Below are 254,952 nucleotides of genomic sequence, written 5' to 3'. Positions count from 1 at the left end.
ATAAGAAGGGGTAATCCCTTGGTCTCAAATTATTTTTGAAGACTGTTCAGGAATGATCCTGACAAGCATGGGTGTTGATGAGTTGGCCTGGACAGTTTTGCCTTTACTCGAGTCTGCATTGTTACCTTTTCCCAGCACGTGTGGTGTACCCCCTGTGGGAGGAATGGGAAGGGGAATCAAGAAATAGAATCTCTGACCAGAAGAAACGTCCTTTTCAATGAGTGGAGCTGTAGCCTTTATGTGAACACTGTAGACTTGTAGAGAAATTTCACCAATCGAGCCACACATTTCTGCTGCTAGCCAGGCCCCATGCTAGGTACAGGGGAGGGAGGGGCCCCCAAGAAGCATGGGGCTGCCCTCAAGAAACTTACAGGCTAGTTGCTTTTCAAAGATAGGGTCTAGGTCAGTCATGAGGTATTGGTATATAGCGCCCTTCCCAATACTTTTATTTTTAAATGCATTCCAGTGCACAAATAATGGTCATTTATGCAGAAAAACAAGAAAATATTGACAAGAAGAGAGAAAAATTAAAAGCATCTGCAGTCCCATCACACAGGAATAACCAATATTGACATTTAGATTAATAGCCGGTATTAACAACTTGTAGAATTGTTCATATAAATGAGTACACTGATAGGACCACATTGAACATAATTTTTACTCAAGAAATTATGGGTCCCTTAATACATTCAGAGTGATAAGAGAAGAAAATCTCAGAAACATGCAGGGAACATAAATTCCTCATCTACTCCAAATAGAAATTCTTGAAATACTAAAGATATGAATGTAAATAAATGAAGCCATAAAAGCATTAGAAGAAAACAGAGTAGGCTAATTATGTAACATCAGGATGGGGGAGACTTCTTAAGCAAGACAGGAAACCCAGAAGCCAGAAAGAAAAAAAGAAAACCCCACAGATTTGAATACTGAAACATTTAAAACTCTTACATTATAAAAGACAGCACAGATAAAATTTAAAAGCAAATAGACTTGGGTAAAATATTTGCCAACAGAGGATTAACACCCTAATGTCAAACACAGAGCTCTGGCACCCCAGTACCTGCTCCAGATGTCCTACCCCCAGTCCAAGGTGCTTCAAAACACAGTGTCCTTTCTTTCTGCCAACAGATGTCCATGCTTAATGTACAAAAACATGCCTCCAAGCACGAACAACTGAAACAGCCAAACAGAAAAATAGGCAAGTTACATAAACAAAGAATTCATGCAAGAAAGGCAGATGGCCAATAAACATAAAAAGATGTTCAACTTCACTGTCGTCAGGGAAAGGCAAAAATTAAAAAAAAATTAATAGAACCCAGCGCTTAGAAGGATATGCAGAAATGAGTGCTTGCATACACCGTGAGTGCAAGCGTAAATTAGCACAACTTGGGGGGGAAGGTGATCTGGTAGAATCTATGTGTGTATTTTAAATGTATGTACTTTTTGTTCAGCAGTTTTACTCTCAGGATTTTCTCCTACAGAAATAATAACATAGATTTATAAGCATGCATGTCCATTGCAGCAAGGTTTGTAAATAGAAAAACATTTGCACGAAGCTAAATATCCATCAGTAGGTTGCATGAATTACCTTGTATCCATACTAGGGAATACCATGCAGTTGGTTAAAAAGAGTAATGTTTTACACCTGTGGACTTGAAATCATCTATGTGGCAGGCTGCCGAATAGAAGTAAGTCAAATAGTAGAGCAGTACGTACAATGATAATTGGTTTGTAAAAATATGCATATGTACATACATACTTTCTGTGTCAGTATAAACCTAGGGGAAAGTGTGAAAGTATTTGAACCAAAGCATGAGTACTGTCTAGAGAGTAGAACTTGGCTGGTCAAGAAGACGACTTCTACTTTCCTTTTTACATATCTTTCAAACGGACGCAATTGTTATCTTCTCTGCACGCACAGACGTTGTTACTTGCCAAGGTCAAATGGCAGAGATGTTACCGAGTGGCAGAACCAGGACTCCAGATAGGTTCACATGGCCTGAAGGCCCATGTTTTCTCCACGTTGCCAGGCTGCTCCCAGGTGTAGGGCTTATCAAGAATAGCTCACAGGATTCTACCTGCTCTTATCAGGCAGATAGAATTAAGTCTATGACTAGCCTTGGAGCCGTTTCTTGGGTGGTTTCTGGCAGGACAGGGGCGGGGGGAGGGGGAGGGCTACATGGATGACCTGGGAAGGTGCTCTGCTTCTGACCTTTGCCCCTGTTCCTGGAGCCTCAGAATCCCTTGGGAGGTTCTGGGGGTGGTCACTGAGGCACCCAGATGGCCTCTCTGGAATGCTTTTCTTTTTGAGAAGAGGTTACAAGAGTAGGTTTTGACACCTGCCAAGCTGAACACAGAGTGTAGACCAGGCCATCAACTGATGCTGCCTGGGACCAAAGGTCATGACTTCAGCAGCCTGCACACTTCTGCTTCCCCCTGGGAACTCCTCTGGAGGCTGAGGCCATAAGAAAAGAGAAATTCCAGATCTAAAGGAAGGAGCAAGTCTGTGAATTGCTGAACCTCCCAAGGGAACAACCCCTGGGCCCTCGCAAAGAACGTAAAAAAGCCCTCAGCACAAGCCGTCTTGCTCTCACCTCCTTGATTTTCACCTGCAGGCGCTGCTTGGCCAGCTCCTGGCCTCCTGCCTGCACCAGTAGGACAGAGCAAGCCTGTCTTGGTTGACTTTCCCGGACTTGGCTTCTCCCCTGCCAGCCTCATGGTGCTCACCTGATCCCGCTTCCTCACACACCCTGCCGGAACAGCTCGGAGCGCTCCGAGCAGCTGCGCCCTGGCCAAGGTGACCCACTGACAAGCTGACACATTTAAACTCCGAAGTTGTCAGGCTTCACGTTCACTCGCCATCCCGTAGACATGCCCACGGAGGCTGCTGAATTTCCAATGGCCTGACTGGACTGGAAGCTCCCTGCAAGCAGGGACCGTGGCAGCCTGGTCCACCGACTGTACATAGGAGGCTTCCATCCAAACTTGAGGAAATGAGTACCAGGTGAATCTACTTAACCTTTCCTCTTCCCTGCCACATATGACACCGTAAGGCATTCGAACACAGCACGTAATCCCCTCGAGCAGGGGTCCGCAAACAGGTTAGGCTTTGCAGGCAAGACGCAAAATAGAGACTATTACACAGACACTTAAAAAGCAAAAGAGCCCTGGCCAGGTAGCTCAGGTGGTTAGAGTGTCATCCCCGGTCAGGGCACATCAAGAATTAAGCAATGAATGCATAACTTAAGTGTGGAACAACAAATTGATGTTTTTTTTTTCTCTCTCTCTCTCTCTCTCAAAATCAATAATTTTATAAAAAGCAAAAGAGAAAACAATTTCTATGAAATTATTATTAATGAAATTCAAAATATAGGACTAGAGAGCAGGTTTTTTTAATAAGACAGTTCTAACGAGAAGAAAAATATTCTTTTTTGAGAAATGACATTTTGCTTAATGGGGTTCAAAGGTAGTGCCCTGTATCCTCAGAATCTATTGGAAATGATCACCTGTTGATGCTGAGATTTTCTGTATTCCACCTTTGAAAACGAGTGTTGAATTTCGTGTAATTCTCCCACGTCAGAGAATATTATTATTTTAATGTGTTTTGCACAGGCACTGTGAGGCCGGCTTCGGCTTCAGGCTGTCATTTATGACTCCTGCACGACCGCGCGGCACAGGGGAAGGGGAAGGTATTCAGTCCCCTCTCACCACAGCCCCCAAGTCCTGTCCTTCCTAAGCCTCGGGGTTTCCAAGACACTTTCACTCCCTTTTTTGGTGCCCTTTTCTTCTCAAAAAGGGACACGTAGGCTGAGCCTGGCAACCTCCCAAGAAGGAGGTCCGGGAGCATCGTTATTGCACAAGCGGCCCAGCGTTAGCTCTGTGCCAACCACACAAAAACGAAAACCGCTGGGAAGGGCTTGCCTGAGCCGCTGCTGCAGCCTGGTCCGCAGTGGGAGGGGGAGCCCCGGAGAGGCCGGATTAATGGGAAACAGTTGTGCTTGCCCAGCCCTGTGCACAGAGGGAACACATTTTAAATGCCTAAAATCTCGTCGCATGCTCAAAAACATGTCATTTGGAAAAGACAACAGACCACAGCACAGAATTCAATGCTGGCAAAACGGCACCAGCAAGGCACTATATTTTGCAAATACAGAAAGTCCTAAGGACGTCGGGGACTTGCAAAAGCACCAATCACTCACTGACTCATTCATTTATTAAACAAATCATTTTCAAGGGCCTATTATGTGTCAGGCACTGTGTTAGGCCCTATCCTGGCCATACCGCACAAGATAAGGTTGCACCGTTTCTACTCTCATGGAGTTTACAGTGCTATTGAATGCCATTTGCTGAAGTCCAGTATTTCATGGTATGCTACTAAGTATGCCTTGAATTAAAATGATTGCCTGGTAAAATAGTTGGGGAAAAGAGTGGATTAAGTCAAGTTAATCAGATTACTTTATTGTAAAACCTCAGGACCTTTAGTGTGCAGATTCTATTGAGAATCTCCAAGAGAGGGCTCTACAGAAGGCAGCCTTCCCAAGCTTATTGAACTATAACATCCTTTTTGGGAGTTGCCTCTCACAGCACAAGGGTCACATGAAACACAGTTCAGGGGACACAGCTCTTAGGACCCCTGGGTACAGCTGTGGAGGTTGTGCACTGCTTTAGTGGGACCACTCACCTAGATCATCATGCCTATGGTGCCCTGGAGCTTTATGACTGGTGGACCGGATCTCTAACTACAGGGCAAAGCGTGGGCAGCACAGGGTTTGTGGCTCTCACTCACTCTACCACTTGGCTCCTTCTCATAGAATAGGCCAGAGACAGCACTCAGCAGCCAGGAAAACTGACCTGGCCTCAGAGGTAGCCTTAAGGAAGGCAGCCAGGAGGTCAAAACATAACATTCATGGGAGTCTCCAGGCACCAAGAAACCAGGAGAATGAGTTTAACTTAAGCATACACACACACGCACACCCCAAGGTACAATACAGTGATGTGGAAAACTCTCAGGATATAAAGAAGACCCTAAAAGCTTCCAGAAGGGGGGAAAAAATCAGATCACGAACAAAGGAGCAGTTATAAGAATGGCACAGAAATTCTCAAAAGCAACCCTGGGAACTAGGAGACAATGCAGCAATGCTTTCAAAATTCCACAGGAAATTGATTTTCAACCCAGAAACCTCTACCTGGCCAGATTCCTGATGAATTTTGAGAATAGAATAAAGGTGTTTCAAGAGTAGCAAAACCTCAAAAATGTTATCTCCCATGCTATTCAGGAATTATTTGAATATTTGCTCTGCTGGAAACAAAAGCAAATAAACAAAGAAAGAGGAAGATATGGGCTCCAGGAAATAGGACACACAGCACAGGGGAGAGTCAAAGGGCATCTGGGGATGGTGGCAGCGACCGGCTGGGGCAGCAGCTGCGTGGTAAGTCCAGAGGGCAGCTGGTTCCAACTGGAACTGCGCGAAGTGGCTGAAGGGGGGAAAGAGTCCTGGAGGGAAGCTCCAGGCAAAAACAAAAACAACACAGAACAAATAAAGACGAGATGTATCTGACTCTGTAGAACATTCTATTTACAGAACTGGGAAGACCTATCCACGGGATCAATTGAAAATAACAACAACAACAACAAAGAGGTAATTATTAACTAAAAATATATATATAAGAAAGGCAATGGGATCAGAGTTTGCTACTTTGGTCAGGAGTGATTTATATCTATTTAGCTATAATCACAAAAACACAAATATTGGTTTAGAATGAGAGGAAGGGAGGTTGGGAAGGTGGAGTATAAGTAAGCTAAGACTCTCATCCGTCATTCCAAGAAGTCAATGGATAGTGTCTAAAGTTTATTCATCAAGGATGAATTCGCTGCCCTCTCCGGGTAGCTCAGTTGGTTAGAGTGTTGTCCCCATTCACCAAGGTTGAGGGTTCGATCCCCGGTGAGGACACATGTAAGAAATAACCAATGAATGCGTAAGTGAAACAACAAATTGATGTTTCTCTCTCTCTCTCTGCCCCCCACATTCCTCCATCTAAAGGAAAAAATTTTTTAAAAGAATGAATGCACTGTATGCATATTATTTAGAAACATGGAGGCAAACACCAGAACACAACTGATAGCTGGGAACTGGCTGGAGGTTGTGGGGGGAGGGGTAAGCAGGGGAGCACAGGGAACTGCCATTTTTGTTATTAACCTTCTAGCACTATTTGACTTTTTACGTTAAGTACATACATTACTTTGATTTTTAAAATGGGGATGGTAAGCTCTTAACCAGGTTGTCACTGGCTAAGTGGCTTATGCCATTAGTCAGTTTCAAAACTTGCACAATTAAAAGTTCATGGATTAATAAAATGACAACTCATTACATGTTCTGGACTTTGGGGACTCTTCAGGAAGAGCATAAACTGTGAATGTCAAACCTGAGAATAATGAGGGCTTCCCGCCTCATTACTCCAGATGCTCTCCATGGACCAGAAGTACGGGTGTCACCTGGGGAACTTGTTAAAAATGAACAATCTCAGGTACCACCCAAGACCTACTGCATTTTAAAAGACCCCTAGGTGATTCACATGCACATTAAAGTTTGTTCTGGGATGGTGGAAGGTGGCAGGGTAAATGGGGTGGGGGTCCTATTACAGATGATATGATACACAAGCCCATGATAAAGTCAATGGTGACGAATCAAGAGGATAATTGGGGGGATGTTTTAAGGGTCCCCAGGGTTTAGAGGTCCTAATCCACATTATAATAATCCCACATTGAAATAAAATGTATATATCTACATACAAGATGAATTGAACTATAGGAGACTAGTTGACATGTCACATTATGTAGACATTTGAAAATTAAACATTAATTAAAATCAACAAAAAGTACTATGTACAGAGGGTGTTCAGTCTAGGCACAAGCCAAGGACACAGAGCCTGGGCCAGGCCATTAGGCAGATGAGGCTATTGTCAGTACCCTCGGTGGCAAGTGACAGCCCAGCTCAATCAGCTGAAGCACAGAAAACAACTGGAAAGTCTTCAGTGTTGCCTGCATGAGCGTCTAGGAATTTGTTCCAAGTATTTGTATATATCTGAACTCTGACTCTCTCTGTTTTTCAGTTCTGCTTGGCTTCCTTTTCAAACAGGTTCTTGCCACATAATGACAAAAGGACAGCTGGCTGCCTAAGCTTATAAGCAGTAGTTTTCCAACAGCTCTCAACAATAATTGAGGATCTCAAAGGACTTTTGTTTATGTGCATTATAACTATCAATATTTAACTACAGTAGAAAATAAAACTGAGAATTTTTAAAAATGTATAATTAGTTCATTTAAAATAACAATAATAAACCTATTACATGTTAACATAAATAACATGTTTCTATGAGAAAATTACGTTTTCCAAAAGGAGTATTTACTAAGAAGAGTGTCACTGTTTTTACATTTTTGCAAAGCTCTATAATCTTAGGCTTAAAAGAAGATAGCTGGATTCACACAGCTACTTCTGAATTCAATTTGTTGCAATATGTTTTTTTTGTTGAAGTATATGAAGAAAATCTGGCCTCACAAAGATATGTAGGTAGAAAAGGGAGAAATATTTTAATAACTTTTTCAGATAGTTGTGGTTATGCTTCTTTGACACTACACCAAAATTCAAAAATGGTAGTTTCTTAAAGGGTAGTTGCAATGTGGAATCTGAAACCATGTCAGTGACATTTTCATACTCTGTTACCTTAAAATTCATTGATCTCTCCTGCACTTTGAACAGATCTTTTACCCATGCATGATTTAAGACATCATGGGTTGGTCGTTTGAAAAATATTGGTTTACTGGCTTTGGCTGATCTTTCAATGTTGACGCATTTCATTATATAATATCCCAAAATCTCATTCTTTAATATCACCACTAACCTCATCAGAAACACCTATAAGCACTGGGAAGCTGTTAAGCTCACAGTAGAGGATACAAGATTTCAAAATTCCAATATTTGCTTCAAAGCTCAAGTTTTATCATTGATAACAAAACGATCATTTGTTTTCCTTCAAATGACAAGCTCACTTCATTTTTAAAATTTAGTTTTCATTTTTATTTTTATTAGTTTTAGAGAGAGAGAGAAGAAGGGAAAGAGAGGGAAGAAGGGAGGGGGAGTGAGAGGGTAGGGGGAGAGACAAACATCAATTTGTTGTTCCATTTATTTACGAATTCATTGGTTTTTTCTTGCATGTGCTCTGACTAGAGATTGAACCCGTAACCTTGGCATATGGGGAGGACACTCTAACCAACTCAGCTACCTGGCCAGGGTACTTCATTCTTTATATATATATGTCCTTATTGATTTCAGAGAGAGGAAGGGAGAGGGAGAGAGAGAACCATCAATGATGAGAGAGTCACTGATCGGCTGCCTGCTGCACGCCCCTGACTGAGGATCGAGCCCGCAACCCAGGCATGTGCCCTGACTGGGAATCGAGCAGAGATCTCCTAGATCCGAGGTCAATGCTCAACTGCTGAGCCACGCCTGGCTGGGCCACTTCATTCATTTTTGAGGAAACATCTGCCAAACACCAAGTCAGAATAACCATAGTTCGCCAGTCAGTCACTCTTTTTGGCCAAGATGATATTTCATGGGAAAAAAGTGGCTAGCTTGGCTCATGGCTCAAACAATCACATGAGTGTTTTCCTCGAGACAATTGTGATATTTTGTGATGCAGAATCACATATGGAACCTCCCAGAAATAGATACCAAGAGGAGATTAGATGTGAAAGGTGGGGCAAACACCCAAGCAGCAAAAAGGGGTGGGAGCTAGGGAAGGGAAGGGGATCCTTTAGACCATGATGCTGGCCTAACCCGGAGGAGGGGGAGGAAAGGAAAGGGGGCCAGGTAGGAAAAGCCTCGGACTGCAGTATCGTTCAATAAAGCTTCAGTCAGGCCAATGAGGAGACCTCAAGCCAAAGTCGCCAGGCATAGGAGCCCCCTGTACCCCAGGAATGAACCTGCAGTGGTGCACCCACTGTGCTCAGTCTTTGGCTGGGAGCAGATCAGGGAAGCATGGCCTTGGCACACATGTGGTGTCAGATCCAGAGGACATTAGATGCCCCCAGCAGGAGATTGGAGTAGCGCGTTTTCATGGCCACCACATGCTTTATTGGTACTTTCCATGTCACCACATCACAGTATTATAAAGATGTGTACACCAAGGTTGAGGTTTAATAATAATTTCTACTGCTTCATCAAGAGATTTCATAAGTGACACTAGTTTTTTTTCCTTTGAGTGTGTAGCAGTGAAGGATACAAGGACTGCACGTTTAATTTGGTGCCAGTGCCTTAATTCACGCCAAGGTGCCAGCATTTTTACCCACCATTGCTTTTGCACTATCGGTGTAAATGTCAACACAGTGCAAAGGGCGTGTGAAATCTCAATATTATTATAAAAATCGGTTTGACCTCATGGATCCACTGAAAAGTTCTTGAGGACCCCCTGAGGGATCTACAGATCACACTTGGAGAAACACTGACTTAGAGCTAGCAACCCAGAGCTAGAGTGCCTACTTTTTGTTTGTTTTTGGATGGTTCTGACAAAAGTCCTGGGGAAGATTGTGATGGTCCCTTATTCCTGCCCCTGAAGCAATGGCTGTGCCGCAGAGCGTGAGGTCCTCCGATTGCTCAGGCTCGAATCACGCGGGCGCCTGTCTGAAAAGGATGGGACACCTCGGCCGGCCAACTCACAGAGAATGTTCCCGTGAGGAGTGGTGCTCTGGCAGGAAGGTGAGGGAAGGGGCACTGCACAGGCCGAGACACCCATTGTACAGCTGAGTGGGGTGAGAGAAGTTGGCAGTAACATCCGGGCTACGGGGCCAGGCCTGTGTCACGGGAGGCTGCGGCCAGCGTCAGCCGGGGAGGCGACCGAGGCAGCGGAGGAGCGGGCTGGCAGGCAGGCGCCAGCTGGCGAGCAGGGCCGGGAGGCCAGGCCCCGGGTTTGGTCGAACTGCGTGTGTCCAGGGCGCGTTTCGTTCTGTGACCACGTGTGTTTCCTATCCCCTCGGACTGGACCGAGGAACCCGACCCCCGTGGGCCCTCAGGGTGAGGAGCGGGCAGGGCCGAGGGGCTTCGGGTACAGAAGCTGGCGACGGGGGGCCCCGGCAGGCTGCCCGTAGTCCACGGAACCGTGCCCCGGGCACTGCGGCTTCAGAACCGCACTTGCTCAGATGCTCTTCTGTCTAGACTTTTGCACATTTACTATTTAACACTCTGCGCCTTCTACTTGTTTCACCTCACAGTGACTGAGCACTTAACTGACAAAATCTATCAGGATTACAGGTGATCAACTCAACTGTTCCACCCTGGTGACCAACTCCTCCGTCTTGAGATACCCTCCTCCCGGGCCCCCTCGGTGTCTCTCAGGTTTCCTCCCGCTCTGGCTGCTCTGCTCAGGCTCCTCGGTACACCCCATAAATGATGGTAGTCTTTGGGGGCTCTGCCATAGGACCTCCCTTCTTCTCTGCCCCAGTGCCCGCAATTACTACCATGTTTCCTTCTTAAAACCGCTGTCACCCCCCTCACCCCCTCCGGCAGGCACAAACACGCTCTTTGTGTGTGAGGTCCCCGGCTACACTTTCCTCACGAGCCTGGGATAATCAGAGCAGTTGGTGCGCTGCTGGCACCAAGGCCATCAGAACCCCCCCCCCACACACACACACAGGAGGACTGAAGTCAGGTCGTCTGGTCATCCAGCTGTCCAGACTGTGGGGTGTGTGTGCCCATCTGTCTATCCATCTTTCAGGTTTTCATTTAAGTGAAAAAAAGTAGAAAGATATTTGGAGAGGATGCGGCTACAGCCCCTGAAGTCAGGATGCGTCTAACAAATGGTTTGAGAAGAATACCTTGTGTTAGGATTTAATTGGCAGTGTTTTTCCTTTCCTACTTGTACAAAAAATAAGTGAAACTTACAATCAGTGCTGTCATAGATTAAATGAAAAATATTACTTGGGTCTCTCAAAGAACATTGGAAGCAAATTTGTACTCCATAGCGATGTAACCTCACACCCCTGCTTCCATTTCTTTGGGTTTCCAACCCTGTAATACCCTATAGCTGCCCAGAACTTCCCCCTCCATCTGAACTCTCTACTCTCCACCAAGACAGACAAAACCTCCCTGACATCTCTCCCAGAGAGTGCATTCTCTCTCCTCCTCTCCCTCCTGCTCGCTTTCCCTCGCTCCTACTGCTGTTCTCCGGGTGTCAATCTCAGCCATCTTCAAAGGACATTTCCCCAGCCCCACTCCTTCGGTTCTTCCCATCCCTGCAGATTAACAAAGAGAGGGAGGGGCAAAGGCTTGGCAGGTAGGATTTTATTTAGCAAGGAAGGGGAAAGGGAGAGCGGCTTTGAAAAATCCTACAGGAATAATTCTTGGGCCTGGAGCCAGAGAACAGGCAGATCTCAGTGTGGGTTAAAACGGGTGGGGGGGTGCAATGTGCTGCAGAAAGGGGCAGGATTGGGGTGTAACCTGTGGTGGGGCATCCTGGGAAGGCTCAGATTTTAAAACCATCAACTGTGACCACTGCTCTCCAGAACCTTCACATGCATGTACACATACACACACATGCATGCACCCACACAGGCAAACATAGGCACAAACACACGAGCACACACATGCACTTAAACAACAGGCTAAGGTCTTTCTGTCCTACCTCACACAGCACCAGGAGGGAGGGAGGCAGGCAGGCCAGAAACAACTGCCTGTTTTCCTAGGATGCAGAGGCCTAGGGAGGGAGGTGGTGCTGGCTGGATTAAGGCCAGGGCACCACAGGAACCTGAACCCCACCCCTCCCCACCCTGCCCAAATAAAAACTAACCACCAAAGGCTGGACAACCTGCTAAAGGAGTGGCCTCCACTGGGAGGAAAAGGCCTCTTAGCTCTGGGACATATGGAAGGAGGGAGGGTAGGCGGGAAGGTGGCCTTTGGGGAGGAGATCATGCTTCCCTAGGACCTTGGAAAAAATAAGGGAAACGCTAGAAGAATGAGTCCCAGGGGATGGGGGTGGGGAGGGAATGAGGGAGTCCCACTTTAGCCACCTCGATGAGCCCTGCTATTTGGGTCTTTAGCTTCCAAGTTGTTTAGCAACCACGTGGAATCTCAGGGTCTTTGTGGCTGGAGAAGGTCCAGTGGGAGAGAATTTAGGAGGCACCTGGTGATAAGGGTGAACCAACTTCCACCCGTTTGAGCTGAATGCTGCTCCTGGGCCAGGATCAGACAAGAAGCCAAGCCTGCTAAGTATGCCCTGCAGTTCACAGGGCGCTGAGCAGTGGGAGTGTAAGTAAGAAAGGGGAGAGGCCAGGCTCAGAAGGAACTCACCATGGAGTGAGTGCAGGAAATCAGTGTCAACAAAGGTGGAGCCAAAGTTCAATCTGATTTGCAAATCCCACCCCAGAGCAGAGCCCCCACGGCTGGTTGCGCCCTAGAAATTGACCAAGCCTGCTCAAAGCTCAGAGCCTGTGGGAAAAGTCAGGAGGGCTTTCTTTAGGAGGTGCACTTGAGGAACATTATGTAGGTGGGTGGAAGGAGCCCTGAGACTCCTAAGAAGCTATTTCCCAGGGGGCTTTGGGCATTGGGCCCATTCAGAGCTGCTCTCTGGTGACTCCTGGCTGCAGGGTGTGTGTGTGGCTGGGAACAGTCAGGTTAATCATTAATCATTTGGCCAGTTTAATCAATCTAGACCAAGGTATCTCTTCCAGTGCTGTGAAATCTCCACTCACTGGCCCAAGCCCCAGTGCCTCCTAGATGGTAGGAGAGAAAGAAGTCTCCCTGCAGCCCCTGGGGCTTTGGGAGGCATGGAGTAGGTGTGGGCACCAGGCAGGGGTGGTTTCCAAGGTGAACCAAGGACATCCACCCAGTGTTTACACAACTGTCATAAACTGTGCTTTGTTCCCAGCTCCACCTGGAAAGGTCCCTGAGAACTGGGTGTGCCTGGCTAGGTGGGGATGCAGAGTGAGGACAGGTAGGTTTGGAGAGGGGATGCCTCTGGGACACAGAGATGAGGCTGGCATAGGAAGCCCAGCTCTGTGGCTATAGAAGAACTTGACTGTTAAAAGGCCAAGCTTCGGGCAATACAAGCTGGGCTTGTGTCACCAGCTCTCAGAGCCACCTCCCAGTCCTGGGTGGGTGGGAACCTGGCGGGGGGGGGGGGGGCAGATAAACAGGGCCAAGGGTAGGGGGTGGAGGGCAGGTGCTCCCTGGCACTGCTCCAAGGTCACACCCTACTCCCCCAGCCAGCAGGTGGCTGGGCAGAGACCTGGGGCTCAGACCTCTGTTGCTCAGGCCAGTCCCAGGGATGGGCAGAGAAGTTGTTTAGTACATCAACTAACAGTCATTGGTAGCTGTTCTGTGGCAGGCCCAGGGGTGGCATACTCAGTGGCTACTACAGAAACAAGCCTACAAACAGATCACAAGGCAACCTGATAAAGGCTATAAAAGATAGGCCTCTGTGGATGTGTATAGGGTGGGGGACAGTGCCCTGGGACACAGTGCTAGAGCAGTAACACCTGCAGGAGGTCAAAGAAGGTCAAGGAAAGCTTCATAAAAATAACACTGAGAGTCTGAAAGTCAGAGTTTCCAAGTAGAGAGAAAGGCGAAAGGCACTCCAGGCAGTAGGAAGACCATGTGCAAAAACAAGGAGCCTGTTTGGGGACCCATGAGGCATTGAACATGGCCAAACCACAGAAGGAGGCTGTGGGGGTGAGAAGGTGGGTGGAGATGAGGTAGGCATTAAGCAGGCTTGGCTGATGTCAAGCTAAGGCATATGAGGAGCAGGGTCATAGAGACTAGGGTGGCACCTGAGTGAGCCTGTCCCACGGACACGCCTTTGTTTGCTCCTAAGCAGGACTTGTCCTCTGCAGAAGGCAGACTGTGCTGGCAGAGGGTGGTAACAGAATCATGTCTCCAGCAGGCTTGTGGCAGGTAGCACTGGAGCTATGAAAAGTGCAGGGACAGAAGTGACCCGCGCCCCTTGTGACTGACAGCAAGTCCCTGCTCATGCCTCACTTTTGCTCCAACCTCAGGCAGGCACAAGGCACACATCAAGTGCACAGATGGGAGGACTGAGGTGGTGGGGGGCACACACTTGCCTGAGCCTGAGTGAGTTCACCGTGGATTGACACAGGGATTCAAGGGCCCTGGCTCTCAGCACAAGGACCTGCCTCTGAGCCAGAAAGTTCTCTCCCCCAGCTTTACAAACAGTGAGGGTGAGAGGTCTCATGGGCAAATGGGCAGCTGGTGCCCTCTGCACCCCTCCTCCCCAGGGCCAGTCCTCACCAGACAGGTCTGAGGTAGTCCCTGCGCTCATTCATCCTGAAGGAGTCACAGCTTCCCAGTCAGGCTGGGTTCTTTCCTTGCTGTAGTCAGCCCATGGGGGTACCCCAAAAAGTAAATGCCCAGAGGGTTCTCCTAGAACCAGAAGATAGGGGACCCATCCAGAGCACACTGCTGTCAGGTGGGTGTGCTGGGCAGTCAGATGGCAGCGATGACAATGGCCGCCTCCTCGTCTATGGACATGGCCCTTGAAACTCAGCCAAGTATTAAGAGAAATTTGAAAACAGTCTGAGGGAAAACAAACAAACCCACAAACCCAAGCCAGCACACTGGCTCAGGTGGGCTAAGCAGGTGCGAGCAAAGGTCAGGCCATTGGACACCCGGGGGTGTCACCCTGACATCAGGAACCACATCACACAGACCAGGAACCAGCCTAATGTCTCCTCCAGAGGGGCTTCCACGGTGCTCTCCTCCAACATTGGCCTGCCAGTTACCTAAGGATTTTCTCCAAGCCTCTCAGAGCCTCTGTCCACACCACAGAATTCTTTAGAATATAGAGCCGAGTAGAACAATTTCCCCAGATAAACTGGAATGCTTCTGCTGTTCTAACAAGGAGAGCCAAGTAGTGGAGCATGCTTCCTCTTTTTGCCTTGGCCCCCGGGGGGCTCCCAGTCATTCTCATGCTTTCTCACCACTACCCCACCAACCCTGACGGCTCACATACTTGCCACCCTTAAACTTTCCTCAATCCGCATTTAGAATCCCTCTGTTGGCTTAATCTGGTCACACCTGGCCTGTGATGAATATCATCCCAACTCCTTGTGGGAAAGAGGTGGCAAGTAAACAAACAATGGCATTTCACTCAGGAAGGAGGGGTTAAGGTGCAAAGTCTGGTCAGCATTCTGGGATCATGGGAAGTCCCCTTTAGATCACACCCTTATACCCCAAATCACCTGAGAACAGGGAACAGGGTGCTCTCCTCCCCTCTCCGAAGCAGGAGGAGGTGGGGCATCCCCCACCCCCAGGCCCTCCTCCCCCTCTCACCTCCTAGATCCAGCTCCCCTGGCAAACGCGCCTCCGTGAGGGGAAGGAAGAAACTGCTTCTTTCGCTGTTGGGCCTTCCTGCCTGTTTTCCTGGCAGTGTGGTGGGTGGGGGACCTTCTTCAGCTACTTTCTAAGGAGGGGAGGGGTTGAGGAGATCGATTTCAGGAATTTAACAATCAGATGTCAATCATTAGCACCTGAGTATAGCTAAATTAGGCTCTCCAGTCTCCAGGGTCTGGAGGCTTTAGGGAGATGCAAGACCAGGACCCCACCCCTGAGACAGGCCGTGGAGAGTAGTGGTTAAAAGCATAGTTTGAGTCATGCAAACCGGGGTTTGAATCCCTACTCCGCCCCTTACTGGCTGGCTGACCCTGGGCAAGCCACCCTGGGTCTCTGAGCCTCCCTTTCCCCACCTGTGAAATGGGGGAATACCAATACCTGTCTCTCAGAGATGTGGAGACCGAGAGAATGTCCCTACAGAGTACACGTGAGTATGGCGTGTGGACAAGCTCAATAATCCGCAGTGCTGACCCTGGTATTAGTGCTGGCTCACGGAGGGCCCGAGAGAAAGTGTGTGAACTCCAGGGTTCCTTGCTGGCAGTGACATGGCCCTGGAGGATGTCCCTGTTCCCTGTGACTCCAGTCTCCCCAGAAGGCCTGCTGGCTGTGCCTAGCTCTCTGCCCTGAGGGGCAGGGCTACCAGCAGATCTCAAGGAGTCTTCTTAATAAACATAATGCTTTCAGCCACTAGCGAAGATAAATAGATGGTTGGAAAACTGACTTTTGCCCAAGCACTGTAGTATGAGGCCAAGTAAAATTGTGATACATGCCCCAAACCCAGTCTGATGACCACCCCCTAACACCATCAGCTCCCACCATCTCCATCTGCCAGACAAGACGCCTCCTGTCTGTTTCCCATCTTCAGGCCTTTTCCATGCTGGAGTTTCTCCTACCTTGAATGATCTCCATTCATATCTCTTCTGCCCTTCCCCCAATAAAAATAAATAAGCCTTCTATTCCAGGAGCTGCTGGGAAGTCCCCGGTCTAGGGCAGTGTTTTTCAAAGTGTGAGTAGTGGACTCAACCTGCATGAGGCTTGCTAAAATGTGAATGCCTCCCCCGTGACCTAGTAGGCCAGAAACTCCAGGGAGGGCTCCAAGAATCACTTTCTAACAAGCTCCCCAGGTGATTCTGATACACACAAAGCATAAAACTCAACGATTTTGTCTTGAGTCCTTGCTGAGTGCCAAAGTCCAGCTAGGGATAGGCCTGGAAAACTCATGAAATAACCTCAACTCCCCATATGTCTCCAGCAGGAGTGCTCAGGAGAGCTGGATTCTAGTCTTGATCTTATACTAAGCTGTGTTGCCTTAGGCAAGTCACTCTCCCTTTCTGGGCCTGGGTTTTCTCATCTGCAAGTGGAAGGGCCAGGACTTGGGGGTCTCTGGGGCCATCCTACTCTGACATGCTTGGAAATCTACTTGGGACAGGCTCTTTATAGGGCCCCCACGGTGGGAAAGAATGAAGAGCTGTTGGGGGTGAGCCCAGATGTCCCATCTCTGCCTAGGCAGACAGCTGATAGTTGCCACTAACATTCAGAGGGGCACAGAGCTCTCAGGCCGGGCAGGGGCCAAGTTCAGTATCCAAGTGGCCTGGCCTCATGGGGGACTGTGAGGAGCCAAACATGTGTCTAGGCCATGGCAGTCAGGCCAGGGGCAGGCTGGTGCTGACTCCTGGGGAGAGGAGTGAGCACAGAGAGTGTGTCTGAACGTTGCGGCCCCAGTTGACTGGATCAGAACCAGATTCTAGAGCCCACAGGAACATGGGAGAACAAGTGGAAACACCCAGGCATGGGGGAGGGCTGCAACTTGAAGGGGTCCCCCGCAGAATATCTTCACTGCACAGCTCCAGGGGGTGCCATCTTACAGAATACAATGTGCATGGTGCCCCCTAGAGTTGTGCCACGGGGAGCGACATGCTGGAACTAGGCACCCAGGGCGCCCCCAGGTACCCTGGCTCCTGAATTTAGGGAAGCAGGATGAGCTCTAGGCCCATTCACTACTCTGGCCAGCTGGGGAGCAGCCAGCAGTGGCGGGGAAGGCTTCTCCACCCCTCCTGGTAGGGAACCGGAGGCCTGAGCTAAGCCTGAGGATGGTAACATAGGCTGGGCGTGGGGCAGGGGGAGCAGCAACAGGCTGAACAGGAACTTTCCTCAGATCTGCTCCCACTAATTACAGGCAGCCCCACTCACTTTGCCCGAGGGAGCCAGACTACCCAGCCCCTTCCCCATGACTCAGGAGCACTGCCAAGAGGAGGGAAGGGCACAGGGAAGGTTCCAGGCTATTCAAAGGACTGGCCAACGGAGCCCAGGAGACTGGCATTGGGTGGAGAAAGAACTTCAAGAGCCACTGAAATTTGGAGGGTTGCTGTCCAGAGCACAGATTCCGAAAGCAAAGTAGATTTCATGCTGTGCTGCACAGCAATGTCTGCATTAGCGATTAACTTAACCCTGAAACACCCTGGGAGGGGATTACTACCATTATCCCCTTCAGGCCCAAAGCAGTGGACTTAGGAGGTCACAGGGCTAATGAGGGCCTGGGTGAGGCCCCCACGACCACCGGGATGAAATCGCCAGAAACGGCCGGGCTCTGGTGCAGTACAACAGGGTTCAGCCCCCAGAAGACTGGGGAGCAGTAGGTAACAGGAGTAGGGGTTTATAAGAGGCCAAGAGATCCTTCTATCCAAAGGGACAGCAGCTCCTCACTGTCCCGGACTCAGTCCTTCCCTGAGGTCCACCCCTGAGGATCTCTGATTCCCCCAGAGCCCCAGGTGGAAGCTGTTGTTTCTTCTCTTTTCAACCCTTTAAAAACGTTGTAGATTCAGAGAGGGACCAAATCCCAACCTCTGTGCTCCGTGAGCTTCACCCAACTAAACATTAAGGGATCCCTGCGTGACGGACAGCTACTCACTCACAAGCTTTCAAATTCTCTTTATTAAAAATCTTTTTTTTTTCCCTTTCATAAAAACAAGCACTTGCGGTCAGTTATACAGATCAGGAAAAATGCTGACAATTTATAGGACACTCAACTGATTCTAATACTTTACCAGTTCAAACTTCAATTAACTAGTGTTTTTCTTTTTCTCATAAGCTCAAAAAACAAACTCTGGTCCGGTTCAAGTATAATCTAACAGGCCACAGCCGCAGGCTGTCCAAGGAAGGGAAACCCTGATACCCACACCAACATCACATTTACCAAATTCTTTGGGAATTATTGTCTGGATATACTTTATTTCGGGTGTTTACCACGAAAGGAAAATCACACAGGCCTTTGGTGATATTAACCCAGGGAACAGATGACTCCTGCTCAAGGCAGCAGCTGCTCTTGAACCTTTTCGGGGAGACACTTTGAAATGGCTGACAAACACTGAAAAAAAGCTTTAAAAAATAAATCAATATTTTCCCGGTTGCCTTTAATACTGCGGTGTGTGTGACACATGTAGGAATAAAGAGAGCAAATTATAGAGTGGGTGGAGGGCCATGCCAATGGAGCTGTATAAAAATAAATAAAAATAAATATATATATATGTACACACAAATACAGACTCTTCCATGATTTCTTTAACTGAAGGTTCTGACTGAATGCAGAGCACCCTCTCCCCTCTCCCTCCCAAGGGCTCTCTCCAGCTTCCCCATATGGAGAGGGTCAGTCTGTCAGCCAGGGAGCCCTTACGTGACTCAGGACTCAGGAGCGAGGCTGCTTGAGCAGCCACCCGATTGCCATGGAAACACTGCTGGGAGATGAGCTGGGGGTCGGCTTCCACTTTGCTGGGGGAGGAAGCTGCCAGCCTCTGAAATGCACAGTTCTAGCCTCTGAGGAGGCAGGAGGCTGTTCCCAGCAAGGTTTGGCCAGGAGGCCAGAGAGCTGGCGCTGGACTTCTCTCCCGTGTGCAGACAGACACACCGGGACAAAGGTTTTCCGAGAAACGGAGGAGGCTGGTTTCCAGAACATCAGGTGAAAGAACAAACGAACCTGTGGAGGCAGCCGGGGGACCAGGTCTGGGCTGAGCCACCGTCTTCGAACCCTACCCTGAGACGCCAGCCTTTCTGAGGCCCCCAGGTGGCCTGGGGCCAAATCCAGGTGTCCTGCTTCCCGAGGCCTCCTCTCACCACACCTGTCCAAGCTGATCTGTTCCCGCGGTGCCATAACCCTTCTCTCGCAGGTCCCCAGCAGGGCTCGCCCTGACCGCGACCATCTGCCCCAGGGTTCGCACGTGATCATTTTGTTTGTGTTCTGCATTCCTCTCCTTTCTGTGCCTCAGTTCCCTCACTGATAAAAAGCCAGTGTCGACCTCAGATAGTCTCTCTACCCTTCTGCCATTAGTGTGGAGGGCAGAATATGCAGTATAGTGTTATCTACCTTAAAAAGAAAAATGCAGAAATAATCATAATTAAATAAATAAATAAAAAATAAACTAAAAAAAGAAAAATGCAACCTCCCCCCGATATCAGTCTCTTCCTAGTCTACCTGCCGGTGGTCAGGGACTATCTTCCAGGGGCTGAGCCAGGGAGGCTGCCTCCAGGGGGGTATCTCAGCTGTGGGAACAGCACCAGGCTCCCCTCTGACCTTCTCGAGGTCTTCTCCAGGGTGACAGCCGAGCCTCATTTCCCCCAACACCTTTGTCCCAAAGCTTCCAATGGAACATAACACAGGAGACCTGCAGCCCATCCAGGTCCTGAAGGCACTGCCCTCCGGTGTCAGACACCCGGTGGGGGTAAGGGTTCTGTTCCTCACAGCAAATGACATCAAAGTCTGCACACGGGGTCAACTCTGAGACGCCCTGACCTTCTTCCAAATTGGAAAGGGCTACCTACAAGCACAGGCAATCCTCAAATGCTCTTCGGTCCTGCAGCCTTCTTTCCTTAGCTTCTCCCCCCACTGAGCCACCATTTAAAACCATCCCACAGGGAGGCTGCTGGAGCCCAGAGGGCAGGCACCAAGGGCGAGCCAAGGAGAGATGCCATTTACTTGGCATCTCTGGGTGTCACCCGTGGCAGGGAGGCCAACATTCAACCTGTGTTCCAACCAACTGCTGTTTGAGCTGGAGGGAGAGGATGCTTCCGTTTTCATTTTTAATTATAGTGAATCTATATGAAATGCACTGCCCAGAACAGAACAAATCCTGGCATCTCCTGAAATCAAGTGGAGGGAAATCAGTTTCAGGGGAAATTATCAGAGCTTCCAAAATGAAGGGCTCATTTCTTCCCCCGTAAAGTTCATTTAATTTTACTTTAAGGCATGAACCCGGTAGATGTCTAGAATCACTGAAAGGGTGAAAGAGTTACGCATAAAATCAGGGGCTTTTCAAACAGGGGGTCCAGCTGGAGGAGCTCCCAGCTTCTGCCAGCGGACTGTCAAAGGTGCCCCTCTGGGCACTGCAGGACCCCACCCAGATCCCCGCATGGGACACGGGGCAGAGGAACTGTCCCAGGTTCACCGAAGTGGCTCTTGCCCCAGGAGTTTCCGTGAAATCTTTTCCTTGGATGCCTCAGCCTCGCCTGACCTGTCCAATCCCATCAAGAATCTGAACACTGAAAATCCCTGAGAAGTTGGATTTTATGAAAAGGAAACAACCCTTGGCACAGAAGGTGGGGGGGGCGGAGGGATGAGAGAGAAGCAGATTAAAAGACCGTCTGAAGAAAACAAGATCACAGGGAGAGAGTGGGCGACCCAGGTGGGCTGGACACACCCGGGCGACGGCTCTGGGAAGCACTTGAGGGGCTTTTTCATGAGTCTGAGAAGGACCCAGGCCCGCGGTCGCCCGGCTGTCCTTCCGCTCTGGCTTTAGTCCCGTCCTGGTGGCCAGGAGAGCCCCACCTTGGCGGGCCCTCCCTCCCGCTCCCCACAGCGCCAGGGTGTCAGAGCTTTTTCTTTTCAAAGTGGGGCACGATTCCGCTGTCCTCGGGCCGTGGGCTGCCGGCCCCTTCCGTCTCCTTCAGGCCCTCCTCGGCCAGCTGGGACAAGTACTTCTGTGGCGGGAAGACAGGGACAAAGGAGGGAGGAAGAGGGTCAGTGGTGACCTAGCAGGACAGGACAGGAGAGGAGGCGTGTGACTGGCCTCCGCTCCTGCCATCCCGCCCAGTGGGTGCGGCCCCCTCGCCTGCCTCCCCAGATCCTGCTGGGCTACAGGACCCTTGATAAGCAATGCACCTTCTCCCCCTTTACATCAGGTGACAAGGAACACGTGTCTCCTGACAGCAAACACTTGCAGGGCCCTTATCCTGGGCAAGTGCTGCTCTAACCGCCTTTCTTATCTAAACTATTTAAACCTCACCACGACTCTACTTATTTTCCAGAAGGAGCCCAGTATCCAGGCAGCGTGTCCACGTGTAAAGGAAGAGGGAGGAGAGGGAAGCTGGAAGGGCAGGAGGAGAGAAACGCTGTCCTACAGGGATCAGGACAGTCGAAACCGCAGCCTGACATGTGAGACTCCTAACAACCTGCTTCCTGTCCGGCAGGCTGGCAGGTGCAGTGGCCTGGAGGTCCTTCTACGGGCTGCCTCGTGGTGCCAGGACACTCACTGCTAAGACTGGCCCCCAGCCGAACATCGGGCCGCTCCTGGGACTCTGGATCCATTGCAGCCAGACAGAGCTAGAAGGCGTCTGGGGCCCCGGCTGGGCCCTCCGAGTGCTGGGCAGCCAGGGGCAGGGCAAACAGCACTCGATTGGGAGCCGCAGGGGCAGGTCCAGCACATGGTCAAGGGTGTGGGCTCTGCCGTCAGATAACCTGGGTTCAAACCCTAGATATCAACAGGCACATCACCCAACATCTCTGACATCTGTCGAGTGTGGGTCACAACGGAACTACCACATAAGGTTGCTGTGACGTCCAAGAAAGGTACCATAAAACTTTTAGCACAGCGCCGGCACTGAATAAACGCTCTGAGATGCTGCCTTTTATCACGAGTGGCACCAGTCATCTGATTTCAAGAAAGTCACCCATCTTTTCCCTGCCTCAGGCCCAAATCTGTTAAATGGGAAAAACAGTGTCTTCTGCCCCCGGGGTGACTTAAGGGCAGATGAGAAGACATGCACATGATGACTGGTCTGCCTGCCCTCTCTACGGTTGGCTCTGAGGGGCAGGGGGTCTGAGGGGAGAGGGCAGACCACCGTGCATCCCCACAGGCCAGGCTTCGGAGGGAGGGCCGGATTCTCCTCTGCCTCAGCCCAGGGAAGGGAAAGGTGTGCTCGGAAAGGCCAGTGGGTGCCTGCGCTGCGAACGGGCATGTTCCTCTCTGGTCCGGAGCCAAGCAGGTGCCTAGCTTTCCTACCTTGTACTGACTCCACCTGTTGCTCTGGATCTCTCTGGTGGGTTCTCTCAGGGCCGTGACCAGCAGGGAGGCACAGCAGGGACTGCGCGGAGAGAACTCCTGCCATCTGCTCCCTGCCTCTAAGAGTAATCCCCGATCCCCACCTCAAGGCCTCCTGGGGGGTTAAGTTTACAAGTTGCCTGGCTTAGGTGTCAGCCAGCACCTGCTCCTTGGGTCTGAGTTCTTCACTTTTCACGTGTGTAACTTGGGGTAGGATGCGGTGCGTGAGCCTATGTGGACAGAGACATTTTGTCAAGGTCACTGACAGAAACCCTATCTGGGAAGCCTGCGGTGGAGGCTCCCAGCTCCCTGACAGGTGCCCAGGGAAACCTGAACTGTGGTTGGCAGTTGTAAGGGGATTAGCCACTGTCTGGACTGGACACACCTAGGGACCACAGGAATGGCTCTGCCCTGCTGTGGGAGGTGAGTCTGCCTGGGAGTCTGGCCCTAAGGCCCAGTTCACTACCCTGGAAAAAAGCATGGGACCTAGAATTAGAGGCCCTGGCATGCTTCCTAACTTCCTGGGTGACCTGGAGCTGTGTGGCCTAGCTGATAACGTTGGATGAGATTAAAGGTTCTCACACTGAGGTATCAGAATCTGCTGGAAAGATTTTAAAAACTCAGATTCTCAGGTCCAGCCCTCGAGTGAATGAATAAGCAGGTATAAGGTGGGTACAGGAAGGTGCATTTATAAAAGATGCCAGCTGCTATGAGGACCAAGGTTTGGGATAATCAGGACCAGGGGATCTCCAAGACTCTCCCCAGCCATGCCATTCTGTAGGTTTCATTTTGTTGGGGGTGAGGGTGATGATGTCTTCAGGGTAGATGGCTGCCCTCAGCTGGCTCTGTGGAGCCCAGTCTGAACCCTTATTCTGGCCAAGTCTGGCCTTCACTGCCCTCCCCCAGGAGAGGCTGGGACCTGGGCCTCAGACCCCATGGCTTCCTTGGCCACGGAGCAGCTGCTCTCTGGAGGGAAATCAGGAGGCTTAAATGACCTGAGTTTGGTCATAGCCAATGACAGTCCCTTGCAGATGGTGACCCAGACCATGACATTATGGGTCTCAGTTTGCAGGACCAGCTTAATAGACTAAAAGAGGAAGGTGATTAAGAATCAGATGATCTGTTTCCAGGCCTGGTCACTCACCATCTGCATGGTGTTGGACAAATCACGGAGCTTCTCTGGGCCTCAAATATAAAACCAGAGAACAGGCTCACATCTGAGTTTCTTAACTAGGGCTGCACTTCAAATAACTTGAGGAACTTTCTCAAATTACATATTCCTGGGTTCCCTCAAATGCTACTGAATGTCTGAGCTCATATATATACTTTGAAACACTGGTGATTCTGGTTCACATCTCTGAGAGCACATGGGAGGCAGCCATCATGTGGAGTGGCCATCACGTGGGGCGGCTTCATGGAGTCAGGTCTCCATGTGGTGGAAGGAGAGAGAAACTCAGAAACAGAGACGAGAGAGCCTCCCAGTGCCAGGCCAGGAAGGCCAACGGTTACCTGTAAGTTCCTGTAGTGGACAGCACTGCGACAGTGGCTGATCTTTGCCATCTCCTCGCTCGTGTAGAACAGCCCGCACAGCTTGCAGTAAAACCCAGTCCTGGGCACCACGAACTCCACCCCTGCAGAAGGATGGGGGATGTACAGGTAGGCATTTAGGAAGGCGATGGGAGGCCCCTGCGCTCCTGCAGCCTTCAGGTGGAAACTGGGACAATGAGCTCCACCCCTCACTTGCCGTTGACTTTGGCTGGTGACCCGACCCAGCTTCTCCAAACTCAGTTGCCTCATTTACAAAACAGGCCAGAAGAGAACAGCACCCACTTCATTCACACTAGTTCCCAGAGGCACGTGCTGAGCAAGTAGAGGCTCTGCAACTGCCTCTGGGAACCAGGTCCAGGCTCTCCTAGCACCAGCCCGTTTCTGGGGAAAGGAGGAGGGAGGTGGTTTCTTACATTTCACTTGTTGGATGTCATTTCTCTGCACTCTTCCCCTCTCAGCAGCGGATGAGGCCAGGACTCTGGCAGAATATTCTCATTTTTGTTGGTTTATTTTAGAATTATGTTCATCAAATAAAATTTTTTAAATAGACAAAAGTGAGGAAAAATCACCCAGAGTCATTTCAATTAAAACATCTTCTTCCACACTATCTATAGGCAGAGCCTTCTTTGGGGGATGCTGGGGGGTGTGAGAGCAGTTTTAATTATACCCTAAGTGCAGCGTGTCTCCTCCTGCTTTCATGTCATAGTCTACCATACATATGTCCCCATCTTTTTCTCCAGTCTTTACATCTGAACCATCAACTAATAGTATTTCATGTCATTTGTTAATGTAAGTCCCAGGACTCTGGGAGGCCTTTTGATCCTAAGGAAAGAAAACAGAGGCCCGACAGCCAGTGAAGTGAGCATCTCAGCCCAGAAAGTTCATCTGTCAGGGGGTGGTGGCTGCTCCATCCACCAAGGTGTTTTAGGGGTCACAGTTTTACTTAGAAGACACTGTCAGCACAGTGGAAACAGTCCAGGTCTGAGAGGGCACAGACTGGACGCTAAGATCCTATGCGACCTGGGGAGAGTCAGCTGAACGCTTTCCGGGCCTGTTTCCTCAGGCACCTGAGTGTATGGTCCCGGCAGGAGAGCAAAGTGTTATCCTCAGGCGCCTGGCTGGTACCAGGGCTGGGAGAGCAGGACCCTTCACAGAACTGAAGGGGCCACGCTGACAGCTGTCAGGCTGACGCTGAGGCTGTGGCCTCACCCTGCGTGTGCAGACACATTTCAGCTGGGCCTTGGCACTGCCCCTGGTTAGCTGCCCCTGCTCCCCTGGGGGTGGGCCGAGAGCAGGCCGCACTGGGGGGAGCGGAGAGGGGCTGGGAGAGAGGCTGGGCCTCGGCCAGATGCTGTGTGTGACCCCAAGTCTGGGGCTCCCTTCCCTTTCCTCCTCCCGCCTCCTGTGAGACAGAGCAGGGTGCCCAGGAGACCCCATCATAGAGAAGCACAGGCCTATAATTACAGCTTTCTTTTCCGTTTCAAAAAAGCCACTTTTCAGTGTGGAGGGCAGGCCTGGGTGGGGGGGAGCAGGAGGCCTGGCCGCCTGCTGTGGCTGATTGCTCCTCTGCGGTTCAGGGCCTGGGCCTCCGCCTCCACCAGTTCTCTCTGAGTGCCACGCAGCATGCTGACACCATGCCCTCAGCCATCTGCAGCAGTCCCCAGAAGTGAGGAGGCTTCATTCGGGCCCAGCTTCCCGGAGGGAGACTGAGTCCTTCCCCTCCTCGCCCTCCGCCCACTCTCACTGCAAAGGATGAAAAATGGCTCCGGCTTCCCCTGGGAGTGGGCCGCCTGCCCCTCCACCTCACCAACGGGCCCTGGCTGCTGCTCGGCACAGGGCGAAGGCTCACACAGGACAAGATAAAGGCAACCAGGAAAGGAGAGGCACCACCCAAGGTCATGGGGAGCAGACGCAGGCCTGGGGTCAGAGCCACCCCTCTGCTCTGTCCTAGACCCTGCAGGACCGGCCAGCTGGCTGGTACCAGGAAAGCAGCCTTGGGGATTTTCCCGCATACCCTGGCGGAGGCCTCCAGGATGCTCCAGGTTTCCCAAGAGGCCTTCCAGCCCCCGTCCTGGTCCCCCAGAAGGGACGCAGGGCCCGAGATGGGGGCCCTCGCCCCTTTCAGCTCAGGCGGCACAGCTACATCTGTTGTCTTCTGGGTGAGATTTCATTTGATCAAAAGTTTCCATCGCCAAAGAGCTTGGAAGCCACAGTGTAGTGGAAGGAAATGAAATTTGGTCAGATAGACCCAGTGTGACCTCAGGCACGCTGTTCAACCTTTCAGAGATGAGTTTCCTCATCTGGAAAACAGGGGTAATCATACCACAGAAGGGGCTCTGGGGAAGCACTTCTCATTTCACCTGGTGCTCAGAGAATATTAGCTTTCACACGCGTGTTACACATGACAGAGGTGAATTGCGTAGGCCTCTGCCTTCCTGCCCTCCAACCCTTCACCACGGCCACCCGGGGAACCCAGACTCCACAGTTTGGAGGCAACTCTCTTCCCCAGCCCCACCCAGTGGCTGGTCAGAAGTACCAGGCAATCAAAAGAGAGCACCGGGGAAGTCTGACTGGGAGGATCCCCAAGTGCCCGGTAACTCCCCTGTGCAACTGGGAGTTGTCCCGGGCACCGCGTGGCCAACACCGCCTCGGGACACCTCTGGGGTGTGCGGGCCAAGGCAAGCAGCAGCATCAAGGAAAACTGTCACAGCCCCAACAAGTTCTGGAGCCACTTGGTCCCATTTTTCAGCCTCTATTAAGTACAATAATTAAAGCTGCATTTGCCTTCTAATAATAGCTCCTGGCTCGGGTAATTATAACTCCATCATCCCAGCAAAGCCGGGGATGGGTGGAGGGGAGCCTGCATTTTGCAGGCAAGGCCCTTTGGTTCTGGTTGAGAGCAGGCCCTGGCAGGCTCACACCGCCCGGGGTCACCAGAGCCCCCCCCAGGCCCACCTCAGTCCCTGTGCAGGGGGCCTTCACCTCCCTTTCCTCTCCATGGTGTGCCCAGACCTTGGCGTTCTCCACAGGGACAAAGCCAGGACGTTGTCCCCAGCTCTCTAGAAGTCTCTCTGCAGCAGTGACCACAGATCCTGGAGGGTGAAGGGTTACGTGGCCCCCGTGAGAGGAAACAGAGGAGGTCTCAGTAACTACTTCATTACAAGTAATAACAACAGACACCCCTTCCTAAGTACCTCCTACCGGAAGACACTGAAACCTTACAAGTATTCATTCTTTTAATCCCGCACATAACCGGGCATGGTAGGCTTCTATTACTACGCCTGATTTAGAGACGAAAAAAGCCAAGCAGAGAGGTTAAATAGGCTGCTTCTCGTCCCCGAGCCAGCTGGGTTTGAACCCAGGGAGTCAGACTCCACAGTCCGTGCTCTGGACCACTGCACGGAATGGCCTTCCCTCCAGGGTGTTGCCTGAACTGCGGGGACAGGAGGGCACGGTGGTCTCAGATCAGAAATCCTCAGTTCTGACCCGAACTCGCCATGGGATCTTAGGTAAGTCTCTGGGCCTCAGTGTCCTCACCTGTCAAATGCGGAAAATAGTACCATACACCTCTAACCCCCCCCCCCAAAGATCAGTGAAATAAGTGGTCTCAAAGCTAATTCAAGACTATAATCAAGTACAAAACTATAATTTATAACAGTGCCAAACCGGAAACAACCCAGATGCCCATCAACGGATGAATGAAAAAACCAAATGTGGTACCCACAATGCAACACTCTTCCACAATAAGAAACTGTGGACATACCCAGCAATATAGATGAATCTCAAAATAATTATGCTGAGTGAAGGAAGCCAGGCAAGAACAGTCACATGGTATGTTCCCTTTACATAAAATTCTAGAATGCAAACTAGTATTTAGTGACCTAAAGCAGATCAGTGGCTACCTGGGGACTGAGGTATGAAGAGGGAAGGATTACAGAGGAGTATCAGGAAATCTGGGGGGTGATGAATATGTTCACTCTCTTGACTGTGGTGACGATCTCACAGGTATATACACTTGACAAAACCGGTCAGACAGTACACTTTAAACATGTGTACTTCATTGTACATCAATTACCCCTCAATAGAGCTGCTTAAAAAAACAGAATGAGGTACCATGCTCCTCCTAACAGATTGGTAAAGATTAAAAACTGATAATATCCAATGTTGGCCAGGATGTGGAGAATGGGAACTCTCACTTGAGGTAGCAGTAAAAACTGGCATAATCTTTCTAGAGTGCAAGTTAGTAGCAATTATGAAAATGTGAATTGCAAATGTGTATGACCCCACAACCCCCAGGCTAGGACGCTGTCCGTCAGAAACACTGGCACGCAGACAAAGGTGATAGCACGTGTAGGAGGCAGCAGAGCACAGAGGCAGCAAGGTCCTAGCACCAAACCACTGGGATTGAAATTCTGACTCTAGCCTTGGCCCTCTTTAGCTTTGTAACCCTGCTCTCCGATGTTCTGATCTGTAAAGCAGGAATAAAAATATTACCGACCTCATAGGAGTTTTCAGAGAGCTAAATGAGATAACACATGTAAAACACAAGGAATGGTGCCTGCATGGCAAATGATAAAAATAAAAGCTTAGCTATTATAGCATTTTAATAGTGGGGGAAAAGATGCAAAGCAGCCTAAGTATTCACCAGTAGAATGGCTCAGTAAGTCATGGTACATATTTTAAGATGGAATATTTGCAGAGGTCAAAAAGAAGGAATTTCCTATGTACTGACATGAAGATCTCTCTAAGACTCACTGTTAAATCTAAAGAGCAAATTGCTGAGCATTCTGTATATAGTGTGATCCTATTTTTGTGGGGTGGGGGGAATTATTTGAGGATCAGACAGTGGCTACCTCTGGAGTTGGGGAGAGGCTGGGAGAAGAGACACTATATTTACAAAGTAATATTTACTTTATATGGTTCTTATTTTTTAAATTTGTTACGGTAATCTTTCACACATTTTTGTAATGAAAAGCAACAGTAAAAAGATACAAATTATAAGGTAGAACATATTTTGCTTCTGTGTGTCAATTAGATTCCAGGTTCTTGAATGAAGAGAGGCTTGTGTTACATTTCTCAGTTCCCCCAGAGCTCACACGAGCTTCCAGTAAGTGCTGCTGACTGACTGAATGCATGAAGAATGCAACAGTCTCGCACCTTTTTCCTGAAAGGCAGCCTTTGCCACTTTTCCCAGCATTAAAGCACCCAGGGCCCTCATGTAGTCATCTTAGTTCATTCCAAGGTCAGTATTTCTTTTTTTTTAGATTTTGTCCTGAGGCATGCTGAAGGCTAGGCAGCAAATTTATCTCTTTAAAAAAAAAAAAAAGACATTTGCTTTTCAATCTGACTATGGAAACAGTATACTTGGAGGACAGAAACAATAATAAATGTTTAAAGGAGATGAAAAGAAAAAGAAACTGGGTGAGCCTCCATACTGACCAGCCCCTCCCTGATGGAGCAGACACGTGTCACTGGCAGTGGTCATCACAGAACCCACATTTTGCCCACTTCCTGGTGCCACCTTCCCAAGCTCACTCTCTGAGCAGCTGCTACTACTCCTTTGTCTTCCCACCTTTCAGAGTCCACGCGAAGACTCGAAGATGATGTTGGCTGACATGGGAGTCACTGGGTTGGCGATGCTGTCAGGAGCTACCAAGGATCTTTCTTAAAGGATCTTCACTCCCTATTCTGAAACTCTAGCTAACTCTCCTTTTTGAAAATGTGTCCTAGGTGATTCTATTAGTAACTTCCCTCCCTGCCCCAGTCCAACACTTCCACCGTTGCAAAACCACCAATCTGGTCCAATTCCACATTACAGGTGAGGAAACTAAGGTCTAGGAACCCCTAACCCGTTGCTCTGTGTGAGGCCTTTGCCATTCCTTTGCCTGGGGCCTGAGCCACCCCTCTTCTCATTGCCCCCCCCCCCACACACACACATTCTGCCCCTGGCTGGGTTGCCTTCCCTGGCCATGTGAACTCTGACAATACCTCCCACTCCCAAGGCTTCAAGAAAAGTATCTTTACATCTATCTCTCTCTCTTTTTTTTAGTTGACTTGTTACTCAAGTACTTAAAGTCACTGGGAAAAACAAAACAACAACAACAAAAATAACAAACAAAAAAACATTCCTGAGGACAAGCAGTCATCCAGTAAGTGGAGGAAGGATGGGGTCCAGGCCCTTCTCTGTTCAATGCTCCCACTATCAGCTATGTAGAGCCCAGCCCCAACACAGCCTATTCAGCATCGCTGCTTCAGAAAAGCTAATTGCCCAAAAGAGAAAAAAGGTAGGGGCTGTGAGGCCTCTGCTTCCCTGCTTGAATAAGGGCTGCGTGGTCAGGAATAAAGTCTTCCCTGGCAAGGGAAACAGTCTCTCTGAGCTCTGGCTCCCAGGGCGCTGCTGTTCAAGGCCTGGCCCCATGATGTATCTGCTCTCCTAAGGGAGACTGAAATTGCAAGAGACTTCAAAGTAGCACCTTGCAAATGTAGGTTATTGCATCAGACATGAAAAACAATAACAAAGTGTCAAAGCTCTTAGGCGTTACTATGGAACTACCATTTCCTGGGGCTGAATTCTCAGGAAGGATGTGTATTTAACCTACCTAGAGGAATGCTAAGTTCACTGAACACATCCTCTGGTTCCCAGGAAGGCAAAGAAAGGGGCTGTTTCAGCTCCACTTCAGTGTATTCCGGTGACCTCACATCCAGGGATTTCATTTCCATGTACCTGGAGTTTTCTGCAAAACATGAGCCAAAGCAAAGAACGAATGAAACACAACATGCCTTCAAGACTCCCTGAAATTCTATTGCCTGTGCTGTGTGACCAGGACTGATCCCTTGCACTGCCTAATTACACGGGGCCGGGGCGAGGACTGCTCATTAGAGCCCAAGCGCTATAATTTAAGAGCTTTTCCCCTTGCCAAAAGAATGCCACACACACGAAAACTTGGCAAATCATCGCATTGGGCCTGTGGGGGATGGGCTGCCAATGCCTTGGGTGGGGATGATCCACGCCCATTCCTCCCAACTCTGTATCACTCCATCTCTGCTGGAGGAAGAATTACTAAAGGGCAAAGATTGTGCTGACATCCACAGGAGCACCCAGGCTCGCAGAAGGGCCATGCCATTCTCTCACCCCAAGCTTGTAGAGCAGTGTTATTAAATGTGAACTCCAAATACTGGGCAAGCTAATTAGCCATGAACACCAGGGCATGTTGAGACCTATATGGCGAAAGAAAAGGGGTTCAGTCAGAGCAAGGTGAACGCTTCACTCCTTAATTGTCCCCGTCTCTGGACAGAGCCCAGGCCACAGCGTTTCTCTAGCAACAGGCGGCAGGCAGCTCCTGACAGTTTCCATGGAGACTCAGAGCCACGCAGGTGAAAAACAGCTCAGGTCAGCTTGACATGGAGGAAAGCCCAAGCTTCCAGCTCCCCTGCCAGCTCAGGCCAGCAGCACTGGGTGGAAACGTTTATTCTGAAGCCTTCCCTCTATAGTTTCTGCCCCCCGACTTCTGCCCCCCTTCCTTCAACCTCGGGAAAGCTGCAGGCTTTCTGTGAAATGAATCTCTACTTATTTTCACTAGAAGAGCATGGAGGGCTACTCCCCCTTCCTGCCCTCAGAGCCCTTGATGGATCTTAGTTTCCACTTGGCAGAGAGGACAGGGCTTAGCCTATTTTAAACTCTGTTTTTCATGATGTCATAGTGCCAGGCACAGGCACAGCATCACTTCCAATGGAGGCAGAGGAGGTCCTGGGACGAGTCTTGTTTCACCACCAGACCCCGGAGAAAAGTGGGTCGGAGGTGGAAAGAAGGGGGTCAGGCCATCCCCCCTTAGTGAGCCCCTCATTCTTACCCCTGCCGGCTCCTTCCTGGGCCTCCCACACTCCTGCCCCCTCGCTCGGGGGCCTCACAGAAATAACAGCCTGGGTGGTCCTCTGTCCTGGGGGCATAGAGGCTGCGGCTTGCTGTCCCCAGGAACTTTGGCTGCTAATTCAAAACTTTTGCTAATTTTAGTTGTCAGAGTCCATCTGGCCTCCCATAAATTCAGAGAAGTCTTTCCTATCTGAGTTTGCTTCTCAGAAAAACATGTGCCCTCCTATCTGATTTCCTTTGCACCGTTTGCCTAAAAGCCCTCACGGTCTACCCGGGCTTTAAGGAGCTCGCTTTCTGCGCCGGTTTGAATGCTGGTTGAGACCTTACTTGTGGTGGTCCGGCCTGCACACGCCCGCTCACTTCCCTAGGTGAGCAGTGGCCCCATCAACCCAACCACACAGGAGAAAAGGCAGGTAGTTACCCTGGGCCGACACTCCTTGGCAAGCCTGGCTTTGGAGGTCGGTGTCGGCAGGGGGGCTGGCTTTCTCTTCCAGGGCGCTGCCTTCACAAGCCCCATCTTCGGGGGTCCCCTTGGCCTTGCTGTCGTCGAGAACTGGGCTAGGCTGCTGGGCCCCCTCCTCTGCTGGCTTGGGGGAAGACATTTGCTGGAGCGTAGGGGACAGACGAACATCTGAGCTCGCTGCTCCCTTTGCCTGCTTCTCGTAGCAATCTGAACCCTCCAGCGAGAGGCCTGTCTCGCGTTCAGCTGGCTTCTGCTCAGCCTCCAGATTTAGGCCAGGCATTTCCACGTCCATGTCACTGGGACAGCTCGTGGAAGCAGAAGGCCCTTCTTTGGGAGACTTGTGGCTGATTCCTGCAGCCCCGTTACCTACGGTCTTGACTCCGTCCTTGGCGAAGTCCTTGGCGAAGTCCAGGTGCAGGGCGGCTGTCCCACAGGGGCATGTTTCTGGGCACATCTTGTCCTTCTGGTCAATGGGCACGATCTCGTCCAGCTCGGGGATGTCCGGCTCCATGATAAGGTCCTCCTCCTCGCCTACCTCGTCCACGGTGACCAGCTCCTCCATGTTCGTGGGGTACCAGCTCTCATCCTCAGCTTCGCTCCCACTCTCCCAGTCTTCATTCTGAATAAAAACGCAGGGGGGAGGTCAGAGGGTGGCTGAAGGGCAGGTCACGGTCTTCACCCAGAGGGCACGAGCCTGGGCGCCAGGACCCCTCGAATCAAAACGATCGAGAGCATCCTTCCCTCTACCTGGGCACAGTCACTGGGTCACAAGCAGCTGAAACCACTTAAGTCCCACAGCAGAGTCCCCCCTAGGGTGAGGCTCCAAACAGCACAGGATTTGGAATGAGCCCTTAATGCTCAATCTGCCATGTTTTGAAACAGCACAAAGAATTTCAACCCCTGAGTCTGGCCGAGCGTGGCTCAGCGGTTGAGCATCGACCTAGGATCCAGGCGATCCGGGTTCGATTCTCGGTCAGGGCACACGCCCGGGTTGCGGGCTCGATCCCCAGTCGGGGTTGTGCAGGAGGCAGCTGATCAATGACTCTCATCATTGATGTTTCTCTCTCTCTCTCTCTCCCTCTCCCTTCCTCTCTCTGAAATCAATAAAGATACATTTTTTAAAAAAAAAAAAATTTCAACCCCTGGTACATAGCAGGCGCTCAGTCAATAGTTTTTGAATGAACCAATGACCAACTTGCTGGAGCTATTTCCTTGCCTGTAAAACATCGCTAAATGTCACTGCGGCAAAGTCCCCCATAAGATTCCCCCAAGCACCCTCTCCCAGCAAGAATACAACTTCCACACCGGCTCATACTTGGCCCCTCCTGAAACTTTCCCCTGGTATCCCCAGCAGCCTACGGGCCCAGCAGCCAGATTTAGGAGATCAGCTTCCTGGCCAGTGACACCCATCCCTCCGCCTCTCCTGACCGGTAAGGCACGAAGCTGGCCACATTCCAAGGACATTTCTTTGAGCTGTGGCAGTCCCAGCGCTGTAACTGGGTTTTTTCATTTTAATTATGTAAAGTAATCTTTATGAGCACAGGAGATGTCTTGTTAATCCCGGAGTCTGGGCCTGCTGAGGTCAGGGCCCCAGATCGAGTACCCAGAGCCCCCCTTCCTATCCCAGCCCCTCCCAAGGGACCTGCCTATTTTGGGCGCCTGGCTCTGAAGCCCGAGTCTTTTTTGGGCACATGTTTTCTCTTACGAGCACAGCCAGCTTGCTGGAGAGTACGGCGGAGCCCAGGCATGTGGTCAAGATCTCCCCATAAGGACTACACAGAGAGCAGGGCAGGGCCGTTCCTCCAGGAAGCGCTGGGAAGGCGGCTTCATTCATGCAACCGCTGGTGGGGTCTCGAACTCATCCCACACAGCAGGCGTCCTGCCCCGGGGGGTTCCTGTAACTTGGTCCCCAGTGGCTGTTGTGCAGATGTGGCTACACTGTCGGCACCTGGGACAAACGTTACCTTCTGTGTTCTTGTGTTTTCTGGATCAGAGGACTCTGTTTCTTTCTCCTGCCGGCCCGCTGACGGGGGGCTTTCTCCCATGCCCTCTCCTCCAGCCTTGCCAAAGGAAGAACAGAAGAAACCAAATCAGTGGTCAGCAGTGAGCTGAGCACAGCTAACAGTTGTCGGGTGTGTTGCACATATATTTCTTCTATCCTCACAAAACCCCTCAGAGGCAGGTGCTATCATCTTCATTTTACAGATGAGGGAACTGAGGCTCAGAGAGGTTAAGTAACTTGTTCAAGGTCACACGGACTAATGGAGGCCCAGACTGTCTTAAAGGCCTGACTGATACCTTTAGGAGATCCTAGCACATGGGGCGCTTTTTGCAGCTATGAAACCTCTACACTGTGAGGGTGAATGGAGAGACTTAACAGCCATCATGGTGACAGTCTCTCTAACACATCTGTCCTGGCCATAAAGAAATCACATCCAGGCCACTTACGGGTACGAAGGGGGTTGTCACTCCATCAGTGCCCTATCTCTGTCCTAGAGCTATAGCCCCAACTTGCCATCCCTTCTCTGCTCCCTTCTTCTAGTCCCTCCCTCAAATTAAGTCCCTCATGATGGTGCTCATGTCTGGGAAATTGAATAATTGAAAACAACGTCTGGGCTGAGAATTAGGGTCTCTTACCAGCCTTTAAAACAGGGATCAGCAAACTACAGTCCTTGAGCCAAATCTCACCCAGTGCCTCTTTGTAGTCTGTGGACAATGCTTTTCACATTTCTTAAGTAGTTGCATTTTGAATGATTATATAAGTACCTACCTAATATCCTCAATTTCGCTCCTTGGCCCAGATGGCCTAAAATATCTGGTGTTTTGTGGAAAAAGTTTTCCAACCCCTGTTTTAGAAGTTTTAGAAAGGATATTCTCCCATGATTTAAGTTTTGGCCACCAAATCAATGACTATTCCTGGGGATTCCAGGGGAAAATTCATTCCCTCCGCATTTTTGATTGAGGTCGACTAAAAGTGACTCTACTTCTAATTTCTTCAAAGCAGACACACCTCTCCTGAGCTGAGAGGAGCCAGCTGGGGCAGGCGCTCAGACCGACTGGTTTAACCAGCTATTATCGGACAGGGGAAGACAGTTCAACTCCCCCAGGGCCTTATTCTTTCAGTGTTTGGAGCACAAAATTCCACCAAAATCCCTGCTCACATCTTCGGAGCTAACCTAAGTGCACAGCAGCTCCAAATGCCTCCAAAAGCCATCAGACCCATAGCTTCTACCAACAGGGGCCCGCTTTCCTTTATTGTTATCTCTCTGAATAAATTATCCATGGCCTTCCCTTGTCAATAATTCACCCTCCCCCATCCCAAGCAGTTGCTGCAGCCACCCTCCTCGGTCAACACAGTAAAGAGAGTCTCTCCAGTCGAAGCTTGGAGGGGCAGGGACAACCCGGTCGGGCAAGAAGCCCCCGCCGGGCAGACAACCCCTGCTCTTCCTCCCCACAGGCACAGGAGACAGAACAGGGCCTTTCAGTGCACCTCTGGCCCTGGGACCACTTCCAGGGGACAGCAGCAGCTTAAGGGGAACAGAAAAATGCTACTAATGTGCCCCACTACCCACACCAGTTCATGGACCGGGATACTACGTCCCACAAAGCTCTGTCTCCAAAGAGCCATGGCCGCCACTAAACCACCTCCCAACTGGTCTTCCCCTTCTGCTCTGTAGCCTTCTCCCAAGTCTGTTCTCCCCACGGCAATCAAGAATGGTCACCCCAAAATGCAAAAACCATCATATCCTCACTGCACCTTCTGGCTTAAACATGTCATGTGCCTCCCCTTGCACTTAGGATAAACACAAATCCTTAACCTGCCTCCAAGGCCCCGCATGATGTGGCCGCTGTTGACAAATCAGCCTCGCTTCTCACCACCCTAACCCAGGCTCTGCTCCAGCAACACTGGCCTCCAGCCACTGGGCCTTTGCACATGCTGTTCCCTCTGTCTGCTCTTCTTCCTTTTGGCCCAGTAAATACCCACCATTCCTTCAAATCTCAACAGTCACATCCGAACCCAGGGAAGCCTCTGAATAGTTAGAGGCTCTGGCAGCGATGTATGCCTCCATCTCCTTCTTAGCAGGTAACACTCACACTCTCCGACTCATTTGAGATCAGGGGTCATTTCAGCTTTACTCACAACTGAGCCCCACTGCTGGGTGCTCCACGGATACTGGTCAATAAAAGAACGGAGACTGGTGGGAGAGGGTGGAGTGAGTAAAAAGTTTGCACCTGCCTCCCAGTGTGCTTGGGTCTCGGTCTGGGCTCTGAACTGGGAACAAGTGGTTTTCTATTTCTCCCTCCTGTGGACTGTTTATACTGGCGGCTACATTCTGGGGACCCCTGGGCTCCATCTTTTTTCTACCACAGATTTTGGTCTGTACAGTTCCTAAAAGGTAGAGGATTTCAACACATATCTGGACTTTGGTCTTGCTCTAAGAAATGGGAGGTCTGGGAGCCCAGGGCACGCGTTCCGGGACGGCAGCCGCAGAACGGAGCTGAGCAATGGCTGGCTGCTCCCAAGGGACAGGCACCTCCTCCTCGGTCCGCCACGGCCCCATTTCTCCACCAGGCTTCACTCGTGTGACCTCGTCGGTGTCCCTGCCTGGCTTCTCTTCTCTAGGTCTGGGTTTGTAGCCCCTGCCCCCCTTCCAGGGAGGTGGCAGAGAGCTCCTTCCCCACGTTCTCCCAGTCACTGACGACTTCTTTCCTCCTGCCTATGGTCTTGGGGTCAGGGTGGCTCTTATGCATGGTCGTGGCCACCCACTGAGCAGCACTGACACCAGCTTCTCCAGCGCGGGCCCTTCCCCCTGAGATCCCAGAGGGTTTCTAATGAGCACAAGCTCATTAAAGCCCTACAACAGCCTTGTGATCACACCCATTTCACAACCAAGAAAACTGAGGGAGGGAAGAAAGGGTGTGACCTGGTTCTCAGAAGCCAGGCCTTTGCCTCCAGAGTCTGGGTGCAGTCGCTCATTTCTTCAACAAGTACGCACTGTATTCTCACTCTAATCTAGGGACTAGGGACAGAGCAGACAAAAATTCCTGCCCTTGTGGAGGTTACATTTGGAGACAGAAGGGACAGACACTAAATAAATAAAGACGTTAGGGGACAGGTTAGGAGGAGACAGGTGCTGCCAAGGAAAGGGAAGCAGGGGAGAAGTGTGCCCTGTGATTGCACGCAGTGGCCAGGACACACTCGGGAATGTGACAGTGAGTAAAGACACAGGGGGCGAGGAGGGACTCATGTGGACTTGGGGGTGGGGTTCCTAGGCAGGTGGGAGGTGCCTGACATAGTAGAAGAAAGGCGAGGATACCTCCTCAGCCCTGTTGTCTTCATTCCCCAAGTCCAGTCCCTCCTGCCTATTATCTGAGTCCCGGGCAGCCCTCTGGGGATCTGGGTTGTTCTCAAGATCACAACACAGAGCTTGAGACGAGTGAGGAAAACCCTCTGTTCTGCTGTTATTTCAACAAGTGGTGGGGCCCCTGGCTTCAAACCCACAGAACCAACCTGTTGGGGACCCCAACTAGTCTCTGTGGACCCCACTCTAGTGCTATTATAGACAGACCAATTAGAGGGACAGAACTGTGGGGGGACCCATGGGGTTTTCTGGGAACCTTTTTTGCATCAGGGGCTCTCAGGGTGACCTACAATGTGTGTCACATTAAACAGACAAGGGTCGTGGGAACAGATGAAGGGTGAGCGGGAGAAACAAGTCACCAAAGAAGAGTCTCAGAGCGTCAGTAGGAGTGGGAAGGGCAGCTCCAGGCCTCTGCTGTGGGGACAGATGGTTCCAGACTGGCAGTAGGAGCCCTCGCTCTCTGCCCCTCAGTGCCTTTTCTTGAGTCACTGACCTGTCACCAGCACCCTGGACACCTCCAAGCGTATGGTCGGCCCCCTATCTGCTGGTTCCTCACCTGCTGAAATTCTTGAAAACTAAAGTTATGTTGCTGTTGATGTTTTATGTAGTTGTATCTGTACTGAACACATACACTTTCCTTGTCATTACCCCCTAAAGCACAGTGTAACAACTATCTACATAGCACTGACATTGTATCAGGTATTATATAAGTAACCTAGAGATGCTCTCAAGGTCATGGAAGGGTGTGCAAAGGTTCTATGCAAATAGAGCACCATCTTATATAAGCTATTTTGAGCATCTCCGGGTTTCAGTATCCGCAGGGGGCCTGGAACCAATCCCCAGGGATACTGAGGGAGGACTGTCCACTCTTCTTAGAAACATCCGCTCATTCACAGGTCCTCAGATCCAGGTCAAGTCCTCATCGAGGCCCACGAGGGCCTTCAGGTCCCCACTGCCCACTCCCTAATCTCACCTCCCGCCCGTCCCCCTGCTAGGCCAGTCAGGATAAACTGTGGCAGACTGAGATGTGCAGAAAGATCACTGGGTGTCCTTTCACTGAAATGCTGGGAAGTTTACCGGCACACCCTGCAGGGTATCTGGTTCTAGGAGAGTCTGTACTTTAACTTGAACTGAGCTGTTTTATGACTGTAAATTGCAGATAACTGATAGTTGTGCAAATGATTCTTGTCCATAAAGATGCAAAGGAATTTCATCTGGTGGAGCTGCAATTTCATCTGGTCCCAGGTTCCCTGTGGAAGAGGTCAGTCTGCCTCTGTTAGCAAATTCCTGGCCACATCTCTACATGCTGCCTGATCTTTAGATTCTCCTTTGAATTGGCTTTTACGTCTTCCTGGTTCCCCCCTTCATTAATGAGTTAAACAGCATCTTTGACATGCATTCGTTTTATGTTCCCACGAAAGCCAAGATTTTACTTTTTAAAAACATGACCCTTTAATATGCCCTAAAGATGCAGTCATGTTGAGTATCCCCAGGTTCTTTAAGCCAGTCTTTCTTTCTCACTTTTGCCCTTGCTGCTTCCCAAACTGTTTTTTCCCACCTTCAATACTCAGCTCAAATGTCTCCTCTGTGCAGAGCTAACTGCCCGCGGAGCAAGCAGTTCATCCACGCTTCCACTCCAGCATGGGCGCCCCTGTGTGCAAACTGTTTTTGTAGGTCTGCTTCCACCATTAGACCTTGGCCTCTGCCATAACATGCGCTGTTATGCCCTATTCACCCCTGGGCCTCCCTGTGCCCAGCACACTACCTGCAAAGTGGCATGCTAAACAAAGTACTGGCCGAAAGTGTGACTCTTCAGTGTGCATGGAGCTGAGCACTGGGCTCCTTATTTGGACTTAGTATTGTCACCAACTCCTGGGTCAGACCAGAAGGTATGCATGTAGGATTTAAAAAACTGGGTTCTCTCTTTGCAGAACCCTTACCCTTCACTATCCCACTCCTACTTAAATGTAGGTGACTCTGGCAAGAAGGACGGGTAAGCCAAGTTAGAACATAAACCTTGTACCCGGAGTCCTCCTGGTGACCCACTGCGTGAGCTGAAGTCACACAACAGGTTATGGGCCCTTCCAGATGCTTCCACGAAAGATGCCAGCTAACTGCTGATCATTTTTATTACGGTGGAAGTAAAACACTGTGGACAGTGTCTAGAGAAACACACCAAGCCCTGGGCACCCAGTATAATTTAGTGGGTGGTGGCTGCTTCTCCTTTACTGCCTCCTTTCGAAGTCCCAGGATTGGTAGATGCTTTTGGCAGGAGACAAGACAGCAGACCAAAGATCTAATCTCCCTTGGCAGAGTCTGTGGGTGCAAACACCTCGGGACGCTCCACCCTGGACAAACAGGAACACAGAGGCCTTTGCAGCAGGCCCTCCCGAACTTCTAGTAAAGGCAGCAGGTGCTATGGTGCTATTCGGAGCCACATCACCGGGGGGTAATTCCAGCTCTGCCATTTCCCGGCTGTGTGTCCTTGGGTAACTAACTTAAGCTCTCTGGGCCTCCATTTCCTCCTCCAGAGGAATAATAGCATTATTAGTATTACTACCTCGCAGGGTTGCTGTGAGAATTAAATGGCTTGATTGAGACAAAGTATTTAACACAGTGCCTGGCACAGGGTCAACATTCAACAAGTGTTTCATTCATTCAGTAACGTTCATCCTCATGATATTAACACTGTTGCCCTTGGGGACCTGCCTCTCCTTACCTGGGGGGAAGATGGATCCTTACCTCATTCTCGGCCATTCTGCTTTCTTTTCTGTCATCAGCTCCTTCTTGGTCTTTGTCGGGTCTCTTGGTTCTGGTTTTCTCGCTCTGCTTGGGCTTGGTGCCGTCGGGGGCCCTGGTGACCCTGGGCTCCAGCCCGTCCTCCCTGCCCGAGTCGTCGGGGTGGGGGTGCCTGCCCTCCCGCAGCCTGGCCTCGTCTTTCCGCCTGGACCTCCCGGGGGCATCCTGCTGCTGCTTCGGGTACTTGTCCGCTTTGCCCTTGGGCTCCTTGCGGTAGTAGCCATCCTCTCGGCTCTTGTAGCCTGACGCAGAGTGGGGCGGGTTGGGGGACCCAGACCTCGGGTGCCTTTCTCGGTGGCCCCTCCCTCCATCCAGTCGCTCCTCTAACTCGGCTTTGTCCAGTGGCCGAGGGTAGTGTTTGCGATCGTGCGCCCGCGGGTCCGTCCTGTCCCTCTTGTCTTCTCCGTTCTCCCTCCAGGGGGCCGGGTCTCTGTCGTCCTCCCTCCTGGCGTAGGGGGCGTGCTCCCAGCAGTCCCGGCCATTGCCCCAGTCAACCCTCGAAGGGCCCAGAGGACTGTGCGAAGAGCTGCAGGAGGTGAAGCTCGGAGTGTGGGACCTCGGGGACAGGGACCGGCTCACCGGGCTGCGGGACCGTGGCCTCTCGGGGCCGTATCTGTGAGGGAGCGAAGAGGGGGTTTGGAATCTGCACCTCTCCAGCCTCTGCCCCTTCACTCATCCTGCTCCTGGAACTGGGATGAATAATTGGTCTGGTTTGGCTCAGCACCATCTTTCTTCCTCTTGGAAGTGAGCTCAGCTCTCCCGGCAGGGACGGGGGGGGGGGAACGGGGGGTGCCCTGCTCCGCCCAGCGGGCACCCACCCAGCCCTCAGGTTCAATGAAGACTGAAGCCGCTCCCCCACCTCCGCCTCTATCAGCATAAAGGTGACTTTCCTCCTTTCCTCATGGCGATCTGGTCAGATCCCGGGCATGTGAGAGGGATGCTCGTTGCTGGGGGTGCGGAGGGGAGGGAGGGCTCAGAGATTCCAAAAACTAAAAACTAGGAAAGCATTTTTGGGTTGGAAGAGACCTTAGAGCACTGAACTGGCAGTCTTTCAGATGAAGAAATGGACCTGCGTAAGGTTCGGAGCAAGATCTCCTAAGTTACCCCACCACCACCACAGAACTGCAGATGGCAGAGTATGGCTTTGCACATGTTTTTTAAAAACCCAAATAACTATGGTCTAAAAAACAAACAAAAATCCCAACCCTAAACAGCTCCCCCCCGAAGGTTGTTCGGTTATTTGGCAGGTAAACTGAGCCACATGCCCAATATTCTAAAGTCCAGAAAGACCATGCAGCCCTCGCTGACAGGGGACCTGGAGATGTGGCTGCCAGGACCAGGCTGCCTTGCCGGTCCCCGGGGAACAGCCCGGGCTCAGCCTCTGCCGTGATGTTAGAGCGCCACCTGCGGCAGCCCTGGTGAGAACCACAGGATCCGCAGGCCGGGTGCCCGCTCCCGCGTTCACCTTGGCTCTCTCTCCACAGCGACTATCTTTGCAGGGCGGTGAGAGTGGCAAGCTTGTAGCCACAGCCTGGCGCAGTCACAACTTCAGTTGGAAGAAGTAAGTTGGAAAACTGACTGCATTCAATGTTCAGAGAGACTAGTCAAGTAACTGCTTTTGGGGGGAGCATCTCCATTCCTGTTCCTACATCTACATTAGGCATGAAAATCAGGAGCTGGCTCTAAACAGAAAACACACACACACACACACACACTCTTTCAGGCTGTCTTAGCAAAGTACAGACTTGCCCCTAAGAGCCAGTTATGGACAGACCCCCTCCTGTATTCCTTTCTAACAAGCAGGAGCAGCTGAGAGGAAGCCTAGCATCTTGCATTGTGCTGAGGTCTAACCTGAGCAGCACTTCTGACCGGACTGCTGCGTTCCATCGGGCACACGGGAAGGTAGGGCCCAGAGAGGTGGATGGACAGGACAGGGGCAGGACAGGGGCAGGGCAGGGGCAGGGGCAGGGCAGGGGCAGGGCAGGGCATAGTGTGACTCAAATATCCTTCAGGGTGCGAAGAAGAGAACATCCCAACTGCCCAGCAAATGCCCTGAGAGCCAGCTCCGGGGCCTCACCTGTCTGCTTCCCGGAACATGTCCCTCTCCCTCTGGGAATGAATGTCCTGGATGATGGCAGCCACATTTTTCCCGGGTTTCTAGACAAAGTGAGAAAGGTCATCAGACCAGAGGCAGCCTTGCAAACACCAGAGGGAAGCAGCTAGGACCCGGGTTCATGGTCCAGTCCCCGATGGGGAAGACGGGCCTTCTCACGGGAAGAAAGAAGTTTAACCCAGGGGGTGAGGGCTCTGGGCATCATGCGGGACAGTGGGGGGCTGAGCGGTCCGGGGGACACAGCGTCCACTGAGCTGGGGAAGGAAGGACACAAAGTCCCGTTTGTTCACACCTACCTCCCACCCCTTCTGGAATAAGAGACAATGCCTGAGATGTAAAGGGAAGGAGGGAGCAAGAGAGGGAGAGGTTCCGGATGGAGGGAGGGCAGGCAGGCATTGTAACTTGGAAAGAGGCTTGAAGGTCACTGAATGCAGGGACCACTTTTTACACACGTGGAAACGGAGACCCAGAGGGATGGAGGCGGAGTCCTCCTTGCACAACTCCGGGGTCACCAGCCACACTGTGTTCCATGCAGAGGTGACTCCTGGAGTTGTGCTGGGTTGAGGAACACATTCAAGGTCACAGAGGCGGTTAGAGAATCGGGACTTGGCAACGGGCATCTCAGCCCCAGGATCCTTCCTGTGACCTGTGCAGCACCTACTCCAGGGTGTTCCTCCACAGGCCCACCTGTGCTCAACGTAAATCGTGGGGTGGGCAGCGTAAGCTGTGAGCCGTGGCTCGCAGCTGAGGGTGCCAGGCACCCAAAGGCCCCAGCCATTCCAGTAGTCACTTTTCGGTGGCTGTGCCAGGACAGGACCAACCCTGGTCCCCGAATCCCAACCAAAGCCCTTTCCTGAACCCAGAATGGAAAACAATAACAAAGCAGTAAGAAATAAACAATTAAAAAAGAAACTGATGGGCACAAAAGGCAAGAGAATCTTTCAATTGCCTACAGAGAATTCATCCCTCCCATTAAAATGTATGGAGTAGGATACATTTATTGTATGTGATTATATCTCAATAAATTTAAAAACCCTTGGTCTGTAAAGTCAACATTTGACAGAGAATTTTATTAAGAAATATAATCAATGGCTGTTTTTATCCCTGATTTTTTTTTCTATATATTTTACAAAGAATTGTGAAACCTCAGAGCCCTATGAATGTTAGGTATCATCACAGATCTCATTTTACAGCTGGGAAAGCCAGGGCCAGAGACAGGCAGTGAGCTACGTGATCCAGCGGGAGTAGATTCTCTTAATCCCCGGAGAGCTTGGCTGCTTATCGGTGTTAGTGTTGAGACTGAGGGTTGGGCTCGGAAAACACAAGTCAAGGAGAGAATGAAGGGGGAGTTGCCTGTGGTTTCAGGGAGAGGTCAGGGCTAGGACATCGGAAAGGAATATAAAACGTCCAAGCCAGGGAGGGATGTCTAGGCAAGAGGACCTAAACACTGCCCTGCCAGTTCTCTGAGGCGTGACCGGGAGACACTGGTTTAAATTATTCCAGGTTCCCTCCTGCAGGTAAGATGCTATGATTCTGGAGAAGTCTTTACAGAACAAACCGGAAAATCATTCAATCTTCTTGTCCAGGTCTGTAGGAAGGAAAACACCCGCGCCGTTGTTCCTAAAGATTGTCTCTCATTCATTCTGTGCACTTGTTGGACACCTGTTATGTGACAGGTTCGGCCCCGAGTGCCCTAAGGAAGAGAAGCTCCTTCACGAAGAGTGGATAGGGAGACAGGATTATGGCATGAGGAAACATTCAAGACAAGAGATGGGACGTTCCTTAAGATCTCTTCTTTCTCCCCTCTACTTTGGTGAGCAAAAGGTAAGGTTGGGGGGGGGGAACGACCAAAATTTCCCTCCACCTCCACAAGCCCCGGTAGGACCCCACGTGCTGGGTGCCCCGGACACATGCACGGACATAGCGTTCTGCTGTCTGCCTCCCCAGGAGCCACTCCCCTTCCCACCCCTGCTCCGAGGATGCAGCAGGTGACACAGACCTCGCCAGTCACAGCACAGCTGCTCCCTGGCCACAGACACTGGGTCAGGGAAAGACACGTGTCCTAGCTGGCCCGGTGATCAGAGTGACTCTCGGGACCTCCGTGGGAGCTACGGAGAAAGCTCTGGCTCACTCACGTTGAAGGAAATGGGAAGACAGGGGCCAGAGCTGCCGCAGTCACGGAAGTCATCATGCCACCTAGAGGAGAGGGCCCGGGGCTGCCAGGGGCCATCCAGGGAGACCCCAGAAACAAAGCCAAGTGACCGGGAAGCAGAGTGGAGAGAGCCAAGTCCTAGCGCCATCGCCTGGGCCCTGACTCCAGCCATACCTGCCGCCAGGGCTGCTCCTGGATTTTTCGTTTACAGGAGCCAATAAGTTGTTTTTTTCACTTTCGTCACTATGCTTAACTCAGGCAAATTTCCGTTCCTTACAGAGAAAGGTCCTGGCTGATGTCAACTTAGGGACCGTAATGCATGCACGGGTGTGTCGTTGCAACATGCTCTGAGCTGCTTTCACACAGAGGCGGTGTGACAGCTTGGGGAGCAGAAAACCCTTATGAAAGGGTCAGACGACAGCATGTCCTAGAGCCTGGCTGCTCAAAGTGTGCTCTGAGGACCTGCTGTGTGGGCATCGCCTGGGCGCGCGTCAGAAACGCAGAATCACAGCCCTGCCCCAGGCCTGCTGAATGGAAATTATAACAAGCTCCAGGTTAAGGTCGGAGAAGCTCTGTGAGAATACTACCCCTGGGGTCACTGGCTGGGTGACTGCAGCAAGTCACCTGATTTCTCGCGCGGACACTGGAGATCATAATAACTCAGTGTAGAGACGCAAATATAGTGCAAACCCAAAACAGTGCTAGGTTTTCATCGTGGCTCTTCCAGTAACTATGAACTTTGGCAAGTTACCAAACTCCTACGAGCCTCAGTTTCCTCATCTGTAAAACCGAGGTCATAATACCTGTTGGACAACACTGACGTCAGAATTACAGGAGATAATGTATTTATGCAGAGTACTTGGCACACTGCTTGGCCCAGGGTTTGAGGACTCAAAGGTGCATACGCTTCTTGTTATTGCTGTGCTGTTATAATTGCTGTGATTATCCACCCTCCGCACCTCACGGGAAAGAGGGATTGTGAGACTCAAGGAGACAATGTACAAAAAAAAATGCTTCTAACCACAGAACTGGGGGTTTAGTCTCTTACTGATCTGGAAACTGAGGCTCACGGAGGTGAAGCAGCCCCTCCAAGCTCATCAAAACAGGAAGGGGTGGACTAGGTTGGCACCAGCACCCTCCAATCTGGCACAGCTCACATGGCTGTGGGTGGCTCTGTGTTTACCTGTTCTCCCTCCCACCAGACTGCGAGCTCCTCTGCAAGCTTGCTGCCTCGGTGCTGGCCCAGTTCCTGCCCACAGTGGGCACAGTATTTGCAGAACGCAAGTCTGTACCATATGATCTCTCTAACCCCTGGTTTTTGCACCACCTGGAACTATCTCCCTCGGTAAGCTACTGACGTGCCTCAGTACCTTACTTGAAGGAGCTGAGTACTGCTGTTAATCTTAATTAGAGCTTACAGCAACATTTCATCTGGAGACCAAAGCTCCACTGGGAATTGAGCGCAGAAATTCAACTTTAGCCCCCGGGGAGAATCCAAGAAGATAGGAACTCTGGCTGGGTGGAGAATGGGCTGGGAGCTTTCACTTGCCTGAGAAAAGCCATATGCTTTCATTAGTCAGGAAAAAATGCCAGGTTCTGCCAGAACTGCTGGCAAGGGAACTTCAGAAGCAAGACTGCAAGCAAAGCAGAATGGGGGCTTTGGCAGCTGGCTGACATACACCCGATCTACATATGCGGACTTGTCAGAACGCGAGTCGTGGCCAGAAACAGCCGCCCAGCCTTTGTCTTCTGACTTCAGCTTTGAAGGCAGACTGAGGCCCGGGGGTCTTAAACAAAATGGACCCCTAGTAAATGTGGAATGAGCTGAAGTGATGTGGAAAATCCCTATTACATGGGACCGTAGAAAGCACAAAATGAGAAGGTATATTTAAGCACAAATATAACACCAATTACGACAAATCCAAATGAATTAAGTGCTCTAGTTTAGTGAACTCCTGCAGCCCATTAAGAAGACACATCTTAAGGAAAAGCATGGCATGAGCGATCACCTTGAAAGAAACTTTCCACCAGAGAAGATCCAGATGGAACAGCCAATAAGCATATAAGGAAAGTGCTCTATCATAATCAGGAAAATAACCAATAAAACCATCACAAACCATTGCGCTCTCCCCGGACAGGCGAAAATTAGGAAGTCAGACAGGACAAAAACGTTAGCAAGAATGTGGACCACTGAAAACTCTCAGACAGTACTCACAGGAGTGTAAATTTGGGACAAGTAATTCTGAAGAGTTTGCTATTACCTAGTAAACCACAGGATAGGCATGCCTCTGGCTCAGCAGCTCCTCCGAGGGTAACATGTTTGAGAATGTTCACAGCAGTACTGTCCCTAACAACCTAACACTGCTAACAGTCCAAATGTCCGTCAGCAGAGGAACAGATAGATAAATCTGTAGTCATACAACAGAAGTTTATACGACAATGAATATAAATAGACACGCCCAACACGAACGGCACACTGTCGAGTGGAAGAGGCAAGGCCTGAAAGAACACAGTCAGTAGGACTCGAGTTAAGTTCAAAAATAGGCTGTTAAGGAAGGCGGACGAAGGCGGCGGACCCGTAAGCTAAAGGAAGGGAACGAGGAGCCTGGAGGTCCCCCGAGTGGAGAGGGGAGCACTGGGCAGGAAGAGGGCCTCAGGGGGCCTCCTGGGTGCCGCCGGTGTCCTATTTCTTGGCTTTGGTGGTGGTTTTATGGGACTTACGGGATTTCACCCATTAGTGCTTTTTAAACTGTGTGATGCACCATTAGTCACTTTTCTGTATGTATGTATGTTGTACTTCGTAAGAAAGAAAGGAAGGAAGAAAAGAGAAACAGAGGACAAGCTGAAACAAAAACAAAAGCCCTGTTTGGAATTATCCGAATTCACCCGAGTTCGGACAGTGGCCAGTTCAGTCCCGGGCTGCTCAAGATTTCTACGAGGCTGAAGACAAATACAGAGGGTGGCGGGGAGATGAAGGGATCGAGGAAGGTGACAAGGGGAGAAAGTTACTAAGACCCGCACGGGTGGGAAGGAGGTTTTCTTCAGGGTTTATGCCTGGAACTTCCACCTCCGAAAAGCAAGCGCCTTTCCCTGCTCCCTTTCCCCCCGGCACCCCGTGGGTGCCAGGCAGCTAGCCGTCCCGGCTCCGGCACCCCTCTGCATTTTATACTCCGGTCAATGAGCACGTCTCCTGCCACGTTATCATGGTTTGCCTTCCCACGGGACATCCTCAGAGGCAGTGGGTAACTTTGGCATCTTTCCTGTCCTCTCCTTAGGACGGTGCCCGGCAAGGAAGAGACGCTCGGCGGACGCTTGGTGAACGACTGAACGAACGAGAGCAAGCTTTACCTTCAGCTGCAGTTCCTTGTATCGCTTAGACATCCGAATGAGCAGCTTCTCACCATTGATCACAGCAGACTTCTCTTGGTAATACTGGACCATGGCCTGAGCAGCTTCTGTGTAAGCCATCTCTAAGAAGGCCTAGGAAAGAACGGCAGGACACGCGTTGGACTGGACATGAATGGTCCCACACAAAATGCAGTCTAAGGCAGGATTCCAAGGTCGTGAAGCTCAAGGACAGGCAACACGAATCCGGGGTGACAGAGGTTAAGAGCTCCGCGGCCCCTGGGGTGGGGTGGGGTGGGGTGCTGACTGGGAAAGGGGCGTAAGGAAACCTCCTGAGGTCCTGGAAATGTTCCATATCTTGACCCGGGTGGTAATTACAGGGGTGTACGCATGTAAAAAATTAATGGAGTCGTGCACTTAGGACCAGCGCACTTTAGAGCATGTATTTCATACCTCCATAAAAAGAAAAAACACACACAGCAGTTCAAGGAAGAGCTCTTTTTGATCCCATCTGTTCAAAGAGACCTATTTATTAACTTCGCCAAAAGAGCTCATTATAACACGGCCCCTCTCCTGATCCCCATGGTTACCAAACATCCTTCTTAATTATGTACGTCCATCCTGGGCTACGTCACGCCGCAGGCCCCTCTGGGGTGGGAGGGCCCATTACCGACCGTTTCCCAGGGGAAGGGGTGAGGCCGGAGAGAGTGAGTTTGTTGTGACCTTGGGCCAATCCCTGCAAAATTCGCTCTTTAGTGGTGGCAGCGGCAGAAGACAGAGGCGTGAGCCCTGGGTATCTGAGCTCTCACTTTCTTTGCAAAATAAGAAATATACCGAAAAGCTCAGGGGCACCCCAGGCTTGAAGGAAGGTCATGTCTTTGTGAGTTCGAGAGAGAGGAAAACCCAGTTATGTTTCCACAGCAATTTTCCTCTTTATTTAACTGTTCTGATTTTTTTTTTTTTTTAAAAAAAGGAAAAACCTATAAAGAAATGGTCTTTTCCATTCAATCGGTGTCTACAGAGACTTTCTGAACAGACAGTTGGACTGACCTGTCAGTTTACCCCAGGAGCTGCTGAGGATTAACTGTCGTTGCTGTTTCTTAGGTTCGTCTGGCCTGTGCTGACCTGGCCCCTCGGTGCTGAGAAGGAAGTGGCCCGTGACAGGGGCCCTCACTGCGAGCACCTCCTCTCCATCGCCCTGCACAGGCTCCCCTCCTCCTTCCCTCACATTTGCTGCTGAATTTCAGACATGCCTTTCCCCACGCTGTCGCGGTCTGCGGCAGATGTGTGGGAGACTAGAAGTCACGATTATTTCGAGTTTTATTCAGGTTCTGCCACCCCGCTTTCTAAGTGCCTCTTTGTTCCTGGAAACATTTTCGTGCCTCTAGCTCTCACCTGTCAAATGCGAATAATATTAATTCAGCGACTTGCACTGCATTAATGTTGCAAGCTGAATTTTGGACATTTGCCCAAAATAGAATTCTGAGAAGTAGGAACAAAGAGACAAAGTGAGCCGTGGAAGCCCAGGCTGATGGAGGGAGACCACTGGTGATCCGATGTGGCTCTGAGTCTCCAAAGCTCATGCTTTAATTAAGAAAATAATTTCTCCTATGCCTGTTCCTGTGATTCATAAAATAAAACTCTTTATTAACAACCAAACACAAAATATTCTTACTTCTGACCGTTCTCTCTATAATCTCCCTCTTTGACTAAAGAAATGAAGACAAACATATTAACTCCCAAGGACTCAGTCAATCCCCACAGGTTAAGGGTTCTTAGCTCCTTAGACTTACCAGGCATCTATCAGTTCCTACATATTCTCCTGCTGTGCGGCCCAAGGGCCTCAGATGGTAACACCAAGGATTAGTAAAAATACCCGTTCCCCAGTCCGTTGCTGTTGGCTCCAAATTCAGGCCCTCGGCTATGAGAAACTTAGAAGGTAAGACTGTAGCATTCGCTCAGGGGACTGATAATGCAGTAATAAGACTCAAGCCCATGGGTTTCTATTTTGGGGGCCAGTTAGCTTTTCTATGTTAATGAGCACCTCTTTCCAAAGCACCTCCTTACCTCCTCACCTCTAGGCAACTCACAAAGGCCTGTAACCATCACAGGAAGGGTAAGGGGAAACAAGGGGAAACAAAACCCCACCATCAACAAAAACCTCTGTTTGTTGGTAAAGACCAATAGGAGTCCAGCTGTGTAATACCTCTATGTTAAGAAAGCTTCTTTAAAAAAAAAAGTATATATATATATATTTATATATATATGTATATGTGTGTGTGTGTATATATATATATGAAAGTGCCCAGACCTACCTGATTAGTAGACTTCATGAGGATGTAATTGGTGACCTTTCCAAAGGGCAGCCCCAAGTTAATGACGTCATTCTCAGTGCAGCTTCCTTCTGGAAGATTGCAGATATGCACCACGCGGCCAGCACCCGTTTTCCGCTGCACAAACTAATAGAAACAAAGAGCAGTGGCTGGTCTTCAAAAGACATTTCCCTCTTGGCGTCTATTCCAGTTGTCCCTACTGGTCCTCTCCCCCCAAATAATGATTGCAAAACTACAACTTACAAAATTAAAGCAGAAAAGAATTCATTCACACACTCATACAAAACATCGAAGTTATGCCATCTCTTTATACAAAAGATTCGCAACATTGTTAATGAACAATCACATCCAGAGCTTTGAGGAAATGGGCAGATGTTCCTGGTGGAAGGTGATCTACAATCTTTTGAGAGTAAACTTGAGCAATAGTTAATAAAACTTAAAATATACATAGCCCATGATCCTGCCATCCCACTTCTGGAAATCTACCCTACAGAAAGAAATGCATCAATGTGCCAATGTCAATACATGGATATTTGTCACTTGGATATTTGTCACAGGAATTTGTACATGGATATTCGTCACAGGAATCTGTAAGGTGATGAAAAAGACTGGAAACAGCCTGAATGTCCAAAATAGGGGACTGGTTGAGTAAACGGTGGTTCAAGCATACAACAGAAAACTATGTAGCCACTAAAAGGAGGAGGCAGATGAGCTGACAAGAAATAATGTTTCAGAAAATTAGGTAAAAAGACAGGTTGCCGAGTAGCATGCCATTTTTGTAAAACAAAACAAAAAAATCAAAAATGTGTGAGAAAGAGATACATGAAGCAAGTGTCATAAAGTTTGGATAATTACTGGAATTGGGGGATGGGGCTACGGGGTTACTTATACTAGTATTGACTGTTGTGTCTGTCTGAAATTTTCCCCAAAGGAAACAATGTTAAAGGATATCCGCAAGAGGGGACAGGTATTATGGGAGGCTACATATCAACTTGTCAACACTGGTTATCTTCCAAGGGCAGAACGCGAAGGGGGGGAAGAGATATTGAACTGTTTTCTTATATGCCTCATATTGTCTGACTTATAATTTTTAAATATTCCAATAAAGAAAAAAGAGCATAGGAAGGGCTTGGGGGACCCTAATACATTCACAGAAATCAGTGGTTTAGGGAAGTGACTCTCAAAACTTGGTTGGCCTTTGGAATTCTTTCCTCAAATAAAAGCTTGTTCAGCAGCCCAATACATGCCCCACGGAAGGGGAGCTGCTCTGCACAAACGCTGGGGTCCTGCGCCCTCCGGCCGCATCCAGCTGGGAGTCCCAAAGGCACCTCTAAGGAACACCGTTTGGAAGCCAAGACCTGGGCCTAATCAAAGCTCCCGGGGGAAGGAAGTGTGTCTGTCTGGTTCTGTGCAAACCTTAATCAGCCTGAGCCTCCCGGAGGTTTGAGAATTAGTAAAACCGTAAGCCAACGCAGTGTGAATGAGAAGGGTGCAATTTCCCAAACCCAAAACACACTCTAATGGCAGAGCCTCCTTTTGCATAATCACCATCTTCTAGGAGACAGTGAACTTCAACATCTAATTTCATGAATGTGAAGCTGGCTTGCTAAGGTAACACAGCGGTGAAGTGTGAGGTCCATCCCCAACAAGGGCTAACACTTGGGTAATTCTACCACGAAGAGCCCTCACTTGTCCCATATGGGCTGAAGACATTTAAAGTCTATAAGAATTTCCATTTATGGTTCAGCCTTGAACTGGAGAAACCCAAGTGCCCCTTTCAGATCTCTTTGTCTGCGATGTTGAGAGATCAAACACTTTCCCAAAGGGGAACAGGACCCCATGTGTGGCCCAGGTGGCTCTCAGGGCTCTCCAGGGATGAGAGGAGCAGGGCAGTTAAGAGGCAGGATCTGTGCGTCTCATTAGGGTGAATATAAAGACACAGACCCAGCCGAGCTGCCAGGCCAGCAAAGTGGCTGGTCCTCTGAGGTTATCGCTGGGTGCTCTGACCCTCCGCCTCCTAGCAGGCACGTTTCTGCCCCATGTGACTTTGTGTGGCTGGCCTGGGCCAACATGTGCTTGGACAGCAGAGCAGACACACAGGGCGGTTCTGGGCCCATCCCCTCTCTAGTTGCCTAGCGACTGGGCACAAGGGCCAGGCCTCTCTCTCTGTCTCCTCCAGTCTGAAAATGCAACTGGAGAGGCTTTTATTCAGAGTGAGTGCAACAGAAGCCGCTGCGGGCGGTGGAACAGGCCTCGGGAAAATAAACACCCGCCCAGCTGCCAGTCACCCAAGAACGAGATGGATTCACGCTGCAGACCTCGTTAGGCTCGAAAACAAATGGGTCTCAATTAAGGTTTTCACTCAAATTTTCGAATGCATTCCGTGAGTGCTTTTTTCCTCCCAAGATTTTAAATCAGAGACGGAGGTTGGATTTTATTGTCTTTTGCTCCCATTTAAGGTAATCACGAGATCTTTAGTATTCTTCCAGTTAATTATGTTCATCTGGAGCTTCTCAGCTGGCGAACTGCAGCTGGGTTCTCGGTGAGACAAGACACTGACCCTCAGGGGGGCCAAGTACCCCCAGTGACTGCGAGCAGCTTCTGCAGCTCAACCAGTGCGCCTCAGGTTACTGTTTTCTAAGGAAGCCGTGAAATGAAAATCTGGAGAACTGAGAATCTTGAAAATCTCTGTGTTAAGGGTTTCCTGTGTATTGTGTCTGGCTTCAGGGCAAGTGAAAAACTCCGTCAGTTAGAAAACAAGATTTTTACGTGTTTCAGGCATACCTGGTTTTATTGTGCTCCCCAGATTCTGTGTTTTTTACAAATTGAAGGTAAGACCCTCCACCAGCAAAAAGATACGACTCTCTGAAGGCTCAGATGATAGTTGTTCGCATTTTTTAGCAATAAAGCATTTTTAAGTTAAGGTATTTACATTGTTGTTTTTTTACAAAATGCTGTTGCACACTTCATAGGCTACAGTATAGCCTATGCACGGGAAACAAAAACGTTCGTGTGACTCGCTTTATTGCAATACTCGCTTTATTTCGGTGGTCTGGAACCAAACCCGCAAAATCTCCAAGGCGTGCCTGCAAATGCTTGATTTAGGGCAGTTCAGTCTGCATTCTTTTCTGTCGTCGATCTAAAATACCTATTTGTTAAACTTGATTAGGTTCAAAATCATATTTGATCTGTAAAAGCTGTGGAGTTATATACATAAAATCACTTTAACCTATTCTTGAACACATTATATAAACACGGCTATTAGTCCATATGCCCTATGGCAGATCTGAATTCGGAGTGAGAAAGTTAGGGAGGGAAGAGAGTGGGAAGGGGAGAGGAGGAAGAATGCCATCTCTAGTGGTCCCTGTAGAGTAAAATCTGTTCCTTGGGGCACAGATAACCTTGAGTGCCCTTGAGCAGGAAGCATGATGCAGTGGCCCAATTCCCAGCCTGGTTCCCTAATTAAAGTCCTTAAGGGTCTTCAGGTAATAATACCTCAAGGGAGGGTCATTATTTTTGACATTTAAAAAACCTGAGTTGAGGTCATACTTTGAGTGTCTTGACTCTATCAATATGGTAACTCTGGTTAGATATTAGCCTTATTAGACAGTCTGATTGATGTGTCTGTTTTTGATTAATGAAAATGGGTAACTAGTTAATCACTCACTAATATAAGTACTTTGGCAGATACAGTACTTTTCCAATCATGGAAGGCAGGACAGTGGCTGCTTGAGGTGGGAGTAAATAATTAAAAGGGGTTTTGTTCGGACTTCCTGCTGTAGTGGAAAGAACCTAATCCCGGACGACGGGGGACCTGGCTTCAAGTCCCAGCTCGGCCACTGATTAGGTACGTGACAGGAGCAAACGAGTTTTCCTTTCTGGGCCTTAGTTTCCCAGTGTCTGGAATGAGGGAGGTGGCCTATCCGTCTAAAGTCCTTTCCAGATGTAAAATATCCATGCTTATGCGGCTCTAAGTTCTCAAATTCCTCTCCGCCCAGAAGCCTTGCCAAGCTAAACCCTAAGATCCAGGGTAATGGTAACTCTCCCCAACTGTGTTGGGCATAACCAGAAAACCCGTCTTTCCCCCTCTCCGTCCCAGTGAGTGCAATGTCTGTCCTCCCCCCCGTGTGCTCATCTGTTTCAGCATAAATACAGTCACAAGCACGTTCATCTTTCAGACATGCCTGTCTGTGTCGGTGGTGATCTCACCTTTACAGGGCTGAAGGTAAGCTCCAAGCAGGGAGCGTCTTGCTGATGAGCTCTGCCGTTCCCTGAATGACCCTGCGCCACAGTGCCTACAGGGGTTGAGATGATATCCTGAGACAAACTAAGAAGACATGGGCCTGGTACCTGTTCAAGGACAGACACACATCAAGTGTGTGCCTTGTAGTGTCCAGGCACCAGTGCCAGGGCAACGGGAGTGTCAGACAGACCTGGATCTGAACCTGCTCCCCGAGTTACTGAATTTCTCCAAGCCTGAGGTTGCTTGTCTGTGAAACAGGGAAAATAGAAATTGATTCCACATGACTGTTGAGAAGACCAAACTGCCACAATGTATGTAAAGTGCCTCCTTGCAATGCCTGGCATCCAGCTGGCTCCTCTAAATAAATATGTCTCCTTTCCTCCAACAGTTAAAGGATGTGCTATGCTGATTCTAGCCTGGGGAGGGGGGGATGTAACTGTAACTGATCATGGAAGAGAGAGTCTGTGTTCTGAGGAAATTCTTTCTGACCGTAATTAGGGGTGAAGAGATATAATGTTCTAAAATGGCTCAAGAAAAAAACAGGCATAGATGACTACACAGATGGATGAAAGATAAACAGAGATGGATGGCTGGACGGATGGATGAGCAGATGAAGAGACAGACAGGTGGATGGGCAGACAGACAGAGATGGATAGACGGACTCATGAGAGAGACAGAAAGACAGAGAGAGAATGATAAAGGGCCAGATGAAAAGGAGCAGTGAATCTCGGTAAAAGGTATATGGATGGTACTTAAACCTTTCGGGCAACTTTTCTATGATTCTGAATTATATTAAAATTAAAAGTTACCAAAAATGGCTTTTAAAAGCTGTGCTCTGGGGCAGGAGTAGATGGGTTTAGAGAGAATCGTAAGACCTTGCCAAGCTGAATTTTTGGTGTGAGGTGTTGATGGGCCCCATTAACCTCCCACCCGCTGCTCTGCCTGCTGGGCTTCCGGGAGGCACACAAGCGACAGGTGCACTTGAAACTTTCCAATCCCAGGTCAAGTCTCTAAGAGAGCTACGGTGTCAAGGGTTGTAACCAAAGCCCTAATTACTAACTTAAAGGGACAGTCACTCTTTCCCAGCCTGGGGGGAATGCTTCACTGACTGGCACTGACCTGGAATGCCCCCCCCCCCATGTGATCAGGGGCCTGGGTTGTCCGTTTTCACATGCTAGGGTCACTCACTTAAAACCTGCTGCTTCTAATGGTTCATGTGGCTGGGTCCCAGACCTCTCACCCACAAATTCTTTATAGATCAGTGAAGATACGAAAGGAGCAAACAGACTTGTGTAGGAAGATTCCGAGGCCTTTCAGTGCCCTCTGATGCAGGTGGGAACAGGCTTCGCAGATGAGTTCAGAGAACAGGCCCAGTTCAAATAACTCACAGCGTTGCAATAAAAATGTGGCTTAGGGCAACAGGCCTGTGGGCTGGGAGACGCCTCTCCAAGTGCTTGCTAGAGCTACAAATATGGGTCTGGTCTTCAGTAAACAATTTCTGATCTCCTTTAGGCATGACCTAATTTCACCTGGCACTTGGTCCGCGGCCTCTGTTGGTTTTGTGCTAAAGACACGTGAGGACAGAACCAGGGCAAATATTTATTCCTCATGGTGTTGATTTAGGACATATTGTACAGATAGCAAATGGGCGTGGGTTCCACAGCTATGGCTCTTGGAGTATAGACACAGCTGTCTTTACTGACACTTTCGAATATTTTATAAAGCATATTAGCTTTGACTTAGAGTAAGTCTACTTTTATTAGTTCCAGACTTGCCTAAGGGTCTTGGGGTGGTTCAACATGTAAACTTTAGAGTCACGGAATCTTAAAACTGGGAGGTCATCTGGTCCACACCCATCGCTGTCTATGTGGACACGGACGCCTGGGGGGAGTTAACCAACTTAATCCGTGGGCAATGGAGTAGTGGTAGGTTTGTGATTACAACAGAAGCTTCACTGAAAAAAATCAATCAATAGTGAATTTAATAAATTATGGTAAATGCTTATAATACGTAATGTTATATGTAAGACAGGGTTTTATGTTCAGATGCACAAAGATGTCTAGAAATCAATTAAAATATGTATTGTGAGCTCATGTTAAGTGAAATAAAACAAGCTGTACAGCAGCTTATATGGCGTTATCTGATTTTTGCAGCAATATATACTTTTGGTAACTACACCGGCACATGTGCACTGGCTAGAGACCCATAATTAGAGTAAACGGCATCTACCTTCAGTCTTCTCGGCAGGGTTGGATTTTCTATTGTTTACATTTCTGTTACTGTTTGAATTTTTTACTATGTGTGCACTACTTTTGCAACAAAAAAAGTTTAAGATTTTTAAAAAGAAAATGAAAAAAACAGAGAACAAAACCCACCCAGGTCTCCTGTTTCCTGGCTCTTTGCTCTCTTTGAAAATGCACAAGGTGGCCCCACGAGGCGACGGGAGCCGTGACAGCTGGACTGTAGGCGACGGGTGGGTATCATCGGCCACACCAACTACTAGCCCTCACGCTCTCTGGGCGTCAGGACACCACAGTGCTCTGAATCGTGGACCCCGATGTCCTAGAAAACAGCCAGCAATCTGAGGGGCAGCCCATGACTTAAACCTCTGGCTTCCACGACATTTATGTTTCCCCGTGCCTCGATTTCCTCATTTATACAAGTTTCCTGGCGTGCGGGGTTCTGGTGAGAAAGAAATCATAAAAACAATTTGTGTTGTCCCTGGGGGGGGGGGCGCCATCTGCACGCTGGCACTAAAGAATCCCCAGGGCGGCTGTGAAAACTTCCCGGCGGTTTTATGGGGACAGCCAGCAGGCAAAGTCCATCTTGGGCAGGTGCAAGACAACTATTTACAGCCTGAGAAGGCCCTGAGGCCCGCTCAGGAAACCTGATTACTCTATTTACGACGACTTTGTCAGCCAAAGACAAAGTGCCACAGCTCAGTCAATGGCAGAAGCTTCGGGGAAAGTGAACACGCTCTCCCGGGACCCTGGGATGGGCGGGAGGGGCTGGGGACAGACACAAATCAACCCCTCCCCTCCGTCAACAAGAAACATGGAAACACAAGGCTGGTACGCCACAGAGTGGAGACAAATGTGAATTTGGCAGCAGAGCCTGGGCTTGGGGGAGGCAGGAGACGGGTTTGCGATCGTTTTACACTGTGTGGCACTTCGGAGACGGTCTGAGGGCTCGTTCCCAGAGTCTGTGTCACTGTGGTCTGCTTAAAAACAGGGAGCTTTGCTCTGGCCGGTGTGGCTCAGTTGGTTGAGCACCTTCCCATGCACCAAAAGGTCACCGGTTCAATTCCTGGTCCGGGCACATGTCCAGGTTGCAGTCTTGGTCCCCACTGGGCACCGTGCAGGAGGCAGAAGATCAATGTTTCTCTCTCATCAGTGTTTCTATCTCTCTCTCCTTCTCCCTCTCCTCTCTCTCTAAAATTAATAAAAACATATTAAAAACAAAAATAGGGAGCTTTAGAAGCCAAGGCCGCTCTTTGTGGCACAAACACTAGTGAGACCACAATGGCAGGGGCCCTGGCTGGTCGTCAACAAAATGTTTCTGAAAGGATGTACGTAGCGGAGCGGGACAGAGGAAGTCCTGGCACAGGCCCGGGAGGGGAGGCACTTCTGGAGGAAAGCCCAGCGAAGCTTTCATGGGTTCTCATGGGGGCTGCAGGGGGATAATGGAGGAATTTCAATTGCTCGTTAAATACATCTCTTCCGTTTGAATTTTCACAAAGAGCATAAATTTTTGTAAGCAGGAAAAAAAGAGTAGAAATGAATATACACAAGGAGCTCGCTGGGCAAAGTGTCCTTTGCTAGCAGATTAATCGGCCCTGATGTAGGCAGAAAAGAAATCAATAATTTCTCTGAGGGATGCCCCTGCCATAAAGGAGCCTTGTAAATTATCTTTGGGTAGCATATTCACCGGCCCTTCATTTCTCAGCCTATCTTCAAATGTCAATATTTTTGCATTTCAGGTTTTCCTAAAGAGAGGCACACGTCATTCAATTGCATTTGCCAGAAATGGCAAACAAGAGGACTGGAAGCTTGCAGAGGGATGGGGCCTTCCAGCCACGGATGACACATGGCTGGGCAAGCTCTGTCCTTGCCCCCCAGGTGTCCTTGGGAAGGCTCACGTGACCAACAAGACCTCATAAACCAGTCAAATAATGCCTGTCTCCCTCCACTGGGTCTGTAGAAAATGCCTTAAACATCTGAGTTCATCCTGGGAGAGGCTGTCATGGTGGCAAAGAATTCGGGTGCTGGGTCTGACCGGCCTCCACACCTTGCTCCATGGCTGACGGCTGGCCGAGGCCCCCGAAGGACCTGTATCCCCAAGGTGGCCTCAGATCCTGCTAAGCAGCTTGTGGGGTGGGAGTGGGGAGAGCTGAGGGAGCTTACGAAAGAGACGATCGCAGTAAGAAACAGAACTCAGAAGCCCTCAGAGAGGGGCAGCAGGGCTTAGTGGTTAAAAGTGAGGCCTCTAGAGCCAAGCCTCCTGGGTTCAAATCCCGATGCCTCCATTTGCCAGTGTGTGGCCTGAGGCAAGGCACCTAGTGTCTCTGAACCTTGGTTTCCCCATCTCCCAGGGTTGTCTGAAGGATTAAATGAGCAAATACACACAAAAATGCCAAGAATGCATTAAGCACTGTATCGAATGCCCACTACTATTACCGTCATTCCACAAGGTCTGGGGCTCTGCATGTCCTTCCTGCCGGCCTCCGGTGCAGAAAGCAACACGTTTCTCATGCGTTGCTTCTCCTTGGGCTCAAGCCAGGTTGCCTCCCTGTCTCTAGGCATTCGGAGAAGATCCTACTCATGAATGATCCGGGGTCTGCAGATTGCTCGTGCCTGCCCGGCACGTAAAGAAAGGCAGCCTCCCAGCATCTCTCAGGGGAACAGGTATGGCTACAGAGATTACGGGACAGACTGGAGCACAAGGGACACTGAGACTTGCCCAGAGTCACAGCTAGCAGACAGAGCCAGCCTTAGACAGGACAGGTTTCCCCAGGGCAGGTTAAAAGGACTGGTTCCTCAACAATAGCCACTGTTACTTCTTACACACTGCAATAAATCATTGTCCACACACGTGCTCTCATTTGATCTCACAAGGGCAGGACAACCCTGGTCTCCCCTGAGCCTCGCTCCCACCTTCCAGCTCTGATCACTGAATCAGGAGACTGTGCTCAGATGGCCACGAACAATATTCTAAGATTTGAGGTATAATCAAAACCATCAATTACACAAGCTGGGAGAACACCCAGCCCTTTCCTTTACCTTCAAAAGTCATTATTAGGGGAATATTGTCCCTTTTTAAGGAAACAGATCTCACGATTGCCTGAGGCCACACAGCTTGTGGGCTCCAGAACGGGAACTTGAACTTGGCCTCCTGGCTCCACATCCATAGGAAAGGGCCTCTGGCTCACTGGTCAGACCCAGAAGATGGGGCTGAGGCAGGGGACACAGGAAGAGTTGTCCGCTCTTGCCTCTCCTCAGCCCTCTCCCCTTTATAAGGGGCTCCTTTGACACCCGCTCTTTCCTGTGCTCGGACCCCTGGCCTACCTGCCTCGCAATCCAGCCTCCCTCATCTGGGTCACAGACCCCTTCTTCCCCTCAGTGCTGGGTCTCAGAGCAGGTTGTGGGCACAGAGATGCCTCCATGGTCCACAAAATAAGGAAATAGGCCCTGGGGGGAGGTGCTGAAGCTGCCAGCACCCCGATTGGGACACAAGGTTATGTAATCGAAGACAAAGATCCCGGCTCACTGAACCCAGCCATTCTGCTCTCCTGGGACTGACCCATAGTTGCCACTGATTGGGTGTGGCCCTTGCAGAGAGGGAAACCACAAAATTCTCTTTCTCTAAAACCTGGGCTTGCAGCCGGGGGCTCCCTCTTGAAGCATTTCTCCCATTAAACATCACAAAGAGACAAACAGAAATCAGGGCCTCACTCCCTGTCATGAACCATCTCACTCCCCCCCCTCGCTCATCCCCCACCCCCAGCCTAACACCTACACTGCTCAGCTTGCCCTGAAAGCTTTGCACACATGCCGCACGTGGAGGGGACGACACATGGAGGGGACAGACGTGGAGGCCTGCTGTCATGAGCTTGTGCTCACTCGTTGCATGAGACGCGAGAAAAAGGCTGCAGCTGCTCATGGCGCGAATTGAAAAAAATACAGGCAGAGGCAAAACACGCAGACACACGCCCTCTAGCAAATGCATGTTGTTTTACAGCCAGTTCTGTGTCTCCCACCCACTACCATGTGTTCCCGGGAACGGAAAAGGCAGATCGCGCCGTGGGGGAAGGGGGGCGACAAGGCCACACGCTGTGGGAAAACAGAGAAAAAGGGTTGTGACAACTGGTGGAAAAGGGGTGATGAGCTTTAGAGCTTTGGGGGACTAAAGAGCAGGTTGTAGAGAGAGAACTGCAAACAACTGAAGACTAAGTACTCTACAGAAGCAGCCATTTCCCCAAGGGGCCAACAAATACCATGAGTGCGAGGTCATTCCTTTCAGACACATGACTGCTTCAAGTTTCAGGATTACCCACTCACAGGAAATGGTCCACGTCAATAAAATATCAGCATCTTAAAACACACACACACAAATGCAAACTTATTTTTTTTCTAGACCAGTGCTGAATGCTAGGAAGTCTACGAGTGCCTTCATTTTTAAAAATATATGTCAGCATTTTTATCTGTGTTTCAATGCTCGCTGGGCTGAATTACACAAGTGCTGACCTCTGTCCGGGGACATGTTTTCCTGCACTGCACAAAGCCACAGGGACACCAGTGGCTTCCCAGGTCCCCTGCACCTGACAGCCAGGCACAGCAGGGATGCAAACGCCATGGTGATGACAATGACTTGGAGAAATGCTTCTGTACTCACATTTGTCCCTGGGGAAGCCGAAGGAAAGGTGGGATTCGACTGAGGAAATGACCTTGCTGGAATGGCTGCATAGGATGTTCCAAGATTTGAGGCATAATCTAAACGATAAATCACACAACACTGGGTGAAAACCTCGTTATTTACTTTACCTTCAAAAGTCGTTATTAGGACATAAGTGGGAAGAAAAAATTGAAAATTCCCCCTTAACATACTGATTAGTGATTGTCATGATTTTGCTTCTGGGCATGCTGACAACCAGCAGAGCTTTATGTCTAAAATAGGTCAGAAAACGTATAAGGGCCCAGACAGCAGGCCCAGTGCATTTCAGTGTCCTGGGGTCTATCTGCATTATAGATGCATGAGAAGGGCGCAGAAGGGAAGTCTGGTTATTACAGAGAGGACGTGATAAGCCTTTGGGAAGCTGGTGTCTGGTTCCGGCTGCTGACCTGCGGGCCCTCACTCACCTTCGCTCCCAGCAGGGTTATAAACGGCTGTGCTGTTGGGAGAGGCACACAGAGTTCCCTCTGCCGAACCGAGCACACATCGGACACCAGCGCTGGAGAGGAGTGAAAAGGGGAACCAGTTACTCAATAAGTTAAATAAAGAATTACCGTATGACCCAGAAATTCCACTCCTAGGAACAGACTCAAAATAGTTTAAAATAGTTTAAAATAGATGTTCAAACAAAAACTTGCACATGAATGTTCATAGCAGCACTATTCACAGTAGCCAGAAGATAGAAACGCTCCAAATATAGATTAAAAAATTTATTGATAGATACATAAAATGCGATATATATACAGGGTGTCCCAAATATATATACACACACACTTTAACAGCTGACAGCTCAATTTTGAAGATGAAGTGTATTTTAATAAACACTGCCTTTATAATTATTCAAAGTATGTATATACTTTTGGGACACCCTATATACATACACACACATATATGAATATTTTTTAGCCATAGAAAGGTGGTATATGCTATAATGTGGATGAACCTGAAAATATTATGCTAAGTGAAAAAACCGGTAACAAAAGGCCTCATAGTACATGATTCCATTTACATGAAATGTCCAGAAAATCAAATCTACACAGATAGAAAGCAGATTAGTGATTGCCAGGGGTTCGGGAGAAGGGGAGGGGGAAGGGGAATGAGAAGTGTGTGCTTAATTGGGTGTGGGGGCGATGGAAACATTCTGGAACTAGACAGTGGTAACATTGGCACAACCTCGTGAATGTGCTAAATACCACTGAATTTTATACTTTACATCAATTTGACAGCAATAAAAAAAAAGGGGGGGGGAGCCAGAGAAGACCTTTTTAAAATCATTGTGTTAAAATACACATAAAATTTACCCACCTAACCACTTTGAAACATATGATTCGGTGGCATTAAGCACATTCACCCTGTTTTGCAACCATCACCACCATCCATCTCCAGAACTCTTTTCATCTTGCAAAACTGAAACTCTCCACCCATTGAACAACATCTCTCCATTTCCCCTGTCCCCAGCCCCTGGCAACCACCACTCTGCTTTCTGTCTCTCTGAACCTGACTCCTCTAGGTACTTCCTGTAAGTGGAATCATACAGCTTTTGTCCTTTGAGGTGTGGCTTCTGTCACTGAGCCTAATGTCCCCAAGGTTCCCCATATTGTGGCATGTTTCAGAAATTCTTTCCTTTTTAATGCTGAATAATATTCCACTGTATGTGTCTACCACATTTACCGATTCGTCTGGTGGGGACATTTGGGTTGTTTCCACCTTCCCAGCTATTGTGAATAAGAAAGGGAGGCTTTCTGCATGTGCTCATTTCAAAACAACCCCATCCTCTGTCCTACATCCCTGGGCAGGCGTCCTCTCCTCTCTGGTCTCCGGTGTCTGCCTTTGCTCCCCACCATCTATTCCCAGCACGGCAGTCAGGGGCCTGCTCGGTGGAGCCAGAGCTCATCACGCCTTTGCTCAGCCCACCAACACTCCAGTCACACTCAAAGCAATAGCGAAAGTCCTTACAACAAGCCCGAGGGGCTCAGGATCTGGCCCTGGCACTTTCCGGCCCCTCACCCGGTGGGCACTCCACTCTGGTCACACTGATGCTCCCTGATCAACCCAGGGCCACACTGGGGCCGTGGAACTTGCTTTCTCCTTTGCAGGAGTGCATGTCCCCCAGCGACGAGCTCCTTCCATCCCCTCCTGAGGAGTCAGTGCTCAGCAAGGCCCCCTCCCCATTTAAAATGCAAGGAACACACACACTTCCTGTCCCTGCCCTGACAGTTGTTTTCTGCTTAGCATTTACCACCAGGGGCGCTATATAAATTCACTGTGTATTTTATCATCCGATCCCCCCACTGAGTATAAGCTCCCTGAGGACAGGGACTTTGCCTGGGCTGTTCTCTGCTGCTTCCCAGCACCTACAATGAGGCAGGGCATAGGGCAGGTGCTCAGTGCAGATTTGTTGGGTGGTGCATGAACCTGTTCTCCTGGACAGCACTTACTTTTCAGAGAAGACCAGGCATTTCTGAGCATGTAGCTTCCCTTTCACATGCAGCTCCCAGTCCTAGGCCAGAAGGAGAGAAAAATGACGGAAGCAGAACTGAGTCCACGGGAAGGCAGAGGTGAGTGCAGGCTCCCCTGCCAGGCGGGATCTCAGTGTGCCCCGAGGCTGGACCAATCCTGCGGACGCATCTCCTCCCCTCCTCCGCTCCCTCCCGGGTTCCTCACCCGCTGCTGCTCCAACCAGCCCTCACTCCATTGGCACTACCTACACAGCCCATGCCCACCTTGGACGGGAGCCCAGATTCACAAGCCTGATTCCCTCTTCCCCTCTCAGGGGACCCTTAGTCCCACCAAACCTCCAACCCATTTCCATATCCAGATGGGAGAATCTAGCAGGTGCACTCACAGTGAGTTGCAAAACTTTAGAAAAGGCTTAGGAGAGACAAAGGTGATGGAGATCACCTCTCATGTCAGCCAGCCCCCTCCAGAGGCTGGAGGTGAGAGGGTGGGTTCCACCTGAGTGACAAGAGGCACTTTCACCGTGGGACCCCAGCAGAGGGGAATGACACAGTGCAGTGTGACTGCCACTAAGTAGGGGTCATTCTGAAATGCAGATGGGAGGAGATAGAGGCAGGATGGCTTAGGAGGCACACACTCTGGGAGGGCCACACCCATATTCAAATCTCCACTCTGCCACTTTCTAGCTATGGGGCCCCGGACAAGTCATTTCATCTCTCTGGGCCTCAGTTTTCACATCTGTAAAGTGAGAATAATACCAGTATCAACTCTGGAAACAGAAAAAGTTGAATATATGTTCACTGTTGTTATTGCTTTGAAATATTTCACTGCCTCATCAATACATTTTGGGGGGAAATTTATACTATAATGGACCTTTGTCTGCTGGAGTTGAAGCATTTTACAATTAATAGGAAGTGTCATGTGGCTCTGTCTCCATTTCGCAGATGGGGACGCTGAGGCCCTCTATGGAAATTTATCTAGGTCCCACAGGAGAATTTCTCTCTTGCCCGATCCAAAATTCTGCTCACTTTCCCCTCCTTTTAAACTCAGTACAATATAAGTAGTCCAGGAATAGTAAATTCTAAGTGTACCACAGAGAAAAAGCCTTCTTCAAGGAGGCAGAAGATTCTAGGTCCCAAGTCCCTCCTCTGTACCCCAGGCGAGATCACTTGACCCCCAATCCCCTCAGCTATAGACATGGGTAAGAATTTCTTACTTATCTTAAAGCATTGGCCCTGGTACATTTCTGAAATTCCTTTTGGTTCTAATACCTATGATTTTAACCAAGGGCACAGATGGCAACGTTTCGTTACCCAGTCCCCAGAGGTACCAGTTTCTCCCCCACAGACAGGGAGAGTTGGGTGGTGGTGACGAACCCACCCAGGCTCCATCGATGGCTCCTAGACGGTCTCGGATGACTCACCTTTAGATCAAATACCTTCTTGTCACAGATGCTACAGATGTGTGGCAGGTGGAGAGGGGCCACCCCGTGAAAGTCATTCAGCTCGTGAGCCTGCAGGGGCCTCATGGACAGCATGGCCTGCTCCTCCTTGGCCCGCCGACGGGCACCACTGAAACCCTGCTTGCTGTTGTTCAGCCGACCCCCGAAGGAAGGAGGGGTCCTGTCTGAGGTGGGCTCCTCGGGGTCATACAGCTCGTAGGGCTGGCTGGCGGGTGGAGGCCACAGGTTGGGGCCGGCTGTGAGCTCAGGCTTGCTCTGGCCCGAGAATCCATGGGGGCTGTCCCATTGGCTGTTTGGACCTACCTCACCTTTCAGGCCCCCCGCTGGCTCAGCCACAAAGCCCCCCGCCACGTGCGACCCTTGGGAGTTGGCTGCGTAGAAGTCTTTGGGAAAGGCAGCCTGGCTATCTTGTCCTGACTGGCTGTAGTGTCCCTCATAGGTCACGCTGCCCGACGTGGAGGCCGAGGTTGGCAGGAAGAGGGGCTGACCATCTGTGTCGGAGCCATAGGCCTGGCCGGAGGTGGCTTTGCCATACTCGTAGAATCCTGCTGGGGTGGGACCTGTCCCGGTCTTGCCGATGCCCAGGAGGACTGCCGACTGGGCAGGGGTCTGCGGCATGACACCGCTGAAGGGGTGCACCACCACGGCGTTGGGGGGCTGGCTGGGCAGGCTCACAGACGGCCCTGGGCCTCGTGTCTGGCCCGGGGGCGAGAAGGCAATTGTGTTCGAGGGAAACCGGGCACTGGGCACGCTCGCAGCATGTTGGGGCACCCCGGTATGGCTGTGGGGAGCACTGATCACAGACGGGTGCCTCAGCTGGTTGAAGAGAGGCTGGGACATGGCCACTTTGGAGAGGACTTGGTTCAGGACGGTGGCGGCTGCAGTGTTGTTGGTGACAGCTGTCTGTGCCAACTTCAGCCGGTGGAGGGTGAGCTGGGCTTGCAGTTGAGCCAGTTGGAGACTGGCAGGCGAGGGGAGCAGAGGGGTCGGGTTACTGACCGAGAACGGGTTCTTGTCCAGGAGCTTGGCGGCACTGCAGGAAGACAGAGGTCGAGATGCACAGCTGGCTCTCACCGAGGAGGCCAGGGGGCTCTTTCTGTGCTTAACTGTGGTCCCCTCCCTGTAAACAAGACCCTCCCCCACAGGCTCCACCTATAAGTGAGTCTGCTAAAACCTGTGCTCACACATACACATCACTTAAAAATAAAACTCCAACAGAAAAATTATTATACAACAGAATGTTCAGTCTCACTGGTGATCAAAGAGATATAAGCTATGACCATTAGAAACAAATATTTGTCTAGCTAAGTGGCACATTTTTAGAAAATGGAGTAGTACTCAGTGCTGGTGTGAGATAAAGTGGAATGGACACATGTCAACGGCTGTCAAAAACTCACACAACTTTGTTGAAAGGCAGCCACGTAATTTAATGCACTCCTTGTAGCCATATGCCCTAACCCAATAATTCAATTCTACGAATCTATCCTAAGAAAGGGAGCTAAAATTCAGACAAAGCTTGATGCCCAAAGACGTTTAATAGTACTTCACTATTTAAGAGTCCATAGTTGAAAATTACAAATATCCAATAACAGGATATTTAAACTGAGTAAACTGTGATACAGCTATGGGATGAAATACTAAGTAGACATTTACTCCTGGTGTTTAAGTTTCTACTTCACTGTGTAATATTTAAGACATTCAAAACAGTGTACCTGGCACCGAGCTTAAGACAGAAAACATTCCGACACACACAATGTTCTTTGGGTGCCCACTCTCCCCATCCGGCCCTGACCCCCATCGTTGCCAACGGCAGACACCATCTTGAATTTGGTAAGATCATGATTTACCCCCCGCCCCAAAAAAATTAGTGACATGAGAAAATCCATATACTCTAATGTCGGGTGACAAAAGCAGGCTTCAAAATTGCAAACAGAATGAACTGTGTGTGTGCCCACCAAACACATGTTTACCCTTGTTCTCACTTCCCATCCCAGAGCAGAAGGAATCATGCTCCCTCCAGCCCACTCTCAAACCCAACCAGCACAGGAAATAACCCAAAATGTATAAGAGAGGAATCCGGACTTGAGGTCACAGGCAGTGGGGGGCGCGCACAGACTCTTCCTCCAGGGGCGGTCTGTCTGAGCGTGTGCCTTCCGTGTGACCTCTGCTGGTTGCTTATGGTGCGTTCTGGACCAAAACTCAGGATGCATAAGGGGAGAGACTTTCTCAGAAGGTCTGGGATATGTGGTCACCACAGTCAGGGCTCTTTTGTAAGACCTTATTTCTTGGGTCTTAAATATCCCCTTTTAAAAAACTGATTTCAGAGAGAGGAAGGGAGAGGGAGAGAGAGAGAAACATTGATGAGAGAGAAACATTGATCGGCCGCCTCTTGCACGGCCCCTCCTGCAGCTCAAGCCGGCAAAATGAACATGTGCCCTGATCAGGAATCGAACCGGTGGCCTCTTGGTACGTGGCATGATGCCCAACCAACTGAGCCACCCCAGCCAGGCGAAACGTCCTTTCTGGGAAATGTGTTTGGGATGTTGATGAACTGCAGTTCCCAGGACATTTGAATGGAGAGAATGGGGTTGCATTTGAAACGGGGATCACCATGGACGACCCGGGCTCTTTTCAGCACGCCCACGGAAGTGTGGAGTGGCAACCACAAAGCTGGGACACTGCAGACGAGGAAGGTTTCCACTGTCACAGGTTCCGCGCGGTAAAAGTCTGACGACAATGAAACAAAGGAGAGAAGCTGGGGGGCGGGCATGGTTCAGGAGAAAAGGGGGGACGTGGCAAGCGTGTGGCATGTGTCACATCTCTCCTTTGGAGGCACTTTGAGGAAAGCAAGCTTCTGCCTGGGTTGGCGCTTTGCATTGGTCTAGGAAAGCGGAGGGGGGTGAACAGGGGAGGGTCTTATACTGACTGCGATGCTGCTGTGTGGCCGGTGCTACGTTATTTCATTGGACTTCGGGCTACTCTCTCCCATCCTGTGAGGAATCAAGAATTCGCTCTAAGTCATTAAAGAGAGACTGCCTTTGCAGGGCCAACACCTGCTGTGCCCCGAGGGCAGGATGAGCCGGCTGCATTTTAAGATATTGGGGGGCTGGGGGTTCTAGGTTCAAGGTGGTCACAACCCTTTTCCCCTCTTAGCTGTGCTGGTTGCAGCAGAGCCCCGGTGGCCGCAGGGGGACCCAGGCACGAATCATGGTGGGGGGGAGGCGCTAACTGTCTACGTAGGGGAGGATATGAACGGAAGACGAGGGCGGTCAGGAGTCTGATGAGAGACTTCTGCTTGTGTAGCATTAAGTAGCTGAGCTTTAGAAAAGCAATTAAGCTTAACACAAAACCCTGCCCACAGGAGCCAGCCCTTCCTACCAGGTTTGTCCTCGATGCAGCTTGTCCTTGCTAACAAGGCGACAATGAGGTGCCAACTTGGTTTCCATGACCAGAGTGAGGAGAGGTTGGTTTTGTTTTTCCGGGAGAAGTCAGCTGTATTTTCTAAAACTGTTTTTTCTGGGCTGGAGGGAGCTCTTGCTGCAGAGTCTCCCTCACCTCTGAAAGAGCCTCCTTTCCAGCCTCGCAGGTCGGCCATGGGAAATGAGTGCCGTTCCGAATGCAGCCCAGGTTACAGGGGATTTAGCCCCTCGGGTCCAGCATGAAACAACACCACTTTCTTCTCGACTTCCGCTCTGCCTGGCAAATTCTTATTGCCCCCAACTTTAATCAACCCTGAGTGGAAGTGATTTCACACGAATTATCAGAGCTAGAGACCTCTTTTGGACCACAGACCCCTTCAATAAAGAGGAGGACCCATCACCCTGTCTTTTAGAAGTCCTAAAATTTTTAGCCCCCAGAATAATCTAAAAGTCAGGTGCTATAACAATCATATTTTTTAACCAAAAGTTGGGGCACATGATCTGACACCTTAGGGGCTGAAGCGATGTCGCCCTCCTGCCTTCCCACTACCTTAGTTTCTCACTGTTCAATCACTCAGCACATCCTGCCTTGTGTTAAAAATAATTATGCATATGACCTTCTCCCTCCACGAGACCTGAGCTCCTGTCGACTTCCCCGGCACACTGCCTGGCACTCGGTGGACACTCAGCAGCTGCCATGAACAGAATGAACAGCAAGATACCGGGTGTGGCTCATCAGAACCAGGTGGCTTTAAGGAGATGTGGATACCTCTTTTGGGAGTGTACGTTCCTGTGGATAAAGGCCCTCCTACAATTCTAAGGAGAATCAAAGTATACCCAGAGAACAAATGGGTTTTGCTGCTGTACACAGCTTAAACTGCAATCAGCTACAGAGCCACCCACCCAGGGGACTGTCTGCAATTCCCCATTCCAAAGCAGGTGGTCCAATACACTCTTCTCCCTGTCCGAGTCTAGGATTTAAAATTGATGGACAATCCCTGTGGTAGGCAGAATAATGGCCTTTGAAGATATCCACATCCGAATCACCAGAACCTAGGAAATGTCACCTTACATGGGAGAGGGGACTTCACAGATGTGATTAAATTTAAGGAGCAGGTGACGGAGAGATTATCCTGGATTTTATCTGGGTGGGCCCAACGTCATCACAGGAGTCCTTATAAAACAGAGGCATGCGGATCAGAGTCAGAGAGAGATGCCATCAGGATAGAAGCAGAGGTCAGAGAGGAGAGAAGATGCTGGGCTGGCTTTGAAGATGGAGGAAGGGGCCATAAGCCAAGGAAATGAAGGAGGCCTTTAGAAATTGAAAAAGGTAAGGAAACAAAATTTCCCCTAGAGCTTCCAGAAGAAACCAGCCCTGGTAACACCTTGACTGTGGCCCAGGGAGATGGATTTGGTACTTTTGACCTCCAGAACGGTAAGATAAGAAATTTGTATTGTTGTAAACCACTACACTTGGGGAAATATGTTACAGAAATAAATAGGAAACTAATACAATTCATCAAGAAAATTATACATAGAAGAGGCTTCCATTCAGGACACTGGCTGGATCTTATTGGCATGAAGTTATGCTCTGAGAGGTCCTGGAGAGCACAAGTCCCCTGACCAGGTGTCTGAAGACCCTCTGGGAACTCAGCCAGGAGCCAGAGAAATCCAGAGTTCTCTTCCTTTTCAAAGTCAACTTTCTTACCCAACCGGAGCAATGGTAATCTGGGAAAGCTTGGAATTGCAGATCCTTAGGGATCAACTCATCCAGCCCCCTCTTTAACAAAGAGAGAAAGTGACTTGCCCAAAGCCACATAGCTGGGTAGCAGTAAAACCTTAATGAGAACTCAGATCATTCAAACTAGCTTTTGGCACCTGACAAAATAGCCCTAACTAAGCCCCGAAGAACTATCTACTTCATCACCAGCTTGTCGCCTCCACCCATATTTATCTGTTGCCCTCCCCTCTGTTCAGAGAAATACTGACTACCTTCGACGTGCAAAGCACTCGCTGAGCACCGGGGAGATGCAAAGATTCAGCCCCTCTGGATCCCTGTAAGCTCCAGAGGTGACAGTGGGGATGGTCCCACGTCTGAAAGCAGGTGGGACACAAAGCTCTAGGCGTCTGCCACACCCTCTCTTCTCCTAAACCTGCGCAGTGGCTCGGTTTGCAGTCATGCCGTCAGCACAGTGAATGGCTTAAGCTGGGCACAGGACAAGAGCCAGAGAAGCCACCGCACAGCCACAGGGAGGCTGGTCCCCACTCGCAGGGAAGACGCACAGCCACTCGGCTGACCCCGGCCTCCACAGGGCTCACTGCCCCCAGGCCGACCTTTCCTTTCTGAGCCACTGATTGTTACAAAGAGTTCACAGGGCATGATTATATTAGAAACTTTGGTTCCCTGCTCACTTAGAAAGGTGTTTTTTTTGTTTCGTTTTGTTTTGTTTTTAATTAAAACAGCATTTCTCTCAATAGTTTAAAAATAAAATATAACATAAAAGAGAAACTGTTGCCTTTACAACTCCGGGAGATTTAGGACATCCAGATGAAAACTGTTTCGAATGGTTTAATCCCACAGTGCCAAAGGGTGCGCAACACATTGTATCCACCGGGAGAGCCAACAGCTGTCCCCGCCTGACGAGGCTCAGGCATGGGCGCGGGCCTCTGCTCCGCAGGCTGCACCCCAGGGGCCAACAGGGCTCGTGAATTTGTCCATTCAGCCCACATGACTGAGCCTATTACGTGCCCGGTGAAGTTGCTAGGTGGTGGGGACAGAGATGGGAAAAGAGATACCTCCCCAGGAGGAGAGAGCGGTGAAAATTCCTCCGGAGGTAAGCCCCAAACAGCAAGGCCCAGGAGGTAGTGGTGCAAGCCTCGGACGGTTCAGAGAAATGTAACCAACGAAACAAAAGGGCAGAGGTCTCGGGACAGAACTCTGAACAGAGACATGCATACGTTCTGGGCTTATTAATCCATCTGCCGATGAAAGATGATCCGGCTGTTAGCGAGAGGCAGCTGCAGGGTGAACGGTGCTCCAAGACCCGGGCTTCCGCCTGCCAGTTACTGGTTATGGGATGAGAGAAAGTCGCTTACTTTTTCCAACCTGTTTAAGTGTGCTTAATTTTCTCATCTGCAAAATGGGAACAGGGATCCCCAGCCAATGTGACACAAATCGGCCAGGCAGAGCCCCCTAGCCACAGTCACCGGCTCAGGGATGGACACTCCCTTTGTGTTGGCATTATCAGGACAGAGACACCTTTTTGCCATGCCTGGGCTGCTAAACTGGTTGAATTTGAGCCACCAGGTAAGAAGGGCTTACTTGAAAATCAAGCCAACCCAAGACACCGGCCTGGAGACAGGGGTGCAAGCAGCTCAGGGTGACCTCCCAGGGACACCTTGAGCCACTTCCCCTGGACCTGCTTGGGCTTTTCTGTGCACAAACCAAGGCATTTCCTTTATTTGCTTAATAAAAATAATAATGTAAAAAGAAAGCCAGCCTACTAGAACCATCTTCACTTAATTCAGACATTTCCCCTCCACGGCCCCACAGGGAGGGACTCGAGTCGTCTGTCATTCCCCAGCTTCCTCTATGGAGGAGACCCACTGTGAGGACCAAGCCGCTAAGGGGTCACTGCAGGGGAAACTGGGGCAGTCACTGTGGTGTGAGTGTCTACTGACCAGAGAGACCCGCTTCCTGGAGGTTCGGGGAACAGAACGCTCCTCCACCCGGGTGGAGTGAGAGCCCCACGTGGTGGTCACGAGACCAGGCTACGGCACAACCTTTTGCAGGTTCAGAGATCCAGCCCTGGCCACCCAGGTGCTCTTGTGAGCTGGGGACATAATGCCTTGACCTTTAACAGGGACGATTTTCATTTTTAAACTAACAGGCTATTTTTGCTACACAAAGAACTGGCCTTAGGCAAGGCATTAGTGATTCCCCAGGAGAAAGGGTCTTTGTTAAAGACACACAGTTCTCTCTAGCTTCTTTCGCTTGGAGGAAAGGAGAGTGGTTGCCTATTGGGCTGTGAGGTTCCCTGTATGAACCAGGGGTAGGAATCAGGCATCCCGGGTTCCGGTCCTAACTCGATGGTTGACATCATTGTCACAATGGGTGACAGACTCTACCTCTCTGAGCCACAGTGTCCTCACTTATAAAAAGAGAAGCCACAATCTCTTCTACATGGTGAAGGTTGATGCGGGTCAAGTTAAGTAAAGAGTTGTCAGAATGCTCTGCACACTGTCCAAATTGTTGGTGCTGGACAGAGGTAAGGGTGTAGCACTGCCTGGAAGCTTATGGGAAAGAGGCCTTTTTCCGTGTGATCACAACACAGCCTTCCCTTTCAGATATTTGTCACTCACGTCCTTGGAGGTTAGGATTCGGGGTAGAATGGGTTAAAATCAGTTGGGCCATGGACCTGTGGAGTAGCAGCCCCATCAGCGTGATTGCGCTCTGCTGGGAGGTGGGGGCCGGGACGGAAGGAGGGTGGGTTTCAGAGCTCGAGTCCACCTGGGTGTGAGTGCCAGTTTGCCACTTACGAGCTGGGGACGGTGGGCGAACACTTGCCCTCTCCAAGCCTCAGGGTCCTCATCGTGAAAGCTGGGGCGGCTGCAGCCGAGGTACAGGCTTGCTCTGAGTTAAATGATGGGCGCACGCACTGTTCCGCCCTGTTCCTGCCAGGCCGTAAGCATTCACTAAACCGACGCGGCCGCAACCGCTAGCTCAGCCAGTCTTGTCGCCGGGACTCCTCCTGTCACTACCATTGTCATCATCAGCGCTGGTGGCAGGTGAGCTCTGCCAAGGCAGCCACGACTCTTCCTTTGAGACAGAGGTAGATGAAGAAAACACGAGGAGATGTAAACATGGAGAGAAGGGAAGTAAAAAGCGAGGATGGACCTCTGCTGAGAGGAGGGAGCACGGTGGGACTGGGCCTCGGAGGGAACAGAGAGAGTTGTAGGAGTTGCTCGGGGAACCGAGTAAGAAGCCGGCGCAGACTAGAAGGGCTCTGTAATAACAAGGACGCCGCTCAAGGTCCCTGCTGCGAACGCGTGTGGACTCACAAGCTGGTCCCGGGGATGCTCAGCCAGGGGGAGGGAGGAGCCAGGGACCTCGGCCCAGCACGGTGGCACTTAAACAGACCTGGCCGGTCACATCTCAGTAAGCCCAAGGTCTTCCAAGATAACCAATCAGGAATTTAAACTCACTTCCAGTTCAACTCAGGCCAAGCGGTAGACGTGCCTTTTTTTTTTTTTTTTTTCTCATGTATTAGGACATAAAATATAACCCAGGAGAGAGGGCTTGGGACCAGGCAAGAGAACATTTTCCAGGTTTGGTCACACCTTCATAATGTGGCCAAATCAAATAAAATGCAATCCGGGCAAGTCTTTGCTGAGTCCTGCCCTTCTGTTGCCTCCTAGGGGCTGGACTTCAAATCGTAAGTTCTCAACTCTACTGAAACGCTCTCAGAAGCAAGGTCAGGATGTGAGCCACAGGGAACAGCCCCTGAATGCCAGGTTACAAGATGACAGTGACGATACTGCAGTAATATTGGAGCTAAATTCAAACTCCAGCTGATTACTGCAAATGTTAAGATCAAGAAGAGGCCTTAGAGACCATTTAGCTTAACCCACTCAGTTTACAGAGAAAAAAGTGAAGTTGATATAATACGTGGATCAACCCAAGTCACACTTCTAGGCAGAGGAGAGGAGGAGGGCCCGGAGCCCAGCTCTCTTCACTCCTCAGGGGTAATGGAGCCACTATGGTGGGACGCGCCCCATCAACATTCACCGACGAGTCTTCTCCTTTTCGGGGAGCAGAGTGAGATTACACACTTTCTGGTTAGTGCCGTCTTCTTGGTAACAATAGGGCTATGGATTATCACTAGCTAGGCCCCTGTGCTAATTGAGATTACTGGGTCAGCACTGGTGTTATCCTGCATCTGGGCTTCAGCCACGGTATTACAATATGATGATTCATGTCACCATGGCACCTCCTGGGGTGATTCATAACAGCAGCAATAATCCCATCATCTCGATTTTGTTCCATGTTCTTCAGCTGCAGTGTTAACAAGTGTTTTCACCTCATCAGCTCTCTGATCTCCAGGACAACCACACTGGTAGACAAGTCAAATACGACCATTTGCAGTTTATATTAAGAAGACTGGGACCAAGAAAGGTCGGATGAACCACCTGAGGGCATCCAGTGAATGAGGGTCTTTTGACTGTAAGGCCAATAGTCTATCCTCTGTTACAGGTTCATTAAAGAAGCTTATCCACATTCCTGGCCCTACTTCCTTGGGTGTGATTCTTTTGGTTGTTTAGTTTTGTTCTGTTTTTGGTTTGTTCAAAGGTACTACATTATAAAACTTTGTCCTTTATTCTGTGGAGGTTTTTCCCCCCAACTTGTCATAGTGGTTTTTAAATTTTTTCCAGCTTTATGGAGATATAATTGACATGTAACATTGTATAAATTTAAGGTGTACAACGTAATGATTTGATATATGTGTATACTGTGAAGTGATTACCACAATAAGTTTAGTTAACACACCCACGATGTGATTTTAAATAACACATTTGGTATCAAATCACCAGCCTTTCGGCCCATTGTACTCTGTACCACTTTCATCAGGCAGAGTAAGATTCTCGGAACCAGGAGACGTGCAGTCACAAAGGGGCAGCTCACAGTTTTATAACTGACGAGAGGGCTTGCCTTTGCTGCTGGAAATATTAGAAGGGCTCAAGATGTGCAAAACAGAAAATAATACGCATTCTGCTAGTGTCATATAGGAAAGACACTGTAAGGCCTGGTCTTACAGCCACTATTTTCTCCCTGTGGGACTGTAGATCAGTCAGCTTCCCTTTTTTGTGTGTAAAATGAGAAAGCTGGATATGAAAGGACCTCCAAGGTCTTGTTCACCTTTGAAATCTGATGACTCTAAGGTTTAATTTCCTCATCTGTCAAATGGAGACAATACCATCTGCCCCAGTAGCTGTTCTGAAGCTCTAACATGGTGTGCAGATGCTCTGCAAACCATGATGATGGTTGATAATAATAATTAGTATTATTGAATAATATTAAATAATTATTAGTCACAAATTAAGCTTTTTTTTTTTTTGGAGAGAGAAAGAGAGGAAGGCAGAGGGATGGAGAAACAGAAACAGCAATGAGAGAGAGACATCATCAATCAGCTGCCTCCTGCATGTCCCCTACTGGGGATCAAGCCTGAAACCCGGCATGTGCCCTGACTGGGAATTGAACTGGTGACCTCTAGGTTCATGGGTTGATGCTCAACCACTGAGCCACACTAGGCAGGCAAATTAAGCTATTTTTAAGCTCCCGGGAATGCTTCTAAAGAAAACATTATTTAATATATATAAATATGGCTTGGTTCAGATGTGTGTGTTGCTGGCTAGCCAGCATGAACATAATTTAATTTCTTCTATTCCTGATCACTTGGACAGGCCGTTCAGCACAAAGAGAGGTTCTCTTAACTCTATCCGTGAAGATTCAGGGAAAGAAATACCAAAAGTGCCTCCTTATAAGAATCTCTCCTCTACAAAGGCATTCCACAGACAGACCCAGGCTTTCACAGTAAAAAGCTCAAATCCATTCGGGGCAGGAGGCAGTCTGTCTGACACACAATTCTTCAGGAAATCCATGTTGGGCAGAGTTTCACTGGTTTTATGCAGGCTAAAATCGAGGGAGTTGGTTTGACTTCTGGGGTTAGGACAGATCTTTCTGTGTCGCAGTCACATAAGATATGGTGACCTCTCAACAGACAAACTTCTGAGATGGAAGCCCTCTGAGATGGAAAAACACGCTGTCTAAAATATGTATTTTAAAACTGCTGCACAAAGCTCTCAGAAGCCAAACATTCATGTTTATAGGCCAGTACTTCCCCTGTGAAGATCAGGACATGCAAACATCAACACCTCTGCACATACTGTTCCCTCCCCCTGAACAATCCTCCCTACCCCCCCACCTAGGTAACTACCATCCTTCAACACGCAGTTAGAGGTCACCTCCTCCAGGCAGACTTCTCTGACTCCTGCCCCCACCCAATGTGTGCTGGTGCGCCTTCTGTGATCCCCCATAATGCCCTGCTGTTCTGTGAGCCTCAATCACACTTTCTTCTAACTCCTACCACCCTCTCTCATAACTGCATCCAGTCACTCCTCTGACTTCCTCACTGCCCCACCATCATTTTGAAGGCAGGAACTGTGTGTCCCGTTTTATGTCACATGCCTGGCACATGGTAGGTGTGTGGGACCCATAAGCATTTCTATACACGTACACACCTGACCCCTGTACATGTGTGGGAGACAGTAGTTGTACATCACATTCTCTATCTGTTTTCCTGGGCAAATGCTCCATGTGTGTTGCTCAAGCCTTTGAAGATGAAATTCTACAGAGAATGCGGATTAGATTCAGCCTTTGAACACTGTTGAAATTATGTAAATACCACCAACCAGATCAAGTATAAAATCCTAAAATATTCAACAAACAGACTTGTTGCCACATTTCTCCTTTTAACTAAATCTGAAGAAAATGTAATTTCAGTGTGTGATCTGAGGAGATATAAGTGTCTAATCCACACGATTCTGAGATGAAACATATGCTGGAGGAATGAATGTTCCCTATGTTCTCTAAACTTTCTTTTCTGGTCATTTATATCACTGAGATTTTCCTGGTAAATGTTATAAAATTCAAGCCAATTTTAAATAAAAGAATAAAACTTTAGATTAATTTTAAAGAATTAAAATTCTCAATCAGAATAGCTGATCTTTTCCTAGAGGTGCCTGATTGTTAACCTGGACATTTCAGCCAACATGGTTTAAACCAAATGGAGTCCCTGTGAAAGTGAAGGGGCAGTGGGGGGTAGTGGAGGGTGAGGGAGCCACTGGTTGGGCTGTAAGTAGGCCCACTTTTTAAATAAGCTCCGTCAGCAATAGCTACACATCTTACTGCACTCGCTTCATGCTGCAGAATTTAGTTTTCTCATCTGTAAAATGGGAGAGTCAGGTGAGGCAACATTTAAGGTTCCTTTATGCCTTATGATTTTAGGATGGTGGATATTTTTCTAAAGCTATTATTTATGACACATGGAAAAGTTAGGGTGATCTGACCATGGTGTAGAGATCGATTTTACACTGAGAGACCTGAGTTTTAGCCTCTGCTGCCCTTCTAGTCTTGGGTGACTTCAGAGAGAGTCACTTAACCTCCAATTAACAGACCTGTCTGTGAAATGACACGGTGAAACCAGAGCAGTGATTTTTAAATTTTGGTCGCACCCAGAGAGCATCTTAAAGCACCAATGCTGGGCTCACCCACAGTTTCTTTCTCAAGGGGTTGGGGTTGAGGCCTCAGAATTTGCATTTTTAACATGTTCAGGTGATACTGATGCTGCTTTGAGAACCACTGAAACTACTTTCCAACCCTAAGAATCTATGGTGAGGTATAAGAAATTTATTAACTACTGTATTTCTAATGAGCCACCTCTGACTCTAATGAGCTTTCCAGTATACCAAAAAGGGCCTTCCTTTTCCATGGGGGTTTTGAACACAGCAAAAATAATTTCAGAGGCAAATGTAATCACTCGTACACATACTTTTCTTTAGAGGACTCAGTCGCCGCCCTAGCTGGGTAGCTCACTTGGTTAGAGCATCGTCCCAATACACCAGATCCCCAGTCAGGGCACATACAAGACCAATGAATGCATAAAAAAGTGGAACAACAAATCTCTCTCTCTCTTTCTCATCAATAAATAAAATTTAAAAAAAAAAAAAAAAAGACTCAATTGCCATGTTCAACATTTGGCCTCCTGAAGCCACAACACTCAAGCTCACAAAACCTCAAATAACTTAGTTGATCGATTAGCTCAGCATCACGCTGTCAGGTTTGCTGAGCAGGAAAAAAGCATGACTCCATTCACACTGAGTTCACTAATGGAGAGAACAGAAGGGTCAGATTCCAGAATGCCAAAAATTCTTCAGTGAAGCAACATCATGATTGTGAAAAAATCCACCTTTCAAATTCACCGTAGACTAAAAGAATTTTAAATAAAATAATGTTTACCACTAGATTACAAACTTGATGGCACTGCAATTACTTAGGGCATTTAAAAAACACCGATGCTTGGGCCCAGCCGGCGTGGCTCAGTGGTTAAGCGTTGACCTATGAACCAGGAGGCCATGGTTCGATTCCTGGTCAGGGCACGTGCCCAGGTTTTGGGCTCCATCCCCAGTGGGGAGCGTGCAGGAGGCAGCCGATCAATGATTCTCTCTCATCGTTGACATTTTTATCTCTTTCTCCCTCTCACTGAAATCAATAAAAACATATTTTAAAAAAAAAACAAAAAACGAGGCTTGGGTCGCACCTCCAGAGATTCTGATTCACCTCGGGCACTGGGATTTTTAATAGCTCCCCGGGTCTATTGTGAAGTTTAGTCTGAGACTCACCAATCTATAAAGGAATAAAGTCAATCTGTTCTTCATTACCTTAAACCCCACAAGCCATTTTCGTCACTACAAACTGCATGACCATTTGTCTTAAATTATACTTAAGAATAAACACTGACGTTTTCATTAGCCCACAAAGGGTCACAGACACAGTGGGCGGATCAACCAGTATTTCTTAGCTGTGTAAAAGCACTGTCCACACAGTTCAATAAATACTTTTCATGGCGAGACTTCTCCCCGAGTGTGCCTACAGTTTCTGCTGCAGAGAGCCAGGTGAGGGTTGCTGGGCGGTGACCCTGTTCCCGCCTAAATCAGAAGCACCTTGAAGACATCATCCACATCCTCAAACCTTTGAAACTCCCCAAGTGTCTCTCTGGCTCAGCGCCAGGCAAATTAGAAGCACTGAACAAATACTCGTTTGACTCCCTTGAATTTATGACTGTCTCCAAGCACATGGAATGCAGACCTTAGCAGAAATGCTGAGTGTTTTTCCCTGTGTTTGCGCTGCAGATGGGCACTGTTTAATTCTTTTAAGTTCCTTAGGGCAAATGAGAACCTTGAGGTTGGAACTTTATAAATAGACCATAAAACTATTTATTTGAGGAAGCTTCCATTTTCCCCAAAGTGGATGGAAGTTTCTAAAGAAACATACCTTTCTGGCTACGGCCGACAAAACGCAGGTGTCAGCCAAGGCAGAGAATATTACGTGCGGGTGACTTCTGGCTTTTGCCTCAATTTTACAAAGCAGTGGCCGTCTGAAAGCTACTGCGGAGAGGAGAGGAGAGACAAAGCAGCAACAGTGAGGGGGCAGGCCCATCGGCTACAGCTGCAGGGGCCATTCTAGGTATTTCTGTCGGATCAACCCCAAACACGACTGCAGTTAAGATCCAAGCCGGCTGAGGCAGGGAAGAACGGTTAAAGCTGACTTTTCACTCAAACCTGCTCTCCAGCCCTTTCCTCGGCTTCTCCATCCATTGCTAATTAGGAGCAGCCCGGGCCTGACATGTACGCGGTTCTCTATGGTGAAATTGATTATTATATTACTATGAAAAATAAGGAAGTCATTTCGTTCGAAATATCAGATTCCACAAAATCATATGTGGCAGCTGTTAGGGTATGCGCGTGGGAGAGGGAACGGGTGTGTGAAAATATTAACCCTCTCCCGCTCAGCCTTCCGACACCGAAAAAGAAAAAGAGATTCTAACGCACATGAGGCAGAAACCAACGGCAAAGCGACACAATGGAATCTTTTTAAGGTTAAAAACATTCCCATGATGGAAGATACATCTTACATGCCATTTTGGAAGTGTATGCGGTGGGTTTGCTTTGACACACTTGCAAGCAGAAAACCAGGATTCCTCCCCCAAAGGTGTCCAAGCGACTTTGAATTGCCGACTTTTAATTTCCGCAAAGAAACAAGGAGAGTCGGCTTTGGCTGGGCTCGAGCCTGCTCACAGGTCACCCCACCCAAGTCCAAATGCATCCCCTGAACCTCGCGACAAGTTCATACGTTTCTTGCTTGCTCGCTTGGGGGCTTTAACAGTTTTGCTTTGACACTGAACTTTATTTAAAGACACCTAACCGTTACTGAAATGCAGACCACGGATCCTTCAGAGGTGCTCGGAAGCAACTTTCAGACACTTTCTGAGCAAAATGCCCCGGCCGTGGACTCTCACTGACACCAGCAGCGCTCCCGCCGGCTCACGAGCCCCGCCGCACTCGAGACAGGAAACCCTGCGAGCGACTTTACACTCATTTCCCGTCACCGACACATTCCAGCAATCAACGCGAAACACCTCCACCTTAAGGGACCCCCGTCGCCCATAAGGCTCCAGATTCCGAAAGCGTCCCCTTTGTTGCCTCAGATCCGGGGATAACACAATCTGTGTCCCTGCGACCCCGACTTTTCTTTATAAAAGAGACCAGTAACTGGCGTAAAAAGAACATCTAGACACGCTGACACTGGGATCGCTGATTTCGCCGGGGTCACAGGGAGCTGGGTTAGGTCACATGTTACCCTGAGAGTCAGTTATTACCATTATTTTTTTTAAAACGGGAGGGGGTTGGGATACAGACAAATCGCACACTCATGCACAAACGCTTAGCGCCAAGAACATGGTCCGAAGAGCTGCCTGGCCGGCAGAGTAAAAAGAAAGCCCTGGTCTCCCCCTGTGCTGGGGGAGAGGTGGGGTGACATCACGCAGCCTTACCTTTCTGAAAAAGACCAGGGAGCCTGGCACGGAGCGCTGACCTGAGGCCACCGAAGCCGGGAGTCATTTTGGGTGTCGCGCATGTGCCTCCCTAGAAAATTCCAATGACATTCTACCAGCTTTCTGCGTGCCAATCATGACAGGCTTCCACTTACGCTCTCAGGAGTCTGGAAAGGGGCACAGGAGGGGGAATGAGAGCGAGGGAGAGAGCGAAAGAAAGCGAGCGGCCCCAGTGCCCCGCATACCCATCTGGAAGGGGAGTCACATGCCGCGGGGAGCCATTCCTGCCGCATTACACACGCCGAGTGCAAATGGCAAACAATATCAGTCGATGTTTACGCCACATGTTCTCAGCCTCTTCACATATCAACACCCAGGCCAGCTCCTGAGAGCACTTCTGAAGGGGGGCACGTGGGCTCATCATGTGGCCGTTTTTAATAAAATTCCAGAGCCTCCTGTTCTGGTTTACTTTTCTACTCTTCGGTGGTGGTGGCAGCGGCGATGGTAGTTAGTTTGAATTACTTACTTGTTTTTTATTTTAGGTTTTGACCGGTGACAAATTTGGTTCCTGAAGGTCCCCCCAAAAGACCTTTAGTGATGTAGCCACATCAGACAGCGCAACAGGCTGACGCCCACCCAGCAAATCTCCTGAGCAGGGGGTCCCTCCTTTTTCCCTGTGTGTGGGGGGCAGGGGATGGAGCGTGGGGGCCCATCATTTCACCTGCCCAGTGGGAACTGCGACACTTTTCGGCAGGAAGAATGGACTGTCTTCTGCTCTAAGCAGTGGCTCTTAACTGGGCGGGGGGTGAGTTTGCCCCCCAGGGAAGGCTGGAGACATTCTGTTTGTCAGAACTGGAGGTTGCTACTGGCATTTACTGGGCAGAGATCGGGGATGCTCCTAAAATCCTACAATCCTCAGGACAGAACCCACAAACAAGGATCACCGAGCCCAAGATAGCGATAGTGCCACAGTTGAGAAACTGCTCCAAGACTAAGCCCTTCCACCAGTCTCACAGAAAATATGATACCCGCAAAAAAAGAAGACGAAAGAAAAAACCAAAACAAAGCCAGGAAGCCCTCTCAGAGGGAATTAGTAAATTCCTGGGGTCCGGGGATGAGCTTGGCCTGATTTACAGTTTAATTACTTAGGAACCTGATCACTTTTCCCCCAAGGAGCCACCACTCTCCTGCCACTTTGTGTCCCTTCTCTTTCTCCCCCAATCTTACACTGCAACACAACACAATCACACTAAACGAAACCCTCGCATGATTTTCTAAATCAAAATCTGCCGTCCAAAGGGACCTCGTTGCCAGGTTACATAAGGCAGTCATCATCCAGTCTGTCCTGTCTGGAAGGTCTGATGTTCATCTGTGATGTCCAGGATCCAATATAATCCCCTCTCAAAATTACCCAGGAGGTTATGTTTTTTACAAGGTACAACCTCCCCAAAATAGTTTATAAAGGACTAGGGATTAAAGCTCCCTGGGTTCTCCTATTTTACATGCACGCTTGGAGGTGGGGCGGGGGATGTTCACTGGTATCGGGGGAGCATCTCTCCTGCTAGGACTCTGCGTGTGATGTTCCCGCAGACCACTGAAAAGTCAAGGTGAAAGCCAGTCATGTCTGTCTAAATAGCCCGCTTCCAGCTTTCCACCAGAGGTCCACTTGCCCAGTTAGCTCCCCAGAGGGCCCAAGGACTCTTTCTTCCTAATTTAGTCACAGCCCACAGGCTGCCCCAGGCTCACCTGGCTCTCTGCCCATGACGCAGTCACAGACACCTAAAGGCGCCAGTCCCAGATCCTGACCTATGGGAACCAGCCAACCTGGCCGCAGCTTCATTCTGCTCAGGCCTTGGGTCCCTCCCATGATCTACTAGGTTTCCCCAAGGTGCAAGGTGGAGCTCCAGTCTTGGACTGAACATTTTGCCCTTCTGAACTCTGTCTAATTTCATCATGCTCAGAACTTTCTTAGGATAAGAGTTTACTGAATACACATTTATAGAATATTTCTCCAGGATAGATCACATATAAAACCACAAAACAAGACTAAATAAATCCAAGAAGACTGAATTATATTAAAGCATCTTTTAGGACCACAGTGGTGTGAACCTAGAACTCAACTATTAGAAGAAAACTGGAAAAAACACAAATACGTGGAAACTAAACAACATGCTACTTAACCAATGGATCAAAGAGGAACTCAAACAGGAAATTAAAATCTACCTTGAGACAAATGGAAATGAAAAGACAGCTTTCTAAAAACTTAATGTGGCAAAAGCTATTCTCAGAGGGAAGTTAGCTACACAGGCCTGCCTCAAGTACCAGGAAAAATCCCAAATAAACAACCTAACTTTACGTCTAAAGGAACTATAAAAAAGGGTAAACAAAACCCAAAGTAAACAGGAAGAAGGAATTAATAAAGAAAAGAGCAGAAATAAACAAAATAGAGATTAAAATAGAAAAGATCAATGAAACTAAGGATTGGTTCTTTGAAAAGATAAATAAAATCGATAAACCTGTAGCCAGACTCATTAAGAAAAAAAGAAAGAGCCCAATAAATAAAATCATAAATTAAAGACAAGTTAAAACCAATACCAGAGAAATATAAAGAATTGTTAAAGAATCCCATAAACAATTAAATGCCAACAAACTGGATAACCTAGAAGAAATGAGGAAATTTCTTACAACCTCCCAAGACTCAACCAGGGAGAAATAGAAAATCTAAACAGGCTGATTACCTAGCAATGATATTGAAGCCGTAATAAAAACTCCCTCCAAAACAGAAGTCCGAGACCAGAGGATTCTAGCAAACACTTAAAGAATTAATACCTATCCTTCTTAAATTATTCCAAAAAATACTGAAGAGAAAGGAATGCTTCCAAACTCACTCTACAAAGCCAGCATTATCCTAATATCCATACGAGACAAAGGCATTACAAAAAAAGAAAATTACAAGCCGATATCCTTGATGAACACAGCTGCAAAAATGTTCAACAAAATATTAGCAAATCGGATTCAACAATACATTAAAGGTATTATACACCATGACCAAGTAGGGTTTATTCCAGGGATGCAAGGATGGTAAAACATTTGTAAATCAATTAACGTGATGCATCACATCAACAAAACGGAGGGTGACAAGCATATGTTCAGATCAATAGATGCAGAAAAAGCATCTGACAAATTCAACATTCTTTTACGATAAAAACTCAACGCAGTGGGTATAGAGGGAACATACCTCAACAAAATAAAGCTGTATATGACAAATCTATAGCTATGTCATACTCAATGGTGAAAAGCTAAAAGCTTTTTCCTCTAAGATCAAGAGCAAGGCAAGGATGCCCATGGTCACCACTCCTATGTGACACAGTACTGGAGGTCCTGGCAACAGCAATCAGACAAGACAAAGAAATGAAAGGCATCTGAATCAGAAAGGAAGAAGTAGAACTCTCACTATTTGCAGGTGACACGATACTATATATAGAAAATCCTAAAAATGCCACCAAAAAATTATTAAAACTAATACATGAATTCAGTAAAGCTGGAGGACACAAAAATCGATATAGAGAAATCTGTTGCATTTCTATATGCCAATAACCAACAATAAAATGGAGAAATTAAGAAAATAATCTCACTTACAATTGCATTGAAAAGTATAAAATACCTAGGAATAAATTTAAGTAAAGAAGTCAAAGACCTGTACTTTCTTTTTTCTGAAAAAAGAAAATGAAGGAGATACAAATAAATGGAAGTATATACCAGGATCATAGATTAGAGGGATTAATATTGTTAAAATGTCCTCATTACCTAAAGCAGTATATAGATTCAGTGCAATCCCTATTAAAACACCAAAGGCATTCTTCTCCACACTAAAACAACGAATCCTAAAATTCGTATGGAACTACAAAAGACCCCTAATGGCCAATGAAATCTTAAGAAAGCACAAAGTGGGAGGTATCACACTCCCTAGTTTCAAACTATACCACAAAACTACAATAATCAAAACAGCATGGTACTGGCATTAACACAGAACTATAGATCAATGGACTAGAACAGACAGCCCAGAAATACAGCCTCACTTATAGAATAATTAACCTATGACAAAGGAGGCAAGAATATACAATGGGGTAAAGACAGTCTCTTCAGTAAGTGGTGCTGGGAAGAACGGACAGATACATGCAAAAGAATGGAACGGGACTACTTTCTCACAGCACACAGAAATGAACTCAAAATGAATTAAAGACTTAAATATAAGACACGAAGCCATAAAACTTCTGGAAGAAAACACAGGCATACGTGCATGTTGAGCACCTACTGTATACGGTGCCAGGCAAAGAGGGAAGGAGGAACACAAGGTATATTGAGTGTGGATACACAAGGCATGATGCTACTGCTTCATATAGTCTCTGGATCTTCACGAGTCTTAAAAATTTAAGATCATTATTCCCACTTCACAGACGAGAACACTGAGGCTCCAAAGAACTAGATAACTTACCCAAAGTCCCAAAGGCAGTACACAGTCATCTGAAACAAAGTCTATTTGGTTACAAAGACCTTGTCCTTCTACGAAAACACCTCCCAGTGTGCAAGGTGAGTCACAAAGTATAAATAATACAGTAACAAGATGAGCGCTGCAGATAAGGTGTGTTCCAAGTGTCATCAAGCTGCATAATTTGTGGGGCCCAGTGCAAAAGGAAAATGCAGGGTCACATAGTTCAAAATTTTTAAGAATTTCAAGACGGCAACAGCAGAGCATTAAACCAATCACAGAACCCCTCTAAGCAGAGGCCCTGTGTGAACACATGCCCATGCCCATGCAGCCAGTCCCGCATGGGAAGGAAGAGCTCTGAGGAGGGGAGCGAGGGAGTGAGAGCCACGTTGTTCATCCACCCTGACAACAACAGTTCCCAGAGCACCACAGCCCACGGCCACCTGCTGGACATCAAGCCTGCCCTGTTTCCTGTGCCTAATCCCTTGCCCAGCACAGAGCTAGCATGAGTAAGAGGCGTTGGGAACTTGGGGGTGGAACTCAGATTGGGAAAAGCAGGAGGGAAATCTGGCCCAAACAGATACTATTTATTATGATACTGAGTTTCTTGAAGGGACACAATGGAAGGGGATAATCTGGCCTCCGTTCCTGGGGAGAGGTCCCAAAGCTGGTGGTGTGGTGATCCTTGGTGGCAGGTGGGAGAAGGGTCATACACAGGTAAGGGAGGAAGGCAGTGAAAGGCTGAGGACCAGTGAGTATGAGGAACACTCAGCCGTGCCTGGCTTCTTCAGCATCTCACTGTGTGGCCTCCAGCCAGTTACGGAGTCCTTGGGGCTCAAAACACCCAAATGCCACGTACACAGGAACCCAGGGGCATTACCACATGGCCATCAAAAGCGATGCTTACTATCAACTTACTATTCAATGTTAAATTAAAAACCAATGCACCAAATTTTATATTACTTATATAGTTACAGACATTAAAAGGCAAAATAACCCTTAGGAGGAAAAAAGACCCTACTAGAGAGGACACCAAAATGCTAACGGGGCAGCTGTGTTCATGGCAGCATCTTAGGTGATTTTTTTTCTTCTATATCCTTTTGCAAATGTTCCAGCTTCTCTTTAAGAAACATGTTTATTTTTCAGTGAAAAAAAAAAAGTAATTTTTTAGAGACAAATGAATTCAGTTGAGCTAATAAGGACCTTCCAGTGACGTTGCCTAGCAGGGCCCCTTCCCATAGCAGGCACTTCTCTCCTGGAAAAGCACACGCCAAGAGCAAAGAGCCAGGCACGTGGAGCGCGGAGGTGCCCTCAAGAGGCATGGCCACGCGCGTCTTCTCGTGGAGGCCAGAGCACACGACTCAGATGGGTTTTCACCGTGTTCTCTAGGAAGGCATCTTGCACAGAGCAGGCGGAACTTGCCAGCATGTTGATCAGGGGTAAACAAGGGTTCACTTCATGACCTCAGGCCTCTCACCGAGAGATCAAGATCATCGAGATCAAGGCAGCTTCTCTGAACCTGCCACAGTTCAAAGTCGACAGCCTCTGCACTTCACCCTCGCCTGCCCACCCCAAACCACTGCTGGTCTGGGGGAGGGGAGGGGAGGGGGAGCCCTGAGCTACCTGCAGACAGTCACCAAGGGGAAGAGGCAGAGTCACCCCTCAGTCCCCGGAAGTGGGCTTGGGCTATGGTCTCCGATTTTAATATTTTGATCCCTTGGCTTGGTTTTATGTATTTTTTGGGGTGGTGCTAGGTAACTGTGTTTTCTATGGAGTATGCAAGCTCCCAGAGCGTGGTAACCAATGACGGATCCAGGCTAGCCCAGGATTAGACGGTGTGGCTGGGCCTCCTCTAGCTAATCTTCAGCGCACTGAGCCAGGAGAGGCCACCTCATGTCTGTTTTCGGCTGGGAATCTTGCTGGAGCTGAATCTCCACTCACACTGGATGGACAGAGCTGGTCCCTGCCACGGCCACTCCCTCCCCTGCTGTGCTGGGATAAGCCAGTGGCTGCTTGGAATAGCCCACTTCTTGGCCAGGAGGTAGAGAGGCTTCCAGGGCCTAAGAGATCCCAGAGCACGTGTGGCTGGAGAGAAAAACCACTGGAAACACTCCTGGAAACTTTCTTCTCGCCTCCCCACTCTTCTCTTCTTTTATTTCCTAACTCTTTCCATGTAAGTGGTAACTCATGGTGAAACTACCTCTAAATTTACCCCAGTTTCTCTTTATAAGCAGGGCCAGCCCTGCCATCTTTAACATGGGAGAGAAAAGAAAAGTTAAGCCGGGAAAGATGATGATGTCTGAGGTCCCTGGGCTAAAAGGAAGGCAGTGAGAAGTATTTGCTTTGACATCCTTGGAAAAGCAATGGTCGAGGTTCCAGCATCTTGTTCCAGGATGAGGCAAGGGGAGAACAAAACAGGATTCGTTCCCAGAAGGAACCAGCTCAGCCCGCCCAGCGGCTACGTCCTGCACAGCGGCCAGCAGAGGAAGCCAGGCGAGAGCTGTGAGTCAGACGGTGCGGGAACCGGCCCTTCCCAGGAAAGGAAGAGGGTTCTTTGTTGGGCAGAGGTTGTTAGTTCCCATCTGGTTAACTCTCATTCCTCTGTAGGTCCTCCAGGGGCCCACAAAACAGAGGCAGGAAGCATTTTTAAGATTTTTCAGATTTGCTCTTTAAAGACCGAGCATGGCTTCCAGTCAGAGACACCCCGGCCGGGTTCTCAGGGTCACCACTCAGGGTGACCATATCCTCAGGACCTTTGCATAACCTGCTCCCTCTGCCTGAAGTCCTTCCTCTAGCTCTGCACTGTCCAACAGGGTAGCTGTGAACTACATGTTGCTATTTAAATGGAAGTTAATATTAAATAAAATGTGAAATGCTGAAGCTCCCTCAGTCGTACCAGCCAGTTTTCAGGTGTCCATGGCCCCATGTGACTAGTGGCTTATGACCGTACTGGACAGCACAGGAGGTAACATCTCCAGCATTCTGAAAGCTCTACTAGACAGCACTGCTTGAGCCTCCTTCTCTAAGATTCGGACCAGGAATCTAAAGCAGTACATCAGGTCACTCTCCGTCCCCTTGTCCTACCTTTGTCGCTATGTGAAATTACCTTGTTTACTTCGTGCTCTGGTTGCCTGTCCCTCCCCTGGAATAGGAACTCACGAGAACAGGATCTTGTCTGCTTCTCCTATTGCTACATGCCCAGTGCCTAGAACAGGACCAGGCATAAGTAGGAGCTCAGTAAATGTTGTTGAATCGATGACTCACAGCGGGATCTACCCATCACTCTGAGATCACAGGACACCAGCCACCCAAGACAGCTGCAGCTTATCTTCCCATGATAATATCAGCCAAGATAACGTCAAAGTGTGGGGCCATCAGGAGCACCCGGGGAGACTGAGTGTTGTGGAAGCGCCCAGACAGGAGCAGAGTAGCTGACGCCCAACTTTGTCCTGTTTCTCCTCTAAGAAGTCCAGTGGCCTTTATCGCCTCCGTGAGTCAGTCAAAACGCTGCGCCCAGCACTTGCACTGTCTTCCTTCTCTGCTTTTGCAAAAAATCGAAATATCCTCTAACTGGGTATTAGACACCCGCCACCACGGAATCACTTTTCCTCCACATGCATATACAAAAGCAAGTCATAGAAGGTGGGATCTCGCTAAGTCTGCAGAGTTGGTATTTCAATACTCTGCATATCTGAGTGCTTTCGGATGCCCCTCTGGAAGAGGGAGAAAAGAGATGGAGGAGAGGATCCATCTACTACAACTGGGTCTTATTATTTATTTCAGTTAACATTGGAATGGCAAGGGTATTATATTCAGGAAAGCAGGGTCCCCGGCCAAACACCAGAGGAGTATAAAGATATAAAAGTGGGAACATGCCACGTGTCACATTCATAACAAGCTGAGTCAAGAGTTCCCTTTGTTTGGGATCAAACAACTCAGTGATACAACCAGAGGAGCAGGGCCTGGAAAAATAGCACACACGAAGACTAAACAACCAACAGGAAGCAAAAGCAAGAATAGGCCGAATCTGCGCTCAGCATCGAACTAGGAAGGGAACCCCATCATCAAGGAGGCTGCAGAGCTGGAAGCTAACAGCCTGACAGCTCGCCAGGAAAGAGAAGCAGCTTAAAAAAAAAAAAAAAAAGAAGTTTTACTGATTTTAAGGAGAGGGAGAGAAAAACACTCATGACCAAAAACATCAATTGGGTGCCTCTAGCACTATCCTCCCACTACTGGGGATAGAGCCAGCAACCCAGGCATGTACGCTGACCAGGAATCGAACTGGCGACCTCTCGGTGCACAGGGAGATGCTGAGCCACGCTGGCCAAGGCGAAACAAACCTGCTTTTAAGCTAGTTTCCTCTTAAAGGCATACAGGGCAATTGCTTGCTGAAGCTCTAACCGCTCTCTCGATGGCATTACCAATAGATGTGCCAACCTCACTTTCATAGAAGCATTGCAGAATGACTTTCACTCCAGCCGCATTTCAGTAATCAAATTCCAATATCCATCCTGAAATGATTTCCAGGAAATTAAGTCTATTGTGATGCATAAACCACAAATTGATTTTTGTTTTTTGGCCATGATTGCATGAAGCCTGGTGACAGGCCACAGGATTAATTAGTTCCCGCCTTCAGGCTTTCATGACTTTGTCTTTTGCTGAGTCTTTAAACAGAGTACGACAGCGACCTTTACACTGTGGCCAAAGGATGGTCCTCCTCCAGGTGGGACAATCACATTCACTGTCGTGAGCCCAGATTCGGGAGGGACAGTCCCTGAGGTGTGGGACAGGAAGAGAACAGCAGCAGTCGGATCAGCCAAATCAAACCTCGTAAGTAACAGGATGACAAACATCACAGGCCACTCTCACAAGCAGCCTCGGGGGCCCCTGCCAATCCGTTTCCTTCTTAGGCGACCATCCTTGAGTGCTCTGCATAGGACCAGGTTATACGCAATCTGGGGGCAAGGACCCCACACTGCTCAGCACGATGCCTTCCAGACAGCAGGTTTCCTTTAAATGTTTTCTGAATCAACCAATGATTTATAGGCTTTTCCTCATGTTGATTACAATTTGGGATAAGAGGACCAAAGGGTCAAATATCCATTCTTGAAATTTGGGATTTAAAGTTTTAAGGCCTTGATCCAAGACCAGCTGGTCAAAGCATGAAGCGGAGGGTGAGCCAAGGACTGGACTGGGAAAGCTGGCCCAAGCACAGGTACTTATCCAGGCCGGAGCAGGAATCCGCCCACACTGTCACAGACACACGGCGGCGTGCTGAGGCATCGGGGCAGGAGAGAAGAGGCTGCTAACTGCTGCAGTCGCTACGGCCTCAGTCTAAACCAAGTGCCCTCAGAGCTGCCCCTAACTTGGAAAGGCTGGACCTTGGCCACTACAGGGCAGCTCAGGACCCGGCTGAGGGCCCTGGGGAACAGCAGAGAGTGCTTTTCCTTTGGTGGTTATTTTTTCAAAGCAGCGATGCCACTTATTGGCCAACCAATTGAAGCTACCCCTTGAAGAAAGATTGAGTGGCATCAAGCAAGATGGGATCTTCCAGTTTGTGGTCATGGGACAACCCATCAAGATTCTCACACCCTTTTTCTCCCGAGAGTCTACACCAGATCAGTCTTCCATATGGTCACTACTCTCTTAAAACAAATAAAAACTTGTAGGCCTACATTCCCGTGATCCTTTTGCACTGTAAAGTTCCCAAAGGTGATGGTTGTTCCTAAAGGCGATGGTTGTTAAACACAGAGGCATAATTTTATACAATAAAAATGGAACAGCTATTTCCTGTAAGTGTGGGTTATTCGGATAAACTCTCTGGACTGAAAACAACTCTGGATAAACCACCTTTAAAGCACCGGGGAGCTGAAAAGACAGTGCAGCCCCGCCAGGCCAATTTTCGGGGGAACTTGAACCCAAAGAAACCAGAGGATTATTTGTGTGTCTTGAAGGTACTGGAGGGATAAAAGTGACAGAAATCAAGGCACAGAGCACATTCACTGTAAAAATGTACAGGATACATTTTCCTGCATTAAGCTGGGCCCCAAAGGCTACAGTCTCGGGATTAGGATGAATCAGAACCAACCTGTCACCTGCTGCTCCTCCCTGGCCCACGGGCACTGAAAGAGGCTGCTCTGTACCTCTGCAGAGCAGGAGGAGGAGAGGAAGGGTGATAAAACACTCCTGGGAAACTGTGGCCACGGACCTGACATCATACGCACTTCACACCAGAAATCAACAGCACAGATGTGCAACGAATTCGCTGTGAAGTGGTCCCCAAGTTCCAGTGCCCCTAACGCAGCCAGAAGGGGAAAAGCACACTTATTCCAAGCCTTGGGTCATCTCCGCAAATCATTTTTAAGGGCAACAGCCAGCAAAACAGTTCAAGGTGCTCATACACACAGGGAAATAAGGCGACATGAGTGAGAACCAGTATAAACAACTGAGAGCAGTGACAGACCTGGACGGGCTTCAGAACAGACTTGTGAAGTTTATATGTGCCTACCACATGGAGAAAGTAAACGACAAGTTTGAAAACATCTGCAGGGAAGAAAAAAACGGTAAAAAATGACCTCATAGGTTTGGAAGAAAATCAAACAGAAACTCTAGAAAGGGAAAACTCAGTAACATTAAAATGTCAACAGAAGTGTTTGGCAGCAGATTAAAAACAACAGAAGACAGAATTAGAAACCAGAAGTTAGATCAGAAGAAGTCCAGAATACAGCATAGAAAAGCAAAAATATGGAGAACACAGAAGAGTAGATTTACAACAGGAGAATATAGGAAAAAGGTCCAACACACATGTCACTGGAGTCCCAGAAGCGGGGGGAGGCTGAGGGTGGAGCTGAGATAATATTGAGGAGACAACAGCTGAGGTTTGGTTTTTTCAAAACTACTGAAAGACTCCATGGATGCAAAACACCCACAGAACCCCAAGATAAATAAAAAAATGCACGCCTGGACATATCACAGTGATCAAAACCAAGAGTAAAATCTGAAAATACATATAGAGGTAGATTACCTTAAGACAAATGATGGTTAGACTGAGAAAAGATGTTTCAACATCAAAGAGGGGAGCCAGAAAATAGCTGACTAGTATCTTTCATACAGTTGACCCTTGAAGAATTCAGGCGTTAGAGGTCCTGACCCACCCCGTGAAGTTAATAACCCATGCATAACTTTTGACTCCCCTAAAACATCAGTTGTCCCTTGGTATCCATGGAGGATTAGTGTCTGGATACCCCCCCCAAACCAAGTTCATGGGCTCAATCCCTTAGAAAAATGGCATAGAACAATACATACAATTGGCACTCTGTATCTGCAGATTTCCAGGCACAGATGGAAAATCCTGTTTTTGATCAGAGGTTGGTTAAATGGTGGATGTGGGAAAAATCTGCATATAAGTGGACCCATGCAGCCCAAACCTGTGATACTCAAGGGTCAACTGTATACTGAAATAAAATAGTGACCAATCTATAATTCTATACACTCCCGTGCAAGGAAGAATAATAGCCCCCAAAGATATTCAGCTCAGAGTGAATGAACATGTGAATGTTCCCTTATATGGCAAAACGACGTTGTCGGCGGGATTAAGCTAAGGGTCTCCAGACCCTCCTGGATTTTCTGAGTGGGTCCTAAATGCAGCCACATGTATTATTACGAGAGAGGGGCAGAGGGAGATTTGTCACGGAAGAGATTCAATGTGACAAAAGGAGACAGAAATATGAAGATGCTATGAGGCTGGCCTTGAAAAGGGAGGAAGGAGCCACGAAGCCAGGTCTACAAGGAACGCAGCTCCAGGAGCTGGCGAAGGCAAGGAAACGGGTTCTCCCTGAGAGCTGCGGGGGAGAGCAGCGTGGCCCACACCTCGACGTGAGCCCCGAGACACACTGCGGGCTGCTGGCCTCCGGACTGCACAGAAATAAATGTGTTGTTCTAAGTCACCAACAGCCATAGGAAACTAATACAACTGCCCAAAGTATCCCTCCACCACGAAGGACCAATCCAGGGGTTTTCGGGACAGAGAACCTGGGAGTTCAGTACCTGCAAAGGAAATTCTCAAGGCTGCATGTCAGACAGAGGGAAAGGATCCCAGGTGGAAAACTGGAAACACAAGAGCAACGAAGAGCAAAGACTGGCAAATGCACGCTGACTGTGTAGAAGGACACATTTTGTAGTGTTCTTTTTAAATATATGGAATTAAAACACCCAGCCACGAGAGAAAATAAACACGGAGTGGGTGTTTTTAGAGCGTTCCAAGGACCTTGTATGACCCAAGGGGAAATGAAAGTTTTGATAAACTTTAAACTCTAAGTACAAATACTGCAATTTTTATTTATTTTTAAATTTTTATTTTATTTTTTCCATCACCATTTGTCTCCCCTATGCCCTCTCCCACCTCCACCCACCTGCAATAAACACACTGGTGTCCATGTCCATGAGTTCTCTCTCTCTTTTTTGTTTTTTGCTCAACCCCTCCACCCCCCACCAGAGCTTTCTGCCTGCTCTCTATCTATCAGTCTGTCCCTAACAAATACTGTAATTTTTAGAACAGCAGACGTGTCACTTTCAAAGTAGTAGAGGGAACACAGGTGGTAAAACTATAGGGAAAAGCACGGAAATTACCATGACAGGTAAGTGAGGAAGGGAGCTGGGATGGGTCCAGGGCACTCGGCGGCTCTGGGAACCGGCAGCATTCCACTGGATGGCCTGATGATAGTTACATAGGTGTTTGTCTTAATTTTTTAAACCCTGCATATATGCTTTAAGTATTTCTGGCATGTATGCAATATTCTACAATGGAAAATGATTGAAAAATCACATATGTATCCCTTTCAACTGGTTATGTCCAGACTATACTATCTCAGCTCTATGTCCAGACTCAGCTCAGTGTTTAGCAAATCAAAAATCCATAGATGAGCTCTCCAGGCTCCATCTCATGGAGCCTCTGTCCACAGACAAATAAATTCTTGTTATACCCAAGTTTATAGATGATGTGGCCAAAGTCTAATGAAACTGAATGATTTACCGGAGGCAATAATGACTTCATCTAGACAGTTAACTGAATTAACGCTGACTTCTATTTTTTCCAAAAAAGGCATAATCTATTTTTTATTTGCCTCCCCTGTATGCACACTCCATATGTCACAAATCCATCCAACCAACTTCCCAGTGTTAAATCTGTTGCACTGAGATAGCCCCAGAACTTAGTCTGCCTCCCCTTGCCTCTAACTATTCTGCACATTTAAGAAAGTCCCGCTAGTGGCCAGAAATGTGAGTGCCTGTAATTAACAGCGCTTTCGCAAGACTCTCCTTTAATACTGATGCAAAGATACCATTCAAATGGTGCAAGAGCAGGGATTTAAAAGACAGGACATGTAATCAAGCCTGGACTTGACAGTGGCTTTCCAATGGGATGCTGGCCAAAAATAATGCTACTAAAACCTCAAAGGGCCGTGCATCGCACAAAAGGGAAACAGCACCACGTGGGAGAGGGGAGAGGCCATGGCCCCAGACCCAAGAACTCCTACGGGGTGGAAAGGAGGGACAATCGCAAGGGGGTGGGGGGGGGGAGAAGCACACACAGTGGCTTAAGAAATAAACCTCCACAAAGTTTTAAAGAAACCACTTCTATCTTAATACAAATAAATATTTAAAGAACAACTTCATTTATTGCTGATTTCTATATATTCTCCTAACAGATGAAAACAACTGCCCTAAAGCACAAAATTTCCAACACCGGTCACTGAAAACACAGGGCCCTCATGTGTCACTCTCAATTTTTCTCTCATAAATGAGAACTCTCTCCTCACCCATGTCAACAAGCTAGTGATAAACTTTAAAAGTTGCAAAGTCAAATCACAGCCAGAACTTTGGGAACCATGGGTTTCAAAAAGCATTGCTATTTCCACACAAATTGTTCAGGTCACAGTAGCCACAGTGGGTTCATTCTAGGGCCTGTCTAGAGCACAACCTACAAGACACTGTCGTGACCACAGAATGGAGCCTCTCCAGCCCCTTATTCTCAAACCACCTTGCAGGGAAAGAACCTGAAGAGAGAGAGGAAAAGATAAATCGGGCTGTGAGAGGAAGAAGATGAATTTCTTTAGCACCTGCAGTGCAAAGACCAAGATGAATGGGGGGTGTGCGCGTGTGTCTACACCCCCAATCTGACCCTGCTACAATACCTCTCAGTTTAGATACTCAGTTGAGACTCTTAAAATTCATTCCTGCAGCAAAGAGGGGCATTAGAGGATGCCCTGCCTTTCAACTCTGACTTTCTTATCATCTGGCACCCAAACCGGTTTTACAGGGACATCCTGTACATTTCAAAGAATCCGTCCACACGCAAAAATTACTTAAGACGACTGAAATCTTGGTTACACGCTGTTTGAATTGAGAGCAGTAATAACTCTGGTTACAAACACCCAGGCCCAGTGGGTAACTGTTTTTTTGTTTTCAAAGCCTCCTCTCTGCAAAGAGGAAATGATCTCATAGATCACTCTGGACTCACCCTCTGAGCCCCATTTCACAGATGAGAAAACTGAGGCAAGACAGGCCAACAGGGCCATAGCCGAGGCCAGATCCCAACACTCCTGTGTCTGTATGACCAGCCCACAGGTGACCACCTTGATCAAAATACTGCTTCCTCCCTAAAGACCCCCTGACACCCGCCCTCCCTCCACCTCACCATACCCAGGTGTATTTCTTGGCTCTTCTTCAGGCTATGACTCCAAAGCAGTAATGGAGACCAATTAAGCTGGTCCATCAATGTCCGAAGCAAGCCACTCCTACTCAGTCCCAGCTAATTAAGAGCCTGCCACTTGCTAGGGAACACGCATCACTGCAGGGCACCCACACCCACCCTGTCAAGGAAAACAGAAATCCGAGTTAAGAGGTCAGGCCAGAAGGAGCTGAAAGCAGGGACGGCCACTTCCGTGCGCTCCTGCAGAGCGTGTGGGGGGCAGCTCCCGCCCTGCATGCTGCCCTCCCTGCACCTCCAAAGGCAGCCTCTCCCATGGAGAGGAGGGAGAGCAGGGGGGGAGGGGGAGGGGGAGGGGGGAGGGGAGAGAGGGGGAGGGGGGAGGGAAGGGGGGAGGGGAGAGAGGGGGAGGGGGGAGGGAAGGGGGAGGGAGGGAGGGAGGGAGGGAGGGAGGGAGGGGAGGGAGGGGAGGGAGAGCAGGGAGAGCAGGGAGGGGAGGGAGGGGAGGGAGAGCAGGGAGGGGAGGGAGGGGGAGGGAGAGGGGGGAGGGAGAGGAGGGAGAGCAGGGAGGGGAGGGAGGGGAAGGGGGAGGGGAGGGAGGGGAGGGAGGAGGGGAGGGGAGGGAGGGGAGGGAGGGGAAGGGGGAGGGGAGGGAGGGGAGGGAGAGCAGGGAGGGGAGGGACGGGGGAGGGAGGGGGAGGGGGAGGGGGGAGAGGGGAGGGAGGGGGGGAGGGGGAAGGGAGGGGAGGGAGAGGGGGGAGAGGAAGGAGAGGAGGGAGAGTCTGAGAGCTGGGAGGGAGGGGATCTCAGCAGGGGCGGCCCAGCCCAACCCTCTTGTCTTCCAGAGCGAAGGTTCTCACCCAGGGACACAGCCTGTCAGTGGCAGCGCCAGGACCAGGATCAGACTTTGGGGGTGGGAGGGGGCAGGCAATTTCCTTAAAGCAACTGTAGTTTCCACACTGCCTGCTGATCTGGGTTGGCAGCTGCTTTGTGTTCATTTGTGTTATTTGTTTGTTTTGTTTTGGGTATATGTGCTGAGGAAGTGAATACTCTGTTTTCTTGAAAAAAATATTTTTTTTTAACACAAAAATATTTATAAATATAGCAAGCTTAATATTCCGACCATCCAGAATTAACCAGTGCTAGTCTTTCCTCGATTTTAACATTACGGACGCAGTGGAGTCCCCTGTCTCATCCTTTCCCCTCCCTCTCTGCCCAGAGGCAACGTCTGTGTGTATACGTCTAAGCCGTACTCTCACACTACACACCCATGAACAATAATATTTTAACAGAGTCGACTTTATCAACCTTTCCACTTCTGAGCTGTGTTTTTTGGGTCTTTCCTAAAAAATTCTTTTTAACCCCTGAGGTTATATTCTCCTGGAGTTAACTTCCAACAGTGTCAAAGTCTAGATCTTAAGGTCTAGGACTAGCTGGGATTGATCCTTCTGTGCTCCCTGAGATAAGATCTAATCTTTTTCTGTAGAAAGCCAGTTGCTTCAGCATGAGTCACTGCAGAGCCCAGGCTTTCCCACTGGTGACGTACCACTACCCCAGGCCAATTTCACAGGGATTCTTAGGATTTATTGATCTCTTTGTTTTTTGTGTGTGTATTTTTTCAGAAGTATCAGACCTATTTATGTACCTTACTCTCCCAAATGAATTTTAGAATTGGTATAGTTCTAAGTGAAATCTTGGAATTTTTATTAGAACTGCCTTAAACGAGATGCTTTCATGCTAATAAGCTGTCCCTTCTATGAACATGTCATTGTCCACGTGCTACATACTGTGATAATGATTTATGATTTTCTCCACTAAAGGCTATACAGGTTTAATTTAATTTGTTCCCAGGTATCATGTAGTTTAGATGTTATGAACAACATTTTCTTCCTATAGCATTTCTTATAGATTATTTTTGCTGCACAGAAATGCTATTGCTTTTTGTATGTTGATACCATACTCTGCTTACTTCTTTTGTTATATATAATACTTTAGAAAATTCTTGGATTTTGAAGGTACAGAATCATATCATCTCCACATAACAAGGACTCTGTTTCTCATTTTCCACCTTCATAACTTCATTTATTTTTCTTGCTTTGTTGCATTGTCTAGGTCCTCCAGCACAATGTTAAACAGCAGGGGTGATATCTAGTGTCCTTACTTATTTCTAACTCTAATCGGGAATGCTTCTAAGGTTTCCCTACCAAGCACGATGTTGACCAGGGAGTTGCCTTTTTTGTGTTCTCAGATGTTATCTTTCCAACTACTAAGGCCTAAATCTAACACTTTTTTCCATCTACTATATCACAGTACTTGTCACACAATAAATGTATGATAAATGTCTGCTGATTTCTTATATACTTCTGAACTCTGCTGCTTGGTATTTATTTTGACACTTACTGCTTCTCTGACCTTAGCAAATGCAGTGGATGCTGGGGCAATATTTGGCCAGATGGTTTTAAGACAAATGTTCTCTGTGTGTGTGTGTGTGTGTGTGTGTGTGTACATACTTAACTTTATGGTAGCTCATAAAGCAAGGCTCTGAAGTTCGTGAAGAAAACAAACGGATTCTGGTTTTTAAAAAACGAATTACTTCAGGGACTTGGGGTTTGATGACCCTCTGGAGACTGTGACTCCTCCCCCTCCTTCTCCATCCCGTAGGAATGGAATTAACTGAAGGGATTAACTGGCTCCTGAATGGGTCACTGATTTTTTTGGATGCACAAGGACCTATTCCTTTGTGCAGAGCAGCAACTCCAGAGGCAGGAGGGGGCTGCTCACACGGCCCCGCTGGAGGGATGCCACACACCTTCTGGCTTCTCAGCAAGAATGCGATTCCCGGGAATGGGGCCAGCCTAGTCCCCCTGAGGCCGTACACACAAAGCCAGTTGGACCTCCCATCATTCCTGACAAGAAGATGCCCGTGGTGAGGAAGAGAGAAACAGAAGGTGCTCCTTTCTTAGGCTCAAGCCCCTGCTCTCTTCGCCCGCCACTGGCTAAGCCATCAGCTGCTCCTGTCGGGTCACTGTCTCCAGCTCCTAGTTCACTGCCTGAGGTCCATGGAAGAACCTGAACGTCAGGAGACGAGATGACTATCACCCCCTGACCCCAAAGCATCCCCGTCTTTGTTTAGGCAAAGAGCTGGAAGGCTGGGAAATGAGTTATACTTCCCACTGGGGTAAAATCGGAGCGGGGAAGGAGGGGAGCCCACTCCCAGCAGCAGCGAGCGCAGGCGGGCAGCAGGCACAGGCAGTCATGCTCCTCTTGAAGCAGCAGTCCTGGGTTCAAGTCTCGGCCCCACCACTTACTTGCCGTATCATCACAGGCAGCTTTTCAGCCTCTAAGTACCTCATCTGTAAAACGGGGACAAGCATTATGGTCCTAAGTACCACTGTAGCATGGGCCAGGGATAAGGGACAGTCTGCTTAGTCCCTGAAAAGTCCAGAGCCCCTGAAGGAAGTTTGTACTGAGGCCAGGGAATGAAAATCCCTGAATGGTTGGCTTGAAGGACCAGGGCAAGCTGAGAAGACAGGATAAGCCATCAGCTGGGCTCTGCCAGGAAGACCCATAAAGCCTTCCCTTACGGTGTCACTAAAGCTCCTTTATTACTTAGCAGTCTGTCTCATTCAGCCCAGTGCAGACAAAGCTGAAAGAGAGGCTGGGGATGCTGGACTGGAGGGCCTCCTGCTGGATCCTTTGAGGGCCATCTTCACTTCATCTCACTCGGCCCCAGGGCCCGGCCGAAGAGGCCAAATTCTTTTGAGTAGGTCGGCACTATGAATAGCAAATTCATCTACTCCTGGCCATTCCCACTGCCAGTGCCCTGGTCAACATTCTTGCCTGGATTATGCTAATACCCCTTCCTTTCCCATCACTCCCAAATGCCTTCCATGGCTCCTATTGTCACTAAGTCAGTCCCGACTTCCCAGAAAGGCACTGAGCTCGGAGCGGGGTCCTTCTCCCACTTTGTCCCCCTGTGGGCTTACAGTTCGGTCACACCGGACCACCCGCATTTACCCACACACACCACAGACCTCTTCACCCGCGAACTTGGGGTCACGGTGCTGCTTTTTCCTGTATGACGTGTCATCACCTAGATACACGCCTCTCTTCTCTAGCGCACAAGGGTCCTTAAGGGCACGACCTGTCTTACTCTCCTAGCCATGCCCCATGGTGCCTTTTACATAGTAACTCTGCAGGATGTAAAATTGGGGCTGAAATAAACAACCTGGATGACCCCTGGGAACACTGTGCAGAGTGATGGAAACCAGGTACAAAAGGCTGCATATTGTATGACTCCATTTATGTGAAATTTCCAGAACAGGCAAATCCGTAGGGACAGAACACAGGTTGGTGGTTACCAGGACCGGGGGAGGAGAGTGATCATTTGATGAGTTCAGGGTCTCCTGTGTGGACGATGGAAAAGTTCTGGAACTAGACAGGATTGCCAGCTGCACACAGTTATAAATGCACGTAATGACACTGAATCATACACCCTAACATGGTTAAATAATAAATGTTATGTTATGGGCGTTGTTATGTATGGGGGCTGAGGCTGAGAAGACAGAAATCATTACTCCAGGCGCACACAGCTAGTGAAGAGGGATTATAAAGAGTTGATTTTAAGAGCCTGGCTTTTTCATTGCAATTTTGCTCTCTCCTGACACCTCAACATCCAGCCCAAGTCCAGTGCACCCTCCCTGACCGACACCCCTTCTGAGTGATCCAGGCCTCAAGGCCCACCTTTCTAGAAACAGATGAGCACAAAAGCATCTGCCCCCTGCGGCTTCTTTGTGACTCCATGGGCGTTGGTCTCCGACTCCACAGCCAGGCCCTGGACAGGCCGGGAGGAGCCTTCCCGCAGGGCGCCCAGAGCAACGGAAACCGAAAAGCCCTCTGGGCGCTCCGTACATTTTTCAGGTTTAATCTGCTTCTTATCTGGAGAGTTCCCACTGTTCTTTTGGTCAGCAAAACATAACAACAGTCTCCTTTGGCCCTTGATTCAATCTCAGGAAATGCCTTTTTGCCAGAACTAACAGAACTAGCCGACTGCCACCTATGTTTTCTCACTGACTGGGGGAGGGGATGAGGCGGGGGCGTTAATACCGCTTTTTCCGCTCATTTATTCATAAGAGAAAGTTTCATTTCTCTACTGAAAACACCGCATGGGCACTCGAGGCTGCACTTTAATAGAGCAAGTCAATAAATAAAAACACGGGAAAGAATGGCTTGGGGTTTAAACATGTACACTTCTAAAGAAGTTTTATTACTTCACTTAGAAAAGTATTTTCTCTTTGTAGCCTACTGAGGAATTAGCAAGAGAAACCTAGGGTGAAAAAGGCCTGTATGCTTCCTAGCCTGGCGCCCCCACTTACTGGTGGCCTCAGGCAAGTCAGTTTCCTATCCACAAAATGGGAATAGAAGTGCCTTCCTAGGAGCCCGAGAGGAGTGCTGTAAGACACTATTAAGACACCAAACGGGAAAGGGCTCAGGGGGCAGCGGGGAAGGAGGGAGGGGAAGGCGCCTCCGCCTCCTGGCTCCGCGTCCTCTGCGCAGATGACCGGCTGGTCCGGCAGGTGCTCAGAGAGTCTGCCTGGGCCCTGCCTGCGGAGGTGGCCAGCGGATGTGAAGTGGGAGGAAAGGGTGCTACTCTGGCCAAACATCAAAACAAAATTTTTTTAAATCTATGCTCAACCTTCACCCAAACAACAATGCAAACATCAGTAATACACAACCAGGTGGGGGTTATTTATAAACAGCTTTTCCCCCCCTACTTTCTGTTCTGAAATAATTATAGCCTCACAGGAAACTGCAAAAATAGTACAGGGAGGTCTCTGTCCCTGTTACTGAGCCTCCCCCAATGGTAACATCATACAGGGCACCACGTTACGTTATCAAAACCAGGCCCTGACACGGGCACAGCATCACTAACTAGACTACAGGCGACGTCAGCTTTTTGCATGTACTGTTGTTTCTAAGTTTGCAAATTACCTTAATGGTGCAGAGAGTAGAGAAAACACTGGTAGAGAATTATTTGCAACACTAATGAAATCAATGTAATGTAACTTTGATAGGCAGCTCATGAGTATGCAAACAATACTTCATTACGAACAGGAATTCTTTGCCATTGTGTCTCTGGTGAGGAGATGATATTTGCAGCACCTTATCTGCAGACATTTGCAGAATCTGGGACGTGGGGAGGCCTCATTGATCCTTCCTTGTTCCCACAAAAGTACTCTAAGAATCTGGCTGAGAACTGTGCTTCCTTTCCGAGGAGCAACTAATGCCCATTACAGTGCTCACCCCAGGCCCCTCCGTAGTCAGCACCGCAGCCCCATCCACCCACTGAAGCCACAGAGCTCAGTCCCTGAGCTTTCAGGGCACCTCCGGGTGGAATTTGGTGCTGGCCTTGAAATGCTGCAGGTCGCCTGAGCAATGCCGCCACCTGGCGGTCACACAAAGCACTAAGGAAACCCGTGATAACGGGCACCCGTTCTTGGGCCTTGAGTCGAATCACTTTTTAAATCTCTTCCAGGACGCTCTGCTTAAGGTACGTCAGTACTGAATATTCTAAGAAAGAACTTTTTTTCCTTTTTATTGAATTTATCGGGTGACACTGGTTAACAAAATTATACAGGTTTCAGGTGCACAATTCCACAGCACATCACCTGTACACTGCACTGTGTGTAAGAACGTTTTGTAACGAGAATAACTACCGTGTGGTAGGTTAAGTATGGCCACAGATTCTTTGAAGGCCCTCTGATGAAGAAGGGAAATCTAGTTTCCCCACCCCTCGAATCCGGGCAGGGCTGATGACTTGCTTGAGAAAAGAAAACACGAGGAATGATGCTGGATACCTTCCAAGCCTCCACTTCAGAGCTCCCCACCTTGCCCTCTGGGAACACCAGCACCTCCTGAACAGGCCCGGACCGGCCTCCCTGAAGATGGGGCTCCAGAGAGAGCGAGAGAACGGACTGGATGTCTTAACCATCTCTTCTGAGGCCCCAGCCCTGTGAGCGAGGTCATCCAGAGGCTGGCCATCCCAGTGAGCCACGAAAACGTAGTGATGAGTAAGCCCGTAAGAAAGGACACTCTGCCACTTGTGACAACAGGGGTGGACCTTGAGCACACGACAAGTGACGTAAGTCAGGGAAAGACAAGGACTGTACGCCATCGCTTATATGTGGGATCTAAAAAAGCCAAACTTGTAAAAACAGAGAGTAAAATAGTGGTTACCAGGGAATGGGGGTGGGGGAACAGGACAGATGTTGTTTAAAGATACGAACTTACAGCAAGTAGTAAAAATAAGCTCTAGAAAGTTGATGCCCAGTACAGTAAATACAGACAATAACAATGTATTATAATCATCAAACATGCTAAGAGACCAGAACTGCATAATCCCAACCACTAAAAAGAAAAGACAATTACGTAATGTGGTGGAGGTGCCAATTATCGCTACAACGGCAAACATATTACAATATATAAGTGCATCACGTTAACATGGACACCTTAAATTTCACAATGTTATATGTCAAATACACTTTCATTAAAGATGTTTTTAATATATGTATTTTTCAGCTTATCCACAGGGCTCTTGTCTGTGGGAGGGAAAAGCGGTCTCAGATGAAAAGCGGTGTGGACGGCAAGGACAGAGGATGTGCGGACGGGATGGGAGCCTCCAGGAAGCAGGTGACCCGGGGGAGTGCGGGGCACTGCCAGGGAAGCGGGGATCAGGCTGCCCTCCTGGTCCAGAGGGATGGAAAGTCCACAGAATCAGAAGGCAAAGACAAATGCAGGCAGAAAGGCAGAGAAGGACCTGAGCCCTGATGATGAGAGCCATGGTACCCTGGGCAGAAGCCCCCAGACCAGGGGCCGCTGAGCTGTTTCTCCCAGGCTGGAGCAGCTCACTTCTGCCTCCTCCCTGAACTCGCAGAGCTAGCACGCTGTCCCATGCACCTGAACACTGTCCCCTGGAGCAGATGTGTTCACGTGTTTTCACACAAATAATGATGTTGTATCTGCTGCCATCCTCATGAGTAAGGAGAGTGATGAAAGTAAGGAGGGGTCCCCAGTCCACTCCCAGCGCAGGTCGAGGTGGCCCCACATTGCCTCACATACACACTCCCCACTGGGCCATGTCAGGGAGGAAGCTGCGCAGGGCAGGAAGGAAGTCGGCTCCACCTCTCTGCCAGGTCCTTAACCCAGCTCTGCAGAAAGGCAGCTCCTCACACTGTGCCCCACTAGCTCCTCTGCAGTCTCCCTCTCCCCCCGGACCTTGGTCAACCTTCCTTTCCAGACCCCACCTTCACCCATGAAACACTCACATCCAGCTGGTACTAACTCAGGAGCCCAGGTCTGCCCAGTCAATTCAGGTTTGGCTGGTTCAAAAACACCCAACCTCAAAAAAAAAAATTCAGCTTTCTCTCCACCACACAAGCCTAGCGACCTACACTACGCAAACCCATCAGAACAAGAGCATCCTGACCATCCAAGATCAACATTGCTCCACCCCAATTCACAGTCAAGGCCATCAAACACACACCCAAACCACAGGTTTTTACAAAATCCTAAACGAGCAACCCTGGGGCCTCTGACCAGACTTCCTTCCTTGGCCCTGGCCTTGACAAGGAACCTGTCTCAGCTCAGCAGTTGGCCAGAAATGCCAAGCTGCCTGAGCATCCGAGTTCCCAGACAAGTCTGCATTGCTGAGGATCAGGGAGGCTGGAGCAGGTCTGGGCGCTGGGGCAGGAAGCAGAAGGGAGACGGCCCAGCTGGGGCTGGGAACACGGAGCAGGCGGGGCCGCCGGCAGGGCTTTCTCACTGCTGTGTGGGGTGTGTTTGGGAAGCCTCAGAGCTCCATGGCCAAGACAGCCACGTACCCAGGCCAGGGGCTGGACCTACCCCATCTCAGTTCATCTTTGCAACAGTCCTGCTCATGGCGATTATTGTATGTTTCACAGATCAGCGTTTCACAGATCAAGTTGCCCAAAGCTATATCCCCTGGAAGTGGCCCAGGCTGGGATTCCAGCGGATGCTGAAGCTCTTTCAAGCTCCACTCTGCCTCCCCACCAGCCCAGGCCTCAAATCCGGTTCTATCTAGAAGGCTTTCTTTCTTTCCTGCTTTCTTTCTTCCTTGTGCCTCCACATAAGCACTTCTCACTAATGCATAATTGTCTGAGATGTCGGGCAGCTCAGCAGAACAATCCTGCTTTGAGGGGAGTCTGTGGATGAACGTAGTAGCACCCCGAGGTCGGGGATGTTGTCTGTTCCATTCACGGCAGGTGCCCCACGTCTAGAGCAGTGCCCGGCACACGCTGACACAGAGAAGGCACCCAATACATGTTTGTCGAACAAACACCTCCCGGAGTACAAATTCCTGCAGTTTTCATGGTCAAAACTCTTCCTACAAACCAGGTAAGATTTTAAGAGCTGTTGGCTGAACTAAAGCAGGCATGTTGACACAGCATAACTCAGACATGTGCAGGCTCCCCTCAGTCCTCATGAGACCAGGTCACACTCAACAAACAACAAGACGTCCATCTGATTCCCCGGGTCCAGCCAGATGTGCCACCTGCAGCAGTCACCTCCTGGAGAGATGCTGACACCTCCCCACACCTTTTCCAGCTACGGATCAGCTCCCTGAAGGATTCTGAGACATTATGGAACATGTCACACATTTCCTATGAATTCTGCAGCATAATCGGCCCTTCCCATTCATTCAGTGCAGTGGGTCTGGGCTCCCATCACAGGTCTCCTGTGTCCCATGAGGAATGACAGGCACATGGGACTGCCCACTTCTCACAGAGCTCCTCAGCCAGATTCCCTGTAGGGGACGCTGTGTCTGAAGAATCCATGGCACCATTTACTGAATTTCCTTTGGGAAAAGAAAAGACTGATTGCTGTGGTTCTGCTGAAACTGGGCAAGCTCCCGGGCCCCCAAATTATTTCTGCTGACCTGCAGGGAAAGCCCAGCTGAGGAGGTGGGCCTTCTATCGGTTTGGGAATTACCCCCAGATAGGTATAAACCAGGATCTCTGACTCAGGAAACTCACAACCAGTTTGAAAACCAAGATGAGTTTAAGATTGGCTTTAAAATGTTTTAAATTAAATTAAATTTTAGAAATATATATTTTAAAATAATTTAAAATTGTTTAATAAAATAAAATAATTGTTTTTATTGTGAAATAAGAAATGTACAATAAAGGGTAGAAATGTACAATAAGTGGTGTAGATACACACACACCCATCTAACCACCACTCCAATCAGGAAATGTAGAATATTTCTAGTATTCTAAAGGTCCTCTCATATACCTCCTTCCTTCACAAGGTAACCATTTGTCTAATATCCAGTATTAGTTTTGCCTAATTTTGAACTTCATATCATGGAATTACATCATACATATTCTTTGGCATCTGGCTTCTTTCACTCAACACATCTGTGACATTCATTCATACTGAATGTGTACCAGTATTTCCATTAAATTTCTGAGTGGAATTCCATTGTATAAACGTGCAATAATTTCTTTATCAATTTGCCAGTTGATGGAAACAACCGAGTTGCTTCCAGTTCATTACTATTATTAATAAAGCTGCTATGAACATTCTCGCACAGGCCTTTGTGCACAAATGTACTCACTGCTCACGATACACAACCAGCAGTAGACAGGTATGGTCATGGGGGGCATATGCTTAACTTCAACAGACATCGCCTGTGTCCCCAAATGGTTGCACCATTTTAGCTTCCCACCAGCAGTGGATGAGGGTTCCAGTAGCATGAGTCCTTCATTCCTTTTCACAGCCAAGTAATATTCCACTGTGTGGACAGACTACGTTTGATTAACGTCTGCACAGGAGCAGATGTGACATGTTTCTGCTCATTACCATATCCCAATGTCTTGCACAGTGCCTGGCACATGAATGAATGAATGAATGACCACTGAGATCTATTGATAAGTGGCATCTGGCCCCTGGTAGGACAATCTAATGACCCAGCAATTCTACCTCAAGGTGTATACCTGGCAGAAATATGTATATATCATGTGTATATGTTCTCCAAACAACATGTACAAAAATGTTCATGAGAGCATTATTTGTAATAGCCAGAAACTAAAATAACTTAAATATCCATGAACAGTACAATAGATGAATAGATTGTGATATCTATTTTCCATTTAATGGAATACTGTACAGCAGTGAAGATTAACAAAGTACCATTTCTTGCTACAATATGGATGAATTGCATAAACAAAACACTGAGCAAAAGTCTCAAAAGAACACACCATGTAATTCCAATCATATGAAATTCAAAATCTGGCAGACTAAACCATGGTCAGAATGGTAAAAATTCTAATGACCTTGGGGGAGGGTAGTGATTGGAAAGGGACAAAGGGCCTCCTGGGGTGTTGGTAATGTTTTGTTTCTTGATCTGGGTGTAGGTTTATGGAGATGTACTCCCAGATTGAAACTTCATCAAGCTATTCACTTATTATTTCTAAAGGTGAGTATACTTCAGTAAAAAGTTTACTGAAAGGGACAGACAATTCCCCCATTAGACGGTGCTGGGTCTCAACAGGCCACAATTTCCGAGCACAGCTTCCCACACTGCTGGTGCATTTCTGTGCTCCCAGCACACGTGGGCACGTATAACCACCATGTCCCTTCTGTCTCTGTTTCTGTCATCTGGGTGTCTCTTCCCTTCTTTTGTGTTTGTTGTTTTTTTTAGACAGAGATAAATGTTTAAATTTGCTCTCCCAAGAAACACCAAATACACACCGGATTTCTGTTGCATGACCTAATCCGAAAATGTGAAATTTAAAGCAAAGATGAATAAGTAAAACAGAACATCTTGTTCTACAGAGCTGTAAATGTGCTGACAAACATACACAGTGTGTGACCGGGGGAAGGGAGCCAGTAGTGGCACTCAGTGCAAACCGGGGGTAGTTCACGCACAGAGCACTGCAGAAGAGCAAGAACACCAGAGAGGGTGTCATTTGGGGAGGCGGACTTCGATCTCTGTAATTTTTGTAAATACCATATTATGATTTTCTTGCTTTAAGCAACTTCTTCCCAAGCTCTCTGGTTGCAAAGAAGTTGTGACTTTACAATCCCAAGTGCATGTTATTTCGGATTTGCTGCCAAAAGATAGAGTTTCACCCTCTCTGGGTCTGAAAGTGTGAATGTTTTGTGCAGATGCGCTGCGCTCTCCGAGGCAGACCGGCTGGCACAGGGCAGGGTCCGCTCTGCCCGGTTACTGTGCTGTCAGGACAGGGGGTGGGGAGCACTGTTTCTTCAGAGCCTAAGCTGTACTTAAATTCCTCAGCCTCTCACTCCTTGGACTGATGGCTCAAGCCATGAAACCGGCCATCCAGGGCCGATACCCCAAACTCCTACGAAGATGTGTGTTAATTAGCAACGTCGCTTACATATCTTTTGCATGTAGGACAGTGTCCTGAATTCTGTGGGTAGTGGCAGGTGTTTAACAACGAGGTATAAAACCTAGAACTGATGGCAGACTGGACAGCACTCTCACACACTGGATGGTATTTGTATTATAAAGAAAAAAAGACATACAGCTATCCTACTTATAGACACATTATCTTCCCAATGGGCTCACACACACGCAAATATGCATGAGCAAGGATGTTCACCACAGCACTGTCAGTAACAGCAAGTTATTAGAAACAACCTCCATTCATAGGCACTGGGCAAATAAATCACCACCAGTCATACAGAGGAATCCTAGTCAATCAAACCAAAGGTACAAGGTGGTTTTATGTGACAGGCAACAATCTATTCTGGGCCTCACTGTTAAAAAATACTAAGTGCAGCTAACTAGTATACATATGGGTTTTTTTGCATAAAAAAGATGTAAGTGTAAATACATGTTTATATAAGTAGGGACTATCTCTGGAAAGAGATCCAAGAAACTGATGCGGGCAGACAAGTAAAGTGGAGAATGTCTCAGGAAGAAAGGAGATTTACTTACAATTATCTACACCTTGGGATCATTTGCATTTTTATCAAATGCATGCAATTTTTTCAAATAATAAATTTAGTTTAGTTGTGTTCATGAGAAAGGTATACATGTAAAAAACGAAACTTAAGTTTTGTCCAAATTAATATGAGCCCAATAATAGCCTAGTGTTATAGCTTATGAGAAGACGCCAAAACAAAGGCTGGAGCCAAGTGTCCTTGTTGGGTTATTTGGGAGTGACTCCAAGAGCATGTCAACTCTGAGCAGGGGCTAGAAGGATATGACACAATTAGGCCACTCCCACCCACCCCTCAAAAAATATATAATTAATCTATGAAATGTTTTCTATGTTTGGTCAGCCTGTGAAAAGCCCAGCCACTTTCCCTCCTGGCCTCAGGTATCCGGATGTTATCACTATATTCCTTTCAACATACTTTTCCCCAGGGACTAGTTAAAATCGCACCTTTACAAACAGACAGGCTCAGGTTAAATGCTGGCTCAGCCGCTTGCTCACCCTCACCATACATCACCAGGCAGGTGGTCTGTTTTCTCATCAGTTAACGTGCAGAGATCTCGAAACACATCCTTGTGGGGTCCATTGTGAGGAGTAAGCGAGGTCCTGTATGTAAAACTCGCTTAGCTCAGCGAAACTGTGGTGATGATGATGGTGATGACAGAGCCACCTGAGAGGTGTGCCAGGTACATACGTAACCTCACCCCATCTTCTCAGCAACCCTATTTTACAAATAAGAAAATGTCCACCATTAAAATTAAGATTAAGATTACTCATCTCAGTGGACTGGGTTGTCGGCTAGGTGTATTAAGGATCCTCTTGAAATGAGAATATGAGGGAATTTTTATATAGGGTCTATACCAAAATTTTAACATGTTGGCTTATAGGATACAATGAGCTCACCCCCAGGATTTAATAAGGTAGGCCCAAACATGAAATCAGAAGCAAATGCAAATCCAGTTTTAACGGAGGAAAAGAGACCAAACAGAAGAATTCATTTCCAATAATACCTGTAGTTCAAAGCATACTCAAAACTATATCCGAAAGCAAGTGATTTAAAAGTTACAAATGAGCCTGGCCAGGCTCATTTGCGGTTGAGCGTCGACCTAGGATCCAGGCGATCGGGGTTCGATTCCCGGTCAGGGCACATGCCCGGGTTGCAGGCTCCATCCCCAGTCAGGGGCATGCAGGAGGCAGCCGATCAAATGACTCTCTCATCTTTGATGTTTCTCTCTCTCTCCCTCTCCTTTCCTCTCTCTGAAATCAATAAAGATATATTTAAAATTTAAAAAAAAAGTTACAAATGACATGCATGAGCTCCCGAAGCCAACTCCCAAGTTCATCTCTGTCCTGACAAGGCAATATTTGTAAACCCAGTTTTCCCTGTCCAGGTCTCTTCCACATTCCTCTTTCTCCCCCACAATTTCAACATCCTTCGACTCAGCATCCCGAGAATGGATCAGCATCAAGTACAAATCAATTTCTCTGATTTGTTCTTGGAGTCATTCCCAGAGGGCACAAATGAGACCCTCCTGTCACACTCTGTGACATTATAACCGCCAAATCGGTCAAGAAAATAAATATTAGAATCAGCACGCTTCTTTTAAGGTTTTGCCCAACGATCAATGACTCAAGACAGAAGGCAGACCTTCAGGGAACAACAAAACTTAGTTTTCATTTAATGGAAGGAGGGGTGGATTTTATTTTTAAGAAAAAAGAGAAGGGCCCTGGCCAGTGTTCTCAGTGGTTAGAGCATCGGCCCACGTACCAAAGGGCCGTGGGATCGATTCCTGGTCAACGGCACGTACCTGGGTTGCAGGTTCGATCCTTGTGTGGGAGGCAACCAATCAACGTGTCTCACTCACATCGATGTTTCTCTCTCGCTCTCTCTCGCTCTCATCTCTTGCTCTCTCCCTCTCTCCTTTCCACTGTCCCTAAAAATCAACCGGGAAAAATATCCTCTGGTAATGATTAACAACAACAACAAAATTAAAAAAGAAAAAAGAGCAGGAATGAATCTAGTGAATGTAGTTTCAGAGACATTCCCAGGCAAACTGAAAAAGTGAAGAGAAAGACAGACATGGTTAAACAACACACCCACACAAGCCGGCGAGCTGGTGGCTCCCACGCGAGACCATTCTCCTGGGAATGTGCTCCCTAAAGAGCAAACCAAATTGCCGAGGATAAAACATGCCCATTACCTTGTGTTAGAGGCGATAATCTTTACACTGAGGGTCAGAGCAGCCGAGCGAGCAGTTCTTGGGAATTCTGCAAAGTCACAGGCATGTCACAGGCAGCCAGAAAGTGCTGAGTCACCAAAGTGTGGGAAACGGGCAGCCAGAGCAAAGCCAGAGCGTCTCGGGCTAAACAGAAACCACAGACAACATCCCCGGGGATCATAAAAGAGGTGGTGCCCCTGATATGCCCTGACCTTAATCACGGTGCACACACCAAGGAGCGAGCCCTGCCTGGGCAACTCTATTCATAGTAACCACGGATCATGCTGTTCGCCTCCTCTCTGCGAACAGGGATCATTTATCCAGAGGCAGCCTCCTCCGAAAGTCACTCCCCTGGGAAGGTATTTGGAAGCCACGACAATTGTCTCAGCCATGCACCTGACCCTGTGCTTCGTGGTTTCACCTCACACTGCTGCTCATCCCCACACAAGAAGCATCCCCAGCAAGGAACGAAGGATGGGAGGGGGCCACGGATTCTGCCCTAAAGAAACATCTGGGGGGGGGGGGGTCTGGATGGGGCAGATATGGACAGAATTAAGACACCGTGAACCAGCTCCGGGGCTAAAAGGGTGGAAAGAGATCCCGAGCATGACTTCAGGCAAGTAGTCAAAACCTCTATGTCCCAAAAGGGCACTGTCAGTGGTGCAGGTGTCTACTGGAGCCTTACCAGCTTCCCTCTTGCTGTATTTTTTTTTTAAGATTTTTTTTTTCTTTTGGGAGAGAGAGAGAGATAGAAAGGGAGAAACATCAATGTGTGAGAGAGAAACATCAATTGATCGGCTGCCTCCTGCACGCCCCCTACTGGGGACCGAGCCTGCAACCCAGGCATGTGCCCCAACCGGGAACTGAGCCAGCAACCCTTTGGTGCACAAGATGATGCCCAACCAACTGAGCCACGCCGGCCAGGGCTTGTTGTATTTTTAAGTGGCGATGATGTTAAGACAGACACAAGAAGGAAGGGAGGAAAGGCTGCCGTCTTCCACCTGGGAAGCTGCTCCTCTCAGGCATGGACAGCACCCTGCGGAGCTAAGGGCCAGCACAGACCTGGGATTAGTCTTGAAATGGAAAGGAAATGATGTTAACGTTCCCCAGAGAGCAACACTGGGCGCAGGTAGATGCAGTTCCCTTGGGCTGTGGGCACTGCAGCCACGGCACAAAGGCCACTCAGTGTTCTCCAAAGTGAGAACCCACACCTGGAGCCTGGACGAGATCCCACCGGGCTGTTAGGATTGCCCAGCATGCTGCTGGATCTGGGAGGTAAAAATCTCAGCTTCTGCCCCCATGCAGCTCAGGGCCTAGCAGAAGAGATAGAGACTAATCAAATTGTCAACGAACCGTGAAACTGCTTCAAAGGCAGGAGTAAATGGGGATGGGGGGAGGGGGGCAGGGGCTGTGCCAAGGTACAGGGGTCTCCTAGGTGAGAGAGGCGGGACAGGTAGGGGGGAGAGGCCAGGTGCTGGGAACTGAAGGTAGAGACACCCAGTAGCAGGAGGGAGGCCTGGGAGGGAACAGTACTGTTTTACAGACTGGAAAGATAATTATCTGGCAATTATCTAAAAAGGATGGATGATTATGCCACAAATTGCCTTCTGTGCAAAGCATCTTCTCCTTTGGAATTTCTTACACACCTAGCAAAATGCTTAACAAGTTACTGCTCTGGCTGCTGGTAGTAAAAACAGTGAACGAGTGTTGCTCTCAGCACTAACGTTGCACACCAGCCACCAGCACTATGAGCCTGTGCTTCACATGCTTGATCTCAGGTGGCCCAGCCAGCCATCCTATTCGACCGGGGAGCAGTGAAGGCTTCTGCCCACGATCACGCAGCCGCCGGGGTGTGTGACAGGGGCCAGATCTGAACCCAGGCCAGTCCGGTTCAAGGCCATGACATAAATCAGAGGAGCAGGCTCGGGGGGTCGGCTGAAGGCGGTGAAAGATATCCAGGAACTGCTGCCTTATCCCTACGGTCAGCCCTGAGACCCGGTGACTCAGTGAGCCTCCTATGACAGACGTCACTGCCTCACCGGTAAAACCGGGTAATGGCACCTGTCTACCTACCTCCTTGGGTTGTTGTGAGGTTCAAACAAGTACAGGTGAGCCCGGCAGGTTTAAAGCACCACATGAATGAGAGGCATTATCATTTGGCAAAACAAGCCCTGATATTAACTTCAAATAGGCAGGTGAGTGACACCTTCCCAAGATCACGGACACAGAGAAGAAAGGAGAAAAAAAAAAAAAAAAAGTAAGTCACTCTCCCTCACCTTGACCCTGGGCATAAAAATGAGAGCTCACAGCAATTCCCTGACGTCTATACCACATCCAGGCACCTGTGGAGTAAAGAAAGGAGCTCACCCAGGAAGAGGTCTGGCCTTTGCCTTGCCGTTGGCTCCAGGAGGTGACCTCCAGACCCTGGATTGTCCTGCCTGATAAGAGCGTCCATTTACCTGGGGGCCTTCAGCCACACGAGACAGTCAAACAATGTGACTTATAGTGGGGGCTCTGGGCCATGTGGCTTCAGCTTGACCTCCTGAGAGGCCGGAGTCTGAGGCTGGCCACGCAGGCAGTCAACCATGTCTAAGTGAATGCACCCTGGCCCGTGTGGCTCAGTTGGCTGGGTGTTGTCCCAGGAACCAAAAGGTTGCTTGTTTAATTCCTGGTCAGGGCACATGCCCAGGTTTCAGGCTCAATCCCTGGTAGGGGGCATGCAGGAGGCAACCCATCCATGTTTCACTCTCTCTCTCCCTTGCTCTAAAAATCAATTTTTAAAAATCTTTTTAAAAAAAGAAAAGCAAGTGCTTTTCCTGATTCCGCTGGGAGAGGCCGATCAGAAGCTTGGTACACAGGACTCTCTTGATCTGTGCCCTCCTTCCCTTGGCTTATTTTAATCTTACCCTTTTAAAGTGACTGTGACTGTGACAGCTTACGGTAAGTTCTTAAGTGATCTTAACAAATTATATCAAGAGTGTGGTCTCAGGGACCCCCAAACTTTGTAGTCCCTCTGCATTGTCATTTCAATCCCCACATAAACCGGAGGAAGTAGGTGTGGTCACTCCCACCTCACGGACGAGGAGACTGAGTAGCTGAGTCCAGCACTTGCCCGTGATCCCATGTCCAGCGGATGGGGACCCTGGAGTTAATCACAAGCTGCAGCATCAGTGAAACTCTCACCTGGGCACATAGTGGCCCTGCCGCCACCTGCTAGACCACATCTCAGGTCGCCTGGGAGCTGCAGATGGCTGACTAGAGGGCCCCCCCATGCTGTGCTCTGAACAGCAGCCCAGGCCGTCTGAGGGTGAGGGAGGGGAGATCTCTGCAAGTGCTTTCCCGGGAAAGAAAACTGCTATGCTGGGTGGCACTGTGACCTTACCGTTCTACTCTGAGACGGGCCACCTACGACACAGACACCCCAGCAGCCCTGAAACCCAAACCTCAGCCCTTTCATGGTCAGTCACACCAGCCCTCAGGAGCAGAAGCCTGGAGAGCAGTGATGTCATGCCTCCCAGGACAGGACATTCCACCGCGGGCTGCGTCAGGCGAGCGGCGAGGGGGGTGCACAGAGAAAGGGCTCGGGCAGGAGGCGGCAGATGGGGCGGCCAATGGCACATCTGCCCCCAGTCGGGGCTGGTGTCAGGCACGGCACCGCTGCCTGCCAGCACGGGGAGGGGCAGGAAGGAGGCTGCACACGCAGCAGATTCCCCCCCAGCGTGGAGACCAAGCTGTGCCTGTCAATCGTGTCTCAGCGTCTCAGGAAACCTGGTGTGGCAATGCCCTCCGCCTCCTACATACACACCACCCCAGCTATGTGCCATAAAATCACTTTTACAAGAGCAATAGGTTTAACACTGCCCCCTAATTGCTCTGTGGGCTCTGCTGTCCCCAAAGTACACAGCCCAGCAAGATGTCACACTTAAAACCCAGACTTATGTGCTTTGTTTGTATATATTTTTAAAAGTCTGTTCCTATTCCATTGTTTTCTATTTCATTTTTTACATGTATACAAAAACAGAAGGCAATCTGGCCAATCAGATTACCTTGCTTTTGCTTTATATTTGTCATTCAAGAATATAAATAATACCTAGTCATAAGGAACTCTTAGCAAATTATTTTTTTAATAAAGAAAGGCTTTTTAACACAGAAATAACTGAAAACCAGGATTCTTAATAATAGTCCTATGAATTACCATCTGGAATTTTTTAAACACCCTCCAGGGGATGAGCTCTGAAGTAGGTGTTATGAACCTTCAGCCCTGCAGGGGTTCGTGGATGAGCTTCAGGATGTCCACAAAAACCATGAAATTGAAATTGTTTGCAAAATCATGTGGGTGTATGCCCTGGAGTAATTTTTCTAAGGTGCAAGTCCAAAGCTTTCATCAGCTCCTAAGGGATCGCTGACCCCAAAATGTTAGAGCAGCTAGCACATTCAGAGCTGGCACCTTCTCAAGCTCATTTATTCTCAAGACATCCCAGTGAATTAAACAGGGGAAGAATGATTACCCGCTGGGCGAAGGGAAAGGGCAGTGCCTGCCCAACTTCACAGGGAGTGCCTGTCACTTTATTAGCAGCTCAGTAACTTTATCACAGTCCCCCTGCAGTAACGCAGTGGTTCACAGGTGTTTCTCCACCCCAAAGACTGAAAACTTCTTGAAGACAGAGGCTGGGTGTGCCCGGGGGGGGGGGGGTGTCACAGGTCACCGGGTGCAGTAAACCGGGTGCAGGCGCAGTAGGTGCTTGATAAATGCTTTACAGTGAAATGATTGTCATGTCTTCCTTGCCCACGGTTCTCACCCCTCAGATGATTCACATGCAGCAAAGATACCGGCTTTGGCTACAAAGAAAGGCTGTGCCCTGTCTACACACCCTGCCCAAGTGCCCGACCGCCGGCCCCGCAACACTATGACCCAGCACACCGACGGCTGCAGGGACGTCCCTGGGCATCACAAGTTGAACACATTTAGACTCTGTCCATCCACAGAGAAGCAGCAATTGGCTGTGAAGCCACTTCGGTGCTCAGTTCCCAGCTCTGGGCAGTTTCAGCCTGAGCAGCTGGCCACCTGTGGGAGCGGGTGCTGCACACGCAGCGACCGGGAGTGGCGCTAACGCATCTGCGGTTTCTTTGGGTAATGAAACTGTTCTGGGATCAGATGGTGGTGATTGGTGCTCAGCTCGTGAATGTACCAAAAAACCCATCGAACTGTACACATTAACGGGGTGAATTTTATGATATGTGACATCTCTCTCAATAAAGCTGTTACCAACCTCCTGCCTCACAGGGTTGCTGGGAGGGTGGCCCTACGCTACTTTGTCGACATTCCTCGAGGTGGAGTGAGTACCATCACCCTGTGCCCCAGGGCTCCCGGGGACACGAGTGGGGGATATAAGCTGGTAATAGCAACGGAGTCCAGTGCAGAATCTGAGATCGGCGGCGCTGGGGAAAAAGGAGACTTCAACTTTACATGTAATATTTTAATATTTCAATGCAGAATGTATTTATATAGTACTTGTGTAATTAAAATTTAATTTTTTAAATGCCTGCTATTAGCTTGAAATATATCCTTCTATTAATCATTTCAAATCCTCTGGCTTAACAACTATAATTAAGCACTGATAGCAGCTGAAAGCCCGGATGTCACAGTCATTGAAAGGAACAGTCATTTCTAATACAATTAATTTTGCTGCCAAACTACAGCCCTCCCTCTCCCCACCCCCAAAAAAAAATTAACCAGAGGAAGAGGAAAGGCGGCAGTCAGTCAGAATTGGGGGCGGGGACAGGTGCCCAGGAGGGGAGCCTCCCCTCCACAACTAGAGAAGACAGAACTGCCCTGTGCCATAGGTGTCATTCCGACGTCTGAGGTCTCAGGGCCCCATTTCCCCCAAGACTGTGGGGCTGCTCTGAGGTCCCGCATTCCGCACTCGGGCTGCAGGTGAAGTGGAGCAGGGAGCTCTGCAGTGAATTGCCTTAATCTGCATATCGCACCTATTTTTAGGCCTTGTTTTATAGCCTGGTAAAATGAGCAGGTGCAAGGAAATCCAAATGCTGGGCTACATTAAGATGTTTCGTGAGGAGAGAGACGCTTACCCAAGCAAAACCGGAGTCGGAAGCCACAGGCTGCTTTTGAAGCTGACACCAATTGGGAAGGCTGCGAGGAGCTCAGCTTCCCTTCGGTCGAGTGAAAAGGCATGGTCTCTGCAGCCATGAGTTATAGCTGGGAGGACGACACGTGCACAGCCACCTCGCCTGTCCTGGCAGAGCTTAGCGGAGCCCACGGGGAACGGCCTTCACAAGAGCAAGCACTCCCACTGCCCACCGTGCTGACCGTGGGAAGGCAGCCACGGTCCTAGCAGCGGGCTGGGCCCTCATCAGAAAGAGTCCAGGTTGGACATTTCTACATTCCCTCAACCAGCAGATGCGGGACCTGGATATGCCGGACGTGGCTCTGGGTGCCAGGGATTCGTTCAGCAGGGAACGAAGCAAAGTCTCTCTCCTCAGGGAAATGACATTCCAGGACAGGAAGATAGAACACCAGACAGATAAATGTATAATGTGTCAGAAAATGATAAGTGCTAAGAGAAAAATTAAGGAAAAAGAGACAGTGATGGGGGTCTGGGGGGCTGCTGCTTGAGACAGAGGCCCAGGAAGGCCTCTGGGCAGGGTGATGATTGAGCAGGTGCCGGATGCAGCAAAGGAGTGGACCCTGCAGGCATCTGGAAGGAGAGGGCTCTGGACAGCAAGAGGGAAGGCCCTGGGACACCTGAGGAGCAGGATACCCAGAGGGGACAGTGTCAGGGAGAGGACAAGAATGAAAGAGGGCATGAAATAAAGGCCACGGGGAGCCCGGCAGGCAAGACCTCTGGGTTCTATTCTGAGGAACGTTGGGGAGGGTCTAGGGGGTTTCAAGCAGAGGAGGAAAATTCCTGGACTTGCTGAGTCACTGCGGCAGTGTTGGAACACAAAGAAAAAGACATGACAATAACAACTAAACGCCCATCAACACGAGGTGTTTAAATAAATCTATGAAGTCTTTAATAAGAATGAAATTAACTATATGAACTAGCATCAAAAATCTCCAAAAACACACTGATAACAAGTTATACAACCATACACACGCATAATATGTTACTCTATTTGTTAAAAAGCGAAACATAAATCATATATGTATGGAAGCAGATGAAAAGAAAAAGGACTGCAAGTATATACCCCAAACTGTTAGCAGTTAAGACTTTTGGAGAGAGGATTCAAATTGGGGGTAGCGGGGTGGGGATGAAGCCCTCCACTTACCACTCAGGACTTCTAAGGAAACGCTAGGGTGTTTGATGTTTATAATTATGAATTCACACATTGCTTATAAAACTGAAAGTGTTTTAAAAACTAGACAATGATAGTGATACTAGTACTCAAGCTCTTTCAATCGCATGTGACAGACGCCTAACCCAACGTCACTGGAACGAAACGGAGCTGGTGGCTGCTTATACTTGGGAAGGCAGGGGTGGCCCTGAGTCCAGGCCCCTGCACACAGGGGCTGAGACAAGGTGGCCAGCCCTCTGTCTCCTGCCCCACCCCCCGCTTTGCCTGCCTCAGTCGCTCTTCAGTTTCAAAGGATATCAGCCCATGGCAGGCTAGAGGGCTGCCTGAACCCCAGACACACAGCCTCTCTGTGAGCAGCCCCGTGCAAAGAAACTGCTTCTCTCTCGTCATTAGTCCCAGGAGAAACACTGAATGCAGTTGCTTGACAAGGGTGCTTCTCCCTCAGTGAGTGGGGCCAGTACTCTGGCTTCCTGCCCACTCCAGTGAGGAAATCCCCCCCCTTCCCCAGTCCATGATTGACAGCCCCACAGGACCATGAGGACTGGGTGAGGAGCACCCTCAAAGGAACCAGAACCAGAGGAAGAGGGATGAGAAAGGGTGCCGGGCACACCAAGCCACAGACAACAGACCAGACGTGAACAAGATCTGAAATTACTGTCCAATGTCGCACGCCTAGTCAATGGCCAGGGACACCCATCTCAGCAGGCCCTGTGTATGTAAAGGCCGTGCTGGGGGCCTGCCATCCGAGAACTCAGGGAAACCCATCACATTCCTTAGCATTCCCCCCAGATATCACCTGAGCACAAAATGAAATTCCCACTGAGAGAAGTTCCTGGAGCAGGGGAGGTGAAAGGCCAGACAGGGCAGTAGAGTAATCATAAGATGTGAAGGAAAAGATGAGATGGGGCCCAGCAGTACTGGAAAAGAACAGGCAAGTATGAGGGTGTGGGGAACTAAATATGAAGACCTGCAGACCGCCTTCACCAACTTCATCATGAATAACCTCCCTGCTTTCATGGTGCAAGGAGCTGTGTAAAAGGAAAGGAGCAGGCGTCCCACAGCTCTGTCCTCAGAAGTGTGCAATGAAAGGTGGCCACACTGGGGCAGGTGACCGTCACAGGACATGCAGACCCGATGAACACATCAGTACAGGCAACCAACTTTCCTTTCTACAGAATCCAAACACGTAGGGCCAGACGGCTAACCCAGCGGGCCCTCAAGCACTGCAGAGCACCGCTTCCCAGGGACGGTGCTGGGCCAGCCTTCTCTGTCGCGGCCATGGTACTGCCAATGAACTCCTCCTTCACAGATCCTTTTCATTGCCCTCAAAGGACTGCAGATATCGTTACGTTTCTAGCTGCCTGGCATGGACAAGACGCAAGGTCATGAGCCTCTTGAATCAGGGAACGTGCTATCTCCCTCAAGAGGGTCTCCGACTATTCTTCAATCCTGAGTGTGCCAAGGCCCAAGTTTCTACTCAGTGGACTGGGCAGAAGTCTCAGCCTCCTCTTCTCACATTCCATCTGCAGGGTCAGCAGCACCTCCACGACTCTGACCTCAGGCTCAGACCTGCTCCACGCAGGTCCTCGTGGTAGGTGGGAAAGTGCCATTCTCACTCTGGCTCCCATGTATTCCTGGGTTAGTATCCTGTGGAACAGGCATCCTCCAGGGATTAATGCATCTAAATATCATCAGTCTTCACAAGGAAGTATTTCTTGCTGTTCCTAACCAACCTAACGGGACAGCCCTCAGTGGGTTGGAAAGTTCACTGGCACAGGAAGAAGGAACCTCGGATTCTGGCTCCTGACTTGCCACTCAGCAGCTGGGAAAACTGGAAAAACAACCTCCTCCCTAAGCCTTGGTTTCTCCATTGGTGACCTGGTGTTAGATCTGCTCCACCTACCTTAGGGAATGGTTGGGAGACTTGACATTAAATTAATGAATGTGAAAGCTCTTTTAAACTGCTCTACAATGCTTAGTATTTGTTCATTTATTCTTTAATTTGCAAGAGATGCACATATTTAATTAATAAAAAATTCCTTATCAATGTCATAAATGCTCAGATGGAGGTACAAAATTTTAAATAACTCCTCGAATCATTTAGTGTGCAATATATCACAGGGACACAGAGGGGTTTAAGGCCTGTTCCCTAGTGATTTACCCTAATCAGGTTATTATCCAATTTAATCTTATTGTACCTAAAATGAGAGTGGAGAGTACTTAATATATCATCCAAGCCACGTCCCTCGTTGAACAGGAAGAAAAACTGAGGCCCAGGAAGGTTAACTAATAACCAATAGCAGCTCTCATGCTAACATTTGTGGCATGTTACTCTGTATGGAAGACTTGTTTGGACAACACAGCAGGACTGGGGACCATCCAGGCCTAGAACCAAGAGTCCAGACTTCTTTCCATGGGTGTATATATAAATCTGTTTCTCCGCACCGGCCCTTTTCGTCCAGCCTCTGTGTTAAGTGCTTATCTTTTGTGACTCTCACATTGAGGGTCCTGAAGAGCAGAGAGAAAAGAAGAGCAAGAATTGAGACAGTGGGAAAAACAAAAGAACATTATGGGAGGCAGCCTGGGGAAACAGAGGCACGGGGAGATGCAGAATACAGAAGCCAAAGTGAGGATGGTTTAAAATGACTGACAGCCATTTAGAGAGTACTATGGAGAGTAGAGTAGACGTACTAACAGATGTGCTGGGGAATTACAGAAGAAAGGCTGTTTCTGCCAAACAGAAACATAAATTTGAGTCCAGGAGATAAGGTACCCACCTATGACATAACAGAAGAGTAATTATCAGGATCTCTAGAACAGTTTCTACTAGCCTCAATCAAAAAGACTGAAAAATTTTAGAAAGTCTTTTCATGCCATGCTTAGACTATTGCAGTAGCTACTAAATTGCAGTAGCCTTTAGTTTAAAAGGACTCATCTTTGCTCATGATTACTACACCTACTACTACTACTACATACGTACAACACACACATGCCCTCATCTGTGGTCTTTGCACAGACATGTGCTATACAAGCGTTGGCATTATTGTGACCCTCACCTCGGGTCCCGGCCACATTTCCAGATTATTGGAGAACATCCTGCTCAGCACAACCACCTCAAATACAAAGAAATGTCCAGTATAGTCATAGCCCAACTACTGCGGTCTGCTTTCAATGGCTGGCACAAATGTTAGAGCTAAAGAGATCGCAGAAGCTGAGGGTCAAAGAGCATAAGAAGAGATTGGTTCAATTCTGCGGTTTTCCACTTCCTGCTTTTTAGCAATGAACTTCCTTCGTGTAAAATAGACTAAAATGTAATACTGATGTGACTGAAGCAGATCTGGGAGTTTTGGGGTGGGGACCTAAAGGGGGCCCTCACCCTATCCCACCCCCTGTGCCACAGGCCCTGGGGCTCCAAGGAACACAAGTTAAAAGGCAAACTAGCTGAACGGATTAAACATTACATTCTCTTAACCTCAAATGGGTTTTGACTTTGTGCTACTTTGAGCCTGTTTAAAATTTGTAATTTTTGAAATTAAAATTTATCTTTAAAATTACATTTAAGATCTGCCAAGGCCTTTGGTCAAAGCATTTCTGCCCATTGACAGCACAGGCAGAAAATTAAGAGATGACCCCCACCCCTGCTACTCCATGGCAGAGCAGAAATTCCCCTTAGCAGGGGGCCTGGCAGAAGCTGGCAGGAGTGGGGCTGGTCCCAAATTGTCCAGTTCTCCAACCCAGTGGGGTCACCTTCTCAGAGGCCAGTTTCCAACAGAATGCAGGGTCACACCCTGGTTCTTTACTCTGTGGTTCTGTCACTCTGGACCAGCATTTAAATCCTGGCCAATTCTCAAGCAGCAGGAGGGCTTTAGTGGTGCCACAATGCACAGCAGGGTGAGATGTCAGCAAGGGTTTAGAGGCCAAGGCTGTTTATCTCGCACTGAACTTGACCCCACACCAGAAGAAGGACAGCCCTGTCCTGGTTCAGAGGCAGGCTGCAGCCCTGGCCAAAAGCAACACATTTCTGATCTGTTCTTAAAGAGAGGAGCATATAAAAGAAGAAAAACAGAAATGTAATATTCATAGCCAAGGACTTAAAATAACAGAAGATTCCATTGGTGCTTCAGGTAAAACTGAGTGTCAGGCCCAGATTACCCACAAGTTTACAAACACTCAGTAATAGAATCTGCCACAAATAGTACCACCCACTCTCATTCCAAGCCATTTCTCCATCTGACTGACATTTTTCTGACGGCCCTGCAGGAATGGGAACCCCAGAGCCCCGACTCCCCAAGGTTATCTGCCAGAATCAAATGGGCTGCTCCTCTTTTTAAAGCTACAACAAATAAAGAGTGTTTTTCTTAAATCTGTATTGTTTCTCTCCCCCCTCCCCCCCATCAATTACAAAAATAATTCCTGTTTGTTGCAGAAACTCAAATTCAAGCTATAAAACTGAAAAAGTGAAAATCTCTGAAACAGCCTCTGGCAATAGCTGCTGTTAATAATTTGAGAAACAAGAGTTGAAAATTGCTGAAAAGAAATGTATCTAAATAAAAGGTCATTAGGACGGTCCTCGCAAATTCATGTCGAGAAAAACAAGGCCGATCGATGTCTAGTTCGTTACTCTGGGAATTCAAGAGCCCAAAACTAGTTACCAGGTAGCCAGCACACAGGACCAGCTACATAACGTGGGGAACTCAGTGCAAAAGGAAAACATGAAGCCCTTTGCTCAAAAAGTATTAAGAATTTCAAAACAGTGATGACAGAGCATTAAGCCAGCACGGGCCCTTCTGAGCACGGGACCCATGTGACTGCACAGGTCACACATCTGTGAAGCTGGCCCTGCCGATACATTAATTTAACCATATGATCACTGAATGTGCTCACTCTGTATTTTTAAGGCTTCAGATCTACTATATTTGACTTCGAGACCATTCATGATGTTTTCTAAAAATGTTTAGCTTTCTCTAAGCGATACATTGGCAGGATGAGGCAACCAGGAAAAAACCGTTAAAAAACAGTGTATTTTTCACTTGCTCTTGATTAAGTTATATTTTCTGATGTGCTTTCCAGTTGAAATGAATTAGCTATGCAGCTAGTATTGTAGAAATACAAAACATTCAAGAATAAAACCTTAAGCTCCATTTCACATCCAAAAATCTACATCCTAGATTATTTACAACACGAGATGGTTTCCTAGGATAAATTTTGTAATATGTTTTTCGTTTTTAATAACAAACTACGTGTTGCCTCCCCTGTCCCCCAAGAGACTTCCCTTAAAAGTAAAGAAAAAGAGAACCTATTACTTGGCAGATCAAACTGTATAAAATTAAGAATTCTCTTTAGTGTCTTCAAAGCACAACAGGTTCATTTTACAACCCCCCCCAAAAAAAATCGCCACACCAAGTAGTCTTCCTAGCGCCTCCCTGGGTCATTGAAACATGTTTCCGTGTTTAACATGAGCTGGGTGATGCATAAGAATAGCCTGCTCTTCAATACATGAGAAGAATACCAAGAATTCCTCCTAAGCTGCTGTAAAAGGCTCCCCGAAGCCAGCAGAAGGCCTGGACCACATTCCTTGGCAATATCAGTGCGAGGAGGAGGCAGAGAAAAAGAGGAAAGGGGTTTGCAAAAGGCCCTGATGATAACCGAGCCCCCTGCATTAGGAGAAACAGCTGCAGACCCCCTTCTCCCACCCCCTCAGCCCAGAGGAGGCCCGAAGGGCTCTCCCACCCAAGCGGGCACTCTGACGGGCCATCTCAGAACCGGCCCTTTGTTCAAGCTTCCCTTGGGGCTCAATGTCATCACTCAACAAGTGCCGCTTCAACACCTCGGTGGCTTTTCCTGACGGGGGTCAGAGAGGGTGGGAGGGAGGCGGCTCTGACCGGTCAGCCCAAGCTCTTCTCAGGGTCCAGGGCTATGCTCCTTCTGATGGAGAAGGGAACACAGCTCACATGTCTCAGGAACCTGGGCGCCAGAAGCCACTCCAGGTCTCGGTGCAGATTCTATTAGGAACCCGGCAAAAGCTGACCATTTTGCGGATTCGGAAGCTGACTACAGCTAGGAAGGGAACGTGCTCGGTCACAGGGCTACAAAGAGGCAAGGCCGGGCTTCAGATGGAAGTCAACCGAGCTCCCCAAACCCCTGCTTTTCATCAGTGGTGAGTTTAAAACCATAACAGAACCACTAAAAGTCTTGTCCCTATCACCAAGCATCAGCAATTCTAAACAATGTCATTGAGAAGATATCCCTCCCGGAAAGTAAATATTTTGTTGGCGTAAGTTCTAAACAATTCCTGCAGTTACTGTTGTGTTTGAATGATAATATACATGCAAGCTTCAAATTGGCATATTTGCATGACCTATCCTTTGATAAATATTGTACTTACATGAAAGGTAAGGTGAAGCGCGCCTGGCTTCGACACATGCAAACTGAGACTTCTACTGATTTCAAAAATAAATTCGTAATAGGTCAAAATATTCTGATTCCACTTCAGACACAGTTCCTGCCTCCAATCCCTGCAGTACTATATATTCCAATGTTTAAATAGATTTAAGGCAAACAGTGATACCACAGTGATGGTAAGAGGAAGAAACAGAACTTGAGTTAGTCCAATTCAGTCACCCTGTGCCCCCTTGGACATGTCTTGTGTGTGTCAAATTTAAAACAGTAAAAGAACAAACAGCAAGGTGTAGCAATTCTGCTCAGTAAGCACAAATTTTAATTCAGATGTGAAATAATTTAGTACATTTAAGTAGTATCTTTAAAACGAATGTATTCTTTTTTCAATCCTTCATTTTTACAAGCTAAAGGGGAAAAAATCAAGAAAATGACTGCTAATTACATGATTCTTACTGAAAATAATTTTGTCATTCAGAGGTCAGGAATGTGAAAAGTTATCTGCTCCAGGTGCAAACGTGCCAGGTGAGCTTTCCCTGTGCTCCATTAAATTGACCCCAATGCACAGGAAGAAGCAGCATCTTGCAAGACCTGGGAAACCAGAGTATGACCTGGTCGGGAGACCAACTCTTCGCCCACAGTGGTAAAACATTAAATCCAGCTGGTTTTGCCCAGGCCAGTGTGGCTCAGATGGTTAAGCAGTGTCCCATGCACCTAAAGGTCACTGGTTCAATTCCCAGTCAGGGCACATGCTTGGGCTTCAGGTTCGATCCCTAGTAGGGGGCATGCAGGAGGCAGCTGATGGTGGTTTCTTCCTCTCTCTTCCTCTCTAAAATCGATTAAAAAATATATATTTTTTAAAAAATCTTTAAAATAAATAAATAAATAAATAAATAAATAAATAAATAAATAAATCCAGCTGGCTTTCCAGCAACACCATGCTTCAGTTCTCTTCTTATAAGTTAAGAATAAATACCCTTAGGAAGGAATTTACAATTCTACAATGATCCTTATCTTTGACCCAACACATATACTCCATGCAAAACATGCTTTTCTTTAGATTCAAGTAATTCCAAATTCTTCTCAAACTCCCAATCTCGGGTACTCTGGTGGCACCAACATTGACGACCCTTTCTCAAACCTCCACTCTCTCCTATCCTGCGCCCCCCACCTAGCTGTCCATGCCCTGGGCTTTTTCAGGCCTTCTATAATCTGACAGCACACCGTCTATGTCAGCTCTTATTTGCAACTACTCAATTCCCAGCCCCAAGATGAAACATTTCTAGAAGACAAAAACCATCATCATACCATCTGAATCTCCCTTCTTCCCGACCTCTTAAGACGGTCCTGGATGGACTGTAAAAGCGTGTGGCCCATTTAAATGTATTTAACAAGTACTGAAACAATACTTACTATAAGTCAAAGAAATGAACATAACTTTATTGTTGGAAGGTTTAAATAACAAAGTTTAATACCTGTTACAGCAGTAAACCTAAACATGCAATTTACCCAACAATCGCACACTGGGGCATTTATCTCAGAGAAAGAAAACTTAAGTTCACACAAAAATCTGCACATAAATGCTCATAGCAGCTTTATATGTAATACCAAAAATTGGGAAAAGCTTAGAGTCCTTTCTTAGGTGAACGGTTAAGCAAATGATAATACATACATACCCTAAAATACTATTCAGCAAGAAAAAGGAGTGAACTACTGATACGCTCAACAACCTGGGAAAGTCTCCAGGAAATTATGCTGAGTGAGTAAAGCTAATCCCAAAAGGTTGCAAACTGTCTGATTCCATTTATATAACATTTTTTAAATGACAAAATTTTAGAAATGGAGAGCAGATTGGTCATTGCCAAGGGTTGCTGGAAAAGGGAGGGATGTAGGTATAGTTATAGAAGCTCAACAGAAGGGATCCTGGTGATGATGGAACTGTTTAGTATTGCCACATTGTACTACAGTTCTGCAAAATGTTGCCATTGGGGGAAACCAGATAAATGGAACATGACGTGGGAATTCTCTGTATTATTTCTCACAAATTCATTTGAATCTACAAATATCTCAACAAAAATTTCAGTTAGAAGAGTAGTAAGCCAACAAAAATATTTCCAACTAGTAAGATTTATTTATTGAACAAACATGTATATGGTTCTTACTAATTGCCAGTAACATTTTACACAATTAAAATGTTAACTCGTTGAATTCTCTAATTCTAATAACCATACATGGCCTGTAGTACTATTATTCCCATTTTACAGATGGAGAAACTGAAGTACAAAGTACAAAGAGGTCAAATAACTTGTCCAAGTGACACATGCAGAAAGTGAATGGATGTAGTCTGATTCCCAGGCAGGATTCCAGATCCAGAACTCTCCCCTTAGAGATATCTGCCCTTCACCCTTGAAGGCTGAGGGCTGCCAAGCTGGCTAGATCCTAAATCCTGACAGAGGCTCTTCTGGAAGATTCCCAGAAAGCAAGCCAAATGTATGACACACCCTTCAGATCATAAAGCAAATCATCAACTTCACATGCTGTCAACTTTAAAGGAGGTAGCCAGACGTACTAGATTCTAATGTAAAACCTTCCCTGGGTGGGAGAGCTAACACTTCTAATGCTTAAGAGCAACTCACCACGGAGTAAAGTGGCTCTCCCATTTGTCACCTTTGCAGCAGAGGCTGGAAAATGGAGAGAAGAGTTGGGCACATGTGGGAGCGAATTTCAGAAAGAAAGTGTGAGGAGCCCTACACATCACAGTGCATCTGGGAGCAGATGAAACGGGAAAGCTGAGACAAGACCATGTAATTGTGTCACGCTTCACACACCCCTGCCCCAGCTCACAGCCCTAGCACCCGATCTTCTCTGGCACTCTCAGAATGGCCTCCGTTAGCTCCCCCCCAAACCCCGCCTTGTCAGCTTCAAGCCCATAGCCTCCTACACGTGCTGGCCAGTGCAGGCCCCGGGGACTGAAACCCAGAACCTATGTGGCATTCCAGAGTTGCAGGCCTATAGCAAGACAATCCGGCTTGGAAGATTTTCAGATTATCAAGTGGGGAGGCAGGAATGTCACAGCCCTGTGGGTGGACATGGGGACATTCATCAAAAAGACAACTACTATGAAATTGGAGTCTGCCTTTCCCACTGGAGGGGCGTGGAACTGGGGTACGTGTATGTGCATGTGCACAAACCAAAGTTGTTTTAGCAGAGAAGTCATTTCCCAGGGTTCAGTGCTAGAAAGGGCCAAAGGAGCGCTAGACCCAAACCTTTCACAAGACAAATTCCCAACCAGAGGGCACTGCAACTTAACACTAATCATGAGAGCTCTGGCTAAACGATGTAAACAGTGTGTTGCCCATGGTCTAGGCTGATATGATGCTTCATTCAGAATAAAAGGGAATGAATACCAGGAAGTAGGGGCCAGACTTCCTTACAGACGTGCCTCGAGATACTGTAGGTTTGGTTCCAGCCCACCGCAATAAAGCAAATATTGTAATAAAGACAGTGATAATCTTTTTGCTGGTGGAAGGTCTTGCCTACAATTTGTAAAAACAAAACAAAACAAAACAATGCAACACCTATAAGCACAATAAAGTGAGATATGTCTATAGTTTCTAAGGCAGGAATTCACAGAAATTCTCAGTTAAGCCTTGGCGCATCAGTTGATGAAAATTAAGCCCAACTATGAACTCTGGGCTGGAAAAAACTACGCAGAAATAAAGTTCTTCAAATTCTGTAATTTTAAGAAAGATCAACAGGGAATGGAGTTGGGAAAGGTCAGCAGGAAAATGGAGTCTCAGTTCACTCTGTCCCAGATAACCCCAAATGACCCAGGTCTGTGTGTCAGTTTTCACCTGAAACAGCATTTCCTTTGCAACAAGGACCCAAAGTTCTGCTTCCAGATAAGAGAGCGGTAAACAAAGAGACTCTGTGGTTGCCTGCCCTCCATCTGCACTTTTTGGCTGTGGGCATGAAAATGCATGAGATCTGGAACCCGTGTTAGCCACCCTCTGCAGAGGAGACCGCAGAATGAGAGCATCATTGGACGTGGAAAGGTGGGGAATGGAAAGACCCTGGGCCCCTGAAGACCCCCGAAGACCCCTTCTGAATCACTAAACCAACCCTGGGCCACCCGCCTCCGGACTTCTCGCTCAGTAGACGGTAAGTGTTCTGCTGGTTCCAGCCACTGTGTGTTAGGTTTTCAGTGTCAGTCAAACATTTCTTCATTGGTACAACTTCCCCATAATGATTTTGCTCAACAGTTGTATGACAGTTGCCAGTGTCACCTTCCCTAACTGGCCCAAAGCTGAAACTTGGATGAAACCTGCAGGTCTTGGTATCTAAGTCTGAAGCCCCCAAGTAACAGAATGTAGCACCTACAAACCCAGCCTTCCTTGTCACCTGGAAATCTGGGGCTGGTGCCAAAGGCACAACAGATAAACACAAAGACACAGAAAAGAGGAGGGAAACAGGGAGGGGAGAAGGGGGAAGTATAAGGGGACAAAAGAGAAATAGGAAACACGTGCCCTTTAACAATGTATATTTTTTAAGGGGTGCCTCATGCTTCTCAAAATGCACCACTGTGCCCCTGGTCTCTATATCACGTGGCTCTGGAAAGGCTAAATCCCATCCGTGGAGCCCCTAGGCCACATGGTGCAGACGTGCGGATGACCGATGGCTTCTTGCATTGGCTGTGCATGACTTGGCGAGGCAAAACATATTTTGCATTAGCTTAGGTTCTGACATTCTATCATGTTCCCTGTCAGGAGGCCAAGTAGTTGTTGGAACCCTGCACACCAAGTGACATATAACAGAACCCTAGCAAAGGGGACAGCTCCTTGCCAAATGCCCTTAAATTAAAGGCTCTTCTGACCTCTCCCACCTCCACTGCCGTGGTCTGGTCGGCTGGGCTGGGCGCAGAAGTCCGCTAAAGAAAGGTCACCATCCTTTGCCAACATCTCAGGTACTTTTCCAGGAGGCAGTGTTACATGGTGTGGGGGCTACTTGCAATTGGGTGGCCTTTAGCAATGTGTACCACTGAGTCAGGAAGAAAAGTGAGACGGAGCAGGCAGCCCAGCTGGGTGGACCACGGCAGAGGCTGAGGGAATGGCCATCAAAATGACGCTTTCCTGTTCCAGCCACATGCCACCTTCAGTGAGCCTTCTCCTGCCACCCCAGGGACACTCTGTCAGGCTGTAAGGGGAGAACCTCAGATGCCACCTCACATGACACTGCTCAGAATGCCTGTGACCCGGTGGCTGGAGCGTCTGTGCCCTCCTTGAAGGGTGTCAACGTTCTCGCAAGGACACTAGGTCCTCGCAGACGGGCAGGATCCCTACAGGACAACTGCCAGGGAGGGCAACTCCTGGGGAGGAGGCTGGCACTTCCCTCAAGTGCTTTCCCCTCGGCCCCCAGCCCCCAGGTGCTTCCATCGGCAGCCTCTTCTGTATTTACTAGCTGCCTGCTGCATGCTGTATGCAGGGCTGTATGGAGTGATGTCAGGAAACAGCAGGCAAAGCCTCTGCCCTCGGGGTATGCAATATCCTGCTTAAGAAATGGGTCTTTTTTTTTTTTTAATGTGAGGGAATCAAGGACAGAATGGATTGCTGGTGGTGTGGGAAATACACTGACGCGTTCAAAGGAGGGGGTCCCAACAGAAAGAGATGTTTGGTGAAGAGTTCTTGGAAGAGGTAGGACTTGAGCAAGAGGTTCCGGTAGGGCCCTGGCGGGTGTGGCTCAGTGGTTATAGCGTTGGCCCTCCAACTGCCAGGTCTCTCTCTCTCCTCCCTCCATTCTCTCTAAAAAAAATATCCTCGGGTAAGGATTAATAAAAAAAAAAAAAAAAGGTTCAGATATGGGTGACAGCCAGACAGGGAAAGGGGGGGGTGACAGCAGAAGTGTGATCTTTATAAGGAACAGGTGGGCTCAGAGACCAGGAAACAGCCATCAAGGGTGGCATCCAAGCGGTAGTGAGAAGTGACCCTCAGACAGGAAGTGCCACACGCGGGTGGGGCTGGCTGCGCCACAGGCCGACAACAGAGCCTTGTCTTTCTGCCCCTGACACCTGTGTTCCCAACATCTGGCGAGAGCGCCTGGCTCACGATCGGTGCTCCATAAACACGGACGAGTGAACAATAAAAGTTACTAAGCACCCTCAGCCAAACTGGAGGCCACAAACCAAACACAAAAGAATACTGAAAGGCGGGGATTGCAAACCTAAATGCCCACAGAGCCAGGCAGGTAACAAGTGTAGCTGGCCAGGAGTGAGCGAGAGCAGAGGGGACTCCTAAAGAGTGGATGCCCCACCTCAGGGGGCACAGTCCCTACCCAACTGCAGTCCACCAAGGTACACGAGCCCAGTGTTGCCAGATCTTTTGATTCTTATGTGAAATCCCCCAATTTTAAAATGATAGCAATGAAGTAAAACCAAAATACATAATTTGGAGCCATCAGGCCTTGGCCGGGTAGCTCAGTTGGTTACAGCGTCGTCCCAATGCACCATCGTTGCCGTCTGATCCCCGGTCAGGGCACCTACAAGAATCAACCAGTGATCATAATGAAGTGAAACAACAAAGTATTTTCTCCCTCTCCCTCCATCTCCCTCTCTCTAAAATCAATAATACCAAAAAATTACATAAACTGGAGTCACATTCAGCCTGTTAGCACTCTTTAACTACCAGAATAAATTTTTTGTTCAAGAAGTTTACAGTCTAAAAAAGCCCCCAAGAAGCAAAACAAAACAAAAATCTCACAGACACAGACAACAGCAGGGTGAGTGCCCGAGGGAAAGGGGGTGGGGCAGGTAGAAGAGGGAAGGGGGCATAAATGGTGATGGAAGGAGACCTGACTTGGGGTGGTGAAGACAGTACAATATACAGATGATGTGTTAAAGAACCGTACACCTGAAACCTAAATAATTTTATTAGCCAATGTCACCTCAATAAACTCAATTAAAAAATAAAAAAACTATATTAAAAAGTCCCTCAAAAAAACTAATCTATGGTGACGCAGGTAAGACAGGGGCTTCCTTCGGGGCAGGGCCTATGGACTAGGAATACGTGCAACAGCCTTTCAAGAAGCTTGAAATTTCGTATAGTTTGATCTGGGTGACGGCTGCAAGAGTGAGGACAGATTTAACAATCCACTGAGCGGCAAACCTAAGGGTTGTCTACTTTACTATATGTAGGATATAACTCAATTTAAAAAGTAAAATGACAAGTAGAGAGTCCCCAAAAGCTGAATAAAGCTCTCTCTAGAGTGTCCTTCCAGCCATGCTGCCCCTCCCACCTGAAAGTCCCTCCTGCCCCTCCCTCTTCGCACCCAGCTGTCACCCTATTTATCCTACAAGAGATGGCCCTGGCAGCACCTCCTCCAGGAAGCCTCTTTTACCCCACCCTAGTGCAGGTCTGAGCTTGGCCCATCTGGGTTCTCCCAGTGACACAGCCCAGCAAGTGACACCTTCGCCCGGCCCAGCACTCATCACCTCCTGTCTGCCTCCCTCAGAGCACCCGAGGTCCCGGGGACAGGGACTGTAGCCCACGGTGGGCATCCAGCAAGCGTCGGACATGACAGCTCAGCCTCCTCTGGCAATCAGCAAATGGAAGGGGGCCTTCCACCCCACCCCATCTCAATGCTCCTAGAAGAGACTGAGCAGAGAATCTGGAAACGTGAGAGCTGAAGAAAAATGCTAGGGGACTAGCTGTGTGTCCCGAGTGAGAAGTTTGGGGAAATGGGGGTGAAGAAACATGTGCATGAAAGGATTTCAGATGTGACTCTTTTGCAACCAGCTGTGGAGACTTTCTACTGAGAGAGAGGAAGTGGGAGTAAGATTCTTAAGTCACATCCCTGGTTGAAGCCAGTGGTGCTAAACTTTAGTGGGCATCAGAATCCCCGGACGGTTTGTTACAAACAGACTCCTGGGCCCACCCCAGGGATACGGACCAGTAGGTCTGGAATGGGGCCCGAGAATCTTCATTTCTAACCAGCTCCCAGGGGATGCTGCTGGTCCGGGGCCCTCCCCGGGAGTGGCACCAGACAAGACCACAGCTAGGAAGCTGAACGAAGCATCATGACACATCCGTTCTTTCAGTTGCTCATTTAACAAACTTGTAACGACTCTGTGGCGTGCAAAGCCACGTGAGTGATGCAGACACAATCGGAACGGCCGCGGCGTTCTTTCACCTTTGCTCACCAGAAAACGGACGGCGGATCGCAGTGCCCTTCACGGGATTTGCTGATGAAGCAGAAAAGGACACCGCCTTTCAGACACTCCCAAGTGTCCGAATGGGCTCAGGTTCAAATTCCTGACTCTGAGAATAAAGTTTTCAAGGTCCACTCCCATCAGCGAACTCATCTGTTTCCCCCAATGTCTCCAATCAAATGAGTGATTTTGGGGGGTGGCCCTTCACTCTCTCACCTCCTCCACTTAACCACAAGAAGAGCTGGGGGGAGATTTCGGTGCTCGGGGCTGGGCAGGGAGACAGAGGACTCTCCCCGGAGACCCAGCCAGCAAAGGGTCTCGGGCAGGGAGCGAGGGCCGTGGCAGCTCTCCAGCCGACGGCGAGCGCGGCTCTGAAATAGCACCTTCCCGTCCCGGCAGGAGCTGCGCACTGACATATTCAGTTACGAGTGAGTGCCTGGGCATTAAATCTAAATGGCCCACGATATGGAATGCTCGGGCGGCATGCTGCTGGATTATTTATGCCCTCTGCACCTGTGGAAGCTGAGACTTAATTATTTCTATCGTGTTAAATTTCCAATCCTGGGCTTCCAGTCTGCAGATGAAGAAAGCACCTCGGTTCAACTGCGGGGGGACTTTCGGTCACAACTCAGCAGGGGCCGGAAAAGTGAGCGATTTCAGCGCCCTGGGCTATCATCTCGTGCTCTGAGGATGTCCTGAGAAATCCGATCGTGTGCGGGGAGTGGCAAGCGCCCTTTGAAGCGACAACACCTGCACGGTGCACTTCTGTCCTCAATGAAAATGTAACTCAAGAGGTCAAGGCACAACCTCTGAACCCTGGACATGAGGCTCTGTTGGAGTAACTTTCCCCGACACATGTCTGACTCGTTAGGAGGCCAAGGGCCAGATTTACTCCAATTCCTTGGGGAGGGTGTTTTTCAAAATTGTCGGAACTTTCGAGTTAAACACCAGCCAGCTTCTCATGGTGCCTGACTAAATGCAGCCCTGAGGCGATTCTAACAGAACTGGTTCCCTGTTTGTGGGAAGAGCCAGTTTGCTGTAAAAGGGCCTATGGCTTGGAAATTACTATTTTAATCCAAACCATCAGCAGCTCTTCGCGTCAAGCGGAGTTACTCAGAATTAATTCAAACTTCCACTCTTCTCTCACCTGTCTCTCCCTGCATTAGGAGCTTGAGGCCAATATCCCGTTGCAATGAAATGATTAGATTCCATTTTGCCATAATTCCCTCTGCTCAAGAGAATGCCACCTTTCATATATAATTCTGGAAGGTCTCCAAGGCCCAGCCCAAATTTACCTACTTCCTCACAGTCCCCTCCCCTTAAAGGAGGCTGCTCAAGCTTCTGGAATAAGGGCCAACCCAGCCCCAGACAAGACAAAAGTGCCTGGGACTGGAGTCACTCCTTTATTTATTTATTTATTTATTTAAATATATTTTTATTGATTTCAGAGAGAAGGAAAGGGAGATATAGAAACATCAATGATGAGAGTCATTGATCAGCTGCCTCTTGCACGCCCCCGACTGGGGATCAAGCCTGCAACCCAGGCACATGCCCTGACCGGGAATCGAACCATGGCCTCCTGGGTCATAGGTCGATGCTCAATCGCTGAGCCACGCCGGCAGGGCAAGAAGTCACTCCTTTAATAGGAACAGGACGAAAAGTTCTACAGTTTGAACAGCAGAATCATCTTCTTTCTGAGGACCAGCTGCCTCTGGTTTGGGTGCCACGCCTTGGTTCTTCCAATGCACAGGAAGTCACACATGAAGTTGTTGTTTTGTGTGCTTCCACATTTTGCATCACTGGGATATCTATGGTTATGATGGTGTTTGGCACATGGCAGGTGCTCAGTAAACTATAGCTGAGTGAATGACTCTCTACCAGAAAACACCCACCCTGAGGATCAGGGGGAGTCACAGAGCTCTCGTACACACAGATGGGGGTTGCTTCTCTGGGCTCTGAACCAGTTGCTGCAAAGAAACTTGAGAGATGTTAAACCTGAGCCAAATATATCACTGGTTCATTCTGTTGTACCGATTAAATTGGCTAAAGACCATATAAAAACAAAGTCAGTTTACAAGAGTAAGGATAATTGTCACTTGGTAATGATATCTTCACAAAATTCCACAGAAGCCCTGTATCTAAACTGTAAGTAACTAGTATGCTGAAAACGTTTTTATCTAGCCTCATAATATTCTTTTTAATTTTTCAATTACAGCTGACATATATTAGTTTCAGGTGTACAACACAGCGATTAGGCATTTATATAACTTAGAAAGTGATCACCTCAGTAGGTCTAGCACCCACCTGACACCATTCATGGTTATTACAATATTATTGCCCATATTTCCTGTGCCGCACTTTATATCCCATGACTGTTTCTATAACAAGCGATCTGTACATCTTAACCCCTTCCCCTTTTTCACTTGCCCCCCAACCCCCCTTCCATCTGGCAGCCATAGCCTGATAATCTTATATATACTTTCCCACTTTTAATGGGTCACAAGACACACAGTAAGATATTTTATTAAATATCTGACAGTAAAAGAATACACATCGACAATAATATATACAAGCAAAACCCTCATGCTCCTCGATACTTTACTTTGTAAAGAAATAACATGCCATTTAAAATGAGAGTTTCATTCTTGGGCAAAAAAGTAATAAAATCAAACAGACAAAAGTAACTATTTTGCCAACAGTTCAGTTTTATTTTCTTTTTTTAAATATATCTTTATTGATTTCAGAGAGAGGAAGGGAGAGGGGGAGGAAGAGGGAGAGATAGAAACATCAATGATGAGAGAGTCATTGATCGTCTGCCTCCTGCATGCCTCCTGCTGTGGGTCGGGCCCGCAACCTGGGCACGTGCCCTGACTGGGAATCGAACTTCAATCTCCTGTATCATAGGTCGACACTCAACTGCTGAGCCACACCAGCTGGGCAACAGTTCAATTTTAAAATGGCCATGGTTGACATAGGTAAATGCTTATAAACACACATTTTGCCAAAACCGATCCATAAAGAAATAGAAAAGCTGAGAAAACCTAAAACAAATAAGGAGATTGAATCATTTAATCAAAAAGCTCCCAACAAAAAAAGTTCAGATGACTTCACTGGTGAATTCTACCAACATTTAAAGAATTAACACCAAACATTCTCAAACTCTCCCCAAAAAACTGATGAGGAGGGAACATTTCCTAACTCATTCTATGATACCAAAGACACTAGAAGAAAACTGCAGACCAATATGCCCTGCGAGCACTGATACAAAATCATCAACAAAATACTGGCACACTGAATTAATTCAGAAGCATATTAAAATAATTACACACCGTGACCAAGTAGCATTTATTCCCAGAATGCAAGAACGGTTCACCATACAAAAGTCAATCAATGTGACACACCACAATAACAGAATAAGGGGGGGGGGGGCAACGTCTACTGTGCTGAGAGGGAGAGGGAAGTCTAGCCCAATATGACCAAGCTCTCGATTTTCAAGAGAAGCCAGAATTCTGGATTTCCTTCTCTCTCTGAGTCCTTAGTCTTCTGATTTCAGTTCACAGTACTCACTAGCTGACCTATCTTCTGCACATGTGTCTCCTTGTTCATGTCTGTCTCCTGGCAGCTAAGCTAACCTCTGTCTCCCCAGGGCTTGAGCAGAGCCTGACCCCCAGGAGACCTCAATCAACATGTGCTGAACCACGAGGGCACAAGAGAGTTGGGCTGGATGCCAGAACCTTGTGGTGATGGGAATGCTCTGTATCTTGACTGTATCAATGGCAATATCCTGGCTGTGATATTGGACGATAGATTTCAAGATGTTACCACTGGGGAAAATTGGGGAAAGGGTGCACAGGATCTCTCTGTATTCTGATCTACCATGATTTCCAAATTAGAAGTTTAATTTTACAAAGCTTACAAACAGCCTAGCCAGCGTGGCTTAGTTGGCTGAATGTCATCTCATGCACCAACAGGTCACTGGTTCAGTTCCAGCCAGGGCACATGCCTGGGCTGAGGGCTCGATCCACAGGAGGAGGCCTGCAGGAAGCAGCTAATCGATGTTTCTATCTCTCCCTCTCCCTTCCTCTCTCTCTAAAATCAATAAAAACATATATATTTTTAAAAACTTACAAACAATTTAAGCAAGCAAACAAAAACCTAAAAGATATACTACAAAATACCTGACCAGTATTCTTATTTCCAATTTTTTGTTTTCGGGGGTGGAGGGAGGGTGAGAAAAAACTGACATATATCACTGTATAAGTTTAAGGCATATAACATGATGGTTTGATTTACATATATTGTAAAATGATGATCCACAATAGGTTTAGTTAATAGCCATCATTTATATAGATTCAATAAAAAGAAAAGACAAAAACAATTTCACCCTGTGATGAGAACTCTCAGGATCTACTCTCTTAGCAACTTCCCTGTGTGCCATAGGGCAATGTTGACCATAGTTACCATGCTGCACATTACATCCCTGGGACTTATTTGTCCTATAACTGGAAGTTTTACCTTTTGGTCACCTTCAATTCCCCCAGCTCCACATCTGAGTTGAGATCATACAGAATTTGCCTTTCTCTGTCTGGCTTATTTCACTTAGCATAATGCCTTTAAAGGTCCATCCATGTTGCCACAACCTAACCAATATTCCTCAGAGCTGTTAAGGTTATAAAAAATAAGGAAAGACTGAGAAATGGTCACAGACTGGAGGAGACCAAGGAAACATAATGACCAGTTGTCACATGGGATCCTGGAACCAGAAACGGGCATCGGTGGAAAAACTAAGGAAATCTGAATAATGTCTACAATTTAGTCGATAGTATCGTACCCAAGGTTAATTTGTCAATTTTGACAAATGTACTTTTGCTATGTAAGCTGGTAACATTAAGGGAAGGTGGGTAAAGGGTAGATGGGAACTCTCTGTAGTATCTTTGCAACTTTTTATTAAATCTAAAACTAGTACAAAATTAAAGTGTTTTTTTTTTTTAAATGTAGGGTAGGAAGAGAAACATCCAATAAGGCACCAGGTAGTTAACCAGAACTGTACCTGCTTATCTTCTCAGATAAAAATCATGTAAATCTAAGCAGAAAAAAAGCTGGGGTGCCCCACCTATAAACAATTTGCTGTGGTTTGAATCCACAATCCCTCAGCCAAAACCCTTGGGGCCAGATTTGCTTTGGAATTTAGAATCTCTTTGATTTCAAAGAAGAAGCATGACACATGTGCTGTGCATTAAACCCCGGTGGGGTCCAAGGGCAGCATTTATCATCCAAACACATGGACACTTCTTTAGCAAGAACAGGAACAGTCACACACGAAGGATAAATAAAGACCAAAAACAGGTCAGACTTTGTTGCCAAGTAATTTTGCTAAAAACTTTCAGTTTTCAGAATTATTCATATTTCAAAATAGTGGATAGAGGATTGTGAACTGGATCAACAGGATTCCAAATGAATAAAGCTTTTGATTTTTAATGTTAGACTTGCAAATTTCAAAAACTTGTTATCACCTTAATTTCTCTCTCTCTCTCTCTCTCTCTCTCTCTCTCTCACACACACACACACACACACACACACACACACACACTTAGGAGCAGCACTCAATTCAGAGACAACAAGGGAGCTTCTAGAATGTTGATAACAGTTCATTTCTTAATCCAGGGCTGGTGAGAAGGGTGAAAATACAATGAGCTAATTGACCACTATTCTGTACATATGTTAAATATTAAGAGGACTTTTTTTTCAAAAGCAGCAATCACAGAATTAAATTTAAAGCCACAGCGTGGTAACACTAAGAATCACCTGTCATTTAAGATATGCAGCCGTGTTTCCTGGGTTCCAGATCCAGAGGGGTGAGGTGACCTGCCCAAGGTCACACAGCTCTGTGGTGGGAGAGCTAAGACCCCTAGCTCGCCTTCTAATGCAGGGCTCTTTTTGTTATGCTAAAACAGGAGATTTCTGTTTCAAACATTTGTTCTACAATATGTGTTACTAATTAACTGGGGAAACTTGTAATACCATCACATTGGAGTTAATACCACAACATTTTTTGCTCATTCAGATTTATTTTTTCCCATGAAATTACTGAACTGATGTCTGGATCAGATGTCTCTGTTTAATTTGGTGTAACTATGCTTCTTTCTAATGATGCATAAAACCATCAATGACCATAAACTCGATCTGAGAGTTCTGTCACATCACCCAACTTAATCATTCAGCTATAAATATATCATAATGATTGGGTTCATTGCTAAAAAAAAAAAAAAAAAGTTAACCTTCTGGTTAGCTATGACATTTGGAGAATGGGAAGGGAAACATGATTTGGGTGCTTTTGATTTATCTACTTTTAGCATCGTACCACTTTCCCAGTCGGCGCCACATGACTCAGCTTTTCCTTTTGTCGCATTTACAATCTTGCCTTCGTCAGTTTACAGTCCTGCCGTTTACAGCTCAAGTGGGGCAGCACTAGGAAAGCACTGAGCGTGTATTAAGAATCCAGTTTAGTGGTTTCTTCCACGGGAAACGGAAATGATGGTAAAAGAGACACACAGGCAGGAAATGCCCAACGCCAGCCATCTGTAAACACCTCCTCTCAGATCAAATTGTAATTTCCATAAAAGAAAAACCACGGTCAGATCAGAGCTTCTCAACTGAGCCTAAGACTGTGAACCCCTAAATTGTGTGTGTGTGTAAAAGAAGGCCTTTACTTTCATCCGAATCTCAGAGGGAGACACAATCTTGAATAGAGGAGGGATGAGAGGAAGACTCACCGGCCACTATAAATAAACAGAGGAAAGTGGGTCTGGGAGCGACACCCCTCATTTCCATTACAGGTTTTGCAAAATTTCTAAACAGGCCCGACGATGTAGCACAGCACTGCGTGTCGGACATTCGGAGCAGCCCTGTGACGCGGGCAGGTACCTCTGGCTTCATTTTGCGGGTGAGGGCGATAAAGAACTTGTCAAAGCTCAACGGCTAATAAATGTGGATGCGAGACACTGGGAACTGGCATTTACACCAAGCTACGTGCACATTTATGTCAAGCGCTGCTACGGATGAACAGGGCCTCTCGAAAGTTCTCCCATCAGGTCATCCCGCACCGTTGCGTTTTCAAAACAAAGATCTTACATTATGTAAAAGTATGACAGAAATGTGATTTTCAGTGCATGAGTTTTAATTTGTTTCATACAGCATTAAAAATAAACAACAACACAAATAAAACACTGCCTTTCTCTTCTCCATCCCACCTCCACACCCTCTCTCCATCCAAGGCTTCCTCACATCCAAGCTTTATTTTCCATCTTCTTTCCAGCCATTCTTTCGTGGGCACTAAAACCCACTTGTGGAAGAAATACCTCTCCCTCTGTGCCTTCCAAACCACAAGCTGGGAGTCTTTTCCTGCCCGCCCTCCCAGAGGTCTCTCCTCGCTTCTTTACTCTCACTATGGACTACTAGGGACTTGCTACCCAAAATAGCAAAGAGAAAAAAATACATTCCACCACCCCTTCCTATCTAGGTGTTTAAATGCCAGAGCTATCTTCCAGCTACCCTATGACCATTCTGAACACGCACACAGCTGTCAACAGAAGAGCAGCAAACAAGAAGGTCCCCGCGAGCTTGACCTGACAGAAGACAAATTTGTCACCAGTCTCCAAGTCGAAAATAGATCACCCACCGCTCAGAAGGGCACAGGGCCCTTTTCCACTCTTATCTCTGAGGCCTCCAGCGGTTCCATGAAATGCGATGAGCACTTGATGGAATGAAACACCCGCCAAGGACATGATGACAATGACTCCATAAGGTTACATGGGAAAGCACTGAGCTTCTACCGCGATCACAAACCGCAAGAAGGACAAAAAGGGCCCACACATCATTTTTTTCTCCCCAAACCAACAGCTGGTCCAATGGCTTCATTTTACAAATCAGCAAACACATCTCCATGTCGTCTCCAGCATGTGGCTCTCTCTGAGAGGCAGACCCGGGAACCTGTGCTAAAACTAGACCTCTGGGAATAAATTCACTTATCAAGATGTCAGGATCTGCTACAATCATCCAAATATGACACAACCGTTCTCTTTACCTGTCTCCTTCACATTATTTTGGGGCAGTGATTGTTTTGGTAGCCCTAAGCTTCAAAAACAGCTGACTCAAGCTTGTGACTTCATATTCTTTTTAATTTATTGATTTGAGGGGGGGGAGGGGTTGGGGAGAGAGATCGAGAAACATCAATTTGTTGTTCCACTTATTTATGCATTCATTGGTTGCTTTCTGTATGTGCCCTAACCGGGAATCGAACCTGAAACCTTGGCGTATTGTGATGATGTTCTAACCAAGTGAGTTACCCAGCCACGGCCTTAAGCATGTGACTCTATTCGGCGGCCTCACAGGTAGTGAAATCAACACACAGTTAGTCTATGGTTCCCTTTTATAAAAATTTTTTAAAATATGTTTTTATTGATTTCAGAGAGAGGGAGAAGAAAGAGAGAGAGAGATAGAAACATGAATGATGAGAAAGAGTCACTGATCGGCTGCCTCCTGCACGCCCCCTACTGGGGATTGAGCCCGCAACCCGGGCATGTACCCTGACCGGTAATGGAATCGTGACCTCTTGATTCATAGATCTATGCTCAACCACTGAGCCATGCCAACTGGGCAATTTTTTTTTTTTTAAGTACTAGTAGGTCAGTTTTTCATCCAATTCTACATCTCAGGAGAGATGAACAAGTTATGTAGAAAAAGCATGTCAGAGTGTGGGATGCAATTTCTCAGTTACTGGTGGGAACCTGCCTGAACTTCCACAGGACTCTGTAGCACACACATTTCTACCCTAAAGAAGGTAGAAATTAAGCTGCAATTTCTCACAAAAATTTAAGAGTCACACTCACTGGCTGTTCACCTAATATTCCATGTGGTTACTAAAGGAACCACTGTAATTATGAGGAGTAGTAGAAGTTTCTGCTCTTTTAGAAATCTGACTCAACATGTTAATTTTGTGTTTAAAAGCAGGTCAGATGGCCCATATTCTGAAAGCCTGTTTGGCTCTCTGAGCCATTTAAATTGATATTTTACTTTCATCTAGAAATGTGCATACAAAAGCAATGAAATTCTACTTACTTTAAACTCTGCACCTACACCAGGTGTTTACTCTTAACGTTTCCCAGCAAGCAGAATAAAAAGGGAGCTCCTACAGGGCCAGAGGCAGGAGGCGCTAGCAATTGGGAGGACACTCACAATTCAAACCCCACCTGGCACGTACCAGAAAACACTACAAACTCCTCCACCCAGCAAGATTAATGAAAACCAGTTACCCAGCACCCAGCAGGCTCCAATCGCCCTGAGGCTGACCTCCCACTGCAACTCAGCCACCTGTGTGCTAGATTTCGCGTGTAAACTTGGCCAGTGCTCGGGCTGAAAAACAACACTGCCTTCTGCCACTAACAAGTTAATTAAGTGCAGACCTATTAGGTCTGAGGGCACCAGGTGCCCACAAAGTAGTCTAAAGCCAACGATGAAATCGAGAAGGTGGTCAAATATTAAATGAGACCGCAGGAGTCCATAAGAGGTGGCATTTGGCAGCCACTTCAAAAATGGAAACATCCTAATCCAAAAACTGAAAAAGTATCTATGAATATTTATTGATAAAAATAAATTAACGGGGAAGAAGAGCAGCTCTTCCTATAAAAGAATTCCACTTAATAAATGCAGAAGACATGAGTGAAATAGAAATTCGGCATCAGAACCACGGCAATAGCTGTTGCAGGCAAGCTCCACCAATGGGTGCTCAAATTAGCAGGTGAAAGTTTCAGGAGAAACAAGATATCTGCATAATCTTCCAGTATCTCCCTCGAGATATTCTTAATTACACAGGGGAAGAAAATTTACCTTTAACTTTACAGTTAATACCAAGCGACTAAGTGATGCACTGACATGGGCATGTCCCTCCAGTGGGATTCTGATTTTAAAATGTGTAACTTCGATCTGGTCATGAGAACACATCAGGCAAACTAAATCTAGGGTCTTTTCACAACAGGGGCTGCAAAACTACAGCTCGAGGGCCAAATGTGGACCTCTGCCTATTTTCCTAAGTGAAGCTACATTGGAACAGCCACGCCCATTCATTTACGTATTGTCTAAGGCTGCTTTCCTGCTTCAACATAAAGCTGAGCTGCTGCAACAGAGACCACGTGGCCTGCACGAAAATACTTATTATCTGGGCCTTGTCAGAAAAAGTAGAGTGATCCTTGTTTTTTCTTTTTTTAAAAATATATATCTTTATTGATTTCAGAGAGAGGAAGGGAGAGGGAGAGGGAGAGAGTCATTGATCAGCTGCCTCCTGCACAGCCCCGACTGGGGATCCAGCCTGCAACCCGGGCATGTGCCCTGACCGGGAACTGAACCTCAATCTCCTAGATCCTAAGGTCGATGCTCAACCGCTGAGCCACACCCAACCTGGCAAATGATGCTTGTTTTAAAAAAAATAACTGGCCAATACTCTTCAAAAGTGTCACAGTCATGAAAGACAAGGAAAGACTGAAAAATTGTCATACACTAGAGAAGGCTACGGAAACGTGACAACTAAATGCCAAGTGGGATCCTGGAATAGAAAAAAAACACTTATGGGATAACTGCTAAAATCCACACAAAAAAGTCAGTGTTGGGTTACTAGCATTGTGCCAATATTCCTTTCTTGGTTTTGATACCTGTATCGAGGTTATAAAAGATGTTAACATTATGGAATGCTGAGTGAAAATATACAGGAACTCTCTGTGCTATTTTCGCCAATTTTCTTTAAGTCTAAAATTATTTCAAAATAAAAAGTTGAAAAGAACTGTGATGGAACTCCTCACCAGGTCTGAGGCAGCAGCCATGTCTAGGCCAACATCCCCTTCCAACGTTTGTCCTTATGGGGCTTAAAGGCAACTGTGAGAATGATTCCAACGTCACTGACACTCCATGCCCGTGACCTGAAGGCGGCAGGATTAGCAGAGAGTATTCCTCTCCTTAACCAATACTGCCTTTAAAAACAGAGTATAGCTTGGGGATCCCTGTAATTAAAGTCCTATACAGAAGGTTGAATTTGGACATCTAAATCTCTCCCCTGTGGTCTCTTGAAGTCTGACCCAGTCCTAAGAGATAGGTGGACAGAGGATTTTCTTGGAAGTGTCTGCCAGGGAGGTTCGGTATGACCCCATGGCAGAGGACACGGGTCTGACAGCAGAGGGAGATAGTGTGTTCCGAGGGTGCAGGACCAGCTTTGTCACCAGCTCCTCGGCGGGTGACCCTGACAAAGGACTGAAACGCCTCTGCAGAGGTGTCCCTTCTGCATTTCCTCGTGGCTGGCCCTGCGTGGTCAGCGAGGAATGTGAGAGAAGCTACCCCTGCCTCGCTCCCATCAAGCAACTGCCCCAAACAGAAACATGCCACACAGAGTCAAGATTTTCCATGAGTTTTAGCAAAATCACGTCTACAGTTATGCCAGAATAGAGAGAAAGAGAATCAGAGACAGAATTGTGAGAAAGAAGTGGAAAGAAAAGAGAAGCCAGGGGAATGGGGCCAGGCTTGGGGAGCACACAGGGGGAGCAGAAGTTCAAGCATGAGGGCAGCTGTCCCCCCCTATAGGAGCAGCTGGGCAAAGTGACCCTCAGGAACCACCTGTCCCCCCCAGCCTTACTGAGCACCCCGGTCTAAGCGGACCAAGCTGGAGCGAAGGGCAAGGTCCTGCCAAGCTGAGCCATGGAAGGTTGGTCAGCCTCCTCCAAGCACCCAGGCCTCCGGGCCCCAGGGTGAGCGGTCGCTGGGAACCGGCGCCCAGGCAGGTTCACCCTGAGGGTTAGTCCCAGAGCTGGCCAAGCACCCTTGGCAGATCCTGGCTCACAGCTGAACACGCGACCCAGCAAGGCCCAGGCCATCCATCACAGGGAGCCAGGTGAGCAGCAAACGGATGCAGCTCCGAGGAGCAGGCTCCTACCACCTTTTTGGCTGTCAGTGCTCCCTTCCCCCCTGAGAGAAATGAACCCCTGAGGTGGGGAAGACCGGGCAGTGGCCGGTGCCATCTGGAGAGGCGGAGGAGGTGTTTTATGAATGGGCCATCTGGACAGGAAAAGAGCCCCTGGGCCTTCCCTGGCCGGGCTGTCCCTCCTCCCTCTGGAAATTCATTCAGCCCCATCTGCGGGGAAGGAGGCAACACACCCAGGGAGCAAACCCACCACCCACTCCTGGGCTCCTACCCCCACCAAGAACATTCCAGTGGTTTTGCCAAATAAACTAATTGCTTTCCTTCAGGGCAGCCTACATGACAACAGGTGCCCGCCTCTAAAGCCACCTCTCACACTTTCTGGATTTTATCATTTTTTTAAATAGTCTATATAATTGTTTTTAAAGACATCTGAAACACTGCTGCCCTACTATTGGAGGCTGAAAGGGGGCAGGGTTGTGTAGAGATGAGATAAAGTTCGAGGTGCCCTCAGCTGCCTCTGGCATGAGATGGCAGGAGCTGTGAATGACAGTCACCAAATGCCTGACTCTGTGGCCATCGCGGGCCGGCCTGTCTGCCTGGATGGGAAGTGCATGTGCATGTGCCTCAGTCTGTCAGGCTGGAGGAAGACAGACCTGCGTTCCAGTCGCAGCCAAGCTGTCCCTCAGAAACAGCCAAGCTGCAAACGGACAGATGGACAGACCTCCTGCCCTTTGCTTTTACTGCTCAGTCCTACCGCCTCACCCTCGGAGACCAGCGGAGGGTTCACAAAGCACTTTCAAATAATCAAATTTGACTATCAAAACCACAGGGAGGACGCCAAGACATAGAGGGTTACACATGACAAACTACAATAACAATTGAAGAACTACAATAACGGAAGCCATAACTTAAGTTAAGCCATAACTTAAGAAAAATGACAGACACACTGGACACGTACTATGTGCCAGGCACTGTGCTAACCATCCTTGCTCCAACCCTGGGAGGAAGTGTTTATAAACGAGAAACAGAGGCTCCATTTTATAGATGAGAAAACTGAGCCTCAGGAAGACCAAGTTTCCCACCCGAGTGCCCGTGGCTACCTAGTGGAGTGTTCTGGAATTGAACCCAGAGCCTGCACGCGTACCCACTTTGAAATCTTGTCCCTGACCCACAGTGGCAGCAGGGCAGGAATTCCCCTGTGCCCTGGGCCTTGAGGAATGGAAATCAAGTCATTTGAGGAGTCAGTGGTATTGCCGAGCCTGGAACTTTCAGGCTCCGGCCAAGTGTGCCTTTTACTGCACCATGAAAATGTCACGTTTTTTTGTTTTTGTTTTTTATTTTTATACTTTATTTATTTTTAATTGAATTTGTTGGGGTGACATTGGTTAATAAACTTATATAGGTTTCAGGTGCACAATTCTATAATCCGTCATCTGTAGACTATATTGTGCGTTCACCACCCCAAGTCAAGTCTCCCTCTACTACTCTCCTACCTTACCCCACCCTGCTTTTCCTCTGGTGATCCCCATACTGTGGTCTGTCTATGAGTTGTTGGGGTTTTTTTGTTTGTTTGTTTTTTAATATGTCTTTATTGATTTCAGAGAGAGGAAGGGAGAGGGAGAGAAAGAGACAGAAACATCAATGATGAGAGTCATTGATCGGCTGCCTCCTGCACGCCCCTGACTGGGGATCGAACCTGCAACCCGGGCATCTGCCCTGACCGGGAACCAAACCTGGGTCTCCTGGATCCTAGGTCAACATTCAACCGCTGAGCCACGCCCGGGTGGGCTGAGTTGGTTTTTCCTGCTTAACCCCTTCACCTTTCTCACCCAGCCCCCCAACCCACTCCCCTCTGACAGCTGTCAGTCTGTTCTCTGTATCTGCGAGTCCGTTTCTATTTTGTTTGTTAGTTTTTGTTCATTAGTAAGTAGGAAGTGATTCTACCCCAAATGTTCTCCTACTGCCCATTTCTCCTGAAATAAAATTTGGACCTAGAAACACTCTTTAAGGTCTTCAAGCTCAACCCCTTTGTATTTTAAATCTCCGAGTCTCAGGGAAGCCAAGCTCACTGGCGAAGCAGCTGCCTCAGAGGGAGGCGAGAACTCAGATCCCCTGGGCTGCCACTCAAGGGTGCTTCCCAGAACCAGAAATGAGCAATGGGGGAGAAGTCACCTGATCCATGGCGGTCCTGACTCAGGAGGTCCATTCCACAGTGACACTGCAGTGGGTACGATGCTGCTTTAACTAAAGTGAAGCAAACTGTGAGGCCATGGGATCAAGTGTGTGCTGAAACAGAATTCCATTTAGTGACGCTTAATTGGATAATTAATGGCAACTTGATGTATTTAAATTCCTTGACACCTTCACACTTTTTGCATAATGACTTTTAATCTCTGCTCTTTGTTGTTGTTTTGTTTTTCCATAGGATTCTGTGCTGTATGCGTAAACTTTTCAGTATTTCCATAGCTCTATTTCCCTGCCTTGGGTTAAAAGAAACCCTTTCTTTTTCTTCATATTATTTATCTCAATGTATGTTTTCATAGTTATCTCTATGTTTTTTGGTTTACGTTTGTTTTCTCCATTAAACTGCAGGCTCCAGCCATAAGGACCATACCTGTTCTACTCATCACTCAGCACCTATGAAAGCACCCAGCACACAGTAGGTGTTTAACAAATACTTCTTTACTTGAGTGAACTAAGAATGTAGTGTCCATGTGCTTGTGGGAAGCAGCAAGCTCTGGAGGATGCGAACCCCCTTTTACGTCAAGCGAAACAATTTGGAAAGTTATTATTTTAGAAAATGAAACAATAGGCAACACTTCAGTTTTTTCAAAACACCACTTAGCACCAAACAGATCTGCAAGTAGTAATCTGACTCTAGCCTTATTTGAAAACGTAAAACTTCTACAGTGACTCTGAGATTTCAATAAAATTTTCACATGTTCACGCACGCTACGTATTTTTTTAACTTGTATTGTTCCTTACAGCTTCTTACATCCTCAAATTTCAAAACCAATATTGGATTAAGAGCAACAGAGAATATTTGGTGGGTCCAAGGAAGCCAAATTAAATCATACCAAGGACACAGAAACAAGAAAAATAGGTTTATCATAACCAAGGAGATTGAAAATCACTTGCACTGTGGTGTTTGAAACTCCTGAAGTAATGTTAAGAAAAACTCTATACCCACAGAATGTCACACAGAGAAAAACTACCTACCATGTGAACAGTTTGAAGTGTGCAAGAACCCAAGTGTGAGGAGCACACTAAGTGCTGTGTCTCTGTAAATTCTGAGAGTGAGAGTTCTAATTATCACTTCATCTTAGAGCACAGTTTCTCTTCCATTGGCTTTTTTCTTCTAAATGTTTTGTTTAAATGTCTCTGACTCAGCTATAATTATTCGATGCACTGTTTAACTTTACAGACTTTACAGACAGCTACTTTCCAGTATGTCGGAGATGCAGGGCAATAAGCTGTGGTCAGAACCATCAGGAGGCAGCAGAGCAGGGACCCTGACCACTTCAGCAACCCTGATTTCAGCCCCTGGGACGCACAGCTGGCACCAGAGCCTGCGCCTAAGTTCAGGGCAAAGGCATGTCCTGGTTTTACCCACCACGTTTTGGAGAGCAAGGAGAAATGCAGTCAGTTCTTGGGGCAATGCAGGATCACATCTGGGACGTACAGTCCATTCCTGGGATGCTCCAGCAGGAGGAATCCAGCATCTGGTATCCGTGCTGGCTAATTATTATTGCAAGTGGCTCCAAATAAACTCCACCTGAATTATGTCTTCCCCTCATTCCTTCTCTTTCTCAGAGACCCCTTTATAGCTCTGGGTTTATCTAAGAAATAGAAGCCCACAGTAGTTATCATTTCCCTGCCCGCTTCCCCCCTGCTGGGCATTCCGCTAGGTGATTTGTATATGTTATTTCATTTCATCCTCCCAACAACAAGTATTATTATTACCCCTTTTTCACAAATGATGAAATCGGGCTTCAGAGAAATAACTTCCAAGGTCATAGTGAATAAGTGGGAGAGCCAGGAATATAAGCTCTGGTCCGTCTGACCTGACAGGCTGGGCTCCTCCAGAACCCAAGGGGGACCATGCAAGTGTCATCAGGAGCTCTCAACTCTTTCTAAAGCTAGTAATATACCACGATAAGGGACACAGACACGGACACAGGCCGCCTGACTGGGTCCATCTGAAGCCCAGCTTCGCCACATACCAGCTGGAAGTTACTTAACTTCTTCATGTCTCAGTGCCTCTGCTATAATAATTATTATGTTTCATAAGGTTGTTGGAGGAAGAAAACGCCCTGAGAACCATGTTGCAAGCGCACAATAAAGGTTAGCTGCTAATAATAGGCTGTTGATGATGATGACGGTTGTGGTAGTGGTTTCAAAGATCAGCCTCTCTTCTCGACTTTGGGCTTCTCCCAAACCTAGACCCTATCTAACCTTTTACCTATCACAATCCAGCAAAAACCTCATTCTCCTAACCAGGCTCTCTTCTTTTTTAAAAAAAAACTTAAGCCTCACCTGAGGATATGTTTTTACTGATTTTTACAAAGAGAGGAAGAGAGAGAGAGAAACATCGATCGGTTGCCTCCTGTACAAACCTCGGCCAGGGATCAAACCCGCAAGCCTTTGACGCTCTAACCAACCGAGCCACCTGACAAGGGCCAGGCTCTCTTCTTTATTCCTCCTGTCTTCTCAGGGTATAACTTCAATAACTTCACTTCCATTGATCCAAAACCTACTCTTCCTTCAAGGCCCCTCCAAATCCCACCCTCTCCATGAAGTCTTCCCCAAACACTGAGGCTGCATTGGTGTCCTCCTTCCAGACACTTGCCTAAGGTTGGCACTTAGAACCTCATCACTCAGCAATACACTGTGAATGTAGAATTATATCCCGACTTGAAACACTCGTTAGGTATTTCAACCTTGCCCAATCCCTACAACTTGGTGGCAAGCTCCTTGAGGATGTATGTGAGATATTTCTATATCCTCAGCAGGCAATGACACAGAGGTAGTGTGCACACACACGCGCACACGCACATATACACACACAGCCATATAAAATAGGCATACCTCTGGTGTGAGAATCCTAAAGTTGTCAGCTTATATTATTTTAAGATATTTAAAATAATTATTTGAAATAGTTAAATTATCTCCAAGAGTACAGGTGAACTCAAGAAAAAGTATAAAAAATACAGTCCATCAACACCCTCAAAAATATCAGACCATGTATTTGATCTCAGAGACTTAAGCAGTATCAATCTTAATGCCTGCACCTACTACCAGCTTGTTAAAATGCAGGCTTCCTAATGCAATTAAAATTATTTGGATTAAAAAGCTTCAACACTATTAATCCAGTGAGCTTCTAAGTGATCCACAAAGACTTGGAAGACGTTATAGAGCTTGACACAAATGCCCAGCTACAGGTTACATAATTTGGGTCTGGAAATGGGCTGGGAATTGAGAATAATTCTAAGGAGTTATTCAGAACTTGGTTATACTGCAAGACATTGAAATCCTGCTCTCACTCCAGAGCAGCAGAGCAAAAACAGCAGCCTTGGATCGAAGGGCTCGCTGTTGCAAGCAAAACCCCAGGAACACCAGGCAGGCACAGAACAATAACCTGGTGACGGTTACAGGTTTTCGAATGGATTTTACAGAACGTAAGAATTCACTGTGAACAACTCAGACATGAACACTATCCTTCACAGTTCACTCGTCAGTAAAACCCAGCCTTTCCAACACATCTGCAGGCTCATAATAATTAATAATAACTAATAAGTGACTTTTGTATGCCTTCCCTTCCACCTTACACACAAAGGGACTGAAATGTACCCTTGAAGAGAGATCCTCTCTCTCCAGGCAACAATCCTAACACCTAATTGCAATATAAGTGTAACAGGGCGTGGGGTGTCTAAAGAATGAAGTCAGGTCCAGCCCCTGCCCAGAAAGACACGTCCTCAAACTGCCAAGGGAAAGCCTCCCCTGGTGGGCTCACTCTCCTCAGAAGGGAAGCCAAGCCCCAAAAGGGGTGCCACGCGTGAGCTACGAAGCCTTGCCAGTTTCAGGTAGCGCCCTACCATAAACACACGGGCCCAGGATACCCTCTAAACCACCTCAACCCCTGAAACATTACTAACCCTCACTGCCCCAGTTTCAATACAGGCCATGCCATCGTCCTCAAAAGGCAGGGAGCTGAAAATACACAGGTTACTCTCCTCACCTGCGGCCTTGGCCTGAGCGAGAAAGAAAGAAATTAAAAATATCCCCACACTTTGCCCGAAATAATTATAATGAGACTATAACCTTATATGGAAAAAGCTTTATGCAAAAAGATGTTTATCATAGAATTATTTTTTTTTAATGGAAGTAAAACCGACCACCTAAATAAATATACAACAGGGAATGGCTGTACATACTTAATAAACTATTCTGCACAGCCCCAGCGGTGTGGCTCTTTTGGTCAGCGTGTCCTCCCAACAAGACAAGGTTGCGGGTTCGATCCCGGTCAGGGCACGTACAAGAAGCAACTAATGAATGCATAAATAAGAGGGGCAACAAACTGGTGTTTCTCTCCCTTCCTCTCTCTCAAATCAATTTTTAAAAAGTTTAAAATATTATGCAGCCAGTACGTATGTTTGTAAAACAATGTTACATGACATAAGCAGACTTCCAAATGGAATATTATCCTACATTTAAATGGGGGGGGGGGGATTTATGTACAGAAACGTAAGGCAAAGGAACTCTCGCGAACAGCTGCCAGCTCCGCACAGTGGCCCGTGAGGGGTTTTCCCACTTTCCTGTTTGCTATGGGACGCGTCAGAGCGTTGTCTGGAAAACCCGGGGTTCTGGTCGGGCATGCTGGGGGCATCGCTGCCCCCAGGGAACGCGGCCGCTTTCCCGCTGCAGGGGGCCCACCCTGTCTCGCTTTCCCGCTGCAGGGGGCCCACCCTGTCTCGCTTTCCCGCTGCAGGGGGCCCACCCTGTCTCGGGGCTGTGCTGCCCCCGCCGGAGGGGAGGCGGCTCCACGCGGGGCGGGGCGGGCCGCCAAGGAGCAGCCTCGGGGCGCGCGGAGCCGGGGCGCGCGGGCTGACGGCCAGGGACCCCGAGGGTCCGAGGGTCCGAGGGTCCGAGAGCGCAGCAGCCAGCGGGAGAGGCGAGCTCTGCGCGGCGGGGACACATCGCGCCTGGGGAGGCCCCTCTCAGGTTTCTCGACTTTTAAACGCACGCAAGGACCGAGCTATTCAGGGAGCTCGGCAGAGGCCACCCGGAGGTAGGAAAGGAAGGCTGATGGAGCCAAGGCGCGGCCAGGGATGCCGCTCTCCCCCCCACCCCCACCCCTCCCCCACTCCCACCCCTCCCCCACACACCCCCACCCCCCACACGCACCCCCACTCCCCCCCACCCGCGCCGCGCCGGTTGCTAAGCCTCACCCCCGACACCCGCACGGGCCGGCGCGTCGCCACCGAGCCCCGGAGAGTCCGCGCCAGGTGCGCGGGGACCGAGGGGAGCAGCCGGAAGGGTCACTGCAGTCCCCCGGGTAGCAGCAGTCTCGGACATCGAACCCCGACTCTGCATTAACAAGCATCGACCCAGAGAAGAAGAAGAGTGCCCCGCGCAGGCCCCAACATTCCCGCCTGTCTGCCGCACCCCAGCCGAGGGGGGCCCCGATTTGCGCCCCGGGGTCCCTCGGGAACGAGCAGCCGCGGCCTCCGCGCCTCCCGCCCGCCGCCTTGCACAAGGGGCGCTCTGTTTCCGAAGTTTAAGGAACTGGTCCTCGACAGTATGAGTAACTCCACCCGAATGGCCGTTCTGTAAATTAACATTTAGAATGCATCTTTTCAAAAAGAAAGGAAAAAAAGATTTAAAAGGAGTGTCTTAGAAGTCCTGTTAATAAACGTGCAAAAAGATTTTTAAAAGTCACTATTTCTAGTGTTTTACCCTGAACTAGAGAAATATGTTTAACAAACACGGTGCATAATACTCGCATAGACACTGTCCTAGGCACTATACAAATATTAACCATCCTTCCTAAGGTAGGGACAATGGCTACCCTCATTTTACAGAGGCAGTGACTGAGGCACAGGGAGGTTAAACGACTTTCCCAAGGTCACACAGCTGCTAAGTGGCAAGTGGCAAAGCTGGGATTCAAACCCTGGGAAAACAGTTTTCATATCTTCTCATGAAACTCATAATTTTCACAGTGAAACTCCTAGTCCCATACATAACTGCCAACTCTGAAAACTGGTACAACTTTATTGTAAAGCAATGTGGCAAATATATCAAGAGCAATAAAAATATTCATACCCTTTGACCTGGTAATCTCATCTCTGGAAGAAATTCCAAAGCTACATGCGTGCAGATATCCATTACTGTAGCATTGACAAGAAAAACAAATCATAATTGTTCATCGGTTGATGAATAATTAGATAAATTTTCGTAGGTCAGCTCAGTGGAATATCAAGCAGTCAAGGTAAATTAAATTATGAAGATGATGCAGCTGGAAAAAATGTTTACAATATATTAAGTAGAAAACAACACTATAAAGTTGTGTGTAGTATTTCAAAATACATGTGCAGGACCAAACACGTAAAAGGAATGAAGGCAAAATAGGCAAATTATTGAGTCTGATGAAGAGATGATTGGTAATTATTTTCTCTTTCAGAATGTCCCTTTAAGTTTTACAGTGACGCTGTTGAAAATGAGATCCGGAGAAAGGGAAGTACGTCTTAAAGGATTTATGAGAATAAGCCATATTTTTAGGAGAAGAAACCCTACAACAGGGATGGTTCTAATGTATTCAAATGTCCTCTGAGCCAGGCTCCCACTTGCCAGGGATGGAGGAGGTTCAAGCTGGCAGCTGGAATTAGCACCAGCCGGGAACTCCAGCTGAGAGGAACACTGGGGATTCCAGGCCTAACCTCCACCTGCAAGTCGCAGGAGCAGTGAAACAAGCAAAGGCAAGGAGGGGCTTTGCACTCAGTCCAGCCAGGAGAAACTGAGGCTCAGCTCTCACCTCGGGAGACAATTTAAGGATGTGCCACCTTCTGCACTGCCTTATCTGTCTGTCTGTGCCAGGTGCCACTCAACAGTCCCTGAGAAAGAGACATCCAGTTCTTGGATTCACCTTGAAACTCCAAGATGGGAAATCCCTAGATTCCCTATGGGGTCAAGGTGAAGTAAGGAAAAAAACAACACAAAAATGTCCTCCTTAGAAGGAATCACCCAACAAGGTAAAACCAAAAGGTTTCAAAGAGAAGAATCCTTAGACTCACTAAGGAGTAGAGCTGAGTCAAGGTAAAACCAAGGCAAAATATCTGAACTACTAAATAGGGTGAATTCTAACGGTTTCAAAGAAATGGCATATTATTTTGAATTCACAACTCTGATTATCAGGGGTTTGTCCACTGACAAAGTCCCAAGCAACTTTCAGTCCCCACCCCTACCTCTACCTGTGTCCACTTACTAACTGGGCACAGCCAAAAATACCAGTCTGGCTGGGAGAGGCAGTCCCTTAAAATATACTGCAACTAAGTGAGGGTGCAACGTTTTCAGAATTAAAAACAAGGTTCTGAGTCTAAAAGCGATGTAATACAATCCAAAGTTTTTATTGAAAAGATCATTAAAGCATGTAAGTGGTTTGTTGAACTGCAGGCAAAAACCCACAAGAGATATTTCACACAGAGAGTAGTGGCCTATAACTACATCATACTTCATTATGATTGCTTTTAAGAGAAAATGCAAATAATAGGTATAGGGAAGGAGTTTATTGTTTAAATATCAATCCTAGTCCCCAAAATCAAATGACCACCTTGCCCCACACACCACACACACCCCTCCCCCACGCTCCCCTCTCAGATACTGTCTAGAAACATTTTCAAAGTTCTCCAGCCATAAACAACCTCATCATCAGTGAATGAGCAAAAATAACTGGCATTTTTAAATTAATCTTCTTCTTATCCTCAAAAAAAAGCTTGAAAATGACAAGGCCTTAAGGGAGTTCAGGACAACAGGAGCTGAATATATGCATTCACGTAAAAGTGCAAGGAAAAATGACACAACTGAAATGAGCTGTCAATCTTTTTCACGTAAAATACCATCTTCAAAATGACTTTTCAAAAACACAAAACAAGGTCGAGGGCTTATTATGATAATTTAAAAAAAAAACAAAAAAACACGTTTTACTCGAAAATGTCCACAGGCAACTGCCCTCGGAAGAAGTTCAAAAAGGAGCCTGTGTCAGTCCCTGCCTTCAAGTGAAACTTTAGGCCCAAGAATCTTAAGATTTAGGATCAACTCTGCCCTCTGCCCTCCCCTCCCCTCATAGGCCTCAAAGAGCAGAGACTTTAAAAAGATTTCAAAGAGGGAATTTAAGAGGGTTTCTGAAAGTTTTCCCTAACACTCTCATCACTCATCGCAAACTCTCTGGACAGGAACGACACTCCTTACGTTTTTTCCCCTCTGCCTCCCTCCACCTGTTGTCCTAAGTCTCAGTGGTATGCCAGGGCCATTCGCACTTTCTGCTTGAATGACAAAGTCTCCCCTGCAATCCAGTGTCTCCCCTTCTACTCCAAGTGGCTGCTTCTAAATTGGAGCCCCTAGAAAAACATACCAACTAGGCGCTACTTGATATTTAACTGTCACAGAATGGCCATAGGTTGGTTGGTTTTTCTAATTTTGTTTTTTGTTGTGTGTTGTTTTGTTTTTGTTTTTCTGTCTAATAACTAGCTCCACCTTAACCTTCCAGAAAAAAAAAGTGAAGCTGGGATGGGTGGAAACACACAAACCCAGACAGCAGGGGATATTTCCTGTGGGCCTCCCACTCTAGGTGGACCCAGCCACAGCTCAGGATTCTAAGAGGGATGCTTGGCATAAGCAAGTAATTGAGTTAAGGGAGATCTAAAGAAAGACTTCACGTTCACATTCATATGCTAAACTCAGTTAAAAATAGACTCAAGAAGGGCCTGACTTCACTTTTAATTTTAGCCTGGTGATGAACAGGCACTAAAGACAGAAAGTCACCAGGCATTTTCCTGAGTGCAGTGATCTTCATATTTTTATAAAAAGGAAATGCAGCATGTTCTATTAATAAAAGTGCTGTGGCCTCGGTTAAATATGGACAGTTCGTAAATCAGGGCTCCCTCTGGCTGCGCTGCCCCAGGCCGAGGCTTCCTCACACCCAAGCCCTGGCAAGTGGGCGGACCACATGCAGTGGGGGAAAGTGAGCCAGACACCCAAGATCAAAGGACACAAGGTATGGCTCCTGGACACCTCCCAGGTGACCGAGTGACTCAACCAAGGGCACTGGCCAGGAACTCTTAAAGTGCTCATGAAAAGACAGATCCACATTACAGAATGGAGCTCTGTGTGTTATGATGTTTAATGAGGAAAGGGGGGTGGGTTACCGCTCTAAGAGGTACACATGGTAGAAGGCGGAGAAAATGTGGTGCTTCCTTCAGAAACGACAATTCCACCATTTCCTCCTAGTCTCAAAGATGGCGAAGTGAAAGCTGGCCTCCAGCTATCCGGCTGGACTTTTCTGTGGACTCACCTAAGAAGGATCTTCTCTGGCTGCCCTTGGTTGCCAGGCCACAGAACAAAACAGAATGTGGCCAGGTGGGAAAATGACTGCGCTGAGCCTCACCGCCCAGGCAAGAGTGATTCCAAACTTAGGCAAGGCTTCCGCCCAGGCCCTGCAGAAAGTGCTGGAGAACGTGCTAGGGCAGGGGGGAAGGGGGTGTCCAGACCATAAAACACTTCCAAGCACACAATCCCCAGCCCAGCTCCAGGATTCTTAGGAACTTGGTCAACTGTGCTTCTGCTTTCTTTTCTAAATACACACGAGGCCTTACAAGCTCGTGAAATCCTCCCAACAACCAGATGAGGTTGGCTGAAGAAACCGAGGCACAGAACGTAAGGTCACATAGCTGGTAAGTGACAGACTGGGCTGCTTTAACCCAGGTCCCTCTCAATCCCAAACCCAGGGTGGTGCAACAGGCAAGGCCAAGCCGTCCAGGCCAAGGTGGGAGGTATGCAGTCTTTCCACCTTCTTGCCTTTCACTTGGGCAAATTTCCCTCCCTCAGAGGGACACCAACTCTGATGTTTTGGTTCTGATTTTTGGTTCTTGTTTTGTTTTCGCCCCTATTTTCCCATGTTTATAGGATGGCTGCTTCTGAAACCATATAAACTCTCAATCTAAACAATCCCACAATAGTCTGAGCCATAGAGGGACATAAATTCTACAGAATAAGGTGAAAAGACCATGAGCTTTGGGGCCAGACAGATGTGAGTTAGCATCCTGGACCTTCTAATCGCTACCCAGTTGATTCCAAGAGTATCCCCACAGCCCAAAATTAAATCCAGGGACAGATAAAATCAGGACTGGCCACTGATTGAGCTGGTGGGTTTTCTTTTTTTTTTTTTTTTTTTTACTTTTATTATGGACATTTTCTAACTATCCAAAAGCAGAGAGATCAGTATAATGAAGCCCCATGTACTCATCACCCAGCTTCAACAATGATTAACTATTGGTCAATCTTGTGTACCTGCTGCCCACTCTCACCCTCCACACTATTATTTTGAAGCCAATTCCAGATACATCCCCTTATTTATAAATACTTTAGTATATAGCTCTAAAATAGAATTTTTAAAATTTTAACATAATCACAATATCGTTATCACAACAATAAATAAATAAATAAATCCATAATTCTTTAGACTCGATATCCAGTGTGTTTAAATATCTTAACTAATCTCATAATTTTTTTATTATTTCATTTGTTTGGACTAGGATCCAAACAAGGATTACAGACTGCATTTTGCTGTTAAGTATTTTTAGCCTCTTTTCATCTATAGATAACGCCTCTTGCCATTCTTATTCTTACAATGTATTTGTTGAAGAAACCAGGTCTTCCAACCTGAAGAATGTCCCACATTCCAGCTGGTTTATTTTCATCCCCGTGGCGTTGTTTCGACATGTTCCTCTTTCCCTTGTATTTTCTATAGACTGGTAGGTAGTACTTGAGCCTGGCAAAGATTCAGGTTCTATTTCTGATAGTGCTATGTACTTCCCGCTACACCTCAATAGGCACATGATGCCTGGAGTCTTTCTTTTCTGTGACATTAAGATTGATTAGTGGCTTTGAAAGTCATCAGCCTGATCCATCCATTAAAAAGTCTGCCATTGGTTCCAGTTAATGTTTTAGCAGCCATTCAATAACCATGTTGTCCAAACTTGTTATTTCACTAGGGGATGCAAAATGGTGATGTTCCAATTCTATAATTCCTTCTGTATTTATTAGATGGAATTCTTCTATAAAAAAGAACTTTTCCTCATGAACAATTACCCTAAGGTAACCAATAAGAAAGGACAGAATAAATGTCAGGTTCTTTCCCTCTTGACCAGTTTTCAGAATGAGTTGGTTCCCCAGCATCTTCCAGTGGAGACCACTGAATTTTTAACTGAGGGATTTTACACATTGTAATATAATTGATGTGTGTCAATACACTACAGTTATTATTTTTAATGCTCAAATTGCTCCATATTTGGATACTGGGGGTGCCCTTCAACCTGGCTGCCGAGTCCTTTTGACAGGACACATTGGTCTTGGACAGCTTCTTTACTTTCTGATACAAACTATTCCAACTCGTTTTGTTCATTGCCTGTTCCAGACCTGGAATCAGCTATTTTCCTAAGGAATCTTAGTTCCTTTTAGTGGGAAATTGTATTCAGAGCCCACAATCTGGACATTACAGGTGCTTATGGCTCCTGGTAGTCAGTATTTCTAGGATTTTCAGTGGACAAAGTTAGGAAATACTTTTTCATTTGTTAAAGTAAAAATATATCAGGAGCTAATGCTGACATTTCTAATTCAAATTTAGGATTACAGGATATTTACTTAAACATCTTGATTATAAAACTGCTGTATCTTTTTTTATATACTAAAACTACTGGTTTCTGATTATTTTAACATAACTATAAAATTGATTCAGAATAGTAATACCAGTATCATTACTAACAATATTACTGAAACAGCTTAAGACTTATTTGGAATTTGCTTTGACCTTAAGATAAATTCTACTATAGAAGTATAATCAAATCATTGTGTTTTAACGTTATCTGAAATAATAAACTCCCAAAGTAATACATAAGTTTGCTTCATTTTGCTCTTGATTTGGGAGATTTTTTTTCTATTTTAATTAAATTTTGTTTATAGTTAAGAAAAACATCTATAGGGTTCCAAAGTCAAGTCTACACAACAAAATACATTCAGGAAAACCTAGCTTCTATCCCAACCCACCCACGCACTTCCCTGTACAGGCAATCATTTTTATTGGTTTGCTCTTCCATTTCTTTTCATTATAAGCAAATACATATGTGTTTCTCAGATAAAAGAAAACATGCTATTTTTTTGCACCCTGCTTTTTTCACTTAACAATATACTGTGTAGACTGTCCCCTTCCATTTTATAGCTATATAGAATCCCATCGTATGGAGAGCTCATGGCTTCTTCAATTATTGAAGGACACTGGGTTGTTTCCAGTCTTTTGCTATCATAAATAATGCCACCACGGAAACGCTGTACATATGTCTTTTCTTATTTTCGCCTGTGTTATCTTTGGGGTAGATCTCACAAAAAGGATTGTTTGGTTAAAAAAATAATGCACATGTAATTTTACTAGATATTTCCAAATTCTCCTCCATAGAGCTGTACCATTTTTACATTCCCACCGTGAGGTGGTATGTTTTACATGCTGACTTCAATTTAAAAAAACACTCAAATCTCAGGGGCCTTAATTAAAATGAAAACTATCTAATTCAATTCTCTATATTTTGGACAAGAGAAAGTTCTTTTGAGAACGAGCAGTGATGTGCTCAAGAAAATGCTTTATATCCTCAGCTTATCCTGACTTACATACACGCTTCACACGTAATTCTCTCTCCCCTACTTATGTCAGAAAGTTAGGCACAGTATTAAATATCCTGATTGAAAATATCATAGGTTAGTTTGGGTCTTTGCAAACTGCAAGTGGTTCCTGATTTGGAAAATCAGAGTTGGGGCGGGTGCCTCCCGGTGCTTTCTCTCCTAATCCCCTTCACCTTTTGACAAGTCACAGGCCTGCTGTGGACTGAGTGCGGGCTCCTGTCCACACCCGCGCCACTGAAGAGCGTCACCTGGGCTTCCCTTCCCCACGGTATCATCCCGCATGAGTTTAGGCGGCATGTGGCCTTTGTTGGCTCCTCTTGGTGATCCCTTCTAACATCTCTCAAGTCTGTCCCCTTCTCTCCATCGCCACTGCCACCATCTTAATACAAGTAACTAACATTTAAGGGACTTGTGCATTCATGACCTCACTTACTCCTTACAATAACATTAGGAGGTTGGGTGTCCGATCAGCCCCATTTTACACCCTAAGAAATGGACGCGCATTGAAGTTAAGTAACTTGTCCAAGGCCACACAGCCAGCAAGCAAGTAGGGGGCCTGGATGCAAAGCCAGGCACCCCAGCTCCAGTGCCTACCTGGAACTGTCGTGCTATGGCGCGTCTTCATTTCAGACGCTCATCGCCCGAGTGTGGGGCCTCCTAACTGGCATCGCCACCTCTAGCCACACACCTACAAACACACGCAACTCTGCCAATTCTCTTCTCTTCTCCAATACCCATGCAATCTTCCAAAACACCGTTCACATTACATCAGACCCCTGCTTACAAATGCCTATGCAAAAGATAACATCCAAACTCCTAACCCTGAGAGACACGGTTCTGTGTCACCAGCATCCTGCCTTATTTTTACATCTAACCCTAAGAGACACGGTTCTGTGTCACCAGCATCCTGCCCTTTTTTCCCATCTCAGCTCTCACTATCCCCCAGCTACCCCATCCTGTATCAGTGCCTTTTAATTAAAAACACACTCTCACCTCCAGTCAAGTAAAATTACTCAGAGTGTCCCAGTTCACCATGGTCTTTCTCATCTCTAAAAATGCATTTCTACCTGGAATGTTCTCCTCCTCCCTCCATCTAGACCCCACCCTCCCTCATGCACCTGACAAGCCCCTGGGCATAGATTTCTAATCAGCCCAGAATGACCTCCTCTGGCTGCCAGGCTGTCCTTCCTGGACCCTCCTCCCCTCCCCTTGATCACCTGCTGTAACATGGGTCTCACCCTCCCACCTTCTACCACTCAACCCTACCCTCCACCTGCACGCATAGGGAATCATTTTATTATGCTATCCTTGCAGTATTTTCATGCAACTAAGGCAAATGTGAAATATATATATGTGTGTGTGTATATATATAGTCCTATCCTCCCCTTTTCTTATGCAAAAGATAGCAACTATATACGCTTTCATTGCACCCTGCTTTTTCCCCCATATCCTTGGGATTTCTCCGTTAACAGCACATAGAAATGGGCCCCATCATATGGGAGGGTGTAGCCAAGTTTATACACTAATCCCTGTTGCTGGACATGTGGTTGTCCCAGTCTTTGGGGCCCTGATTTCAAGGGACTGAGTGAGATCTAGCCCTTCCTGTTCTTCATCCAACATCAAGATCCCACCAAATGCACAGCTCAGATGTCTGCCAAAGAGAGTCTGACCAGACTGGCCACTGCCAGAAGAGCACTGAGTCATTGAGGCCTGGGGGCCGTGGGAGCAGCCCAGGTTCTGCACCTTCTTTTACTTGTACGAATCACACAGGAACAAGGGCTATGATCTTCTAACATCTTACACATCCGTGTCAGTTTCCTGAATCACAACACTCAGGTCTTGGAGTCACATACAGTTCACGTCCTAGGTGGGCTCAGTGCCTAAGCTTGGCGTTTTGATTAACAGTTCACCTAGTCCTTCCACAAGTATTTAGTGAGCTGCTTCTAGGTGCCAGGTGCTATTCTTAGGTGCTGGAGGTTAAATCACTGAATAAAACTCCCCTGCTCCTGGAGAGCTTACATGGCACAGGCAGGGTGGGAGGGGATTTAACAGACAATATAAATGCGATAAGTGAATTCTGTAATCTGTTAGAAGATGGCAGGCGCTATCGGAAAAACTGAGCTAGGTAAGGGAGATGGGACAGGAAGGTGCAGGATGCAATTTAAAGGGGGTGGTCCGAGTAAGTCTCATTGAGAAATCATGGGCAGTATCTTATTTTCTGGGCAACTCCTTCTTGCAGCTGCCACAGGTCAACTGTCATTATCATCATCCCAGTTAAACTGTCATTATTGCAAATGTCAAGGTAATAATAAAGTAGCCCAGTTGCTTTGAGGTGTGTTGTTTTAGAAATTGCTTGAAATAAGCAGAGTGCTTGCTTAAAAACCTTTTCTGTGGCCCAGAAATTTCTGCTGTTGAATGTTTTGATGCAACAGAGTTTAGGGGATGCTCCCGGTGGTCATTTCCACCATTTCTCCCACGCGGATCAAATCTCACAGAGGACATTCAGCCTAGAATTTGCCTGTCCCTTTAAAGGCTCATCAGGTCCCTGGCTGGAGACAACTGAGACAAAAATTACACTACGCCACACGTGTATGCGGCACTCTATTCCTATTGATACATGTTCACGTGTGTGCTCGGTTGTTCTAACAAACCCCACCTTCGATAACAAGCCCACACCCTGACCCCCTTTAACAGAGTGGGGCCTGAAGACTAAGTGCCCTAGCTCTGCTCACACAGTGGCTTGACGGTGCAGCCCAGACCAGAGCTCGGGTTCCTTACTTCCCAGGTCTGTGCCCCCGACTTACACTACCTCCCCAAACATAAGGGCAGGGTATTTGTGTCCCTCTAGCCCTTTCAGACAGGCAGGCCAAATAAAACATAAGTTGGAGAAAGCCAAGCTTTGGTGTCACACCAGTTCTCCTCCACGAGACCATCCTAAGCGGTTTTCTCATCACAGTCAGTTAGATCAGGTCATGTTGTGGTTAAAGTGCTCATTCTCTCTCATGTATTCAACAAACTGTGCACCAGGGGCCCTGCCAGATGCTGAGGACACCAAGACAACAGATACTGGCTCTGCCCCCAAGGACTCACAGGGTCTTTCGGGGATATGCATGGGGTGAATGCTATAGTGGGGGCCAGAGGGCATTACAGGAAAGGGGCACCCAACCCCCCTTCCTGTGTCTGGTCAGGGAAAGCTCCCCAGAATAGGTGAGGTCTAAGCAGATCCATAAAGATGAAAGACATGCTAGTTGGGGGAGAGAAGGTGGTGCAGTAGAGAGAGCAGGACAGTCAAGACAGCAAGCCTGGGGCTGGGCAGCTAAGTGGGGGCAGATCCCGAAGGGCCTCTAAACAGCCTCCATCTCAATCTACAGGCAACAGGAAGCTACAGCAAGGCTTTAAGCAAGTGGATGACAAGATTAAGGCTGTGCTGATGTGGAGAAAAGAAAGATCTGAGGACAGGCCCAGCTGGAGGCAGGGGGAGAAGCCGGGAGGCCTGAACTAAAGCAGTAGCAGTGGCATTGATGGGAGGGGCACAGGCTGGAACAGGCCAGGAGGCCTGGTTCTGAGCCTGGGCTCTTCAATCATTGGCTAGAGGACCCTGAACTACTAGTAGTTTCTTAATCCCTACCTACTTCACAGGGTTGTTGGAGGATTAATTGGAGTAACCGAGGAGGGAGAAGAGAGCCCTGGGAAGCCTTCGGCACTGCACGAGTAACAGGAACACAGTGCCGCTCACTCACCCCCTGCACTGCTGCACCTGCAGGTGCCCCATCGCTAGGTGACTTAGTGACACTCCAGGCACGTAAGTTTTCTCTGCTCACTTAACTTCTCTAAGAGCTGAGTGGCCTTGGATAAATCTGGTCTTCCTTTTGGGCCTGGCTTTCTTTTCTATAAAACAAGAGCATTGGATTAGATGATCTCAAGGGTCCCTCTAGCCTAAAGCTCTGCAGTTGTGTTGTTACTCATCTTAGGTCCCAACTTCCACTATTGGAATATGTGTCACATGAAAAATTACTGAAGGAAGACTTATCCACACAAGAAAAAAGAAACTAAGCAAATGAGTGGCTAACTCTGAAAGCCAACATGAAAAAAAGGTGTGCGTTCCTTAAATGCCTTAAAGGGCCATAATAACATTCTCCATTCAAAGACGCAATAATAAAAATTCAAAGGTACTTTCATCCAAAAAAGTGATTCTCATGTACAACATCTGGGCTTCTAAATGGTTAGGTGATCATTGGTCTAGATATTTATCCAAGAAAACTAAAAAATATGTCCACATAAAAATCTGCAAAAGATTTTTTATGCCAACTTTAATGTAATAGCCAAAAAATGGAAATAACCTAAAACAACAGGCGAATGGACAAACACGTTATGATACATCTGTAAGACGAAATAAAAGGACCCAGCTTTCGATGCACACCCACAAATACAGGTGAACCTTCAAGTCATTAAGCTGAAAGAAAGCCCACAGAATGGGAAAGAACATTTGGAAATTGTATATCTGATAAGGGTTTAGTACCCAAAATTTATAAAGAACTCTTACAACTTCACAACAAAACAACAAACAACTCAATTAAAAAATGGACAAAGGAGATGAACAGTTTTCAAAGAAGGTTACAAACGGCCAACAAACACATGAAAAGATGCTCAACAGCATTAGTCATTAGGGAAATACAAATCAAAACCCCAATGAGATTCCGCTTTGTACCAGCTAGGATGGCTACAACTGAAAACAAAGGAAAACAGCAAGTGTTGGCAAGGTTGTCATGTGACAAATAATTTTTCATGTGAGCAATGGAACCCTTTTCTTTTTTTAATCTATCTCTATTGATTTCAGAGAGGAAGGGAGAGGGAGAGAGAGAGAAACATCAATGATGAGAGTCATGGATCGGCTGCCTCCTGCACGCGCCCTGCTGGGGATCAAGCCCTCAACCAGGGCATGTGCCCTGACCGGGAATCAAGCTTCAATCTCCTGGATCCTAGGTGCTCAACCGCTGAGCCACACCGGCCAGGCTGGAACCCTTTTCTTTCATTGCTGGGCGGAATGTAAAATGGTGCAGCCACTTTGGAAAACAGGTCAGAGTTTCCTCAGTAAATTAAACATACAGTTACCATGTGCCTCAGCAATTTCACTCCAGGATATACTATACCCGAAAGAACAGAAAACAGATGTTCAAACAAAAAACCCGTACACAGGTGTTCAGAGCATCACTATTCACAATAGTCAAAGGTAGAAATAACCCAAATCAGTCAATTGGTGAATGGATAAACAAAATGTGTTCTATCCATTACAATGGAATATTATTTGGCAATTAAAAAAAAAAAGGAACGAAGTACTGATATATGCTAGAACATAAATAACCCTTGAAAACATTATGCTAAGCGAAAGAAAGCCTGATACAAAAGGCCACATACTGTAGGATTCCATATATATGAAATGTCTGGGCAAATCCTTAGAGACAGAAATCAGATTAGTGGTTGCCAGGGGTCTGGGGGAAGGAGGGAATGGGGAACACTGCTTAATGGGGACAGGATTTCCTTTTGGGGTGATGCAAATGTTCTGGAACTAGAAAGTAGTAATGGTTGTACAACACTGTGAATGCACTTAATACTACTGAATTACACTTTAAAATATTTAAAATGCTAAATGTTATGTGTATTGTATCACAATTTTTAAAAATATTACTTCCAAACAAATCATTATGCCAAAAGAAGCCAGGGCAAAAAAAAAAAAAAAGTACATACTGTGATTCTATTTGTATAAAATTCCAGAAAATGCAAATTCATCTATAGTAAGAGAAAGCAGATCAGTAGTTACCTGAGGGGCCGGGGGTTAAGGGAAAGAGAATAGGATAAATTATAAAAGGCATGAAGAAACTTTCAGGGCTGATAAAAATATTTATTAGCTTGATTGTCTGGTGGATGCTTTAAACATGTGCAACTTAGTATATTTCAACTATGGCCCTGTAAAAAGACAAAAACATTTTTAAAAGTTATCATTGGACCTCTAAATTCTTAAGACTTATTAAATTTCTATTTGAAATACACTGAGGAACTTGACTGTAAATTCTTTCACAGGTCAAAAGCAAATAGGCCTTTCCTGATTTATTGGCTCAGTCAAGTCTGTTTTTCACATACCGGGGTTTCCTAAAGCCAAAGAACACCTGTGACACTGTCTGCTCAGACCGTGCAAGAAGTGCCCCGATGAGGCTGCGCGAGCTTGCTGTGGCCATGTTTCAAGTCAGGAATTCTTTCTGCTATTAATAGGAACCTAGGACACTTTAAATCATTGCTGATTCCTGGTTTTCTGAATTGGTTCAGAAATGGTCTGGTAGAACTTGGCAGACGCTCACTTTGCAAATCAAACTATCCTATCTGTTATTATTTTAGCACATGCTGAGAGGATTATAAGTGTTTATATACTCTCAGTGAGCATCACATTCAGATCTTGCCTAACATGCATAACAAGCAGAGTCAGACAGTGAATCAATGCCAGAGTCAGATTTGCTAGTGGAATTTAAATTGGGATATGGATTTCACTTTAAACCAAAAGGCGGACTTAAATTACAAGAAAAGGGGGGGGCAGGGCCAAAAAAAAAATGGCTTTAATTGGATTGTTTAGTTTGTCTCAAATTAAATTTTACCTACTTTCAAAGTTATTTCAGCATTTTTTTCTATAACTTTTTTGGTAAATGATGGGTTTTCTAGAAATTATTTTGAGGGCACAGGTATTTACATAGAGATGATACGATCACCTGAAAAGACCTAACATTCTCCCATCCCAGCCCCACCCCACCAGTTCTTTCATAAATACTATACTTCTTAGTCTTGCTGGGTCTTTATAAGTTTGTGACTTGATTTACTCATCCATAACATGGGGGAAATAACAGCCCTTACCTCAGGATTATTGCTGGATTAAATGAATTAAACATACATAAAGTGCTTAGACTAGTAGATGGCACACGGGAAGCATTCAATGTTCATTGTCATTCACTTTCTATTAGTGTTCCCTTTTACAGATGAGAACACTGAGGCTCAGGATGAGTGGAGGCAAAGCTGAATCTAGAGCACACAGCACGGCTGCTCCCGGTCTTTTTCACTACTTCACACCACTCTCCCCACCCATACATATTTTCTGCATGAAAATAAAAGTACCAATCTGGAAGAGGCAAAAATAGCTGTGTAACTTAAATCTAAAAAGCATGAACGAACTGGTCGTCACAGAGCAGCTCCAGGGCTCACCCAGTTCAGGCTCCAGGGAAAGTCATTGGTCATTTTTAAAGTCAGCTTCATTCATATAGTGAGTTTGAAAAGGAAGATAAAGGGTTTCTGCAGAGTCAACACAGCTTCAAGAGGATGCCAAAAAACTGTGTGAGCTAGCAAAAATTACGTTAGCATCTACTCACTGCCACTAGCATCAAAAGGATTTATACTATCTTTGTATGGACATTAAAAAGTCCTGCAGCCCGTAAGGGAAGGCCTGCCGTAGAGGCTGAGTAGGGAGTGGCTGGCCCATCAGTTAAGTTCCTATCACATCAGGACTAGGAAAATCCAGAGGCTCCAACTATATGTACAGGCTGGTACAATACAAACATATTTTCAAAGTTGTCAGATTAAAACTAGGGTGCCCAAAAAGATGTATACACACACTTTGAATAATTTTATAAAGGCAGTGTTTAGTAAAATACATTTCATTTTCAAAATTGAGCTATCAGCTCTTAAAGTGTATATACATTTGGTGGGGACACCCTGTATATACTCATTCTAATGTGATATTTAGTTACCATTTCAGTTCCACATATTTCACCCAAGGGGCTTTTTCAGAATACGGTCAAATTAAAATACAAAACCACTAGATGAAAGTTTGTTGGGAAACGGGACATTCAGAGGGTCTCACAGTCTGTCTCCCAAAGACAACTTACTAATCACAAAGAAAAGCAAAAAGTCTCATTATGATGGCGAGACCTGGCAGTGCCCACATAAACAGAGGATCAACCTTAGGGAACACACATCACCTGTTGCATATCCTTGCCAAAACGCTTAACCTGGATCTGGTCACGAGGAAATCACAGACACATCCAGATCCTGGTTCATTCTACAAGACAGCTAGCCTGGAATCTTCGGTCATGAAGAACAGAAAAAGGTGGGTATACTTACTAAGTTAGAAAAGACATCATAAACAAACACAAAACCAGGTGGGCTTTTTATCTTTTTTTTTTTTAAAAAAAAAAAAGAGCTCTATGAGATTTTTATGACAATTTGGAAAAGTTAGAAATCTAATGTTTGTTAGAAAAAATTATTTAAGTGAGATTAATTTCCTTAGATGCAGTAACAATTATGGTTAAGCCACTTACTTTCAGGCAGTTGGAGGGGCGGAATTGTTTGAGGCTCGGCTTGTTTGACAGGTTGGAAGAGAGCATGACATTCCCTGGGGACACCCAGTCTACTGCCACCTGCACAAAAATCTGTGGGCAATGAGGGGGGAGGAGATAACATACTCGAGGATGCTTTTTTTTTTTAAGAATTTTTTTTATGATTTTTTTTTTTTTTTTTTTTTTTAGAGAGAGAGGAAGGGAGAGGGAAAGAGAGATAGAAACATCAATGACAGAGAAACATCGATCGGCTGCCTCCTGCACACCCCCTACTGGGGATAGAGCCCAAAACCCAGGCATGTCCCCTGACCAGGAATGGAACCAGTGACCTCTCGGTTCATGGGTCAACACTCAACCACTGAGCCACACCGGCTGGGCCCAACCATGCTTTTTATAATCCCCCTGGGGGATGTAAACAGACTACAGCCAATGGATAAATAGTTTAAGAATGTTCTCCATTTCACTTCCCCCTATTTCCAGGCAGCCACAAGGGTGGCCTAGCAGAAATATTACAGGCAGGAAGATGAGGACTCCTACCCCAGCCTGACAGCTACCTTGCTGTGTGACCTTGAATTCACTTGGCTTCTAAGATGCTCATGTAGATGCCTTCCAGGTCTAAAATCTAAAACGCTAATGGGCAGTTGAGTCTCAAAGGCAGTTCAATAGCAATATGAAATGCCTATTCCTATTTTTAAAGTTTTCTTTTCTCTGATTATAAAGTTAATACACACGAAAGGAAAAAAAAATAGTATTTTAAAAAATAAAGACAAACCACTATAACTGCACCACCTAGAGTTGGAACCACTGTTAACATCTTTATACTTGTCTTTCAGATATTTTTCCCAGGTTTGCAGGCACCTGTATAGATAATCATACACTCTTTTTTTTTTAAACATGAGATCCCTGTGGGCATGCTGTGTGTGATTTTTTTTTTTTATTAGTTAACAGTATTATATGGTTTATAGCCACATTAATAAATATCACAGAATTGTTCTCATGGTTGAATGGTACAACACTACTATACATGCAAATGATTTCTTTTCTCAACTGAGAAACATTTAGGTGGTTTCTAATTTTTGCCCTTCTAGACGATGCTGCAATAAATATTGTTATGTGTGTAACTTAAAGTCTATAAATAAGATTTAAACCCACAATCCATCTCTCCTTTTAATATAGAAGGTTAAAAAACACATATTTTACAAACCAAATCAAGGCTCTCCCTAGGCCAGGCAAGCAGTGGCCGGGTTAGCCCACGAGGACGCGGGGCCCAAGGAGACCTGTCCTTAGAAGGCTCTGCAAACAGTCGGTCTCTTCCATTCAAGGAGGCGGCGGAGAAACCCGAGGCCCAGCATCTGGACAAGCACGATCTCCCCGCAAAGTGTTTTTCAGGCCGCGAGCCCTGGGCCGCGTCTGTGCAGCCCACGCGGTCACCGAGCCCAGGGCCCGCCGCGCTCGGGCTCCCGGAAGGCGCCTGCAGCTCCCGTGTTTACGTTTTTTGCCTTTAAAAACAATGACATCACCAAACACACTTCCACCAACACACTTCCACCTGCCTATGTTGAACACAATCCAATTTCGATACATGAAAATTATTGGATCTGTCTCCCGAATTGAAAACAGAACTCTTTCTGCAAACTCAAGTATTCGTTTTTAACGTTCGAAAATAATTAGCATGCCAAAATAACTGTTTTCACTTTTTAAAATGTCTAGTGATTAGAAAACAATATCAAGCGTCCCCCTTCTGACAGTAGCGCCTACCTTTCTCGCTTAAAATTAAGTTACTGATTCAAACACACTTTGCAATGTTGGAGAAAGCACTCAGTGCTCTTCTTGAGGCTCCTGCTGCTTTCACGAGGGATCGATCTCCCGCACATGCACCTGGTCCATGGCGAAAACAGAACTGCTATGGAACCTATTCTACCAGATGCACAGCGGGAGCCGGGAGGCGTGCTACACGGACCAACACTCAGCAATATTCCTGGAGCCCACGTAATTTTATTCTTGGAAGGAACCGCCATCGATCATTTCCAATCCGTGGAGAGGCTGGATTAGGAAGGTTAATTGGCTTGTCCAGGTCACCCACTCCCGACCCAAGGTTTTCTTTTCCTCTCTGACCCTTTTTGTCAGAAACCCAATAATTAATTTAGAGCAAAGATGGCCCTTTTACACTTGACAACACCAGGCAGACCCTAAATCATTCTATTCAATCATGAATTTTAAATAAACCAAAAGAAGTACCTTTAAAATATATACGACCTTGTCTGCTCCTCCAGTATCATGACACTAGGGGTCGGGTTCGGGTTTAAGGCCAGATGTAATAAAGGCCAAAAACAAATTTGGGGGAGAGTCTACAGACAAGTCTCAAAACTGAAAAGCGTTTAAGACATTCCGACCACAGCGAGTGGAGGCTTCCAGGTTAGGGCCAGCAGTGGGAAACGGCAACTGATAACTGAGGGGTCTTTACTGTGATCGAGAAAAAACAGGTGCAAAGAAAGGGGAGCCGCACATGGCCTCGCGCATCCTTAAAGCAAATACCCACATTAAAAGAAAGGCAAAGTGGCGTGAAAACTATCTTTATGGGGCGACAGCCACCGCCCTGCCCGTGCATGACCCTCAGCCTTTTGTTTCTGAACACCTGGGAAGATTTATTCAGCAAACTGAGCTACGAGTTATTAACACCTCCTCATGCAAGTTGCTTAATGGCTCCCTTTTTGCTCATAAAATCCATCCAAAGCAGTATGTACCATCTCCCTGACGGGTCCGCTGTCAGAGACCGGGAGAGCTGCCTTGTAAACCATCAAGGACACTTATTTATCTTATGAAATCCAGTACGAATATGGGAAAGAGGAAGATCAGCGTGGCTGTAACTTCTGCTGTTCTAAAGACTTTATCGCAGACCCTGGCCAGGCAGCCCAGTTGTTTAGAGTGTTGTCCCAATACGCCAAAGTCGCGGGTTCGATCTCCAGTCAGGGCACGTACAAGAAGCAACCAATGAATGCATAAATAAGTGGAACAACAAATGGATGTTTCTCTCTCTCTCCCCAAAATCAATCAATAGATAAAAGACTATCATATTATAATATGCATCATATCCAAAATACACAAATAAAATACTGGGGGAGGGTGTGGGGGTCCTTCCCTTCCACTTCTGTCTCAAACAGCTGGCAGTGATGACTTGTCCCCAAACTTGCTGCCTGTAAATGTCAAAGACTGAAACCTTAGTTGGGTGGAATTTAAACAGTGACCACCCACTGAGCCAGGCAAAATATCAGCCCACCGCCAACACCCCCTTGGTGGTGTTGGAAACCAAATTCACATTCCTGATTCAAAAATGTGCCTATTTAATTAAAGTCAGGATTTCCCAGTCTTCTCACTGGTGGGAACAAGCAGTATCAGGTTTCCAGGATAACACACATATCACCAGGATCCAACCAGGTTCATTACTCAGAAAGTGAAATGCCATAAACTGCTTTCTACAAACCACTAATTACCGTCTTTGCTCTGCCTCTGGAGTACGGATCACTTTACTTTCTCTGCAAAACTTTTCAACACGCTCTTCTAAACACAGCTACCAGTCACTCACACCAGCTGTGGCTGCACAGCAACTTTCCCTGTTAAAATACACAAAATCCTATCAGTTAGACCATCCCAAACAAGATAATTACTGTGGCAGGAAATAAAAATCAGATTAAGTGGGATTTTGTGGCACTGGAGACCCCTTCAGGCTTTTGTCTGGCAGGGGGACCGGATGATAAAGAGAGAAGGGAGCCCTGTCTCTGAATTTCTCTTTGGAGTTTTAACTCCACTCTCTCAAGCTTCGTCTTCCATTCTTGCTTTCCATGTTTAGTTCAGTCCATTTTAATTCTGTCCCTTGATTAGACCCCAGTTCCCAGCATTTTGTGGATTCTTGTTTATCAAAGCTGTGAACTGAGCTATATTAGTTTGTCTACTTGAGGATTAGCTGTTGTGGGCAGGGAAGAAATATTAGTTTAACTGGAGTAAAAAACCTACAGCCGCAAGAAAAATAAATCAGAGAGAGAGAAAGAAACTGGATAATGTGGGATCATTTCACTATGAGTCAATCCTGGTGGGGTTTCTTTTCCCCCTGGTAACTATAAGGAAAGACAAAGAGATCCTAACAGATCAGAGTTCACATTCCAACGGACGGACTGGGGCTTTAAAAATTTTAATGTGATAAACTGCTCAGGAGGTAGTGAAAGAGTAAGTGGAAAAAAGACTAAAATGGGTGATAAAATGTTTCTTTCCTTTCCCTACAGCACTGGCATTAGAACAGCCCTGTGTACACCATATGTACAGTCATTTACCGTGACTAATGGAAATAATGTACTACATTTCATATACTGATCTCTTTGGACATATCAGAAAAACTCGTAACTGGATGGCTACATTTACTATCTAAAAGTACTTATCGCAACAAACCCTCAAGCAAAATTTCCTTTAAAAAAAAAAAAGTTAATACCCTTAAGAGACTTTCTGGAGAAGTGAAGAAACTTAGCAGAATGCTAAGAAAAGAGCCCACCCTTTCTTCTTCCCTGTTTTGGGTAACTGCTTAATCCTTTCAGATGTTTTCTCCTGCTGAATGCTTGTCTTACGTGCAGCTTAAGATGGTATTTAAAATTGTCAAAATTCCTTCTACCATTGTATCCCTGTTTCCCCTAAAAATGGACTCAAACCGATGTTAGAAACTGGCACAGATGTTAGAAATTCCAGCCTTTTTCCAGGAAAGGACTGAGTCTGAGTGAGGTAATATCCCTTTTGGCAAATTCTTATTTCCTCCCCAATTCTGGATGTAATTGTCAAGCATGTCCATCAAAGTGGGTGGACATCACACGCAACTCGCCTGCGTGTCGCTCGGTGAGAGTTGCACAGACATCTTTCCAAATGCGGGATGTCTGTAAAAATGATCTACAGTGAGAGTGACTTCCAGTATTTTCTATTTTGAATCAAGGAGAGCACTTTGCTCTGAAAACACAGTCAGTCGGCCAGTGTAACTAACACCATGCGGAAGATTATAAACTTGAGAAATTAGCGCTGGATTTATATTTCCATAAATTACAAACACACGCAGGTGACAGGAACTAGCAAATGCTAACCCGAAATGTTTTCAATGTTTATAATTCATTTTTATTCACTGCTTATCAAAATAATCTGGAAAGGGAAAAAATAAGTCATCTATACTCAAACTAAATATGCAACCTGATGTCATGCATCAGCCAGGAATATTTTGCTGCGAATCAAATAATTTCAGAAAATCACCTCTATGTTCACCTCATAGAAGGATGTGTGTGCTCGTTTGGTTCATTTTCACCACGATTCGTGGCATACTTAGTAGTTGCATTTGACAACGGTCTTCAACATTTCACGCAGAATTGAATGGGTCTGTTTTCATTCTGGAGTTTTTAAACTTATAACATAAAATTTCAATTTCTGGTGTTCATCAAGATTAAAAATAACTTTTTATAAATCAAGAATTAGGTCTGATTTCAAAGCACAAAAATAAAAGTATACTTTTGAAAATATTGTAAATATTTACAAAGATAAATCCTTTAAAAACATTCACCGAAACACACCAGTCAATGTTGTCTTACTCCTGCTAATATGGAGAATATGTTTTAAGCCCTCAAATTATTCTGATTTCCTAAACTCATCCCAAATCTCCTCTAGAAGTATATTTACATTTCTTGCTGCCCAATGGCTTATATAGTGCTTTCCATTTTATCCAATAATACAGTGGCCAACTTAGAGAATATATGTTTAAAACAAAGATCTTACAGGATATGAGTAATGTGTGCTGAACGTCGCTGATAGTCTTTATAGGTAATGCCAGTATTGGCCAGGAGTCAGGGGTTAACAAGAACAGAAAGGTCATGGACAATTCTTGATGAAAGCCAGGAATGCAATAATTAGAAAACTAAATATCCCTGAGTAGAACCAAAATGCTCCACAGAAATTAACTTCCGATGCAGTCTTCCTAAGTACCGAGACTAGCTTCCAGAAAACAAACACCAAATCAGCCTCTTCATGCTCCGTCATACGTCATGTGTTTATTGACATAAATGTAACATACAGAAGTTCTCTTTAGACCAAATACAATGTATATGAACAGGAACTAGTTTTTATTATGATCGTGACGATTACTTTACCAGGTCATTGACTTTCCATCAAATAGAAGCTGTTATTAATGAAAATCAGCAAACCTAGACATTAAGACGTACCTGGACATTCATACGAGAAAATATTCTTATAATCCTTAAACTCTATGCAGTATGAAGACTGGTATCTTCATCATTGTGAAAGAGAGCAAAGCGTCTCCTTTTATAAATTGCATAATAACCTCACTAAGATAACTAGAAAAAAATACAGGTCCCACAATAAAATGTATTTCCTATTCGACCGGCTAGAGGAAAATTTCACCCAAAGTCCTAGTTCACAAAATTCCTAATCAAGAGGCCGACAGCTCATTTTGCGGCTGAGGGCAACCTCCCCACTACAATTTCTCAAAGATGGCTGAGGCAAACAGCACCTCATAACTACAGAAAAATGGTCGCTCAGATTAAATTATGCAAACGGAGTTTCAAAATAACATGCTCAAGTTTCAGCGCATTAAAGGTGGACCTGGAAAGCATTTGCTACGTTACGCCTGGTTCCAGCAGAATTTTGGTGGGTACCGAGGGGAGCGCAAACCCCAAAAAATCCTTATATAGAAAGACCTTGAAAGATAAGTGCACAAATATCAAATCCCAGGGGCACGTTCTCTGGCCCTGGACCTGGCTCCTCCACTGACCTGTCAAACAAGGCAGAGCTCTCAGGCCCTTCTTGAGGTCTCCATCCTGGACTTCTAGCAGGAGGGGCCATCTTTGCAAAGCTCAGTCTCATCTTTTAAAAGTAAGGTATTCCAGATATGGAATTTTCAAAATGGGGATGAATTTACAGGGTAAATTATTTATCATATGAGGTAACTAAAAAAACAGTTTAAATGGCCCGTTTTCTACAAAATGGCATGTATTTTTGACCTGGCAACATTTCCTAATCACACGCCCATCTACAAAGGTTTTTCTGTGAACATAAAACTCCTAGTTTTTCCTAATTAAAAGTAAATGTTAGAAAAATGCAGGGCGATTGCAACACTGAAGCAAATTCGATGAATTTAATGTGCAGCCTAATCTTAGGCCACAAAACACTGGCCCGGCAAGAAGCACATTAGATGCTTTCCAATTAACAACTGGTCAATTCGTTATTTTTGTTTTCTAGCAAATGCACTTTAGGTTTTAAACATTTTTTCTCTCTATTGGTTTATATTTATATTAAAGACTAAAGAGGAACTTAAATAAGGGTGTGTACATAAACTGTCAATCGTATGTAGTCTTAGCTGAAATAATCAGCGAAATAACAGGAGCAGGATGACAACAGAAACTATTTTAATTTTCACACAGTTGGAAAGCTGCTAGCAGTTGAAAGTTATATAAAAGTAAATTAAAGCAAGAAGTTGTCCTCCCTGGAGCTTTGTATTCTGCCAGTCAAAACACGGGAACCATTTTGTTCCGAAATACACCAGCTTTCTTGGGTGTCGAACTCGACTCCACCATCCTTCCTATGACAGAAATCAGTCTCACCAGCAGCACTGCAGCGCCGCTTCCTCCCACCCGCACCCCGTCGCGGCTCCCCTGCTGCAGTTCCACGCGCCCGTGCCCGGAGCATCCCTGCAGCGGCGCCCACAGCGCCGTCCGCTGCGCCCGCGGGGCGATGGGGCTGAACTTGGGTGTGTGTCCCCGGTGTCCCCAGGTTCCCCAGCGTCGCCCAGGCACTCACTCCTCCTTCAGGCTGCGCTGTAACGTCTGAGATCAGTTCTGAGGACTTCACTGCGAGCTGAGGGGGGCCCTCAGGACAACAAACATCCTTCCAGCGAGCCCGCGCGCTCTAGGCCTCACACCGGGGTCAGGCTCTCAGCAGGCGGGACGCAGCCTCTCCGCCGCCTCTCGCGTCCCGGGGCGGGGCGGGGGGCGGAAGGAGTTCCTGGGGGCCTGGGGCCACCCCTGACCCACTCACGCGTGGCCAAGCCGGCTGCGGAATCCACCGCGCGAGACGCACGGGCCGGCCCGCGAGATGCTAACCCTGCGCGCGCGGCGGGTCCTCGCGAGGGCCTCGGTGCAAAGTGTAAACACGTCTGACCGGGCAAAGCGGGCGCGTCGTCTACAAACCCTCACCCCCTCCGCACCCAGGGTCACCCGCTGACTTCAGAGGCTCCGTGAGGGGCGACTTCTCGGTGGCGGCGTTTTACTTGCACCCCGCGCGCGCACACTCGGCTCTCCATACATTCCCGCGGCCTCCTGGGGCCAGAGAGATGAAGCACAGTCTCTGGTCCATTTCCCCCTAATTTGAGCTACGTTAGGTCAAAATATCCCTGAAGAGGAAGAGACGGGGGGGTAAGGAAAACCACAGTTACTGTCCCCAAATAACTGCGTCCCTGTCCCAGCCTCACAAACAGCCGAGCGACGCCGGCTCTGCAGGGAAAGCGGGCAGGAAACTTCAAGGCGCGGCGGCCGGGCGAAGTTTACCAGGGGCCGGAGAGGCGAAGCCACGGAAAGGGGCACCCGGGGTGTGTCCCCAGCGCACCCCCGCACCCCGCCCCTCCTCTTACTTTTGGATGATCTGGGGCAGGCCGGCGGGGGGCGGAGGTGGAGGTGGCAGCGGCTGCATCCCTCTCGGGCCCGGGGCTGCGGGCGCTGGGGCACCGGGCACGCTGCGGGCATCTCTGTCCGGTTGCTCGGAGCCGCTGGGCTCCGCGTCCTGGCTCATGGCTGCGGCCGGCACCGGGCGAAGCGAGAGCGGCCCCGGCTCGCGGCGAGAGAGCGCGCGCGAGGGGCGGCCCCGGGACACGGGCGCTCACTGGCCGGGGTCCCCGTGCCCAGTCCCCTTGTCCTTCCCGGTGGCGCGGGGAGGAGACGCGAGGGGCGGGGAAGAGGCAGTCCCGGCGGCGCCGCCTCCGCCTCCTCCCGCCGCTCCCGCTCGTCCGACCCGGCCGCACGGGTGGGGGCCAGGGGGCGTCTCCCGCCGACCGGGACCGCTCCGCGGCCAAGGGCTTCTCGGAGCCCGAGTGGTCCCGGGGACGCTGCCCGCCGAGCTGCGTGGGAGCGCGGGCTGCGCCACCCGCCACCCGCCGCCGCGCGCCCGCGGGGTCCCGGGCCCGGCGCTCCGCAGGGCAGCGCAACCGCGTGAGGCGGCCGGACGCACGCCAGCCCGCCGCTGGCCGCCGGCCGCCGGGCTCTGGCGTCCTCCCGGAGCCGGCTGCTCCGGGCTACCGGGGAGACGCGGCGCGCGGCCTCGCGCGCTCCTGCCCAGCGGGGCGGACGGAGCGCGCCCGGGGCGTCACGCGCATCACCCGTGCGGAGCGCTCCCCGCTTGGCACCTTCCAGCGGCTGGCGCGGGGCCAGCGCCACCCCCCGCGGAGGGGCCCAACCGAGGGAGCGGAAAGGCCGGGCCCTCCCCCACAGCGGTGGGACTTGTAACCCCGGGTCTTAGTGACCAGGCCCGAGGGCTCTCCAAACTGGAAGTTCCAGCAGCTGAGTTCAGGGGTCCCCGGAGCAGCCGGTAGGGCCGCCGCGGTTGGTCTTCATCTTTTCCCTTCACTTCTCTAAAAGACCCGCCACCATCCCGCGAGTGCAAAGACGAAACCAAGCACACTTTTTATTGTTATTTATTGGCGAAATCTCGGTGGAAATGTGAAGAATGAAAGGAGAGAGTTCGCCGACTTCGCGCCGCCACCGTCCCCGCCTCTAAAGCTCTGTTGGTTGCCCGGGCGCCTGTGCGGCAGTTCACCTGTGTGCGCCCGGGCGCCTGTGTGCGGGGTTCACCTGTGTGCGCCCGGGCGCCTGTGTGCGGGGTTCACCTGTGTGCGCCCGTTCGCCTGTGTGCGGGGTTCACCTGTGTGCGCCCGTTCGCCTGTGTGCGGGGTTCACCTGTGTGCGCCCGTTCGCCTGTGTGCGGGGTTCACCTGTGTGCGCCCGTTCGCCTGTGCGCTCCGGTTCACCGGTACGTGCCAGTTCACCTGTGTGCGCCAGTTCGCCTGTGCGCCCTGGACGCGGGCATCCTGCCCTGAGCAGGATGCAGCTTAATGCTCCTGAGCAAGGGTCAGCTTAATGTCCTGGCGCGCGGGTGGGGGGCTGGGGAGGCAGCTGGTGCCGAAGAAACATCTAAGACCACGGAAGTCACCCAGAAAATCCTTAGTATCCTTCGGGCTAACGGGCTTTCTAAATCCTGACACCCGCAGCCTCGCCCCGGGAAGCGAGAAGTGTCCCGTGAGTGCTTTGGGAGCCAGAGCGCACGCCGGATGCCCGCGGCCTGGAGAGGAGTGTGCTGAGGGTCTCAAACCCACCGGCCTCCTCCTGCAGCCCCGCAGAGGGCAGCCCGGGGATGGGCTCCCTGGGACCTGGTAACTAACTGAATTCCCTTAAAGAGGATCCCTTCTCTTTCTAGACTGAGTTCCTGTCAACTTCCCCGCCAGCCCGGGGAAACTAAGCCTCCCTTGATCCGTGCCATCCTCTCGGTCTCCCTGCCTCTCTCCCTCTCTCTCCTACCTCCCTTCCTTCCTTCCTCCTACAGATAAAATGACGCATCAATGTCTTGTATTCATAAAGATTCTCACAATTCCCAAACTGAGTCTCACCAAAAAAGCCCAGGTAAAGAGAGATGGATTGTTGTCCCCATTTTACAAATGAGGAGGCATCGGGGTGATTCGTGCCACCGCCAGTAAAAGGCTGTCGCTAAATGCCTGGCTGTGGTTTCCATAAAAGCCAGTCCACCACGGGAATCTCCTTGGGTGAGGGAAATTACCTGAAATTAACATTGCAGCTCTCCCAGAGGCTGACACTAAAACCTTCCTTAAGCTCGGGTTAAAATCTCCCTGAGAATCCTCCAAAATCTTTGTGAAAGGGGTTTATATGCAAGAAGACATCTGTTTTTATGGGGGGATGAGGGGGGGATGACTCAACCTCTGTGAGTACCAGTTACCAGACAGGTAAATTGGGAGCGATGAGACCCTGGTTTACACAGTTGCTGTTCGGATTAGAGAGAATGTATCTTGCAAACTTGGTACAGGAGGTGTTCAATCTGACAGTCGCGACAAACATGATTCCTTATATTCCAACTTTGTAGCCAAAGAGAACAACAGATCTCAAACTCCAGGAAGCTGAGCGCCTAGAGGTCACAATGTTCATATATAATTAAATCCATCCCCATAACATTTTTACTGGCAAAAAAAAGGCACAACAAACAAACAAACCCCTAGCCCATATTATACAAATGTGGCTCTCTACATGTAAAAAATAATGTACTCACTTACTTGACAAAATAAGGACAGTGGGTAAATCTAGGTATTCACTGAGCTTTTTTCTTGCATCCTTTCTGTTAATGAAAAAATTTCAAAGTAAAAAACAGAAAAAATAATTCACAAGGTGTTTTTCAGAGGTCCCATTTCCATGATTCTAGCTTAATCTTTACAATGTATGTGTTATGTGGTAACTCAAATTAGACTTGAAGCAGATGGAAAGGGAGGGAAGGAACAGTGCAGCAGAAACCTCGGCCAGTTCACTGCCTGCCTCACATCCCCACAAAATGAAAATATTGAACAAGCATTTCCATTTTGCAAGTCAAACATTAAGTGTCTTAAGCAGCTCCAGTAAAACATGTTTTTAACTTATGTTTCCTCACGTTTTTCCGGGAAGAATGAAAAACATCCCTAGCTGGGGTTGCAACTATTTAAGAAACGCGCTTTGTCTGTCCTGGGCCCTCACCACCCCCTCACCCCAGGTGCCTTCACTGTTAGAAAAGTGAGAGAAACTGTGTGAGCGGAGCGTGACTAGGAGGTGAGGGCTGGTAACATCTCTCTCTGTCCCACTCTGCAGAAGTATCCAGTCCCTTCTGACCTCCCAGTAAACAACGGTCAGGCAGCAAGGCTTTGCTGCCCAGGAATATGTTGAACGTTGGATGGAAGTCAGCTTCTGAGTGCTCGTAGAGACTATTACCTGCTTCATGTTTACAATACCCCACGAGGTAGCTACTGTTATCCGTGTTTTGGCATCGAGGAATCCAAGGCTCAGGTAGTTCTAAGAACTTGCCCCAGGTCACCTGGCTTTTAAGGGACAGAAACAGGACCTCAAATAGGTCGATCCAACATGGAGCTGCCTTCCTTTTTAAATACGTTTTTATTGATTTTAGAGACAGAGGTAGGGGGAGAGAGAGAGGAACACTGATGTGAGAGAGAAATGTCGATTGGTTGCCTCCCATACCCACTCCGACTGGGCATCAAACCCGAAACCTGGGCATGGACCCTGACTGGGAATGGAACTGGAGACCTTTTGGTGCATGGGACAATCCTCAGCCAACTGAGCCACACCAGCCGGGCCCATCTGACCGCTTTTGCTGTGGTGTTGCCTGCATCTTCCAGTGGATGTGAAATGCCACCTGCATCCTGACTCAAGTCTGCTGCTCATTTCTATCCAAATCAGTACATTTATAGGAAGGATCCAAATTGATATCTTACAAACAGTAAAATTTAAAAGAAATTCAGCAGCCTGGCAGGAGGTGGTAGGAAGGAGCAGGAAATAGAACCCAGGTCTCTATTACTACTAGGGCCACTCTCATACTTCTAAGTCTCAGGGGCTCTGGCACCCTGGTGAGTTTTGTAATATTAATAAATGTTAACTGGGTTCTAGGCACTGGTTTTAGGAATTTTTCTCATGCCTTATTTCATTTAATATTACCATTTTGCAGACAGAGATGCTTGGAACCTGTCCAAGGTCACAGGGATGATAAACTGGAGCCCAGGTTCAGACCCTGGTATGACTCCCTGCAATTCCCTGCCCTCTGTTCAAAGGGAAACGAGCTCACCTTGCAAGGTAGTTGTGAGCATTTATCTCTGTAGGTGAGCTTACTTAATACATACTGCTATTTCACATATGTATGTTATTACCATTATTCTTTTAAATAACAGTTTACATAGTAAATTGTAAAGTCTGATAATACCCAGAGCTGGTGAAACTGTGGGACACAGACTCATACACTGTGGGCGAACCTGTCCGTTGCTGCGGCCCCTTGGGAAGTGAGTTGGCACTGTCTCTTAAAACTGCAACAGATAAAACTGACTCAGCACTTACCCTTCTAGAAATGTATCCTATGGGTTAACTGGTAGCAAAAACTAGAAACAACTGACTACATAAAAAATCGTCCCTACATATATGGATATATATATATATTTGTTATTGATTTTAGAGAAAGAGGGAGGGAGAGGGAGAGAGAGAAACATCAATCCGCTGCCTCCTACATGCCCCCCACCAGGGATCAAGCTTGAAACCTGAGCGAGTGCCCTGACCAGGAATCGAACTGGTGACCTCTTGGTGCATGGGTCAGTGCTCAACCACTGCACCACCTGCCGGGCTCCAAGATGTATTCTTAAGGAGAAAATGCAAGTTCGTCAACAATGTTGCAGTACAATGAAATCAAACAGCATAAAACATTTCTGGAAAAGTATACAAGTAATTATTAATATCAGTTGCCTCTAGAAATTAGGATGGGGCAGGAACTTTTTCTTTTTATGACCTTTAATATTGTTGAAGTGCATAACATTTCTTATTTAATCCTCACAACCACCTTATTAGGTGGTTATTTTATGCCCATTTTACAGATAAGAAAACTAGGGCTCAAAGGAGTTCAGCCACCTGGCCAGCTACCAGGCCGAGGAGCTGCGGATGTAACCCCAATCTTGATTACAACTAGAGTGGAGCTTTATAACTACTGGGCATGGTGCTTCTTGCCATGGGGGCTTTGGAAACCAGAAGCTTCTCTGCAAACTCCTAGCTGGTTTGACCCTCTCTGCTGTTTCCAATATCTCAGCCTTCCGTTTCCCATGTCTCCACACAGCCAGTCTTCTCTCCCCGCTCCCCTCTCTCAGAGCTACAGCACAATCTTTTACTGAACTCCATGGAACCCCTGTAGATGTTTTAAAACAATCACAAAATAAAGTCCTGTGTTGGCTACACGAAGGATTGCCTCTCTTAAAACCCAGGAGAGAGAGTGGCTGAAGGATGCTGTTTAAAAATAATGTGGTTACTCATGGAACTGGATGCACATTTGAATTTGAAGGAGACAGTCAGGGAACTTTAGCTGAGGAAAACTGAGGACATGACCCATGAGGTTCTTTTCTGCCTAACAACTCGTCCCTCATTGGCTGCAGGGACGGGCTAAGCCTCCATCTCTCTGGTTGTGGATTTATCAGCCAAGGCCCCTGTCCTCTACTGAGCCGCACAGGTATTGTATTATAATCAGAGTAGCAGCTGACTGGGAGTCAGAAAATCTGGGTCCTGGATCACTAGGCATTTCCAATGCCCCTGCACAGAAAAGCAGCTATCCCAAACCGGGAGTGACATCAGCATCTTTGCCTGCCCTGAAAACATCAGTGCCCCAAGCCCAGGTAGCTCGAGTTCTGTCCTGCCACCAAGTGTTCAGTACCTGGCGACGAACCAACAACTGTGGACTGAGTTCAGAATCCCAGGGTCTCAGGGCAGGGCAGGGCTACCTGCCATGGTTTCCTGGAAAAGAAGAATTTTGAGTTGTGCTTTGAAGGATCCAGAGAATGGCTTTATCTCCTTTGCTGTTTCCAAGAGAAAGCAAAGCAGCAGGGTAAGATTGGGGTGGGGGGGGTGGGGGTGGAATATGAAATAAGTTGCAGCTGAATTTTTTGGAGGGGGGATGGGAAGTCATGGAGGTATGAAATGAATGTGGGAGAAACATTAGCTAGTGGCTAATTGCATGATTTAAGTTCCAAGGGGCTCTGCACCCCCTTGGAGACCCAGCTTCTCCACTGCATGCTTAATCCCTGGGGAATGTCACTGTCATTCAGACATTCAGAGGCCGGTAGTGTGACTCCAGGCCGCAGCCAAGTAAAACAGAACTTCTCAGAGGCAGAGGATTCCTTTATCTAGTCCCTCCCCCCAGTCACCTCCTCTGTCTTCTTTTATCACCGGGGCTATCTGTCTGTCAGGCCAGTTGGTTGTCAGGGAATAAACATCTTAGGCTATTTGCCCACCAGCTTGGGGATCAGGTGACCATTATGGAAGGCAACACCGAGGCTTTTGCATGCCAGCGTGACGCCAGTGACAGAGCCTGTGATGTGCTGACCTCACTGAGTGGGAAGCCATGCAGCTGGCCTGGACCTAGAGCGGGTAGACTGGTGCCACTCCTGGATGCAGCACCTTTGGTCATCCAGGGCCACCCCATGCAGGACACCCTGCCTCGTCCCCTTTCAGCATAGTCACTGGAGTCAGAATAGCTTCGTTAGAAACCCAGCCCTCTGACCTGTCAGCTGCATGGCTTTAGGCACATTGCTTTACCTCTCTGAGCCTCAGTGTTCCCATCTGAAAAATGGGAATAACAGTGGCCACATCGTAAGGTTATCGTGGGGATTAAATGTAAAGCACTTAGGAGGCTGGTAAAAGGGTACAAACTTTCAGCTGTAAGATAAATAGGGCTGGGGATCTAATGTAAAACATGGCAATTATAGTTAATAATCCTGGATTGTATAATTGCAGTTGCTAACAGAGTAGAACTTAAATATTCTCACTGTGGGGCTAAAAAACATTAATACTTTTCCTTCCACCTTCTAAGTTCCTTTAGCTGAGCCAATAATCAAATTAACAGAAAAAGATTAACAGGAGGAAAAATTTAATACATGTGCATGGGGGATTCACATAGGCATGAAAATTCCAAAGACCAAAGAGGGGGTGAGTGAGGCATCAGATTTCAGAAGGAAGAAGGGGCCACTCTGCCTGCGATCCCTGGGCTTCTGACTTCTGGCCAGACTGTGAGAGGGGAACTTCCTGTTGTTTTAAGCTCCCTGGTTCATGGTATTTCCCTTAGCTTCTCTCTCCCGGTCCCTCTCCTCTCGGTATTACTTTCCCAAAGAGAGGGACTGGGGGAGAGAGAGAAGCTAAGGGATGCCGTTCCTTTATCTGAGAGCCCAGGAAGCCCGGTCAGGAATGCACAGCCAGACAGGCCTAAGGGGCCCCTCACCCTGCCTCCCCCCGCGAGGACTTGAGCTCAGTTCCAGCCCCAGGGCCACCAGGGGAGGCGAGGATAGGATGCTTGGACCAAGCAAGAGGCAGAAGACTAGGGTCCATGGGCCAGGGGGAAGGACTCCGATGGCCATAACCCTCCACAGCTCCTGCTGGTCCAGCCTCCAGAAGCATCTCCTTTCACATTAAAACGCTGGCCACACTGGTCTAATTCTTCCCTGGAAAAACACCTTCTGCATTCGCCCGCCTGTGTCTCCTCTTACCCCCCTCTGTTGAGTGTCCTTTTACCTCTATGTCCTGCCTGTCTGAGCCCACTTCCACCCCCGGGGCACACTGCTGATCTGTGCAGCCCACCTGGCAGCTAACTGCTCATCGGTAAATCACATGGTTTTTCTTCTATTGATCTGAGGGAGAGAGAGAGAGAGAGAGAGAGAAACTCGATTTGTTGTTCCACTTGTTTATGCAACATTGATTGATTCTTGTATGTCCTTGACCAGGGATGGAACCCGCAACCTTGGCATATCAGGACGATGCTCTAACCAACTGAGCTACCCAGCCAGGGCTCACATGTATTTTTTTTTTTAAGTTGATAATGTGATCTCTTTTTAATGTCTTGTGATTTAATTTGTCATGTGTCATGTCTTGTTCTCCTAACTATCAGGAACGCCTGGGCTGCAGAGACTAGACATGCCTTTCTTAGTAGCCCTTTTATCATCATACTCTGAGATTTGGTCACAGTAGAATGTACATTTATTTACTTATTTATTTGATTCAGCACAAGAATGATGGCTATGAAGATTCGGAGATCTAGTTCTGCCATCGGTTAGTTTATAGCAGTATCATAAGAATCAGACGGACCTGAGTTCAAATTCTAACTCTTTTGCTTAACAGCTGTGTGACAATAGATAGTAACCTGACCGCTGTGTGCCTCTGTTTCCTCACCTGTTAAATGGGGTTCATAGGTTGTGAGAGCCACAATGCTGTAAGTTTGGCACATAGTATGTCTTCAGAATTCATCTGTGAATGAACAGTTTATGTAAGTGCTTAGCACCACGCCTGCCAGTTGGGTTCCCTGTGAAGCAGACTCTGAAACAGAGACAGGGTTTGTTAGAGGCTGCTCCTGGGATCCACACATGGGGAAGAGAAGGGAAGGAAACAGCACTGAGCAGAGACAGCAGGTGGGCTATGACGAAAGTCGGGACGGAGGCCTCAGCCAACCTCGAGGAAATGCTGGAGCTGGGGTGACCCTCCAGAAGCGGGAAATGGCTCTTAGCATTCCCACTTTTCCATCCCCCCAGGGCCCAGCCTAAGAGGAAAGTGCGTGTGCCTCGCTTAACGGTCCTAACAAAATCCTTGTTACATTTGTTCGGCTCAGACTTGATCGAGTACCTGTTCATGAACCAGTCTATGGCCGTAAAATGTGCTAATCTCATTGGCTGAGCCAGAGTCATATCCTCACCCCGGGTGCCAGAGGTGACAGTAACTCCACCTGAAGCATGCACATGGAAAACTGGAGAGTCTGGGACTCCCCGAGTGGAAAATCCAAGGGTGCCAAGAATGAATGGATGCCAGACGGTAAAAGCCTGACAAATGTCTATCCCCGACCAAAGGATGTTAACACGCAAACAGCCCCCGGTAGGGCAGGTGCCTGAAGGACGCAGTAATGTGGAAAGCGACACGCCTCCGGGTGTCCGACACAGGGGAGGTATTAAACAATGTTTGCTGGAAAAAAATTAATATGCCAAGTGAACATGGGAAACACGCATCCACGAGGGGATCCTCAAGCTGAGTTTTACCCTGGGCTGTTGGACTGTCTGTTCCTTGAGCTGGAGGCTGGCTTCATGGATTTACTCACGTTGTAGACATTCAACAAGCTACACGTGTAAGATCTGTGTCTCTTCCTGCATGTATTTACGCTTGAATGAAAAGTTTCCTAAAAAGTAAAAGCAAGAAAAAGGAAATCTCACGTGCTCTAAGGCATTCGTCTTACCCAGAAATCTCACGTGTTCTAGATCTTTATCTCTGATATAGGTGGCAAATATTTCCACTAGTTCATTATTTTTCTTTTAAATTTGCTTACTATATTTTTTTGCTATGGAAATGTTGCTTTATTTTTATGTAGAGCAATACATCAGTCTTCTCTTTTGTTGCATATGGATTTTGAGTCAGACTTAGAATAAGTTCCCCAACACTGAAATTATTTTTTAAATTAGCCTGTTTTCTTCTAGGACCCGTATGATTTTATTTTTACGCGTAGACCTCTGATCCATTTGGAGTTTATTCTGGTGCACAGTGTGAGGCACGGATCCAATTTTATCTTTCTCCAAATGGCCGTCCAGTTGCCCCAACACCTCTTATTAAAAGAACTAGCTTTTCCTCAGTGATTTCAGATAGTATCTTTATCATAGGCTAAATCTCCATATCCACTTAGGTCTATTTCTGGACCTTCTATTTTATTCTAATAGTCTCTATTCATTTACTAGTTTTAATTATAGATCCCTTATAATATTATTTATTATTTGACAAGCCTACTCTCTTCTCACAACGCTTCCTTTTGGATTTTTTTTTATAACTCTTCTTGCATGCTGATTTTTCTATATGAGTTCCAGAGTCAACTCCTCTAGGAAAAAAAAGAAGTGTTATTTTTATTAGGATCATGTTAAAATTATATATGAACTTGAGGAGAATTAGATCTTTATGATCTTGAGTTGTCCCATCAAAGAACATGGGGTGTCTTTTGCATAGGTCAAGTCTCCGTTTATGCCTTTTGGGGGAGTTTTAAAGTATTCCTCAGAGAGGCTTTGATGACATTCATGGTAGCAAATAAATTATCATACTTAACATGGGAAAAGGAATTTAGTGAGCTAGACAACATTTTTAGCATGTAACAATTAAAAATGACAATCATGAAAGTTATGTGGAAACAAAAATAATTTTGTGAGAATGTGAAAGGATGGACACGTTAAATTCCTGTTGATCTCACATAGAAAACGAGGCTATGAACATCCACTATATTGGTCTGTTCTGGCGATTAAATGAGGCAAAATAGGTAAAATATTTAGCATAGTGTCTACTGTGAACATGTCTCTGATAAATGGCAGTCATTGGGTTCTCATCATTTACAGTAATAGTAAGTGAAAGAGAAAAACAGCATGAGAATAATTCCTTTAGGGCTGAGTATGTCTAATAAAACAATAGACTTCTTTTAATATAGCAAAATAATGTTATTTTATCTATAACTTCAAAAACTTTGTGATTAACTGACCAGGGTTTGTTACCAGCTCTCTGGGCCTCATTCATAAAGTTGAAAAAATATATCGCCCCCTACTTGCTTTATGGGGTTTCAGCGAATTAAATGAATTTCCAAATGTCACAGAGCCTTGAACGCAGTTACCTACCTCTTCCAGTTCTTTCTCGAGTGCCTTAATTTCCCCCTCTGGCGTCCTTGCGAAGGGTGACTGGCCACGAGGGAGACCCTGAACGGAATGGAAGGGTCAGTAACTCACGTGAAAATCCCTGTGGGTCTGGCGGGGACCTCAGGAGGCGGGGGCCAGGGCTGGAGGGGAGCTGCTGAGCGATGCCAAGAACAGTGACCCACCCATGGCAAGAACCTTGGAATGACTGGGAAGTGGAGACAAACCCACAGCCCCAGCTTCCACCTCTTCTCCCTGAGCCTCCAGTGCCCAGCACTACCCCGGCCCCCCGCCTGCGCCCCATTATTACTACCAGCTGTTTGGATCTGAGTGACAAGAGCCTTTGACTCTGTGCCCCTCAGGCTGACAAAGACATAGGTCTTGCCTAGTTAATTAGTCAGTTGTCGCATGTTAGGAGTTAAGAGAGGCCCAGCAGCTGATCGGCACCAGGAAGGTTAGTCCTGCTACTGGGTTTGTCGCTTTCTGACTCCAGAAATCCCACCCGTTCCGGCTGCTGTGTGTTCTGCTTGCTCCCTCTGAGAGCACACTGACAGAAACCGGATTAAGGGACCACTCACACTTAATGTAAACAGCCACATGGATGTGGAGCCTTTTTCTTTTCAAAGTCCCGCAGCCTCCTTTGCACCTGTTGGCAGAATATCAGCTTTCTCTGTTTCATTCATTCATGCTGCACGGGGGAGTCAATTATAGTTTCAATTACAAAGTCAACAACATTTGGGAAGCCCCACCAGGCACTTTCCCTTAATCCTCAGGAAAACTCTGCAAGGTAGGTGTTATTGTGCCCGTCCTTTGGACAGGAGAACTGGGTCTCAGAGAAGTTCAGGAAACTGAACAAGGTCGCACAGCAGAACCAGGATTCAAAACGAGGCCTCTGGCCGGAGGACAGGCCGACTCTTTCTAGCACAGACACAGAGCTCTAGACTTGCAAGAGTCTCCGTAAATTCATACTCTAAGGCACTACTGTTGCTCCAAGCACGTAAGGACAATAGGTCACACACTTTCAATATTAATCTTGTCTCAAAAGCGCAATGAACGTCTCCATGGACGACTCAGAAGGAGCCAGAAAACCAAAGTTCTTAAGCACACAAAGAAATCTAGCCCTAAGAGCAAAAGCTACTATAATAAAATCAAACAATGGGAAGGGGAATTTAATACACATTAAGCTAAAATAATAGGGTTGTCGCCCTGGCTGGTGTGGCTTAATGGTTAGAGAGTCAGCCCATGCAGTGAAGGGTCTCAGGTTGATTCCCAGTCAAGGGCACGTACCTGGGTTTGGGGTTTGCTCCCTGGCCTTGGTCAGGGCGCATCCCAGAAGCAACCAGTCTCTCTCTGTCTCTCTCTCTCTCCCTTCCACTCTGGGGGAAAAAAAAAAAAACCCTCTGGTGAGGATTAAAATAAATAAATAATAGGGTTGTCTACCGAAAAATTTTAAGTGATATGTTTAGATTGCATTTTTCTTGTTGTATCTTATCAAGTGGTGCCCGGTTTCAATTTGTCCCATTAACAGTGATGTTTATTTTGATCACTTGACTAAAATGGCACCTGCCAGGCTTCTCTACTGTAGTCACTCCTCCCCCCCTTGTAACTGAGAAGAATTCTGTGGGGAGGCCATGAGATTGCTATTGCATTTATGCAAACTACAGTCAACAGTGTATTCCACTGAGATAAAGGCAAAGGAGGGGGCATATTTCATAAAACTCAGGAAATAAGAGCCACAGCTGTGGTAGTGGTTTGGATCTGAGGAATGAGAGAGGGGGAGAAGCATCCTGTGGATGGAGGTGAGCTATGGCACACAGGAGAGCAGTCAGGGCAGATTCAAAGTTCGGTCTGTGGATAGGTTCTCACTTCCCAAACTGGGAGTCATTACTTTTATTTTGAATTTATTTACAATTTCATATTTAAATAGGTAGCATATTTATATGGTATGAAAATATTAAAAATATACAGAATATTTTATTTGGAAATTAAACAACACACTTATAAATAATCCATGAGCCAGAGTAGAAATCACAGGAAAATTAGAATATATTTGGGACAGAATGAAGATAAAAGCACCATGTATCCTCATTTGTGGGATGCAGCTAAAGTGGTGTTTAGAGGGATATTTATAGCTTTAAACACTCACATTAGAAAAAAAGAGAGATCTAAAATCAATGATCTAAGCTTTCATCTTAAGAACCTACTGAAAGAAGAGCAGATTAAATTCAAGGTAAATAAATGGAAGTAAGGAAATAAATAGAAGGCAGAAATCCAAGAAATAAGAAATGGACAAATGGATAAAAATCAATTAAACCAAAAGCTACTACTTTGAAAGGGTCAATAAAATTGACAAAAACTTAGGGGGCTGGAGCATGCACAAAGTGTGATTTGATTTATTTGAAACTCTAGGAAAGGCAAGTCTAGTTTATGGTGTCAGAAAGCTGATCAGTGGTTTCCTGGGACCAGGGTTTAGAGGATTGACTACAAAGGGGAGAACTCTGAGGATAAGAAAATGTATTAATTTTGCTGAGGTAAAAAAACCTTTGAGTAAAATTGCTAATCATAGGATGGTTTATGTTTAGTTAAATGAGACCATCAGATCTTTTCTAGAGTAGAGTCGTTATACCAGTTACACTCTCACCAGCAATATATGAACCTTTCAGGTGCTCTCCCTTCTCACCAACACTGGGTATTGTGAGTCTTTTGCATTTTAGTTGTACAGGGTGAGGGGTGTAGTGGTAACTTCTTAAATGATTTTTTAAAATATAATTTTTATTGATTTCAGGAGAGAGGAAGGAGGAGGGAGAGAAACATCAATCAGCTGCCTCTCACAGGCCCCCTACTGGGGATCGAGAAACCCAGGCAAGTGCCTGGACCCGGAACCTCCGACTTTCACCTTCCTGTGCACAGAATGACGCTCCAACCAACTGAGCCACACCGGCCAGGGTCCTAATACACATTCTCTGAAGACTTTTCAATGTGTATTGGCTTTTGTGACGTGCCTGTTGAAGTTTTTTGCTCATTTTTAAATGAAAATTGGGTTGTCTTTTTCTGAGTATTTTGTAGGATTCTCTATGTTGAAAATGAGTTATTTGTTGGACATAAATGTCAGTATATCTTAAATTCAGATTATTCTTTCCATATGCTTACGATCCTTCCTTCTTTTCCTGAGAATAGTCTTGACTATTTTTAAATTAGGTTTCAGTCTTTTTCTTATAAATGACTAGAAACACTTTATATACTACAGAGATTGGCCTTTTCCCTTTAATATTAATAGCAATTTTCCCTCTAGCTTCTCATTTATCTGGCTTTGCTTATGGTGTATTTTTGGCAATGCGGGTTTTTGCTTGTTTTGTGTGTGTGTGTGTGTGTGTGTGTGTGTGAATGCAATTGAATTTATTAATCTTTCCTTGTATGATATATGGTCATTTTTAAGTTCAATTTCCCCCATTAGACACCAGAAAGCGATTATTCCAAGCAAGATGCTGCCGTGTTGGGCTGAGCCTGGGAAGGACCTGAGCTGGTGGGAAGGGACAGAGATTCCATTTCTTTCTCTGCTACTTACGGCCCTGCATCCTCGGGCAAGTTCCCTCACCTCGCCCGGGCTCAGTCAGTTTCCTTATCAGCAAGACAGGGATGAGGCCCGGCTTCGGGAGCTGTCAGAAGTGAGGGGACAGCGTATGGAAAGCACTTGGTACACGCCTAGCCAGAGCACAGACCCTCCACACGACCAACTCCTCCTCTCCCTCCACATGATGTGTGTGCAGGTGTGTGTAACAGGTGTGAACGTATGTGTGTGCCTGGGAGTGGGAGGAGGCAGGGCCGCCTGTGGGACACAGCATGCAGTTGGCTCAATTACTCATAGCCTCAAAATAAAAAAGTTGCTTCAAGCATTTACAGGCCCCAGGATGGCTATAAATCCCGCAGCCCTGGCCCCAGGCCAGACCACTCCTCGCTCCCCCTGCCCCCTCCTCCGCCGGTGGCCGGATCCTTGCCGCCTTACTCTCTCCCCCAGTGGCTTGGCTTGTGGATGCCCAGGTCCTGGGATGCAACAGAACATCAGGGGTTCTGGGGTGGTCCCAAGCACAGTCCAGGCCCCCAGAGGGCTGCTGGGCTTTTGGGGGACCCCCCTCTGGACTGTTTGCCTGCTCTGAGGACCTCTCCAGGTAAGATTGATCAGTCCAGAACCAGTGAGTATGGAGATGCACAGCCTGTCCCAGCCTTGGGTGCAAATCCCAAGTCCCTCCCACACTGGAGCTCACAGAGCAGGTGGGTGCACTTTAGGCCCCAGCTTTTCTGAGCAGGGGCTGGAATTCACGTTTCTTTACACCCTTCCTGTGCAGCTTCAGGGTGGCCTGGCAATTTAACAGACTCCTGCTGTGAATCTGTTTCTAAATAGACCAGACACCTCCTGCCTGCTGGGCTTTGTAAAGCTGTTTTCCTGTGACTTTGCTAAAGATGAGAGGCATAGACACCTCTGGAAAGTCAGTATGAAGCCTCTCGGCTTCCCTAGAAGTTCCAGTTAGCTCCACAGTGGGATTGACCCTGGGGTAAGATTCCCTAGGCAGCAGGTCCAACCTCCTTCTCATTCCACTGATCAGGCAGGTGGTGCTGACAAGGGACAGGACTTTCCTGAGGTCACCCCCATTAGAAGCAGGTCCAGGCTGAGGTCTGGAACCCAGGAATACCCTCTTGCCTACCTCTGTGTCCCCAGCATCCAACCTAAGATCTCAAGTGATGCTGTAGTAGAGACTCAAAGTGATGCTGAGAGGGACTCAAATCTACGACTCTACTCCCCCAAGATGCCACTGAAAAAGTTCTAAACAAAGAATTACTTTGGGCCTGGCTGGAAAGCTCATATGGTTGGAGCATCGCCCTGATGTGCCAAGGTTGTGGGTTTGAGACCCAGTCAGGGAGCATACGAGAATCAACCAGTGGGTGCATGAATGGGTGGAACAGCGGGTCGGTGCTTCTCTCTCTCTTTCTCTCTCTCTCTCTAAAACAATGGATAGATTTAATTAAAAAAGAAATAAAAAAAGAAATACTTTGTAAGATCCTACTTGAGGGTGACTGTTGTAAAGATGGCTACTGAATCTGAGCTCTTCCTCCCACCCAAAGGTGGGGCCCATCCCCTCACTTTGGAACTGAGCTAGGCTTTGTGACTTGCTTGACAAATTGTATGATGTGGAACTGATGCCTGGGACTCTCACAGCTAGTTTCTCCTGATGTCATGCTGGATATGGGGATGAAGCCACCTTGGACCCTCCAGGTCAGCCCACCTGCCAGAGTCCCACTTAGGTGGCCACCATCAATGCCACGTGGAGCAGAGAATCACCTAGCTGAGCCCTGCTCAAATTCTTGACCCACGAAATCATGAGATATAATACATTGGTGGCTGCCTTAACCTGCTGAGTTTTGGTGTTATTTGTTGCACGGTAATAGATAACTGTACAGTAACTGTTCATCTTGAACATACCAGAAAACAGAGTAGCTGGCTGTTGAGTCCTTTCTAAAGCAGGTACATCCCCCCATCCCACCCCACCCCCCACTGAATTTTATATACTTTTTGCATGGATTTCTTTCAAGCTTCTCTTAAATCTATTCCTGGCCCCAAATATTACAAATGTGACTTGGATGCCAACTGGCACAAAATATTAAACCTAATTCTTATGGAGCAACCACTGTATGCCATCCACTCTGTTTTCATTTAATTCTAGAACCATGTTTTAAGATAGTTTCATGTAGTGTCTCCATTTTGCAGGAGAACCGGTGGAGACAGAGGTTAACAAATTTGCCCAAGACCACACAACTAGCAAAAGGCAGGGCTGGGATTCAAACCCCTGCTTTCCTCTCCATGTGCCGCCTCCCTGGGTGGATGGAGCTTCCCTGGGGCCCTCCCCACATAGGAGACAACACACTGGACAGGTTGTGTTGGTATCACTAGGGACTCTGGGTAGATGTTGGGGTGAGGGTCCCAGCGCCCCAGGAGAGCTGCCTCAGGATGATGAATGAGCACAAACCCCAGGCCCAGCCTTCCTCCACCTGCCTGAGCCCCCTCCTCAGGCCCCTGCCACAGCTGTCACCATCACAGCCTCTGATCCGATTACAGACCCGAGCCCCCGGCCGCCTCCTCCTCCTTCCAGGGCGCAGGAAGGCAGAGTCCATCCTGCCTGGGAACAGTGCTGAGGCTAGAGGACGGATCTGTCAAAGGCCCTGCCAGCTGCCATCATCCCTGTGGCCCCCACCCTCGGAGCTCATTCCCTGGGGCCTTAGGCGGCTGGTGCTGAGGAAGGACAGGAATGAGGGCCCTGCGCTGGGGACGTGTGGAATCCTGCAGTTGGCTTTGTTTAGACGTGGAATAGGCGCAGGCCTGGGCCCTGCACCTGCTGCAGGAGGAAGTCACCTCCTCCCACCCAGAGCATGTCCTTGTGCACACTCACACATGCACACACACACACGTCAGAGGAAGTCATTTCTATCGCCCATTCAGTGGCTTCCCAACGCACTATTGGCTCAGGAATCCCAGGCCTAGATTAACTCTGGGCTTCACTGTTTATTAATTTGATGACTCTGAACCTGCTCCTAATCTAACCTTCAGTTTCCTCATCTGTTAAATGGGTTCATCACAGCACCTGACTCAGGTTTTTATATCCCAGGTACTCACCAAACACTTGTTGAATAAAACCAGAGCCACCCCCCCATTCTATCCATTCATCCCCTATGGTGCAGGTCGCTGACCCCCAAGCTCCTCCACACCTCCCTTCCCTCCACTGCCACACCTACCCAGCTGGGCTTAACCTGAGTTGCCCTTTTTTAGGTCTCCCCATTCCAAACCTGAAAGCTACTGTCCCCATGCTTCTGAGGGCTGGAGCAGGTGGTCAGACAAGCTTCAGGTGTTTAGGAAACGTATCCAATACTTGGAAATAAGGCAACAAGCCTCCTGGATGCTCTTTTGAAGCCACACTAGGATACTGTCCCACAGGCGCCTAAGGGTCACCTGACTCTCTAAGGAAAGGTCATTTTGTTTCATCCGCTATTTTTTACTGATTAGGGCCCAGGCTCTGTAAAATTAGATGTTAACTTCAAAGAAGTGGAGGATTGGGAAGTTGGAAATGATTCTTAGAGGCTAGAAAGGTGGGGAAGCGCACCTGTGTCCTGAGAAGAAGGTGATCTTAGGATGCTGGTGGTACTGCTTGTGTGTTAGGGGGTGAGAGATGAGGGGGGTAGACAGAACTACAGAGGACTGATTGCCGAACACTAGTGATGAAGCCAAGCGGCAACAGAGAGCCAGGAGCTCATTGGTCTCTTCCTAAACCTGAGAGGAGGCAGATGAGAAAATGTCGTCTCCATCAAAACCGTCTCAGGGATGAGAGATTTCACAGGAAATCCTTTTGGGGGGGGGGGGGGGTGTCAAGGAAAGTTCCAAAAGGCTTAGAGATAGAAGTTTTTGGAGGAGGTGGGGCAAGTTCTGAAGACGGGAGGCTGCAAGGACCTGCTGAGGTCCAGGAATGAGGGCGGCGGGGGCAGGAAGCCGCCCGGAAGGGCAGCTGAGTCATGAGGCCTGTGACAGGCGAGGCAGGCCCAGGGCTTCCTGCCAGAGCAGGGCCTGGTGCAGACTCAGAGTCAGGGATGCCTCAGGCCTGTGTTCTGGCCCAGGAGCAAGAGCCACTGGGGCTTTCCTGGTGACGGGACTCGCTGGCTGGGCTAGAGGAGATGACCACGGAGCTTGTCACTCTCATTTTGTCTCTTGGTTTCCAACAAAATCTCCCTAGAAACCACAGATGTACAGGGAAGGTATCCGGGCTGCAGGGAGCAGCTGCCAGGCCCCCCAGCTGCACACATTGTAACACCAGGGCCGCGATCAGGCCCCAGATCCCACTGTCAGAACTGCGGGCGGGATGGGCCCTCAGCAGGAGCCTCCAGGTCCCTTCTACTGAGGGCGCCTTGAGTGAAGCCGGGAAGTTTAGAACCACTCTCCCCTCAAGACAGGAATCTGCATAAAGCCCCCCCCCCCCACACACACACACACAAACCAGGGGCAGTGCTGCACTCCTGTGGCTGGCCAGGATGGAGGCCACCCTGGTTCGGTCACCTCTGTGAACCCAGCCCTCTAGCTCCAGCCCCTTACGTCTGAAGTTCTGCCAGTCACGGCCCCAGCCCCTTGTCCAGCTGCTGCCCGCTGCTTACCTCTGTTCAGATGAAAACTTCTCTTTCTCTTTGGATAAAAGCAAAGCCCGAAAGTCTGGTGCTTTCCTTTGCACAGATGCCTCAGAGGGGATTTCTCCCAGGTTCACCGAAGGTCAGAGGGTTCACTCTTTGAGGCCGGTAGATTTTCCTAGTTAATAGGTATTGACATGTGGCCCTCCTGGCCACATGATTTACATCTTCAGAGGGGAAGGCTGGAGAAATTGCATCTTCAACAACCACTCCAAGTGAATTTGATGATAGGCGAGGCCTGGGTAACGGAGGTGTGGATTAGAACCCCTCCGGTTTGCTAATGAGATAGTATATGGGGTCCTGCATCTGCTTCTAGACAAAGTTCTGGCTAAATTACTACAGATTCATCCCTAGGTGGAACCAATGGGGCCCTACAGGGCGCAGCTTCTCTGTAGCACCCCCTCCCCCTTCTCTGTGGGGGAACCTAGTCAAAGACAACCAAGGCCAGGGCACAAAGAGCGTCTGGGGGAGGAGGCACTGAGGGGACAGTGCCTGGGGTGGCGCAGGAGACGGCCCATGGGGGTGGAAAGTGCACTGATGGGGAGGCCAGACCTGCGCTGGAGCCTGGCTGCCACTCCTTAGAGCTGCGAGGCTGTGGGTGGGCGGGGGGCCTCCCCAAGGCTCATTCTCTTTCTTTGGAAAAGGAGAACAGTTTGCCCCCTGGGGCTGCTGTGAGGCTTGTCTGCTATAAGGCACATCAGTCAATCGCTCAGCACAGGGCCTGGCACAGAGTAAGTGCTCAGTAAGTACCAGCTGCTGTTATCAATCATTCATTCAACAAACCCTCGCTGGATAAAAACGGCAGAAACAAAGCACAAAACCAAAGCTAGACAGATAGGGCCCCAACACTCCTAGTGCTTACAGGGTAGAGAGTCTTCAGGGGATTTTACTGGAAGGTAAAGAAAAGGAGACTGAGGTTTTTGTTTTTAAAGTGACAGAGGAAAAGAACTGCTGGAGGAGCACAGGTTTGATTCAGAAGATGAGAGCCCTGCCCTTGCCCCTGCTTTAGGTTCAGTTGGCAGGACCCCGTGTACTATCTGGTTTGCAAACCGGAGAGGCCCCAGGAAAGGGAGGTGACTTCCTGAGACCTCAGAGGCTTCAACCTGAGGACTGATAAAATTGTCACCCTCCCTCTGCCCCTGCACGATTGTGTCTGATCGCTTGGCGACCTAGAACTATTCTTAGCTCTATCAATTTCCATACCCTCCTCTACCTCAAATGCCTCAAGTTACTACTTTAAAGCCCTCCTGTACCTGAGACTACAGAGCGCAGAGCAGGTCAATGGATTTGAGGACCAAACGAGAAGAGGGACGGTGGGGGATGGGCACCGACACACAGCCCTGCTCTTCAGAACTGAGGATGACTGAGAACTGAGCCCAGGCTCTCCTCCAGAAAGCTGAGCTCTTTCTGCAAGTGCTCCATGCACAACCTTTGCCTTTTTAAAAACAGGGAGCAGAGAATAGGCAGGGGGAGGTGAGAGGAGCTGAAGGTTGACCGCTAGAGAATTCCAGACCCAAAAGCGCTCAGCCAGCACCCGACTCCGCCAAGATGCATGTGAGTCAGACATGGAGAGCAAGAAGGAGCTCCTGGGCTTGGAAGGGCAGCTTCTCCGGGGGTACCGCCTGGAAGAGCCTACATGATCCAGATCCTGTTCCAGCAGAGCCTTCTGCTTCGGTGGCCTGGCATCCCGGGGCGGAGCGGGCTGATGAGACTGCAGGAAAGAACGAAGCTCCACACAGACACCTCGGATTTGTAGACGACCCTGAAATCAACTGGTCGGAGGTGCCCGCACCCTGCATTGCGGCTGGTAGATCCGCAAGTTTGGCACCAAGTTCCTTCTGAGTTTTAAAAAGGCAGCCAGGAGGTCTGGCAAAGCAGGAGAGGCCAGGGTTCCACTGTCAGCGCCACCACTTCCTAGCAAAGTTACTGCACCCTCTGGAAGCTCAGTTTCCTCTTCTGCAGACTGGGGTTAGCACCGACCACCTCCAACTCGCTGCCCTGAGTGAGATGATGAAAGGTGCTGTTTGGTGCTTAGTAGGTAGGTAATAACCATTAGGTCCCTCACACAAGGCTGACCTGCTTAAACCAGGCACAGGCAGGAAAAGCGCCTGCGCTGAAGGGAAACCAGCAGCGAGGTTGCAGGAAAGGGCTGCCATTTTGTTAACAGGATCCCACGAAACAGCTGCTGCAGAGCTTCCTAAATAATTCAACCTGGTGCGAGTAATAGGTGCCTCGGCTAAAAGCATCCATCCAGTTTACAACCGAGCTGCAAGCAGTTAACACTTAGCTCATAAACTCCCGCACCAGAGAAATCCCAGGAATATCACACATCCAATGCCCCTGGAGCTCTAAAGGAGGGCCTAGGGAGGGAGGAAGCCGGCTGCAAAGAGGGCTGAGAAGCGGAGGGAGCCTGGGCACGGGCCGAGGGCCCCCTCTAGCGGGGCGGCTACGAACGCAGCGCTTGAGGTTGAGGCTGTTGGAGAAACCACAGGGCACAGACCAAGCAGGAGGGGCGTCCGCCTGACCAGCGTCCGCAGTCCTTTCCAGTCCTGAGGTGGCGCGACAGGTTCCTGCCTGCCGACCTCTGCTAGCAAAAGCGTGTGCCTTGCTCGTGGTTCTGTGCTGCGTTGTGCCCTTGGGACCCTCGTCCCAAGTGATTTGGTTTTGCACCCATGTCCTCCAACTTCAATTTTCTACCGTGGTTTTTCTCTCTCACTTATATATACTTCCATGTTTCCAGTCTTTATAACCTTTATTTTTGTTATTATTCTTTTTTATTGATCTGAGAGAGACAGGAGAGAGGGGGAAACATCATGTGAGAGAGAATCATCGATCAGTTGCCTCCTGCACACACCCAGATCGAGGATCGAACCCGAGACCTTCTGGTGCACAGGATGACACTCTGACCAACTGAACCACACAGGCCAGGGCTTTATAACCATCATTATTATTGTTATTATTACTAATCCTCTGTGAGAGAGAAACATTGATCAGTTGCCTCCCATTCTTGGCCTAACTGAGGACTGAACCCATAACCTAGTTATGTGCCCTGACTGGGAATCAACCCACAACCTTTCGGTGCACAGGGTTACGCTGGAGTCACCCGGCCAGGGCTATAACCATTATTTTTAGTGGCTGAATAATTTTAGACTTAATTTATGAGGCTAGAGCAGGACTTGGTGTCACCGTACACTCGAATGTTTTATATAATCAACATACCAGTCAGTGTCTGAACCACACAGAATCCGTAAAAGATAACATCCAAATGCCAACGCTCTCTTTGCAGTGGACTTACACCCACTGATGCAAGGACTTGAGAGAGTAAATATATCCATGTTCTCCCTGCAAACCTAATCTCTGCTGCCTCATCTCCCCGCGCAGTTACTGGCTGCCACAAGGGCTCTTACACCCAGGAGACTCTCTGTCTCTAGGAAGGGGAGCCTGAGTGCCACACGGTGGCAGATTTATGGAGCAACACTGGCATCTTCCAGGCAGAAGACTGGCAGCCAGTCCCCCTAGGACATTGAGACAAGTGATCAGAGTGCACCAAAATAGGTGAGGTCTCAAGAAAAAGGGGGGAGGGTGGGGAGGGAAGAGGTAAAGAGAACGAAAAACAGTGACTCGCCCATAAACTCTGTTGCTCTAACAGAGGATCAATCAGCACGGTACAAACATAACAACATCTCCCCCATTTTCATAAACCAGGACGAACAAAGAGCCAGTGCGTCGGAGGGTCTCCTCTCCTTAGGCAGGAAGGCCGGGGTTTCCTTCTGGCTCCGTCGGTCACTAAGCTCTGTGTGCTCATTCAGTGATCTGGGTCTCTTACCTGGGCATTAACCTGGGCTTCAAATGTCCTCAACTATAAAATAAAAGTATGAAACTAAAAAATCTTGTCTCTCTGGATCCTATGTGTAAGGTCCTGGTATGTTTTAGCCCTGAGTGTGTTACCCCCCCCCTCAAAAAAAAGCTGTGTTTAAGAGGAAATACTTTACAAAAATCTGAGCTCCTGCCAAACTAAGGTCCCTTCTAGAGATGTAACTGAACCACCCCCTTTATAAAGAATTCTTAATGTGACCAAAAGCAAGGCCATACCACACGTCTAGGCAACGGACCATTGAAATAGATTCTGTCATTATTTTTTGCAGAGGAAAAGAGCGAGCTACTTGTTCCTCCCAAAAGAAGTATAAAACCCAGGGAACAAGAGTATCCCTATTGCTTAATCTTCACACAAAACTAGAGGATAATTTCTACCTAATTACGTATAATTTAAAAAGGAAAAAAAAACCTTCAAGGAAGGAAGGAAAGACACTCCTAGTTTCTTGGTAGTAGGTTAACACATTGCTGTCACTAGTTTTTTAAACATTTAATTTTTTATTCTCCGTATTACAGATGTCCCCCATGTGCCCCTCTGCACCCGCCCGGGGCCCACCCCAGGCCTTCCCCGCGCTGATGTCCGGGCAGTTTTAACGGCATCGGGCGCGTTTTCCATTCCCCTTCCCCCGCGGAATCTGCTGACCTGGTTCCTCACCCGGTCCAGGAGGACGCGCCTGCGTAAGGGGCGGCAGGTGAGGAACGATGCCGTCGCTGCTACAGGGGTTCCTTGGCGGCCCATACCCTCTGCACCTCTGGGCAAGCGGCCCAGCCGCACCATGCCGCTCCCGGTGTCAGGCGACCCAGCGCTGGGTGGCAGCGGGGTCTTAACCCGTTTCCCTCTCCTCAGCACCGGTACTCTGCCTTGGGGGAAGCTGAATGGAAGGGCCAGGCCTCTACCTCGAGAGCAGTCAGAGAGACACTCCACTGGAGCACTGACTGAATGTTCTCATCACCCCGTACACTGAACGGCTGCGGGTTCGATTCCCATCAGGGCACGTGCTTGGGTTCTGGGTTCCGTCCCAGCTGGGGCGAGCATGGGAGGCAGTCCATAGATGTTTCTCTCTTCCTTTCTCTCTCTAAAATCAATTTAAAAAACAAAAACGCCCGGCCGGGCGTGGCTCAGCGGTTGAGCGTCGACCTGGGATCCAGGCGATCGGGGTTCGATTCCCAGTCAGGGCACATGCCCGGGTTGCGGGCTAGGCAGCCAATCAATGACTCTCTCATCACTGATGTTTCTATCTCTCTCTCCCTCTCCCTTCCTCTCTCTGAAATCAATAAAGATATATTTTTTAAAAAAATTTAAAAATAAAAAAAAACATAAAAACCCCAAACAAACAAATAATATAATTTAAACATGGGCAAAACGTATGAATAGACATCTCACCAAATGAGATATACAAATGACCAATAAACACACAAAAAGGTGCTTACCATCATTAGCTATGGGGAAAATGCAAATTAAAACCACAATGAGATACCACTCAGAATGGCTAGAACAAAACAAGACTAACACGTGTTGGTGAGAATGTGGAAAAATCCTAACTGTCATATATTACTGGTGGAAATGTAAAATGATGCAGCTCCTTTGGGAAAGTCTGGCGGTTCCTCAAAATGTTAAACAGAGTTACCATATGACCCAGTTATAACCCTAGGCGTGTGCCCCCACCAAATGAAAACATGTATCCACACAGAAACTTGTTCATGAATGTTCGAAGCAGCATCTATAATACCCAAACGGTGGGGACAACCCAGTCACCTCGTGAGTGGATAAGCAAACCGCGGTGTATGTTCATACAACAGGGTATTAGCAACGGATGAGGTACCATCAGCGCCACAACATGAATGAACCTTGAGAACACACTAAGAGAAAGAAACCAGTCTCAGATTCTCCATGGTGTATGATTCCGCTTAAACGAAAGGTCCAGACCCGGCAAATCCACACTAGGAAACAGGAAGTGGACCTGTGGTCGCCAGGGAATGACGCGACAGGGAGATGTAGTGACTGCTGACAGCTACAGGGTTTCTTCGTGGGGTAACACAAATGTTCTGACACTAAGACTGTAGAAATGGTTGCACAATTCTGTGAATATATTTAAAAGCACAAGCACTGAATTGCACAATTTTAATGGGTGGATTTTATGGTGTGTGAATTAACTCAGCAAAGCAATTTATTTTTTTAACAGAATCATCTAACTTTTCATTCTAACCCGGAGAAACTTGTTTGAGCCACCTTGTAAGGACACTTGAAGTGTATTTATTAATAAAGACAACCAACACTCCGCTTACCTTTTATTAGCAGTTATTTTAGGCTGAGTTTATTCCGGGGCCATAAGTTTTTATCTCTTCGGTTTCACCCTTTTCTTCTGTGCAACCTCTTCTGGTTTAGGAACAATCTGCTCTTTGTCTTTTTTTCATTAAAGCTATTTAAAATTTTTTACTTATTGACAGATTTTAGAGAGAGAGGAGAGGAAACAATGACTTGTTGCTCCACTCACTTTTGCATTCACTGGTTGCTTCTTGTATGTGCCAACTGGGGATCGAACCCGCAACCCCGAGGTATCAAAGCCAGTGCTCTAACCAACTGAGCTACCCGGCCAGGGTTTCTGCTCTTTCTCAGGAAGGATCATCTTAATGTGGCAGGAGAGTTCATGTGTGGGTTAATCCGCTCATGAGCTCTGTAAGTTCTGTACATCTTGGGAGCTTTGGTCACCTGGGTGTGCTCAGTGACAAGGGAATCTACATCTAAACCCTTAAGTTCAGCATTGCTCTCTGCATTTTTAAGCATGTGCAGCAAAAATTCAGTAGTTTTTGGGCCACCAACCCTGCATCCAGCCCCATTTGGCCTTGGCATACCTACCAACTCCACCATTGTAATGAAGGAATGGCACATATTGCTTCTGTAAAGTGACATCCTTCAGATACCTGGTGGCTTTTTGGATATGCATACCCTTGATGGCCTGGGCAGTTTCATGAATGTTCTTAAAAGTGAACATGAAGACCTTGAATGATTTGCATGGTTTTGTGGGGTTTTGTGGGTGAAGTGAACCATTTTCAGAAGTTACCTCAGGTCCACTTACGGGAAGAGAGCTCAATAAAACAATTTTAAAACAAAAAACAAAGACCTCATCTGAGAAAGAAAACAATGTTTCAATAACAATGTTTTCCCACACTATAGGGTATCCCAAAAAAATGCATACACACTTTTAACAGCTGATAGGTAACTCACTTAATTTTCACTCCTTTTTAGGTTTAACTGATTTAAAATAATGGATGAAGCCAGACTAAGCTTTGAATTAAAAAAATTTATCCAAAAGTGCCACTAGACCTTTTTTTATGGGGATAAATAAAGATAAAGCTTACAGGACAAAACCAGCAACAGCTGACGAATTGAGGGCACATAAACACCAAACAAAATGACTCTTGATGTTTGCGATTCCATTCATTGCTTCGAGTTATCAGCAGTGCCTGGGCCAGAGTGGTCATCAGTTTGAAAATAGGCATTGACAACAAAATCATTCATTTCTGTAGACTCTTTTAAAATTTTTAAATAAACCGTATTTTATATATCCTGACTTTATAATCAAAGTGCATATACATTTTTGGGGGGGATACCCTGTATTTACTTATCCAGAAAAACAAGGAAATTTTATGGCTCAATTTTTTGGCTGTACTTTTCCCAGTCACTCTTAAAACCACCTTCCAAATTCAATTAAATACATTGCTAACTTATGTTAAAAAATTTTAAAGGACTATTATATTGAGTTTAAGCCAGGGGCTCTAACCCTCATTGAGTCAGAAGCACCTGGGGCAACTTAGAATTAACAACGACCAGGACACCATCCCCTGAAGATTTTGATCCAATTGGTATACGGACAGACTCTCCCACAATTCTTACAAGCTTCCCCCATGGATTTAAGCATGCAGCCAGGATTGGGAACCACCGATGTAATTCAACAGAATACAAAACCGTATTTCTAAAATCTTTTAGGTGAAGGCAGACCTTTTCTTAGGCAAAATAAAACAGAGATTTAAGAAAAGTTTGTTTTTAATTGTACAACTATAAATGAAAAACCACATAAAACACAAAATTAGTCATAAAACCAACTTTTTAATTGAAGCTATAAAAAAAGAGGCAATATCATTGATAAAATAATTAGGAGACGATATTTAGTATGTTTCAAAAGATTTAAAACAGGAACAGGACACTTTACAAAAAGTTGTGTGGGAAATAAAATCCTTAAACTATACATAGAAATGTAACATTACAGAGTATCTTATAAAATACAATGACAGAAATATAAAAGGACTGTGTGTGCTCTAAGTCTGAAAACTATTAATGACCAGATATTTAGGTTTAAATGTACAGTTCCTGGGTATGAGAATCATAATAGTATACACATCTTCCAAACCAGTGGGCAATAGTTTTCAATTAACCATGAGTGGTATCATCTTCTACAAAGTCTTTGGCCATCTCTGCTGTGATCACATCGATATGACTAACCTGAAGAAAAAATGCCAAAAATAAAATCTGTTAAATCTAAAGAACTGTATTGGTGTTCCCACTGTAGAAGATCAGAGTTAAAACATACAGCCTACCACCTATAAATTTTACATATCAAGTCAAATGATTCTAAAGCACTGACTGATTAGACATTTATAATGGTGTTTCTTCAACGTGTAAGTTTAAAAATATTCTGCCTTTTAAAGCTCTGAAGACATGGACAAGTACTTATGCCTAAATTTAAAGCTCAAAACACGAAGAAAAATTGTGTGGTCCAGCCAAATATAAGACAATGTACATAACTGCTAAAGACTTCATTAAGTAAGCACCGAACAGACGAGATTGGAAGATACTGTCTCTTGATGCCAATGAACATAAAATCAGTGCAATGAATGCCACAAAAAACCTGCTAAACCTCATAGGTATTTGAAGTAAAAGCTTTTTCTTTACCAAGACATCATCAGATAAGCAACAATTTTCTAAATTCTTTCATGACTTACGTAACACAAAATAAAAATTCAACAAATATAATGGATTAAATATTACATGAACTTAAATTTCATGTAAAAGTATTACCTTATTTCTGAACTTTACACCATAGAATTTATCAGCTGACTCAAGCAGTTCAGGCCTAAATGTAGTTGTAATAAATTGAGCATGTACAGCAAGTTCCATAATCATATCTGTTAAAAAAAAAAAAAAAAGTAGTTTTAGTAATTTAATAAGACCCTTTTCTCAGATCTTAAAATTTGAAAAGTAACATTTACTCTTACTTAAAATTCAAAACAGCCTGTGACTCTACTTTTCATGTATATATATCTACAAAAATTATCACCTTAATTTTTAAAATTAGAAATCTTTAACCCCAATATCTTAAAAGTTACAGAATATAAAGCAGCAGCAACTTCTAACATAGCATTAGAAATAATGTGAGAGCAAGATATTTTCTCACATAAAAAACAAAAACAACCTTTCCTCTGCTACCCCTCCCAAAGATCTTTTTTTCTTTAATTGACCTTATTGGGTTTTTTAAAATATGTTTTTATTGATTTCACAGAGAGGAAGGGAGAGGGAGAAAGATAGAAACATCAATAATGAGAGAGGGTCATTGATCAGCTGCCTCCACACCCCCTGCTGGGGATCAAGTCTGCAACCCGGGTATGTGCCCTGACTGGGAATCGAACCTCTATCTCCTGGATCCTAGGTTGATGCTCAACCACTGAGCCACGCTGGCTGGGCTGGGTTGTTGTTGTTTCTTTAAATTTATGTTGATTTTTTTTGAGAGAGAGAGAGAGAGAGATAGAAACATCACTTTGTTGTTCCACTCATGCATGCACTCACTGGTTCTCTGGTATGTGCCCTGACCAGGAATCGAACCGGCAACCCTGGGGCATCAGGCCAAAGCTCTAACCAATGGAGCTAGATGGCCAGGGCTTCCCAAAGGCCTTTTGAACTTACTAAAGATCAAATACAGATTCTTTAAACAGAGAATCAACGTTGTTTATGACCGTTACTACTCAAATACTGAAATATAAGTTTTAAAATGAGAGACTTCTACACAAAAGTTTAACTAAAGTAGGATTTTCTTTTTTATTGACTGTTAGAGAAGGGGTGGGAGAGAAAGAGACATACATACACACACAGACATCAATCAGATGCTTCGCACATGCACCCCAAGACTGGAGACTGAACTACAACCTAGGTATGTGCCCTGCCTGGGAACTGAATCTGCAGCCTTTTGGTGTACGGGACAACACTCCAATCAGCTGAGCCACAGAGGCTACGGCAGCAGTATTTCCAACTGATTCAAAGAATTGTATCTTTCTCACAGAGCTAAACTTTGCAAAGCAGTCTAATACTAAAAATTTTTGAACCTATTAAGAGAAGTTTTCTTTACTAAATACATATCCTGTCTAGAAACCCCAAATATCTCAGGCAACGAGAAATCACTATAAAAGAGGTAAGCTATCATTTTAAAGCACCTTCTCATTGTTAAGTACAAAACCAAAACTGTACCTGACACAGCCTTTCTGTGCTGAGCATCCAGAGCCTGGTCAATCTCATCAAACAAGTAAAAAGGGGCTGGGTCACATTTCTGAATGGCAAAAATCAGAGCAAGAGCTACCAAGGATTTCTGTCCACCTGAAAGCTGTTGCATTTCTCGCATTTCACCTTGTTTTCCTGTAAATGACACCTAAGAAAACATTTGAGTCAATATCCTAAAGGGATAGTCACAATCACCTCTTCAAATTAAATTGGATCAATTAAGATATGCCAACTATTCTACAAATTCTACTGAGATAATCAATGAGGAAAACTGGGTGAAAAGGTATTTACCCTAATTCCAACTCCAGTGAACTGGTCCACTGACGGGACACTACTCTGTGACCCAGAACCCCTCTCGCTTTCACCACTCCCTTCGCCTTCATCCTGAGACTGACTGCCCTCCACGTCTCCTTTCTTCATCACCAACGTAGCTTTGCCACCAGGTACCAGCTTCTGGAATACTTCACTGAAGTTCTTGGATACCTTAAAATAAATAAATAGATAGATAAGGTTGGGTGTCAATTTGAATATAAATTTTGCTTAGATGGAATTATACGTTATTACTTAAAACAAAGAAAAGTATTTAAAAGCAATCAGAAGTATTTTTTTAAATATGTATTTTAATTATTATTTTGAGAGAGAGGAAAGAGAGGGAGGGGGAAAGGGCAAGAAAGAAAGAGGGAGAGAAAAATGTTGACTGTCATTCCATTGATTTATGCATCCTGGGCATGTGGGAACGATGCTCTAACCAACTGAGCTACCTGGTCTGGGTCAGAAGTTTATTTGTTTTTTGAGAACAAGAATAACAGATTGAATCCTTTTAAGAACTGTGTAAAACATTCTAGTTACTATGTTAGCAACTTATATGCCGTATTTATTCACATGTATTAGATCCAGTGGAAAAAAGGTTTAAAATCTTTATAAACTGAACAATGAACTGAATGCTAGCTGAAGCTTTTGTCTTGTGTATTTACTACAAAAAAAAAACATACCTGTTTAAAAGTTAACTGAATAGCTTCATATTTTCGAAGTTCAAGTACATTCATCAGCTCCATGATTGATTTGTAGCCCCTATCCAATTCTTCTTGTCGCTTTATTAACTTTTCTTTTTGCTCAGAGAAATTTACAAACTGATCTAAAGCTTTTTTGTTAACATGGCTATACTTCTTCAATTCTGTGTTGCACTGTTCAAGTTTTCGAAACAACTGTAAGGAGGGAAAAAAAGGTACGCATAAATTCACATACAGGAAAATTTGCAATGAGATTTCAAATTTAAAACCGACAAGATTTACCTGTTTGAGGCTCAGAGTTTGGTATTTTTCAAATGCTTCCTGAGGAAGTGATCCAAGTTCTCGAATTTTCTTCATACACTCTTCTTTCTTCTTCAGCAGCATGCCTTGTCGATTTGTCATCTTTTCTAGTTCTTTAGTATCATGATTTATAGCATCCATGTGTTCTTTTTCCATATTTTTCCAGCGCTCCATACTCTTCTGAAGTTCCTTAATTCCAGCTTCTGTTTTATCAATAGAATTGTCCAAGTCTAAAATGGGGTAAAAAAACAAATTAGGCCATAGTACCTATTTTATAGCCAGCGTTATTTGACCAAAGATTTTATATTAATGGTCAAAACTATCAAAATAAATAGGCTTTTTCAGTGTTTAAATTTTACTGTGAAAAGTCATAAAACAATTAAGGACAAAATTAGGAGTTTACGTGAGAATCACAAGTATAGTTTTTATTATTCAATGTTTATGTTTATAAAAAACTAAAAAAATAATTTTCTCAGAAACTAGGTGATAAGAGACTTGATTCAGCTATTTCATACTTTTCTCAACAAAATTAATAATTTAGTCTCAAACATTTCAATGAAACAAAGATTAGTATTTATAATCAATACCCTAAACTCTGTTCACTATAGTTTATGATGATGGAAAACACAAAATCATTACTAGATGCTTTTGCCTATTTGGATATTTCATTTTGTAGTAGACAATGTTATAAAATGAATAAACTAAATTTAACTAAATACCTAAAAAAAATTTACTAAATAATAATTCACCTTCTGATCGTGCCATAGTATCTTTTACTCTTTTATTGATGGCTTCCAGTTCTGACGTTGTAGCAGTGAGAACAGTACCCCCTTCTGTCTCCCTCAGTTCATTCAGTTCCTGCAATACAAAAGGACTAACTATGAGCATTAAGCCACAAAATATGAATTTTGTTAGTTTCGAAATATTGTGACTACCAACAGTTTCTATAGCTATGTTTGCACAAGCATTCAAGAAAACAAAAAAATATACTTCATATAATTGCAAATACTTAAAGTACCATTACAGAGGGGAAAAAGTAATAATATAATTACTAAAAATTTTCTCAGCATCTGCCTACTACTGATAAAATATTAACAACTTTTGCTGAGTACCTAGATAGGTGCCAGGATAATCATACAAAACATTATTACTATTTGCTTACTTTACACAGGAAGAACCTGACGCTTAGAAATATTAAATGACTTAGCCAAATCATACACCAGGTGGCAGTGCTAGGACTCCAACTCAAGGCAGGTGGCCAGACTGCAGGTCTTTCGGTCCCCAAAGTCCATGCTCTCAATCAGAGACTCTTATATGCACTTTCAAATGGTTATGATCATCAAGGAACTCCCACAAGAGAACATACCTGCTCTACTTGGTCCAAGCGTTTTCTCAAATTCTCATTGAGGTAAGTCTCTACTCGAGTAATAATGCCTTCTAATTTAATTCTTTCATTCAGCAACTGTCTGTTTTCCTAAAAGAAAAGAAAATCATTTGTCTAGGTAGGCATGTACATTTCACACACAGGAATGCTGTTAATTTGCTGTCCTCTCCATTACTTGTGTTCAAATGAGCTGAAATGGAATTTTATATCCTTCCAGAAAGCCCTATATTTTCTTCATTTTCTCTCTTCAGAATGCTAAGTTTTTGTACCTGGTTCTTTTTATAAGCATGCTACCAAAAATAGTTTTTTTCCTGTTTTTCATTTTTTTAAATGTTTTTATTGATTTTAGAGAGAGGGGCAAGGAGAAGGACAGAGACAGGAACATCAGAGAGAAACATGGACTGGCTGTGTCCTCCACACCCTGGCAGGGACGAGCCTGCAACCCAGGCCTGTGCCCTGACCTGGAACTGGTGAACTCTGGGTTCATGGGTTGACACTCAACCACTGAGCAACACAGGCTTTTCATTTTTTGGACTTAGTGTTGTTTACATCTGTTTCAATAATGTTATTAAAATGTTTAATCAAAATAATATTAAATATGTAAAGGTGGTCAGATCAATAAACACAGCAAAGCTAATAAACCCAACCTTACTAATGATAAATGTGCATTGAGTAAGACAGAATAAACTGAAAATTTCTTGTATAACTCTAACATATACAGAATGGCTTAGAAAAACTTACTAAAATCTTATTTTATTTACTCTTATGGATATTATAAGTCCAAGTGTCATTTTTACATTTTCTCAATAATCTTTTTGCATTTTTTTATTAACAAGAAAGACACTTTCACCGTAGCCAGTTATCAACAATATTTTTGTTCCTATCAATTGTACTTGCCTGCTGAAGTTGACGAATTTCATCATTCAGTGCATCTACTCTCTTCTGATCTTCCAGGCTAAGTTGAGAAAGCAAATCAGTTCCCAGTTCTGCTTTCAATGACTCTCTGGTGGACTCCATAGCATGCAAACTTGCCTCCAAACTTTGTAAGCTTCGTTGCTATAAGACAGATTATTCTCTTATTAGTAAAGGTATTAGTGACTGTATCACTTACAACAGTAAAAAATTGGTAACAATCTATATTTGATATTAAAGTGAGCTAAACAATTATATAAACTCAATTAACTATTAGGTATCCATTAAACTTGATAATTAGAACAATGCAGCAACAATATTCTTGATGCAATACTATGGGGCTGTGTAGAATATCATATCCCATGATCAAACTATATAAAAATCTTCATACATATTCGTAAGAACCAAAAATAGTTACTAAAATATATTAGGGTAAAATAACTGTGGGCAATTTTTAGGAAAACAACAAAAACAAAACAGCCTGGCCAAGCGTGGCTCAGTGATTAAGCATCAACCTAGGATCCAGGAGACCGTGGTTCGATTCCTGGTCAGGGCACATGCCTGAGTTTTGGGCTTGATCCCCAGCGGAGGGGCCTGCAGGAGGCAGCCGATCAATGATGGCTCTCATCACTGATGTTTCTCTCTCTCCCGTCCTCTCTCTGTAATTAATTAAAGATATATTTAAAACAAAACAAAACTGTTGTTTTAGTACTACTGACGTACCAAATTAAGTTTTATCAAACGGCTTCACATTTATAAGACCAATATGTATTATCACTTGTAATAGCAGTAAGTTTGCCTTCTACTCATTTTAATACTGTGAAGAAAATGCAAATAAAATAAACTCTATAAGTAGTACTTTACAGACAAAAATGGTTACTGACAAATTACTATCAGATAGTACTATTATGCCACAGTTCAAAAATGACTATTTAATGAAGTTGAAAAGTCTGAATGTGGGCTACAAAAGGAGACTGTGGGTACCCTTGGGTATAAGTGTGGTATAATAAATGGAGATATCCAAAAAAGCATGGGGCTAAACAAAAATGGAACACATGAAATCCAAGGATAACCTGTATAACATGGTCCACCCAATTCTATATAATTAAAACATCTATAAAAAAAAGGCATACTTACGAACCTTCGGCATAAAGGTTTTTTCTGACTGCTGCCTCTTCTCTTTTAGCATCTTCATTTCTGATAATATACTATCTCGAGAGGCTTTAAATTTCCTTTGCTGGGTCTCTATCTGCTGCATTTGGTTCATCAACTGGTCAATTTCATTATTAATCCATATACAAGGCTAAGGAAAATTTTCTCCAAGTTGTAAATACATCTTATGTTCTAAACTCTCCAGTTCTTACAAACACATTTTGTATCCCCTTCCTTTTCTTTACCCTTAAGTAAAAGTTATTTCCTCAAATTTATGGACCATAACAAATGTTAAATTAAATGGCTCTCTAGAAATGTTATAGGGAAGTGAGTCACGTGGGACTGTTTGGACTCACTGAAAAGTTAGTCACAGTGACAGGAGTGAGCCAAAGTGGGGCTGCTGTTAGCTCACTGAAAAGCCAAGAGAAAAGGGAGCCTTGGAGACAGGTTCAGGGAGTTAGCCTGGAACCAGGTGCTGTTGCCCATTGCTCCCCTGGTTTTACGTCTCATGGGGACCCTTAGACTTTAGGAGATGCACATCTGAGCCCTGGCCAGTGTGGCTGTTGGTTGGGCATCATCCCATGCACCAAAAGGTCGCCAGTTCAATTCTGGGTCAGGACACATGCCCAGGTTTTGGGTTTGATCCCTGGTCAGGGTATGTGCGGGAGTCAACTCATTGATGTTTCTCTTATATTGAAGTTTCTCTCTCTCCCTTCCTCTCACTCTAAAAATCAATAAAAATATATTTTAGAGATGCACACCTGGGAGGGAAGAAAAGTGTAGGTGTGTTGGAGGGTGTGTGTGCATGTGCACGCTGAACTAGCCACTCTTAATGGAACACCATTTTTACGGATTTTGACAGCCATTTCCTCCACTAATACTAAATCTGAACCAAATGACCTCAAGATAGTAAAATCTAATAGACATTTTCAACCCTTACATATTAAACTTCTATGGAGTATGTAGCATTTCTGATACCCCCACCTCACCTTCTTCCGTGAAACACCATCATGGTTTTCCTTCTACAATTTTCTGACTAATCTTCCTCAGTTCCCTTATAACCTTAAATTGTACTGTTCGAGTTCTTTTCTTAGAAGTAGACTCACTACTTTAGCTATTTGACAGCAAAGTAAAGGATCAATGCTAAAATAGCTGTTACTGTAGTTCGCCCGTCTTCAGGAGTTAGAGAGAAACAATATAAGCTTCTGTGCTCAAAGTCAAAGTAAAACACATGGAATTTTTTCTCTGTATATGAGAAGACACACCTAACATGCAAAAGATCATATATTCTAACCAAAATGCAGTTCTTTCTCCACAGTAACACAAGACAAAAAGATATTTTCAATATTTCTGCGCAGGTTTTCATTGAGCTTTGCTTCAAGCTCACCTAGTTCTTCTTCTGCTTTTCTAACATCTTTTTGTAATTCAAGTCTAGACTTCCTTGTGTCATAATAACCTCCAGTTAGAGCACCCCGATGACTAACTTGGTCACCTATAAACAAAACATAAGAAAGGTAGTAATTCTTTATAACAACTTTACTCAATGGTATACTGACTTATAATCAAACAACTAATCTAAAGGCTTTACTTATTTAATGAGAATTAAAAAGAATTTAGGCTACTCTGAAAAAATTTTGCTTTCCAATATTAAAATTTCCACTTAAAAATGTACCTTCTCGGTGAGCCTGAGCATCTACCAAAGAGAAGAAAGTGCTCAAGAATAATGGAGAATGTGAGTAGGACACAGAACTAGCTTGGAATTCCCACTGGCCATATTTGGGAAAATTTGTTAAAAAATGGTGACAATGTAGTAACACACTGAGTAAAAAAAGAATCCATCAACCACAGTGATGCTTGAAAGGGCTTTCTTTACAGAAGAGCAACAGCTAATAGCGACAGCTAATAAATACAGAAGCACTATGAGTAACCACTTTGAAACCCCAGTGTATTAACTGAATCAGGCAAGGATCAGCAAAGGATGCTAAATCATTGGTAAATAAGTGGTGGGGGACCTGGCTGGTGTGGCTCAGTAGGTGAGCATCATCCCATGAACCAAGAGGTTGCTGGTTCGATTCCCAGTCAGGGCATATGTCTGGGTTGCCCGCTCAATCCCCAGTAGGGAGCATGCAGGAGGCAGCTGATAGATGTTTCTCTCATCCATGTTTCTATCTTTCTATCCCTCTCCCTTCCTCTCTCTCTAAAATCAAAAGCATAGCTTTTTTTAAAAAGTGGTGGGGGAACATGATATTCAGTATTCTCAAAGGACATTCCCACATAACATTAATTACAAAAGGGAAAAGGTTTACAACTGAGAGATTTGCTAGCATCAACCTTAGCATCACTAACAGTGGGACACATTATGTGATACAATATCTACATATCACTTATGCCAAGAATTTTTAACCTGAATCTAATGAGGAAGCAAGAAGACAAGCCCAGCGAGTGGGACATTCTTTGAGAAAGTCAGTTTCTGGGGGTAAGAAGGAGAAGGAGACACTATCCTATACAGAAAGAATCTAAAGGGAAGACACTGCCTGCATCCCTGATTTGGATCCTGGGTAGAAAAATATTTTGAATATGGTAATCACTTCATAAGTATATAAATGTCCAATCACTATGTTGTACACCGGAAACTAATATAGTATTATGTCAACTATACTTTAATTAATTAAAATTTTAAAAAATACTTTGAGGCAATTGAGAAAATTTGAATATAGATGCTTTTTTGGTTTTATTAGGTTCATATTAAATTTCTTAGGTGTAAAAATGATATTATGGTTATAACAGAGAATGTCCTATTCTTAGGAAATACATGCTTAACTTTTAGAGATCAAGTGTCAATGTTTTAAAACTTATTCTTAGATGGTACAAAACAATAAAAAATTATACATTTATAGACAGAGCTGGAGGGTGGTTTACCTTCTTTCATCAATACGTAAATTATAAAGAGAGGGGGGGAAAAAGTGAGGGCAGGTGAACCTCTGTATCAGGGGTTCTTAACCTGGATTCCAGATAAAATTCAGATCCTTAACTTGAGAGGGGGAAAATTACATCTTCATTTTTATGCTAACCTCAAATGAAATTTATTAATTCCTTCCATAACAAATGAGACAAGAACCACAGTAGTATTATCAGTACTTCTGACTTTGTTACCAAGAGAAATAACAAGTACTTTCTATCAAATAACACTTGTCACAAATTTCAAACTAATGTTTACATGCAGCAGCGATTCAAAATTATGATGTATCAGACCCACTGCTAAACCTTGTTTTTGAATACTTTAAGAATTACTATGTCATATTTTTTAAAATGTAATAACCCATGCCAATACACCAATATAATTGGTTTCTTTATGATCCAAAGTATTTTGGTTTATGCATTTAAAAACATAGAAAAAGGGTCCATAAGCTTCATTCACCAAAGAACAAGAGAGTCCATGGTGCAAAAAAGATTAAGAATCCCTATTATAGGCCAAATGATTATACTTAAGAGACTTCAACTAACTATAAAGTGTAGATCCATAAACCAACTATTTAAAAAATAAGAAATAATTGGACATGAACTTTCAAATACTCTTAAAACTAAAATGGCAAATAAATTCCATTACAAACCTTCCAGGGTAATGCAGTCCATAGTGAAAGCACGGGCCAGCTGGGTTGAAACTTCCATGCTACGACAAATCAGTGTTTTTCCAAACACATGTTTGAAGGCTTTGTCAAATCTGGGATTGTACCTCAATTTACTTATCATAGGAATAGCATCCTAAAAATGAATATTTTTTGTCAGCAAGCAGAGAGATCACTACAGTTAATTAAAGCATGGTGGCAGAATTTTATAAATTACGTCTTTATGAAACAGAAATAAACACAAATGACTTCATATTTCAAAACTATTGGTTTTAATACTGAAGAAGTTAGAAAAATCATTCCACTGAAATAGCCTGGAAATTGAGCTCATGTAATCATCTAGGTTTTCAATAGTAGAGCACAGTGATAAAGGGCTGAGTGAACAAGCTGCCTAACTTCTCTATATAAGTTTCTTCATTTATAAAATTGTAATAACAACACCTTTCTCATAATGTTATTAAGACTAGACAAACTAATATATGTGAAACACTTAGGACAACATCTGTCACACAGAAGGGCAAAATAAATGTAAACTAATAGTATTTCCTCAAAATGCTTTAATTTTATATCTATCTTAGTCAGAAAAATGTATTTTCAGGTAAAATTTCCCCCTTGTTAGAATTTTAAAATTAGGATATAAACCCTACATATAAAAAAATGCAATATGTTAAGTTTAAATGAATAATTATAAAGAGAACACCAATATAACTAGCAAGCAGGACAAGAAACAGACACTGCTGAAATCTAGAAGCCATGACTGTGCCCCTTTCTAATCACACAGTGGTTACCTCCAGCAGGTGACCACCATTGCAACTTTTATGATAATCACTTCCTTGCACTTATTTCTAGTGCTATCATCTAAGTTTAGTTTTGTTCAGGTAGTGTAAAGGCGACCACACTACATGCATTCTTTTGTGTCTTGCTTCATTCACATGTCACATTGTGACTCAATTTCTCCTCCCCAAAACTTCAGAGATAATTTGTAAATCTAAAAGGAAAAAAAGCTGGGCCTTTTGAGTAGCTTATAAGATTTTCATTGTTCCTCTGAAATTGTTGATCTTTCTCATAAGGTTTCAGCTCTAACCTTAAGAGGACAGTAAAATAGATGCTACTACCATGAACATTCTGAAACCAATACCTCAAAGCAATTTTTTTTACCCAAAAATGGTGTCTGAGAAATATTTAATCCGTTTAAAATTATACCAGCTAGTAACAAAAGCAACATTATACTTTCAAGCCTATCATCTTGCTAGATAGTTTAAATTTAATTTATAAGCCATTTAAAAAAGTATATTCAGAAAACTTAAAAATACTCATTTTAAATGACAGTTCCTCCAACTACCTAATCTTGTTTCATGTTGTAGCTGTGGCCTGTCATCCCCACCCAGCACCAAGTGTTCTGTATGGGGAAGAAGGCGTATTTATCTCACAGACAAAGGGATCCCAATGTACAGTACCTGTGCACTAAGCAAGTGTTAAACATGAGGAAAAGTAACTTATTGAAAGAAAAAAAGACCTTAAGAGACCAACTCACGTTAGTTTCAGGATAGGCAGTATCCCTGACATCTAACTTGTTAAGGGGCAGAAAAGTGACCTCTCCAGGTAGATTCATTTTATTAAACTCCATCAAAATCTTCGTGCTGACTTCGTCTGAATCAACAATATGATAAAATAACCTACATGTAAACAAAACAAGACACATTTTTATTGCTAGACTTTTTTTTAATCGCTAGACTTTAAAGTGTTATAAACATTTAAACAATTCACTTCCTTTCTATGCAACCCAATTTATATGGGGGATGGGAAGAACTACTTAGAAAAATTCAAACTGGGGAGGGGCAAAAAGGGGGAAGTTCTAGCTTCTACATTAGAAACAAACACTTGGCACCTACATATTTAATTAGAAAATTAAATAAGTAATTGAGGATACAAGAAGATAATGGGAGACATACTGTACTAAAACTACAAAAAGTTGTTTCTCAGGTTACTCTTATTCTCTCTTTCCTTTAAAACTCAAGATATCGAACAAGTAATCTCACCTGTTCCCAGCAGTGACTTCCACACACGTGTAGAAAGCAGGCTCACATTCGAAGTTATTCATCACTATGCCATGGTAGCCATTCTGAACATGCTGGTTTATTCCTTTTCGACGAAAGTGGTCTAATACTTTGTTTATGCTGTCTATTCCATTTAAAATGGCCTGTTTAGAAGTGAAAAACATTAAAATAAGTTACCAATGGGAATCTTGCTGGTAAAAAATAAAGCCCTTACTCTATGTTAAAAAATATGCCAGAGATTAAACTAAAAACACCCTCCCCAACAATACATGTCCCCAGGAAATATGTCAACTACATGCAACATCTTATATTATGGGTTCTGTTCTATGACACTAACATTAAAAATGAAACCTTCATCTAAAAATCAAAAGTACTATCATTAATAGCATGTTTAAACAATACCTACCATTTCATACTTATAGGACAAGTGATTTATACTCTACTCTTATTTCCTGGAACCAATGACCCACAGCTTGAAAACTAATACATTTTTGTGTGATAGCAACTGACTCAATGTAAACTGAGGTAATGAAAAGAATCTGCCCACCTTTCCTGTTGCCGCTCTAAGAAGTTGCTGTTTCTTTTCAAGATCTTCTCTTTTAGCAGCAAGTGCTTGCTGTTCTGCATTCTCCTCTCTCCACAAGTAACTAACCAATAAAAATTAGACTGTCTTTAATTTCAAAAGCATTAAAGTGCACTAACAGTACACAACTTATTTGAATAATTTATAACTTAAAGACCATTTAACAGTCTGTAACTAGTATTTCTCAAAGACAATGAAGGCATAGCCTGGATGGGAATGGCTCAGTGGTTGAGCATTAACCTAGGATCCAGGAGATCGGGGTTTGATTTCCGGTCAGGGCACATGCTCGAGTTGCAGGCTCAATCCCCGGGGGGGGGGGGGGAGGTTGCAGGAGGCAGCCGATCAATGACTCTCTCATCGCTGATGTTTCTCTCTCTCTCTCTCCCTCTCCTTTCCTCTCTCTCTGAAATCAATAGGGATATATTTAATAATAAAAAAAAAAATGAAGGCATATTTTAGTCTATACTAACTTTCTTTCACTTTGTAATTCATCTTTCTTGTTTTTTACTTCATAGTATTTTCTGTCCAGTTCTTCTACTCGAGCTTTGACTTCATTAAGGTCCTGATCCAGTTTCTATGGATATAAAAATAATTCAAATTTAAAATCCAATTTCATGCAAGCTAATCCAAAGTAACGGGAAGATCAGTTATTGCCAGAGAATGGGTGAAAGGGGCAGCAGGAGAGGGAAGAAGGAACAAACACGGGTATGAGGGTTCCTTCTGGGCATGCATACATACACACACTCCCCATCCCCACCCTACACCTGTCCTACACATTCCCTTCTCACTTCCATCATCCTCTAATCACCTATACTATACAGCCACACATATGACTTCAGAAAGCATTTTTCTCCCTTTCTCATTTTAAATAATGTTAGATCTTTCTTACTCCGAAAGTGATTTTATCTTCTACTTCAATTTTTAAGGAAATGCTAGCTAAACATGCATAGTAAATGTTTAATTCATTTGGAAAATGTTATAAAATCACCATTGCTTTAACCGACAAAAATACATTCTGCAGTAAGTTATTAAATTGACAGAAAATTACTATAAAGTTATGTTTTAGATTTGTATATGTTAAAATTAAGGGTAGTTAAGGTATATACTACCAATTCATAAAAACATATTTCAAAATATACTCAGTCTACAAGGAAAATTACTGATATAAAAAAGAAAAATCTTTTTAAAAAAACCACAATGGCTGGTGTGGCCAGCTGGTTGGAGCATCGTCCCGTACACCAAAAGGTGGCAGGTTCAGTTCCCAGCCAGAGCACATAACCAGGTTGCAGGCCAGATCCCTGGTCAGGGCATGTGAGGAAGGCAGCCGATAGATATTTCTCTCTCTCCTCCTTCCTCTCTAAAAAAATCAATAAAAATAAAATTTAAAAAAGAACTACCATATGTATAATATTACATTGTGCTGGTCTTTTCTAAATTAGTACCTATCTTGGATATTTTAAGAGTATGGAGACTTAAAAATAAAACTTAAATAAGTAAAACTACATATTTATCTCTTTAGAAAGATTTTTACAAAAGAGCTATAAAGGTTCTTACATTATACTGCTCCAAATTTTTCTCTTTATTTGCCTCAGTATCCTCCAAATCTTTATGTATAGCAGCAATCTGTCTTTTCTTATCATTAATAGCTTGATCTAAAGACTTGAGCTCCTTTTTAATCCACTTATCCCTTTCTTCTTTTGATGTAAACTGGCTTCCTCGACCCTGCTTTGCATAAAGATCCGTTCTTTCCTGGGTAGCTTGTGCCAATCTATACAAGATAGAAGAGAATGGATTGAAAAATAGAACAGGATTTAAGCAAGTTTAACTGCCATCAATACAAAAAGAGTACATAGAGAAAATAGCCATTTAAAAAATTCCATTAAAAAAGATAATAAATATAAAAAGCAACTGCTGTCTAATAAAAAACTCCCTGAATTAGTAACATAGAATATCAATTTTACTTCAAAATCAGTTTAAGTCAGATAAAATAGTCCATACCCTAAGAATTTCAGACAGAAAATGTCTTCACTCCAGGTTTGCATCAGTCGGTAAATCTAGACAGTTCCAATAACCCATTTTCAGAAATTTTCAAAAAAAAACACTCACTCCAACTACATTTAACTATATAAACACTGGAACTCCTTACAATAAAAGACACTATAGAAGTTAAAAGGCAAGGGAAAACATTCAAAACACATAAAGCAAATATTAATGCCTGTATTACATAAAACAACCCTATACAAAAGAAAAAAATTTTTAAAGGGCAAAGGACATAAACAGTCAAAATTCACTGAAATGAATATAAGTGGCATATAAATATGATAATGCACTAAACTGTAAAATCAGCAAACACTGGCAAGTACAATCTACAGATATATACCAAAATGTCTAGATGTTAAAATATGGAGTAAAAAAAAAAAAAAAGTGGCAGAACATAAGGTAAGATGTCATTTGGGTGAAAACAAAAAAACATATGAATGTTTTGAAAAGACCTGACAACATCTAGCTATGCTACCGTAGGCAAGTTATTTAACCTACAGAGCCTAAAGTTTGTCGAATTTAAAGTGGGGATAATGTGGATCTCTTAGGGCCTCTGAATAGAAAGAACATAGGCAATATGTGTATAATAATGCTCCACCCACAGTATTTGCTTAACATTGGCTATTACTCTGTAATGGGCATTCAACTTTTGCCTTTAGTACTGTGCCTTCTTAACCCATAAGTATTTAGGCTCTATAGAAAAACAACATAGAAAGGTAATGGTGTTGGTGAAAAAATTCCCAGACCTAGCAATTCCTCGCTCTTCTTTCTCTTTTACACTGTTGAATTTAGGTTCTGTTTCTGCAAGTTCTTTCTGCTTTTCTTCTATTTTTTCAAGCAGCTTCTGCCTCTCTTTTAATAAGCGTTTCTGTAAATAAAGCAAGATAAGTAAAAATGCAATCTGCTTAAAAATTTTTGTTTAATTTGTAAGTCTAGCATAAAAAGAATTCATGAGAAAACTGATCCTGCAACACAGAACTGATTTTTAAATTTAAGAAACAAAGAGATAGTATTGAGTTGCTACATGAGTGCAATCATTTTAATGTGCCAAATCTTTAACAAATATTCAAGTGGGCACCCATCACAGAAGGGACTTAGTTCTGCAATTCCTACTCACCTGAACAGTTATATCTTTCATTTTTAGCATTTTAACTTACCCTTTGTTCACTATTGCCTGCCAATTCATCTTGTAAATCCTTGGCTTTAAGCTCCAACTTAGTCCTCTGCTTAATTTGTTCTTGTCTTTCAGCACTGAGCTGCTCCTTTTCCTCTTTCATAGCTGAAATTTTTGTTTTCAGTTCTCTAACTTGGCGCTCAATATCCTATTCAAAAGTTTCAAACAGAAATGAATCAGGCAATTAAAACAGTAGAATTATGACACCATTAGTTTTCTCCCTTCTTTTTCTTTCATTTACACTTTCAGCACTATGCGTTTCCAATACTCAATCCCAGTGACACCCCGTTACCATTCCTAATTCTGGTACAAAGGTTCTACTATGGTCAAAAAATATGAGTTAGCCTAGGTGTAGTTTGTAATCTTACCTCCATTTTATCTCTTGCATCCTGCTGGGCATCTCTTAATTGTCTGGACTTTTCACCACTAGTTTCTCGCTTAGCAGATAGCTAGGGAAAAACACACACACACAAAATAAACAAGCTATGACTTCTAACTTATTTTGTATTTGTTTAATATTTCAAAACATCTAATAAAATTTTTAGATATCTGCTAAAATAATCATTCACTTTAAAAATTTTACAAAAAAATTAGTGGTTTTCTTTAAATAAAAAAATTCCCTAAAACAAATTTTTGTACAAAATGTCAGCAATAGTAATTACAAAATACATTTTTAAAAGCTAAGAAAAAAATTCATAAAGCTTTAAAGGTGGCTTCCTCTCATTCTGGTTTGTCTGACACCACCAACTGATTGTCAGATCCAACTACTAACTATACAACATGGGCCTACATATTTTTCTTGGAATAAACGAAAAGAAAAAATTTGTTAATAAATAAATTCATTAAGGAATTTTCAAATTTAAGTTTCTACTTAAAAATCATTGAAAAGTATAAATAAAGCATGAGTTTAATATGTCCATTATAATAAAATTCATCGAAATTTAAGTGACAAAGGTAAATATTTTACCTCATCAAGTTTAGCACGAGTCTCGTTAAGTTCCTGATTATAAATGGTATACTCCAGGGCTCGTCTCATTTTATCCCACTTTTGATACTGAGCTAGTTCTTCCTTTTCTTCCTCTAAGGTATGTAATCTCTCTTCAATGTATTTTAACAACTCATTGATTTTTTCCCGTTTGCCCTCTTAAAAAAAATAAAAATGGGAGAGGGATGAAGAAGTTGAATAAATTTTTATGCACTATCACTTCTCAAATATACCATAAGTTAATCTTAAGAACTATAGCATTATTTATTTGATATTATGGAGTAACCAAATCTAAGATAATAAAATGGTAATTAAGATGCTTTACTATCAAAAGCAACAGAGAACAAACTTACACACAATGACACTGGTTCTTATACACATGTGGTAAGGGCCTCAGTTTAAGCTTCCTTTAAAAGCCAGTACGCCTTCCCACAACATTAAAAAAAACAAAAAACCTACTAATATCATTGGTGTCATTGATTCTCAATTTTACAATAATAGCATTATCAATAGCTGCTACATATTGAATGCATTCTATATTCCAATTATGCTAATTACTTTGCTTCTCTATTCACCACTACAAAACATGAAAAAGGACTTTGTAAGTTGGGGAAGCTTTGGACCAGAAAGATCAAGTCTCAAGTGACAATGTCGGTTAAATTATTAGTCAGGTTTTGAATCCACGACTGTCTGATTCCAAGTTATGACAGGACACAGCACTTGAAAAGCAAAGTAGGGTTTCCATAATAAATGTACTAACGATGAGTCTAAGTTCGAAGTTTTACATTTACTTGCTCCTGACCAACTTTGTTTTGAGGAATACATCCAAATTTGTTATCCTCACACACCATGATGAGGACACTAGAGGCACAAAGTAGCTGACCTAAAAAGGCATTATTACCTCACAGTAACAATTCTTTATTAAAAAAAAAATTACTGGAAATCTTAAACCTTAAATTGCTTAAAACTAATTTTATCTCCATTCAACATATAGGCAAATTATCATACAATATACTCCCGAGAACAGGCATAACTCCTTTCCACTATAACGCAATGAAAAATAATTCACAACAAATAGAAATAAGGTAGAATCACATTTATTTTACCTGTTTCTTTCATTAAAGAGATGCTTTCTTCTTTTCGTTCATCATATACTCTAGTACCAGCTACTTCTCTTAACAGCTTTAGTCTCTGAGAATCTGGTGCTGTTGCCATCTGGTTGATCTAAAAATTTTAGAAAAATAATTACAGCACTACAGACTGCTCTTTAAGAACTCTACCTTGAAAGGGTAGTCACATGATAAGCTGAGTATGAGTTCACTAATATAATCTATACAGTACATACATACACCTACATATCTTAAACTTAAGTGAAATTTATCCCAAAAGATCCAAATAGAATTGATACATTCATAAGTCTAATTTATGGATAAAACTCTCCAAGTTACAAATGACAGAATATCCCACTACCATTTTTTCTTAGTCAATATGATAAGGTATAAAAGATGAGACTCATTCTAAAAAAACAAAGTATTTTTAAAAGGAGAAATCATCACTCACTATGTGTTTTTAAAAAGCTATAATGATACTATTAAAGGTATCACAAAAATGGTATGCTTAAAATATAGATAAAAACAATTGTCTCACAGGGGAAGTGTGCATTAAATAAAATAAGCAAAAACATCTTTAATATTTCATTTACAAATATATGGCAAACAAAATACATGACACAAAGTGGTAAAATCTAATTGCCATGCAACTTTATATAATAAGCATGAGTTTTACATATTCTTAAAAATAAAATTAAGCAATAAAGGTAGAAAATGCTATCACTGCATTAAAAATTCAACTGACAGTTACTTTAACACTTTTACATAAAAGAGAAGCAGCGCTGAGCTAAGAAAAAATGGTCAAAACTATATACAACAAAAAAAGTATATACAACAAAAAAATCACCTTTTAAGTCCTTATCATTGGGTACCCCAAGTAAGCATGCTCATTCATTAAATTTACTCACTTAAAAAATATTTAATGAATGCTTACAACATATATGCCACTCTGCTGGGTACTGGGAAAAGAACTGAACAAAACAGAAAAGGTCTTGCCCTCATGGAACTTACATTCTAGTGGAAAAAGACAGGAAATAAGCATACCATCACAAGTACAATACAATTGCTATGAAGAAAATCAAAACAGAATAAAGAAATAAAGCATATAGAGCAGGGGTGAAGGCAATGCTTTTGTAGATGACGTAGTCACAGATGGGTTATATGAAATACACGAGGAGAAATAAAAAGATGTCAAGGGGTCCATGTTGTATGCAGGGAAGACTCAGATAACTGGTGTTTCAAACCAGCCTTCTTTAAAAAAATTTCTCTTATATAACGATCTTTTCAAAAACCTGTTCTCTGGTATCACATTTCCCAAAGGTGAAACACCATATTCTTCCTAATCACTTCTGAATGCTAACTTTCCAACACATATCTAAATAAGCCTCCAATATGGTATAAGTAGACATTTATAAAGAATTTCCCCCTAATCCAAACAAACACTATAGAAAATTTAACGCCATTACAGGTACATTTTAAGAAAAACAAATTATCCTAGATATAGTTTAAAATATATGAGGAAATAGAGCAATCAGCTAAGTAAATAGAAACTAAAAACTATAAAGAATACAATCTCTATAAGGAAAAGAATATGGTGGATTTCTGGTAATGTAAGCTTTTAGCATTTTAATTCTGTGATACGCTGAGTAACAGAAAATTAATTTTAGGAAGTAATTTTTTCAAATGTGATTTTTATAATATTTCTACAATATTCATAATTTATGATTATCATGACTTCCACAAACCAAAAATGTCTTCTAGTACAATGCACCTTTGTGAGTAATACAGGTCACTAAGGAAAAATGATCTACTTAAACAACTCTGCTGAAATACTTCCATCCCATTATGCAAAGGATTACTTTGTATTTTATGGCCACATAAAAGGTAAAACTAACTTCAATACAAAATAAATCAATGAAAACAAGACATAAGGCACATTTTCGTTTCAACTTAACCACTAGAATAAATAAGCCAATTTATCATTCAATAAATATACTCAGAAAGCAAATTCTATTTAAAAAGGACAATTTTTTTACCTTTCCTTGTTTAACAATATAATAAGGATTACTTCGAGAAAAACCAGCACTTTCAAGGAGATTCATCACATCATTTTTCCTGTTGATAAAGATTAAAAAATTCAGATTAATAACAATCCAACAATAACCGAAAAATGAATACACTAACTTTCAGGTTAAAAAGCATGAGGGAGTACAGAACAGTCATTAAACCATCTGTTGTACCAGCCTCAGAGAATCTTCTGATTTGTTGAACATGAGACAAATACACCTCATATATAAGGCAAGTAAAAGAAGACTTTTACTCTGTTGTAAAGAAATTACAAATGTAAAGAAAAATGCTTACGTGACCATTTTCTTGTCTAAGAAATATTGATCCTTTTTGGCACCAATAACTCTTCGAAGTGAAACTTCCTCTTTATCAATCTAAGAAAAAAAGTAAAAGCCCAAAGTTAATTCGATACTAAAAGTGAAAAACTTTTTAGTTAATAAGGTCATTTTAGAGTCCCTAACCATAACAATTATTATGAAATTTCAATCTCACCAAAGATATGCTATACTCAATTCTTATGATAAAGACATTTTTTCACAACAGCTTGCACATTCCATTTACAAGAATGTTCATTATAATTTTAAGACAAAATTAGTATGTAAACTGTCTATTTTTGCATAAACTAAATTATAATAGCTTACATAAAGCTATAAATCAATGTTTTAAAGCATGAAAAAATCATCAGCTGCAACAGTAAAATTCTCAACATTACTAAAAAGAAAAAGCAGTTACTCACTGGCAGCCGGTTGTCTGAATTGTCAAAAATAATCTCCACAAAAGCAGAAATAACACGAGGGCCAGTCCCCTCCTAAAACATGAGATAGATAAATTTTTAATTTAAGTGGTACTCTCAAATTCTTTAAACACATTTCAAGTTTAGTGCAGGGTAATAAGCCTGATTCAATGCACAAAAATTCCTTCCAGACTAGTATACAGCATCTCTTGCCAAAACAGCAAAGACACTGGATTAGGATGATGATGATGATATTTTTCAACCATTCTGAATGATAATGTAAGAGATGTCAATGTTAGGTCCTTATTAGAGCACAAGACCCCAGACACTAAATTTTACCTATTTACTAATATCTAAAACATTTTGAGGCATTTCTTTTATAGACTCATCTTAATGGTGGAAATAAACCCTAACAAATCATATAATTAGTGGAACTCTGTTTTTTAAACATTTAATTTGAGACAGTCTATGTAGTTTTAAATCTGCTAAAAATACACATATTTAATTTAATGTGTCACATTTAGACCAATTTTATGACCCAATCACTTACATACCAAATGCAGGTAATTTCCACATTCTGGACACTGGTATTATGTTCAATACAATGTGTTATGTTCAATACAATGTAGAATATCTAAAAAGATTGTTTTTTTAATGCCAACCTGAGAAACCTAAACAAAGATTTTTCTACAAGGAATTAGTCCTGATTACCTAGCTGAAAATTCAAATGGGGGGAGAGAGCAGAGAGATAATAGTTAAAAAACAAACACCTTCCTAGGTGAGAGAGACATTATTGAGGTATACAGAGGAATCTTCCTTTCTGGTCTTTAAATTAATTATAAGCCATATTCAAACCAAAAAGATAAATTATACTATTTTATTATAGTTTTTATAATTTTTTATCCTAAAATTACTTTAGTTCATTATTCATAATAATCTAATGAAAAATTATAATAATTCTCTTTACATATACTTCTTTCATATTAGAAAACATTACCATTTAAGTAAAAATATGGCTAAAAATAGTAACAAATTATATGTTGCTTAGTTTGCAATGGTTGCTTCTCCATGCTCCCATTTAACTTCTGGTTCTGAGTCTAAGAGTTCCTCATCCCCAATCTCAAACTCTTTTTTCTCCTCAGAAAACCTTCTCGAGTCTTACCAGACAATACCCTTAATAAAGAAATTTATATTTATGTGGAAGACATATCCGTCTTTGGCAAATCCTACAATTTTCTTATCGTTATATAAAAATTAGGGCTTTTTCCTGTGTTAATACAGCAGACTAAATTTTACAGCAGAATAACATACTTAAGAGACCATATCCTATTCACAAAGGATCTGAAACTTGAGCAAATGATTTATCAGGATTGACAATGCATTTTTAAAAATATAATATATACAGCTGCCCTGGCTGGTGTGGCTCAGCTGGCTGGAGCATCATCCAGTGCACTGAAAGGTTGCAGGATCAATCCTGGTCAGGGCACATTCATTCGGGACGTGGCTGGCTGATGTTCCTTACATCAATGTTTCTCTCTCTAAAATCAGGGAGGATTAAAAAAATAAATAAAAATACATACAGATGAGCCTTGAACAAGACAGGTTTGAACTGTAAGGGTCCACTTATACTCGGGTATTTTAAGTTGATTTGCACAGTTCAAACCCATGTTGTTTAAGGATCTGTTGGTGGTTGGGAATCTGCATATTTGGAGGGCTGACTGTAGTTACATGCAGATTTTCTACTGAAGGCAGCGGATGCCACTGTCTCTTCAGTTGTTCAAGGACCAACTGTAATACCAATAATGTCTTAAAGTAGCATCACTTACATGCAATAAAGCCAATCGCTGTTCTGGTCGAAGGTGACTAAACTCATCACTGAGAACAAATTGAATTGCTAGAAATACAAAAACATAACTATTAGTCCAGTCTAAAAAAGAATTTATGCCTTAATAATAATTTCCCATGTCTTCATAGAATACAGTGTATCACGTAATGAACAATGCAGATAAAGTGGATTACTTATTTCATATAAACAAAAATAATGCAAAAATTTACCTGTACTTCAGACTAATCAGCAAGAAAATGATGATATAAGAAAAATATTAAGAAGCTTTCACTGAAACATTTATGGTAAGAAAATAAAAAGAAAATACAAAGGTACAGGAAAAGACAAGCAGAACTAACGTCTACCTCTTAATCAAAGTATTCACTGACTTGTTAACACTATATTTGTTTTTACCCACTAGATATAAATGATATAAATTATTAACAAAATAGGATATATTCCTACAATATCCTTAATTGGATACTTTGTCAAAAGAAATAGAACTAAGTAAAAATATAGGGAAATGCCCTGGCTGGTGTGGTTCAGTTGGCTGGGTGTGGTCCCGTGCACTGAAAGGTTGCTGAGCACAGGAGGCAGCCGATTGATGTTTTGCTCTCACGCTGATGTTTCTCTCCCTTCCTCTCTCTCTAAAAACCAATTAAAAAAATATATATATGTGTAAATGTTTTAGATTCCCATCTTCTACTCAACTGCTTGCAATGCCCTTATCTTCAGTAAAAAGGAGCCACTCCTACTGCAATGTAGAGGGCTTAACTGGACCACCCTGACCTAGAAATGGAAGTCTTTACCCAGCTGTTCTGTTCCATCCACCCAAAAGACCTTTTACATTCTAAGAGTGAGTGTGTGTGTGTGAATGGGGATGAAGGTGAGGACAGGCTGTCTTTTATAATCACCTTGGGGGATGAGAGAGAAATGAATTCAAAACTGCGCTCATCCCCCGGCAGATTATGAAATATTCACTTCCATTCCAAGCCACTCTCTTATTATCCCCAAATTACAACCACTGATAGGATATAGAGTACCCTTTAGATTTATAAGCATAGGATAGAACCTTTCCTCTTCTAAACCCCCCTTTTCCTCAAGCACTACTCAACTAAGAGGTTCAAAATTTTTTCAACTCACTTCTTGGACAGTCCAATTCTGTTAACAAGATTTTTCTCCCCAGAAGATTTCAGTCGTTACTATACTAAAATGCATTTTATCTTTAAAGATAATTTTCAGAGCTCTATTTATTACCTTCAAACTGACAAGTCTGTTGAGTCTACAAAGTTTTTATACTATACCCTCCATCCTTTATAAAAATAATTGGCTTAGAAAACATTTTTAAAAAGATGAAACAGAAAGATAAGCCATTTTCCAAAATCAATATTAACTCTTCTACTGCATTTATATATATTTACATATATATACACATATATACACATATATAAACACATATGCATTGACATTTATATACTTCACTCAAGTTTAAAAAGAACTTCCATACATATTATCTGATGTGATTCTCACAACCCATTTAAGATAGGCAGGGCAAATATCTCTGTTCTTAAGGTGAAAAAAGTAATTTGAAAGGTTAAGTGTTTTGCCCAGTCTCACACATCTCATTAATGACTAGATATAGAGTAGAACTCAGATCCTTACACACTTAGCTCTCTAATCTACAACACTGTATGAAGTATTTCTTGGGTTTCATGCAGGAATAATCTCAGAAGACCAATTTTTCAAATAAACTATCTTAAGATACCTAGGTCTTAATATATTTAGAATTCAAAAAACAATACCTACCATAAAAAAAGTTACTTTTTCCAGATCCATTTCTGCCCACTATAAAATTTCAAAAAGTACATGTTATTTGTATAAAAACCAATAAGATTAAAAATTTAATGAAAATATTAGAAAATTTATAAATCCAAGTTTCTAGCATAACATCTTAATATTTGATATTAAATACAACAGAACAGTGAACAAAAGAAATCAATAAACAAAACAGCTTTAATCACCAAATGAGTGCAATTTTTGTATAGACTTCAGATATTTGTTTCCTTAAAGAAATTCATTTTATTGTTGATTCTTTTGCTCTTTCCTAATAGGTTAAAATTAATAAAAATAACTAAATATACTACCTGGCTTTCATAATTTATAATCATTACAATGGACAGTAATTCTATTTTAATTGTACATAATAAAGTATTTAACAATTTAAAGATTCACATATTGCTAACATTTAAATACTTAAAGAATCATTTTAAATTCTCAAACTATTTGCATGTTCAACTATTTATAATCAGCCCTATATATAATGTAGTTTCACAGACTCACAAAAGTATAGACAACTGTAGGGCATTGTTTTTACAGATTCAGAAATAAGCAATCCTATACAAAAAAGGGTATCAAATGTTTCTAATTTAATGAACTCATTTGAGTTTTGTTTAGCAAAATTTTCATTAAGAGTCTTAATCTTGACCAAGATATGCTGAACAATTTTGCCCCAAAGTTATCACCTTTAATGCAATGTAAATCCTAAAGAGATCACTTTTGTTATGCCAGAAAGTAATGAAGTGCTTTTAAAAAGAGGCATATAAAAGACACAGAAGCCAGCCTGAGGTGGCTTCCACTGGCTAAATCTAGGACAACATGAATACCAAAATAATTAGATGAATTAGAAATTAGTGCTGGGGGGAATAATCCATGAGTCCATACTGATAATAAAAAGATAAACAGTTAAATGGGAAGGACTGGTAAATGTGAAAGGAATGCTGGAAGTGGGAAAAAAAAAATCATCATTTTGTAACCATCAGAAAAAATGCAAGAATTATTAATGCACACAAAATGTAGGGAGAAATTCTGATAAAGAGCACCATATTTCCATGTTCCAAAAATACCTCATCATTCCATATTATTTATTAGTTGCAAGGGAAAAACACTAACTATACAGTGGAAAAACTGGATACTACCTTGACTGGGTGATCAAAAGTAACATGAAGAAGAGGTAGATGACACATTATTTATATAATATTTTTCAAAAACAATGTTACAAAAGACAAAGAGATGCTGTAGAAATGACCCACATTAAAGGAACCTAAAGAGACATGACAACTAAATGCAATACCTGATCCTAAATTAGATCCTTTACTGAAGGCGGCAAAATGCTATAAAGAACATTTCTGGGTCAATCAACGTAACTGGAAAATGAACAGCAGATTACTGCATTGATGTTCAACTTACTGAAGCTGATAAATGTACTGTGATTATGTAAGAGAACATCCCTGTTCTTAGAAAGTACACACTGAAGTCTGAGGTAAAGTTCCATGGTTTACATAACTGACATCTATCCTTTAAAAATTCAGAGCATCAAGAAACACTTCTGCTGGCTCCAGCAGCAAAATGGAACATTATTGCCCCGCCGGCGTGGCTCAGCGGTGGAGCATCGACCTGTGATCCAGGAGATCAAGGTTCGATTCCCGCTCAGGGCAAGTGCCGGGGTTATGAGGGGTCAGAACAACCTAATTCGTGAATAAAGAATGGTCATCTTTGAAACAAGGCAACAGTAAGCATTTTAACTAGAAAATGACATATTGAGAACAGAATTGCTCAAACACTGAATTTAGTGCCATTCGCTATAAACTTAAAGCTACTAAAACACACACGGGACTGTACCCAAATAAAGTAACATATGACTGTCTTACTCAAGTACTTCAAATGTGTAAAATAAGCAATTCATCAGTGCAGACAGAAGACAAAGAAGTTATGTCACACAGAAAAAACACACATACATTCATGTATATTCAAAGATAATTCTTATCTCCTTAAGCCTAGACACAGGCCAAATTTAAATGGCTGTATGGACAGAAACCTGATCTCATCAACCACGAGCACTTACCAATAACATTATGTTTTGAACTGAAGGGATCTACAATTGTCTGATCTCTGTAACTCCGAAAACCCTGGATAATAACCTAATAAACCAGTAAAAGAGAGATATTTTTCAGAACACACACAAAGAAATAACTTCTAAACATTCCCTTTTGCACTTTCTGGTTTCTCATTTAGTGCAAGATAGAAAACTGTCAATTCCACGTAGGAAAAATTCATTTCGGAAAGTGGTGGTCAAAAACCGTGCAAGAACACACAGCCCGTTGATCGGTAACCACGGCCAGTGTTTTCTCTTTTTTTAAGGAGTTACCGCCTGTCAAGGGAGGCCTCAAATCAAGTACACCGTATAAGGCTTGCTAAACATTACGGGGCCGGAGGAAAAGTATCAAGTAGGCCGACAGCTCTAGCGACTCCCGGGGAAACGCGGGACGGCCCAAAAGAGCAGCCGCCGCAGGAAAGGAGCGCTCAGAGCCCCGCATTTCCAACAGCGACGCTTCCCCCAAGGGCCGCGGGCCGGCCCGGCTCCGCCGACTCGAGCGCGGGAAGCGCATTTTGACAGCAGTAAACAATGAGGAGGCGCAGCGCGTCCTGCCAGAGGGAAGTCCGGGCAGTCGGGGGGAAAAGGGCCCTCGGGTAAGCCGACACCCCAGCCTGCGCCCCCAGGGGCGCCCCCCGGCCGGGGACGCGCATCTCCACACCCGCCCCCGCGAATGGCCCGCGCCGGGTTCCCCGCTCGGGACCACGCCGCCCCCGGCCCACCCGGGAAGGCCCGATCTCTCCACCGGGCCCGCCCCGCCGGCCCCTCCGCACCTCTCGGAGGTCCTTCCTCCTTCACACCAGCACCCTGCAGAGGCCGGGGCCGCAGACGGGCGCCCCCAAGCTCAGCGATCCCCGCGCTCCCGGGGCGGGGCCTCTCCCCTCCCCCAGCCCCCATCCAGCCCGGGTCGGCTCGGCGGGGAGAGGTGAGAGGCCGCAGGTCGTGCCGCGACACCCCCCGCCTCAAGGAGCGGTCCTCACGGGCCCGTGAGCGGGGGAGGGACGCACAGGCCTCACCTGCTTTATGTACATGGTTCCGCGACCCCAGCCGGGGAGAAGGGCTGCCCCTCGGGAAAGAACAGCGCGGCCGCGGGTCAGGTGAGGCGCCGACGGGACCCCTCCCCCTAAGCGCCTCTCACTCCCGCCAGCCAAACAAAATGGCGTCGCCCGGGGAGGCGGAGTCCGCGCCTCGGACGGAACCACCCTCGTTTTCCCAACGAAGCGTAGGGGGAGACAGGTTCGGGTCCGCTATTTCTTTTCTGAAAAAGGCAGCTTCCACCGCGTCCTTTGGTGGATTTAATTCGATTCTTCGTTTTCTATTTGTAGCTGAAGCTTCCCTGAGACGTAGTCGGAAGCGTCGTTCACAAGGGCCTTGATCGTGGCGTTGGCCCGTGTTCCCTCCGAGCGCGGCGACCATGGTTGCGGCCACAAGGGGGGAAGCTTGGGCGCCAAAGCCGAGCGGAGCCCGAGGGCCAGTAGCAGCGCGGGCCGGCGGCCACGTGGTCTCGGGCTGTTTAAAAATGCGGACCTGCGGCGGGCGTCGTCCGCGAACCCACGGGATGAACCCACGGAGTGAACCCGCGGAGTGAACCCGCGGGATGAACCCACGGAGTGAACCCGCGGAGTGAACCCACAGAATGAACCCACGGAGTGAGCCCACGGGGTGAGTCCACGGAATGAACCCACGGAGTGAACCCACAGAGTGAACCCACGGAGTGAACCCGCGGGATGAACTCACGGAGTGAACCCGCGGAGTGAACCCACGGAGTGAACCCACAGAATGAACCCACGGAGTGAGCCCACGGGGTGAGTCCACGGAATGAACCCACGGGGTGAACCCACGGAGTGCACCCACAGAGTGAACCCACGGAGTGAACCCGCGGGATGAACCCACGGAGTGCACCCACAGAGTGAACCCACGGAGTGAACCCGCGGGATGAACCCACGGAGTGAACCCACAGAGTGAACCCACGGAGTGAACCCGCGGGATGAACCCACAGAGTGAACCCACGGAGTGAACCCACGGGATGAACCCACGGAGTGAACCCGCGGGATGAACCCACGGAGTGAACCCGCGGGATGAACCCACAGAATGAACCCACGGGATGAACCCACAGAGTGAACCCGCGGAGTGAACCCACGCAGTGAGCCCACGGAACGCCGTGGCCCCCTGGAATGCAGTGCGCCGAAGCCTCGCAGCTCCATGCTTCTCTCTCGGGACTTTTATAAGCTCCCGACCAGCCACTCTCAGGACAGCCCGGGCGGGGACTTGATGCGCGAAGATTTGTTTTAATAACACGATGATTAACACCGCGGGAGCTGTTAGTGCTCGGCCATTTGCCATAAATCTAGACAGACTTGAACAGTTGCAACAAATAGGTGGCTATGATCGATACCCTCCTGGGGGAGGGGCATTACTTGTTTGGAAATTAGATCTCTGGGCCACACAAGTCATTTCGTCCTTACTCTCCCCCCCCTTGCCTGCCGCTGGGGGCAGTTCAGCCTAATAATTTCCAGATGGAACTCTTTTTAATGGCCTCCTAACTTAACCCCTGTTAGCGCCCTTTGGTGCTGGCAGAGTCCTTAAGCCCCCGTCCAGGCCTGCCCCGCACGCCCCCTGCTGGAGGCGGAGCGCGTAGCCAGGGCACGCGCCCCGACAGGGTTTGAATCCAGGGACGGGGCTCAGCCCACTGAGCCACACCGGCCAGGGCGGCTGTGCCTGTTCTTAAGAGCATGTGTCAGTACCTCCTGTAGCATGTATTGGCGCCCTTTTTTATTGCTGAGTCCTATTTCATTATATGCATAGACCACATTTTTGTTTATCCATCAGATGAGGGACATTTAGGTTATTTCTACTTTCTGTGAATAATAAACAGGCCCAAGATTCTCCAGTTCCTTGGCCTGTAGTCCAAAGTTAAATTTCCTTTCTTTTTTTTTTTTTTTTTTCAGAGAGAGAGAGAGAAACATGGATGTGAGACACACATCAATAGGTTGCCTCCCACACATGCCCCAGACAGGGGCCAGGGATGGAGCCTGCAACCGATGCACATGCCCTTGGCGGTAATCAAACCCAGGACACTAACCACGGAGCCAAACCAGTTAAGGCCAAAGTTAAATTTCTTTTTTCAGGTTGAAACTCAGCTAGAAAAAAGTAATTATTGACTTAAAACCCATTTAACACAGACATTGTATCATCTGATTTTTTTTGGGGGGGGAGGTGTGCTAAAAAACAAACATGCAAACAATACTTCATTCACTTTTCTCAAAAGCAACTCCACATTTTATACTTTTACCATATATTTTTAGCTGTTTGGTGCCTTTCCAAAGAGGCAGTTCTAAAGACCGTGAAATCTCTCAACATTTAAAAACTCAGCACACTTAAGATTTGTTTTTATACCACTAAACACCCATCAAAATGCCTGAAATTAAAAATACTGACAACACTAAGTCTTGGCAAGGTCTTGGAGGAACTGAAACTCATATACGATTGTGATAGAAGTATAACGTGATACAACCACTTTGCAAAGAATTTTCTTTCTCGTAAAACTAAATATACATCTACCCTATGACCTAAGCCCAAGATGAATACATATGTCCCCAATGACTTGTACATGAATGTTCATAACAGCTTTATTTACAATGGTCCCAAACTGGAAACAACCCAAATATCTATCAACAGATGACTCAATCAATAAATTGAGGTATATCTTTACATTGACTACTGATACATGCAATGACATAAATGAGTCTCAAAAATATTATACTGGTGAATCTTACAGATATACAAATGTATGTATTCCAAATGAGTACACACTGTATATATCTGTGTATGTGACATTCTCGGACAGAAACAAATCTATGATGGAAAAAAATCAGATAAGTGATTGTTTCAGGAAGGATGAGAGGGAACTGGGAAGGAACATAAAGGAATTTTCTGGGAGGTGATGGTAACGTTTTTTATAGGGATTTGGGTTCCAAGGTTTATGCATTTATCAAAATTCTGACTATTCGCTTAAGAATTTTGCATTTCGTTACATGTGAATTTTACATCAAAAGAAAGAATGGAAGTAAATATAGAATAGTAGTTAATGAGAGGTAAGTGTAGGCCACGCGACGATTTCATCTCAGCCTCAGGGGTTGCTGAATGCTCACATACTGCTCACATGACAATTACTTTGGTATAATATGCAACGTGAACATGCTGAAGATGTGAGGAAAAATTGTTTCAGCTTCATGGATGCCAAACACAACTAGCTCTGAGCTGTTTACGCTGCCAAGGAATATGGTTTGAGTTTAAGGCGGGTGCAGCAATGCTCTCTAACGGGGCAGCTGCACTGACAGAAAACCATTCTGAAGCTATTTCCCAAATTAAAGATGTTGCAGGAGAATGTAAATCAACACACTGCTTCCTTCTTTAAGAAAATTCTGCAATGGAAAAATGTTAGCTGAACTAAACAGTATCTCTCTAGCTACATAGAAAAAATTGTGAATTATGCAAAAAGTCATGTATTAAATTTGAGATGCTTCTTTTTCTTAGGTGATAACCGGAAAGCCGACTGTAAACAACTGTTGTTGCATGCCGAGATACGATGCCTACTGAAGGAGAAAGTTCTATTAGGAATGTCTGAATCTGAAAGGAACTTTAAGCATTCCTAGAAAGTAAAAAAAACAAAACACCCACCCACCCTTACAAGGTCACAACCTTTTAACAGTGTGATTTGGACAAAAGACTTGCTTATTTGAGTGATATTTTTGGCATTTTTTAATCATCTTTCTACTTCTAAGCAAGGAAAGAATGCAATCTGCTCTTCAATGGTAGGTAAGATCAAAGAGCCAAAAGTGGAAGTTAGAAGCTTTAGAAGAACAGACTTTCCATAGATTGTGATAACATGCTTCTTGATATTGCACATCTGCGAAACAGTACGGCCAATGCCTTACAGATTTTACAGGATTGTTTACATGTTATTTCCATCAAAAGAAGATCCGTGCATGGCAAATGCACAGGTCCAGAAACCATTGCTTTCACTGAAAGATGATTTGCTTTATATAACCTTACAGGGTAAATTGGTAGGCAGGCAATATTGATGGAGAACTGAAGATGAACTTTGAAAATTTGAGTTGCTTCATTTTGGATACAAAAAAAACCATGAAAATCCTGAGCTTCCTGAAATTGCTTTAAAATTTCTCCTTCCATTCCATCAACAAACCTCTGGGAGGCGGGCTTTTCCGCTAGAACTCGTATTAAAACAAGACAGAAGCAGTTTCTACGTGCATGGTACCTGCTGAGGAGCATTCTGTGCTGTTCTGCCTGGATTAGATGGGCAAACAAGCCACAAACATGTGCATCTGTCTATTACAAACCCTTAATGGTCATATACATGGTGTTCATTCGAAGTGAGGAAACACTACATTTTACTTAGGGTTTTTTATGTTTAGTTATGATTGAAGAATAACAAAATTATAAGAATAGTAGCAATTCTCTGTATTAATCACCTGTAATATGTACATTCAATGAACAACACAGATTTTGCAGTTATTTCCTGTTATGTTTGTTCTGATTATATTGGTATGCAACCACCACACTGCTGTTTGTGTTCATGAGTTTCAGTTTTAAGGATTCATTTTTATAATATTTTACAAATGGATTGGTTTGCAACAGATTTAAAAAAATTTGAAAATTGGTCATTCACTACTGTTATAATGTCAGCTTCTATAAGGTGAAGATAAACTGCCAACTTTGGATCTATCACAATTTTGGATGGTGTGAAGACCAGTGAGCTAGGAAAAAAAGGGGCCACTTTATTCCAGCAGAAAAGATGAACATTGTTCTGAGTTTCACTTCTTCATCTTTCCCACGAGAGGGCAGACAAGAAGTAGGGATAATTGTCAGGTGCATAGTAAAGCCAAAGTTGCTCTTAAACCAAGAGATTGAAGCACGCAGGAAAAAATAAAACAGAGCAAGATCCATTACCCAGTGGACATTTATTGAACACCGATACTGACCTGTACCACATTAAGACTCACTGAAGAGTTCAAAACCCATTATCTATGTATTTGTAGCTAAAATGCAAGATGGTCGTTGAAAGTGGGACAACACAGGCTAAAGAGTCAGTTTTGCAAAATGAACAGGGTTCTGGAGACTGGTTGCATGACAACGTGAATATACATAACACTACTGAACTGTACATTTTTAAATGGTTAGAAGATGGTGAATTTCATATTATGTGTATTTGAGAGAGAGAGAGAAGGAGAGAGGGAGAGGGAGAGAAAGGAGAGATTCTTAAGGCCAGAACTCCCAGGTGGGCTGTGCAGGAACCATGTACACTAACAACTCCAGATCGCAAGATGCAGAGAGGAAAAGTGGAGACCCTGGCCAGCATATCACAAGGGTTCTTGAGCTTTACTTTGGGGCACACGGCACACACACATATACACACACGTGTACTTTTTTCTGGGGGACTACTACAAATCTGAGCCCGTCATTCTACCCCCGTTTTCTGGCTGATAACTTTAGGGAGCTCCTTCTCACAGCTCAGTTCATCCATTCAACATTTACTGAGTACCTGCTTTGTTCTAGGCACCTTGTAAGACTCTGGGGCACAGCTGTGAATGAGACAGACAGCTTCTGCTCTCAGAATGTTTAGAGAATATATTTCTTTCTGTTTGAGGCCCTGAAGATCCTGGAGACTTTTCATTTCAGGTCAGCATTGTCTTTGAACATTGACAAGTGGGCCACTTGGACCTGCCATCTCACATGTGTTGTCTTGAAAAGATAGGGAGACAAGGAAGCAAGAGGGAGAGAAACTGCAGAGTCACAGAGCCAACCAGGGTTGCCTTGACAACAAGATCAGGGAAATTAGCCAAGCCCTTGAGGTACCAGGGCTGGACTCTGAGCCTTGCCTAATTGTCCACGGAAGGATGTCACCTTTTGACTCCAATAGAACTTCACTGAAGTGAGTCTTTGAAATCCAAAGGAAGAAGGGCCCACGCATTGAGGAACTCATCCCACGTCTACCCCAGCCTTGTTCCGATCCTGTAGGGACACAGGATGTTCTCACTCCAAAGGCTGTCTGAGACCGCTGGAGGCAGCGGAGGGTATGGGTAAGAGTTCGGCTTGAGAATCAAACAAGCCTCAGTCAAAACTCAGGCTGGGCCTCATGGTAGCCGTGTAACCTTGAACAATACCTGTATGTCTGAGCCCCAGTTTCACCGTTTCTAAAGTGGAAATAATAATAGGAGCACCTCAGAGGGTGCTGTGAAGATGAAATTAGGAGGTAACACATGTGAAGTTCTTAGCACAGTGCCTGGCATGCAATCAGCCCACAATTAATGCTGCCTTTTTATAAATAAGCAGAACTGGAGCTCAGAGATCACCTCACCTAACTCCTTCATTCTATGGATGACAGAACTGAGGCCCAGCAGCCTACCAACAGTGGAAAAATCATGAATTTGGGAGTTAGACCTAGTTTTGAGTCCTGGAGCTACCAGTAGACTTTAGAAACTTCATGTAAGCTCCTCATTTGTGAAAAGGGACATTAAAGTTGTTCTGAGGACCTGGCACCAAGGCCCTGCCCTGTAATAGTTGCCCAATAAAATGTTCCTTTGTTTTCTTCCTTCTTTTTGGTTGTCTGGAGTCATCCTTAGTCCTGGCTTTATTATTATTTGTAAAATTTTATCTATTGATTTGAGAGAGAGAGGAAGGGAGATAGATAAACATCAGTCGCTGTGCCACTTATTTATGCATTCACTGGTTGATTCTTGTATGTGCCCTGACGGGGAATCAAACCCTCAACCTTGGCGCACTGGGACGATGCGCTGCCCAGCTGAGCTACCTGGCTAGGGGGATCCCAACTTTAAACATGCAGGCCTCAGGAAATTCATGCTGACCTTCATGATACAAACGTGAAAGTCAAACAGATCGCAGCTCAAATCCAGTTCTTGTCCTTGGGCAAGTCACTTACCTTTTTCTGCTGCAGTTTACTTGCCTGTAAAATGAGAATAATAGGAGCACCTGCCTTATGGTGCTGGCATGAGGATCACACCCTTTTGAAGTGTCCCATAAAGGTTTAATATTATGTCCTGCAACCATGGCGCTGATCTACAAGAGAGCCTCAGGTAGATAAGTAGTAATGCCCATCCATATTCACTCCATTCATTCATTCATTCATTCATTCATTCATTCATTCATTTTTCATTTATTTGTGTGTCAGGCTAATACCAAAGCTAGGGTTCACAGAATTAGACAAGGCTCCTGCTCTTGAATTGCTCACAGACTAGAAGAGACTTAAGCAATGGCTTATGACTGTGGTTGAAGGGTTTGGAGGAGAGGCTGGGCCCCCAGTGGTTAATAGTATAGGATTTACAGTCAGACAGCCAAGGTTTGACCTCAGCCCTGCTGTTCTGTGATCTTGTGCAAGTTACTCAACCTCTCTGAGCCTCTATAAAATAGGGGTTACCACTCCCCGTAATAAGCGCCCTGTACACACTTGTCCAAACAATAGAAACCTCACGTTTCTATTGTTTGGACAAATCCACACAAATGAGTACAAATGACATCAGTAGCATTCAGGGAAGAGGTCAGAGCCCCAGAGGAAGAATTAGGGAATCTCAGGAGAAATCCAGTGCAGTTCCTATACCTCAGTCCTACATTTCACATTTTAAAATATTACCACCAGCCAAACCTAGAAGGGACCCTGGAGAGCTTTTTGCTGAAGACTCACAGTTTGCAGGTGAGAAAACCAGGCCAGGAAGGGAGAGTGGTCTGCCTAGGCGAGGGGTCAGAATAATGACCCCAAATATGTCCAAGTCCTAATCCCCCAAACCTATGTCTGTGTGGCCTTACATGGCAAAAGGCACTTCACCAATGTGATTAAGCTAAGAATTTTGAGATGGGGAGATTATCCTGAATTATTTGGGGGAGCCCAATGTAATCACAGGGGTCCTTGAAGGGGAAGGAGGCAGGAGAGTCAGAGACGCAGCTATGATGATAGAAGCAGAGGTTGGAGCGACGTGGGGCCAGAGACAAGGAATGCATGTGTGAGCAGGAGCCCCTGCTCTCTCCATTCCCCTTCCCCCCAGGGGTGCCCCGCCTTTGATCTGAACCCTCGTTTCCTGCTATTTATCCCAGGAACCCAATTTGCTACTTTCAGCTTTGATAAAATGCCCTCCTCCCCACCCCTGCCTTTAGAGACAAAGCCAGAGCCTCGCTCGGAAGTGGAAACCAGGAGTGTCAACAGAAAATGATGATATTAGCTAACTGTGGCAATCTCCTCAGGAAAGAACTCACCCTAGGGGAGATTTGTGAACAAGGCTGATGAGATTTGGGACTTGTAGCCAATAGCAGATAAGCAGTCATCTAACTAATTATCACGGTTCCTCTGTGAGACAACACTCGGTGGCTGTGATGAAAAATTGGCAGGAGGTAATAGAGGTTGTGTTTCCAGAACAAGATGGCAGAAAAGACCTTGTGAGGCTGGAAGACCAAATTTATGTATTTGGACAGAACTATTTCTAGAGTGGAGGAGAGAAAGTGATCTGGTTACGACTGCTGGAGAGAGAAAAAAAATGATGAAACCTAGGGTTCACCTGCCATCAAGATCACTGACATTGCTGGACTTGGCAGACGGGCTCATAAACTGTAAAGGAGGTTTGGGAAGGCTGTTTGTCAGTACAGACCAACAATTCTTCTTCAGGGGTAGTAATAAAAGATGCTCACTTCAGCATGGTTTATAATGGTGAAAATGTCAACAATATGAGATTTTTAAATAAATGATGGTATGGCCAGATGGCAGGACACTATGCCACATTTTTTCTTTTAAAAAATGATGCTGTAGAAGACCATTTAAAGACATGAGATGATGCTAATACTCATAAGTGAAAAGAGCAGGCGTAAGACCACATGGGAGTAGGATTCCATTTTTGCTTTAAAAAATAATAATATATAAAAAGCCTGGAAGGACAAATATTACAGTGCTACCAACAATTCCTTCTGGATTATAGAATTAGGGGGAGGGCATTAATGCTTTTCCTTGTGGTTTAATAATATTTTCCATGGTCAATAATTAATATGCATTTGCTTGCAAATGGAAGTTATCTATAAAACATAGTTCAAAGGAAGTGACCACTTGGAGATACCTAGTTTGTGCCCGGGTCTTCCCATATATTATCTCATTTACATTTTAAAACAGTATGAGTTAGGTGGTGGTGTGCCCATTATACTTACAGAGAAACTGACACAGAGGCTTTAAGTAACTTACTCAAGGTCACATAGTTAATAAGTGCTGGAATCACAATTTCAAGCCACAAATCCTTCTGATTCTAAGGTCACCCTTTTTCTACATCACTTGCCTCCCTTTAAAGAATGCCCAGGTCCCTCTGAGCTCTTTCTATTCTGAGCAACCTTCTGCTTCTGTAGTAGCCTTGGCTTGCCTTATCCTCGGGAGAGAGAACTATACTGCTGCTGGACTCAAGGAATTGCCTTATAAACGAATACATTCATTTCCTGTTCCATTATTCCCACTTTTGTTGATTACTTAGAATAAATTGGTCCCTCCAGACACAATTAGGGCTGGAGGAACTGGAGGGTCAAGGCCCAGGACCCATGCTGGCACGCTCTGGCTTCCCTGCCTGGTTTCCTGCCCAGCCTCCTTCACTCTAACTTCCAGTGGGTCATTTAAAATAAGCTGTGGCTTCTGTAAACACCAGAAGCTGGGTGATCCTCCAGCATGAGTTCACCCAGGCAGGGCACTGAGAGATAAATGCTCAGTTTCCATCGTGCAAGTTGAAAGGAGAGGAGCGTGCCTAAATGGACTGTTTCCGAACCACTTAGCATGGTGCGTGGCTGGGGAAGACATTCAGTCAATATAGAATGTATCCACGGTTCCAGGAAATCAGCCAGGTCACTGTCCCTGCCAGCAGCTGCCTTCTCCCTCCTCTTAGGTCAAACATTGCCCAAGTGGCAGAGCACTGAGCAAACTGTTAGTATTTTCTGAAGACCGGCACCATGTCTGTCCTGTTATCTGAAATGACTAAAGGGAATGTGACAAAGAACAACTATCGACTGCCTCCCTGGGATCAGCGTTCTGCTCTTTCTGATATTCATTCATTCATTCATTCATTCATTCATTCATTCGAAAATATACCACTTGCTGAATGTCTGCTGTGAGCTAGGTCTTATACTGGATGCCAAAGAGAATGAACAGGTGAAAAGGATGCCATAGGATTTTTTTTTTTCTGGGTGTATGAGGTTTGTTTGTTTTTTAAAAAAATATGTTTGTATTGATTTCAGAGGGAGGAAGGGAGGGGCAGAGAGAGAAATATCAATGATGAGAGTCATTGATCACCGCCTTCTGCACACCCCTTACTGGGGATTCAGCCTGAAACCCGGGCATGTGCCTTGACCGAGAATCAAACCGTGACCTCCTGGTTCATACGTCCACGCTCAACCACTGAACCACACTGTCTGGGCTCTGTGAGGTTTTTCTTTTTCCCCTTAATCCTTTCACCTTTTATACCCAGTCCCCTAATCCCCCTCCCCTCTGACAGCTGTCAGTCTGTTCTCTGTATCTATGAGTCTATTTCTATTTTGTTTGTTAGTTAATTTTGTTCATTAGATTCCACATACAAGTGAAATCATATGGCACTTGTCTTTCTCTGAATGGCTTATTTCACTTAGCAGAATACTCTCCAGCCTGGCTGGCATGGCTCAGCGGTTGAGCATCGACCTATGATCCAGGAGATCTAAGTTTGATTCCTGGTCAGGGCACAATCCCAGGTTTCAGGCTCGATCCCCAGTTGGGGGCGTGCAGGAGGCAGCTGATCAATGACTCCCTCTCACCATTGATGTTTCTATTTCTCTCCCTCTCCCTTCCTCTCTCTGAAATTAATAAAAAAATATATTTTAATAATAATAATAATATTCCCCAGATCCATCCATGCTGTCACAAAAAGTAAGATTTCCTTCTTTTTAATGGCTGAGTAGTATTCCATTGTGTGAATGCACCACAGCTTTTTTATCCACTCATCTACTGATGGGTACTTGTCCTGCTCTTATAAATCTTGACTATTGTAAATAATGCTGCAATGAACAAAGGGATGCATGTATTATTTTGAATCAGTGTTTTGGGTTTCTCCTGACATATTCCCAGAAGTGGAATCGCTGGATCATTTTTTGAGGAAACTCCATACTGCTTTCCACAGTGGCTGCACCAACCTGCATTCCCATTGACAGTGCACAGGGTCCCCTTTTCTCCACATCCTGGCCAACACTTGTTTGTTGGTTTGTTGACGGTAGTCATTCTGAAAGGTGTGAGGTAATATCTCGTTGTGGTTTTAATTTGCATTCCTCTGATGATTAGGGATGTTGAGCATCTTTTCATGTCTATTGGCATCTGTATGTCCTCTTTGGAGAAGTGTTTATTCAGTCCTTTGCCCATTTTTTAATTGGATTGTTTGTTTTTTTGGTGTTGAGTTTTATAAGTCCGTTATACATATTGGATATTAACCCCTTATCAGATGTAGCATTGGTGAATATGTTCTCCTGTTTAGTGGGCTGTCCTTTCATTTTGTTGATTGTTCCCTTTGCTGTGCGAAACCTTTTTAGGTGGGGGCTGGGCAAGAAGTACCATCATCTTTAGAGGCTTAAGACTTCTAAAGGCCTTACACCGTCCAGACGGTCCCAGATTCTGCTCTCTGCACTTACCCAGAGGAAGTCTCCTCCTCCAGACAGCCCCTCAAATATCTGATGACTTCTACCATTCTCACACTCAACATTTGTTTCAGTTTGTCAACCTCCAGGAAGCCCTTCCTGAGCAACTGGGAGAGAATTGGGGTTTCCCCCAAGACACAGAGCCCGGTCTGTATTTATTTGTCTTTCCACTGGATGTGCTGACCCATGTACATGGAGACAACAATACCCCCTGAGTGGGTGCCCACGAGGTCAGTGACTACTCCTTTACTTCATGGCTCATGTTTGAACACCCACCTACTTGTCCCCATCAGCTTTACATCACCAGTCTGAAGGGATGGGGATTGTCCCTTTGTCTCCTTACACAGCCCTGGGACAACCAGGATCTCCCCCAGGCTCTCCACAGCAGCGTTGTGGAATGGGTCTGAATCAAAGAGCTGGAGCCCCTCAGCCTGGCAGGATGAGGGCATGGAAGGGGTGACTAAACCTTCCTAGCAGCCCAGGGGTCATAGATATCATGGCTCTTATTACTAAAGAGGGCATGGCAGAGCGAGGGCCCCAGAGCACAGGGGACCTTGAATGGAAGAGGAAGTGGTCACTGTGATTCAACCACAAAGCTTTTCCCTGAGTGTCATCTGTTAAGAGTGACACAGCTTTTGGGGAAAGTCACTGTGCTGAGGTGAGGGCGTGGGTGGGTGGGGGATGTTCAAGTTACAGGATAGTGACACCACAGAAACTGGGCAGTGACACCAGGAAGGAGAGCAGCCTCTGAGGGCAGCAATCCCAGCCATGTGGGAAAATGCTTACTAGGGCTACCATTTAACTGGTTCCTTTACTCCTCTGAGCCTCTATTTCCTTATCAATATAATGGGAATAATAATAGAGTCCACTAACAAGGTTGTTGTAAAAATCAAATAAGGTGTTATATGTTTATCACTTAGGATTGGTATAAGGCAGGTAATAATAAACAATAGCTATTATTATTATTTTATATTTATTATGATCACAGATTCTCAGAAGTGGAAATCTTAGCCTGAATAATCTATAGATGTCAAGAAGGGCAGTGATGTTCCCAAAATCTCACATAACTAACCAGAGCCACAGCTGTGCCCAGAACCAAGGTCACCTGCTTTTCAGTCCCTTCCTCCCTCTCTTCCCTGTCCCCTCTTTGTTCTCCATCACCCACTTTTCACTGGGCCTTGTTACGTGCCAACCATTTTACGTGTGTGATTGCAGTTCATTCTCATAGAAGGTAGGCAAAACTGTTCCATCTTTCTGAAGCCATATCATTCAGAATGCTTCCAACCATCTTCTCATCAATTTCTTTAAAATTCTGCCCTCAACCTCTCCACTCCAGAAAGTCCCCCTGGATTAAATCTCCCCCAGGACTCTAATTTCTCCCAAACAGCGAGTCCTCTCAGTTATTAGCCAACAGCCTGATCTAGCAAATGCTTCTGCAACAATCGACGATTAACACAAACATATGGGAAAGGGGACAATGTCCTTCAAACGTGGGTCTTCGAATCATCCAACTTGTAAACTTGTGAAAAGATATTAAAAATAGTTTTATAGTAAAAATTAAATAGTAACAGCCATCTTTATTTGAGTATTTATTGTATGCCAGGCTCTCTTCTGAGCAATTCAGATGGAATATCTTTAAATATGCATTTATAATATTCTCAGCAAGTGAGGAGAATTCCTCAGTAGCTTTCATGCCCCCAAGGTTTTCCCTGGTTTCCAGCAGCTTACTCAAGGCAGTAGGAGCTGTGGGCAGCTTCTGCCCTTGGAGGAGGTTCAGTCACAGATGAGGCCACAGAGTACCAGGATGGGGCACAAGGACTGGAACAGGGCAAAGATCTGAGGTACATCTGGGAACAATCAGCCAAACACATTCATCATGGTTTTAAACGTATTTCTGAGAGAAGACCTATCCACTCTGGTTTGTGTCTGATTCCTCCAGTTCAGGGGCAGCCTGAGGGTAGGCCACCAGGTCTATGGTATGAAGTCCAAAATCTTTAGGGGACATTCTCAGCCTGGTGGGTTCTGCATCCCTCACCCCAACTGCCCCGCCCATGATCTCTGAGACCTGGCTCCTGACCCTGAGTCTCCTGCATCAATGAACTTTACTGCCATTTCCCCCAATAAACTGGTAGTGTCATTCAGCTGGATTTCTGTGCATTTCCTTTCCTGTCTCAAACACTCCCCCTCACCCCTTGTTTGCTGCCTAAGGACCTCCATGGAGAATTTAAAAAAATATTCCCTTTGGGCCTGTCTCCTCTGATAAGACTGTGGGCTCCTCAAAACAGGGGCTGGGTTTTAGTCTTAATAAAACTTTATTTACAAAATCAGGCTACAGGCCTATGGGCCATAGTTTGCTGATTTGACTTTTGTAAAATATGGCATTAAAATATTATTTATCTTGGTCACTGAGTTTTTTTGGCACCCCCCCCCTTTAGTTTTTGTATTCAAAGCAAGTGCCTCACTCTCCTCACACTATTCCCTGCCCTATTTGTATTTCCAGAGCCCAGCATATGTCCTGGAAGTGTGTGGGCTCAGTTCTCATAGTTGAATAAATAAATGGAGGAATGAATGAAGTGGAAAGGGCATCAGACTGGGCATTGAGAACTCTGAGGTCCAGACTCTGCCACTACATGACCCAGGTATATTCCTTCACCCTGCAGATCTCAGTTTTCTCATCTGTGAAATGCACAGAGCCTGTTGGATAATCTCGCAAGGTTCTTTCTGCAAACCCTCATAGATAAAGTTCTGAATCGACCATGAAAAGATGGTTGCCCTGGAGGTTCAATAACTTGCCCTGGAGGTTCTCACAGGTCAATGGATTTAGTAAATCTCTGAGTCTTAGGTCTTTCCTCTGGAAAATGGGGTGATATTTACCCGGGGCTCTAGTGAGGCTCTAGTGAGAGAAGGCAAGCATTCTGCATTGTATTACTCCAAGCCCTCTCAAATCCCAAACTCCAAGACTTGCTTTTATACTTCTTGTAAACCAGTTGACAAAAATACTAACATCGGACCCTTGTCCTGGGCTGTGGGGAGCAGCTGAGTACCATGATTTAAACTCTGCCTGGGAACTTAATATGTGTCCTTGGGCAAGTTGCGTAATGAATGGGATGGCAGCTAAGGGTTCTCCCATCTCGTAGCGTTGTGAGATCGCCATTGCAAATGCATCAAAAACTGAGTACACCGCTCTCCGGAAGCCATATGAGACTCCTGCCACACTGAAGTTTCGTGTCCTTCACTCCCTCCATCCCATCTGCTCTCAGAAAAGGAACAGAAACCACTTACTGACATGGGAAGTGATTACTGCCAGAGGAAACTTAACTTTTAAATTGGCATCAAAGCCTTAAAGTAAAGGAAGTGAGGTGGGATTTCAGGGGCTGGGGAGCAGGAGTAGGATTGGGGGTCAGAGAGCCTCTCTCGGTCATTGAAATCGCAGCCAATAAGCAATGTCGTGGATAGCACTTTCACAAGCTCCAGCCAATCTCATTTGGTCATTTCTTATAGAAACCTGAAGTAGAGCAATTCACTTCTCCATGGGCCTCAGTTTCCTCCTGCATGAAATGAGAGAATCGGACCAGAAGCCCTCTGAGTCCCCTGCCTCTCTCAGGTTCTGATGGTGATTAGGAAGGGGGCGGGTGACAGAGGAAACGATGATTTCATTTCCCTTTGCCCTCCTCAGATGCTCTGGTTACTTCACTCCCACATGGTGGCTGGGGCAGAGCGTGGCTGCCCAGTGGGGGCCCTGGGCAGGCCCAGGATGGATTCAGGACCACGTGGGTGTCCTGGTCCAGGACACTGCGGGGTAAAGGTTAGTGCTCCGCCCGTGGGTCCTGTCCAAGCTGGTCAGGCTGGGGCACATCCTCTGCTAGCCCGCCCCACCCTCGGAGCCCTGGGTGCCCATTGCACAATCGCTGCCGGGGGAATGCAGCCAGGGCAGTTCCCAAGGGACTCCCAGCTCAGGGTGGGACCCTCTCCTTGGCAGGGCGATCAGAATCACACTCGGCAAAATATTAATTATTGTTGCTTCCAAAGCCCCACCACTGGAGGGTGCCTGGCCCTGCCCAGGAAGTCCAAATAATCAGCATCACTGGCATTTTAGTCACCCCAGGTGGGGAGCTTGGTCACTTGAGCTACATCCTGAAACCCAGCCCGGACCTGCAAACACCAGACGCTGGTGGGGACTGGGAAGGGGTGGTGGGGGTGGAAGGGGTGGAGGGGGTGGCAGGGGCAGGGGCAGGGGCAGGGGAGAGTAAGGGAGAGGGAGAGGAGACTATGAAACTCTCCAAGAAGAAAGAAAGAAGAAAAACTTACTAAGAGAATTTTTACGTGATTCTTTCTGTTTTCTAGAAGAGGTTGAGAGGTGTAAGAAAATCGCGCCAAGTTCCAAGCTGGCAAGAGGCAGAACTGAAGGGCACTTTCCACTACACTAATGGCAGGAAATTTCACAGGCGGGATAAAGCACCCCAGTTTAATCTGTGGTTGAGCACAATGGGCATGTGAGAAGGCACTGAGCAGACCAGCGGTGTCAGGGTGATTGACGGTGGGACTATGGGACTCTCATACTCTTGGTGGCAGTAAAAATGTCCCATCAAAACACCGTGAGGTGGTGTGCATCCAGGAGGCATATGCCCCGAACCTGCATCAGATCTGTGGGAATTTTAGGAAACAGCCTCTTGAACAAGCATTCCTTGGAACAAAGTGCTTAATTGGTGTCGATTCAGCATCAATTGGGATTCTGAAGAAGCATTCCAGAATCAGAGTGTTTTTTTTAAACACTCATAATTTATAAATGCATACCGCTCCCTCTCCTCTGCCCCCTCCCAGATAGTGGAAACAACACTGGGGGGATGATTCTATCCTGGCCACAGGATATTTTGCAGCTCTTCAGAATGATGATTGCAAAGAGTCTTTAATAACACAAGGAAGTGCAAATGCTATAAGGTAGGATGCACAACTTACACACAGGATGGTCATAGCTGTTTGGAAGAAAAAAGAGGAAAAATGAAAGAACCAAAACCGATGTACAGTGAACAGGTGGGCAGGAAAAACCACAATGCTGATGGCGGTTTTCTGTGGGTGGAAGGTGACTTCTTTTCCTCCTTCCAAGTTTTCAGTATTTTTCAACTTTTCTATCTATAGCATATGTTCCTTTATGTGCAGTACATGGCCGATGCATAAAAATATATTTGACATTTAAAATACTATTCGTATTTTACTTTCAAAGAAAGTGGCTAATAACAGTAGTAGTAATTACAACAAGAATGGTAAACTAACATTTACCGAGCGTTTACTGCGTGTCTGGCATGGTGCTAAGTCCTTTACTGGCTTTTTTTTTTTTTTTTTTTTTTAAATCCTCATAGCAACCCTGTGAGGTGGACATTATTAATGTGTCTATTTCACAACGGCTCTGAGATGTTAGGGCATGTCCTGGATATTGAGCTTTTGGCTTTCCAGGATCCAAAGCTCCCTGGAGAGCGCGCAGGACTTGCCCTTGTGTGTCAGCTCGGAGGAAGGGAGCACCGACCTCCTGCCACTGAGGTCCAGGGTCAAATCCTCCCTGTCCTAGCTTCCTGGCGACGGATGTGGATACACGATAAAGGCCCAGACAGTTGGAGTGCTGGAGGGTTAGAGCTTGAACTCTGTTTGCTGTGCTATCTGGCTGCAGTGTCCTGATTAGATGCTTCCTGGCCAAGGGGTGGTTTTGTGCCTCCTGCTGCTCTGGGCTGTGAGGGCTGCTACCTTCACATCTGCTCCTGTCCTAAGGCTGTCTGTCCCCTCTTGAACCTCTGCCAATTCTATTGCATTTGATTCCCTTCGTGGTTTTTGATAGTCGGGTCCATCTCTGGGGCTTGTTACCAAGAGCTCTCTCTGACTGCTTTCGGTGATTCTCCAGCTGTCCCAGAGCAAACGGGAAGCAGGACTCCAATCCAGATGTGTGCATCCAGAGCCCAAGCATCTAACCGGCGCTCTGTGCCACCCCTTCCCCGGAGAATGATAAACAGTCCTGACCTTCTAGAAAATAACCGGAAACAGTATCCTGAAATTTTTCTCAGAAATTAGGGGTCCCCCACCCACCCTACCACCGTGGGAGCTGGGCAAGCCGTTTTGTGAAGGGCAGGAGCCAGGTCAGGGAGGAGCCAGCCCCAGCCTCCAGTGACTTCGGTGCAATGGGATCTGGGGAGGCAGGAAGCAGAGGCGGCTCAGGCCTCACTGGCACTTCCTGACTGGTGCCAGAGGACTGACTCAGCAGGGCCTCCTCCCCCTGGAAGCCTGCTTTGCCCTCTGGAGTCTGGGAGAGAAACCCCTGGCTTGACCCCCATGGTACCTTGTACTCCTCACTCCCAAGCCACCCCCACGCAAGTGAACTTCTAGAGGACAGAACTGGGTCTTTCCCCCCTGAATCCCTCATGCCTGGCACATTGATATTATTGGCATGAATGAGAGAATAAATGAATGAAGGGCTCTCCTTACCCCCACGCAAAGCAATGGGAAATCCTAAGCCCTGGGACTTTTCTAAGGCATCTTGGCAAAATTGAACAACTATGGGCTTTGGAGTTGACAAACCTTGCGTCAAGCCCTGGCTCCCATACTTACAAGGAAAGTTTTCCCTAACCTCTCTGAACCTCAGCTTCCTCCTCTGCAGTATGGGGATTGTGTTTAATTCTCACACCGGGCAAGTGGGAAGACAGCAAAGGTGGTTGGCACACAGTAGGCCCTCACTGCACCCTAACTTGCTTCTTTCTCCCAACACTTCATTCTTACTCATTTCCTTCTCCCTGCCCCTCACTTGAGTAAATGTTCAACAACAGGGAAAGGTTAAATAAACCATGGCACATCAATAAGATAAAGCGTTAGGCAGGCAATACGAATGTTGTTTAACCAGTAATTTTCAACGGAATAGGAAATGCTCATGCATTCTTGTGAAACAACAGCAACAAAAAGGCAGAATTATTCATACAGCATGAGCCCAGCCATGTAAAATGAGTGTGCATATGCACGCTTGCAGGCACAACAGGCAATGCTGGAAAGATACGCAAGGAACTCAACTGTTTCCCCCTTGGGTGGCAATAGAAAGGTGGGATGGCCTTTGACTTTTCACTTTGTAACCTGTCGTATTTTATGTATATAAAATAATAAATCATATAAAATATTATAATGTGTATAAATTTTTGCCAAGATTATGTATTGATATTTAAATAAAAATTAAAAACCCAGAACAAATAGAAAGGAAATCTAACAAGATTTCAACAGTGGTTATTTGGGAAATGGGGAAATTATAGGATTAAGAAAATAATTCTCTGTTTTATATTTTCTTATATTTTTTAAGTGTTCTGTAATAAGCTCATAGTTCTTCTATAATCAGAAATAAGGCAAACATCACTTCAAGTGGCTCCCCTGGGGTAGGGGAGGAGGGAGAAAGAGCAGGTGACTGTGCCCAAAGGGCCAAGGGAGCACAAGGTGGAGCTGGGCAGAAGCAGTTGTATTTTTGGAGCCATGTGGTTCCTGCTGAGTCAACTAACTAGTTATTTGGCCCCAGCCTGCCCGTGGAGGCCGGAAAAGCTCCCACTCCTGCCCTGGTTCCCTCTTAGTCATCTGGAAAAGAGGGTAAGGGTGGAGGAAGGAGGTCAGTTAGGAGTCTCCATCTGCCCCTGGAGCCTTCTAGGCAGAGAAGTCCCGGGAAGCAGTCTAGATCTATGCACGCTATCACCTGGCATTGACACCTTGGGGACAAGTAGCATCTGGGAGTGAGCAGGAAGGGTTGGGGGAGGCCCACCGGGAAAATGCCCCTCTGGCCTTTGGCAGGCAGCACCATCCCCTTTGGAAGCTGCTGTGAGAATTAATTACCGTTTGTCCAGTGCTCTCAGATTCCCCAGATGAAAGACACGGCAGAAGGAGTGTCATGATGAATACGTGTTTACGGTATTGACTTTCCTCCCCAACACCCGTCACAACGATCGCGTGCCCCTCCTCTAACCTCCCACAACCCTGACATCCTGGCCTCAATGCACAGAAGTTGAGCACCAGCATCAGTTGCTGCCGAAGAGGAGGAGGGACGGGCAGGGGACAGCTGATCCCCCATTATCCTGCATATCAGAAGGGTAAACTGAGGCGCTCCCATTCCCACAGGTTAAAAGGAGGAAATATGACAAAGCCTAGGAAAGTACAGAAGGAAGCCTTGGAGAGAGGGGCTGCGGATTACTCTAGGCCAGAGCCCAGGACCCTGCTCCTCTTGTGGATTGAGGGATGGGAGGAATTCCTGAGCTCTCAGGCCATGCATTGCCGAGCGGATTCATCCCCAGATGCACAAGGCAGATGGAGTTTATTCCAGCTTCTAACTCCCCTGGCGAACAGACTAGATTCTTTGTTGATTGCTTCTGAACACTTGCCCACAGCTGAATTTCTGTCATCTCCTGGCTCCACGAATTTGGATGGGAAACTCTTGGGTTTTCTAAATTCTTCTCATTCTCTTTCCTTCTCCATTTTATACAAGAAGATAATTGATCTGTAAAGCTGCGTAATGTGTTTCTGGGCAGGTGTACAGAGCAAATCCAATGGAGAGAGGATCATATAGGGGCCAGGCCCTCCCTCAAGGAGACTACTTTCTTACTAGAGAGTCGAGTCCTTGCCTATGAGACATTGAAACAATCCTAAGGGCAGGCAGGCAGAGAAAAGTCCTGAGCCCCAGAAAGAACAGGACAGTTGTGGACTGGAGAACTCAGGAGACTTTCCTAGGACCCAAGTATGGAGGTGCAAAGGGACAGAGCCTAAGTGGACTCAGTGAAGAGCCCTTTGAGGCCAGAAGGGAAGGTTCATGTGAGGACAGAGGCAGGCAGACAAGCAGGCCTGGTGAGATCGCGAAGGCCTTTGAACTGCAAGCTGAAGAACTGGGATTTTGTCCAGAGGACAATGGAAACCCACCAATGTTTCTGAGCCAGAAAATGGCACAGTGCAGAGTTTGAGAGGTTAAAATATTTCCGCCAGGAGGTGAATCTCAGCATCTCTGAGTCAGCAGCCCTACCATGAAATTCACCATCTTCCTCCTCAGTCCAGCCCCTGACTTGCATTTCAGCTAATGGCACGGAAGCACAAACGTCACCTCCCCCGTTGCTCTCCCACACACTACCCAGTGTTGTTTTCTTTATAGCGTTTATCGCCTTTGGAAAGGATCTGGTTTATGTACTTGTTTACTTCCTTTCTCTCTGTTGCCCCATAGAATGTAAGAAAATGGGGTAGATGGGGGGTTGTTATCTGTTTTGTTTGCTGTTTCATCTGTAGCACCTACGACAGTATTGGGCTGGTGGCAGATGCTCCATGTGTTTTCGTGGAATGAATGAGTAGATGGATTGATAAATAGATTAGTGGCCCCACTATTTTCTCAGCCACCCTGGCCCCAAACCCCTTGGTGATTTTTTTACTCTTCCTTCCCCCTCCCCTGCAGAATCCAGTTATTCATTCCCTGCCTATGGATATTATCTCCGCATCCCTCCATGCCCTCCAGCTCCCCCTTTGCATTTATACCTCTACCCTAGAAAACTCTAAGCTTTTTGAAGGCAGAGGCTCTTCCTCGCCATTTCCCCCATGGGGCTCTGCACATGGCCTTGGCAATGACAATTCCCACCGATGCGTCTTTACAGTTTTCCAAGAGCTTTTCACAGGATCCTGGTATACCCAGGGCAGGTCCAGGACTCAAACCTTAGTCCTCAACTCTAAACAACACACTTACTCTATTGTTGTTCTGATTTATGATGAATGAGT

At 46.0% G+C, this 254,952-nt stretch overlaps 2 protein-coding genes across 3 annotated transcripts; both read right to left on the bottom strand.

Moving 5' to 3' along the window:
- Window positions 1–20,597: 20,597 nt before the first annotated feature.
- Window positions 20,598–178,425, bottom strand: RBM20 (RNA binding motif protein 20). 2 transcript variants are annotated; one of them, XM_081158055.1, is made up of 14 exons: window positions 178,131–178,425; window positions 65,760–66,831; window positions 64,318–64,379; window positions 62,287–62,378; window positions 61,823–61,920; window positions 50,671–50,814; window positions 48,359–48,490; window positions 42,823–42,902; window positions 40,689–41,358; window positions 34,548–34,643; window positions 32,542–33,202; window positions 30,850–30,984; window positions 24,212–24,333; window positions 20,598–21,362 (listed from the first exon to the last, which is right to left on the bottom strand). In XM_081158055.1, exons 1-14 carry the CDS (start codon window positions 178,286–178,288, stop codon window positions 21,252–21,254), a joined length of 3,633 nt encoding a protein of 1,210 aa, XP_081014181.1. In that variant the 5' UTR covers window positions 178,289–178,425; the 3' UTR covers window positions 20,598–21,251. The 2 variants fall into 2 exon arrangements, with proteins under 2 accessions (XP_081014181.1, XP_081014182.1); XM_081158056.1 differs by lacking the exon at window positions 178,131–178,425 and adding an exon at window positions 81,886–82,194.
- A 26,664-nt stretch (window positions 178,426–205,089) lies between these two features.
- SMC3 (structural maintenance of chromosomes 3) lies at window positions 205,090–233,647 on the bottom strand. The gene is made up of 29 exons (XM_081158057.1): window positions 233,511–233,647; window positions 232,465–232,540; window positions 230,370–230,408; window positions 228,565–228,632; window positions 226,742–226,813; window positions 226,300–226,379; window positions 225,975–226,053; window positions 223,936–224,053; window positions 222,812–222,987; window positions 222,213–222,293; window positions 221,828–221,992; window positions 221,417–221,538; window positions 220,185–220,398; window positions 219,101–219,204; window positions 218,595–218,694; window positions 218,030–218,190; window positions 217,525–217,666; window positions 215,976–216,126; window positions 213,704–213,856; window positions 212,354–212,505; window positions 211,198–211,356; window positions 210,283–210,390; window positions 209,666–209,774; window positions 208,899–209,146; window positions 208,599–208,811; window positions 207,898–208,089; window positions 207,577–207,754; window positions 206,137–206,243; window positions 205,090–205,560 (listed from the first exon to the last, which is right to left on the bottom strand). The coding sequence occupies exons 1-29, from the start codon at window positions 233,523–233,525 to the stop codon at window positions 205,489–205,491; spliced, it is 3,654 nt and encodes a 1,217-aa protein (XP_081014183.1). The 5' UTR covers window positions 233,526–233,647; the 3' UTR covers window positions 205,090–205,488.
- Window positions 233,648–254,952: the final 21,305 nt, after the last annotated feature.

This window comes from Miniopterus schreibersii, assembly GCF_964146895.1.
Source record: "Miniopterus schreibersii genome assembly, chromosome: 14".
Lineage (NCBI taxonomy): Eukaryota > Metazoa > Chordata > Mammalia > Chiroptera > Miniopteridae > Miniopterus > Miniopterus schreibersii.
The sequence above is the reverse complement of the archived record's forward strand: the minus strand, read 5'-3'. Positions and strand labels throughout refer to the sequence as shown.

Coding starts and splice junctions, on each gene's coding strand:
- RBM20 (XM_081158055.1), bottom strand. CDS start 178,288: ATGAGCCAGGACGCGGAGCCCAGCGGCTCCGAGCAACCGGACAGAGAT. Junction 41,359..42,822: donor ATGTTCCGGGAAGCAGACAG/GTGAGGCCCCGG, acceptor GCTCCCTCACAG/ATACGGCCCCGAGAGGCCAC. Junction 33,203..34,547: donor AAAACACAAGAACACAGAAG/GTAACGTTTGTC, acceptor GTTTTTATTCAG/AATGAAGACTGGGAGAGTGG.
- SMC3 (XM_081158057.1), bottom strand. Junction 222,988..223,935: donor CTCTTTAATGAAAGAAACAG/GTAAAATAAATG, acceptor ATTTTTTTTAAG/AGGGCAAACGGGAAAAAATC. Junction 207,755..207,897: donor TCACTGGAGTTGGAATTAGG/GTAAATACCTTT, acceptor ATGTTTTCTTAG/GTGTCATTTACAGGAAAACA.